The sequence below is a fragment of the Acinonyx jubatus genome, chromosome B3, assembly GCF_027475565.1.
Source record: "Acinonyx jubatus isolate Ajub_Pintada_27869175 chromosome B3, VMU_Ajub_asm_v1.0, whole genome shotgun sequence".
NCBI lineage: Eukaryota > Metazoa > Chordata > Mammalia > Carnivora > Felidae > Acinonyx > Acinonyx jubatus.
Window position 1 is genome coordinate 1592446 of NC_069386.1, and position 274690 is coordinate 1867135.

A 274690-nucleotide genomic window follows, 5' to 3' on the forward strand; every position below is an offset into this window, starting at 1 on the left:
GAAATCACAAGTTAGAGGCTTAACCGTCGGCAGCCACCCAGGTGCCCCTCTTTTTTTTTTCCTTATAAGTGTTTCCCTCTGACTTCTTGCTAAATCAGCGTCTGCATTTATCTTAGGCAATTTCTTCCCACGTCGTCGTGGAAATGTCCGCACGTCCTTTCGAGCTGCAGGGTTCCACCAGGAGGCGCTTTCTTCTTATGCGACGGGGTCCCCTCTCGCGAGAGGGCACAGTCGTGGTCACCGGCCCCCTGGACATGGTTGTTCCGGAGGCAGGCGGCCCAGCCTTCCCCCGAGATGCCTTCCATGCTTTAACGGGGGAGGTGGAGCCAGAGAGGGCGCGTTTTCACACCATGGGTTTTCACCCCTGAGAATTCACGGAGGGTACATGTCACTGTCCATGTGTCGTGGCTGTGAAGTTCTGACTTTGGACTGTCTCTTTGTCCCACGTGACAGGGTACAAATCTACTCAGCCTAGACTCCTCTAAACCGAGCAAACCCTGACCTTGAACACTGATGGTGTCTCTTTTGGCGAGGGTGGCCTCCTTCAGATGGGGGGCTGAGGGTGGGGAAGGGCCCTGGGGTTCTTGCTCCCCTCCATCCCGGGCGGCTGGGGTGGTCATCTGGCTGCTGAACCTTAAGGCATCGTTCGGAGGCCGGGTTGTGGCTGGAATCCGTGGCCCCTGGTTTGGAGCCTGTGCTCACTGAGTCCTGCTCGCTGAGGCTGGTCCTCCGCACCCAGGAACCTGGACTCTCTTGGGACCTTCTGGTCCCCTGGCCTGTGGGAATGTAAGCATCCCAGGCACCCCACACGGAGGCCCCACAGGGCCAGGAGCTCCACATGGGGCCTGGCTCACTGGCTGCCTCGTCCCTCAGTCCCCGCAGAAACGTCCTTCGTGGTTTCCCTCCCTGGGCCTCCGGATGGGGGAAAGCCCTCTGCTTTTGGCTTTTCCGTCAGCGTGTTTGAGGTGCGTTCCCGGGACGTGAGCCAGAAGACAGAGGTCAGAACCCGTGGGTCCGACGGCTGTTCCCCTCCTTCTTCCCCCCCACCCCATCTCCACGAAGGCACAACGCAGCTTGCGGCCCCTTCCCGTGTCTCTCCCCCTGTCTGCCACACTTCCCTCCTCTCCGCCAAACTGTCAGAGCAGCATTCTAAAGCATCTCGACTCTACGGAGCACACACATGACCACGGTCAAGTTCATCATCACTGCGGCTCCCGCACAGAGGTTCAGGTGGGGAAAGCGAGGCTTTCCCCAGGCTCTAGGGCTGGGAGGGTGACAGAGCACACTTGGTCCCCCCTCTCTGCTTCCAAGGCCGGGTTCCTGCCCTCTTCTGTAGACCCAAGGCCCCGTCCGGCTCTCAGCTGGGTCCGTGACTCAGAGTAACCAGGAAACCTGCCGGCTGGGGGGCCGCCTGGACACAGGGCCTCTGGGCAGCTGTGCAACTGAACACGGGAGGCAGGGTGGGGGTAGCAGACCCACGAGCCTTTCCCTCCTGCCTTGAGCAAGAAGTCAGAAGGAACGGAGGACTGAGGGAGGCTAGCAGGGCCGTGCAGCATGTGACAGAGAAGAAACTCCCTTCTTGTAGACATGTCAGCCCGTTCCCCTACCTTCCACGCCCTCTTTCTCTGAGGAAGGCCCTGCTTTTCGCCGCAGTCTCTTGCTATCTTTTTTTTTTTTTTTAGTTTATTTATTTTGAGAGAAAGAGAAAGAGAGAGGGAGAGAATGAGTGGGGGAGAGGCAGAGAGAGAGAGAGAGAGAGAAAATCCCAAGCAGGCTCCAAGTTCCACGCTGAGCTCGACTTGGGGCTCCATCCCAGGACCGTGAGATCATGACCTGAGCTGAAATCCAGAGTCGGATGCTCGACCCACTGAGCCACCCAGGCGCCCCGGTCTCTTGCTATCTTAAAGGGAAGTCAAGGGAAGACAAAATCCTGGGGTCATCACACATCGTCCGATGGGAGTCCCGGGTCTCACGTCAGAACTCGCAGGGATGTGAGGCAGGGTCCAGGTGACCGACCGCTTTCCCCACATGTGTCACCCGCACCGTGGCCGCCAGCCCCGGTCACCGCTGGGAGCGGCACACTGAATCACGTGCTAGGGGCCCAGCTGGTCTGCACCCATTTACAAAAAAAGAAAGCGGGTCTCAGCTTCCAACTTCAGAGCCTCCTCTGGAATTTAAAAGAGTTCTAGGTGGTTTAAAGGTGGAGCGGACTGAGGCTGCTAACTGGTCACGGCCCGCCAGCCCCCGTAATTAGCACGAGACCACTGTATCGTGTAAATGCCGCTCAGTGTTCAGCAATGACTAACCGCTCCATTTCAGGCTGTTTACTTAAGAGCGGGGCTTTCCTCCACAATGGATGTTTCTGGGTATTTACCTACTTAGCAAGAGAGGAGAGAGGAGAGAGGAGAGAGAGAGAAAGAAAGAGAGACAAGACAGAAGGTAAGGACCCAGATCCCCGTTTCTCTGCCCTTCACAACACCCCTACACCCCTACCCCGCCTCCCGCCTCCCAACCCCAGCATTGTGGGGGACCTGCTTCCTCCCAAGTTTTGCCAGGCTACTGAGCCGCGTGACCTTGGGAGAGACACTTCTCCGTCCCGAGCCTCTGTCCCCTCATCAGCAAACTCGGCGGGCTGAATTGGGCGAGGTCAAAAATCACCCACATGGGAGGTGCAGTGAGTGGAGAAGGTGAAATGTCTCTGTTAAATTCACACACGCTTCTTACTTACTGAAAACCACAGCACGACAGGCTAGGTCTGTCTCCAAGCGGACTACGGAAGTGTCCCGGCCTCTAGCAGCTGGCCACATGCTCCCCGGACAAATGCAAAAAGAAGGATTAAAGGTATCTGCAGAGTAACCCCGGGAAAACGGGCGGCAGGCCTGAGCACACAGTTAAGCGAGTAAAAGTTGTCAACAAATACGTATGTATATGGTAAATGTGTGTGTGTATGTGATGACGGTCATGTTCACTACAATTTTCTTTTCTAGGGAGAATGTTGCAAATCTATCTGTGTGCAGACAATACCAAAGCGAGCCTCGTGTGACGGCGGGTAGGGAAACCCCAAGGAGAAAAGCTTGCTGCCTTGAGGGGCAGGGAAGGCTGGACAGCGAGGGGCTCCGTGCTGGGTGCCGTGTATGGAGACAGGCCAGCAAGACAGGCCTGCCGGTGGGGCCCGGGGCCCGAAAGGGCACTGTTCTAGACAGCGGGGGCATTTAAGATGCATTTTTTACCGTTTGAGGTGGAGTGAACGAGTGAACCGCCCCTGGCATTTACCGTAGGAAATCTTCCGTCAGGTACCTATTGTGTATTGAGTGCGTGTGGGTATTGGAGTGCTGATGCCTTGTGCAGAAAAGAGGCTGGGTTCTCGTTTGGCTTGATATCGGGAAAATCAGGAACATTCTACTTGATGCAAGGATGGCGGGGGGGTGGGGGTGGGGGGCTCAGCTGTCGTCGGAGTTGATCTCTACCTGCCTGGGCCCGGCCTATCTCGTTGCCAAAGCCAACACCCTTCGATCTTTTCACTTGACGTGTCTTTGTCCACCTCTCCACGTTCCGCTCATTTCTTCCAAGGCTAGTGTTCATCTTCCCCGATCACTCCACCCTCTCTCTGCCTGGATTCATTCCCCAGTGACCACCATGCCCCCCCCCCCAACCCCCCAGGCATCTGTGTGTTTCTTGAGCGCTCCTCGCCTCCCCACCCCCAGGTTGGAGGCCCGGGAGGACAGAGCCCCTGTGGCTTTCTTTCCCTGCTCTGCCCACTGGGCACCTAGCTGGCACAAGGCAGACTTTCAGGGTCTGCGCAATCGATAACCAAATGAATATCATTAAGCGCCTATTAGATCAATAGTGACAAATACTCCCCAATGACCATGCTTATTTGAAAATACACCCCAAGCATTGTTTCTCTACCCCGCCCCCGTCCCCCCCCCATGCTTCTCTGCAGGGATTGAAGACAGTCTGATGTTTTTGCAAACGTGTCCACGTTTAGGGGCCGTCTTGTCCTTGTTGGCTCTCCCCTGGGATGTATCCATTCTTTCCTGGAAGCTTGCACACAGGGCGCCCGCCTTGGCGGGTGCGCTTCCTAAGCGCCGTGGTCTTTCAGGGGATGCCGGGGTCTGGTAGAAAAACAGGGGTGCCTCCACGCTCTGCGCAGCCCAACCCTCTCACCAGGCTCTGCAGATAAAAACACTTAAAACCCCGGTTAAATCTCGGTTTGCTGGTGTCGCTACGGCTCCTGCAGCGGCCCCAGGTAATAGGCACCGCGGTGGGCAGGCGGGGAGGAAGGCAGAGCGCGGGTGCGCCCCTCGAGGCTAAGGCACTCCCGGCTCCCGGGCCGGCTGCCTGGGCCGCGGTGCGTACCGAGCGCGCTCCGAAGCGGTCCCCGGCCTCGGAGACTTCTGGGCGCCGGGCGCTCAGCCCTCGGCCCCGGGCCCGGGCAGCAGGCGGCGCGGCGCCGGCATGCTAAGTGGGCCGCACTGGGCGCCTTTGTTCCCCGCGCCTCCGAGGACAGCTTCCCTCTGCATCCTAATGGGCTCGTCCCCCCGCCCCCCTCCGCGTCCCGGACCCCGGGGCGCCGCCCGCCCCCGCCCCGCGGGCTGAGCACCTGCGCCGCCCCCCGCCGCGCCCCCCAGCGGGGGGTCCGGCGGCCCGCGGCGCAAGTCTCGCGGTGCTACGGCCCCGGCGGGGGAGCGGCGGCCCGCGCCCCCCGCCGCGCGACAAAGGCCGGCCGGGGAGGCGGGGGCGGGGCGGCGGCGGCGCGGGGGGGCGGGGGGAGCGGAGGCAGCGCCCGCCCGCGCCGTCCTTTGTGTGGCGGCGGCGGCGGCGCCTGGGCCCGCCCGCCCTCCGGGGCCCGGCTCCGCGCCGCCCTCCGCCCCGCCCGGCCGCCCGGCCTCCCGGCAAGATGGCAACCCCGGCGGCGGTCAACCCTCCCGGTGAGTAGCGGCCGCGCCCGCCCGCAGGCCCGGCCGGGACCCGCGCTCGGGGGTTCTGCGCTCCGGGGACCCGCGCTCGCGGGGAGTGGGGGGGGGGCGGCTGCGCTCCGGGGACCCGCGCGCCGGGGACCCGCGCGCCGCAGCCCCGGCTCCGGCCGCAGCATCAGCACCGGCACAGCCCCGGCGGCGGAGGCGGGCCTCGCGGCCCCCGCCCCCCCCCCCCCCCCCGCGTGCCGAGGACGCCCGCCGCCGGCTGCCCGGTGCCGCGCGCTGTCGCGTTCGGGGCGCGGCCCCGTGGCATCTCCGGCAGCGGCCGCGGCGGCGGGAGGGCACGGCGCGGGCGCGGGCAAAAGTTTGGAGCCGGGATTCAACAGGGTGGACCGGGGTGGAGCTCGCGGCTGGTCCCCGCGCCGCCCGCCCCCGGGCGCCCCGGTGCCCCCTCCCCGCCCCCCGGCTCCGCAGTGGGCACGGGCGCCCGGCCTGCGGCGGCGGCGGCGGCGGCGCGGAGCATCCCGGCCCCTCCCGGCTCGCGCCCTCTGCCTCCGCGGGCCGCCCTGTCCTCTGGGTGCAGCCGGTGACAACCGTACTCGCCCCGGCAGATTTCGAAAATGGAACTAGGTCCTGCTAAGCGGGACTACTGAGCGGTTTGCAGTGGGCGCAGGAAAACCCCGGCTTAGTTGGGGAGTCGGGCTCCCTAGGGGTGCCCAAGAATGGGAAGGGGACACGCAGGCTGCCGGCTGTGAAGTTTTGGTGTCGCGCTGGCAGGGCTTGGTGCTGGGTCTGGGGGGCATGCAGGCGGCCGAGTCAGAGGCCAGTCCTCAAGGAGCCCCCCCCCCTCCCCAGAGGGAGGTGGCCTGTTGGAGGTGGCGATGGGGTGGGGTGCCTAGCAGAGAAAACAAAACTGTCATCAGAGTTAGGAGTGAAGGATCCCCTGCATCCAAAGTGGTCAGGGGGCGCTTTTGGAGATCAGACATTTCCCAACTGGCCTTGGGAGGATTGGAAGGTTTGAATGTGCAGAGCAGGGCCCAGGGGGCGCGCGTGGGGAGGGGACAGCGTGAATGGCAGACACACTGAGTAGGTTTCAATGACTATTTGGGGACTCTGGGTATCCAGAGGGAGGGAGCAGTGGGGTTTCACAGACTTGTTCGGCTCTGAAGGACAGCCTAAGGAGTCGACTCTCTCCCCGCTCCCCCCCCCCCCCCCCCAGGTTAAGGAGTCCTCGGTGGTCTTGAACGCGGAAGCCATGTGATCATGGTTCTTCTGGAAGGTTGACTTGTCAGCCATGTCTAGATGTCATAGAAAGGAAGGAGCAAGGTTGGAGGCAGAGAGGCTGGTCCAAACGAGGCATATGGTGGGGAGTGGTCCCACTTAGTGGCACTGGCTTGGAACAGAGAGCAGGTGGAGGGTCCTGGAGTTGACACACTGCTCGGAGTTGGGGCATGGGTAAGGGGGGGGCCCTGGAGACACAGGTGGGGAGTCTGAGTAGCTCCTGAGAGGCAGGTTCCATAAGAGAACCTCAGAAGAACTGACGGGGAGCTCCCACTCTAGGACACGGAAGGGGGAACGTGGCACATTTGGAGACCGCCCCTCAAGTTTGCTAGTGACTCAAGTCTGCAGTTTCAGCCGGGTCCGCTGCTTACGAACCAATAGCCAGTTGATGGATTTAAATGTTGTGATGTTAAAAAAAAAAAAAAAAAAAAAGGCAAACGCAGTAACATGAAGATATTTTGGTCCCATACAGCTTATATTGGAAAGAGGAGTACGAAACTGAGGAAACTGAGGGCGTTTACCTAATACACACACACACACACACACACACACACACACACACACACCATTACATCACTGTTGGAAACGATTTTGTTCGTCATCGTGGTCCCACGAGCCGCCCGGAGCCAATAGGGCAGCTGCCTGGCGTGGCAGCGTGGTGCCCATGAGTGTCCGTGCCCCGGACGCCAGGAGACCCCACTGCTACAAGTGAGGGGTTGTTTTTATTATTTGGAAACACCGGGCCTCCTTGACAGACGGTGATGTCTGTGTGTCCTGTCCATTGGCTGAGATGCCAGGGATCGTGAGCACGGAGAGGTCTTCTCAAGGGAAGAGTCTTTCTCTGACCCGGTGCCCTGGGGTGACACTCAGCTCTGTGGGGCGTGTTGCTCCTGGCCCCCGTGAATATCTGCCTTCTCTCTAAGGAGAAGGCCGATATAGTTTGAACGGATATGTTGAAAGGCTTGAGCCCAAGAGAGAGACTTCAGATCCGACTTGCAGTTTACAGCAAAGAGAGGCAGGGCACCCAAGCTTCTTGCCAAGTCCGCTGCTCCGGGGCGGGAGTCCCTGGATGCTTCTTTGAGCATCTTGTCCACCTGCCGCACCCCTGGCCCTGGACGTTGTTGCTCTGCAGAGAGTAAGAGCTTGGTAAACACGGGCCGATGCACCGGGGGGCACCGAGATCTCTGTGTGCTGGTTCTTTGCGCCCAGGGTACAAAGGCCGCAGCCTGTCACCTCCCCGCCCACCCACACGCGTTTTCCGTTTTCCCAGCTGAGCCCTCACTGCCCACCAGCAGACCCCTCTGCAGTTCTGCGTCTCTGTGAGGCAGGGTGAGGCCACTCGGGGGCCCGGTGATGCCCGAGGAAGCTGGAGGTTTCACATCCTGTGGTGGTTCGGGCGACAGGAGCCCCATTTAAAGCTCTGATTTGGCCTTTCCAGTCTCCTGCTGGGGTTTCAGGTCTGGATTCCAGCAGCCACTCGGGGGGAGGCGGGGCTCCCAGGGATTCTCAGGAATTCTCAGGAACTGACTACTTGGCGTACTGCGTTTCCTGGAGCCACGCGCCCGTCCACGGCAGGGACACATCGCTGTTTCATCGACTCCTAAGGAAAGACTAGGGCCAATTATACGATGAGGCTCCATTTCAGGCATGTTTTAAAAATGTGCATTGAGAATCAGCCAAGAACCGTGCATCAAGGAAAAACCCATTCTGCTGCTGGCCCGTCCACGTGTAAAACATGCAGTTGTGTTTTCAACAAAAATCTGTGTAGAGCTTACGCTCTAGGCATGTGCCATGATGGCCTTTTGAGTTCTGGCAAATGAAGAGAAGGGTGTCTGAAAAAGTTTCCTTAGTTCTCAGCCAATAGTTACCCTGCAACTATTTTTTTTAAAGCTTATTTATTTATTTTGAAGGGGGTGTGCAGAGAGAGGGAGAGGGAGAATCCCGCGAGCAGGCTGTGTGCCGTCGGCCTGGGGGCTCGATCTCGCAAACCGTGAGATCCTGAGCTGAGCCAAAATCAAGAGCCAGACGCTCAGCCCACTGAGCCCGCAGGCTTCCCTTTACTGAGCAACTGTTATGTGCCAGGTACTGAGAGCTAGGTTCTGGGTGATCAGTGGTAAACCCAGGACAGCGCCTGCCATCGTCCTCTGTTTGTCGGTGGCCGGGGAATATGTAGTTGTAAAGAATCACGCGGATGTGTGAGTTATGACATCGCTAATGCTACAAATAAATGAAGGAGGTTTGGGGTTTGCCTCTTTGAGGGGGCAGCTTATTTTCTTATATTAAATATAATTTATTGTCAAATTGGTTTCCATACCACACCCAGTGCTCATCCCAGCAGGTGCCCTCCTCCATGCCCATCACCCACTCTCCCCTCTCCCCCAACCCCCATCAACCCTCAGTTTGTTCTCAGTATTGAAGAGTCTCTTATGGTTTGCCTCCCTCCCTCTCTGTAACTTTTTCCCCCCTTCCCCTCCCCCCTGGTCTTCTGCTGAGTTTCTCAAGATCCACATATGAGTGAAAACATATGGTATCTGTCTTTCTCTGCCTGACATATTTCACTCAGCAGAATACCCTCCAGTTCCTTCCACGTTGCTGCAAATGGCCAGATTTCATTCTTTCTCATTGCCAAATAGTATTCCGTTGTGCCAAATAGTAAACCACATCTTCTTTATCCATTCGTCAGTTGATGGACATTTAGGATCCTTCCGTAATTTGGCTATTGTTGAAAGTGCTGCTATAAACATTGGGTACAGGTGCCCCTATGCATCAGCACGCCTGTATCCCATGGATAAATGCCTAGCAGTGCTGTTGCTGGGTCATAGGGTAGATGTCGTTTTCATTTTTTGAGGAACGTCCACTGTTCTCCAGAGCGGCTGCACCAGTTTGCACTCCCACCAGCAGTGCAAGAGGGTTCCCGTTTCTCCACATCCTCGCCAGCAACAGATAGCTCCATATAAAGCCAACTTGGTGTATCGATCAGCAGATTTAGAATCAAAACACTCTGAGGTCACAGTTGCTACAAAAAAGTCCAGAGGACATTGTGTCAGGGGGTTCCTAGGTGGTCATCGTTTTTAAGGGTTTGTTTTCTTCTTTGAGGTTGTCCTGATACTTGCGACATTGCACGGGCGATTGCAGACGTTTGGTTAATACACAAGTCAGGACTGCTGTCTATCACGAGACATTTCATAGGTGAGAAGGTGGGCGTGGGAACTGTGGATCTCGGCGAAGGTGATAGTGAAACTGATGATCGATGTTGCAGGGGGTTCTACGAGGCAGTACTTTATGACCTACGTACCACCACTTAGCGTTTGCTGCATAGGTGGGGTGCATTCTAACATGGACGTGTATACGTTCATAAAACAGAATACGTATTAATCGAACAGAGTGAGTGTATGATGTGCAACGAAAAGCTTTGTGAGACTGTATTTCAGGTTAAGACGAACTTTGTAACATTTATGCGATTTTCCCTTTTGTTGTTGTTGAGTGTAGTTGACACACAGTGTTACATTAGTCTCACGTCTTACGTTATCCTGGGCCCCACAGGCGTGGCCACCGTCTGTCACCACGTGGCACTGTTATGGCACCATCGGCTGTATTCCACGTGCTGCGCCTTCCATCCGTGGCTTCCTCGTCCCGTGACTGGCAGCCTGGACCCCCCTCTCCCCTTCACCCATTTGCGATCCCCCCACCCACTCCCTTCTGGCAACCACGAGTTTGTCCTCCATATTTATGGGTTTTTGGGGTTTTTTTAGCTTAATACATGTAAGGGCAATTTGTCTTTCTCTGTCGGACTTATTTCACTTAGTATAATGCTCTCTGGGTCCATCCATGTTGTTACAAATGACAAGATCTCATTTTTTTTAATGGCTGAATCATATTCCATTGTGTGTATGTATGTGTGATATATGTAATACATATGTGATAGTGTATCTATATATATGTAGATGTGTGTATATATGTATCTGTATATGTATATATATGTAGATATGTGTGTATATATGTGTATATATATGTATGTATATATGTAGATACATATGTATCTATATATGTATCTATCTATATATATATACACACACCACATCTTTATCCATCTATTGATGGACACTTGGGTTTCTGCCTTATCTTGACTATTACAAATAAGGCTGCAGTAAACACAGGGTTGCATATATCTTTTTGAATTAGTGTTTGTTTTCTTTGGGTAAATACCTAGTAGTTGACTTACTGGGTGATATGGTAATTCTGGTTTTAACTTTCTGAGGAACCTCCACACTGTTCTCCACAGCGGCTGCACCAGTCTGCTTTCCCACCAACTGTGCAAGAGGGTTCCCGTTTCTCCGCATCCTCGCCAGCATCTATAGTCTCCCGATTTGTTCATTTTAGCCACTCTGATCGGCGTGAGGTGGTATCTTCTTGTGGTTTTGATTTGCATTTCCCTGATGACGAGTGATGTTGGACACCTTTTCGCGTGTCTGTTGGCCTCTGGATGTCTTCTATGGAAAGATGTCTGTTCAGGTTCTGTGGCCGTTTTCTAATCAGTTTTTGGTGTTGAGTTGTGTATGTTCTCTGTGTAGTTTCGATATTAACCCCTTATTGGATGTGTCGTTTGCAAATATCTTCTCCCATTCCGTAGGCTGCCTTTTCATTTTGCTGATGCTTTCCTTTGCTGTGCAAAAGCTCTTTATTTTAGTGGCGTCCCAATAGTTTATTTTTGCTTCTGTTTCCCTTGCCTCAGGAGACGTATCTAGAAAAATGTTGCTAAGCCTGTTGTCCAAGGCATGACTGCCTGTTTTCTTTTAGGAGTTTCACGGTTTCGGGTCTCACATTTAGGTCTTTGATCCATTTTGAGTTTATTTTTGTGCCTGGTGTAAGAAAGTGGTCCCATTTCATTCTGGATGTGGCTGTCCAGTTTTCCCAGCACCTTTTATCAAACGGACTGTCTTACATATTCTTGCCTTGAGGAGCCAACCTGTGAGTTGAGATCCGAGGAGTGAAGAGAAACACGGGCAAGCAGGTGCATTCTGGGAAGAGCCTCTGCAAAGGCCCTGGGGTCAGAAGGGCCGGTCTGCTTTGAGGAACCAGAGCGGGCCAGAGCAGCTGGAGGTGCGGTGGGCGGGTGGGGTCTCGAGCAGGGGAGGGACGTGACGTGACCCGCACTCCGCTGGGCCCTGGCTGCTGTGCAGAGAGCAGATGGGAAGGCCGGACTCTGGTTGGAGGTGGCTGCCAGGGACCCCGGCTGGCAGGGGAGACGCGGAGAAGCACACGGAGGCGAGGTACCCCTTGGGGCGGGGCCGCCACGCTGAACACGCACGTCCTCGTGCACCTAGCAGTGGGCCGGGGACCCCCCGCGTGGCCGCCTGCAGCCGCTCCTTTTGGGCAGAACCGGCAAGGCCGCGGTGGGGGGGTGGGTGCGGTGTGCGCCTGGGTGACAGGAGGTGACCGGACTAGGGAGCCCCCCGAGACGAGCCCCCGACACTGGGCGGGAGCTGTCGCGGAGACAGCAGTCAGGCTGGAGTCCCTCTGTCCCCGTCGGTCTGTGCTGATGCTGGCTGACATGCCCGGGGACGTCATCCCCCTGTGCCACGGCCCCTGGGTGCTGGGCCGTAACGCAAGGGGCAGGTACTGGCAGCCGCGTGGGGCCGGCCGGGCCTGCAGACAGGCTGGTGGGAGCCGTCACTGCTCAGGGCGGGCCCTTGCACCCCGATGCCACGCACCCGATTCTGGCCCAGACCCTCGGCTCCAGAGCTCTGGCCGACGCCGAGCTCCCCTGTCTCCACCCGCCCCTTGCCCACACCTGAGGGTTTCCCTGCCCATGCCCTCTGCTCCTCCTGGTCCCGGCTTGGATCGTCCCTTCTCCCAAAGCCTGTCTCCAGAGACGGCGTGCCCATGCTGCCGTCCGCCCGGGCCCTGTGCACTTTGCATCTGGAGCATTTCTGTGACCCGGGGTGGAGTGGTAAGGTATGGAGTTGCTGCTGGATGCCTGGGTCTCCTGCTGGCCCCGAGGCCCCACGAGGGCGGGGGGAGCCTTCCTCACTCTGCAGCCCCTCCTGTCACACCGCCTCCCGCACGGCAGCCTGCCCATAAGGTGTGCCTGTGGACAGGTGCACGGGTGCCGGGGAACCGTGTTACACGCCCGTGCGCACCTGCTTGTGAATGCCTGCCTGGGAGACAAGCTGTGCGGTGTGTTCGTGGGTCCCCGAAACAGGAGGCCAGAGCTGTCGAATTTAGGTTCTGGCCTTGGTTTGCAGGAACTGGTTTTGATCTGTAAATCCTAGCAGAGTGGTCCGAACCCAGATCAGCTCCTCCAGACTTCGTCTCATCGTAAAGGAACCCGGGAGATGCACAGATCGTATCCTCTGCCCCAGAAGGAGGGGAGGTCAGACTGGCAATAACCTGGCGACTGGCTGGGAGTCGTGGGAGGCCACCACCTTCCTTACGAAAGTCCCCGAGGGTACCCTGGAAGGGGTCTCCCCGTCCTGCCTTCCGTTCTGTGTGCGGAACCGTGGGTGTGGTGGGCGTGATTCCCGGGGGGCTCCAGACACGACACGGAGGCAGCTTCACTTCTGTTCAGGGGATGCCCGCCGCCCCCCGACGCGATGCTGCTGGGCCCGAGGCCAAGCCCTTTGCAGATAAGGAGCCCCTGTGGCCTTCCAGACTGCAACACTTTGACCGTTTTCCAGGTGAATCCACAGAAAAAGCGAAACTGCCCACGAGCAGGTACTTCCTGCTGTTGTACATTGTGCAGAAGCAGGGGGCCTCTTCCGCCGCCTTGGTTGTGCCGTGAGGGTGGCCAGGCGGAGCCCGCGGGTCCCCCAGCCCCTGCCGAGACGCCCCCTCCTTTCCTGCTCATAACCGACTCCCTTCCCCCGAGTGCAACAATAAACAGACATGACTTTTCCCCCCAAAGACCATGTGCACATACAGAAGAGAATCGTTCTGAACACACTGCTTTGTTGCCTTTATTTCCCTTCATCAATAGTACGAATGCCACAGCCTCTGTCTTATGGCCCCGTCCTCATCTATGGGCTCTGTCTCTCATGCTTACGTTCCTAGCATTTGCTACGCTTTTCCGTTCGTCACAAGTACGCACAGCGTGCTCATGGACGTCCCCGTATACAGATATGCAGTTACGCGATTTCTTTCTCCCCTTAGGTGAACTTCCTAGAGGACAACTGAACAGTCAGATAGGTTTCAATGCTTTTTAGAAATACGCTTTTTTTGCTTTAATGTTTATTTCTTTTGAGAAAGAGAGCACGAGTGGGGGAGGGACAGAAAGAGAGGGAGAGAGAATCTCAAGCAGGTTCTGCACAGAGCCTGACATGGGGCTCGATCCCACAACTGTGAGATTGTGACCTGAGCCGAGATCAGGAGTCAGACGCTTCACGACTGAGCCCTCCAGGTGCCCCATATGCTTTTATTTTGTATCGGTTTCCGCAGAGGTTAACCCAGAGGCTCAGACTGGTTCAGAGACTTGCCTGGGGTTCCCACAGTGTAAATGGGGGAGGAGGAATGGGCCCCCGCGAGTTCAGGTCTTCCACGTGGCCTTTTCCAGCTGGAGGTGCCATTAGCTGCCCTAGAAACCTTGGATCACTGCTGCCTGTCTGTGCGTGGCCTGGGCCCGTCCCCAGGGCTTTGAGAGCACGGGGCAGGGGGGGCGCTGTCCTCCCTCTGCCTGCGCTCTGTGGCTTAGACAGTTTGTGGTGGTTATTCCTGCTTTGGATGCAGATCCAGGAGGTTTTAACACCTGGGGGTAAGTGTGTATGTGTGCGTGTGTGTGTGTATTTGATTTGCGGACCCCTGCACTGGATAGATACCTCTCTCCCCGGGCCCCGGTGACAAAGGAGAGGCTACCTGTAGGACAGCTGGGGAGGACTCCCAGGCTGGCACCGAAACCAGGCTCCGTGGGTAGATCAGGGCCTCCCGAGAGCCAGATCAGCGAAGGCCTTGCTGGCAGCTGAGTGAGGAACCAGGAGAGAGGGGGGGTCATCCTCTGTTCATCAGATCCTCCTGGGGCCCTGCAGTGGTCCACTGGGGGCCATCAGAGGCTTGTAGCCTGTCGATGAGGCTTCTGCCTGCCGAGTTTTGCCTGGCCCACCGAACTGTCCTAATGGCAGTTAAGGAAAAAGCCACTGAAATTGCTCAGATAAGGGAGGCCAGGGAAGCTACACGGATACACCTTGCAACATCAGTGAATGAGCCGGGTCCCAGACGTCGAGGCACCAGGAGGCCGGATGTCCATTTATGTACGCATTTTTTTAATTTAAATTTAAATTTTATTTCATTTGAGAGAGAGAGAGGGAGAATGAGCAGGGGAGGGGCAGAGAGAGAGGGAGACACAGAATCCAAAGTAGGCTCCAGGCTCTGAGCCGTCAGCACAGAGCCTGACGCGGGGCTGGAACCCACGCGCTGTGAAATCCTGACCTGAGCAGAAGTCAGACACTCAACCGACTGAGCCACCCAGGGGCCCCTCCACATATTTTAAATTCATGGCTATCTCCAAATGGTATTCTCTTTCTTATCTCGGAGAGACATCTGACCCAGCCGTGTGGCAGAGCCTCTCAGAAACCTGGCACGGGAGCAGAGGTGTGTCTGCAGAGGTGTGTGGTCTCTAGAGGGGGTCTGGTTGTCACGACACCGAAGGGGGTGGGGAGTTGGGGGGGGGCATCTCGTGGGTGGAGGCCAGGGATGCTGTTGAACGTCCCATGGCCCCCCCCACAGCGCCGTTATCCGGCCCCAGATGGCACTCGTGCCCGGGGGGAGCAGCCCCGGTGTGTGGGGACGGGACTTTTTGTAACCTCTGGGCACTGGCAGCTGGCCAAGGAGCCCAGAAGTTCCGTGGGGCGTGTGGCCGGCAGAGAATTAGGGGCTGGCTCCCACGACCGGCACGTCGCGGTGGCCGTAAGGACGAGGTGGTACTTTTCAGATAATCATGATACCCGTGAAGGAAGTTCATTTAAATGTGAAATAACAGAACTGCCAGATTTTTTTTTTTATTATTATTTTTAGAACAGCATTGATGTTTCTGTCACATCAGCAGTTTGAAATGAGGCGTAGTCTGGAATCATCTGCCGTAATTTGATATGCTTGATGGATTCCAAGTTCCCCAAAGAATAAAATGAATGAATGTGTTCAAGGATCACAGCTGTGTTCTCTCCTTTGGAAAGCAGTTCCCACCAGAAACCTTCCCGTTGGGTTCGGGCAGCTTGTCCAGCGGTTTCGGACACGGCCTCCAGGACAGGCATGTTGGGACAGTTTCTGCCAATGACTGGCCGCCCGCTGGACGGCAGGGGGAGGGGACCCCACTGGCGCCTCCTGCGGGCACGGAGGACGCGAAAGGCCGGGCTGGGGGCATACGGCCGCTTCTGGGACGAGAGCCTGTGGCCTTCCCGACGCCCGTCTCCAGCTGCCTGCCGGGGGCGTCTGTCCGTGTGTCCCCCGGACCCTGAAGCCTGCCTCTCCTGCACTCCCTGCTCCCCCTAGGTCCCCGGTGGCGGTGAATGGCGCCTGTCTCCATTCACCGGCCAGAGCCAGACAGTAATTATTTTAATCGCTTACCCACCTAATTAAACAGATATTAATTGGATGCCAACTGCGTGCCCACAGCGGCGTGCCAGGGCCGGCGCGGTTTCCGCTTTCGTGGAGCTCGCCGTGTCTTAGATAATCACGGGCGCGAGGCGATCATTGAAATAAGTAGCGGGAGAGAGAGGGGTCTTCGTTTCCAGATGCCACGGGGAGGCCCGAAGTGGAGGGGACAGGGGCAGAGACCGAGGGACCCCCAGGTACGTCGGCGGTAAGCCCGGCCGAGCCGGGTGGCGGACTGGATATCGCCGATGCGGGGGCAGGAGCGCCACGTTCCCGATTCGGTCACGGGGCGGGTAGGGCGCCGTGTTCCAGGCCAGAGGGCCCGGCGAGTCGGGGCCCTTGGGGGTATTTTGGTGGAGGCGCCGGGGAGAGCAGGATCGGTCTCGCACATGCCGAGCTCAAGACACCTAAGTGCCTCGGGGATTTGCCGGGAGCCTCGGAGTCGCCCGTTTCCCTTCGGGTTGGGGCGTTTTGTTTTGCTTTAGCTACCGTGTCCCCAGTTCCTTGACCGAGGCGTGGCACGCGATGGGGGCCTCATGAGTGTTCGTGGAGTGGGCGCCTGACGTGAGCTCCACGTCTCCCAGACGGCGAGCCAAGGGAGAGTTGGGTCCACCACAGGGTGGTTCTGGTTTCGGTGACGTTTACGCGGGGCGGGCAGCTGGCTCGCAGAGAAGTGGCGAGAACGGAGCACAGGACCGGGCTCCCCGAGGGTCAGCCGCGGCCCGTGTGCCGGGTTCTCCGGCTGGCCTCTGTCTCGCTGGGCAACTTGAGGGTGCATGGTGCACCCTGTGCCCCGTCCCTTCTGAATACTGCCACGTGTCTCCTGGTGACGAGGGGACAGGCCCCCGGTAAGTACCCGAGACACGCGGTGTGGCCTCCCACACGGAGCTCACGGCTGTCTCCGTGTGCAACCCTATGTCGGCAAGAGCCAGACCTCCGAGGTCCCGCGGACCCTGTTGTCAGCGCCCTGAAATTCCTCAGGAGCCGCCGTCGTCGCTGTGCGCCGTGCTGTGACAAAAGCACGCTTTTGCACCGCGAGACATCTCCAGAGTTCTTTCTTGACCGTCGCGACGCCACGTCACTGGGAAGAAGGGCGTTCTCTTACGGGACAACAGTTTGTGACCCACGTCAGGGCATCAGCGTCCAGGTGACACCCAACGTCACACCCCCTGACCCTACTCTCACTCCATTAGGCGTTCTTCCAGAAACCTGCTGTTTCCTGGTCCTCGGTTTCATCCAGGATCACAAATCCCACTTACTGTACTTCTGATCTCTCCGGCTTATTTATTTCATAACTGGACGTCTGTACCTCTTCTCGCCTTTAACCAGTGCCTGTCACCCCCCACCACCAGTTCTCTGTATTTAAGAGCGTGTTTCTTTGTTTTTTATTTGTTCATTTCTTTTTGTTTTGTTTTAGATTTCACATCCGAGTCAATCATACGGTCTCTGTCTTTCTCTGTCTGACTTATTTCACACAGCATAACTCCCTCTGGGCCATGGTTGTGATGTCCCTTTACTCCCCTTTAATTCTGGAACAATCGCTCAGAGGCGTTGTTGTGTTGGTTTGTTTTGTGTTTTTGGATTTTCTTTTATGGCCTTGACACGTTTTGCCAAGTACGGGCCAGTCATTTTGTAAAATACCTCCCAATTTTGTTCGATGTTGCCTCATCGTGACATTGGGGTTGTGCTTTTTAAATTAAAAAAAATCTTAAATTTCATTTTATTTATTTATTTAAAAAATTTTTAAATGTTTATTTTTGAGAGAGACAGAGCGTGAGCAGGGGCAGGGCAGAGAGAGAGGGAGACACAGAATCCGAAGCAGGATCCAGGCTCCGAGCTGTCAGCACAGAGCCCAACGCGGGGCTCGAACCCACAGACCGCGAGATCCTGACCTGAGCCGAAGTCGGATGCTCAACCGACTGAGCCACCCAGGCTCCCCCGAAATTTTAAATTTTTATCGAATTTTTAAATTTTTATCAAAAACACCACCAGGGTGACGTTGTGTCACGAGGCTGACTCACGAGGGCGTTTGTCAGCCGTGACATCAGGGTCCCGTGTGGCCAGGGCTGAGGAAGGGGATTCGTGGTCTCAGAGCCCCCCATGCTTGGTAAGCCTCCTCTGTGGGTTTGCACACCCTTTGTGGGCAGCCGCAGATACTCCTTGGTGAGTGCAGCTCCCGGGGGAGTTTTAAAAAAAGCCCGTAAGGCTAATACTTCCCTCAACTAAATGTCAACTTCCTGACATATTATAATATGTAATAGAAATATGTAATAGAAAATAATTATAATCTAACCGTGTAAGGACGATCATATGTCTAATAAAGTCAGTAGGGATTTTGGGCGTTTAATTACCAACTCTCCCGACACACGCTGCAAGGCTCTTCAGGTGAGCTGCTCGTGTGCAATTCGTGAGACCGCAGTTCTCGGCAAGACCTTCCTTCAGACGGTGGTCGGCGTGTCGCGTGTCCCGCCCTTTGTTGCTGGTGCACGCCCGCGCTGAGATGTGCATTTTCATTTATTCCAGGAGGCTCGTTTGCTCCTTCTGTGTTCCACTGAAGAGATAAGTTTGTAATTTACTGTGACTTTGTAAAGAAAGACCTAGTAACTCAAGAGCCGGGGTTCTTTCTGGAATAATTGGCCTGCAGGCACCTGCTGCGTTTTCCTAAGCGAGAGCCCCTCCCTCATCCCTGTCCCTCTCCCCGCCCTTCTCTCTCATCAGAGACCCTGTCCTGTTGTGACTGTCCTTCCCGCCCTCCCCACCTGCTGCTTTCCAGCCCAGTCGTGCCCTGCCCCCCACTCCTCCCCCTCCCCGTCCTCGCGGGCATCACCCAGGGACCGTCCTCCCTCCCAGCACCTCCCATGCACCGGACAGGCCGGGGGGGGGGGGGGGGACGGCCGCTCAAGAGGGTCCCCGGACTCTGTGCGGGGCACTTGCCTCTGCACACGGTGGCTCGGCGCCCCCATCTGCTTCCACCTACTTAAGTGGCTCCCGCCACGTCCAGGGCAATCGAGTTTGTACACTTTGTGGACAAACCAGAGGTTCGGACACGGGCCTTTTTGCCTTCATCCGTTCAGCACGTGTGTGTCGGCTGCCTGCCGTCACCAGTCCCGGTGCTCAGGTGCTGGGATATGCTGGGGAGACCCAAGGATGCGGCTTGCTGGGAGGCGTGTGCGGTCTTCTGCGCCTGCGCCCCGAGCACGCCCACAGCGCAGGTCCGTTAGGCCTGTCGGCCACCAGGTGGCGCCGTCCTACAGGTAACGCCGTTCCTCCCCGAGACCTGCGAGCATCCCCCGGAGGCAGGCCTGTGGGGCCCAGCGCCGCCCTCCGCCCCGTCCCGGAGGCTCTGTCGGTGGATAGGCCGGGATGCAGGGGGGGCGGCGTTTGCATTTCGGACCAGTCCCCAGGTGACGCTGATGCTCCTGGTTCCTGGACCACCCCGAGGTCCACCGAGGCAGAGGCCGCGAAGCCCAGTGCTGTGCCCGCTGCTGCCCAACCCACCTGGTTCAGGATCCATGAACTCATTGGATCTTCCTGCTGCTTGGGGCTTAATGGCCCCATTTCACAGCTGGTGAGTGTGAGGCTGTTCTGATCCCAGGCGCACTCTCTTTCCACTGTCACCCTGGCTCTCCTGGGTGGCTTCGAGAGGAAGGCACTGGGTGTGTGAGTGAGCTGTCCTGGGAGAGGTGACTGACGTCGTTAGCTGGGCATCGGGCAGCATGAGAGAGGGACCAGAGCCGTGTCCCTGCCCCGGAGCTCACTCTGGGCTCTTGGGGACCCTGCTTTCCTTTCTTCTCATCTGTAAAATGAAGGTCGGTCCTTGGTGTGGGGATTTGTTTCATTTATTGTTCTGGGTGTTCAGTGGCCCTTTCAACCTACTAAATTCTTTCTCTGTATTCTGTCCTGCTGGAAATTCTGGTAGTTGGACATAGACCTCATGGAGTGGTCTTCCAGGAGGACCCAACTCCTCGATCACTTTGGGGAGATTTAAACTTCTTCAGAAAATAAATCTCTCATTTCTTTCCCCAGAGAAGACTCCAGTTTCTTGGCATCGGGGGTTCACGGAATGCCCTCACTGTTGTTGATGGGATGTCGGGACTCAGGAGAGACAGGGTATGAGTTCAGTGTGGCGTCTTTCACTGGAAAATGGTGGCTTTTCAAAGCATTTAGGTTAATTGTTTTGTTTTAAGAGAACAAGATTCTCTAATTGAGTAGAATGACTGATGCCCAAGTATACCATCATATACTAGTTACGACTTGAAGAAAGTGATTCAAGGGTTTGAAAATAAAAGGTTTGGCTGCAGTCTATCAGGCCAACGCAGAGGAAAAGAAACCATGGTCACGATTTTAAAATCAGTGAAAAGGAAATTATGTCAAAACATCTCATGGTACAAAGGAGGCCATTTTTAGCCTGTAATTTACTGGGTTTGAACCTTAATGCACCAAACAACATTCTGTAACTGACAGGAATTTCTCAGGACTCTTGAATGCAAGCCCCATGTTACTGCATTATTTTTTCTCATCAAATTAAATCTGCCTCATCCTTTCCAGCTTGGCTGTTGGGACGTCCTATCTCATTTTCCCTGGGGAAGGTGACCTTTTCCCTGGGGTCATTTAGGACGCTTTGGGCCTTACGTAGCCCAGGAGCACTGGAAGAGGGGCCTCAGATCTTCTGTCAATTGTGACTCTTTGTGAGACACTCGTTGCCCAGGTCCTTAGGGTGCACGTGAAGGCAGCCAGCTGGCCGGCTGTCCTTACATCCAAGTGGGCTGTCAGGAAATTACAGCGTTGAAAAATAAACAAGATTAGGGGATCAGTGGAAGAACTTAATAGCTACTAAACACAGTTGAATAGAGAATTAATGAATTAGAAAGTGGGATGGAAGGAATTACGGAGCATTTAGCACAGAGGCTGAGTCAGGACCCAGGAGCATGGGGCTCTGAGTCAGAGCCCCGTGCATAATCTACTTATGCACGTAGATTAGAGCCGTGGGCAGAGACGGGTGCAGGGCCGGCCGGAATCCAGGAGAAGAGGCTGGTCACCTTCCAGAACTAATGAGAGGCCCCGAGCCTCGGAGGCAGGAGTTACGGCAGACTGCAAGTGAGAAAAATGAAAAGAAACGCAAACCTAAACCAAGTGTAGTGAAAACAGAAAGGAGCAAAGACAAAGAGGGCCAAGGGACTCGAACCTGTCTCTGAACACCTCCCGGCAGGAATGCCGTCCCCGGAGCCCGAGGCGCTGTGCCACCCTTGACACGCCCACGCGTGGCACGCTGCTGTCCGTGGCCCCCTAAACGGCCGTGTTTCCGTGCAGTCCTGATGGGCGTGTTTCCCTCCCACCCTCTTTTGTGAAGGTGGGTATTCCGGTGGCATTTCCACTGGATGACATCGGGGGCCACGGTCCCTATTTCGGGTCCCCCCGTCTGCCCGTGAGTCTCCGGCGAATTAGGTACCTCTCAGGACTGGACGGTTAGGGGAGAAGAGAGCAGCATGTAGGGGGTGCACGGAAACAGGAGAAAAGGTTCCCTGTTCCTCTGTGGCCGGACTGGACGGTAGTTGAGGGCTGTCTCTCCTTTAGGTAGAGCCACAGCTGGGCGGTGCTGGTCCGCCTACTCTCTATTCGGAGCTAAGCTGTGGGAGCGGAGCCGGCTTTGGGGTGCCGTCCTCTTAGATGTGACGGCCCTCACGGCAGCCCAGCTGCCTCCCGAACTCGGTCTCTGTCGACCTCCTGCCCATCCAGCGAAGCCCCGCCTCTCCATGGCCCTTTCCCCCAGGGCTGCCGTGTGGGGGTGGACTGGGCGAAGGGAAGGGAGGGCGGGCTTGGTGCAAGGTCACGGGCCTCGGTCACGAGGCTGTTCCCTCTCCGGCTCCGTGCGGGGGGAAAAGGGCGTTTCGCTGCTCCTGACCAGGTCAGATGATCTCCTTTGGAGGAACGGGTTTCACAGGTGAGAAACAAACACCCTCTTTGACTGGGTGCCGTTGACCGACCGCCCGGGTCAGCTCGGGCCGCCGTAACGCGGGGCCGTAGACCCGGCAGCCTCGGTAACAGAAGTTCAGGTTTTCATTTTGGAGTCTGGGAAGGTCAAGAGCGAGGTGCTGGACGGTTCAGTTCCTGGCCGGAGCACCCCTGCCGGCTTGATGGCTGCCTTGTCGCCGTGTCTGCTCTGGTGCAGAGGGGGTAGCCTGCTCTCCGTCACCTCCTCCAGCAAGGACACTGATCCCAGCGCGAGGCCTCACCCTCGAGACCTCATCTGAGCCTGGTCAGCCCGCACAGGCCCCGCCTTCCCAGGCCGCCACGTTGGGAGCTGGGGCCTCAACAGGGGAGTGGGGCGCAGGGGGGCACGAGTCGGTCTGCAGCACCCACTCGACATTGTGTTGGATGTGGTCGCAGCGAGCCACGTTTGGGGCCACGCGGTTGTGGACCTGAGTGGGAAAGGGAGACGAAACAGACACAGGCAGGAGGGGCAGCAGGAGTGGCTGACCCGTGACGTCGAGGGACTCTGCCATGGCTCTGCTAAGACGTGAGCGCGGGTCTTGAGAGCCACATCGTAGAATATTATTTTTTGGTTCACAGCTCACAGTGGACCATCCACTCGATTCTGACTTGAGGACAGTGACTGGGAGGGTACCTGATGCAGGACGGGTGCCCAGAAACCCTTCATGGTGGGGGGGATAGTCCGTGGGAGGGTACCTGTTGCAGGACGGGCACCCAGAAATCCTTCGTGGGGGGGATAGTCCGTGGGAGGGTACCTGATGCAGGACGGGCACCCAGAAACCCTTCGTGGGGGGGATAGTCCGTGGGAGGGTACCTGATGCAGGACGGGCACCCAGAAACCCTTCGTGGGGGGGGTAGTCCGTGGGAGGGTACCTGATGCAGGACGGGCACCCAGAAACCCTTCGTGGGGGGGATAGTCCGTGGGAGGGTACCTGATGCAGGACGGGCACCCAGAAACCCTTCGTGGGGGGGTAGTCCGTGGGAGGGTACCTGATGCAGGACGGGCACCCAGAAACCCTTCGTGGGGGGGATAGTCCGTGGGAGGGTACCTGATGCAGGACGGGCACCCAGAAACCCTTCGTGGGGGGGGTAGTCCGTGGGAGGGTACCTGATGCAGGACGGGCACCCAGAAACCCTTCGTGGGGGGGATAGTCCGTGGGAGGGTACCTGATGCAGGACGGGCACCCAGAAACCCTTCGTGGGGGGGGTAGTCCGTGGGAGGGTACCTGATGCAGGACGGGCACCCAGAAACCCTTCGTGGGGGGGATAGTCCGTGGGAGGGTACCTGATGCAGGACGGGCACCCAGAGACCCTTCGTGGGGGGGGTAGTCCGTGGGAGGGTACCTGATGCAGGACGGGCACCCAGAAACCCTTCGTGGGGGGGATAGTCCGTGGGAGGGTACCTGATGCAGGACGGGCACCCAGAAACCCTTCGTGGGGGGGGATAGGCCGTGGGAGGGTACCTGATGCAGGACGGGCGCCCAGAAACCCTTCGTGGGGGGGGATAGGCCGTGGGAGGGTACCTGATGCAGGACGGGCGCCCAGAAACCCTTCGTGGGGGGGATAGGCCGTGGGAGGGTACCTGATGCAGGACGGGCACCCAGAAACCCTTCGTGGGGGTGGTAGTCCGTGGGAGGGTACCTGATGCAGGACGGGCGCCCAGAAACCCTTCGTGGGGGGGGATAGGCCGTGGGAGGGTACCTGATGCAGGACGGGCGCCCAGAAACCCTTCGTGGGGGGATAGGCGGGGCCCAGAAACCCTTCGTGGGGGGATAGGCCGTGGGAGGGTACCTGATGCAGGACGGGCGCCCAGAAACCCTTCGTGGGGGGGATAGGCCGTGGGAGGGTACCTGATGCAGGACGGGCGCCCAGAAACCCTTCGTGGGGGGGATAGGCCGTGGGAGGGTACCTGATGCAGGACGGGCGCCCAGAAACCCTTCGTGGGGGGGGATAGGCCGTGGGAGGGTACCTGATGCAGGACGGGCGCCCAGAAACCCTTCGTGGGGGGGGATAGGCCGTGGGAGGGTACCTGATGCAGGACGGGCGCCCAGAAACCCTTCGTGGGGGGCAGGCAGGAGTTGAGAGCCTCGGGACTTAAGTGAGGTCTGCTGGCAGGATGCATGGAAGTCAGCCTGCCACGTGGTTTGGGGAGGAGACACTGAGTTTGGTTTCGAATGTAGAGACTGAGGTCGTCTGTGAAACCTCAGCACATTATGCCCCGCGGTTGGAGGTCAGGGAGCCGCCGTCTGAGGAAGTGTAGGTCGCTGGCCTCAGCCCCGCGGTCACAGCAGGAGCCCCGCAAGGAAGCCGTGGCCTGGTGTCGCCCAGGGCTTGCCCGCTGCGCTCTCCGAGGGGGTTCTTTTCTTGTACGTTTACACAGTCTCAGCCCCGGCAGGTTCGCTGCTACCCTTCCAGACCTGCCTCCCTGACAATGCCCTTTGTTCTGACCTCTGAGGGATCACAGTCCGCATGTGGCTTCACTTCTCTGTGCCTGTTCACCCCCAGCCCTGCCTCCCGGGTGTCGGGGCCCCCCCCCCCCCACCTGCCTGTCCTGCCAGCGCTGGGGACGGCCTCTGTCGGCTGTGGGCGCCTGTGGGCTTAGTGCAGTGGCTTGGGCGGCACCGGTGTGAGGTGCGTGCGCCGTAAAAACTATACCTGCTGGTGACCAGGTGGGGCGTCCCTCGTGGGCCCGCGGCGACGTGGGTGCCCTTTTCCCCTCCTGCAGCAGGCAGTGCTGTGGAATCACACACCTGAGCGCGTCTGTGCGTAGACCCGGAGTGTTGGAGGGAAGATGCTGGTGGGGTAACAGACGGTGCTCGCGTCGCGCGTTGCCACTTTGACCTGCTCGCGGCGGCTCGGACGTTATCTCACGAGGCGCGAGTAGGGGAGGATGCGTACTTTGCAGACGGGTGGAATGCGGCGGTGACTCAGCCAGTCTCACGGGTGGGCGAGGCGGGAGCCGGGTGCCTTTCTGTGTCCCAGCCGCGGTCCCCGTGCTCAACCTTACGCCAGAGCGGTGCGGCGGTGATCTCACCGGCCGGAAGCCGCTGTCTGCGGAAGTGTCCTCGACCGGTCAGTGCAGAAACGGGGGCTGAAGGAGGGCCGAGGTCCCACGGAGGAGGGGCCGGAAGAAACGAGGTCAGGGCTGTGTGTCCCCCTCCCGGACTCGTGCACCTACACAGCAGGTGTCAGCAGGTGCAGTTTTCGGACCAGAGGCACGCAGTGGCCTGACAACAGTGCAGTGACAGAGCCTTCGTCCAGCCAGGGGATGCCAGACCCTTCCGCCTCACCTGCGGGGTCACGGGTAGCTTTCTGGTGTAGGATGCGCCCCCGACAGCATGTCCTTAGTCTTCCTGTCCTCCCCCCACCCTCCATTGTGGTCACACCCACGGGACATTGTTGTCATGCTGAGAAAATACAGACCGGGCAGCCTTGGTGGCACATGCCTGTTTTTCCTGCCCCCCACAACCCCCCACCAACCCTCCGGCCATCATCCGGGTCTTTCCTTCTCCGGGCACCTTGGGCCCCCCCCCCACACGAAGGCCGCTGTTCCGGGGACGGCCAGGGCCTCCTGGGCCTTCTGCCCCGATAGCACCGCCGAAAACAGGGCTTTCCCGGGCACCCTGTGACAGGTGCGCCGGCCCCGTGGCTGCATGTGCGTGGTCCAGGCTCAGAGATCTGCGTGGTTTCCCCGCTCCCCAGGCCCAACCCGCCCCTCCGGGAGCCCGGCCCCTGGCCAGGCCGGCCACTTCCTTCAGGACCCCAAGTCTCAGGTTGGAAACCTGCCCTGTTTCTTAGCCTCTCTTCCTTGTGCCTCTCGGGAGAGGCTTGGGATCCGCCTGCTCCTTCCAGGGTCGTGGCCGTGGGGTTCCTCTTTGGCTTTGTGACACAGAGAAACCATCAGAATCGCGAATGGGGGGTTGAAGTGCTGGCATCCTCCGTACCTGCCCCCAGAACCAAGAAAGCCATGGGGCGGCCTGCCCGGGCTCGCGTGGCCACCGTGAGCCAGGGGACGACCCCTCCTCTCTCCTTGCTCAGCTCGCCCAGGATGGGCGCACACCTGCCCCGCTACCCTTGTTCTGGGCGCTGCATGAGCAGTGATGAGTCACACGTCCCCCTCCCCGGACAGGGTCCCGGGGGGCTTGCCGGCCATCTTCATACCCTTTACCAGAGTCCACAATCATCGTCCCTCCCACGGGACACTGGGCATCGTCCAGGGAACCAACACATCGTCCAGAAAAGCCAACCAGTCACCTGCCACCAATACCCCTCCCCCCAGTAAAGGCAGCAATAGAACTGAAACCCGCACCCCAGATCGTGGCCGGGAGGTCAGCAGGACCAGAACCCCATGCCCCAGACTGTCCCCAGGAGGTCAGCATAGAACTGGAACCCTGTGCCTCAGACTGTCCCCGGGAGGTCAGCAGCCTTGGGCATCGTGACCAGCGGGCCCTGGGCCTCCTCTGCATGGTCTTCTGGGGGCCCCGCTCTCCTCCATGCAGGTGGGTGCTTGGGATCGCTGGGGCCCTGGCTGGTTGGAGGTGGCCCTTGTGGCCTTGCTCTTGCCCGGGGTCCGGTCACGGCAGGGCCAGCCCCTCCAGCCCCACGCCGGGGCAGGCTCTCCCCTTCCCGCCGGAACCACCACGCCAGCTCCCCAGCGCCAGCTTCCTCTTGGGGCCCTGCCCCGGAGCTGCGCTGGTGTCCGAGGCCAGCTGACCCTAGAGCCCGTCCCGGGGCCGGCGCGTCGTGGGGCTGTGGTGGGGACACGCTGGGCGGATGGCGCCTTCCCGGCCAGCCCACCTCCCTCTCGGGTTCCTTCCTCCCGTGTCCTCCCTCCGTGCTCTCTCTTCCCCCGGTGCTCCAGCCCGTCCAGCTCCTGTGGCAAGACGCTGTCGTCTTGCGTTTGCCTCTGTTCCTTCAGCTCGGCTGTCGGTGGCTCCTGCCGGTGCCCGGGTTGGGCCCTGCATCCCCGGGCTTCCTCAGAGATCCCTGGCAGGGGGCCCGTCTCTCACCCCGAGCCGGGCGAGCCTGCGTGGCCCTGGGGAGAGCAGCGCCCGCTGGGCAGGTAGCCCAGCAGTGAAGACACTTCTCTGAAGGGACCCGGCTGCTTCTGCATCTGCGCCCGGGGACCTCTGCCTCCCGGACAGGCTCTGACGTGCCACCCCCGGGGGCCTGCCGCTCCCCTGCGGCTCGGGCACAGTGGGAGGGCCGTGCCTTGCCCACGGGTCGGCTGAGCTGAGCTAAAGGTAGGGGGCTCCCCAGCCCCCCCGGGTTCTTGGCCCAGATCGCTGGGCTTATTTGCTTAGGCCAGAGGTTGGCCAGTTACGGCTGATGGGCCTCGTCTGTCCGGCCTCCTATTTTTCTGTGTCCCACAAGTTAGAATTATTTTTACATTTTTTTAAAAATTTTTTTAACGTTTATTTATTGTTGAGAGACAGAGAGACACAGAGCATGAGCAGGGGAGGGGCAGAGAGAGAGGGAGACACAGGATCGGAAGCAGGCTCCAGGCTCTGAGCCGTCAGCCCAGAGCCCGACGCGGGGCTCAAACTCACGGACCGTGAGATCATGACCTGAGCCAAAGTCGGCCGCTTAACCGACTGAGCCACCCAGGTGCCCCTATTTTTACATTTTTAAATGATTGGGGGGGCTTAAAGGAACGCTATTTCGTGATGTGAACATGTATGAGATTCTAATTTCATTGTTCATGAGCTGCTGCACAGCCAAGCCCACTCATTTTGTGGCATCTGGGGCTGCTTTTGTGTAATGCCTGTGTGGATGAGTAGGTGCCACGGAGACCCCGTGGCCTCTGAAGCTAAGATACCTGCTCCCTGACCCCCACACAGGAAAGTGTGCTGGCCTCTGGCATAGCTGGTCCACACAGACGGGACCTTCTGCTGGGCCAGAGCCTCTGGGACAGGAATGGTGTTCCCATGAGCTCCGGGAGCCCAGGTCTGCTAAGCCAGAGGTGTGTCCCATGATCCCCGAGGGCCTCGGCCGCCCGGGCTTTTCAGGGGGCCGGGAGCCCCAGCATTCTGTCCTCCAGGGGCCCACCCGCTGCTCCCTGCGACGTTAGGTCCCAGGCAGAGATCCGGCCACTGAGGACAGATCCCATTGGTCCATGGCACCAGAGAGCACAAGAATGAAAAAACACATTACAACGCCTTGCGTGCAAACACTTTTAGTATTTTGAATATTTTATAGATAGAGAGTAATTCACTGTTTAAAATTGAACACAAGACCTATTTGTCAAATGATGGATGAATACGTTCATCAAGGAATATATTCAACGAGGAAACTACTTTGTTTCGAGAAAAGTACTTTGTTTCGTAAAACGTTTGGAAGGGGATTCCGTGTCTACGGAAGGATATGTGATTTCCTTAATCAGTTTGTTGTGTAAACAAGGGGGCATCCTCACATTTATTTTTTTCCTTTTCCAGAAAGGCATGTTTTTAAAAATTTTTTTTTTCAACGTTTATTTATTTTTGGGACAGAGAGAGACAGAGCATGAACGGGGGAGGGGCAGAGAGAGAGGGAGACACAGAATTGGAAACAGGCTCCAGGCTCCGAGCCATCAGCCCAGAGCCTGACGCGGGGCTCGAACTCACGGACAGTGATCGTGACCTGGCTGAAGTCGGACGCTTAACCGACTGCGCCACCCAGGCGCCCCTCCAGAAAGGCATTTTTATAGAAGGAGTTGTATGTAAAGAATGGGAAGGGTTCGTACCTTTTTGTTAGGATTTTACGGATTTCTTTTTTTTTTTTTAATTTTTTAATGTTTATTTTTGAGAGAGAGAGAGAGACAGAGAGGGAGAGAGCATGAGCGGGGGAGGCGCAGAGAGAGAGGGAGACACAGGATCGGAAGCAGGCGCCAGGAACGAGCCATCAGCCCAGAGCCTGACGCGGGGCTTGAACTCACGGACCATGAACTCACGGACCATGAGATGAGCTGAAGTCGGCCGCCCCACCGACAGCCACCCAGGCTCAGGCGCCCCGGGTTTTACAGATTTCTTGACCGAGAAGTGTCCCTCCTGACCTGGGCATCTGTGGGCTCGAGAATAAGAAAGTTGCCTTCTCCAGCATCCTGTGCAAACCCTACCACGTTGGCATTGGTCTTTAGGTAGAGTCAGATGGCAGTGTGTGACTGGGCCTGAAAAGTTGAGGCCGGAAGCTGGGTCTAGAGAGACAAAACCAGGACGGAGGGGCCTCAGAGGGAGAGCGGGGGTGTGGGCATATGTCGAGTTTACGTGTACTTCTGTTGGGAGGGGGGGCGTTGGCAGGAATCGGGAGTCACAGCTCAGTACGAGCAGGAGGTGAGGGCTGGAGTGAGGGGTCTGGGGACCACCGGCAGGCGGTGGAGAAGGGGGCACAGGGGTGGGGGTGGTGAGGGGACAGGGGACAGAGGAGTGTAGGGAGTGTGCCTTCTCAGGGCACAGTAACCCCCCCTGAGAAGAGCTGCCGTCTAGTTCTGCTTCTGCGTCAGCAAAGCCCGGTGCTGCCGAGCTGAGGCCGGTCGGTCCTGCGAACTGGCCACCTGTCACCGGGGGCCCCCCGTGCTCACCTTCCCAGCCCTTCTCATTGTCACGCTTCCCTCCCAGCCACCCAGCAGCCATCCCTGTGCATATCGCTGGCCGTGTCACCCCTCGTCCCACAGCCCCCCGTCTCGGGGCCGGGGCCTCCCCTCACTCCCTCCATATGGAGAGTACCCCCCCGCCAAGGCCGTTACCGGGGCAGACGTGGGTGGCTCGTGGGCTCCCGAGGAGGTTTCGACACTGCGGTTGATGGCTTGGCACTGATTTTGTGTGTGAATAATTGTGAACCTGGATGTGCCTCGTCAGGTAGCACCCACACTTGGAGTCCATTCGTTCACTCACGCATTCATTCACTCATTCACTCACCCATTCATTCACTCACCCATTCATTCACTCACTCACGCATTCATTCATTCATTCACTCACCCATTCACTCACCCATTCATTCATTCACTCATTCACTCATTCATTCACTCACCCACTCGTTCATTCACTCACCCATTCATTCATTCACTCATTCACCCATCCATTCATTCATTCACTCATTCACTCATCCATCCATCCATCCATCCATGCATTCACTCATTCATTCGTTTACTCATTCATTCATTCACACATTCACTCATTCACTCACCCATTCACTCATTCATTCACACATTCACTCATTCACTCACCCATTCACTCATTCACTCACCCATTCACTCATTCATTCACCCATTCACTCACCCATTCATTCACTCACCCATTCATTCATCCATTCACTTCTTCATTCATTCACTTATAGCACCTGTGTCAGAGGGCCAGCACCTCCCAGTTCCCACACTTGGCACATGGACACCAGGGAATGAATGATCTCCATCCGCCTGCACCCGGTCTGGTCCTTTCCTCTACACTCCCCCCCCCCCCCCCCGTGCCTGCCCAGCCCCCTCCGGTTAGAGCCCACCCCCCACCCCGCGTGGGCTCCCGGTCCCGGGTCGACGCCTCATGTAGCCTGGCTGAGCCTGCCGCAGTGGGGGCCCCCTGTCTTACCGCAGGCGCTGTGTCCTGGGGACTCGGTCTCAGTCTGCTCGAGCGACTGTAGTGACGAGGGTGCCACACACTGGGCGGCTCAACCCGCAGACACTTACTTCTGCCAGTCCTGGAGGCGGGAAGTCCAAGGTCAAGGTGCCGGTCGCGTGTCTGGTGAGGGCTCGCCCATGGACGCCTTCTCGCTGTATCTTCACGTGGCCGGGGGCAGAGAGAGGGAAGCGAGGTCTCCTGCCTCTGCTTAAAAGGGCACTCATCCCAGTGAAGGCTCCACCCTCGTGCCCAAATCCCCCCCTGGTCCCGTCCCACAGGGGATTAGAGGGGACCCAGGAGTCTTGGGGGCCGCGAACGTGCGGACCACAGCCGGTGGGAGAAGCATGCTGGAGCAGGGGTGTGGCGATCAGAGCTCCGTTCTGGGGCCCAGTTTTCCCAGATGCGGCCACAAGGGAAACACGGCCACCACCGAAGGACGTTGTGACGCCGCGAGATACGGGAATAAACACTGCGCCCTCCGGGACCTCACCTTTCCTCGGGGCTCGGTGACCCGGCGAGTGGCATGTCGTGGCCACATAATGGGCTTTCACCTCGTCCGGCCACGTGTCCGCATCCCGGTGCCACCTCCGTAGGGTTGAGCGGGCGGTCTCGGCCGCTGGGTGGCTTGGGGAGCCTACACGTGGCGGCGGTTTACTCGTGGTTTAGAGGGGTCCTGGCTCCGGGGACACGGCCTCTTGTTGGAGACCGACCACCATCCTGCGTGCGGGCTGCTGTCCGCTTGAGCGTCTGTCCCACTGTCCCCCAGAGGCGTCCCTGTTTGGATGACAGTGGGTGAGGCCACAGGATCTAGGAGACCCCGTCTGACGCTGTTGGTTCCTGGGTAAACGGCTCACACGACCCGCCAGCTCCCCGCCTCCAGCGCCCGCGGCCCCTCCACGCGTGCTGCGGCTCGGGCTGCGGTCGGCCGGGGCCCGGCGGCTGCACCTGCCGCTCTCGTCCTGGGCCGCTTGCTGCTCCTTCTTCCCCGACCTCGGTGGCTCCGTCCTTCCTGTCTGTGCGTCCGGGGCCTCGTGCTGCACCCGGATCCTGCAGGCACTGGGTTCCCGCTGAGGCGCAATGACGAGTTCACGGCCAGGAGGAGCAGCCGGCCCCTCTCCGTGGAGGCCTTCGGTCCCGTCCCCCGCCGGCGCTGAGAAGCCGGGATGGCCAGGCCAGGTGTGGGGTTGCTACCGGGAGGGACCGCGTGTCGTGGCCGCTGTGACCCCTTGTCCCTGCCTGTGGGCCGGTGGCCTGGCCTCCCGCCTCCAGTAACCGACTCCCCGCGTGTCTTTGCTGGAGCCTCACCTTGCTGTCTCACGTCCTGTCTTGTCTTCTTTGTTCTCGTGCAGCCTTGTCTCCCGTCACGTGCACTTTCCTGAGTGTCTCAGGTTGTTCACTGGGCGCCAGGCCGATGCGCTAACTGCGTGCGATAACCGTTATCCCACCGGGGAGGCCAGGATAACGACGCTGCCTCACTGCCCTGCGGGAGGGCCAAGGAGCCTGCGGTGCCTGGCAGCCTCGTGGGGCTCCGAAGACACCTCCTCTCGGGGTGGGCCCCACCCTGCCCTCTCCCACCCCTTCCCTGCCGACATCTCCTCTCCCTACCCCTTCCCTGGCATCTCCTCCCCTGCCTTCCCTCACCCCTTCCCCTGGTCAACCCTCCCCACCCCTCCCTTCCCCAGCCCTCCCTCGTCCCTTCCCTTTGTCTCCCCTCCCCTCTCCCACCCCTTCTTTGCCCTGCCCTCCTCACCCCTTCCCCCTCCTCCCTACACCTCCCCTCTCTCCTCCTCCCACCCGTTCCTTGTCCCTCCATCCCCTCCCCAGCCCTCCCTCACCCCTTCCCTTTGTCCCCCCTCCCTTTCCTACCCCTCCCTTCCCCTCCTCCTCCCACCCCTCCCTGCCCTCCCATCCCCTCCTCAGCCCTCCCTCACACCTTCCCCTTGTCTCTCCTCCTCTCCCCTCCCTCCGGGCTAGGCTGCACAACGCCCAGATTTCAGAATTTCACAGAGAGCTTCTGTCCACTCCCCAAGCTCTGTCCGAGCTCCCAGCGGCTGCCGTGGAGTCCGGCGTCCTGGGTCTGCTCGCTCACTTTCCGTGGAATCCCATGCACTGTATGCTGATCATGAGAGCTCTGTATTCTGAGGGTTCACACCCGAGATACCCTAGGAAGTGGTAGGTGGGGGATGAGAGTCCCATGTGGGTGTTGGCTGTGCCCCCCCAACCAGGAGGCTTGCCTTAAGACCCACGGACACACACGGTCTCTGCTCACACACCCACCGGAGGTGCGCGGAGGGAATCGGCGCACGTCACGCAGGGTGGCTGTTTGGTTGTGATTCCGGCTGAAGCCGAAGCTGAACCTTCCTGAATGGAGACCTGACATCTTAACAAAAACGGGTCATTACTGTGCTGTCATTTCGGACCCGTGTGACAGCGGCCCCCAGCGGTCTGTCTAGGCTCCATCCGTGGCCAGGCTGCCCGGCCGCCTGGCGTTGCAGCTCATGGGACTAAACACGTCCATTTGCAGCGGGGGCTGGCGGAGAGGTGCTGTGCTGGGGGCTCGATGTTCCCGAACGTCTGCTGCTTTTCCTCGGACCCTTTGTTTTCTTAGCTGTGTCTGGACGGACGACAAGCTGTTTAGATTGTTTTGGCGTGTCTGATTTTTTAAAAGAATTTTTAGTGTTGGGCTAAATGGGGAAGGGGCATTAAGGAATCTACTACTGAAATCATTGTTGCACTATATGCTAACTAATTTGGATGTAAATTAAAAAAAATTAAATTAAAAAAAATTTAGTGTTTATATTTGAGAGAGAGAGAGAGACAGAACGCGAGTGGGGGTGGGACAGAGAGAGGGGAAGACACAGATTCTAAAGCAGGCTCCAGGCTCCGAGCTGTCAGCACAGAGCCCGACACGGGGCTCGAACTCACGGACCGCAAGGTCATGACCAGAGCTGAAGTCGGATGCTTAACCTCCTGAGCCCCCCCAGGTGTCCCTGGTATGTCTGATTTTGAAGCTCCCCGCCTTGTGCATTTTTGAGGTGGCAAAGGTGACCCGGTTGGGTATCACTTCATCCTTACAAAGATAGGAAAGCGTCCAAATACGACTTTTTCTTGAAAGATACGTGGCCTAAACAGAAATAAACGTTTTGATAAATGCTCATAGTCGTTTGTTATCACCAAGGCCCGAATACCGGACAGACCCACAAAGGTGCTGGTCACAATGCACTGTGGTAATGGCCTTTCGCCTGCTTTGGATTTTCACTTATGGATCTGTTCCCGCCCCTTTTCAAAGAGGACAGAGAGGCCTTGCTTCAGGTGTTAGCGAACACGCTCCCTCAGTGTTGCTGTTAACGCCCACATTTCCTTTTACGTGTAAGTATTTGGAAGTTCTCAGTCGTTGGTGCCGCGTGTAAAATGAATGGCCTTCACCATATGGCCGTGGATGATCACATGTTTCCTCCTGCAACAACGCACTATATTTGTGAACCGTCTGATTGAGAGGACGAATCCCGCACACGAGATCTTCAGCTTAGTTCGTCTAGAACGCACTTTACATATGAAAGCTCGGGTGACAGGCTCACGCAGCACGCCCTGTTTGTAGCACCGATGGCCGTCCCTCAGCCATTGGGTTTGCCCCGAGCGTGACACAGAGGCCGGGTGGAGGTCCCCTTGTGGCTAGCCCCGAGGGGGGGCCCAGGCTGAGCGTGGAGCTTGCCCTCAACGTCCTGCTCCGGAGTCATCATCTCGATGGAAGTTTCCCCACCTTTCTTCCAGGCCACCTTGCACCAACTCTGGTTCTCCAAAGCCAAAACCTGCCTGCCGGCGGTGGGGGCAGGGAGGGGGAGCTCAGGCACACGGCGATGCCCCAAGGCCCGTGCCCAGGCTGGAGGCACCGGCTGGTGGAGGCAGGGCCTGGCCTCGCCCGTGTCCACCACCTCCGTCCTGCTGCGGGGACCCAGCCTGCCTGTGGGATGAGCCTGCCTTACAGAGGACACGGGGCTGCTTAAAACGTAGCCAGGACCTGGGGCCCGAGGCCCCGGGCTCTCGGTCTGATGACTTTTCTGTACGTTGAGCTATAAAAATCCCACCCCACGGAGGGCCTTTGGGAATCGAGCATCCTGCCTTCCTTCCAGAAGTGGAAGGGACACTCCCTTGCTCTCAGGTCTGGAGGAATCTTTCTGATCTCCCCCCCCCCCCCCCCAGGACGCGTTAATAATAATCTAGACGTTTTCAATGCATATTGTGGCTGCGTGAGAAACCCAAGTCGCCGAATTTTCAGAACCTAAGCAGTTAATGTTAGAAATTTTGCTGCAAATAAATTGATCAGTATGCAAGACAGTTTTCACGGCTGAATCATGGTCCACAGTTTAGGTAAACAGATCTGTGATGACATTTTCTGAGTGGAATACAAATTCCGTTCGTTTCCTCCCAGCGGCTCCTGGCACTTCTACACGGATAACAGATTCTCCCAAGAAGGTGTTGGACACCAGGAAGAGAGATCTTTGTTTAATCCCTCGGAAAAGGTAGGGCTGTGATATCGGGTGTGATTTCCGTGGAAGGAATTGCTCTGAGAGACATGGCTGTTGGGGAGGACATTTTTCTTTGCCTGTTAGCTGCCTCTGTGCACCCCCGACCCCCGGAGAGACCCCTTCTGGTCTTCCGATTCTTGGAATTGTCGTGAAAACATCATGTTGTTGTCTTGTGAAAGTTTGCACGTAATTAATTTTTCTCCCCGTGTTGTGAATGAAGATCAAGGGATATTTTTCTTATTGCGATTTCCATGAAATAGCGGGGTGGGGGGGGGCCCGGGGTGTTTTCTCACTTCCTCGTGCCGCTGGCATCCGTGATGCTCCCGGGCTCCCTTCTCCCCGTGTCCTCGCTGCCTGTGCCGGCACAATATGTCTGCGTCTGAAATGGGAGCCGGTCTTGAGCTAGATGCTACATCACGAGCCAGCTCTGTTCTCTGGGTGGTGGCGAGGCTCTCAGAGCCCTTAGCTCATACTGATGTTAAAACGAGCCGAGAAGCTCATTGCAACTTTGGGCGAGGCAGGCAGTCATTTTGCCCGTGTGTGTGTGTGTGTGTGTGTGTGTGTGTGTGTGTGTGACGGGAGTTGGTGCTTCCCAGGGTGGGGGGTGGGGGGCGTCTGCATTTGGAGTCAGACTGCTGTGGACAGAGATCATTCTGCCTGTTTGTGCATTTGCCGTCGGTTATGACCCCGGACCCCGCGCCCAGGTCCGTGCACCAGGGCCGCCTTTGAGGTGGGGGAGGAGTGTTGATGTCGCAGGAGGTGGGGACCGCCAGGGCACGGGAGCCAGGGGGCACGCCCCCCAAGGGCCGGGCCGGGCGGATCCGGTCAACAGCTCTGCAGCAGTCAGAGGAATACATTTCGGAAGAGGGCACTCCGTGCATCCTGCTTCATTTCTCCCAGAGCGTTTCCACGGCCAGGATGGCATAGGTGTGGCCTCCTCCAGGAAGCCTTCCTGGGCTCTCGTGGGCATTCCCACAACGTGCTGCCAGGCCACCTGCGCAGCCCGCGGCCCTCGCGAGGGCTCTGCCCAGCCCCGTCTCCACCAGAGGCAGGAGGGGTCCTCTCGTCCCTGACCACCCAGCCTCTGCCAAGCTCCCGGCGCAAAAGCAGAGCTTCGCGAATGCCGTTTGTGATCGCGACGGGGCCCCATTTTCTTACAGCAGCCTCTGCAAAAGGAAGCAGGGTCTGGATTAATCCCATTTCCCGGTTGGAGCACAGGTAGAGAAACCGAGTCGCGCGATGGGGAATCCAGGCCTGCGCCCAGGACCCCGAGCTGGCACACGGCCCTCGGGGTAAGAGGCCGGAGGGAGGTCTGAGCTCACGCCCCGCCCGGCCGCGGAGGCCCCGTGTGTCAGGTGTGTGGCGTGCACAGATGCAAATGCGCATCCGGCCCAACCGTACTTTCCTTCCTCCTCCGGAAATTTTTTGCCCCATAGTCTCCGTGTGGGAGGATCAGGTGATCGAGGCTTTTTAGAATCTTCCCTTTCTGGGTGCTGACGGTGACACATGGAGTATTTTGGGGCGTTGACATCATCTCTTCCCTCCTGAACGCCCTCTTCGCAGCTGCATCACTCAGGCCCTGCCATCGTCCACCTGGACGGCTGTGACCTTCCTTGCTTCGCAGCAGGAGCAGCACAGGTGTGGTAAGAATGAACCACAGGGGACCGGGCCCAGGCCGGGGAAGGGACCGGCCAGGGACAAGCTTCCTGCAGAAGTAATGTTTGAGCTGAGCTGAATGACTGTTAGGAGTTAGCTTGGTGAAGAGGGAGGAGAGCGTTCTTGCCACAGAACATAGCGTGTGCAAAGGCCCTGAGGTGGGAGGGAGCACGCCGTGTTCAACAAACAGAGAGCAAGCAGTGTGACCAGAGCTCAAGACGGGTGGGTGGCAGCCTGACCACACGGGGACTGGCTGGATGTGGCAGGGAGCTCCACATTTGTGCTGGGAGCGGACAGAAGCCGCCGGAGGATATGAGCGAGGCTGGTCTTGGCAGATCTGGCCCCCGTGACGATGCGTGGGGGGGAGAGTAGGTGCAGGAGGCCAGCGGAGGGGGGCCTGAGGCAGGCCTGCAGCGGAACCCAGAGGTTGGAGAGACCTTTAGGGGTAACAGCAGGCCCCGATGGTGCATTTGGGATCATGGCCAAGCGCCTGGACGAGATGCCCTGGGGAGAGGAGAGGTGGAGGGGAGCAGGGAGACCCAGGAGGCGGGGCCTGTGAGTGGGAGGGGCGTCTGGCACCTCGAAGCCCCGGGGGAGAGAGCTCCAGGTGGGGGAGGCGGGGGCAGCTCTCTGGTGGGGGCACGGGGACAAAGGCCTGGGTGCCAAGGGCTGCACGGGAGGTCCCGAGGCCTCAGGGTGACCCACAAGGGACAGGAGACTATTTTACCATGTGACAGAGTGTCCCTTGTACAGTTGAAAGTCCCTCATTTGTTTGTACCGTGGGTTTGAATTTTGCTACGTGATCTGTCAGTAAAACCGTTCATGTTTCTGTGCCTCACTAGATGCTTCTCCTTTCTTGTGTGGTCAGCCCCAACTACGTGGGAAAGTCCGGGTGAGGACCGTGACCTTGCCTCCCCTTCCAGCGTCTGCTGGGGCCGCCAAGGGCCTGGGGTCCAGGACTCCCCGGCCCCGCTGGCCTGCCTCCGCCCTCGCGCAGGGGTGTGGGGCCATGTCTGTGCACCTGCTCAGGGACGCTGCCGGAGGGCCGTGTCCACGTTGGGGTCAGGGCGGTGTTCCCGCGTGTGCCCGTGTGTGAAGCCCCGTGGGGGCACGGGCAGGGCGGAGGTCGGGGAGGTCAGGGACGGCACAGGGGTGGAGGCACACTCGGGGCCTGTCTGCTGACCCCACCTGCAGTGGTGATGCTGTGCAGGGAGGCATGAAGTCGGCCCTGGAGAAGAGCTCCCCCCTCACAGCCCTTTGCTCCCGCATCACTCGGTGAACTGTCGTGAGCGGGGGCCGCCGAGCGATCGGGAGGGCCCTCTGTATGGCCGTACCCCCCTTTGTGGCCCAGCACCTGAAATCCTAGAAGTAACTTCATTCCTTACAGTAAGAAAATGACTCCCGGTTTTGTTAGCGTCTGTGTGTTTCATTTGGCCACGTTTATGTCTTCTTTTTAAGTGTATTTATTTATTTTTTTTTTTTAAGGTTTATTCATTTTTCAGAGGCAGAGAGAGACAGAGTATGGGGGGTGGGAGGGGCAGAGAGAGAGGGAGACACAGAATCCGAAGCAGATTCCAGGCTCCCTGCTGTCAGCACAGGGCCCGACGCAGGGCTCGAACTCACAGAACGAGAGATCATGACCTGAGCCGAAGTCGGTTGCTTAACCGACTGAGCCACCCGGGTGCCCCAAAGCTCTAACATCTTCGTCCCCCTGTCGGCTTGCGCCCGGTGTCCTGCACAGGCTCAGAGGGCTCGGGGGTGTGCTCAGTGGGGTCCAATGGAGGCAGAGGAGGTCCACCCGTGCATAGCGTCCAGTGGGGCAGACAGGGTGTTGACGTGCCACGAAGACGGGGCCTGCCCTGCCCTGCCCTGGCCAAGCCTGGGCACTCGTGCAAAGCAGCCAGTCTCTCTCCTTGCTCCCCTCATTCATCTGAGGAAAGGAGTGGACAGCGGGTGCCCCTTAGTCAGGTTTTGGGGACTTTTGCTTTCTGTAACTTGTATTACAAAAACAACCAATATTTTTGTCTTCCCATAAAAAATAGGAGGAGTATCATTTTGTCCTAACTACACATTGCCTTCTGTTTACCCCCTTTTCATGACATACTGCTCTAATCAAAGTCAGACTTCCTGATACAGGACTGCCCAGTATGTTTTCAGAGGACACTCAGGGGTGCCTGGGTGGCTCAGTCGATTAAGCATCCGACTTTGGCTCAGGTCATGATCTCGTGGTTCGTGACTTCGAGCCCCACGTTGGGCTCCGTGCTGACGGTTCAGAGCCCGGAGCTGCTTCGGATTCTGTGTCTCCCTCTCTCTCTGCCCCTCCCCCGCGCATGTGCGCGCGCGCGCGCGCTCGCTCTCTCTCTCTCAAAAATAAATAAATGTTACAGAATCTAAAAAAAACAATAAAATAAAGGACGCTCCAAGGAGGGCGAATGGTGTGTGGCTTTTCCTAGCTTGCTTAACCGTGGAAGACGTTTTCTCGGAGAATCTGAGGGGACTGACTCTGTGCGGTTTGTTTTGGGAAGTGGCGACTTTCGTTTTCACCCGTATTTGCGCTGGCAGAGGGATTTCGCCTTCCGTTTTGGGGCCTTCACGGACTTCATCTGTTTCAGTCCCCCTTTCAGAAAGAGGACGGCTTTCTTATCAGAAGCAGCTGCGGTGACAAGGTCATCCCTGTTCACGCTGTCCAGCTGTCACCAATCCAGTACAGTAATTGTTGACAGGGGAGAGCATTACCTTAAGAAAGGGGTTTTCCCCCCCAGAGTACTTCCCCCGCAGTGTGTACCTTCGTTTAAAAAAACCCGGCAACTGTGACAGCTCTCGGATATCTGTGACCAGAGCCCAGCAGCTAAATAAGGTTTTGTTTGTTAGTATTCTAAAATTCTCCTTCAGAAGTTTGGAGCACAGTCGTTTGAGTTGACCTTAGAATGTGTTTATGAAACTCGATGTCTTTGGAAGTAATGTGGGGCAGCTGTCGGACGCCTGCCTGGTTTCTGGAAGGAGGCGGGGCGCGGGAACCCGCCCCATCTGAGCACCTCCGGACCCCGGGTGCCCGTGCTCCGCTGACAAGGGCCCCAATTCCCGTATTTATCCCGACCTGTCTTCTCGAAGCACATCTGGGAAGCCTACAGCTTCCCTCCTGACCAGGGTAGGAGCCGGGCCGGGCAAGTGTGGGGCCCAATCTCCGGAACAGTAAGCAGAGTCAGAGAGGACCCTCGAGTATTTACTTTGGCGTTTAGCACTCTGCCTGAGTTCAGGAACCCTCTACAGAGTAGGAAGGAGAAGCCGTTCAGCCGTGTGGTTTCCCTGAAATTGAGAATGTCTGAGATGGCCTCAACCCGCTTGCGGAAGTGTCCAGCTCATTAGGAGTGAGGTGTTCGGAGAGTGACATACAGGAAAGGTCATGCCAGACCTTCTCCTCGTTTTGAAAAATGTCCTTACTTAAACTCAGGTCGGTTGACATGTTGTGTAATAATGGCTTCAGGGGCAGACCCCAGGGATTCGTCGCCTCCATACAGCACCCAGGGCTCATCCCAGCAAGCGCCCTCCCCAGTGCCCATCCCCCATGCCCATCCCCCCACCCACTCCTCCATCAACCCCCACTTTGTTCTCTGCATTTGAGTCTCTTATGGTTTGTCTCCCTCTCTGTTGTTTTTTTTTTTTTGAACTTTTTTAAACATTTATTCATTTTTGAAAGGCAGAGAGAGACAGAGCGCAAATGGGGGAGGGTCAGAGAGAGAGGGAGACACAGAATCCGAAGCAGGCTCCAGGCTCCGAGCTGTCAGCACAGAGCCCGACGCGGGGCTCGAACTCACGGACCGTGAGATCGTGACCTGAGCCGAAGTCAGACGCTTAACTGACGGAGCCCCCCAAGCCCCTCAAGAAACTTCCATTTTATTTTATTTCTTTTTATTTATTTTTTTAAAACGTTTATTTTTTTGATAGAGACAGAGCATGAACGGGGGAGGGTCAGAGAGAGAGGGAGACACAGAATCCAAAGCAGGCTCCAGGCTCCAAGCTGTCAGCACAGAGCCCGACGCGGGGCTCGAACTCACGGACCGCGAGATCGTGACCTGAGCCGAAGTCAGACGCTCAACCGACTGAGCCACCCAGGCGCCCCTCCCTCTGTTTTCATCTTATTTTTCCTTCCCTTCCCCTATGTTCATCTGTTGTGTGTCTCAGATTCCACAAAGGAGTGAAGTCCTGTGATACTGGTCTTTCTCTGACTAATTTCGCTTGGCATAGTTCCCTCTAGTTCCAGCCACGTTGTTGCGACTGGCAAAACCTCATTCTTTTTGATCGCCGAGGAATACTCCACCGTAGATTCCACATCTTCCTTGTTCATTCACCAGCTGGTGGATCTTTCAGACCTTCTCGTTCGTTACGTTAATGCTCATCCTGGGGAACGTGATCCCGTGAGAGCTGGGGCATCGGACGGGCCCTGTCCCTGGCTCATCCTGTGGCCTGTGGTGATGCTTTGAGGCTCCCTGGGCCTCAGTGTCCTCGTGGTGAGTGGCGGGGCTATGCAGGGCTCTATATCCAGGGTTCTGAGTCCAGATTCAGGATGGGGAACAGTCTTTGCCCCTGAGGACGCACGCCCAGGTGGCAGGGGCCGCGGGGGGCTGACTCCTGCTTCTCGGTGGGTTTGCTGCATCCGAGCGGTTTTGCTTTCTGTGGTGCTCGTTCCCCTCAGGTTTTGGCCACGCTGCTGCGTCCGTGGAAGTCTTACCTGCCTCCAGGTGTCCCTCCAGGTGTCCCTATGAAGGCTGCAGATCTGTGCCCTCTTTCACCTCCTGGCTCTGCGTAAGGGCACCCCCTAGAGGCTGCTTCCGCTACTGCTGGGTGACTTTCTTGCTCGTTCCTTTCACGGCATTGACAGACCCTCTCTTGTCTGCATTCCAGAAATGGCTTCAGACATCCCTGGATCGGTGACATTGCCTGTTGCCCCCATGGCGGCCACGGGACAGGTGAGGATGGCGGGAGCCATGCCCTCCCGTGGAGGAAAGCGGCGTTCCGGGTAAGCACCCTCAGCGTTTCCAGGAATCCGGCTTAATACGTGTTGGGCAACGCTCTCGACCCGTTAGGGCAATAGTGTCTCTCCCCCTCCGGAGAATCAAAGCTCAGCGGTTTGCATGCTGTTTAGATTTTGCAAGATCCCCAACTCTGCGCGTGATTTGCACCCAGCTGGGACCTTCTGTTTGCTTGTCCTTGTGATGGGAGGTGGGTCGCGGCCCCCTGGGCCCTGGTCAGGCCATCTCTGGGAGGGGGCGCCCCTCCGTCCCCCTGCCTCTGCACGCCAGCTGGGGTGGGGCAGGCTGCATGCCTGAGCTCCGGGCGGGTGGCGAGGACCCCCCTGGTGCTCTGCCTCTGCTCCGTCCCGTGCAGGAATTTGTAGGAATTCCTTTCGAAACCTTGGCTACAGCCCGGCAGCTGAAGGCCAGGCGTTTGCATTGTCTGTGCTGCTAATGACGCTGCTGAAGGGGTGCGGGCCAGGGCTGGGGGCGGGGGGTGCCGGGCGGACATGGCCCTTGAACTGGGGGGACGGAAAACCACGTCTCGTCATGAGCGTAGCACCTGTGGTCCCAGACGCAGTCTAAAGAACGAGCCAGCTGACAGCAATCCCTGCAGGGAACACGGGACGGACGTTTTCACACCCGTCTGCCCTTTGCCCATCAAGTCAGTGTTGTCCCCAGCGAAATGGCTGATGACTTCCTCCTGACGGACATCAGTCTGTCACGGTGCGCCGCGTGGCCCTTACGCGAGGGGCCGAGATTTCCAAGTGTGTCGGGGGGGTTGCAGAGGCCGAGAGGCGGAGTGCAGGGCCTGCCCCAGCTGTCCCGCGATGCCCAGCCGCTCGCAGCGTGCAGGTGCAGTGACCCCACAGCCACGGGGCCGGTCCTCATGGCAGGACCGTGGTGAGCAGAGTGGGTGCTGGAGCAGAACCCCCACACCGGCCGTGGGGTGAGGCTGAGGCCCCGCCGGGCCACTGCAGGGGTGCAGGTCCGTCCACCCCTCAACCGACTTGTTTTTTAACAGATTCCAGGTGTTTTGAACTTACTTTATTATTTTTTTTATGTTTATTTATTTTGAGAGAGAGAGCTCACCAGGAGGGGAGGGGCAGAGAGACGGAGAGAGAGCATCCCAAGCAGGCTCCGCCCCATCAGTGCAGAGCCTGACACGGGGCTCAGACCCACGAATCGTTGAGATCAGGACTGAGCTGAAACCAAGAGGCGGATGCTCAACCCACTGAGCCACCCAGGCACCCCTGAAATTATTAAAAAAATGTTTTTAATGTTGGTTTATTTTTGAGAGAGAGAGAGAGAGAGAGAGACAGAGCATGAGCAGGGGAGGGGCGGACAGAGAGGGAGACGCAGAATCCAAAGCAGGCTCCAGGCTCCGAGCCGTTGGCACAGAGCCCGACGCGGGGCTTTGAACTCCGGAATGGCGAGATCATGACCTGTGCCTGTCGGACACTTAACCCAATGAGTCACCCAGACGTCCCTGAAATTATTTCAAACGTGTGGCTCCCTCACTTCCGTCCCTTGGAGACGGAGCCCCATGGCTGGCCTCGTCCTTTCTAACAAGAGGCCAGATGGTCAAGCCCAGCCCGTGGTTTGCAGGGTGATCAGCCCCTCGGTACCCGGGGCTGGTGCTGAACCTCCAGGAGTCCTGCCCGCCTTCCCGTCCCGCTCGGGGCTGGGCCACATGGGCCCGCAGCCCACATCTGGACCTTGACTTGTGCTTCCGGCCCTGGCTGGCAGTTGAGTTGTGGTCAGTGTCTTCTCTGCAGAAGTTGCCCCAGCTTCCCTTCCCGAGCAGACCATACACAGCACATCCTGGAGGTCGGCACCACCCCTGCCCAGCACGTCCAATGTCAGGAAAAGAAAGGAGGGGTGCCTGGGGGCCTCGGTCGGTTGAGTGTCCGACTTCAGCTCAGGTCATGATCTTGCGGTTTGTGAGTTTGAGCCCCGTGTCGGGCTCTGTGCTGACAGCTTGGAACCTGGAGCCTGCTTCGGATTCTGGGTCTCCCTCTCTTTCTCTGCCCCTCTCCTGCTCAAGCTCTGTCTGTCTCTCTCACAAAAAAAAAAAAAAAAAAAGTTAAAAAAATTAAAAAAAAAAAGAAAGGAGAGGTTCAGGAGGGGCTATGGTACTGACCACTGGCTGCCTGTGGACAAGGCATGAGCCCTTTGCCACAGATCAGGAGGCCTGTCCTCCGCGGTCCTCCCTCGTGAGGAAGGTGCCGGCTTCCTTCTCCCCGTCATGGGGGGGGGAGCGAGCACACCGCGGCTCCTTCTGCTAAAACTCCAGTGACTTGGGGACTCGGCCCCTGTGTCCAAGCAAGGAAGTGACCATTCCCACAGGGCTCCGTCCAGAGAGCTTCTCACACCTGGCGTTGTCACCGGTGCTGAAGCTGTGTGATCGAGGCCCCTGCTCTACTCTTGCGAACACTCTGGCCGCAGCCTCAACACTGAGACAAACTCAAAGGAGAGCGTGATGGAGGTCACGCTCATCAGCACGCAGGTGACCCCACGGCAGGGCCCTGCTTCTGTCCCAGGACAGACGCCTTTATCCACGGAATGTGGGGGTGTGCTGGGAGCCACAGGCGGGGGGGAGGGAGAAGAGAGAAGGGGCCCGGGTGACAGGGAAAGGAAGCGGCAACGGGCGGGGGCCCTCTGCCCGCCCTCTGCCCCTGTCCGGGGCTTTCTGGTGGAGGAAGCGTCCAGAATCCCGGGACGGCCACCCGGCCGTCCCCGCAGAGCCGGCCCCTCGCAGGCCTTGGACCCGCCTGGCCGCCTGCCTGGCCCGTCCCCGAGGACCCTCGGGGCTTGGATGTCCTCGCCCTGCCCCGGCAGCCTTCCCCGGGAGCTGCGGGCAAGCTGAGCGCCCCGCTGGCCGCCGGAACACAAGGTGAAGGTTCAGGAGTTTCAGATTCTTTGCAAAGTGATTCCACATGTGGGGGGGGGGGGCGCGCTGAAGTGAGTCACTTTGTTCATCTTTGCCGAGATCCCCCCACCCCGATCTCAGGGCCATGGTGGGGGGGGGGCGCACTTCTGGTCGTGGCCGGGGGCCTCGGGCTGGCCCAGCGGCCTCCCCTGCTGCCCCCTCTCCTGCAGAGCACGGGCGAGCTCCGTCCGCCGGCTCAGCTTTGCGGACGCGTCGTGGTCATGACTCGGTCTGTCCCGGGGCCGCACACGGCCGGCTCTTTACTCGCGCGCCCAGAGCAGCCTTTCCTGGCCTCGCACTGCGAATTCTTGCTCGTTGGCAGGAAAGTGAGGCAGTGCGTTTTCAGCCCAACGTTTTGTACCGAATTCTTGAAAGTGAACACGGTAGGACTCAGAAGTCCCGTTTTGGTTCTCTCCGTTGTTATCCAGAGGCTTCGTGACAGAGGCACTTGGAAGACACAAAGCCAAGCGTGATTGACTTAGAGCTTTTACAGCAGAGGAAATAAGCCTCGTGATTGTCGTGTTTGAAGTCGGGGTGTGAAGGGGTGACAGAGACCCAAAGGCAGCGTCCTGGTTGTGGCCGTGTCCCCAGGAGCTAGGTTTCCTGTGCTGCTGAGCAGGGAGGCCCGTGAGGTCAGGTGACTTGTCCTGAGGGTTTGGCCCGTTGTCTGTGCACTGATTTATCTGCTGGGCTCAGCCCCGCATCGTGCTTTTCCGAGTTACCGAATCTCATCGCTGCACACGTGTGGTCATGTGTGCACAAGAGGGGAGGCACGGTTTCGTGGTCTCTAATCGTCTGCGGACAAACCCTGGTTCCCGAGCTCCCGCTGACCCCAGGGAACTCTGGCTCCAGAACAGGGCCGTCCCTTCCCCGTCCCCTGGCTCTCTCGCCGGAGCCACAGCTGACCTGGCCCCAGCGGAGACCGCGTACCCCGCCTGGATGGCTCACATCCCCATCTGTCTGCTCCAGCAAGGTCCCCATAGAGATCAGAGCTGTCTTCATGAAAACCAGGGTGACCAAGCGTCCTGGCTGGCCCGGGACGTCCCCAGTGTTAGCACTGGTGCCCAGCGTCCTGGGAGTCCTCTCAGCCCGGGAAGGTCAGGATGTCTTGTCACCCCAAACATGAGGACAGGGGGCTAACGTATGACGTCTTGCGGGAGCCCGATTCTCACACTCCTGTCGGCGTGCCCTGACCGGCATCGTGCAGATAACAGAGCATCTCACACTCGCTGCAGGTTTTGGCCAAGTGCTTACCTAAATCCTCAGGAATTCTGAAAATTTTGAAAATGCAGCGTCTCTTCCTTGACACAGAGTCTCTTGCAGTCGGGGGCTTAGGTCATCTTTGTGCGGACCGCTCAGTTGCGCTGTCCCGCGGGGAGCGCTAGGGGGCAGCGTCGCTCTGTGGCTCCGCAGAGGACGGTGGGGGGGATTTGGTGGCGGCAGTTTTGGTGGCTCTCCGGATGTAATTCCTGGTGAGGGTGGGGAGCCGGCTTCGTGACGGTGCGGCGTAACGATGGCTTTGCGCCATTTGGAGAGCCACGCGTTCGGCCCCCATTTGCCCACCACGCAGGCGAGCCTGTGGCTGGCGCCTGGCACCCTGTCACCCAGGCGTCACAGGGGGCTGCAGGTCTGTCTCTGCAGTGGTGCGTACGTGGCCCTTCAACTCTCCTTTCTCAGTACTTTTCCTCCCCGCCGCGCCTGCCCTTCGCGCCTGGGGGTGCTTGTCGTCACTGCCGTGTCCCTGCTCTTGCCTCGCGCCTTCTGTTCTGTCCCCGGCAGCTAGTGTGGCCCGGGCGTCTGGACATAAGGGATTCCAAACCGGCATTGGATCCCATCATCAGGGCAGCAGATTAGGACTCTGGCCACACTGCACGAAAAGCAAAACGAAAACAACCAAATGATCCCATTTTAAGAAGAAAATAGTCCTTTGCCCTAAGTCCAGTCCCAGAGTCCCCCAAGTTACCCTGAAGCCAGAGAATACGATTCGTCTCATGAGGGGCCTCTCTCGTGCGTGTGTGTGCATGTGTGTGTGCGCGTGCCTGGGGATGGCCCTGCCTGTGCACCTGGCCTTTCCTGGTGGCCGGGGCGTCCTGTACCTTCCCTGAGTCACCGCTGCCCACCTGGGGCTGGAGGTGGGGATCGTGTTCCCCACGAGGCCGGCCCACCTTCCACCCCTGGGCCCAGCGGCTCCAGCGGGGGCTTCTCGGCACCGGTGGCCGGGCGGCTGGCCGTCCTCTGCGTGGAGCCCACGGGACCGCACCTCACTGGCCCCTCAGTCCCACTGGGAACAGGGTGGGCAGTGCAGTGGCTCAGGCTTTCCCCAAGGAGCCCCCCTCGGCCCGAATGGCCAGGACATCCATACGATTTCTCATTTTGCTCCCGGGAGATTCTGGGCACAGTTTATCCGAATTAACTGCCCCGGCATCTTGAGGAGCCGCGTTAATTGCTGTTGGAGGGGATTGGTGTTCTCAGGGGAGTTTGGGATAGCAGTTAAACGAATGCCTATCAGGACTGTTTTATGTGTGTATGGAGAGGCCCAGGGAGGTGGGGTCCTGAGGATTCGGTGAGTTTCAACAGGCAGACAAGTTCTTTGAGCAGCTCAGTCCCCAGGTTTCTCCTCTGCATGCGTTTGTTTGGGTTTGGACCGTAGGGGATAGCGGCCTTCAACGCCCCTTTCACTCGGACTCCTCCAGAGCGGCCACGTTCTCAGGCAGCACGGCCTGTGCGGGTCCCTTTATCGTCCTTAAAGCTTCCTGTCTTAGGGCCCCTGGGGCGTTTGTGTCCTGCCGATGATATGCCAGGGAACAGCGCAGGATGCAGTTGTCGTGGAACAAACCACGTGGCGGGGAGCAGGTGCCCCAGAGCTGGGGGGGGTGGGGGTGACATCAGGCACCGTGGACCTTTGCAGGGCAGCGTTTGCAAGCCGCCGGCGGCCCGTGGGGGCCCCTTTGCACAAGTCCCCGACCACGTAACGAATGGCGCATATACGCACGCCCTTCCTTTTGCCCTTTCCTGTACCGAACCCGTTGGCTGACCGCATCCAAGTGTTTACCAAACAGCTGGGGCTTGGGAGGGTGGGGCATTTGTCCCCCTGCACGGAGCCCCCTCGGTGCCAGCAGCTCGGGTCGCCAGTGATGTGTCCTGCCTGTAATGAGTCTCCTCGTGCTCTTGACTTTTCAGGCTGGACTTTGACGACGAAGACGGAGAAGGACCCAGCAAATTTTCCAGGTGAGTTTGCTTTATGCCCCTCGGATTCCAAGAAGCCACAGCCGGCCGTCACTGTACCGGGACACCCAGGGAGGGAGTGGCTGTTGTCGCTGGACAAGCCGTTGCCTGTAGTCGGGCCCCTTGCTTGTCCCTCATCCCGGGCCCGTGTGTGACCCAGTGACAGGGAGCTGGAGGTAGCCCTGCCCGCACGCCGGCCAGATCGCGGAGTCCGGTCACCGGGGCAGGATTGTTGGTCTCAAAAGTGCAGTTAGCTCTTTAAACAACGATTGCCGAGCGTTACGGGCTCCTTTTTAAATCTCTTCTTAAAAATATTTTTAAAGTCTGTTTTTGAGAACGAGAAAGCACACACGTGTGGGGGAGGGGCAGAGAGAGAGGATCCCAAGCAGGGTCCACGCTGTCAGCACTGAGCCCGATGTGGGTCTTGATCTTACAACCCTGAGATGATGACCTGGGCCGAAACCCAGAGTCAGACACTTAACGGACTGAACCCAGCCACACAGGCCCCTGGACTCCTTTTTAAAAGACCTAGAGCTCAGGTTTAGAGATAAGATTCGGCCTCTCCTAGCACGGACAAGAAGGGGAAAGGAAGGCAGCGGGTGGCCGGGACGCGGCACTGTGAGGTCCTGGGGGCTGTGTTCCTCACCGGGCACGTTGACAGCGTGGTTAACGGGGCTCAGGGGCCGTCCTGAGTGCAGACCACCTCCCGGAAGGGCGGGGCCGCGGATGCAGGTGGTCAACTATCGCGTACAGGCAGGGTAAGGCAGGCGCAGCCCCTCGGCCCGTCCCTCTTTGTCTTTTCTTGTTCCTCTCTTTTTTTGCGTTGTTTTGTGTGCATTACACTAGGCGGTTTGGCTGTGTGGAGAGAGAGGCACGGATCGCTCGATCCTCTTGGTGAAAGTGCCTGCCCCATCCCTGATTCTCGCTTGTGGAGGGACTTGAAACCCGGCCCCGGGTGATGGGTGCCTTCCTCTGGCGTCTGCACTCCACAGTTTACGTTGATGGCCTTGGTGATTTTTTTCTAGGTTTTTAGAAGGATGATGTCCGTGGGGAGCCCCAGGCCCACTGACCTCCCCCGTTTGCTGGCCCCCACAGCAGTTATTTTCGGTCACGGTTCTTTTCGCCCACATCGTGGCTGTGAATTGAGCACATGTTACCCCGAATGGAGAGGAACACACGTCCTGTTACTATTCGGGGCCTCCTGGCGTCTGCATATAGTAAACATACCTCCTGGAGGCACTGTCCTCCCCAACCTGGTCCTCCCCAACCCAGCCTCAATGTGGCTCCGGGGGAGACCACAGAGAGGAGATGGAGAATACTGTGCTCTCTAATGACCCCGGAGTTTTCTAATTGAAACAAGACGTGAGTTTGAGTCACAGAAGCATGTAGTGTTTTCCCTCGGTGTGGACAGAGCTCCAGCTTGGACGCCCACTTGTTTCTTGGGCAAAGCTTTACATTTAGAAAAAAAATTTTTTAACGTTTATTTATTTTTGAGAGACAGAGAGAGACAGAGCACAACTGGGCAAGGGGCAGAGAGCGAGGGAGACGCAGAATCGGAAGCAGGCTCCAGGCTCCAAGCTGTCAGCACAGAGCCCGACGCAGGGCTCGAACCCACGCACTGGGAGATCATGACCTGAGCTGAAGTCAGACGCTTAACCGACTGAGCCCCCCAGGTGCCCCTAGGGAACAGCTTTAATTGCAGGGAATGCTTTGTTCCCGAAATGGGAGTAGCCCTTGGACGTAAGGGCACATGGCTCCCTGTCCTGGTCCACGGGCGCCTTACCCAGCCTCCCTTCGTAAGGAGACAGCGACCCCCTCCCCCGCCCCCTGGGTTTCTCCGGTCAGAATCCCCCTTGAGATGACATTGCACACCGTGTCGAGCTCAGGAGACTGTGATCCCTGGGGCCTCAGGACAGGGAGGAGGAGAGGTACCGAGTGACATTTGCCTGACATTGAGGATCTGAGTCAGGGATGAAACCACAGGGCAGGCTACAAAGAGCTCATTGTACGAAGGCCCATCTTTAAGAACAAACCTTAGATTCTGGGCAGCTATCTCATCAGCCCGCCCGTCCGCAAGTCAGTTTTTCCACGGCCAGAGTTCACAGCGAGGCCTCTGCGGGCCACGTCCTTCCTTCCACACTTGAGAAACGAGGGGGAAAGACGGGACGTGTTTCAGCAGGAGTCGGGGCCGCACCACTGTGTCACGGGGTGGGGGGTGGTCCACGGACCGGGCAGCCGGCGGGTGCATCCCGGCCGCTCGGAGCTGGGCCAGCCAGCAGAGACCATCCCCAGCCCTCACGCGGCCAGCGGCCAGGGTGCCGTGCGGAGCGGGCTGGAGAGGCCGCTTCGGGTGGCCCCAGGTGGCCGTGTGTGCGGCACGCCTGGGGTCTCTCGGCGTCCCGCCCCTCTGCTCACGGTCAGCCGGGAGAAGCCCCCCAGGGAGGCCCTGGAAGAGAGGGTGGCCAGGTGCCACCCCGCACCCAGTGCAGATTTGTGACTCAGAATCCAGCCGGGGTGCTGAGCCGCGGCTTCCTGCCCCTGATGTTTGCTCAGCCAGCTTTCCCAGGCTTTCTCCAGGGTGGTCCGAAAGTCAAACCCATCATCAGACCTCATGTCTCAGTTTCTTATTTGGGAAGTATGGTCACTGTCACATAGGAGGTAAGTCATGGCCGTTTTCTTAGAGGGACAGCCAGCTGGTTGGGTAGGAGGATGCGTATTTGCCACGGATGCAGGGTCAGGGGTGAGGCAGGTGCACGAAGCGGGGGCAGGGGCCCGGCTCGGAGGGGGTGGGGTGAGGCCAGGGCCGGGACAGATGAGGACCAAGTCTCCATTCTCAGGACGGAGCCTCCTCGGTCTGCGGTCTGCGGTGTGGAGTGGGCGCTAAGGTTTTCCACCCCCTTCTCTGTTGGCATCCGTGGGATCCAGCCCGGGTCACCCCAGACTTGTCTCGGGCACGCCGTGTTGCCTCTGCCGGCCCCTGGACAATGAGGGGGCCAGAGGCAGGGCAGGGTGGGCGTGCATTGGAAGAACAGTGCAGGTTCCACGGGCACCTGAGAGCTGATGCGGGCGGTGGGGGGGCTGTGTTCCAACGGTGGGGGTGCAGCCATGGGAGGGGCTGGCTGCGGCCTGCGGGAGGGGGAGGGGACAGGAGGTGGGCTACGTGCCATTGGGCCCCACACCATGCCGTGTCTGCATGTGCAGCCGATGGGTGACCGTGACTAGGGCCTCGAGGACGATAGAGACGGGCGGCCTGAGCATCACAGGAGGCGCGATTTTTGCCAAAAAGGCAAGAGAAGCAGGGGTACAGAGTGACCTTGCTTCCGGGGCCGGGTCTGGGGAGGACAGCCTCCGTCGAGAGCACGGAGCCTGACCGCACAGCCGCCCCGCGAGTTCCCGTGTCAGTCAGGAACCCGGGGGAACCGATCACGCTCCAGAAAGCGTTTCTGTAAACATGAGTCTCCCTGGCAGCCGGGAGTGGGCAGGCCCTCTTTCCGGGAGGCCACCGCGAGCCCCGTCCCCACCGCCGCCTGTGTGGGTGGTCCTGGCCCACCTGGGAGGTGAGCACCTGTCCTGCCCCCGCCCCCAGCAGGGCCTGCAACCCCAAGCCTCCTCCCCACGCCTCTTCCTCCCCCACCCCCGCCGCTGCCCCGTGGTGCATTTTCTGGTGGGTCCGGGGTTCCTTTCCGCGTGCGCCTGTGGCCGGGCTCGGCCACCAGCAGTGGGTGCTGGCTCGAATGTCGCTGCAGGGACACCTGACGCCCCGGAGCCGCCATCAACCGTCAGACCTAGACGTGGTGCTCTTCGCGTGATTTGCACGTGTGTGTGTGTGCACACACGTGTGCCCACGCATACTGGTTCACGAAAAGAAAGGGAGGGAAACGTGGCCAAGTCAAACAAACAAACCCTTTTGACGTTCGATTTACAACTTCCCTCCCAACCTTTCATTCCTGCCCCTGCATGTTATCAACCTGGTTTTCTGCCGTATTGGGACTCACTCTGGACCCCGGCTCTAAACACCCCAGAGATCTTGCCAGCCTTCTCACACCTGTTCTGTGAACCCGGCCACAGTGCGTGGGGCGTCCTGTAAGCCTGGAATCAACCCCCCCTGGAGGCTTTACGAGGCTCTCTCCCCCTTCAACGAATGGGTCTAAGTGACCTTCCTGAGGCCCCACCCCGTCTCTGACGTGTCTTTTTCCTGGGACGCGTAGGGCACCCAGCTGCCCTGGTCCCCAGCCACTGCTTGTAGCTGTAGGAGCCTCGCCGAGGAACCTCTAGCATTATCTAAAAGGAAAGCTATTCGTGAGAGGAAAGTTTCCACTGAGTCCGCCTTTTATCCTTCATCGCACCTGTTCTGATACTTTCCTCGTGATTTCTGTGCGGTATTTACGCTCAAGAGCACGTTTTTGGTTTGATAGGTGGTGATGATGCTTTAGTTCTCGTCTTTCCCTGTGAATTTGCCACCTGTCTCGTTTATACGTATGACGACTAAAACCCCGTTGGTCCGGGGAAAAATCCGTGTGGCAGATGTGTCCTGCAGAGACCTTCCCCGGCGGAGAAAGCAGAGGGCGGTTGGTTCCCAGAACCCTTTGCCTGCGCATCCTTGAGAAGCCGGGCAGTGTGTTCCCAGGTGGGAAGACACTCCTCGCCCTCCTGACGCAGAGAGGGTGGCCAGGAAGGAGGAGGGGTTCCCCGCCGACCTGCCGCCCGGTGTGGGACACGTGCATTGGCCCCGGGAGCTCTCTTTACGGCAGGGAGAAGTCCAGCTGAGCCTCCCTGGCTCCAGAGCAAAGACCCAAGGTGGACGTTTCCAGACTTTCCCGACGCTCTACGCCTCGGTGTCCTTGGAGTTCACGACCCAGATAAGCGGGGCGGACCTCGGCAGGGCCACACGGTGACTGGGGCGTTGAGTTGGGGGTTCTTGCAGACTCAGCGGTTTGGGGTTAGGATCTGGGTTAAAACGCTTCGGAATGAGATACGTCTTCTGGGGGGGCAGGGTCTCTAACATCAGGCCCACGTGGGCCGGTCTTCCCTTCGTATGAGATGTTTGGTGCCCACGTGATTGACGTGGTTTTGGTGTCCTTCTTACCTTGTTCGGCTGCCCCCCTCCTCTGTTTCCATCCTGCAGAGATGAATTAACCGTGACTTGTGGTGACAGTGCCCGGAGAACAGCGGGACTTTGTGGGGAGAGGGGAGGAAATCATTTCTGGGGTCACATGTAGTCCCGAGCTGTGTCCCTTGGAAGCCGCCAGGCATTTCCTCCCCCATGACGCCTGTCAAGGCAGGGGCGTTCCGGCTCTGGATCCTGGACCGTTGAGCGCACTGGGGAGGCCTGGCTCAGTTCCTGCTAAGTCAGTACCTCTGAGCTGTGGGCCCCTCTGCCACAGAGGGTGTGGGGAGGGTCCGATGTGGCTGTCGAGGCCTTGGCGAGCCGGAAGGTGCTATGTACACGGGGAGGCTGTGTGTCCTGCCAGGGACAGGGATGACCAGAGGCTGGGCCTGGCCGCTTCTTGGGAGGGTCGGCCTTCTCAGTCCCCACCTCTCTGTGCTTCATGGGGACCTTATCTTCAGCCTGGACGTGTGGCTGCCTTTTGCCTGGCAGAATCTGCCTTGTATGGCTCCGGGGGGCAGGACACCTGCCCGCTTCCCAGGGAAGGAGCATCCCTTCCCCCTTCTGGAGAAGCCTCAGACGCCAGGGAGGGTTCCCGGCTGGATGTGCCTCTGCGGATCCCCCAGAGGGCCTGGCCAGCCCCAGCCTCATTATGGGGCTGCACAGAGTGGCTTTTCTTAGGCTTCCTCGGCTCTCCAGACGTTCTGCCCTGCTGCCCAGGAAGGGTTGGCCGGGGCAGGAAGGGTGTTCCCTGAACGCCCAGCAAGATACAGCCTCCCTTCCTGCTGTCAGGAGGAGGGTGCGCGTCTGCCGTTAGGAGTGCCTTTGGGCAGGAGACGGGAGGGAAGCTCATCCAGGGTTCCCATCAGGAGTGTAGGCGTGGGTGGGGACAGGCTGCATCCTGCATCACAGCTGCTGTCCCTGAGCGGCCAGAGTTCCTGCCCGATGTCGTACCCCCTTTGGCAGCCCCAGACAGCATTCTCCGCACACCATCTCCCCACCTGTCTGCTTTGACAAGGTGCAGGCTGGCCTGGGGGGGTAGGGGGTGGGGCGAGGACACCACCCTGAGCAAGCTCACCCAGCCTTTCCCAGAGTCCCGGGGCCAGCACCCCCCCCATCCTACCTCCTGTGACAGGTGCACAGTGCTGGGCACAGGTTGGGGGGGGGGGTCCTGGGGCCAGGTGTGTCCCATCCCGCCTCCCGTGACAGGTGCATGGTGCCAGCACAGGTGGGGAGGGTCCTGGGGCCAGCGCCCCCCATCCTGCCTCCCGTGACAGGTGCACGGTGCCGGGCCCAGGTGGGGGGGGGGGGGCCTGGGGCCAGGTGCGTCCCATCCCGCCTCCCGTGACAGGTGCACGGTGCTGGGCCCAGGTGGGGGGGGTACCAGGCCCAGGTGGGGGGTCCCGGGCCCAGGTGGGGGGTCCCGGGCCTAGGTGGCGCTGGGCTGTTACTCTACTTCACCCTAAAGGTAATAATCCCGAGGTGGGAGCGCCCAACCATCCCTTCTGCTGGGTTTTCTCTTCACGCATCATGGAGACCGATTCCAGCAACCCCTCACAGTTCTTTTTAACCAATGGGCCATTCGGTGTTTAATAAGCCTGGAGCGCACCTGTCCTATCCTGGGCCGTAGAAACCCTGCCGGGCCTACAGGAGAGGTTTGTCCACGGTCTCGTCCGTCTGTGGCCCTGGGGATGGCGAGGCCACACGGTGCTTCTCACTGTAGGGCCGCAGGAGACACACATCCACGTGGAGCACAACTCCGAGTGGCGGGCGTGCACCCACGTGCAGATTCAGGCATGCGCACACGTTGGCTTTGCTTCCCGCGGCTGAGGGATCAGGTCTCCATTCTCTGTGCTTAGTGGAAACTAGTCGGGTGCGTGGGAACAATGACAAGGGCTCAGGACGCCCTTGGAGGTGAGACGGGGCCCTGCGGAAGCCTGTGCCCCACCCCCGGAAGGCCGCAAGGGGTCTGTGTTTGAAGCGGCAGCCGTTCCGGGTCGGTGTTAGCGGACGCGCCGCTCGGTCCTGTTAGACGGCGACCGCTGGTCTGACGCTTGTCTTTCCCCCGCCCTGTTGTCGCGCTCTCGGGAAGAGAGAACCACAGCGAGATCGAGCGGCGGCGGAGGAACAAGATGACCCAGTACATCACGGAGCTGTCGGACATGGTGCCCACGTGCAGCGCGCTGGCCCGGAAGCCGGACAAGCTGACCATCCTCCGCATGGCCGTGTCGCACATGAAGTCCATGAGGGGCACAGGGAACAAGTCCACAGACGGCGCCTACAAGCCGTCATTCCTGACGGAGCAGGTACCGTCCGTGGCCCGTCCGTGGGCCCGCGCGTCCTCACAGAGTCACTGTGGGGAGGGGATGAAGTCACCGTCACCGGGGTGACACCAGCTGCGCGGGGAAAGGGGTTAAAGGTTGAGGAGTGGGTGGAACCAGGAAGTTGTACCCCTTTCTTCGCGGCGGTGTTTGTCCATCTCTGTCTCCTTTGCTTTTGCGTTTCCCGTAAACCTCAGTGAGGCATCTCTCCGAGAACACCCCGGGCTTAGTGTGCGGACGTGGGACCGTGTCCGTGTAAGCCACGTGCCGCCGTGCCAGCGAGTGGTGGCACTCACGGTGGCAGCCCGGGAGCGGTCGTGGTGGTATTCGTGGCGTCATCACCGCCGGCTGCCAGCTCTCTGCCCGTTTTCGCGCTTCCTCCTCATTCTAGCCGGGGGAGAGGCCGCTAGTGTTGGTCCCTGCTGTGTAGACGAGGGCGTCGTGGCTCACAAAGGGTCCGGCCACCGCTCAGAGGCAGAGCCGGGTCCTGGCACAGGTTGGCCGGGCCCCAAAGCCGTGCTTTCCATCCGTGACGAAGAGCTCGCACGCGGAGTGGTTGGCGGGATAGTGTTTTACCAAGTTTACAAACCCCTGCGTCAACGGGAAGGCCCGTGTCCCACTCTCAGCCCTGGCCTGTGCGCCCGTTGGAGGCAGGTCCTCAAACGCTGCAAGCTTCAGTTTGCTCGACTCTGGAATGAACGGAGGCTTTTTGCATCCCTGACCCCGAACGCTTTTGCAGGACACATGGGCCGGTGGGTCTGGAAGGACTTGGTCCAGGGTGGGGGGCGTGGGACAGGCAAGGTGAGGTGGCCGTGGGAGAATGTGGGCGGGACTGAAGCAAGGGAGACTCTGAGGAGCCCGCAGAGCGTGGCCTGAATCCCCAGCAGTGCGGGGCCACGGGGGGGGGGGGGCCCAGAGCGCGCCCGGAGAGCCGGGGACGGGGCGCTTGACAGGAAGAGGTCGTGGGCGTGGGGCCGCAGGGGCGGGAGCGAAAGGCGTGACTAGAGACAGACCGTCTGCTCTGGTGGGGCCCGGCTGTGTCAGGTCAGGGGAGCGAGGTTCCAAAAAGGACGAGGAAAAGGGGCAGACGCGGGTGACTTCCGCTCTGTGGCCACAGGATCTCACCTGCCCTTTCCTGTCGTCCTGGTGCCTGACCTCGCATGTGTGAGGAGGCTGTGGCCTTGCCGTGACAGTGACCCAGAGGACCCAGAGCTTGGCAGTAGGGGCCTGGCCGCCAGCCCCGTCTCCCCTCCGTAGGGTAGCCCCACCCGCCAAGGCTCTGCTTCCCATGGGGCCTGGCCGGTAACGGGAGGCGGGAACCCCTGGCAGGTGACGGGGCAGAAACGTGTTACGTGCCCATGAGCCACCAGGGTAAGAACAATGCTTTCTCTACGGGTCCCTTTAACTCACGACAGTCTTGCCGGGTCCGCCTTTGAAGTTAATCCTCATCCTTAAGTGACTGAGGATGGGGAAGGTGAGGAGGGAGGCGGGTACTCTGCTTCCGTGAGTCCGGCCCATTCCGCGGTCGATGGTGACAATAGCTGCATCTGTGGGGCGCCGACTGTATGCCAAGCCCTTCCTGAGTGTCCACACGCAAGAGCTCATTCAGCGTCACAAAATCCCACCGGAAAAACCCGTGTGGAGAGACGGAGGCTGAGGACAGTACCGTGCCCGGAGGCACACAGCTGCGTGGGTTGAGAGGCACGTCTTTCCCTCCAGAACCCGTGCTCGCCGGCCTTCCTGTTGGTTTAACTGGAGCTCGGAAGCCCGTGACCTTGATTAGGAATCACGTGCTCCCGGAAGACAAAACCGCGGAGGGGTAGATAGAGGGGCCGTGACCAGGGTGAGGCTCCGACCCCTAGACCTTCCCGCAGCCTTCAGCCTCCTCCCCGTCCGCCGGCGCACGGGATCCGCTGTTTCGCAGACATCCTGCTCCCCTCTTATGGTCCTACCGGTTGTGAGCTCTTGTGGTCCTGAACGTGAAGGTGTCGACCCATTCTCTGAGCTAAGGAAGTGGCGGGGAGGCACAGATCAGCTGAAGGACGAAGCAAGGGAAGTGGACAAAACAAACTTTTTCTTAGAAAATCCCGTATAGTTTGCTTCTGCCCTAGGGTCCCAGGCCGAGGATGTTCAAGTTCTGACCCAGCCAAGAGCTCAGAGCTCCCCAGATTCTGCTCACCAGCAGACCCGCGTTTTCTTTGGGTCCTCGGAGCGCCCTGGGGCTGGGCCCCATGTATCAGATTCCCGCGTGTGCCGTGGGCGCTCAATCAGTGTTACAGTGGGGCAACATCCGAACCGAGGATTCCCAGCAGAAAGTGGCCCTTTGTGGCGGGAGCCTGCTGAGCGCATGGGGTGTTTGGAGGCGCACGTGTGGGCGCGGGGCATGTGGGAGAGTTAGCTCCTCAACCCCCAGAGGGGCAGAGCACATTGCATCGGACTTGATGCGAAAATGACACGGGTAGGTAGGCTACACTTGGGCCGCCTTCAGGCAAAGAAGAGACATCTCAACAGAGTTGACTCTGCTCCATTCACGCCCCTCTTGGGATGATGGCGGGGCTGCCCGCTGCCCGTTCACGGATTCCACGCAGCTTCCTTCCTGCCTGCGCTGACTGTCACGAGCCCTGTGAGTCAGCGCGACCCCAGGGCTGGCGCAGCTAACCTTTCTTCTCGCCATAAAGCGATATGGGCAATGCTGTGTGCCCTGCTGCCTCCCGACGCTGCCCGGAGAGTCTGTCGAGGAGTTCTGGAAGTTCGACGGGTGCCCGAATATGAGGAGATACTCCCGTATCCACTGCCGGCATTGCGCTCAGGGCGCAGGAAGGGGAGGAAGTGCACGCCAGCCGTGCGGGAGCTGGCTGGGACACTGCCCTCCTCACTGTCCCCTTTCTCTTGCCCTCCCCTCCCTTCCAGCAGCAGCACCTTTTGTACTGAGCCCTGTGCCCCAGGCCCTTCTTGTGCCCCAGCAACAGGACTGCAGCTTGAATATGTAGGCGAGGCTATTCACACCTATGGCAGCCCAGCACATTCTGGTGATCACTCCTTGCTTTCCAGCCCCTGCCCTGGGCAAGAATTTCCTTCTCTCCCTAAGAGAGGGCTGGTTTAGGCAGGGCCAGAAGTCTTTGGAGTAGCTGTATCTCAGAGCTAGGACAAGCTCTGTGCATTTTTTAGCTTATTTTTCAATAAGAAAAAAGCAATCAAAGTTTCTAAAGCTGTGTATCCCAGTGAGGGAACAAAAGTCAAAGGTTGCTGATAGGACAACTTAATGAGGCTGCGTTTGTCAGTGTTCTGTCCTAACCTCGATCTTCTCTTCCCAGGAGCTGAAGCACCTCATCCTGGAAGCAGCCGATGGCTTTCTGTTTGTAGTGGCGGCAGAGACGGGACGAGTCATTTACGTGTCTGACTCTGTCACCCCCGTGCTGAACCAGCCCCAGTCAGAATGGTTTGGGAGCACCCTGTATGAGCAGGTGCACCCCGACGATGTGGAGAAGCTGAGAGAGCAGCTGTGCACCTCCGAAAACTCCATGACAGGTTAGTGCTGCCCCCTCCCAGAGGCTGTTTGAGCCTGGAGAGGGATGTCTTTCAGTAAACAGATCAGGAAGCTGGAGGTCAGAAAAACTGCCTAAAGGTGAAGCTGGAGGTCAGAAAAAGCTGCCTAAAGGTGAGGGGATCTATTTGACTTGGCTTGTGCAATGACTTCATTTACCTTGTAACATTTAAACAATTCGATTTTAATACATAAGGGTTTTTTTTTTCCCTGTCTCTATATTTTACCTGCAATTAAGGGATGTTGTCACTAGGAGGCGATGTTGCTACATTAGCCAGAACCACATGTTCTGTGATGAGGTTTATGCCTCTCAGAGCTTAATTATGGTGATCCTGATCATAGGCATTTATTACCTAGGCCTTACTTAGTTCCCTGCAACGAAGTTCCTTATTGTAACATCTAAATAAAGTCAGTTCTGCCATAACACAACATACGCATTCCTGGAAGTCACTGCGGTATGCAGACTCTGGAGATAAAAGCTGCAGCGGGAAGAGACGGGTTAGGAGCACAACACTCAAGAACGAATCACTGACAGATAAAAACAGGAATAGGAACCTGGTAAAAATGGGAGCATAATTTTGCACATTAAACGGTTAAGAAATTCATAAACGTGAACGTGGCACCAGGCCTTGAGACTGACGTGAAATTTACTCGTACAGGTGGGTCCTGGAAGGGTTGCCACTTGCGTGCTTTTGTGCGAGGACAGTCACGTGATGTTAGAAGTCGAAAGGTGGTTGTGACGGCGGATACAGGTGGCTTGTGACGCGTGACAGCCTGGGGGACCCGGCAGGTGTCTGAAGCGCGTGCGTGTGTCAGCCGTGTGCTTCCGTTCAGCTGGGTGTGCTTCTCTGTGTTCACGCAGCGTTCCTTGTGGACAGAAGCACGCATAAGCGCACACAGAGCTCACATCGTACTCGGATTGTTCCCCAGCAGCTCAGTCGCGTTGGAACAAATTTGCATTTTCAGAACAAGCCACTGGGCTGTTGTGTTTGTGTTGCGCTGGGTGGTAGACACGTCTGTGCCCTCAGTTCCCTGCTGCACCAAGAGCCGCGGGGTCTCCGTCTACGTGTGTGTCCTCAGCAGGAGGCTGGTGAATGTGGGGGGGGGGCGGTGAACGCTTTGCCCGTTGTGTCCGTTTGCTAGGGCCGCCGTAAAAAATACCAGAGACTGGTGGCTGGCACAGCAGAAATTTATTTTCTCATGCTCTTGCACTCCGGAACACTCCGGAAGTCCAAGACCCAGGCCTTGGTAGACTGTGCTTCCCCTGAAGCCTCTCTCACCGGCTTGTCCCTGGCACCTGCCCGCCGTGTCCTCACGTGGTCTGCTCTGTGCCCAGGCGCCCCCGATGTCTCTCTTCCTGTGAGGACATTGGTCAGATTAGGGCCCCACTCTCATGACTCTATTTAACATTATCTCCTTAAAGGCCCTGCCTCCACATATAGTCACATTCTGAGGTTCTGGGGGTTAGGGCTCCACCATACTCATTTCGGGGGGACACAGGCCGGCCCCTAACACTTACGGTAAGACTGAGGCAGATGTGGTCAGAAGTAATAGAAGTACAGCTGTTTCTGGACGATACTGGTAATGGTCTCAGTGTTGGTGTCAGTGACATGTAAGGGGGGGCGGTGGGGAGTTATGGGGACGGGGCCTGTGCTGTGCTCGCCTCCGCGTGGCCTGTAATGGTGACGCCTGGCCGGTCAGGGAGCTCCACGCACAGGCTGAGAAATGATGCTAAAACAGACTCTGCAGTCGCAGCCTCGAGCCAGATCAGAGAGCCCCACGTAGCAATTCCAAGGGAGACGCTTTATAAAGTTCGGCATTCCAGAGGGACTCGAGAAGGACAGTAAATCAACCAGGAAGTGTTGACAGCTGGAGTCACCTTTTCCGGAAAGAGCCGTCTGTCTTTCCCTACTTTCCCTAGGCTTCTGGGTCTGACCACAGGATGTGGCTTTTGGAAACCCAGTCAGGAGCCCCGCCTGGGGCAGATGGCAGAGGGGGTGATGGTCAGGGGGAGGTCAGGCTCTGGCCATGGGTCTAGCTGACTCACCAGACCTGGGTGGACACGTAATCAACCTCGGGGGTTATTTGGGGCCTTTGGCCACTGGGCTGGGGTCTCAAGCCCTCCCGTCCCTTCATTTCCGGCGTGGCGAGCCAGGTCGCGGCCCCCCTGGTGGGGGTCAGCTTGGGAAGGTGAGGGGCAGGGGGCCGGGCAGGTCGCTGGGAGTGGCGAGGGGGGGTGGCGCTCAGCCTGGCCTCTGGGCCTCTCCGTTGCACAGTCCATGCCTCAGCTGTGGGACCCACAGGGTGGGCTTGTGCCACGTGGGGGGCGCTTGGGGGGGGCATTGAACGTGCACCGTAGGGGGGGCATGTCATCACGGGACAATGGGCCCGCAGTCCCCCTCACTGGACGGTGGGCCCGCCTTCCTCCCAGAGACCTCTGCGCTTACAGAAAAGTGGCTGTGCAGCCAGCCCGGGTTCAAGTGACAGATAACCAGCCCCGACTGGCTTGAGTGACACAGGGACTATTGCTGCCGGACGGCAAGGGCCTGCCAGCTTCAGGCGCAGACAGTGATCAGACGCTGGAAACGGAACCACGCTCCTCCCTTGTCACTCGGGAGTCTGCACTTGCAAATCTGCCTCTTGGCAGAACTCAGTTGTAACCCCAAAATGCATTTGCAGGCAGACACGGACGTGCACAGAGGGGAGAAAATCTGAGTCGCTGGGGCCCGCGTTTCTGGCTAAGGTCACACGGGATGGTCGCTGCCCTTGCCTCCAGCCCTTTGTGCTGCCCTGGGTGGTTTTGCTCTGTTTGGTTTTGCATGTTCGTGCTTTTGTCGGAGATCTTGCTGTCGAAGATGACCCCGGAGCGAAGGCTGATGTGCCGGCCGGGGTCCGCGAGGGCGGGCCGCCGTGTGCCTCACGGGAGAGACCCTCGTGTGTGGGTCAGCTTCTCGCGGGCGCGAGTCACGGGGCTGGTGGCCGGCAGTGCAGGGTTACCGAGTCGGCGATACCGAATGAGGGGTCTCGGAGCAGAAACGCACCTGAGACACGGTTCCGAATCCCGGATGACGACGGTGCTGTGTGCGGAGGCTTTCCGGGAGCTGTTGTCTCGGAGCAGCGGTCCAGTACCCGCTAGTTGGTGTTTGCAGTGACTTCGTAAAATGTAACTACGCTGGCTGGGCATGGTTTTCTCCATCTCCTGGCTTCGCTTCTGTAGGTACGCCCATACGCCAGCCGCCGAGCGTGTTTAATGCGTATGTTTTCGTGAGTCTGGTCGTCCGCACACACCCGGGGATACCATTGCCACCGTCGGGGTACTAAGCACATCCGTCACCTCCAGAAATTTCCTGTGTTCCTTGTGGCTTTTTCCTTTTCCTTCTCTCTCTCTTCCTTTCTCTCCTTTTTGTGCTAAGAACACTGGATATGAGCTCTCCCCTCTTAACGTGTTTCAAAGCGCCCACCCCTGGGGGCAACGGGGCGGCTCAGTCTTGAGCATCTGCCTCTTGATTTCAGCTCAGGTCATGATCTCACGGTTGTGGGATCAAGCCCCGCATGGGGCTCTGCGTTGACAACGCGGAACCTGCTTGGGATTCCGTCTCTCCCCCTCTCGCTCTGGTCCTCCCCCCCCCCCCCCCCATAAAATGAACGAATAAAATAGGTGTTTTTAAAGCACGCTCTCTGTATTAGCTGCAGACACAGTGTTAGCCGGCTGACTCCAGAACTCATTCACCCCACGCGATTGAAACGTTGCACCCGTTACGCCCCAGCTCCCCGTTTCAAGCCACCCTCGTGTTCTCTGCTTCTGAGTTGACTCCTGTAGATTTCTCACGGAAGGGGAGCCATGCAGCGGTTGTCCTGTGAGGGGCTCACGTCACTTAGCATGCTGGCCTCTCAATTCATCCATCGTGCTGCAGATGATAAGCTCCCCCCTCCCCCACCGCCTTTTTCAGGCCGAGTGATACTTCAGGGTGTGTGTACCACCTTTCCTGTGTCTGTCTCTCTGTCGCTGGGCTTTGGGCTTCCTTCCGTATCTTGGCTGCTGTGAATAACGCGGCAGTGAACGTGGTGTGCAGATGCCTCTCTGAGGTCCTGTTTTCAGTTCTTTGGGGTCTGTGCGGGACCCGGGAGGGGGGTTGCTCCTGCGCAGGGCGCATTCTCAGGTGGGCTCTCCTCACGTAACGGAGGTGTGTGTTAGCAGCTGCGGGTCCCGTGGACCGCTCGGCAGAACCAGCAGAATCCGCCTTCTGCGGGCGTCCCCGCAGAGAGCTCAGGACCTGCCCTGCCCACTTTGGGGGGGCCAAGGAGTCTGGGCCTGGGGGGTGAAGCCGGAAGGTCAGGGAGGGGTGATTCCCCGTGGAAATGGGGCGCAGTCGCCACAGGGAGGGAGGTTTGCACCGGCCGGCTGGGAGAGCTGGCCTCCGTGGTGTTAGCGGTGGTCCTTTCGGGGAAGGGCGGGGGCACATCTTGATTGCTGGGGGAACGCTGGCATATTTGCGTTCCGGGCTTGAGACGGAGGGGAAGCTTCTGGCAGAGGCGAGGACGGTGGTAGGGGTCAGATAAAAGTCGGCGGGCGTGGGGGGCGTGCTCCAGAGACACGTACCGAGGTCGAGGTCGTCTGAGTGACCTCAGCCGCAGCCCGCTGGGGGGAGGGAGGGAGCTGAGGAGAGGCCCGGGGCTTCCCAGGTGATCCCAGAGCCTCTGAGGGTGACTGAGTCTGCCCCACGGGCCGGGGTTCGGAGGGCAGGCAGCACAGCGAGGGAGCACAGAGGGAGCGCGTCCTTCTCTGCGTCCGTGGCCTTTCCCAACTTCCCCTCCACCCCTGTCCGTGGCCGCTAAGCTCTGGCCGGCCTCGATCCCGGGAGCAGAAGCTGGAGGCGTCTCATCGGTGACCTCAGGCGCCGTGCCGCGTAGGAAGTGCCCAGCTGCCCCGCCTGGGACGCGGGTGTGGAAACGGGTAACCCGTGGCCCCGACAGAGCGAGGTTGGCGTGGCCCATCCCCTCCGTCTGACTCCTTCTTCCTTTGTCCGGAGAATCGGGCCAGCATTTTGGCTCAATACAGGGAAAAGTTGGCAGCGGTTGGGGCAGTGCGGTGGTGGAGACGGATGTGAGCCAAAGCAGAATTAATTATCCCTCCCTGCCTCCACCCCTGCCCTCCCCACCCTCTCGCCCCCTCCCTCCCCTCCCTCCCCCCACTTTCTTTGTCCGTAAGCTCATGCATTCAGCAGGTACCTGTGTGCATGGGGTTCCCAGCTGCTGGCGAATGAATGGACCCCGTTTCCTAGCTGTTGTGATAATCTGGGGAGAGCGCGGGCCGGGTCGGTCCCTGAGGGCTGTGGCCAGAAAGCCCCTTGTGCACGAGCGCCACGAGTCACAATCAGCTGCGATTAAGCCCCCACCCCCACCCCACGTCTCCCGGGAGCCCCGCTGCAGTCCAGAGATGCTTTCGGCCTTGGCTCACAGGATTTGGCCGGTGCTGGTCTGGGCCCAGATAGCAGCTCGGGAGAGTGGGCCTCTGGGGACCCCTGTTGGGTCATCGACCTCTCCTCGGGTCTGTGTGACATTCAAGACGGTGTGGGCCTGTCAGGGAGAGGAGACATCTGCAGTACGCTGGGCGCGTTGTACTTTCACGGCGAAATAGTAACGTTGCGGTGAGCTCTCTTACATTTTTATAGCACCTTTTCTTTTCTTTTTTTTTTAACCCACTTAGTGGTTCTCAACCCGGGTCGAGAACTCATCACCTGGGGACATGTGACAGGCATGCCTGCCCGGGATTTGGGGGTGATGGGGGGTTTGGTATGGACCCCAGATCACAGGTGAGGAGAGAGACGCTTGGAGTCACGGAGAGGTTCTGGGGGCCACACGGCCAGGGCCGAACAGGTGCTGCAAAGTGGAGCTCGTCTGTGAGGGCGGAGCCTTTGTGCCTTTGGGGACATCTGGGTACAAAGAAGCCTCAGAAGGCTGGCCTCGTGTGGCCAGTCCAGACAAAGTGCTCAACACAGGGCTTTGGGGCCCCTGCCCCAGGGGCAGGCGGGCAGCGGTCAGTGGGGCCCCAGACACAGGGGCCTCCGGGGTCCTGCGTGATCTCGTGTAGGCTCTCACGGTGTGGCCTCTGGTCCCGCTGCTTGAGCATCACTTGTGAACTTGTCGGGGAGGCAACTCCGCCGGAACCCAGACCTCCTGAGGCAGGAGTGTGGAGGGTCCGGGAACGTGCATTCCCAGTGGCGCTGCTCGCAGTTTGGCAAGGCCTGGCAAGGCCCCGCATTCGGGGACGCGACACCACGTCCCCTGGGTTGGGTCCACCTCTGTTTGTCCTCGTCTGGTCGTCTCATCTCTGACTTTAACCTAAGGTGGGGACTGTCATGTTAGCTGTGACCCTCAAAGTAGACGTTGATTTGTGTTGGATGGTAAACCCCGGTGAGATCGGTACCTGTGCTCTGTGGGTTCGCACCACCTGCAGCCCCTGGGAACCTCCTAGAAATGCAGATTCACAGACCCCATCGTCCGGGGTGGGGGGGGGCAGGGGCTGACTCAGCACCTGCATTTTCATTTTTAATGTATATGCATATTCACGTCTGAGAAGCCGTGCATTAAAAAACAGCAGGGTGTGGCTGGGGGCCTCCTGCAGCTGCGGCCATGGCCAGGGGGTCTCGGGCAGGGCCGGGCCTTGGGGCAGAGCCGGGAGAAGAACAGTGTCTGGGGTTTGTGTCCCCCCCCCCCCCACCCCCCGGGGCCTGGGGATGCAGCAGCAGGGGAGGACATCACTCTGCAAGTCTGCCCTCCACACGGACAGCGGGGTCAGCAGGGGCTGCCGTATATTCAGCCGGCCGGCATCCTCCACCGCGGCTCAGGGACACAGCGAGGAACCGAGGGCGCACCCGCAGTGGCACCCCGGACGACCCGAGCCAGAGCAGAAAGCACCCCACCTCCGCGTGATACACAGACACGTGTCACGGACCGTGGCTGGGACAGTGGCCGGCGGCTGTCAGCACTGAGCCCCAGCCCCTCCAAGACAGCCGGGCCTACTCGGGGACACTTTGTGAAGAGGGCGAGGGCAAAACCGCGTGGCTGCGACTGTGCAGTCCTCCCGTGCAGGACCGTCAGGTCACGGCCCCACAGGGGCTCTGTGAGCTGTGGAGCCCTTCCCCCCGCCGCTGTATCAGTTCTGGAAAAGGAGGGCCTCTTCCCACGTGTCCTCCACGAAGGTAACTTCATTAAAACCACACTTGCAAATACGTGGCTTATTTTCTTTGCGATACCCAGGCTTCGCCCTCGGACTGGTGCCAGAACCCGAGATCCAAAACACGGCTCGGCAGCCTGTTTCTTGCCTTATGAGGGGAACAGATAAACATGAAAAAGAAAAAAAAAAACTTCCCGATTTTGTCTGAGTCAGCGATTAACAGCGTTGCTGGGTTTCTGGGTTTGAAATAGAAATAAAGTGTTTTAGTGGCGAGAGGAGCATGTTTACTTGACTTAGGCCCCAGTGATGTAGTCCACACGCCGGCCCCGGAGGAAGCATCTGCGGGCAGGTGCTCCGTGAGCCCACGAGAGAGTGCAGCTGAGAACCCCGGGCTGGTTACTTCTCGTCCTTCTCAGCGACGTTCCCACTGGAAACCGCAGCCCCCTCAGATCCGTTATCCCAGATGCACTTTGGTGCTGGCTCAGTTCTTTCCTCCCAAGGTTAAATATTGGTACGACCCGCCTCGGTCCCCTTCCCTCCGTACCTGGCGTGCTAAAGCCGCTTGTGTTTTCTGTTTTATGTTGAAAGATGTGTCATGAACCTGGACAGGTTTCCAACTCAGCCGGCTGGGTTTGTTATCGCTCTGGTGTCCCAGCAGATAAGGGAGTCAAGTGCAAGGTCTGTGTACCCATCACGGACCCCGGCTGGAGGGCCGCGTCCCCGCCCGTATGCGTGCTCTCCTGGGTGGCTACGGGTGAGGCTGGTGTGGGCTTGGGCTGTAGGGGAGGCAGCTGGGGGGCAGTGGAAGGAAGGATCCCCTGGTGCCAGTCACGGTTCACGGCCCTTTACTTTGGGTGGCGGACTTAACCGCCCCAGGTCTCCGTCTCCTCGTCCATGAACGCACCACACCCAGTGAGACGCTGTGCTGACTGTGGAGGGTGTACTGAGAAACAACACTGATGTGGTCTGGCTCTCGGGGAGTCCGTGGGCTAGGGGTGGAGAGAGACATCAGTGACATAATTACATGGAACGGCCATTGCGCATCACGATGAGTGTTGAGCAGGAAAAGTCGGTGGGGCGTTGAGAACCTGTTGATGTCACCTGTCACCAGGCCTGTCTGGTGGGTTGGGCAGGGCTCTCGGGAGCGCGTGAGGCCCGGGAAGGTCTGGGGAGGAGATGGTGGGGGGGGAGGGGGTGGGTGCCCGTCCCCAAGGCGGGAGACGCCAGACCCCTACAGGTGTTTGCCCAGAGGAGTCCCATGATCCAAGTGCAGAGCGGGGAGCGTGTCGTTGGGGGGGGGGGTGCCAGACCAGCCGGGGGACGAGCTGGCGAGGGTGCCGACGGGGCGCAGGGGAGACCGCAGGGCGGGGTTGGGTGCTGTCCGTCTCTGCCACCAGCACGCACCAGGCCGCCGAAAACCTCAGGGATCTCCTCTCTCACGGCTCTGGAGCTGGGAGGTCCGAAATCAGGATGTCAGCACAGCGGTTCCTTCCGTGGACTCTGTGGGAGAGACTGTTCCGCGCCTCCTTCCCGGCTTCTGCTGGCGGCCAGCGGTCCTGAGCCTCCCCGGCTGTAGGCGTCCCTCCCGTCTCTGCCCCGGTCATACACAGCGTTCTCCCCGTGTCTCTGTGCAGACTTTCCTCCTCCCGTCCGCTCCCATCCCTCACCCAGTTCGGCCTCATCTCACCTGTCTCCGCGCGAGGCCACGCCCACCGGTTCCAGGCAGACCCGCGTCGGTGCAGCGATGGTGGGGACGTGGGCTCTCCGGGAGCACAACCAGCAGGGCGTGTTGTCCACTCACTCTCGTTCTTTCTCCACCCAGATAACGTTAAGAGAGCTGATTATCGGGGGACCTTGGTGACCCTTTCTCGCTGCCCCGTGTTGTCACTGCCCCATCTCTTCGGCCGGAAGGGAGTTTGGCTGGGGACAGCAGGAGGCACCTCGTCGGTGGCCCCAGCTTGCCATGTTGAATCGGGCCACAAAACCCACGCCTTCCACGGACGCGTTTGTGTTAACCGCCGGGTCCCCGTGGGCCCATCGGTCCCTCTTCACCGACTGACGTGGCTCGGGTGCGGGAGGCTCTCCGCGTGCCCACGCTCGGGTTTGTTGTGTGCGCTGCGAGCCGCCAGGAGCCAGGAGTGGTCCTCCAGCCCCTCCCCGCCCTTGCACCTGCTCGTCCAGGTGTGAGCATCCTGGAGGGGAACCACGCCGTGTCACTCTCCTGCCCCCGCTTCCCCACCTCCCCCCCCTCCAGCTGCACCTGCTGGCACTGTCTTCCTCCCTGGACGGTGGGGTAGGCCCGCCCGAGGGGGGACAGAGAGCACACTCTCTCCCTGCTTCTCCGCGTCTCTCGGATCTGCCGGGGCCTGGAGCGGTCACCCGCCCGGCCCCGTGGTGCCGTGCGATCTCTCAGCAATGCCCCTCTCCTGGGATCTCCTCGCTCCAGCCCCTCGCCCGCCTTCCGACTCAACTCACTGCCTGGTGCCTGGGTCCTGCCTCGGGCCAGACCTGCCACTTGGCACTGCCTTCGTGGACAGAAGTGGGGCCAGGACCAAGGCCCTTTTCTCCGGAGACCAGTAGAAGGTCACCACGGCCGGAGGAGGGGGTCGGGGGGTGAGCCAGAGGGAGGCAGTGGTGCGGGGACGCCCGAGGCGGGGAGGTGGGGGCAAGCAGTGGACAGCTGATGGGTGAGGGGCAGTTAGGCCTCCAGCCCGGGACGGGTTCTGCTGTGACAAGGACCCAGCCCGCTCAGGCCCGGCTCTGCCAGTCGTCAGGGTACAGAGTAGTTTCCGGAAGCAGCACTTACTAGCGGATGCAGGCCGGCTGGTGCCGGGCCCTGTGCCTTGGTTTCCCGAGGCGTCCTTTGTGGCGTGGCACCCTGTCCCCATCACCGGGCCCAGACTCCTTTTTCTTCCTGTCCTTGCCTCCCACGCCCCAGGCCCTAGCCGGTTTGGTCCAGAGTAACAGCTCCAGAGTAACCGCTTGTTTGGGAAAGGGACCTGAAACCAAAGCATGCTGGGCTTTGCAAGGCTGAATACTGGTGGCCCCGAATGACGGGCTTGCAGGGAGGCAGGAAGGCAGCCAGGGACGCAAGGGAGGCAGCCATGGCTGGGAGCCCTGTGTCCCCTGCGCCCCGTACGTGGGCGAGTCAAGATAAAGCGGCGACGAGGTTAGGTTCTCTCGAGCGGGCCCATCTTCGTATCTCCCAGCCCCTTACAAATGCGTGTGCGTGGCGCTTGGGAACCCTCGATCTTGCTCTAAATCCACGGGGAGACGTCACCACCTCAGCAGAGCGTCGCTGCGTTCCTTTGTGATGCTACAAACCTCGAGGTCTATTCTCTGCGTTTCCATTTCTGTAGCCTGGCTTTTCCTGAAACGGAACATCCAAGTAATGCTTGCAGAACAGCAGCTTTGTCAGTAACTTTTTAAAATCCCCAGCCCCTAAAACAGTGGTCCTCAATGTCCGTGCACATCTGAATTTTACTGGCTCTTTTCAGGCTTCTGAGGCTGGCATTGCAACCCATTTCTCTGCCTTTGACCCTGTCGTGGTAAAGGCCAGGCGTCCGGACTCGCCCAGTGTGTCCCTCACCAAAAACAAACAAACAAACAAAAAAAACACCCATAAAAATGAAAGAATACAGCCCGGATCTGTTTTTTAGCAGGACAAACATGTCAGCAGGATCAAAATAAAGAAGAAACAAAATGTTAACAATGTCATCTGTCAGCAACATAATTGACAGTAAGCAGCAGGAGCCCTGAAATCCTCTTTGTAAGCCTGGAATTCTTAACCAAGTATCTCTGGTCCTAGCTCTGAGGCTCAACCAGTAAATAGACAAAGACTTGATTTCTCCATCTATAATGGGAAATCGGAACAAAAATAACCTATGAGTCGTATTGTTTTTAGGCAGATAGAATTCTTTCGAGTTACTTTAGGACAACTGAAGAGACCAAAGGAATCATTGCTTGCTCCTGTAGGATGCAGGTTTTAGTAAGAGCCTCACGTGGCGGCCGTATTTTGTAATGCTTTGGTTAAAAATAACTCGATTGCAAACACTCCAGCAGGATCAAGAAAATTAAAATAGTTTCCTTTAGCTTCACTAAAAAAAGAGACACGTTTCCTTCTGAGATGTCATGACTCACACCAAACGGTTAAATAAAAATGCACGCACAGCAGTGATCTTTTCTGTGTATTGCTCTCCCAGTAGAAGCTAATTGAGACGAACATCTGCGTTCACTTTTCCTTTTATTTTTGTAGATTCTTTTCTTACGCACCAACGCAGAGCCTCGCCTGCCAGCCGTTTACTCAGGCAGTGATCCGACGACGGATGGGTTTCAGTTTGCCCCTTTCCGGTGATGACACAAATTAGTCTCAGATGAGCTATTTACAATGTCATTCTTTAACCTTGAATCAAGTGCACGTATTCTGAGGGCCCAGAATCAGAAGAGCTCCGTGCCGTGGGGACCTCAGCGCTCATACAGGACAGCTCTTGTCTGGGCCGCCTGGCTCCTTCTGGAATGCACCCTGCCCGGGAGCCCCTGGCCGTGTCAGGAGACAGCCCGGCCGTGGTGGAATGTACGTGCTTATGCTCAGTTCGAAGCCCCCTTGGTCGCCCTGCCTCTGTCCTCAGCAGCCCGGCTGACACTATGGGACGGGGCCGGGAAAGTGCACGTGCCTCACAGTTTGTCCCCATGCACACTCACCTGTGCCCGGGGTGGGGGAGCTAAGAGCGTGGGTCTGGGAGCCATAGTCCGCCATGGGTTTGGGTCCCGGGTTTACCCCAGACCATTTAGGCAGTCGTGAACAAGGTACGGGTTCTCCCTGGGTGCCGGGTCCCCACCGGCACGAGGACGGTGTGAGTGGCACCCAAGACAGTGCCCTGTGAGCTCGGTTGGTGCTTTCCTCATGCGGGCCGTCTCTGTCTCAGGCCGAGTGCCTGGACAGCAAGCCTGGATGGGGATCTGCACACACGCTCGGAGAGAGACACCCCTGGGGGGGCCCCAAAGGGGGAGTAGTGCAGGTGACAGGAGGGGCCAGGCCAAGACGTAGCTCAGGAAGGTCTCGCCTCAGCCCGATGGCCCAGGGGACTCGGGAGGAAAGGACGCGCTGGAGGCAAGAGGGCGGGCTGTCGCCTGGAGGGGAGGGTGAGACTCCCAGGCATCCTCAAGCCGTGTGGCTTTATGAGAAGGTGCCCGAGTGAGCCGTCAGCTCAGGCGCTGTCAGCAGCTGGGGCGAGGCCGTGCCCGTCGGGTGGGTCCGAGCACCGGGGGATGCGACTGGGGGTCAGCAGTGGCCCTGGTGGCCCTGGAAGGACGGAAGGCAGCCCGTGGTGACCCCCAGGCTGGCCCCTGGGAGCAGCCGAGGCTCTGGAGCTGAGACAGGACCCCCCACGGGCCCTCCTCTCCAGGACTGCCGGCTCCCAGGGCTTGGCCAGCGGGTCTTTGCGGACGAGGGGAAGCACTTGACGGAGTCGGGTGGCGCGTCGTGAGGCCATCCCCTCGTTGCTCGTGCAGCACGCGTAACTGCGCCCGACACGGGAAGCACGTGGGTGGGCAAAGCGGACGCGGTGTCCGTCCGTGGTGGAGCTGGGGGAGGGGTGTGGCTGGGGGAGATGGCCTCTACCGTGATGACAGTGTGGCATTTCCTTTCTAGTTCTTGCAGTGAATTACATTGTTGAGTTTTTCAAAGCGAAGCAGGTCTTTGGTTCCTGAGATGAACCGCACTTGGGGCAGGACGTGGTCGGATTTGACTTGCTAATGTTCTGTGTCAGGGTTCTTCTGCGGTGCTGGTGACGGGTGTGGGCCTGTGGTTTCCTTTGCTGTTGTGAATCCAGCGTCTTCTCGTTGGCGTTGACTCCCGCGAGAAACTCCGTGCCGTTCTCAACTCTGCCCTAGGTACAAAATACCTCTTTTTATCCGGCTGGCTTTAAGGTTTTTCTCTTTGTAACTGGTGTTGAACGTGGGATTATGGCTCGCCTTAGGATGGCTTCCTCGTGTTTATTGTACTTGGTGTTCATTTAGTGACTTTCATCTTTGGGCTTCCGGTTTTCATCATATTTATAAGAAGTACCAGCTTTTCATTCCGCACATGTTTTTCCCTGTTCCCGTCTTTCCCTCCTGTTTCTGGGACACCAATTACACGTCCATTAGACGCAAGAGTTGTCCCACGGTTCACGGATGCTCTTTTCATTTCCTTAAATCCTTTTGATCTCTGTGTATTTCATTTTGAATACTTTTTTCTGTGTGTTCAAGTTCACTAATCTCTTTTTCTGAAACATCTCGTCTGCCTTGAATCCCATCTTGTGTGTTTTCCGTTGGAGACAGCGGTTGTCATGTCCAGAATTTCAGTTCTCAGCTCTTCCTTCTTTCTAACCTTCCCGTGGGCACTTTCTTTGGCCTCAGGTGGTTTCCTCACACACACCAGCCGATCGGTAGCCTGGTACTGGCTCCGGGGGACCCCTGCAGAACTCTGGGATCCCCTGTGTGCACCTCCCGCCCTGGTTCTCCGTCCTAGTCTCCCAGGTGCACATCCTCCACCGGCTGGCTCAGTCTGGGCCCTGTCCCCTGAGCTGCGGCCTGGGGGTGCTCTCTAGGCGGTCCCTGGGGGACCCGTGGCCTCGCCTCACCTGTTTACTGTTGTTCTATGTATTTTGTCGGTTGTTTGATGGGTTCAGAGGGAAGGTGAACCTGGGCCCCATTGCTCTGTCTAGACTGGAAGCAGAAGTCCCTGTAGTGTGTCCCCTGTCCCCTGTGTCCCCTGCTGTGGGCTCTGTTCTGTGGCTCCAGGACTATTTCTTGGAGGTTCTAGTTTCCTGGTTGAGCTGCTCTCATTTGGGCTTTGATCCTGAAATCACGTTTTTCACCCAAAAGCAATCTTTCCCGGACTCAGGTCATTGCCTTTCTGTTTATGAAGGATCTTGTGCGTACCACTGAGATCGGGTATTTCAGTGTGGCCCGCGTCCCTGGAATGCGTTTCGTGGGGTGGGGGTGGGGGGGTACTTGGTGTGACTTTGCAGTCACATCCTTCTTGCCGTGTTGAATCTTCCCATGCATTACGCTCGCCTCCTTCACCTTTTCATTCATCCTTGGATCCTAACGTGTACAAAGAGCTGAAATGGTTTGGGTCTGTGTGTATTTCTTTGAAAGTTAATTTTTCTAGACTGGGGCTGGGTTGTGGGGGGCGGGGCTGGGAGGCTGCCGCCAGCCGGGGTTGGCGGGGGGTGGCGTGTGTGCTGGAAGGGTCCCCCCCATCCCCCACCCCGTTCCCCAGCCCCCTCCCCCGGAGGCCTACCTCCTTCCTCCCCTTCACGGGGCGGGCTGGCTGCCAGAGCCCAGGTGACACGAGAGCTCTGGCCGGGGCCCTCCGTCCAGGCCCTGGGACCCCTCGTCTGCTTCCCGACTCCCTGGTCTTTCTGCTGCTTGTGCATTTGGAGGCGCCCCTTAGGGGAACCTGTTATTTGCTTCCCAGACAGTCCCTTCCTCTGTCTTTGTTGAACCACAGGCCGCATGTGCCCCGTTCCTGCAGAAATCCCTCCGTGTTTCGGATCTGTTCGAGGCCCTTCTTGCCGCGTTTCCGCATGGATACGGATTTCTGTGGCTATTTTTGTGTTTTCTTGATAGTCTTGTTAGCAGTGTGCAGGGGAGGCAAGGCATGACCTGAAACTGCCTTCTGGAACACAGTGTGTCAGCCCGGGCTCCTTCTACGCGCCGGGCGGCCTTTCCGCAGCCAAGGATGGAGAGGACGCTTCATCGTTTACCGTTACAATGAAAGCCTCAGGCCTGCATTTCTGGCATTTTTGTAGCATGATACCCTGAGAGGAATGTGTTTCTTTAAAGCACAGCCCAGCATGTTCTAAACAGGACGAAGCACTTGTACTGTTTCTGCAGATTAAATAGCAGAAGAGGTGCGGGGGGGCCAGGGGGGGCCAGGGGTGGCCACAGCGGGGGAGGGACAGGGCGGGGGGTGGGGTGCGGGTTTGGAATGAACACTGGAGCCGCGGGTGGCGCTCGGGTGGTTGGCGTCAGGCCTGGAATGTGTCCGCCGGAGAAAGTTCCAAGCCGGGGGCTGTTGGGAGGCCGCGGGAGCCCGGTTGTCCACGGCAGAGGCAGTGTGGCCGTCCCCCACCGAGGGTCTCTGCCTACCCCCGTGTCCATCCTGCCCTTGTCAGCGTGCAGGACATCACCTCCGTGATGCTCTGCGCACGATGGCCCGGCCGCCGGCCCCTTGCCCAGCCAGAGGCTCCCCACCACCTTCCCCGGGGGGCAGGGCGGGCTCGCGCACAAGCCAGACCGCTGGGCAGAAGGGCTCCTCGTGAGCGTCTGTGGGGCCTCGGCCCCTGTCACCAGCTCTAGTTGTGGGTCCCTTTGTGTTTCTTTTGCTATTCGAGGGCCATGGGCTAAGTCCTAACCCAGAGGAGGGATGGTTCCCTGTGAGCCTGTCCTGCTCCCTGGAAACGGTTCCCTCTCTGGGCTGTTATGCTCGGTGACATGATCACCCCTGCCAGTGGTCACTTCCCCCGGCTTCCTTCCCTGCAGACTGACTAAGACACTCAGTCCCCCAGGCCGGGCGTCTCTCTCTCGCTCTCTCAGAGATGGGCGGCATTAAGTATTAATGCTAGTCTTATAAGCGTTTGCTTCTAAAACCTAAATTATTGATAGTCTTACATTTGAAATACAAATCATCCGAATTTCCCCAGACAGTTCTGCCTTTACAGGGTGGGGCGGCCCTCGCGAAGCACACTCAGAGTATTGCCACGCGACGGCGGGGGACCGCTGGGCCTCAGAAGCGTCAGGAGTCCCTGGTCGGCCTGCCTCTGGGGGAGTGACCGCTCTCCTAGTAACTGCTGGGACAGCGGGCAAAGCCAGGACCGCCCCCGGCCAGCCCCGCCAGCCTGGTCACTGACTGTGCCTGCCCCGGGGGTGCTGAGGCCCTGTCACTGCACCCACAGTGGGTGCAGACCCCTCAGGAGTGTCCCGGGGATGGCGTGACCTAAAGGCTCCTACCAAAATGCAGGCAAAACTGGAAAAGCAATAAACACACGAATTACAAAAGAGGGGAAAACCACCACCCTGGGATCCACCCCTGCAGCGGCTGTCCCCTGTCCCCCGCCCACCCTGCTCTCCGCTGGTTGGTGGGGGGGGGGGGGGGGTGGGCTGCAAGTCCCCGAGCAGCTGCTGCCCCGGGAGCAAGGACCCTTCCTCAGATCCCCACGAGGAGGCCAGTCTTGGCTGAGTTTTCTGGTGTCTCTGGGCTTCAGTTTGCCTTGGGGACCACACGGCCGGGTCTCGCGAGCCGGGGGATCGTGGGGTGTCTGTGCCCGGGGCGCCACAGTGAGGGGCTGCACTGCGCGTGGAGAATTTACGAACAACAGCGGAGCCTCCCCTAAGTCGGTCTGCGTCTTATTATCTCCATGTGTCCGTAGTTCCCGGACGTCTGGGCGGCACAGACAGGGTTTCTCCCTGGGAGGCCGGCCCCTCAGTCAGTGCCCTTCTCCTCTTGCCTGTTGGCATCACCATGACCCCACTTCTGGGGTCGTGATGGGGTCTCACGGGGTCACGCGCACAAACTGTTGCGTCATGCCCCGCCCTTAGGAGAAGCCTCAGTAGCCCTCTGTCCCTTGTCCTTCCTTTGTCAAAGGCCGAAGAGGGTTGCATTCATCTGGGCTGTTTGCTTGCAAGTGACAGAAGCGGGTGTTCGGGGGGGGGGGGGGTGGGGGGGGCTGTGGATTGGTGGCACCAAGGATCTGAACACCGTGATGGCACTCTCACCAGGCAGCACCTTCACGGCTTTCTTAGAGTCCCTCTCGTTGCCGTCGGTCCGGTCCTCCGTGAGGCTGAGCTCAGGTTCCTAAAGAAAAGGGTAGAGAGAGGACAGGTGGGAATGCTCACATTTGGCCCGTGGGGGACCCTGACTGGCCTGGCTGGATCCTTTCCGAGTTTGGGGACCGGTCACTATGGACAGAGGAGGAACGAGGTGCTGTGATCGGTCCAGCGTGTGCCAGGGGCCCAGCCCTCAACCAATCATCAACAATAAAGAAATAGCAGGAGAGCACTGTGCTGGGGGAGGCCCGGGTGCTTGGGGCGACGGGTGTCCTGCCCACCCAGAGCCCCTTCATCTGGTGCGAGAAGAAAACCGTTCTGGCCACCACTTGAGCATTGGTGTAGCTGTGCCCTCGGTCATGCCCAGACACCTGCCAGCCAGGACGAAATACGAGGGAAACGCACCCGAGCTCCCTCGCAGGAGGCTCCGTCGATGGGGCTCGCGCTCTGGAGCAGATCCCACGTGCCGGGGGGTGTTTGTTCCTGTGTGCACAGCTGCTAACGTGGCCGGGGTCAGCCTCTGAGAACAAGAACACGCTGTCACTGGAACAGCAACCAAAGTCCCGTCCAGCCTCTGGTCCCCATCCCGGGGGCCACACGTCTTTGGAACGGCATCAAATAGTGTCCATCACGGGGCCACCGCTTTGCCTTTGTTCCTAATAATTTTCCCATGTTTTCCTCCTTTGCTATCTTGGGGTTTCTTCTTTCTAAACCAAGATAAGATGTTTCCAGTTTTCTTAAGGATTCTTTTGATGAAATAATTCTCATTTATATTTGTATTTCTGCTGTAGCCTGGGGAGCTGTTTTATGAGCACAGAGCTTTCTTTTGTGATCTTATCCAACACAAACTTTTGATTCTTCTTCTTTTTTTTTTTTTTTTTTTACAAAGTTACCGCTGATCTAAATAATACTTAAAAATCAGCTTAGTGAAAACAGTTACAGGAGGACCCTTTGCCCATAGAGGACAGTGCTCTGTGTTGGCATCTGTGATCATTCTTCTAAAAGTAGGAGCTGGCAAATGGTTTTTTGTTGAGGGCCAGGTAGTCGGTAGGTTTGGCTTTGTGAGTCTTACAGTGTCTTTCACACGCACTCAGCTCTGCCATTGTAGCACGAGAGGAGCCGTGACGGCTGTGGCCGTGATCCAATAAATATTTAAATAACAGTGAGCCCCTTTGGGGTCAGATGTCACAGATGTCAACACATAGATTGCTGAGTCCTGTTCTAAACCCTAGATGCTTTAGACTTAGAAAAATTATCATCGAAAAGCCTGAGATGTGCCATAATTCTGTCCGTTTCATAGAGTGGAAACACTCTCCGTGCAGGACCGTCCGTGGTTCACTCGGAGCCTGGAGTAGACTGGGTGTTGGTACGGACAGCCAGTTGTCACTGGAGGCGGGATTTCCATTCTTGGGAACCTACCCTGACATGGTGTGGATGTATTTTTCTTCCCAGTTGCTCGCCACGGCATTATTTGCCGTGTGGAAGCCCTGGGAATGGCTTCATATCCGAAAGTAAATTGTCTACTCAAAGCGATGCTATAGAGCCTTTCAAATAATGTTTATGATTACATTTTATGAGTTTCTGTTGTGACACAAGGTGGAAAAATAAAGACCATGAAGCCTCAATTAATTAAAAGAAAGAGCAGACATGCACACGAAAAGTTTGACGGGAAATAGGCCCAGATGTCGATAGTGTCTTTCTCTGGACAGGAAGATTGGGGTTTTTACTGTGTGTGTGTATATGTATGTGTGTATTTGATTTTTCCAAGAGATCGCTTTAGATTTACAATAAAAGCATTTTAAGAGGAAAACAAGTAGTTCTTCAACCCTTTAGCCTGAGATGGTGTTCTGGGCTGTATTCTAGAACCTTCCAGAATGCCCTCTTCCCTCAGAGAAAGCCAAGAGGCAGGGGCCGGGCCGACCAGGGGAGGCTCCCCGACCGTGGGGCTCCAGGCCAGGATGCTGCCATCTTGGGACTCACGCAAGTGCCTCCTGGACCCGCCAGGCTCTTACGCTCTGGTTCCTGAAGGGGGTTGACTGACCTTGCACGTGTACGTCTTAGGTTGTTCACGTGACCTTCAGAGTAGGCATGTCTGGTCTCGTGTTCCCATGGAGAGGACGCCAAGCAGGCTGCTCGTCCCCCACAACCCCCACGGGCGGGGGCCGAGCCTCCGGGCCCTGCTGCCCCTTCCTTCCAGAATGGGCCATGCCATTGGGTCCCAGATGGTTCCCCTCTGTGCGCCAAATCCAGAGAAGTATATGCTTCCGCAGCTGCTGGTTGTGTGGAGGTGGCCGGGGCCTCTTTGGCACATGGGCCCTGCCTGCTCTGAGAATGGACCCACGCCCCAGGGGGAGTCATCGCTTCCGTACGGTGCTGAGGATGTAGGGGTGCGCGTTCCAGAGGGCACCGTGGAGGACAGAGGGCGGGAGGGGAGCAGGGGCACGGGGCGTGGGCGAGGGGTGCGGGGACGAGAGGTGGCCTCGTGTCTCTAGTTCAGCAGCGGCCACGGCGGGGCGGGCCGGGGTTCGTGGTGGACCCGCCCCACAGTGGCTTTGCAGAGTGGGCCCTCCGACCCCCGGGGAGCAGGTTGAACCCTGGAAGGCGCCGGCCTCGGCCTGGATTCTGCTCCGAGGGGCCGCTTGCCTCCATACGTCCCCGCTGCTTTCAAATTTGTCAAAACTCTGGTTTTCCGGGCAGCTTTTCAGGAACACCCACTGTACGAAGTTGAGCACGTTTTCCTCCTGAGGGGCCCGGGAAGGGGGCTCATCGTGCCCACGGAAACCGGAGAAGCACACGGAGAAATAAACGTGGGAGTGGTTGCCTCTCGGGGTCACGACAGCAGATCATGGAAATGTGTTTTTTCATTTCCTCGTATTCCGCGGCTCGTGTGTTGCGCAGCTGTGATTTATTTTCAGAGCCCACTTTGGAATTTGACAGACTCTCACGCTGGCCCGCTTCACAGCTGAAACCGTGTGCCATTTGGTCGATGATAAAGCAAGTGACAATTTACAACGAAAACAGCCGCAAAAAAGAAGCCGTCTGTGAGTGAGACAGACAGGTGTCAAACCGGGGCAGGGGCTCCCGGCAGCCTGGGGGGCAGGCCTCTCGCTGGGGCCGAATCCTGGTGGACACGTCCTGCCCGCAGGTGCAGGGCCGGCAGTGCCCGGAGTGCTGGTGTCCACAGGGGGCCATTCACCCTGCAGAGCTGGTCCCCTGGGAAGCAGAGGCTGAGCGTCCCTGCCGCTGAGGGTGCTGGGAGGGCCGGCCGGCAAGGCACCTGCTCCAGTCCTGAGTGCCAGCTGGCTCTGGTCCAGGGAGACGGGGCCCCCAGGTGCTGGGGGAGGGGGGGACGGGAGGTGACCACCCCGTGTTGTACACGCTCTCTACTCCCTCCTCGCTGTTGGGAGCGGTGAGCCCAGCCCTTTGGGTTTCAAGTGATAGAAATCCATTCAACTGTTTATCGCAAAGGGGCGGGTCTCTGGTCACGCGTTTACCTTTTCTCTGCTTTCTTTTTGTTTGTAGCATTTATCGCCACCTGACAGCGGTCTCTTCCCTCCCTTGTTTTCTGTTCTTCGGGTTTTGCTGTCTGTTCACCCTCGAGATTATGTAATGGCTTCTGCCTGTGTAACTCTTTGTGCTTTTATCGGTACCTAGCATACTGGAGGCATTTAGTAAATATTTATTAAATGATGGCAAGGTGACGCCTGGGTAAGTTGTGACAAGAAATGGGAGATCATCAGGCAAAGGGAAGGAGGAGCTGCTGGGGAGGTCAGGGCCTCAGGACCCGGAGTGGCGCATGGGGACGGACGGGGACAGAGAGTTGCTCTGAGCCGGGCGGGGTGGGGGGGGGAGGGGCACGCAGGGGTGCAGCAGGTGCAGCCAGAGAGGCAAGCAGAGGCCAGATCTGGGGGCGCCTTCACAGAGGGCTGCAGGTCTTGGAGTTTTTTGGGGATCCGTAGCGGGAAGCATGAAAGGAGCGGGACGCGATCATTTGTTTTGAGTTTGCTGGGAACCTCGTGCTTCGTGTGTTCCTTGTGTGTGTCCTGAGTGCGGGTCTTAAGCCTCCGTTGGTGGAAAAGGAAAAGCAAACCAAACAAGCGTAGAGCAGCAAAGCTGAGCGCCAGGGTCACCCTAGTGATCGGGCCCGGCTGTTTCGCGTTGGAAGTGGAGACTTCTAAGGGATGCAGACGACAGGTGGAAGGGGGTGAGGCCGGGCGGGTCAGCTGCCCACGCAGGTGAGCAGGGAGCTGAGGGCGTCGGGACGCAGACGCGGGAAGGTGTGGGGGGGGGGGCAGGAGGGACAGAGTGTTGGCGGCTCCTCAGATGCGCCGTGAGCGCTCCGTGTTCTGTATTCAGTAAGTGTTTCTAGAGCACTTTCTGAGCCACACACGGTGTTGGTCCCTCTGTAGCGTCCGCGGGTTTACTCGTCACGACAGCGTCAGAGGGCGACAGTCCTGCGACCCTCATTTTACAGGTGAAGACGCTGGAGCGCAGACCCATCAGGTCACGCGCCCAGGGTCGCGCGGGAAGAGAAGGAGGCGGGATCGAAGCAGGTCTGTGCACCTGGCACTGGATGTCTGGCTTGAGCGGCTGGGTAGGGGTGGACTGGTGACCGCGACGGGGCCTGCGGGAGGCAGGGAAGGTCTGGGCGCCCTGCACAGGAACGCGGGTTTGGTTTTGGACCTGCGGAGCACGAAGTGTCTGAGAGGCCCCAACGGCAGGTGGACGCGTACGAGCCTCCCAGAGAGGTCCTGCTGGGGAGGCCGCCTTGGTGTCATAGGCACGCAAGGTGTGGTGCAGCCGAAAGAGCCCCTGAAGGTCCTGTGGAGAGCGAGGGAGAAGGGTCCCGGCTCAAAGGGGGAGGACTGGGGGGGAGGAGCCCGCCAGGGCCGAGAACCAGCAAAGGAGAGGCAGGAGACAGAGGCTCCCTGGGGGAGAAACGTCCAAGAGGGACATGCTGGTTGAGGACAGGGACCATTTCTGTTTGCCCCCTCCCCCGCCACCATGACGGAGATGTGAGGGTGTCTGAGTGCCGGACGGAGGAAGAGGAGGAAGAGGAGGAGGAGCGGCCGGGAGGCAGGGGCCTGGTCGCGAAACAGGGCCCGCTGAGGGTGGGGACGCGGCGTTTCTTCCGCGGAGGGAGCAAGGCGGGTGATGGATGCGTGTCTCTTCGTGAGTGCTCTGCTGTGGGATCAGGGAAACGGGTAGGAAGCCGTTCGTACTAGCTGGTTCCTTCGTGCCCACTTTGGGCAAAAGCCCTTTCCGGACGCATACAAACGGTTTCAGTTCAACCGGCAAGTATGGTGATCCAGGCACTGTCAGCCGCGTTGGGACGTTTCGCACTTGGCCCCGGCCCACGAGGCACAGAGCTCAAGCGCAGGGCGGGTAAGTCCTCGCCGTCCAACGTGACGGGTGTCACAGACGGGTTTCCTCCACGGGACGTGAAGGTAGGGTGACCGTGCTCGCAGCCACGTAGGTCCCAGAGCCTCACAAGGTGCCGGGCGTGGCAAAGCCATCGGATACACACCGAGCGGGCGAGCGGGCGAATGAAGACGTGGACGGGGGGCCTTGCCCGGGGGCCGGGGACAGACTCCCCGGGGTCGTGACACCCGAGCTGGCCCTGGACAACGAGCAGCCATTCACCAGGATGACAGTTCACGTGGAACGGGGCGTGAGCTGGCAGAAAGGGCTGCGCGTGCACACGTGTGAGGCGTGAGGCCCCGGGAGATGCGGGGGCACCATGTCTGGAGCCGCTCTCACACCCTGTCCAGGGGCCACCGACCACGTGTGCTCGCCACACACCCGGAACAGGCTCGTTGGAGCGGAGATGTGCCCCGTGGGTGAAAGACACATCCCTTGCAAAGACCCAGAGAGAAAGAATGAGGGGCACCCGGGGGGCTCAGTCGGTTAAGCGTCTGACTCGATCTGGGCTCCGGTCACGATCCGAGCGTCGTGGGATTGAGCCCTGTGTCGGGATTCTCTCTCTTCCTCTCTCTGCCCCTCCCTCAGTCACGCACGTGCACATGTGCACTCTCTCTCTCTGAAAAAAAAAAAGAAAAAAATGAGACATTGCCCATTAGTGTTCTACATGGTGAAATGGTAATACTCCAGATCTATTACTGAACTCGACTTTGCCTATTTGTTAACTTTTCAAGAAATGTGCCTTCTAGAACGCGTCAAACTAGACAGGTGGTTCCCACAACATCTCTCTCGGGCAGGGTGGCGGGCAGGGCCGCGTGCCGAGACGCTCTGTCGGCGGCTCCCGTGAGCGATGCGCTTTGGAGCCCAGGCGGGCAGTCAGATGTGTGCTGTCTACACAGCTGGCGGCCGTGGGACAGGGGCACTGACAGAAAGGATGCTGGAGGTTGGGAGCCAGCGAGTGTCAGTTGAGGGAAGGCAGGCAGGGGGAGGAGGTGGAGAGACCGATGGGGGTGCAGGAGGGGAGGGCGGGAAGGACTCCCACATAGCGTCTGGAATTCTGACCTGGATTTCCGCACTGACGGTGGTGCATTGGCTGACGTCGGGGAGGAGTGGGTGGTGCTGGGTGGTCTCGGGCTGGGGCGGAGGGGCTGCAGGGGCTGGTGCTGGAGGCGTGGGGTGCAGAGGCGGTGTCCCGGCCGTGGATGAAGCCGGTAGGGGTGCGCGGCGGGAAGAGAGAGGATGGCCCAGCTGGGGTCTCCTCGGAGAGGAGAGGAGACCACGGGCAGCGGCTGCTGGGGTTGGCAGCTGGGGACTGTGGCGAACGTGTCTCCATGAAATGATGGGGGAGAAACCGAGTCGGAATGACTCCAGGTGGTGCCATAGGACAGAGCAGGGACAGCAGGGGCAGACTGTCCTCGGAAGAAGACGAGGCACTTAGAATCGTACGGGTTTTGTGACCCCCGTGTTCCCAGCCAGAGAATGTTGGGGATCCAAGAAACGATCCGTGCAGCCCCGTTTGCCCTCATTTGCAGAGCGTTTGGAGAAAGCTCTCCCCGCCCTACGCCCTCGTCCGAGGCAGAGGCTCACACGTGTCCCTCTCTCGCTTAGGCCGGATCCTGGACCTGAAGACGGGGACGGTGAAGAAAGAGGGACAGCAGTCCTCCATGAGGATGTGCATGGGCTCGCGGAGGTCCTTCATTTGCAGGATGAGGTGTGTGCGGGGCGGAGGGCGGTGGGTGGCGGGCAGATGAGGTCTGTGCGGGGCGGCGGGTGGCGGGCGGTGGGCGGCCGCTCCTTCTGCCCCACCGGTAGGAGCCTTGACGGGCTCTGCTGAGGTGAAACCCCGTGGTCCCGGCTGCAGCACGTGAGCCTGCAGACCCCGTGGTCCGCCTCGGACGCCGCGTCCCCCTTCCTCCCACCCACCTTGTCGGACTTCCTGCCCGTCCCTGCCCACTCCTGGGCTGGCTTCCCCTGTCGGCTGGGTCCCAACTTTCTCCCGGTCCTTCAGGACCCTTCTGAACTCCAACCCTTCCAGGCACCATATTGGTCAACACGTTTTATGCAAGATGGGTCGATTTTGTACTCGCTTTTGTGTTTCCTGTGCCAAAGCACACGTTTTCATTAGCGTTTGATTATTAGATTGTCGCATGATGCTTCAGGCGGAAATGTCTGGGCTCCGTGAGTCGGCAACGGGTGCCCTGAGGACAGGGGCTTGGCGTTACTTCTCTGAGCCGCCCGCGATCTATACCGAGCGTGTACGTGGTTAACGCGTGGTGTGGAGGAAATGCAGGAGTGACTGAACTGGGGGGTAATTAGAGAATTTTCTGTCCCCGAGGAAGAAAGAACAAGGCTTCAGAGTCCCTGTACCCTCAGCCCCGAGGCCCTGTAGGGGTGGGGCGGGGGTGCCTGGTGAGTCGAATCTGCCGGGACGTGAAATTGCAGAGGCTGTAAGACGAGGCAGTGCCCCTCATTCATTCATTCATTCATTCATTCATTCATTCATTCAGACATCTATCGAGGGCCTGCCTGCGCCAGGCCGGGGTTCAGCCCTGAATAAAGCAAACAAAATCCCTGAGCCTGTAGAATGTCACTTTAGTAAGGGAGATCTAGGATGAGCAAAAGTACCAAGTAGACACAGGGAATGTCAGATAGTGGTAAGTGCTCTTGAGGAAAATAAAACAAATTTAAGAAGGAGGAGGAGTGGTTAGTTCACGTGTTACATAGGTTGGGTGGGGGTGGGGGGTCTCAATGATAAGGTGGCATTTTGGAGATGTCCCAGGAGACCTGGGACTATCTGGGGAAAGAAAATACCAAGTGGAGGGAACCACAAGTGTAAAGGCCCTGGGGCAGGGATGTTCTTGGGTTTAAGTAACAATAAGGTTACTATCCAAGGAACAGGGTGAGTGGCCGTGGCGGGCAGAATGGTCATCAGTAAGGTTGGGCTGGGGGCGCCTGGGTGGCTCAGTCGGTTAAGCGTCCGACTTTGACTCAGGTCATGATCTCATGGTTCGTGGGCTCGAGCCCCGTGTCGGGCTCTGTGCTGACAGCTCGGAGCCTGGAGCCTGCTTTGGATTCTGTGTTTCCCTCTCTCTCTGCCCCTCCCCAGCTTGCATTCTGTCTGTCTGTCTGTCTGTCTCTCTCTCTCAGAAATAAACATTAAAAAAAATTAAAGTAAAGTAAGGTGGGGATGTTGGGTAACTTACAGCTTTTACTCTGAATGAGGAGGGAGACCGCTGGAGTTTTCTCGTAAGAATGACACATTCTGAATCACGTTAAATAATTCACTCTGCCTGTGTGTGGGGGACAAACCCGCAGGGGGGACGAACAAGGGTGCAAGTGAGGAGGCGGCTGGACACAGGATTCGGGAATGCAAGGGACAGGTTGGGCCGAAGGTACGGACTTGGGGACCGCCGTCACCGAGATGCTCCCTGAAGCCTGGAGACTGAATGAGGTCACCGGGAGGTGGGCAAGGCTGGAGGAGAGGTCAGGCCTCAGCCCCCGGGCCACTCCTGTGGCAGGGAGGCGAGGAGGGGCCAACAAGCCCGAGACGGCAATGCAGGCCGGTTGGCAGGGAAGGGGGGTGAAGGACGTTCCTGCAAGGAAGGCGTGCTCCCCGCAGAGGCTCCTGAGGGTCCTGAGCACGAGGGCCGGGGCATCCCCGCCGCAGAAGGAGAAACCTCGGGAGCGCCAGCTGCAAGCAGGTGGCAGGGCGGCCTCCGCCCTCTCTTCCCTGGCACGGGAGCCTGTCCCTGCTGCCCGGCTCGGGGTCTCCCAGGCTGTCCTCGAGTCCCTGGGACCCCACACCGACCTTGATTGAGCCCGGCCGTCTCCTGCCTTCTCTGAGCTTCTGCCGAGCTGTGCGACAGCCCCGGGCTGGCTCAGGGGAGCTCAGCACAGATGTCGCTCTCCTCCCACTTGCTGCCGGACCTGTGACTCGTCAGGGCCGTCCGTGCGGAGAGGAGACCCGTCCTCCGAGGCAGCGCCTCTGCATTCTTGCGGAAGACGGGACGGAACTCCCTTCGACACCTGCCTCAGGTCACACGACGGCATTCGGGCGACGGAAAACACGATCGCTGCATCTGAGTTCATATTAGCCTGTGTGGATGAGTGCTCTCAGTCCGCTGACAGGCACGGGGACGGCAGGGTGTCCGTGTGCTGGAGGCCACTGGGGACAGAACGCCGTCCCGAGGACAGAACCACGGACAGCGCCCCGTCAGCAGAGCACGCCCACCCCGGCGCGGGGGCAGCACCTGCAGGATTCTGGGTCCAGCACCACACGGCCCCCTGCGGAACGCCTTCCCGGGGACGTCACCACACCCGGTCCTGCGTCTCCATGCCATCGTCACTCTGCCTGCAGGCCACGTCAGGCAGCCCGCCCTGCCCCGGTGCCCTCTGGGGGACGTGACTGCCCCATGAGGCGAGCAGTTCTGCCGTCTGCCGAGCGCCTGACCTCGTCCTCCCAATAAAGCGGGTTCGTTCTGGGAGGGTGCCAGCCGGCCAGGCGGCGCGGTCCCGGGTCGTCCCTGCTGGGGGACACACACCTGCGGGTGGCCGTCCCCGGTCTCAGAGCACAGCTGGCCTCTCCTCTGTGCCCTCCGGAGCGTGAAGATGTCCAGAGCGTTACCTGCCCTGGAGTCGGGACGCGGAAGCACACAGAAGGATGGGTACACACAGCACCGGCCGGACCCTGGTGGCAGGGCGACCCTCGATGTTCAGAGCCTGGGGGGGATTGAAAGGAGCGGCGGAAAAGGTCGCCTCCCGGCCCCCGCCTCCCGGAGAAGGGCCTCCGTCGCCCCCGCTCTGCCCTTTGCCGTCAGCGGGCTGAGGTGGTTACGTCGCTCCCAGTGACGGGACACTGCAGGGGCAGGGAGGGTCCCCACGGCCGCAGCCGCAGCTGCAGCCTGGGAACATGCGTCCTTCCGTCAGCGGGCAACGCGCGTCTTGCGTTGATGGCTCTGCTGAGGCCTGAAGAGACCCCACCACCCTGCTTGCGTGACCCCGAACGTGACCAGGAGCCCCTGGAGTCTTTCTTAGGGGTCCGGCCTGAGGGGGGTGGGGAGTGGGGGGCTCTGCATCGCCAGGTGGGTCACGCTCCCCCGGCCGCGGTGACAGCCGGGGACCGGAGGTGTGCGAGCCCGCGTCAAAGCGCCAGCATCGATCAGAGCAGCTCTCTGACCGCAGGGCCATCCCATACAACTGCTTCGGGCTTTACTCATCCTCAGCATTTACCGAATCCTAGGTGTGGGAACGCTCCTTTGGACCACCTGCCGCTGAACAGAATAACCACCATGAGGAAAAGGTTCAGGTCAGTGAGCCTTGGCGACGCGTGACAGGGGCCGCGCGGGGGGGAGGGCGTGATGAGTGCCCTGAGCGGGGGAGCAGTGAGGCCGGGCGGGGGTGCCGGGGGTGGGGGGGGCGTGGGACGCGTGCGGTGCTGAGGGGAGGGAGGGGGCTGGATGCACCTGCCGGGGGAGGAGGGACATCAGGGTGCCGGGAGGGCGAAATTCAAGCCCCCGAGGCACGCGTGACCCCGGCGTCCCTGCCTCCCGCCTCGTGCGGAAAGCCGTCTCACGGATGCTCTTTCTTCAGGAATGGCCTTGGCCCCGTGAAAGACGGGGAGGCCCAGTACGCCGTGGTGCACTGCACGGGTTACATCAAGGCGTGGCCCCCCGCAGGTAAGCCGTGCGTTCTTCCGGGGGGCTGGGTGCCCTCACCCGACTGTGCCTTCCCGTCGGGAGCGTGTGCCGCAAAGAGGCAGAGAGATGCGCTCGTTGTTCTTTGTGCTTAGAACGTGATGATCTCTGTCACTGGGGCAAGTCCCGCTTCTGGGAGCAAAGGTTTCTGGAAAGAGCGATCCTGCGCGGGTGCTTAGAGCCTCCGCCGCTTCCTGCAGTCTGTCACCCGGAGCCCTGTGTGAGGTCACGGTGGCCTCTGAAATGACAGCTGTCACTCTCACCAGGACGGTGCCACGGACAGCGGCAGGCATCAGCGAGGAGCTGGAGCCCTGGCAGCCCTCAGGTCGCAGGGGTGGCACGGTAAACCAGTGCGGCTGCTTCTGGAAACCGGAGGGCCGGTCCTGGCTGCCGTGTGCCCGGGCCGCCCCACTCCCAGGGGCACGCGGGAGAACCCAAAGCGTTTGTCCGCCAAGAAACTTCCAACAGGGGAAGCGGGCAAGTGACTCGTGCTACAATATCCGTGTACCTTGAAAGCGTCCCGCTAAGCGGAAGAAGCCAGACACCCAAGGTGACCCATGATAGGATTTCATTTATGTGCAATATCCAGAGAAGGTAGACCCCTCCAGGAAGAAAATAGATGTGTGGTTTCCAGGTGCTGGGCGGCGGGACGAAGGGGGGCGTGGCTGTCCCGGGTACAGCGTTTCTTTTCTAGGTGACACAAATCCTGAAATCAGATGGGGTGACGGTTGCACAAGTCTACAGATCTGAAAACCACTGCCTTGTGCCCTTGAAGATGGCGGGTTTTATGGCGTGTGAGTTATTAATCAACCTGTTATTAAGCAAAGGAATATACGTGGTGTTGACCATCCGCGTCCCCTTGATGGCTCCGGACGTGGTCTGGCTCTGGGAACGTTCCCGGTCTGCTGGAGAACGTTGCGACTCTGCTAGTATCGGATGGAGTATTTAAGTGTCCGCGAGGTCAGGTTGATCGATAATGCTGTGAAGGACGACTGTGTCCTTATTGATTATTCACCTGCTCGATAGATTGATCGCTGAGGGAGGCACGTTGAAGTCTCCAACTGTAACAGAGAGAGGGCTTGCCTGTTCCTTCCACAGTTTTGCCCACGTCTGCCTCTCATGTCTTGACGCTCTGTTGTATGGTCCATACACGCTACGGGTTTTTATGTCTTCTTGGAGAAGTGACCCCTTTGTCATTGTGTGATGCCCTTCCTTATTCCTGATAAGTTTCCCTGCTCCGAATTTTGCTTTGTCTGAAAATAATACAGCGACTCCAGCTTTCTTTGGATTGGCGTAAGCATGGTGTGTTTTTCTCCATTTTTTACTTTTAACCTGTGTCATAATTAAAAAAATTTTTTTTTAACATTTATTCAGTTTTGAGAGACAGAAAGAGAGCGCAAGCAGGGAAGGGGCAGAGAGAGACGGAGACACAGAATCCGAAGCAGGCTCCAGGCTCTGAGCTGTCAGCACAGAGCCCAGCACGGGGCTCAAACCCACAGACCGCGAGATCGTGACCTGAGCCAAAGTCGGAGGCTATTCTCTCTCTCTCCCTCTCTGTCTGCCCCTCACCCCATTCTCTCTGAAAAAGAAATAAGTAAACTTAAAAATCAGGTTGAAACAAAAATAACAAAAATAAAAAAGTGTATTTCCCCTTACTTTATTCCTTTATGTGTATCCGAGTTTCTAACCCATATTGTCTCCTCCTTCCTGAAGAACCTCTTTTAACATTTACCGCAGGACGGCTCTGCCGGGGGGGTGAAGTCTCTATTTTTGTTTTTCCCAGGGTCATTATTTCTCCCTCACTCTCAAAGGATAATTCTGCTGGGTTTAAGGTTTTAGGTTGGCCTGATTTTCCCCGAGCACTTCAGATCTCCACGCCTTCCTTGTTCCTGTGGTTTCTGACGAGAAGTTCACGGAACTGGTACCTTTGTTTTCCTGTAGCCCGTGTGGGACTTTTTTTTTTTTTCCTGGCTTCTTTCAAGGTTTTTCTCTTTGTCTTTGCATTTCTGCAGTTCTAATATTACATGCCTCAGAAGCTCGTTTTATTTTGGTTTTTGGTTATTTATACCGCTTGGTAATTTCCGAGCTTCCTGTGTCTGTGGTTTGGTGTCCTTACTTTTGAAAAATTCGTGGGGGCGTCTGGGTGGCGCAGCTGGCTAAACACCTGACTCTCAACTTCCGCTCAGATCGTGATCCACAGTTCATGAGTTCAAGCCCCATGACAGCATGGAGCCCACTTGGGATTCTCTCTCTCTCTCTCTCTCTCTCTCTCTCTCTCTCTCTCTCTCTTCCTCTCTTTCTCTCCCTCTCTGCCCCTCCCCCGCTCATGCTGTCTCTCAGAATGAATAAACTTTTTTAAAAAAAGGAGAAATTTTTGAACACTGTGTCTTCACATATTTCTTTTGTTCCGTCTCCTTTCTCTTCCTCCTGGGATTGTGACTGCCTGCGTATTATGTCGCGTTCGAAATTGTGTTGCGACTCGGGCGTCTTCTGTTCTGGATCTTTTCACTCTTTTCTCCTCTTTGCATTCTAGTTTTGGGAGTGTCAGTCGACAGATCTTCATGCTCACTGATTCTTCCCTTGTCGACGTCCAGTCTGCTGATGAGTCTGTCGAAGGCACTGCTCGTTTCTCCAACAGTGTTTTTTGTTTGAATTTTTTAAAAAGTTTATTTATTTATTTTGTGAGAGAGCCGGGGAGGGACAGAGAGGGAGACAGAGACAATCCCAGGCAGGTTCCACGCTGTCAGCGCAGAGCCCGATGTGGGGCTCGAACTCACGAACGGTGAGACCATGACCTGAGCCGAAACCAAGAGTCTCCGACGGTGTTTTTTATTTCTAGCATCTCCTTTCGGTTTCCTCCTGGAGTTTCTACCCCTCCACTCGTGTTACCTGTCCGGTTTTGCTATTGTCTGCTTCTTCCATTAGAGCTCTTAGCATGTTAATTATAGTTATTTTAAATTCCCTGTCCAGCAATTTCAGTCTGTGTTGTAGTGGAGTCTGGTTAAGATGCTGACTTTGTCTCCTCAGGCTGTGCTTTTTCTTGCCATTTAGCACGCCTTGTAAATCTTTGTTGGAATCCAGATGTGACGTGTCAGGTGATACCAACGGAGGTAAACAGGTCATAGAAGTTTAATTGAATTATTCCCGGAGTCGGATGTGTTTAATGTTTGTCATATATATACGTATATATCAGTTCGACATACAGACGTGCATGTGTTATATGCTTTTACATTGTGTATTTTTTATTTATAGATTTTTCTTTCCTGTATAAATCATAATGCACATAATTGTCAGGGTGCTGCTTGCCTGAAGGGCCCCAGTTAGATTCAGACTTTGAGCGAGCTGCCTTCACAGGTGTCCCGAGCTCAGACCTCAGCTCTGTAGATCTAGAAACAGTCCTGATGGGGCCCGAGAACGGGCCAGCCCCGGCGAAGGTGGGAGTCCTTGCAGGCTGATGTCTTAACCAGGTGTGACCCATAATGCCACGGGGCTTCCCCGTCTCTGATGGGGATGCTCACGCCCGTCGTCCGGGGGTCCCGTGAGGTTCTGAGGCTGCTGTGAGGCCAGATTTGCATCGGAAGGTTGTTTGACGAGAGGCAAACCAGAGGAGAGGCGTGGACAGCCTGGAGAGAGACTTTGCGCAGCAGCGTGGCTCAGGGAGCACACGCAACGGCCTGACCTGTGCCCGCTGCTGAGCACCAGACACGGGCCCGTCCCTCGGGGAGCACGGAGCCGTGTGGCTGGGGGGCCAGCACGCACAGATGATGCAGGAGGGTGTGGGGAGACGGCCAGCCCCGGGGATGGTGGGGGGGCCTGATGCCCCCCGGGGACAGGAGAGCTTCCCGGAGGAGGCTCCTCACAGTGTGGGTCGGTACCACCAAGTCCGGCCCTTGGGACCCCTGTTCCAGGAGACCATCTCGTTCCTGAGTTCCTCTCCTGAACTCGTCACTCTTACGATACCGGGCAAATTCCCCGTCCTGTTTCTGGCCTCAGAGTGCCCTCCTTCTGACCACCGTATTTGGGCTCCACGCCTACAACATCACGAGAACTGCCATGGTCATGGTGAGTCTAACGCAGAGTCCTTGTGGGTGAGCAGGAGAGAGGAGTCTGAGGCCCGGGGTGCAGGCAGGTGACTGTACCCAGAGCCCACAGAGGTGACTCAGGGCAGGCCCTTCTGGAGCCGCGTGTGGGTCCGTGCCTGCGAGTGTTTGTGTGCCCGGGGTCACGGGGCCAGTAGGACTTGGCATGAAGCCTTCAGTGACCGCCCTTGGAACCGCACCATGTGCGAAGGGGTTGAAGGAGCCGGGGGTGTTTATCTTGGAGAAAGCGAGACATGATTTCTGTCTCTAAGTATTTGAGGGGGTGTCATATGAAGGAGGAATTAATCTTACTAAGGATAATTCCAGAAGGCACAATTTGGACCAAAAGAGGAAAATTACCAAAAGGCAGATTTTTAACTCAATAGGGAGAAATGAGCAAAGGACCGAGCAGGACAATAAAAATAGCTCTAAATACGAATACGTTCCACGCTCAACAAATGGGGAAAATTTAGTTTCTGGTCAGAGCTGCAAATTAAAATAATTTCATACTGTCTCCTGTTACCTATTGAGTAGCAAAAAAGTCAAAAAGACAAAAAAAATGTCGGGCTGTGCCGACAGCTCGGAGCCCGGAGCCTGCTTCCGATTCCGTGTCTCCCTCTCTCTCTGCCCCTGCCCCGCTCACTCTCTCTCTCTCTCTCTCTCTTTCTCCCAAAGATAAAAACATTAAAAAAAAAAAAAAAAGAATACACCGCATTGGTAAGGTTCAGGGAAATGGACACTTGGATGTACCACTGATGGGAATATTATAAATCAGCGCCAACCTTCTGAGGAGGAAGTTGGCCGTATCACCAAATGCTTTAGAAAGCGCATTCCTCAACGTACAGGGCTCGTGACTCCCTGGAGTCAATCAGAGAGACGTGTGTGGCATGTTTAAGCATCGTCTGTAACCGTGGAAGCTTCGAATTGGCCCACATCTCAGTGGTAGAGAAGGGCTTAAAAAACAGCACGGAACATCCATCTGGTGGAGTACCGGACGGCCGCAGAGCAGGCCTGCTTTCGAAGGACGCTGAAGGACGCAGCGGCGAGCTGCGAAGTGTCAGGCCAGCAGCTTCTACAGAATAAACGTCGTGACCCACGTGTACCTTTCAGGTGTGAATGAGTCGTGTCATCTGTGCGTTGACGAGGTGTGCATGCGGCGTGAGCCATTGTTACTCCCGGGGAGCGGAGCGCTGGTTACTTTCTTCTTTCCTCTTGGCTCCTACGTTTGCCCAGTTACCACATGACTTTCGTAATCAGAGACAATGACGTTTTAAAGAAGTCTCTGTGACTTTTCTAACGCACGCTGCGGACAGTCGGAGCGAATGGTTCGTACTGAGTTCAGAAATGGTGCCTTTCTGTTTGCCTTTTGGTTTGGTCTCACGGTGTATCGTTCGACTGCTGGCCCCTAGGAACGTAGAGCTTCTGGGAAACAAGCCTGCGTCAAACCAGCCTGAGGCTGTGCTGCCCATTCCTTGGTGGATAACTACATTCTTAGCACCTGTGACACTTCGTGCCTCCCCCTGAGACTCGAGACCGAGCTCAGGCTGCACCCTTCTCCTGCCCCAGGACTTAGCCCAGACCGGGCCCGGAGGGTACATTTCAAGAAGACTGGACGGACGGATGGATGAAAAGAAAGAAGGAGTGAAAAGGATGAACGAGACGAGAGTAGTTGACCTAGGGAGTGGACGTGGGAAAGAATTTCTTGCCAGAATTTCCAAAGGCGTTTCTAGGACCTGCTTTTCCAGAAATCTTTTCGGATGGAAGAAGGAGTCATCTGCCCTGGATGAGGTGGCTGGAGTGAGGTCATTGGCACACTCACCCTAGAATCAGGTCACGGGGCCGGAGGCCGGGAGGAGGAGCTCCCTCTCCGCTTGCGTGGAGCCTGGTGAACGTGCTCCAGGAGTCGTGTCCCCGCGGCCCCCAGCTCCTTAGTCGCAAACAGCGACGTGCTTAGGATGAAGATTTCCCGAGCACCAAAGTTGCCGACCTTGGCAGTCTCTCAAGGTGCGAAGATGCGGACCTCACGGAGCAGACGGGGGGCTCGGGAAGGACCCTGGGGAAGCCGCGTGCAGCACATGCGCGTCCCTGCGAGCCTGCTGGGTGTGCGCTCAGAGCCCTGCCTGGGGCCGCCGACCCCACACTACACAGGGACAGCACAACGCACTCCGGCGTGTCCAGAGGCCTTCGTGATTCGCCTCGCTGCGTTGTGTACCGCGTGGGTTTCACCTGAAGTGTTTGGGGTGCGACAGGGAGGAAAGGCGGGGTTCCAAAGACAGTCCCCTTGCCGAATCCCGCAGCTGCTTAGTCTGAAGACGTGGGCTGTGCTCGACAGAATGAGCAGGGGAAGAAGCGCCCAGAATGCGTTGCGTTTTGTATCTCGTGAGGTGTGTTCAGAGCCCGAAGGAGACTTTGACCTTGGGAAGATGTTATTTGTGGCCCCCACCGGGCCGTCATCGCCCTGTGGCCTTGCCTTTCAGATGGACGTCCAGAGTTGAGCCTCTGTTCCGGTGACCGTCCTCTGACCTGCCTGGGTCGTCACCTGGCAACCCGTGGGAGACCTCTGGTGAAGGGGCACTGTGTCCACACAGGGCAGCAGCGGTCGGGCCCGGGGGAGGGGGAGCCCGAGCAGGGTCCAGCTGCTCCCGCCTGGACCGCGAGGTCAGGACGGGGGTCGCTGTCAGTGCCCGCATGCCTTCTCAGCGGTGAGGCTGGTTCCTGCCTTCACTTTGCTGCCGGCCGGTCGGGGAGCCTCAGCCACGGCGTGCCAGAGGCCGAGGTGTTAGGGGGTCTCGGCTAGAGTCCGTGGTGGCCAGGCTGGTGCTGTCCCTTTGCCAGACGGCTCCGCCCCTGCGCCCGCTCACCTGTAGCAGCCCCACGCTTTTGCACTTTGCTCGTTGAACACGATGTGCCTCCGGTTGAAAATCTCCAAAAGCTGCTTTGTCTGAATCGAGGCCACCGGCCCACGGGGCGGCAGCCGGCTCCCTGCTGTCTCTTACCCGCGGCCACCCAGTCCTGCGTCTGCACATCAAGCCTCGGTCTCCTGCTCAGCCCCTCGGTCTGAAGCCCCGGTCAGACAGCAGAGCCGTGACCTTTGCTTTGAGACCCAGAGCTCTGGTCCGCGAGGCCTTTCGGGGCAAAGCTGCCCTTCTGTTCCCACCATGGGCCGGGCACTTGGCTGGGCCCTGGGGACCCTCAGGCTGGTCGGGCCCAGTTCCTGCCCCTGTAGGTCCCGGTCCAGTGGAGGGGGCAGGTAGGCGTGCGGGTCACAGCAGAGCCCGGGGTCAAGGGTGGCAACGGAGGCACAGAGGGGAGAGCCCGTCCGCTGGGAGTGCCCTCCTGCTCTCTCTGGCGACCCTCCCCGAAAGCCTCGCCGGCAGGCAGAAAGTCACAGTCGAGCAGGAATGCCGACAGGAGGGAGACAGAGGGATTTCCTCATTGAGAAAAAGCCTGGCAGGTGCAGGGAGAGCATGGATGGGGGCTGGAGGTTGAACAGCGACCGCAGCTCCCTTGGTGAGTGCTCGCCATGAGCGAGGCTCTAGGAAAGGCCCCCTGTGTGCTTTAGGCTGCTTAGCTTTCACGACGCCCTCCGGAGGTGCTGGCCCCGTCGTCATCCCCGCGGCACAGACGGGACACCGGAGGACACGCGCGGTGCCCTTGCCGCGGCGCCCTGCTTTCTGCCGGTGGGAGGGGTGCTGTGCCGGCAGCCACGTGTGGTTCTCTGCGACCGGTGGGGGAGACGCTGCGTGGGCAGGAGGGGTCCCGTCCGGGGACCAGGCCGGGGTTTGGAGCCTGCTCTACACTGAGCGTCACTGAGGCCGCTGCCGGTTTTTAAAGATCGTTGTGCGTGTTGAAGCCAAGTGGAGGGGGAGCGGGGATGGGCCCGGAGGCCTGGGGACCGGAGCAGACTCACCCAGGGAGCCACAGGGATGCCTGAGTCGGAGCCAGGCCGTGCTGATGGCAAGGGGTCGGGGGTGCCGGGAAGGCAGGTGCGGGCTGGCCGCACGGCTGGTGGGGCTCGGGCTCCGGCCCAGGACCGACTCCAGAGTCCGCGGGTTCAAGGGTCACGCGGGATTGGCTCCCCTTACGTGGGCGCAGATCCATAGCACACAGTTCAGGTACTCGGTCGTTGTCTTCCGTCATCGTCTCTCAGGACGGTCGCCCACCCTTGCTCGGCCCCCCGTGACTGCTTTGCTCACCCTCGTCCCCCCCCAGACCGGGTTCCCTCCGTTATTGTATGTCCTGCCTCGGTGCCACGGTGACCCTTAACAGGCCTCTTCGAGAAGGGGGAGTGGGGGCACCATTCACAAGCCCTCGACGTGGCTGCTCCTGGGAACTCGCGGGTCGCGGGGCTCCCTGCCTGAAGGGGCCCGAGACGGGCTTCTGTTCTGGGCGGCCTGCTTCCCTTTTCTCCCGCTGTGACATTTGTAGTTATCCCTGGAATTCAAGACTTTCACTCAGTCTGTTTTCATTAATTGTAACTGGTGCTGCATGGGCCCTCCTGGCTGACAACCCCCCCCCCCCCCCCACGACTCTGTCTTCACCGTGGGGGGCTCGTCTAGATTTTCCAGGTCGCTGCTGCTTCCCGGCCTGCCCCGCTCACACCTGCGGCCACGTCGATTTCCCGCGTCTGCCCCCTCCCGCTTCCACTGGTTTCTTTATCCCCTTCTTCCACATTCTGGTGGAGTTTCTCAGTCCTAATCCCCTCTCTGTGATTCCCATTTAATTTTGCAAAAACTCTGTTGTGGTACATTTCACGTGAGCTCAATGCTTGTTGAATTAAAGCTGTGTCTTTTTTGTAAATACGGTAAATTTAGGGGATCCCCCCCTTTTATTTAAACTAACTTTTTTCTTTAAGTGGGAACATGAGCTGTGATTCCTTCACTCAGTCTCCTCTTTGTCACATGCTTGTGATTTTCCCACGGGGCTCGCCTTCCAGAGGCCGCTAGGCGGGCGTCCACTGTTGGGGCTGGAGGCTGGTTCCATCACTGACCGTGTGGGTTCCGGGATGGCCTGTCAGGCCCGACCAGGGCAGACGAGCAGTGCTTCCCTTTGCCAATACCTGACCGGGGGTCCGTTTGTCTGTGCCCGATGACAGGGTGGGGACAGAAGGAGACTGAAGTCACAAACAGCCCAGAGGGGGCACCCTGATGCCTTCTGGGAGGTGTGGGTTCAAGGCTGGCGGTCCCTCATGACTTCCCCCATTCCACACTTGTCTCCGGCCGCCATAGCTCAAAGCTTGTAGGTTGGCCGTATAGGGCACCCCGGGTGACCTTAACCTTCCTGTACAGGGACTTGTGTCTTGCTCAGCTCTCCCCTTGGTGGTCTTGCCCAAACCACCCACACACAGGTCTGCTCACGCTTGCCCGTCTGCTCATGGGAACCCTGCTGCTTTCTGATGCTGACGCACGCTTCTCCCGGCTCAGGTTCTGGTCCTTTCCATGGTGATTTGGGAGGCCGGGGTGGTTAGTCGGGTGGTCTCAGTTTCCTCTTTTGAGCTTCAGAGCTCCGCTTTGCGAAGCGGAGGGCCCATTTCTTCAGAGTCACCAGCAGGAACGCTGACATTCAGCATTTTCCCAAGTATCTTCCGAGATCATGTGTCCCCAGAGAGGCTCCGTGAAGAAAACGCTCTGTGGTCAGTGACTTGGGAAATTTCACGTCCTGTTTTTCCCTCGTAGGGAAGCATATCCCAGAGGTGCAAACCGAAGTCTCTGAGAAGCCCTGATGAAACGCCTTTATCTCTGTTTAAACTATGCTTCCCAAATGTGTTTGGCCAGGGAAACTTTTTTTTTTTTTTTTTTTTTGCCTAAAACTTATTAGTATTCCTCGGGGAGTATTTGGGAAGTGTGCTGCGAACAAGTGGCCTGAATTGCTTGCAGCAGAAGGTGGTTGTTTTCTCCCCCTGCGTTTGGCAGGGTGCAAAACTATGTCTTAATTCACATGTGAGGATGTGGGTCCCAGGACAGACTCCACCCAGCGTTACCGAAAAACAGGCCAACTTTCCATGAGCATCTGCGCGGGGTCAGTGCAACCCCGGGTAAGAAATGAAGACACATTTCTGGCCGCTGCTGAGTTTTACCCCAAGCAGAAGTTTCCAGTTACATGTCATTCATGCTGTTATTTGTATTAGTCGGGATTTATTTAGACCTGGCATTAGCGAAGCGGGTTTCCGAAAGAGAGGTGATCGAACGTAAGGCAAGCTGAGTTTGTGAAACCGAGTAGGGAACTACTGAAATCTGTTAAAATGGTTGGAGTTATCCTGTTCCTGTTAAAACCCACTTTGCTCAGCACTGCGGGTCCTGCCAGGAGGCGTCCCTTCCCGACACCCTTCCTCCAGGCCTGGCCTCTGGCCTCCTCGCAGCCCTGTGCCCCTTTCTGTGCGGTGCTCTGGCTCTCTTTGCCCCCCACCAGCCAGGCGGCTCCTTGAGGGCGGGAGCCGGGCCTCACGTGCCGCTAAACCCCCAGGGGAGTCCGGGCGCTGAGGACCAGCTCAGACAGTGCGTTGAACCTGGCTGACTGCGTAGCTGAACTGCGACCTGGCGTTTGGACCCCTGGAATGTCAGAGCCAAGGAGAACCTTGAGCTCACCTCCGGCCAGCCCTCTCTGCAGAGGAAGCCCCGCAAGGCCGTGTCTCCGCTGACCCCGGTGTCTCTCCCCTGCCCTTAACCGCAGCCCAGGCCCTCCAGAGGACGCCTGCAGCCAGGCAGAGCCCAGCCACCGCATGAGGCCGCCTCTGTGACCAGTCTAGGGATGGCACTTTCCGTGTCACAGTGAGGGTGAGAGCCGGTTGTGTCCAGTTGCCCATGCTGGGCACTGTGCCAGATGCTTAATACATACTGCGTTGCCCCATGCCCCCTTCACGCTTCGTCGCCCTGTGCCCCTGCACTTCCCATTGTACAGATCACAACTGTCATGGTCCCGTCTTCTGAGGCTCTGAGAGGCTGGGCGCTTTGCAGTCAGTACGGGGTGGACCTCAGATTCCCAGGTCAGGACTCCTGTCACCGCCACTGGGGGGCCTTTGTCCCCAGCGAGACCACTCTGTTTCCAAAGACTTGTCTCCTGTCGAAGCTGGTGTCAGCCATGGTGACCACGCTCCCTTGAAGGCCTTCTTTCCCGGGGCCAGGTTTGCCGCTCGGTGCCCTTGCTGGGAGGCTGACATCCTTGTCACCAGCATTCTGGGTACAAAGACAGCGCGTGCCTCCCCGTGTCCAGGGGTGACCCCAGTGCTCAGCCGCCGCCCCCTGAAATATGCCCCCAGAAGGACACACGTGCCTTCTGCGCCACGGGCAGGCCACGGGCCGCCCTCCGAAGGGTGAGGAGAGACAGTGGAGCTCAGCCAGCCTGGGGCGGAAAGTTCTTCGTTCTTCTGTCTCGAGTATCTGCCCTTCTCATCGTCCCCCCCTTCCCACGGGCCAGGTTTTCCGGGTGCGAGCTGCCGGAACCAGTTTGGAGATGCGCTCCCACAGATGGAGCGAACGGCCCCCAAGATGGGGGGCCTTGTAGGTTTTTTGAAGGGCTTGACATCGGTGGGGGCCGCACTTTCAGGGGGTGCAGGGCAGAGCACGGCCAGGATGGGTGGCAGGGGAGGGGCGGGCGTGGATGTGGGCAGAGGGCTGCAGAGCTGTGGCGGGAGGACGGTTGTGGGGGGGCAGCTGGGTGGGGGGGCGTCCACAGTCAGGGGCCATTGGAGAAGGAGCAGCCCCTGCTGGGGCGGTGGTCACGGGGCGGAGGGTCCTGGAGGCGGCCGGGTCACAGAGCCTGCAAGAGGCGGGTGGCCACGGGCTTGGGTGGCAAAGAATCATGTCTAAGGACTGCGTGGAAGGAGCTCAGTTCAAGAAGGTGAGCGGAGGCAACGGGGCCTGACGTTCGTGGGGGAAGAATACGGAGCAGGAAGTGGTCGGTGGAGGGTGACAGCCGACCGGGGGGCAGGTCACGGCCGTGGCAGGGGGGGCCCTCGGGTGCCCAAGGCAGCAGTGCTCTGGGGAGGCAGTGAGAGCACAGCCCTAGGCAGGCACGGGGACAGACAGACTGCCGGCCATAGCCCCCTTTTGAGCCACTGGGGGTTTCGATTCTAGAAGCCAGCTAGTGGGACGTGTGCCTGTATCTGCGAACTTGTCACAACCAAGAGCTGAAAATTGCAGTGAAGTCCCCCCTGCGCGGGCGTGCGGAGGACCGGGGGTTCAGTGTTCCTGTTCTTCCCTTGGAAAACAGCCCACTGCTGTCCATGGAAACCCCTCCCTGTCAGGGAAAGTGACAGGGACTCGGCCTCACGTGGCCGGGGGCCCGGGAGGCCTGTGGTGAGGTGGAGGCCTGGAGAGGGGTGGCCGATGTGCCCCCGACTCCTTCCTCCCGATGTCCCCGCTGCACCTCCGTGGGGCGTTAGTGTCACAGCCCCTTACCGGGCAGTGCTTTGTTTACAGGTTATGATTTATTGGAAAGAAAGCTCTCGGTCCAAGTTTATACAGAAAATACTCGTTTACAACTTGGCTTTTAGGCAAAAGAAGATGCATGTTAATTTTCATGATTTAGGGGCGGTTAATTTGGAAAAGGGGTGTTCCATCTCTGCCAGATGTTTTCGAACTAAACTCCTACCATCTCGGGTGCATTTTCCCTCAATTTGGGGATCAAAGGGTAGAGTCCTTATTTTATTTTAGTTTTTAGTGTTTTTTTTTTATTTTTGAGAGACAGAGCATGAGCAGGGGAGGGTTAGAGAGAGAGGGAGACACAGAATTCGAAGCAGGCTCCGCTCTGAGTTATCAGCATAGCGCCCAACGCGGGGCTCGAACCCACGAAGTACGAGATCACGACCTGAGCCGAAGTCGGATGTTTAACCGACTGAGCCCCCAGGCGCCCCGCGGGGTAGAGTTCTGATGTCTGGATTTAAGCACACGGCACCCATGGTCCTGGCTCTTAGGTACCACCTAAGAAAACTTCCCAAGTGGGTGAAACCCACCATCTTAAGTATCGGACACCACGTGCTTGCCTTTTTTTTATCCTGTTGTCCTTAGTTTTTAAACACCTATTGCAAAAACAGCCCATCTTCATTAAAGAAATTTAAAAAGTCTATAAAATCTTGAAAAATATAGTCAAACTCACCCACAAATCCATTTTTTTTTATTTTTAAAAGGTTTTAAAAGCCTACAAATAAGTCTCCCTTCGTACCCTGGTCCTATGCCTGAGAACCAACTGGGAACACCCCCGTGCTTCATCTTCTAGGTCTTTTTCTTTCTTTCTTTCTTATTTATTTATTTATTTATTTATTTATTTTATTTTATTTTATTTTTTCAACGTTTATTTATTTTTGGGACAGAGAGAGACAGAGCATGAACGGGGGAGGGGCAGAGAGAGAGGGAGACACAGAATCGGAAACAGGCTCCAGGTTCTGAGCCATCAGCCCAGAGCCTGACGCGGGGCTCGAACTCCCGGACCGCGAGATCGTGACCTGGCTGAAGTCGGACGCTTAACCGACTGCACCACCCAGGCGCCCCCTAGGTCTTTTTCTATGTAAGAAAACGGTCGGAGGTCATGTTATATATTTTACGACACAGCTCGTGTTTTAACGGGTCACGGATTTCATGAATACGTTACCAAGCTGGTACATACACCACTAGTCCATTCTTTTCATTCTTTTAAGTGGCTGCATCAGATTTCATCGGCCATTCCTCAAACGAGAGCACTGAGATCGTTTCTAGGTTAGGGCTCTGGCCGAGGGATGACCTTGTATGCGATTCTTTACCCTTGAGTGTGGGTTTCTGCAGGGAAGTCTCCGCGTTGGTAGAGTGATGACCCAAGCCCCTCTTCGTAGATACTACCAAGTTCACCTTATGAAGCTGGAGGCCAGTGTGTCCGTTTTTCCACACTCTTACCAAGAATGTTTCCATGCTCTGGTAAGTTTTGCCAGTCTGATAGGTTTGGGGGGAAAGGACATATTTTAAATTGAGTTTTCTTCATTAGCAAAGTTGAGCACCTTTCCTTGGTGCATTGACTATCTATCTGCATTTCCCTGTGAGTTGCTTGTTCATGATGTACGCCCAGTTTCCTGTCGGGGGATGTGTTTTCCTCGTTCACTTAGAGAGGGTCTTTATAACATTATAAATATTAATCCTCTGTTTATTGTATGTTGTAGATATTTTCTTCTAGCCTGATGTTTAGCTTCCGATTTATTGTTTTTCACGCACAGAATGGATGAGGCACACAGAACGTACTCTCATCTCTCTCTGCTGATTCGGAGCTCTTATGACAGAGTTCTAGTGCTGGACAGGAATTCACGTGACAATTCAAAGATGTCCTCAGGGCTTTTCAGCCCACTGCTGCCTCCCCTGTGGCTGTTGTTTTATTGGCGGTTTGTTTCGGTGGTTGTTTCCTTTTACGCTCCATAGGATCCACTGTCCTCAAATCCACCTGCTGGTGGCTGATGCTTGTTCCCTTGCATGTGCCTGTTTTCATCCTGTCCCCATCTGGGGACACAAATTGCTGTTTGTCATCCTTCATGGTCAAGACAATCAAACAGCCCAACTTGCTGGTATCCCGGGTGAGAGGAAATAAAATAGGCTGTGAGTTGGGGACTGGCAGCCTTTCCTGAGAGCAGAGCGCATAGACTATACCGAATGGTCTTTGGAACATCCGTGAGGGGAGCGGGGAAACGTCGTTCTGGTTGCCGAGATGATAACGGGTACTTCCCAGATGGATGAGGTGCTTTTGCAGGCTTCCGCCTTGCATGAGGGACCCCCCGTCGCCTGGGGGCACAGGGCCTGGACGTGTGTGTAACTGTGCCAGACTTCCGTGGCACCACGCCGCACCCTCCCCCCAGCGCCATTCCAGACCCTTCCGTCCGCGGTGCCCACCAGTCCTGCCACTGACCCACCCAATTCTCACAGACCCTTGTCCCTAAAGCCTCCCCCAGCGTTCCGCCAACAACCTCCAAGCCACTTTATTTGTGTCGTGTTGTCCTTGTTATGACAGCTTGTTCGCATCTGCTTTCCCCGCGTACGTGCTGCTCCTGGAGGGCAGGGGCCACATCACGCGCATTTCTGTGTTATTTAAGCTGCAGAGCACGGGGCTTCGGACACGGCGGGAAGTCTGGTGAATGTTTGGTGCCTGAATCTCTCTCTGCATCTCCCAGTTACACACCCCGCAGTTTCTATCCAGGAGGTACCCAGATTTACCGCTGTCACTATTTAAAATCTTTAATCAGTGCTACTGAAAGAATTTATGCAACTTTACAATAAAACACTAAGTACGAAAACAGCAACGGCAGATAGGTTTTATTTGAAAGCCCACTTTTTAAAAAAAAATTTTTTTTAATGTTTATTATTTTTGAGACAGAGACAGAGCATGAGCAGGAGAGAGAGAGAGAGAGAGAGAGGGAGACACAGAATCTGAAGCAGCTCCAGGCTCCGAGCTGTCAGCACAGAGCCCGACGCGGGGCTCAAACTCACGACCCGTGAGATCATGACCTGAGCCGAAGTCAGACGCCCAACCGACTGAGCCACCCAGGCGCCCCATTAGCGCATGTGACTCTTGATCTCAGGGTTGTGGGTTCGAGCCCCACGCTGGGTGTAGAGATTACTTAAAAATAAAATCTTAGAAAAACAAAGCTGTGACTCGAAATGCTTTTATTATTAAATGTGGGAAAACTAGGAATTTAACTTATGAAAATAGAACTTATTTAACCTGTGAACAAGGAAAAGAATAACAAGTTACCATGAGCTAAGTAAGAAGATGGAGGTAATGAAATAAAAATGAAAAAAATTAAATCTGAAAACAAAACTATCATCCTATTGATAAACAGGTCTTTGTGAAGATGTGTAGAAGAGAAAAACTCTGAAAGCCTAATTCTAGTTTATAAAAAGAATGAAAATAAATTGATGTTAAGAATGAAGAAACTTATCAGAAAAAGTTTAAAACTTATAAACATATAGCATGTGTGATTTAGATTGATGCATGTTAGGAAGAAAGCTAATTTCTGGGAAAATATATAACTAAATTTGAATTAAGAAGGGAGAAAAGATCAAAGCCAGGCAAGACATTGAAAAAACTGACAAAGAATTGCTCCCTAAATGGTACCAGGCCTGGAGGTTTTATGGGCAAATTATTAAACACTTCCGGAGTATAGGAAGAGATAGAAAGTGCACTGCTTTGTTTTTTAAAGTTAGCACGACTTTGATACAAAACTGGTAAGGGCATATTAAAAAAAAAAAGTATGAATGCAATTTCATTTGTAAATATAAGACACTAAATACAAGGGTCAGCAAATCAAATGCATGATTGCAAGGTTGCTTGAGTGGTTTAACATTAGAAAATCTGTTTATGTCATTAATTATCCAGAAGACAAAAGCTATATGACAGAAATTCATTTCAGTTAGCAAATATTAAAAATAGATATCTTTAGAAACTAATGAAAGAACCGTATTTCCTTAACATGGACGAAACGGTCGTCAACACCTTACGGGACGCGGAAGCATTGGAAGGGTCCGGGGCCTTCACTGCAGGGACCAGTGCTCCCCGGACCCCTCACCCAGCATTGCTGTGAGACCCCCACCCCCAGCAATCACGTGAGAAGAGGGAAGAAGGCACAATTACTGCTTGAAAGGAAGGAAAGAAAAGTAAGATGAAATTAACATCACTTGCAGAGGATGTGATGATCTCCCAGAAAAACCAAATCTAACCTACGGAAAATGTTTTAGGAGATTGAGTACAGAGCCATTTAGGAAATTCTAGAAAAAAAAAATCAGTACCAGTTAGAAAAATACAATATGAAAAATACCCATTTATGAAGATAGCAACATTACAGCGTACATGTTAAAAATATTAACATGACATGTGTAAGAGTACTGAGACACCTGGGGAGCTCAGTCAGTTAAGTGTCTGACTTCAGCTGAGATCATGACCTCGCAGTTTGTGGGTTCAAGCCCCGCATTGGGCTCTGCACTGACAGAACAGGCCTTCTTGGGATTCTCTCTCTCCTTCTCTGTCCCTCCCCTGCTTTCTCTCTCAAAATAAATAAAAACAAACATTAAAAAAAGAAATGCGTAGGATTAAACTACCAAATAATACTGAGGGACACAAATGACCTAGCTAACTAGCATCCTGCATAGTCTTTGAGACAAAGGTTTAGCATTATAAAGATTTCAGTTAGTTCCAAACCAGTGTAGAGATTTGATACAGTTCCAATAGTTGCCCCATTGAGATTTTTTTTAATGAAAATTAATTCTCAAATTCATACAGGCCAATAAATATTAAAATAGCTAATAAAATCTCAATACACTGCTGGGGGGTAATTTCTGTACCAAATATGAAAATATGTGTGTTAAAACCTGAATAGTTAAAATGTGCCACGAAAGTACAAATCAAGTTATTGAAGAAAAAGACCCAAAAGAGACCCAAGTATTTTTAGAAATGGGCTGTGCGATGAGGGGAAGCATTTCGGCTAGTGGAAAAAGGAAAAAATTGGTCAGTACATAGTTTGAGGACAACTGACTAATCATTTGGAAAAACATGATGTCAAGCATATCAAAAATAAGTTTCAGATTTATTAAAGACAAAATACGAAATTTGAAAGTACTCTATGAAAATATAGGTGAATATTTTCCATAACCTTAGGGTAGAGGTCATTTCAAAAATTTTGTTTTAATGTTTATTTATTTTTGGGAGACAGAGAGCACGAGCAGGGGAGGAGCAGAAAGAGAGGGAGACACAGAATCCAAAGCAGGCTCCAGGCTCCCAGCTGTCAGCACAGAGCCCAACGAGGGGCTTGAACCCACGGACCGTGAGATCATGACCTGAGCCAAAGTCTGATGGCTCAACCGACTGAGCCACCCAGGCGCCCCGGGTCGGGGTCATTTCAGAGAATGAACCCCAAAGGCCAAAATTACAGGGTAAAGACTAACCGTTCTGATCATCTATTCTTTAATAATATTCTGTTCAAACAGTAAGAAAATACTTTTGGGGTGCCTGGGTGGCTCAGTCGGTTAAGCATCTTGACTTCATTTCAGGTCCTGATCTCACGGTTCGTGGGTTTGAGCCCCGCGTCAGGCTCTGTGCTAACAGCTCGGAGCCTGGAGCCTGCTTCAGATTCTGCGTCTCCCTCTCTCTCTGCCCCTCCCCTGCTCATGCTCTGTCTCTCTCTCTCTCTCAAAAGTAAGTAAACATTAACATTTAAAAGAAAAAGAAAAAATATACTCTTTAGAAAACAAACTTAAAAAGTAACTTGTGTGAGCCCCGTGTATTCTTAGCATGTAATGAGAGTTTGGAAATCCGTGAAAAAAAAGAGATCCCCAAGAGCTCTTTGGTATCAAAGAGTCTGCATAGGCTGTCCCCTAAAGAACAAATGGAAAATAAATATATATTCAAATGAAATAAAAGAACAGCAAATATAACCAATAGCGAAGTACCGTTTATGTTCTCTGGGCCAGCAGTTTCGCTTCTAGGAACTTTTATAGGAAAGAAGTCCTCAATCTGCTGGAAGCCTTTGTCCGAAAGGATGCGGGGGGCGGGGGGCATCACTCAGGTGAGCGAAAAGCTGGACCACCAAATGGCTAAGGACCGAAGGGTTCGGGTCCGACGAATCACTGTCCATCCATACAAAGGGAAGACGACAAACAGATGTTTCAGCACATCGAGAGGTTTTCCCGGTGAGTTCTAAAGTTTCCAAAGCAGGTTACAAAACAGTTGGAGGGAAAAAGAAAAAAAAAAAAAAAAGACCTTTTATTATATACACACTAAAGGGCATAAAGACTATTCCCGTAATTATGGGTAATTTTAACGTTTATCTTATATTTTTCTATCGTTTCTAAATATGCTCCATGAAGACAAAAGTATACCAAATTGTCACCTTTGATATTTTTTGGCTTTGGTGGGACTGTTTTTTTTATTTATTTTTGAGAGAGAAAGAGAAACAGAGCACGAGCGGGGAAGGGGCAGAGAGAGAGGGAGACACAGAATCCAAAGCAAGCTCCAGGCTCCGAGCTGTCAGCACAGAGCCCGACGCGGGGCTCGAACCCACGAACCACGAGATCATGACCTGAGCCCAAGTCGGACGCTTAACCGACTGAGCCACCAGGTGCCCCTGTTTTGGTGGGACTTTTGAGTGGCTTTTTATTCCCTTCAGCTCCACCTCTTTGTGTTTCAAAATCTTTTTTTTTTTATGCACCAGCTTGATTGAGATATCATGCAGATATCATAAAATTCACCCATTTAAAGCGTACAGTCTCTTGGATTTTGGTGCATTCACGTAGTTTTGCAACTGTCCCCACCGTGAATTTGAGGATATTTTTGCCACCGCAACAAGACATTCCATACGCGATGACAGCTAGCCCCCCTGTCCCCCCAGTTCTAGGCACCCGCTTTCTAGATCCACGGACTTCCCTATTCTGGACGCTTCCCACAGACCCGTGCCATTCGTGATGCCCGAGTCTGGCTTCTTTCCCTCAGCCCGACAGTTGTCGAGGTTCACGCTACAGCACGAGTCACGGCTTCCTCTTTGTTGTAAGATTGCATTGTCTGGATTCGCCCCCTTCCGTGTGTCCCCTCAGCAGGTGCTAGGTGTTAGGGCTGTTAACACTCGTGGGGGCCCCGTGAGGAGCGCTGTTCTGACCGTGCACAAGTGCTTGTGTCATGGCTCTTGGACGTGTCCCTAGACGTGGAGCGCTGGTCACATGGTAGCTCGGTGCTGAGCCTCGTGAGGAAGCTGCCAGACTGTTTTCCGAGGCACTGGCACCGATTCACGTTACGGCCGGCGGCGTGGGAGGCTCCCATCTCCCCGCAGCTTCACCAGCACTTGTCATTGCATTTTTCGAAGCTGTAGTCATCGTGCTAGGTGCGAGGTGGTTTTGACTTGCATTTCCCGAATGGCTCACGATGGGCAGCGTCGTTCCTTGTGCTCGTTACTCACTCGGGCGTCTTCTTGTTTGGAGTAACGTTCAGACCCCTTGCTCATTTTCAGTGGGGAATACGTGTCTCTCTATTGCTGGGAACTGAGTGAAAGCCGTGCTTCGAGATCCCATGGGACCTGAGGACGGTGCAGAAGCAACACTGGGGAAACAGAGACCATCCAGATACGCGGAGGGTAACCCGAGGATGGCCCAGGACTGCCGTGTCCGAGGTGCGTCCGAACAGAGGGCCACCCTGAAGCCACCCTGCCTCCCGCGGGCACCTGCAGCCGCTGGGCCCCAGTCACCGGAGGGGTGGCTGCAGGTGCACCAGCGGGCAGACCGGGGCTCGTGGGGGCTGTGGCACGGCCGCCCGGACAAGCGTTTGGCCCGCCGGCCCCGCTGCCGCCCCTTTCCTGGGGGAGCCGAGCCCAGGGTCCTGAGAGATCCTTCAGACTTAGGCCCCTACAGAACCTGGTCCCTTCAGGAAGGTTGGCGTTACTGAAGACTTTCCAGAAATCTCACAGACGCACCGTTGGATCCCGTTCCCTCCGCGACTTGCCCGCATTGAGACCCAAACCGTTCATGTAGCAGGTTGCACTGCACTTGTGCAAAGCCAAGGAATTATTTCAGCGTGACTACCTGGTTGGCCAAAAGACATTCTCCCAGGCGCGCCTGTCCGCGTGCGTCCCGGACCGGTGTCTCGGGCCCCGTCCCACGTCCTCCTCTGCCCGTCTAGGCTGACGCCCCTTCTGACCAGGACTCGTTTCCTTTCCTTGGTTGGCATAAAACCACCAGCATGTTCTCGTGCTCGTGGAGCGTGTGGGGGAGGACCTTAGACGCGGTGCGGTAAGGACAGCTTTCCTCCGCCCCACCGAGCGTGGGGCCGCCGTCTGGCATCACTTCCACTGTGTTTTATTGGTCAGAGTCATCACAAGGGAAGCCAACTTCAGCCCTCGGCGGAAGGGACATGGAAGAGAATTTGTGGCTATTTTTTTTCTCTGCGAAAGTTCTCCGTCAGGGCCTGTTAGATGAAGAAGGGACTCTCGAACGAATTGTAGCACGTCTCGTAGATGGTGTCGGGTATCGGCCAGGGAGAGCCTGACCCTGCGGGGTCCCCCCAGAGGCTGGAACTGAAGCCACTTCCCTTCATGCCGGCCACACCACAGCGCCCTTCGCACAGGCCCCTCTGCTCCCCCCCGGCCTGTGGCGCAGTGTCCTGATCCCCACATATGGCGGACACGCACCTGTGCCCACTGCCTTCCTTGCCCACAAGCCCACCGATTCCCAGCAGCTGGAGAGCGAGGGCAGAGAAGAGAGAAGGCGGCCGATACCCAGGCCCCGGACTGGAAGCTTCACGCACATGGTCTCCTTCGGCCCTGACAACTTCCCCGCAAGGGGGGCTTGTTCGCCCCTTTCGCATGTTGGGAACCGAGGGTCATGTTGGGTCGCTCCCGCGGACACCTCGGGCGCCCAGCCCTGGTCTCAGCCCCAGCTGCGGCAGATGGGTCCTGGGGAGCGGAGACCCACCCCGGGCTGCCAGCGCCCCGCTTCGAGGTGTGGCATCTTAGCAGTTTCCGCACCAGCGGCTTCCCTGAAGGGATGGCGCCTCGCACAGTCGCGAGCAGAGCCCGGAGCCTGGAGGCGCTAACCCTCGGCTGGGCTCCCCCTCTGCCACACCCCTCCCTTCCTCGCACCCTCCTCCTTGGCTTGCCTCCCACAGGAACCGTGCGCACCGAGGTCCTGGCCTCAGGCGCTGATTTGGGACAAACCTCACCAAGATGCTCACTTGGCCAGTTGCGGGAAAAACTAGGGTTGGGACCGCGTTGAGTCCGGGACACCTGAAGAACGGCGTGCGTCACACAGTCCCGGAGCCTTCGCCACTGACGGCCGAAACCGATGGAAGACGATGGGGGTGCAGGAGAGCGGGGGCTAAAGGGTGCACGGGACAACCCCCACGGCCCCTGCACCTCTTTCTGCGCACGCTCAAGTGAGGCTGTGGGTCAAGGCGTGCCTGAGCAAACGGCGAGTGAGGACGTGAATCCTTGCAAGTTTTGGAACTCGTCCTCGACAGTAGGCGCCGTGCCCCTCATGAGCACCACGGCGTGCGGCGGCCTCTCCCCGGCCGCGTGTCACGGCCTCACACATATTGGATGTAACTCGGGCTAAGATGAAGGTCCCGCGTGGCTCCGTGGCCTTCACTTCTGTGACAGGTTCTGTCAGTGGCACATACTTCCTAGAAGACAGTCCGTGAAGTGAAACCCAAGAATATAGATCTTGCTACCAAGAGTATTTAACCCATCATGAGACTCAAACAAGCCTGAACTTGGGTCCCAAGAGGGTTTAACCATCATGAGACTCAAACAAGCCTGAACTTGGGTCCCAAGAGGGTTTAACCATCATGAGACTCAAACAAGCCTGAACTTAGGTCTTTATACTTAACATATATTTCTTCTAAGCAGCATATAGTTCGAGCCTGAAAGACCTTTTCTTTTTTCTTTCTTTTTTTATTTTTTAATGTTTATTTTTTGAGAGAGAGAGAGATAGCATGAGCAGGGGAGGGGCAGAGAGGGCAGACACAGAATCCAAAGCAGGCTCCGAGCCGTCAACACAGAGCCGACACGGGGGCTCGAACCCACGAACCACGAGATCATGACCTGAGCCAAAGTCCGACGCTTAACCGACTGAGCCACCCAGGCGCCCTGAAAGACCTTCCCACTTGGTAAAGATTTCTAGGTAGACAGGTTTTTTTCCCCGCTCTCTCGATACTTTAAAATACACACACTTGCATTGTTTCTGTCAAGAAATCGACTCTTCTAAAACGCATCTTCGTTGTCTGTAGGTCAACGTGTCCCTTTCCCCTGGATGCTTGGAAGATTTTGTCACTGGTTTTCGACGAGTGATGCTGTGTGCTGTGAAATTGTCATAGTTCCTGTGCTTGGGGTTCGCCAGGCTTCTAGCATCTGTAGATTCATACTTTGTAGTAAATTTGAAAAGTGTTTAGCCATTAGTTGTTCAAATATCCTTCCTGTCTCCCTTCTCTCTCTTTGGAGACCCCAGGTGCACATATCAGGGCACTTGAGGTTTCCACGGCTCACGCACTGGTGTGCATTTCTCTAAAAGATCATTTTGTTTATAATGTGGGATCGTTTCCAGTGCTGTGCCTTTGAAGCACATCCCTCCTTTGCCATTAATACATCCAGGACACGTTTCATCTCACACATTATAGTTTCCATCTCCAGGAATTTGATTTTGGTCTTTTTAAAATATCTCCCTTGGCTCGACTTAACTATTTGAACATATGGAATGCAGTTATAAAAACAGTTTCAGTGTGTTTGCTAATTCTAAGATCGGTGTCACTTCTGGGTCTGTTCTGCCTGGTTGATCTTTTCCCTTATTTATAGGTTATATTTTCCTGGTTCGTTCCAGGCCTGGTAATTTTTTATCTGATGGTAGACATTGTGAAATTTAAGCTGCCGGCTTGGAGACTCTTAAGGCGAGAAGTTGGGGCGATCGTTGGGCACATTTGTTTTCCATACCTCACAGATGATTCTTGTTTATTGTCTCATATACAGTGTCTTGAACACCATTGTTTCTTTTTTTTTTTTTTAATACTTATTTTTGAGAGAGAGTGAACAGGGGAGGGGCAGAGAGGGAGAGAGGGAGAGAGAGAGAGAGAGAGGGAGAGAGAGAGAGAGAGAGAGAATGAATCCCAAGCAGGCTCCATGCTGTCAGTGCAAAGCCCAACACGGGCCCCAAACCCACAAACTGCGAGATCATGACCTGAGCCGAAATCAAGAGGCAGACGTTTAACCGACCAAGCCACCCACGTGCCCCCAAAACCGTTGTTTCTTAGATCTGTTTGTTTTCGGCTGTTTCGGGCAGGAAGGTAAATTGGCTGGAAGTGTAAGTCGTGGGCATGTGTATTGTGGACGGCTGTCAGCGTGACTCACACCTTGCGTGCCCCGCCTTCCGTGCCAGGGACCCACGTTCCGTAGTGTCCAGAATAAACGAAGCGAGGTCGTGGCAATGGTCATACCTAGAGCATCCTGGGAAACCGTTTCCAGGGGAATGCCCCGGCCAGAAGCATATTCAGAGGAGTGACAAGGGGAAAGGGACACTTGAGCCATTTTTGAAGGAAGAACGGTTAAATTGAAGCAAAAGGATGTTTGGCCGACTTGGGAGACCGCGTACCCTTTATCTGTCGGAAGGGCGAGTGCAGACAGGTCGAGGGCCTGCAGGTGAAAAGTCAAGAGAGTCATTAGGTACGCGGTGACCATCCCATCTCTGGAGGCCTTGTCACGTGACCATGGCTTCCTGCATTCAGGATGGCTGCGAGGACTCCACCATCACGCTTGGGCTCCCCAAAAGGAGGCTCTTTCCTGAGAGCCTCACGCAGGGACTTCTGCTCACGCCTCACAGGCCAGAGCTGCGTCCCTGACCACTGCCACCCCAACGGGGTGGACACAGCCCCCTCTGAACAAACCTGCGTTCTGCCGGCACGGAAGAGGGAGCGGATATACGCGTATGCGGGACGAAGGGGGCGGGAACGTACGCGGGAGGGGGAGGGGACTATGCGTAAGCAGGAGGAAGGGGGAGGGGACGTACACGTACGCGGGAGGGGGAGGGGACGTACGCCTGCGTGGAAGGGGGAGGGGACTATGCGTAAGCAGGAGGAAGGGGGAGGGGACGTACGCCTGCGCAGAAGGAGGAGGGGACAGACGCGGAAGGGGGAGAGGTCACCAGCCATCCTCTGCAGGAGAGCAGACCAGGGGAACGGGCGTTGGCAGGAGGATTTGGGCAGGGTTGAGTCTCACGGCGGCCTGAGACAGGGGTGAATCTTCCCAGGAGGCAGGTGGAGTCAGGGCCTGGAGCTCCAGAGGCAAAGCGAGTCGGGGACGGTCTCGGGTCCGGTTACTGTGTGGCTAGAAGTGGAGGCAGGGGGAGAGGATCAGCGGAGACGAGGCCGGGAGGCCCAGGCTGGGGGGGGGGGGGGGGGGCCGGGGGGGCGGTGACAGCACGTGCGGTGGCGGCTGTCAGGGCTGCTCCGTGGACCCCGGGCGTCCGGAGACCGTCTCAGAGGCGCGCAGAGTTGAGACGCTTTCCCCGGGGCACCGAGACGTGGTTGGACCTTTAAACTGCGTCCGCTTTGCGCGGGTGGTGCGTAGGCAGTGGCGGGTAGACACTTGTGGAGCCTCAGCGTGCCTCAAGGCAGTGCCACCAACCCGCCGTCGTGGTCACCACACGCTTGCAGTGAAAGTGTAACATTTTTTTAATGCTGGTTTCGCCTAAGCATGTCCTTGATGAGGCTGTAAAAAGCACTGACCGGATGGGACCCTGAAATGGGAAGGACGCACGCACACAGCCACTTGTGCTGCATATCCAAGCATAGTGGTTGTGTCCGGGAGAAGCACATGTGCAGTTGTTTGAGTTGTGAGCCCAACAAGTTGCTTTTTTTATGAAACGCCATTTTTTACTTGAAAGAATGACTGACAAACTGTGGTTCATTTAAACTTGCATATTTGGGGGGCGCCTGGGGGGCTCAGTCAGTGAGGTGTCTGACTTCGGCTCGGGTCATGATCTCATGATTCATGAGTTCAAGCCCCACATCAGGCTGCTTGGGATCCTGTCTCCCTCTTTCTGTCCACCCCCCTGCTTTCATGCATGCGCACGCACACACTCTCTCTCTCTCTCTCAAAAACAAACGTTAAAAAAAGGTAAATAAATTTGTGTATTTGGCAGATATTTATGTAAAAAATTAAAATGAACCTGTCACCTCAATGAAAATGATAGTATTTGCTGTCAGTGATACAATTAAAGCTTTCTAGTAAGAATGTGAATTTTGGGAAACTTGTGTCCACCACCATGGTCTTGACCAATACCTAGAAATGTTTCTGATGAAATACGCCATGGTATTTTTTTTAATATACCAGATTTTTAAAATATCATGTATTCTAATGTGGCAACATTTAGATCTGTGTGATTTGATGGACCAGTATTTCCCTAGTGATGAATACATTGTGTTCCAGTCATATATCAGTAAAAGGCCCATTCAAAGTGTAAGACCAATCTGTTATAATGTAACAGAATGCTGAAATACTCATTGATACAGTTTTTATTTTTACATTACAGTTGACCTTCAAGAAACAACCACTTGTCAGGGCGCCTGGGTGGCTCAGTTGGTTAAGTGTCCGACTTCGGCTCAGGTCATGATCTCGTGGTTCGTGGGTTCGAGCCCCGTGTTGGGCTCTGTGCTGATGGCTCAGAGCCTGGAGCCTGCTTCCGATTCTGTCTCCCTCTCTCTCTCTCTGCTCCCCCCTCCCTGCTCACACTCTATGTCTCAAAAATAAATAAACATTAAAAAAAAAAAAAAAGGAGAAACAGCCACTTGTCAAGATTTAGGAAAGCATCAAAGATTAACATCCACAATGATCTGAGAAAAACTTCTCCCTCCTCCAGCTACCTGTCTGTGTGAGGGCACGTTTTCTTCACATACCTCAAGTAAAACAATATATTGTAATCGACTGTGTGCGTAACAGATGTTAGAATCCAGATGTCTCCTATGAAGGCATTCGATAGATTTTCAAGAATACCAAAGTGATTCGGGGATAACTTCTCTTCTAAGAAGGTATCTTATGTGATCGAGAAATTTCCGGCATTTCCAGTAAGATCAGAAACAAGGTAGGACTTCCCAATCTCTCTACCACTCTTCAGCGTCGTTAAGAGATACTAGCCCGTTCCCTTAGATGAATCAGAGGCAACTAAATGTGTGAAGAAGGAAGAATGACGTCTTTTCAATTCTGGGATAGTTCACCTGCAAAAGCCCAGTGGGCCAGTCACAAAGCTAACTGAAACAGCACAATTCAGTGAAATGGCACACCGCGGTGCTAACATACAAAATCAATCGTCCCCGTATACATAAATAATAAACGGAAGTCGTAACGGTAGAGCGAACCCCCTTTAAATAGCAACAGAAGACGATTAAAGACTTAGGAATAACTTTAGTAAGTGTACAGAGTACAGGTACATGTGAGGAAAATTTTAAACACCCCCCAACACAAAAGCAGGCTCAAACAAATCGGAAAATGCCCCCGTTCTTGGGGCAGATGACTCCGCATTACAAAGATGTCCGTTCTCGTGAAGTTAATTGATACATTTAATGCAGGCCAGATAAGAAAACCAGCAAGCTGTTTTGTGGAGTGAAGTAAGTTGGTACTAAGCTTCATGTAAATCCCTGAGAATAGCCTAGAAAACACTGAAAAAGTGTAAGAGAGGAACAGCCTTACCAGATACTAAACCCTGCAATAACGCCTCTATAATTAAAATCGCACAAGACTGATGCTTAATAGACCGCTGGCCAGTAGAATAGAAGAGAAAGCCCAGAATTAGAGCCAAAGGTGTATGGGAATTTATCGTAGGATAAAGGCAACATCTTAGATCACTGCGCCGTTAATAAATGTGGATGGACAAACAGACAGCCATTCGGACAGAGATAAGATCAGATCCCGTGGCTCACGCCCCACACGAGAATAGTTTCCAATAGGTTAGGGATCTAAATGTAGGAAGTGAAAGCATGAAAACATCAGGGGAAAACACGGGTGAGTTTTGGTGTAGGAAATGGCTTTCCGGAACTCCATAAAAGAGCTTGCTGGTATCTTAAGAACGATGGTGGTAAAAGAAAAGATTGATGAATCTGACTCCATAAAAACTAAAGTTGTTCAGTCGCCAGACGCAAAGCCAGAAGACGGCACCAACCAGGAGGCCATATTCACAACAAGGACTTAATCCCTTAATATGTGACGAACTCTTGAGTATTGAGAGGCAGAAGGGCGCCTGGGAAGCTCAGTAGGTCAAGCGACCGACTTCGGCTCAGGTCATGATCTCGCCGTCCGTGAGTTCGAGCCCCGCGTCGGGCTCTGTGCTGACAGCTCGGAGCCTGGATCCCGCTTCGGATTCTGTGTCTCCCTCCCTCTCTGCCCCTCCCCTGCTTGGACTCTCTCTCTCTCTCTCTCTCCAAAATAAATAAGCATTCAAGAGAAAATTGAGAGTCAAAGGACCAAAATCCCAGGAGGAAAATGGGGAAGAGACGGAACAGATAATTCACGGAAGGGCAGGATCCAAAACTGGTCCTCACACGTACGTGACGGCACGCTCCGCTGGCCAAGACTGGGGGGACGCGGGCCTCTCGGACACATTGTGGGAACGCTCGTCGGCACGCCCCTCCTGGGGGAAATTTGGCAACACCCAAACCTACGACCGCACCTGGCCTGCACCCGGCAGTCCCTGGGACGGGTGTCCTCTGGGTGAATCCACAGGCGCACTTCCTTCCAGTTGCTGGAGGACGCAGGAGCACAAGGTGGTTCTTTGAGGCGTTGACATTGCCCAGCGTCAGAAACACCTGCACGTTCGCACGCGGGCAAGTGGCCGATGAGCCCCGGTACCTGCGATCTGGGAATAACGAGGGCGTGCGTTCCGGGACCTGCTGTCCGGTGAGGTGAGCGAAAGCCCGGGAGTGTCTAAGGGGCACTCCTCTTCCCGGTCCAAAGGAGAGAAGGTAAGAAAATGACGCGTGTACCTGCTCCTTTGGGTAGGAGAGAAATACAGCAGGGGTGAAGCAGAAACGTCAGAGAGCGGCCACCTGCGGGAGCGGACGGGACGGTGTGCTGGGAACAGAGCAACGCTTCTCTGGCTCTCAGAGCCGCGGTCGGCGGTGAGGGGCTGTCCCCGTACTTGTGGGGTTGCGTCCCCGGAAGCTTTGGGGTGACCAGTGTGGCGGTCTTTATGATAAGCTGCGTGGCGTAAGAGACGCTTGCTTGCTTCGCTAAGGTGGGAACCTTGCACCACGAGTGACGCGCATTGCCAGACCCCCGCCGGACGGGGCAGAAGACTCTTTTCCGACCAGAGAACAACGAGGGTTGTTTTCACCAGGTCCTGCCTCTCCAGAGCACCGGGGTTTTGTTTGTTGTTTAAGGATTTTATTTTTAGGCGATCCCCGCGCCCAACGTGGGGCTCGAACTCGCAGCCCTGAGATCCGGAGTCTAATGATGCCCTGGTGACGGAGCCGGCCGGGCGCCCCAGAGAGCTCTGGTTCTCAGCGCTCGGTAACCACCCCCTTTTCTCCTTTCGAGTCCGTGCAAATGAAACGTTTACGGCACCAGAAATGCCCACTTGTGCTTCTTCCCGAGGTTTCTTTTATAGCTGGACGTCCTGGCCAAGTTTGCAAATGTCCAAATGGGTACTTTGCGCTTCATCTTCCTCACGATCTCGCGTGTCATCCACAGACGCAGGGGTGAGGCCCCCGGAGGCCACCGGAGACGCCGGCCGGGCGGGTCCCTTCACCGCCGCCTCCCCAGACCCTGGGTGGTCCACGTGCACCTGTGGTTTTGGTTGCACTCATACGTGCCTGGGCGCTTCTGCCCTTTCCCATCCGCCTTGGGCAGGCGTGGACGAGCCCGGCTTGTCTCGTTTCAGGCATGACTATACCCGAGGAGGACGCGGACGTGGGGCAGGGCAGCAAGTACTGCCTCGTGGCCATCGGAAGACTCCAGGTGAGGGAGGACAGCAGGAGCGGGTGGGTGACTGTCCCCAGCCCTGCGAGCCCAGCGTCCTCAGGGCTCCGGGCCCCTCGCCGGGCAGGGCGGAGGATGGATGTGGGAGAGAGCAGGGACAGCAGGACGCCAGCCCCTGCCAGCGACCGCGGGCCACAGTAGACGTGGCTTGGGGGACGCTAGCCTGTCGCGCTCCTGGCTCCCAGGTCTCACCGCCTTCAGACACGTGGTTGAGAGGCATCATTCACGTATCCACGTGTGATAAGCATTGCTTATTCCTCACAGTGGTGGGGGGGGAGGGGTGGCGAGTGAAGCCTTGCAAACACTCGCTCCACAAGCATCTACCCTCCAAACATCTGACCCGTCCCGTACAGCCATTTGCCATCCTGAGTCAGGGGAAGGTGGGGAAGGGAAGAGTAGGAACACCTCTGAGCACCAGCTGCATACCCTGTGAGATCGCAGGGGGTTCGTTGTTCCCACTGGCCGGTGGGGAAACTGAGGCTCAGAACGTAAGGTGGCCCAAGCGTACAGTTAGTCGAAGGCGAGGCCAGGACGCTTTGAATGTTAAATTTTTTTTTAATGTTTATTTATTTTTGAGAGAGAGACAGACAGACAGAGCATGTGTGGGGGAGGGGCAGAGAGAGAGGGAGACCCAGAATCCGAAGCAGGCTCCAGGCTCTGAGCTGTCAGCACAGAGCCCGACGCGGGGCTCGAACTCACGAACTTCGAGATCATAACCTTAGCTGAAGCCAGACGCTCAACCGACTGAGCCACCCAGGAGCCCCTAGAATTTTCCTCTTTAGAGGAAGAGGCAAAGACATGAGATATAAAAAAAAATTTTTTTTAACATTTATTTATTTTTGAGAGAGAAAGAGAGACAGAGTGTGAGTGGGGGAGGGGCAGAGAGAGAGAGAGAGGGAGACCCAGAATCCGAAGCAGGCTCCAGGCTCTGAGCTGTCAGCACAGAGCCCGACGTGGGGCTCGAACTCACAGACCATGAGATCGTGACCTGAGCCAAAGTCGGACGTTCAGCCGACTGAGCCGCCCAGGCACCCCTTTGAACGTTTCAGACCCGCCGTACCGATGACACAGAAGCATCTGTGACATTAAGTCCCCGTGGGTTGTTCCCAGTCTCTGCCTCTCCTGCCCCTGTCCCTGTCTCTGTCAAGACCACCTCAGTGCGGGTCCCTCCTCGCAGGTGACCAGCTCTCCCGTGTGCATGGACATGAGCGGGGTGTCGGTGCCCACGGAGTTCTTATCCCGACACAGCTCTGATGGGGTCATCACGTTCGTGGACCCCCGGTGCATCAGCGTGGTTGGCTACCAACCCCAGGTACGTAGCTCGGGGCCCGTGGCGGGTGGCTAGACATTTACCTTTACTTGAAAAGCCCTTCTGTCCTTTGTTCGAGATTCAGCAGGATGACGGTGTAGGGAACACGGTGTAGGGCATAGAAATCCATATTCCTGCTGGGAGAGAGGGATGTCCTTCCAAAGCAAGGAAGGCGTTGCACACGGCTGGCTGCACGGCTTAAAATTAACCCTCTGCTTCTGGCCCTCTCCATCCCGTCCATCTGGCTGAGTTTTCACAAACCAGAGTCAAGATGCTCTAGGGAAAAGGGGCTCTCGGATTCGTTAACTTGGATGATCACGAAACAGGACATCTCCTTGGGAACTTAAAAAAAACATGTTCTCAGTGACAAGACTGAGAAAGATGTTCACCTAATTTTGCCTAATCCCTTGCTACTGAAACGTATTCGGGACCTTTTGTTACAGGAGCATATTGTCCGGTCTTTCTCCCAGACCTTTTTAAAGAAATATCAGCGTCATGAGAGACACAGAAAGGCAGGAGGAGTTATTCTAGATTAAGAGAAACCAAATACAAAACGGCACAGTCTGCAGCGGGAAGGCCTTCCGTGGGGCCCCAGGCTGGAGACACGTAGCCAGAAAGACGTCTGGGAGATAATTGAAGAAATATTAATATGTGTGGAGTATCCGTGGGGTTTTTAGGTGTCATACGGAATATTCATTTTTTTGTCAGATGTCATTTTCTGAGATACATACTTTAGGACAGGTGTCATTCTGTCTCCTGCTTCCAGATGATTTAATAAGAACTTTTTCAGGGTGTGTGTGTAGGTATGAAGGATGTTTCGTTACACATATTTTCATATTTCTCATTCGTGCATTTACGTTTCCATATGTGCAAAAGAGAGTGAAAACCGCAGACATGACAATCTAGGTAAAGGACTTTTCTATAGATTTTAGTGCCTTCCGAAATAAAAAGCACTTAAAAAAAGAACGAAGAAGACCTCTGTTCTAGGAGCGAAATTTGGGATACACTGGTGTGGGTCTTTTGCTTACCTGTGATTTTAGAGCCACAAACCAAATTGAAATACTGGAACCATTCGGACAAACCTCCATCTCTAGATTCTTGCAGACTTGAGGTTCTTGGGTGGAATCAAGGGAGGAAATTAACTGGTCCCCAAATTCACCGTGACCTCGGACGGTGGCATGTGCCTAGCCAGACCCGTGCACCCGCCGGCACCTTCCAGGAGCATCTAGATGCTTCTTGGCACGCAGAGCGGACTTCCTCCCCCCTGCCAGCTCCCGCTGAGGCCACTTGCTGGTTCGGGTTCCAATCAGTGGATTAGCCTCCATCCTTTGCCGCCCACGACACGTCCCACATCCAGCTGGACCACTTTCCCACAACACACAGGAGCTGCCCTGTGACGGCTCGTCTTCCACTGGCTGGTTTTGCGGCAAAACACGCTTTGGTCTCGGGTTAGTGCTGGGTCCTTTGGATACAAGGCAGACGGTGAAGGTAGACGGTAAACAGCCTTCACAAGTGCAGTTATCTTACACTCCAGCGTGCGTGCGGCCACAAGAGAGTGCCGCTGTCCACACCAAAACAGTTCTGGTTTCCATAGGCAGCGCATCCGTCTTTGCCCTGCCATTTGCTTTCTTTTCATGCTTTTTTTAAACATTTATTTTTGAGGGAGAGAGAGAGAGAGAGCACGAGCAGGGGAGGGGCAGAGAGAGAGGGAGACACAGAATCTGAAACAGGCTCCAGGATCTGAGCCGTCAGCCCAGAGCCCGACGCGGGGCTCGAACTCACGGACCGTGAGATCATGACCTGGCTGAAGTCGGACGCTTTGCCGACTGAGCCACGCAGACGTCCCTCAAGTTTTTAAAACATTTTTAAATGTTCTAAAGTGTGTTTATTACAATTTGCCTCTCCAAGGCGAACCAGTAAAATTGCACTGGGGCTGCTGACGGGGGGCCTGAGCCAGATGCGGAAGGGGTGCCGAGCGTGCAGAGGGACAGAGGTGGGCACGGGGGGGAACCCCCCCGCGTCCACTGTCCCCCTTACGACGCGGTGAGCGGAGGGACAGGGCGGAAGGGGATGCAGACGGATGCTTCTGCAGTCGTGCGTCAGTCGTGGGGGGCGGGGGTTCTTCAAGCTTGTCTTTTTATTCAGGATCTCCTCGGAAAGGACATTTTGGAATTCTGCCACTCGGAGGATCAGAGCCACCTGCGCGAGAGCTTCCAGCAGGTACCGCCGGAGCCGGCTGCTGACGTGGGGCCCGGGTACCCGTTCGCTCCCGCACCTGCCGGGCAGGTCCAGTGGGGAGGGCGGACCCATCCGGGAGCCGTGACTGGCAGAAGGGCAGGGGACAGAGAGGCTAACAATGTGCAGGGAGGCGGGGGGTCGGGGTGAAGGCTGCCGAGGCCACGTGAGGCGTTCAGGCCCCCACCCCCGCCCGAGTCCCCGACGAGAGTGCACGCGGGGCAGCATATTCGAGACGGTTTTGGCGGCCGGGGTGCAAGGAAGGCAAATGTGGGGGCATCTGCCTGGAGGGGGTGCCCTGGGAGCTGGACGTCCAGGTGAGGGGTGCCGGGTAGGGAGGGGCCTCAGGACACCCCTGTCGGCCTGCTGACGCCCCGGGAGGGGTACGGCGGGGGAGACAGACTCAGGACGCTCTGGGGAGCCTGGGAGGAAGGCGCCCCCTCGCGGCCCCGCCGTCCGCTGCCTGGGGCTGAGCACCTGCTCCGGTGGGGCCCGGGCTCCGCGGGAGACCTGGGTCCTCAACTTGCTGGCTGCTTCTGCACAGTCGCGGGCGCATCACGTGGCCACATCTCAGGACAGGAGAGGGCCACTCAGGAGCAGGGGCTCCTAAGACCACAGGGTGGATGCGTGGGAGCCACGTGTCCCAGCGCTCAGCCGTGGCGGCCGGGAAGAGGTTCCTGCTCCCAGGCCGTGGGCGTCCCAGCCCAGGAAGGGAAACCGCGGGTTTTCCAGGATGAGGGCCTTTGAGTTCCTTCTTTAGGGGGATGGCCGCTCGCCGCGTCCACCGCCGAAACTCCGCTCCCTTCCGCCCCCACTCCTCGCGAACACCACCGGATCCTGCTTCTCCAAGAGCTGGGCCCTTGCCTCCCTTCCCTCTCGCTGTCCCCGTAGCGTCTCCCCGGCGACTTTGTCCAGGCGACAGCACCGGCTGTGGGCGCCCAGGCACCTCGCACGCCCCTGCACCGCGCCCACAGCCCTCGGGCTCTCCGAGCCCGCCCCCCTGCACCGCCGTGGCCCCGCCTGCACAGGCCAGGAGCCCAGACAGCGTCCTCCCTGCTCTGGCTTTGCTGCCACACCCAGCACTCACGTCCTGTTCCCCCCGGGACCTGTGCACAGCCGTCCCCTCTCCCTCTGCTCCTTCCCGCCCGCCTCGGCCAGCACCCCCCTCCCCACCCGCTCTCACTCTCTCCACTGCGGCCGCAGCCTTGCCGGTCTCCCCGCTCTACTCCCGCCTGCTCCACACCGCTGAAGACGCAAATCGTTCTTTGCCGTGGCCTTATTTACCCGTGCCGGTGGCTTTCCAGCACACCCAGAACCAGATCCGAGCTCCGCGCCACAGCCGCAGGCTCAGTGTGACCCTCGCCCCACGTGTCTTATCCTCACGGGCTCACGCCACGCGGTCACACGGGTCTTCGGGTGCTATTCCCCACCTCAGGGCCTTTGCACATGCTCCCTCCGACTAGAATGCTGTTCCCGCACTCTTCCCAGGACCGAGGTCTTCTTACTGATTAGGCTTTAACTCCTGTCCTCTCAGAGGTGTGGTCAACGGCCACCATGCCGGCCCAGAAAGCCCCCACCCTCCTCTGCCCTCGTTTTTCCTCCACAACAGCTGATCCAGTTGGTAATTGTTTTATCTATTTGTCCCCTGATTGCCTTCCCCCCATTCCCTCTCTGAAACATAAGCTTCCTGTGGTCGGGCTCCACGTCTGTGCGTGTCACCATCACGTCCACCACGGAGCTGGAGCTTCCTCCTGGGTGGGTGGCTCTTGATAAAGTCTGAATGGACCGCGACCCGTGGCAAGTGACTTTCGTTCCGGGAACACGTGAGAGGAGAGGCTGACGCGTGTTGCCCGAGTCGTCCTCATGAGGCGTGTTCGCCGAATCCGTGGAGATCGTTCTACACCTCGCGCTGGGTCTGCTTCCCTTTTCCGGGTCTGTGGCCACAGAGCCTCCCTGCCGGGTTAGTGACAGAGCCCTTGTCGCACACGATCTAAGGTAATCGTCAGCCCACGGGGTCTGTAGGCAGCCCCACTTTTCAGGGCGGACGCCAGGACTCAGAGAGCTTCGGCCGCCGGCCCCAAGTCACACAGCACAGCGCTAACCGGGGGGTGAGGCCGCCGTTGCCAGCCCGTCCTGCCTGTCGCCACACCACACCCAGGCCTCTCCGTCCGACAGCAGGCTGACATGACCCCGCGGATGCTGCCGGAAGCCAGTGGTTTGGGGGCGGAAACAGGAGGAACGTAACACCCGACCCCGCGCGGCACCTGCTTACGGACCCCTCGCCCCGGGAACGACCAGCTCACCCTGCGGGCAGGAGGCGAAGCCCGAACCACGCCTGAGGGCCGACGGCCCTGCGGTCACCGCTCGGCAGGCCACAGCCGGGCGGCCACGGGGACGTCCTGGAGCGCTGGCCTCGGCCCCTCGAATGTGTTCTTTGGGCTCCGGCCACCGGCGGCCGGGCTGGGGGACAGATGTTGATCAAAGGAAGCGGCTGGTTTTTCCAGAAGCGCAGAGGGGGCTGTGTCGGCCCACGGTCCGCCCTGGAACTCTGGATTTAAACCGAAGTGTGTGAGCGGCCCGGACGTGAGACCTCAGGGGGCCGCCAGGTTCCTGAGCGGTTTGGGTTTGGGAAGGCGCCCGACGCAGGGGCCCCCAACTGCATCTGCCCTTGGCTCTGCTCTCGGACCCCCGCCGGGTTACAGGTCCCCCAGAGGTCAGGCGGAAGTGTGGGACCCCGAGAGACCCGGGGCCGGGACCCCGGCCCCCTCTGCTGTCTGCTTGCCCGCCGTGCACGGTGGAGCACCGAGTGCGGGGTGGCGGGGCTGTGGCCGGCCTGCGTGGTCCGTGCGAGCCTGGCAGCCGGACTCAGCGTGCACGTCGATGCTGTACATCTGGGAGCCCAGCCCTGTCTCCGTCCAGGAACCCTCCGTGGACCCCACGGCATCCTGGCGACCCTGTGCCTCCTGAGCCTACGGTTCTGAGACGGGACTCGGCCTGCTGGGCCTGGTTACCGCCGCTGACGTACCTGTCCTGGGACAGGGGCTCTGCCTCGGCCCCGGAGGTTCGTGAAGACACAGCGGGCGGTGGGGGCCGGGGGATCCGGGACCCCCTCCTGCCTCCGTGCTTCTCTGTCAGGCCGTGGCGGGATGTTTAACTCCTCTGGGGCTCACTTTCCAGATCCACGCGGTGCTGTCGTGAGGGCCACGCGAGGTGGCTGGTGTCACAGGCCGAGCCAGGAACTTGGCCCCGGGGAGGGCGGGGGCTGCGGGCGCCCTCCCTCCGCTGCTTCTCCGGCTTTGCACCCGGGCGGTGCCTTGGCCGGTGTTTGTTCCGTGGAGCTAAAACCTCTCCCCCCATCTCGGGCATTCGGTTAGGAGACGCACAGCAGCTGCTTCAGGGAGCCACGACTTGGGGCTCAACACGTGGGAGGTGGCTGTCCTCTTCCCTGTGTTTTGTGCAGATTCAGAGAGTCTCCCACGGGACCCCCTCAGCGTGCCGGCCCCCGGGGCACGTGGCCTTGACCTGTGGTCCTGTGGGGAAAGAGCCAGCTTCCTGCTGGGACCTGCTGACGGGCAGTGACCCCTGAGGGTCGGGGTCTTGCCTGACCCTGCGTCTGCCTCCTCGAGCTTGGTGCCAGGAAGGGTCACCGCCCCCCTGGACATTGGTCTGGTTTCTGGATCACTCAGGGTTTCCCACCAGGGTGTCCAGCCCTCTCAGGTTTCATTCGTCTGGGTTCCCCAGGGGTGGTCACTCAGGCGCATCAGCCCAGGGCGTGGGGCCAACAGACCCATCAAGGAAGTTCAGGTGATGTGCCTGTTCTGTGCGAGGGCGGGGCCGGGGGGGCGGGACTCAGGTCACCAAGAGGTCCCTGTCCCCAGGCTGTGCACAGACATCCAACCAGGAACAAAGTACAAGTGGGGGCAGGTAAGGAAGAGGGGCCGGGCCCTCCGCGACCCTGGGACCAGGTCCCCGTTCTCATCTCTGATCACACTCTGGTCTCGTGGTCAAGCCAGCCCGTCTTCCCCGGGTCCAGAGCCTTCTCTGTCCCGACCAGCCCCAGGATCTGGGGACACAGGCCTGCGGAGAGGCATGCCGTCCGCCTGGCTTTGTTCCTGGGCTTTCTCCTGTTTATGCCGTAGCCGCGGGATCTGGTCACGAGGGCTGTGTGAGCACACTCACAGCCCTGTGTCTCTGCTTGTGCACACACTGTGCGTGTACACGGAGCACAGGAGCGGGCACTCGTGGTTTGGCAGTAAGACCTTGCTTCCCGGCCGAGCTTTTCCCCCAGAGTCGTCTGATCTCCGGCAGCTTACTTAACCTGTCCGAGACTCGGTATTAAAGCCCTACCCAGAGTGAGACCCACCTTACCAGCCTCCTGTGAGGACGTGCGTTTGGAGGTAGTTTGGAAGCCGTACCGCAGCGTAAAAGCAGTAACAGATCCGCACGCACACAGATAGCACACATGAATTTATCATTTCGTTCCCCTTCCTCCCGGAGAGTATACGTGACCCGATTAGCAGCGTTAAACGGAGCTTAAGGATTTTTGTAATGCGAGGTGGGAAGCAATAAATCCACTGCTATGATGTAACTCTACACCTGAGTGAGATCATTTCTTGGGGCGGGGGGGGCGGGGACGGGGTACTAGTTGCAAACCCAGAGTACCCTAGCAGCCCCGGCGAAAAGGGAAACACTTGGCTTATAGAGTTTTGTGGCCCGATTTGGAAGAGCTGAAAAGTCCTGGTAGAAAACAGGTGTTTCAGAGAACGTGACAGAGGACAGTGCCTGCTTCAGGGGGACAGGCCCCCTCGGCCCAGCCTTGCTCTCTGGCCGTCCCCTCGGGCTGTCTTTGCCGCGGCGCCCCGTTCTGAGCCCTGCCTCCCCCTGACTTCCTTCCTCCTCCGAATGTTTCCTCAGGTGGTCAAACTGAAGGGCCAGGTGCTGTCGGTCATGTACCGGCTCCGCACCAAGAACCGGGAGTGGCTGTTGATCCGCACCAGCAGCTTCACGTTCCAGAACCCCTACTCCGACGAGATAGAGTACGTCATCTGCACCAACACCAACGTCAAGTACGTGCTCGCCACGCCCCAGCCCTGCTGGGTCCGGGTGCCCTCCCCGAGTCGAGGGCTGGTGACCTTGCCCCGGGCCCTTTCCCCCCATAGGCTCCCCGCCCCTGCAGCTGGCGGTCGGTCCCTGTGGGCCCCTCACTGCGTCCTCTGCCACCGCCACGCTTCCGTCCCCCTTCTCTCCCCAGGCCTCCCTGGTTCCCTGCCTGGTGCGCCGGCCGCCTGTGCCCGGTTTCCGGGCCCTTCTGAAGCTGGGCAGGGGAGCGAGGCTAAGGCCCTGGCAGCTCCAGGGCCCCGGGGCAGGGGGCTGGGGGTGGCGCTGCAGGGACACACAGTTTCCCTGGACATGTCCCTCCTGCTCAAGGCTCCGCAGTCCCCGGACCACCCCCGGCTTCACCCTGTACCCCACGTGCCTTGGCATGCACACCTGGGCCCCGGTCTGGACACCCGGCTTCTTGTACCTCGAGTTGGGTGTCACGTTACTTCACAGCCCTCGCTTTCCCGTCTGTGCAATGGGGCGATAAGGCCTCTCCTCTGGGTTGCTGCGGGGAGTGAGTGGGGCCGGGCTCCCCGCCAGGACCAGGTCATGCCTCCTCCCTGTTATTCTCGAGGAAACGCAAGGTCAAAGAAGCAGTGTGAACAAAGGCCAGGGCGGTCCCAGCGTCTGCGGGCACTACGGCAGGGGCGCGGGGTGAGCTGGCAGGGGGGGAGCAGTCCCTGAGTGCCCGCGCTGGCCAGTGGCACCCCTGTCCCGTTTTCCCTGGCTCCACACTGAGCTGGTGGGGTCTGCTCCCCCCTCCAGCTCCCGGCGGCCGTCCCGGTGATGCCGCCCCCAGGCAGTGGCCGTGGCCTCCTGGCTGGCTCGCTTGGTGCTCTGGCCCCATTGTGTCCTCTGCCCACTACCTGGATTGGGGCGTTCCCCTTGGAGCCCCCCTTGGGGCATCCTTCTGGGGAAGCCCCACCCTGTGCCTGTGCCTCAGCTTCAGCCCTGCTCCTCACCCACAAGGCACGGAGCCGGCCGGGCCGGGCCACCCGCTCGAGGTCCCTCCCGGCGGCTGACCTGGGTTTCCGCGTGGCCCCCACCCGGCACGTCTGTCAGGTGGCCTCGGGTCCCGCGTGCAGCCGGCGTGTGTGAAGCAGGCGGGCGGGACAGCGAGCCGGAACGGGCCCGGTCGGTGGGGTGGGGTCCGCCTCAGTTGCCGCAGACGGTGTTGGGCCATGGGATCCCCTCTGCCACCCGCCGGCTGTCCGCTCTGGGGCCCTGGCGTGAGCCGTCCTGCTGGCTCCTCCCGGCTGCTTCCTGCCTGGCGGTGAACCGAGAAGCAGGGAGGAGGAGGGACCGAGGGGCTCAGTGTCCCCTCCTCTCCTCCCACTCCTTCCCCCTCCGGGGCCCTCCCAGCGCATCCTCTGTCTCCCGTGGGCCACACTCCTTGTCCACCCCTGCCACGGGCTCTTCCTGAGACTCTCGGACGGGCACCCGCTTCCTGAACATCGAAGACCCCAGGCTTTCTGGTCTTCCAAAACTTTCTCTGCCCAGCTCTCTGTCAGGAGCCCCCCTTGGCCTTCCATCCCGTCGTAACCCCTCACAGCCTGGCATTTGCTCCCACTTCTGTCTGGCTTTCTCTGCAGCCACGGGGGGGGGGGCACTGGTGTCAGCAACTGGCTCTCAATGCTTTCTGTCCCCAGGCCGAGTGACCTCCTGCTCTCTGTCCCCGGGCCGTGTGACCTCCTGGTCTCTGTCCCCGGGCCGTGTGACCTCCTGCTCTCTGTCCCTGGGCCGTGTGGACTCCTGCCCTCTGTCCCCGGGCCGAGTGACCTCCTGCCCTCTGTCCCCGGGCCGTGTGGCCTCCTGCCATCTGTCCCCGGGCCGTGTGACCTCCTGCTCTCTGTCCCCGGGCCGTGTGACCTCCTGTTCTCTGTCCCCGGGCCATGTGACCTCCTGCTCTCTGTCCCCAGGCCGTGTGACTTCCTGCTCTCTGTCCCCGGGCCGTGTGACCTCCTGCTCTCTGTCCCCAGGCCGTGTAACCTCCTGCTCTCTGACCCCGGGCTGTGTGGCCTCCTATCTTCTGTCCCCGGGCCATGTGACCTCCTGTTCTCTGTCCCCAGGCCGTGTGACCTCCTGCTCTCTGACCCCAGGCCGTGTGACCTCCTGCTCTCTGACCCCGGGCTGTGTGGCCTCCTGTCTTCTGTCCCTGGGCCATGTGACCTACTGTTCTCTGTCCCCAGGCCATGTGACCTCCTGCCCTCTATCCCCGGGCCGTGTGGCCTCCTGCCCTCTGTCCCCAGGCCGTGTGACCTCCTGCCCTCTGTCCCCGGGTCGTGTGGCCTCCTGCCCTCTGTCCTGGGGCTGTGTGGCTTCCTGCTCTCTGACCCCGGGCTGTGTGGCCTCCTATCTTCTGTCCCTGGGCCGTGTGGCCTCCTGCCCTCTGTCCCCAGGCCGAGTGACCTCCTGCCGTCTGTCCCCAGGCCATGTGGCCTCCTGCCCTCTGTCCCCGGGCCGTGTGACCTCCTGCCCTCTGACCCCAGGCCGTGTGACCTCCTGATTGCAAACGGGAGTCGATCTGTGCTGCAGAAACAGTACGCTCCCTTATTCTCTCCCGTATCTGAGATGGTCTAGTTGCAATAGGGTAAACTTGGTCACCTTGAGGGCTTTTGACTCCCTCCCTCCCCCGCAGAGGTGTGATCTCTGGGTCTGAGTCCGGCTGCCCCGACACAACAGGACGCATGTTCCCTGTGGGGTGTGGCCCCACGTGTTGCTCTTGAAAGCCCTTTGGGGGCAGCGGGGAGGAGACCGCCGGCCGGAGTTGCTGACAGCCAAGGGGACAGAGCGGCCCTCCCTGGGCGGGGACGGCGGGAGCTGTTGGCCGTGGGCAGCAGAGGGCAGTGACGACCGCCAGCCCTCCGGCCCTCCCCGCGTTCCTGCCTCTGGCTGGACTCGCAGCAGACTCCGCGGAAAGATCCTTAACCGCCCTGTGCCCCGGGGGCAGGAGTGGGGGCGGGAGTGGGGAGAGAGAGCAAGGGGCTGACCTCGCCTCTGCAGAGCTTAGGGCCCGGGAGGGGTGAGGCTCGGTCAGCAGGCCCCGGCCTGGGGCTCGTCCTGCGTCCCGCCCTCCCGTGCACCTGCTGCAGACAGCCTGGTGGAGAAGAGGGCCCCACAGCGTCTCTCCTGGGCCTCATGTCCTCCCTCCCTGCCTCTACCCCTGTGCCCTGATGAGGCCGCCGCCCTGTCTCAGGGGACGTCCCTCCTCTTTGCCGAGCAGCTCCCCCTGCCTTCCGTCCCGCCCCGAGGAGCCCTCTCCGTAGAACACGCCCCTGCTTCTGGACGGAGGCAGCCGCGGACCCCGTGAGGGGCATTCGGAGTCCTTCCCCATGGGCATGCAGACGGCACTCCGCCCGGGGGGGGCACTGGTAGCCCCACCCGGGTCGGCCGAGCCCGTGGAGCCCCCGTGCCTCCTCACCAGATCCCGGTTGTCCCAGAGGTCCGGCGGCCCCCCTCGTGGCTGCTTGCTTGCTCTGTCCGGGTAGTGTCCCACGCGATCGACGGCATCCTGACATCCCTGGCGCAGGGAGGCCACGCAGACCTTGAGGCTCTGTGTGCGTCTGTGAAATGGGGAGACTGCAGGGGCCCGCAGGGTGCACGTGAATTGGCAGAACCGTAAGAGACGAGTAGGGCGATACGGTGTTAGGGTGTTTCTGCGGATCGTTACACTGATTCTTTTTCCATGTTTTGAAATAGCAATTGTTTAAAAACCTGATTTTAGTGCTGCTGTTGCCTGGTGTTGTGGGTGCAGGTACAGACTCCTGCGGGGAAATCCCACATTTTATGGCTCACCTTTCCCCTGGGCTCTCGCACCCAGGTCTGGAGACCAGCCGCGTGTTCTTTCTTCCCGCATCCTGTCTCTGACGTCAGCACCCTGGGCTTGCGGACTCCTCTGTCCTCCCGTGGAGAATGTCCACACCGTGACCACCCAGACCCCGTGGGGCTGGCCCCGTCATTCCCCGGATCTAGCACGGAGCCTGGTGTAGACGGTCCAGGATGCTTCCTGGAACGGGGCCGGTCTGGGCTAGCTTCTCAATAAGCTGGTCGCTGGTCCCTTCTACGTGGTCTTCCCTTGGTGGTTGGGGGGTGGGGACACACGCCCAGGCCCACGTGATGGGCACGGCTGCAGGCGAGTGGGGTTCAGACGTGCATCTCTCTGGCTGCTGAGAAGAATTCAGTTTGTCCCGTTTCTTGGGCCGCAGGATGGGAACTCAAAATGGGACTTGGAAGGAAGTAGGTCTGGGCTCTTTCGGGGACAGACTTGCTGTGATAGTTTCCCTCCGGGATGGAGCAGGCTGCCTGGAGAAGCAGCGGGTCCCCAGCAGAGAGGGCGCCTGGCGGCTCAGTCGGCTGAGCGTCGACGCTTGATTTCGGCTCGGGTCATGATCCCAGAGTCACGGGATTGAGCCCCGCATCAGGCTCTGCGCCGAGCCCAGAGCCCGCGTGGGATTCTCTCCCCTCCTCCCTCTGCCCCTCCCTTGCTCTCTCTCTCTCTCTCTCTCTCTCTAAAAAAGAGAAAAGGGGGAAACAGACCGGCAGCGACCTGTGCCGTCCCTGTCTCGGTGGGGGGCTGTGGACCACACCACCTCTGCTGACTCTGCCCCCAGGAGCGGAAGTGGTCAGTAAGCGGGGGGAGGGGGGGCTCTTGGTCAGTGTGACCCAAACAGCCTGCACGTGGACCGAGGCAACCTAGTCGCACTCCGTCTACACCGCCCGCCAGTCTGGTGGCCCAGCCTGTTTGCCGGGGACGGGCCGATGTTCGCCTCCGTGGACAGGACAGCATGAGCTCCTTGCTCTCAAGCTTCCAGCTGGGGGGCCAGTAGAGGGACTGGTGGGGGGCCGCGGGGCAAGACTTAGGTGACACCCCCCTGCTCTGGGGTGGCAACTGGGCTCTGAGGCCGGGCTCCTGGCAGGCCTCGCCCACCGGGTCCGGTCACCGGCGCCCACAGTGGCTGGCCCAGGCCTTCCTGGACCTCCCAGGTGGGTGTCCCTTACGCTGTGAAATAGCCCCTGCCCCGGGGGCACCTGGGTGGCTCAGTCGGTTGAGCGTCTGACTTCACCTCAGGTCACGATCTCACGGTTTGTGAGTTTGAGCCCCACATCAGGCTCTGGGCTGATGGCTCAGAGCCTGGAGCCTGCTTCCAATTCTGTGTCTCCCTCTCTCTCTGCCCCTCCCCCATTCATGGTCTGTCTCTTTCTGTCTCAAAAATAAATAAACGTTAAAAAAAAATTTTTTTTTTTAATTTAAAAAAAAAGAAATAGCCCCTGCCCCAAACCCTCTTTCGTCACCCGCTCCCCAGGGCATGGTCTCTCTTCTGCAGACGCCTGGCGTCTCGGGGCCTCGGCACGCTCCGCCGTGAAGGGAGTTCAGAAACCACCCACTTGGAGAGGTAGCGGCTCCCTTTGTGAGCCCAGCGTAGGTCGCGGTGAGCGCAGGGCCCCGGGGTGCGCGGATGGCACCGGCGTCCTCCGTGTGGAACTCTGCCGTGGGCATCTCCCCTGCGCCGGAACTTTCTGCGCAAGCCACCGTGCTAACTGTGTTGTTACCCGCTGCGTAGTCGAAGAATTGATCGCCCTCCATGTTCGTCCTAATTTGCACTCACTCTGTTTATTTAAGGCTGAAAGTGTTTCCCTGCTTACTGTGAACGTGCACGTGCTGTGCGTGTCACACGTACGTTTGTGCCTGAATTGTCCGTGTCCCTTAGGCTGACTCCTGGGCGTGTGGTTCGGGTCAGCAGTCTAACCACGTTCGCCTGGCGTTCTTGCCTGTGTGTGGACTGGAAAAAGACGCTCTCATCCTGCCCCATCGTTAGGCTCTGAGCTGTGGGGCTCACTGTCCCGGGAACGTAACCCGGTTTCCACCTTCTGAAACTTTGTAAAGCAGCCATTTCCTGTAAGGAGTCGTTTTCTGTCCCGAACGGGGCAGTGGGGGGGCCTGCAGAGCACAGAGTGGGGACCAGGGGCATCAGGTCAGGTCCTGGCTGCGAGGCCACCACCCGGGAAGCCTCTTTGTACTGGGCGTGACGTCAGGTAACTCTGTGAGAGTCCAGCGTGAGGGCTGGAGGTGGGGGACATGAGGTCACACTCCCCCCCACCCCATCCAGCTTACAGGTTGTCAGGCCAAGGGTTTCTTCTTTCCGTGTTGATCGGAACTTTGCCGTAACTGTTTGTTTTCACGTGGTGTCTTCTTACCCTGCGTGACATGAAATCGTTAACCAGAACGCATTTCCTAAATGTTGGCAACCTAAACTTAAAATACAGGGCTTGGAGTCTTGATTTGGGGCATTAAAAAATAATCACAAGGGGCGCCTGGGAGGGTCAGTTGGTCAAGCGTCCGACTCTTGTTGTCGGCTCAGGTCACGATCTCACAGTTTTTGGGTTCCAGCCCCGCGTCAGCCTCTGTGCTGACCCCATGGAGCCTGCGTGGGACTCTCTCCTTCTCTCCCTCTCTCTCTCTCTCTCTCTCTGCCCCTCCCCTGCTCGCGTTCTCAAAATAAACTTTAAAAAGTCGTAAACTAAAACAAGTAAAAATTGAAAACCACTTAGGGGCCCGTTGGGTGTCACCCGCCGTCCCTCTGGGTTGGGGGAAGGTTCTAGTCCGGCCCCGCGGCCACCACGTCGTGACCTCGTCATGACTCTGTTGACCTCTCGTTCCGCAGGCAGCTCCAGCAGCAGCAGGCAGAGTTGGAGGTGCACCAGAGAGATGGGCTGTCGTCATACGACCTGTCGCAGGTGAACTTCTGGAAGGTTCTTTCCCAGTTGGAGCTGTCTCGGGCCAAGGGTCGGGGGGGCTAAGTTCAACCCTTAGCTTGACGCCCTCAATCCAGCAGGTGCTGGTGCTCTGTCCTCCCACCGAGTGCAGAGATGCAGGTCCCACCCTGGGGGTGTCCTGGGACCCTCCTGCAGGGTGGGGCCATGGAGGGTAGAGGACACGTGAGGACCGGGCGGCCGAGTAGGGCCCGAGCTGCCCGTATGGGGAGTGTCTGGGGGCGATCGGGAGCTGCGGGGGCTCTACGTGAGCCCAAGGACCGGACCAGCAGACCGCGGAAGCCGACAGAGGCAGTTCTGAGCCGTGTCACCCGTCCCCTTCCCGGCCGTCTGTCCTGCCCTGCACCGGGTCCCCACTCTGTCCACGCAGCCTCCCTCCCTCCTCCCTTCCCCTCTGTCCCTCCTCTTCCTTCTGCCTTTGCTCCTGCTGCTTCCGACGGCCGTGTAGAGAAATCACAAGGTGCCTCGGGGCCGGGCCTGTCACCCACGTTAGACTTCAAGTCCATGCTTCTGGTGTTTAGGGTGGTTGATTATTGGTTATCTCTCTGTAAGGGATCCGTGCCACTCTGCGGTCCCCGGCTCACACCGCACCTCCCGGTCTCCAGACGAGCCCCCCACCTCAGTAAAACCACACAGCCTGAAGTGCCAGCGAGTTGGGGGGAGGGGACCCGACGGGGCTGCAGACACGTGCTCCGTGTCTCACACTCTGGATGTGGTTGTGTTTTCACATGCCAACAGGTTCCTGTCCCCAACCTCCCGGCCAGCGTTCACGAGGCGGGGAAGTCCGTGGAGAAGGCCGATGCCATCTTCTCCCAGGAGAGAGACCCCCGGTTTGCTGAGATGTTTGCGGGAATCAGTGCGTGTAAGTTCCCGAACAGCGCTTACGTGCCGGGGGTGTGGGGCGTGTGGCTGCCGTCGGGCCGTCAAGGGGCGGCCATCCCGAGGGAGCGGGTGTGGATGAGCGCCGAGTACAGGAGTCCAAATGGAACCCCTCGACTTCTGGCCTTGCCTCTCGTTCACCTGCCGCCTGGGGCCCTAGACCCCTCATCTGCTGAATTCGAGGGTTTGGAATAGACGTGCACACGGATGTCCACGGTTCACCCGGTGGCGGCCAGCGGGGGCCCGCCTGTGTCTGCCTCGCTCCCGGATGGAAGGGTGCCATTCTCAGCTTCCCACCCCCGCCCCCCAGGCAGATTTCCACTAAGATGAGCAGCCTGGAAACATCTCTGTCATTCCAAACTTCAGAAAAAGGATCCCATTTTCTTGTGGTCAAGGACTTCCTGAAAGATTCAGTACAGTTGGGGTCCATCGAGGGGAGAAACCAGCTGGCCCACCCAAAGGAAGCATGGGAACGCTCATCGGAAGGGACCCCACAGCGTCCTACAGGACTGAGGAGCCGGGCCCATTCGCGTAAATCCCAGTCCTCCTGACGTCGACACCTGTGGAGACCCCGCCGTCCTCCCGTTGGGCCGTGGACCAAACGTGAAGGAGCAGGGAGGTTCCCGAGCCGCCTCCCTGGAGCACCACCGATGGGTGGGGCGTGGCCTCCGGTCTCCAGCACAGAGCACGCCCGTTGGCACCACCAGGAGGCTCTCCGCTGGTGGCTCCCGCGGGCCATCCAGACACGCCGGCCGCGTCTACCCCTGTCTCTCCACGTCCGCGGACGAGAGCAGAGACGGCACGTCTTAAAGGGCCTCTCTTCCTCTCCGAGGAGCCGGAATGTTTGACCGGATCCCCACGATATCCCTAGGGAATCCGTGTGAGGTTGTGATGTTACCCAAACACGGACACCTTTCCACAAGGATGACAGCACAGGGGACGCGAACCCCCAGGAAAAAGGAAAGGGAAGGAAGGAAAGCAGGAAATGCAGTGCTTCCCCCACCAGGCTGCGCTCACAGCCGGAAGCCGCAGGACTCCTCGGACACGGGCCGTCTGCCTAGGCTTCCGAGAAGACGGCTTCCAACACCGCGCTTGTTCGCGACATGAATCGAAATGCAGAAGACCGGAACGGAAGTGACAGGTTGAAAAAGCAGGAGTGTGAAGGACGAGGCACGCCGAGAGTTGGCGCAAAGATTGTCGGAAGGTGCAAAAGACACAAAGGATAAATAAAAAGCCGAATCGAACCCGTTCAGCAAAGATGTAGGTGCATCCTGGGTTGGGGGCCCTACACAGACGTTTCGCATCGGCACGTGCTGGTTTTTTTTCTCTGACGTTTATGGAGAAACCCAGCTTCCCGTGGGTCTAAAGATAGCCACTCTTGAAAGGAGAAAAGGAGAAGCAGGAAGGAAGTCTCACAAGAAAAGACGAGGACATTTTTAGCAAATTGCAAGATACTCAGAAAAAAAGCGAACTGGTAAGGAAGCGTGAATATCACGAGCGATAAACTAAGCTGGTGTTCAGGGGCCCCTGACCAGCAACTCCTGATTGACGTGCTGCCGAAATACGCCGTAGCCCAAACGACATGACGTGAAACCCTTTAACCCGGAGGACTGGGGGTGGGGTGCCCTCGGAGGCAGCTAAGAGCCGTGGGCCAAGATGGTTATCTTCTTTTTTTTAAGTTTATTTATTTTAAGAGAGAGAGAGAGAGAGAATGGGGGCGCGGGGGCAGAGAGAGGGAGACAGAGAATCCCAAGCAGGCTCCACGCTGTCCCCGCAGAGCCCCGCGCGGGGCTCGATCTCACGAGCCGTGAGGTCATGACCTGAGCTGACACCAAGTCGGATGCCTAACCGACGGGGCCACCCAGGCGCCCCGCTGAGATGGTTAACTTCTACAGATACGATGCAGATACGAGCGGGACCCGAAGGCGAAGGTACATGTGTCATGAGCCTCGGAACACGGGAAAACCAAAATAGGTAGGAACACGAGAAAATCCTGATAGAGCCAGATTTTGCAGCGGTCAAGCAGGTCAAAGCCGTAGAGCGAAAAAGGACGCAGAAGACTGAATGATAAAACCGAACATCTTTACATACCTGTGTCCACGTATAATCTCGTACCTCACAAATGTCTTAGAGCGCTTAGGAAAAAATGCGTTTCTCATTTACCCAAACCACCCAAACCCCTAAGTGCGTAAGAAGATAACAGCTTACGTTGAGTGGATGGTCACAAGTCCCTGGGGCACCTGTCTCCTGAAACCTTTAGCCCCTCTCCGCCTGCGGACCGGTCAGAAGCACACACGTAGGAGTCCAAGCCCCTCCGTGCTGTGGGGTTTTCGCTGCAGCCAAGGAAACGGACCCAGAGGCAGTGCCTCGGTTTATCGGCCTGTCACAGAGGTAGTCGGTTTGTGGTCAAGGAAGCCCGCCCTCTCCGCCCCAAGTCCATGAGCCCGCGTGTCCATCCCTGCTCATGACCGCCCAGTGGGGGACCCCCCCCCAACTCTGTGTGTCCCCCCCCACCTCCCAGGCCACAGATGGGTACAGGCGAGGGGTCTGTCGAGGCACGAAATAATTGCCCTGTAACTAACTTTAACCTCCCTTATTCCGGTGTCTCGTGGGTGGGCCGTCAGGTGTGTGGAAATAACACGTGTGGGAGTTTCGAGACTGCAGGGAAAGGAGCCCCTCAGTCACAGGTGCAAGGCCACGCCCGTGACAAGCAGGGCAGCGCTGGGGTCCACGCTCAGGGGGTTGGGGCCACTGCCCCGCGCTTCCTCCGTGGGCTTGGGAGGAAACAGCATCCGAGGAGGAGCTTCCTTCTGTTGGTTCTTTCCATCGTCCCGACCCTCGGGAAGGGCCTGCCCTCTGGCAGCGTGTGGCCCAGCCCGGGTGTTGGGGGACGGCCCGTGCCCTCGTGTGCAGAGAAGGCGCGTGCGGCTGGACGGCCGGGATGCGTCCTGCTCGAGGACACCCGTCCTTCGCCTGCTCCCCGGCTGCCCCCCGCCTCCCATAGTCTGCAGGGCAGGGAGCCCTTGACCGTGACCTTGCCCTGCCTTTCCTAGCGGAGAAGAAGATGATGACCTCAGCCTCTGCAGCGGGAACCCAGCAGATCTACTCCCAGGGAAGCCCGTTCCCCCCCGGACACTCGGGGAAGGCCTTCAGGTACGTGCTGGGAGGGGGCCGGGGGCGGGGGATGCCCCTCACCAGGGAAGCCCTGGGTCTCAGAGCTCGGCCCCGTGCGCGGCAAATGCGGCAAACACCAGTTAGCGGCTGCTGCCCTGCGGGCCCTGGGCCGGGCCGGGGTTCTGGTGGCTCTGGTCCTGCCCCGGGAGCGCCCAACGTGTTACTATTAGATGCATTGCTATCGCCGGCTGAGGAAGGAGGGTCGGGGCCTGGGAAGAACGGCCAGAGGAGAGACGGGCTGCCCGCAGGAGGGGTGTGGGTCCTACGTGCACCCACCAAACATCCAGCTCTCGAGGAGAACGGTCCCAGGCCCAAGCCCAGTCGGGCAGAGGTCCCCATACAGCCCGGCCACCGGGTGACTTGGCCAGAGCCTAAGGGAGCGTCAGGTGCAGGCAGGGACCAGGACCGGGCAGGTGGGACTGACCACCCCGGGGGAGGGGGCCCTGCCAGGAACCTGCCCTCACGAAGGAGGCGCAGGCTCATGCTTCCCCACTGGGCCGCGGACAGACCTGGAGAAGCAGCTCAGAGCCGAGCCCAGGGTAGCAGGCTGAGATCCCGCGGTGGCCACGGCCCGCCCTTCAGCGGGGTGTTCTGGATGCAGTCTGCTCCGGGGCTCTGGGGAGCAGCTCCCCGGTCCGGACAAGAAGGTGGCCGAGCCAGCTGCTCCTGAGCCTTCGTCAGCGCCGGCCGCCCCTCCCCGTGGCACAGTGCAGGAGGCTCCAGACTCCTCTCCTGCCGCGGGGTTACGTGCCCTCCCTGCTCTCGGCACACAGGGACGGCCACAGTTCCGTGCCAGGCTCTGCACCACTCCCAGCCCGGGCAGGCAGTCAACTGAGTCCTGGCGACACTTGCCTGTCCCTCTGTACAAGGGGCGTCTGGGAGGGAGCAGAGGCCAGAGGTGAGGAGCGGCCAGGCCTAGGTAGCACATCCGGGGAAGGCCTGGCCGGCTCCTGAGCTGAGCCTGGAAGCCAAGGTCAGCTTGTCACTCGATGGGACGATGGGGCACGCAGGCCTCGGGAATGTGCCGAGCAAAGCCTGGGTGGCGGGAGAGGCTTCGAGTCTGGGGGAAACAGGAGGGGACCGCGGAGGCCTTGAATACCATGCTAGGGAGCTGGAGGGGAGAGACTTGGGGAAATGGGTCTGGGAGAAAGTCGGGGGCGTTGTGTCAGGGGAGATGGAAAGTGAGGCTGGAGATGGTTCTTAGGACAGATGGTCCAGCTTGAGATGCTGAGCTGGGCTGAGGCTGTTGTCATAGAAGCAGAAGTTGGAGGGCAGTTACAGAGGAGAGGCAGGCTGGCAGTGTGGGGAAGGAGTCAGGGGAAGGCGCCAGCCCCTGTGCAGAGCCTGGCATCGGGAGGCATTTACTCACTGCTCATCTATGGAGTGGATGGATGGGTGGATGAAGAAGGGATAGAGGGAGGGAGGGAAGGAGGGATGGAGGGATGATGGGACGATGGATGGAGGGAGGGAGAGAGGAAGGGAAAGAAGGAGGGAGGGAGGGAGGGAGGGAAAGAAGGAGGGAGGGAGGGAGGAAGGGAAAGAAGGAGGGAGAGAGGGATGATGGATGGAGGGAGGGAGAGGAAGGGAAGGAGGGAGGGAGGGAGAGATGGAGGGATGATGGATGGAGGGGGGGAGGGAAAGAGGGAGGGGTGGAGGGATGATGGATGGAGGGAGAGAGGGAGGAAGGGAAGGAGGGAGGGAGGGAAGGAGGGGTGGAGGGATGATGGATGGAGGGAGGGAGGGAGGAAGGGAGGGAAAGGGAGGGAGGGGGGAAGGAGGGATGATGGATGGAGGAAGGGAGGGAGGGAAGGAGGGAGGGAGGGAGGGTTGGATGGATGCTCATGAGGCCTTAACCCTGTGGAATGGGCTGAATTTCCTGTAAATCTAAGGGGCCCATGCTCGTTTGAGGGGGAAGAGTGTGGGACGAATGGCAGTCAGAGGTGGCCCTGAGCCCTAGCACAGTGGCCTTGCTGCACATGCCCAAGCGTGTCCTCACCCTGAGTCCTGCCGTGGTGCTCCTGGCCTTGGCCCCGGCCCGTGTGTTCCGAGACAGGGGCCCCTGGGGAGGGCCGGGCACGGGGCCGGCCCTCCTCTGCCAGCGCCCTCCCGGGGGTGGCGGGGTGGGGGAGAGGCCCCTGTAAAGAACCGTGATCAGAAAAGGCCTTCTGAGGCCGACTGGGAAAGGCGCCTTGTGTGTGAAGTGCCGAAGTGTTTTATGGGGGACGGGAACGATGTCCCCTCGTCACGGCCAGGACCGGAGGGCTCTGATGTTCTCCGGGCCTCCCTGGCTGGAGGGGAACCGGATGGCATAGGAGAAAGACTGTAACTCATGAGTGACATTGTCCCCTCGCTTCTCTACTGGTCTATAAACTGCCTTTCTTCAAAACCCACCAGATCCTTCCGTGGTTAGCCCCGTCCCCCTCCCCTGACTCCCCCCTGGGCCCCCAGCGCTCTGGCCCCAGCGGAGCCAGGAGGAAGGGCCTGAAGGGAGACAGCAGTCTCTGGCCACCCTCCGGTCTTTAATGAGCTTATTGTATAATCAGCGTGGCTGGAAAAAGCTCTGGGCAGCAGCGTCTGCCTGCAGGGGCCCTGGGGCCGTGGGGATGCGCCCCCTGTGACACACACACAGCAGGCGTGGGGGGTCGTGAGGAGTGAGGGGGGCGGCGGGGAAGTGTGCTCTGGGGGCTGGGCGAGGCCCCCCGCCCCCCCGCAAGCTTTCACTCACAGGCTCTCTCGTCTGTTCCACGGGAACCAGCCGACAGCCTGTGGCCTGTTTGCTGAATCCTCGGCCCCGTGGGCGTCCCCTAAGGGACACATTAACCAGGGCACAGAGCAGCCATCCATGCGGCCGGGCTAATTTCCGTTCTAAGGAGCTGCCCCCTCAGAATCTTCTGCGGGGAGCAAGAGACACATGGGTGGGGTCTGGGCCGTGGGGAAGAGAGAGCGGGCCCTGCTGGGGCCAGAGAGGCAGAGTGCAGCAGTGGCGGGCTGGGGGCCTTTTTGTCCCGTGACGTGCTGCCCTGGAGAGACGGACAGACGGATAGAGGCCGCACGTGGGATTGAACAGGAGGGCCCAGGGACCCGCGTCGCGGGCGAGGGGTCTCCCGGGGACAAAAGCGACTTCGTCTCTCGTAGCTCTTCCGTGGTCCACGTGCCTGGTGTGAATGACATCCAGTCCTCCTCGTCAACGGGCCAGAACATGTCCCAAATCTCCCGACAGCTGAACCAGAGTCAGGTGGCGTGGACAGGGAGCCGGCCGCCCTTTCCCGGACAGGTACGGGCCTCAGTGAGGGCGTTGCCCCGGGTGCCAGGCTGCTGGGAGCCCCCGGCCCTGGGACACGCCCAGCCCCCCAGTAGTCGCCATGAGGCAGGTGTCCACTGTGGAGTCTGCCGAGCCCAGCGCCCCGAGAGCCCCTCTCACTGCGGGACTGGGGGCAGGTTCAAGCAGACCCGCCCCAGAGACGCGGGGCCCAAGTCCTGCAGTTCCTGGGCCCACACACGCTGGCCCGCTCCCAGGCTCGTGCCCAGTTGGCCAGGAGGGCCACGGGGAGTCACCGTCGGCCACTGGGGTGGCAGCGACCCACCTGGGGCCTGCTGGTGACACCGCCCTCCTCTCTGCTTTGTCCTGATTGTAGCAAATCCCCTCCCAGTCCGGCAAGACTCAGTCGTCCCCCTTTGGGATTGGAACGAGCCACACGTACCCAGCAGACCCCTCTTCCTACAGCCCTCTCTCCAGCCCAGCTACATCCTCGCCCAGCGGGAACGCCTACTCCAGTCTCGCCAGCAGGACTCCGGGGTTCGGTAGGTGGGGCGTGAGGGCGGGAATTCCCGGGGGAGCTGGCAGAGTGGTTTCTGCACATCCCGAGTTCGGGGGACCGAGCCCCCAGCTCCCAGAACCCTGGGACCAGGTCTGGAGGTTTCCAAGCACCTGCTGTCCAGCTCTGGGGGTCCGCTGGTATTCCTAAGACACTGGCTGCTTGGGTCTTGGCTTTGTGGGGTGACTGGCATTTCCAAGGCCCTGGGACTATATTCCTGTGTGCCGCTGCGTTCTGAGCGCTGTTTCAGCCCTTTTCGGTCCTTGGCAAGGACGTTCAGGTGCCCCACGTCAAAAACACCATAACCTTGGTTTCAAACAGCCAGGGAACAGTCGTGAGGATGGCCAATTGTATACAGACGTCGTGTGTGAATAAGAGGCACTGTGATGTTCTCTCTCTTGTTAATATGCAAAGAGGGGCCCCTTCCACGTGAGAACACCTGTCCCAGCTCCTCAGGCCATAGAGGGTTAAGTGGCCGCTCCTTCTGGTGCGAGTCCTGGGGGCCTTTGCTCCTGCTGTGTGGCTTGTGTGGCTGGCGTGGGCCGGGGCTCTGCTTCACATCGGGAGGGGCTGGGGAGGGGCCCGGGGCCCGGCCCAGCATCCTGAGCTGACGCCCGCCCGCCTTCTCACAGCACGGTCGCGGTGACAGCCAATGACATGGCCCTCGGGGCGCCTCGCTGCTGATCGGGATTTCCATTTCAGGCCGGAAGCTCCCCTTTGCGCGTCTGTCGGCCTTAGGGACGAGGCCGTGTCCCTCGCCCGCACGCGGGGTCATCCGCCGCGCCCCACATCTTCTCCCGCCCCCGCCACACACGGTCCCGCAGCCCCTGCGGCATGAGGTCGTGGGCGCGGCGTTTCGCAACCTCTTGCGGTCACTGCCACGTGGCTGCAGCTCAGCTCTGCGGCCTCTGTTCACTTGGAGCAGGTGCTCGTGTGGGGCCTCAAGCTCCCCCTGCCGGCTGGTTCTGCACCGTTTCAGGAAGGACAGGCCCCGAGCCGCTGCCTTCCAGGCCCCCGGGCACCCAGCTCGGAAGCCACCCTGGTCCCCTCACCCTCACCTCCCGGCAGTCTCTGCCTCCAGGTCCGGCCCCTGGGGAGCGGTCCACCCGCCTCACCCTGAAGGGTCCAGGGCAGACCAGGCGTGCAGGCACCCGGTGCTTCCTGGGAGACGGGAGGCCTGGCCCTCAGCGCGGCATCGAGGCCGGGAGACGCATGGGCACCGGGAGACGGGCAGGGCAGCTCTCTGGGGACAGCAGCCTCGGTGTGACACAGGCCCGGGGGGCCGCCGGGTCTGGAGGGTCAGGGGAGAGTGGGTGCTCGTCCTGGCAAGGCCACAGCAAAAACAGCGGGGGCCCCTGCGCTGCCCTGGCGATCTGGGCTCTGATCTCCACCTGGCAAATGCGGGCTCTGAGCTGTAGACGTAGATGAGACACGAGAGGGACACAGGCCCCGGGCTGAGGCCCCTGCACGACTCGGCGGCCAAGAGCAGCCCCACACAGACGGGGCTCCGGGCTCAGCAGGCGCCTCTGCATTGCGCTCACGCCCTCCTGCCCTCGGCGATCCCAGTGGGAGTCACGGCCGCGGCTGACTCTAGACGTTCTGTCTGCCCGGCACGCACGCGAGAATCCTTCAATGCTGCCAGAAGCCCTAAGGGGGAGATGCCTGATCGCTCCCACTTCACAGAGAAGTACACTGAGGCACGGTGAGGTCCCCTCGGGCTCTGCTCGCCAGCGTCTTCCGATCCGCTGTTCAGGGAGCCTTAGAATCGGGCGGGGATAGGTGTCCCTGCAGAGGTCTCTTGGTCTGTGTGAACGAGAGGGCCGGGACCCCTTAGCAGGGTGCGTGGAGAGTGGTTTCCCGTGGCTTTCCCTCTGTCCCTCCTTTGCTGACGGTGACCCAGCGAGGGGGCCGTGGCGGGCTTGGAAGCCAGGCCCTGGGGAGGGGGACAGAAAGCTGAGGGGGAGCTTGGGACGGGGGTTGGTCTTGATGGGGGGGTGCCAGCACCATCCGGACGAGGCGCTCGTGGGGGCCGGCCAGCGGCTGGTGTGGGCAGGAGGCCCCAGCACAGGTGTGGGGGGCTGGGGGCAGGCGGGGCGGGGCGGGGATGGGGGATGTGCAACGTGTCGGAGACCCATAGCTCTGCTCCAGGGGCTTCAGGGACACGGGGTCCGTGGGGACGGGCTTCGGGCAGGGTCAGAGAGAAGAGGGTGTTCAAGGGGCTGGTGAACAAGGATGGGTGGTCCCGAGCACGGTGGGAGGGGTGCAGGGAAGAGAGCGGGAGAAGGGACAGAGCAGCCCCCACTAAGGTCAGACTCAGCAGTCATCGAATGAACCCAGGACTACGAACCAGCCGCGTCTAGCCGTGCAGTGGACACTCCCCCGGGCCCCGTGTGTGACCTGAGTGGCTTCCGGGCCCCCTCTGAGGGCGCAGGCCGGACGGCCGTGCGTGGGGCCTGCTGGTTGGGCCTGGAGGGTTTGCAGGCCCGCAGCCCCCCTGCCCACAGTACCCGGCTCAGCTGGTTGCCCGGGGCCGGATACCGGGGTCCCGACTGCCCTGTGTCCCCGGCCGGAGCAGGCGAGCTGAAGGCCGGCGCCCCTGGCGGCCGGCGTGACCAAGGTCTGGCACAAACAGGCCGGCGCTCCGGCGGGCTCCTCAGGATGGCCTGTGGACCGAGCTCCGACCTTGAACAGGAAAGCAGCCCTTCTGGGTTCTGGCACCTTCTAGGAACCACACGCTCATTTGCTCCCCGGGTTTCCCGGCGTCTGCCCAAGGCGCTCCCGCCCTCGCAGGCCTGGTGACGCGCCCTGAGCTGCGCTGCTGATGCGTTTGCATTTCCAGAACTGGTTTCAGCTTCTGCTCAGCCAGGGTCTCACCTCGCCCGGCGAGGAGGTCCAGACGTGGAAGCCACTTCCTGGGGGCTGACAGGTGCGAGCGTCGCCTCCCTGTGGAGCTAAGCGGGAGGGGCGCGGTCCGGGTCCAGGCAGGACGCAGAAACCACACCAGCCACGGGAACCGGGACGCTCGGTATAAAGATCCTTAACTAAGAGGAGGCGTTGAAAGACGCGGCCTGAGGAAGACAGGTGCGGCGAACGTGGGCGCCAGCTTCCCGCTCAGAGAAGCCGGTTGCTCCTACGACCCAGGAATCCACGCGCTTCTCAAGGTTGTGAAGTTTGGTCTGGAAGCCCACCCGTTTGCCCGGATGGCAGCAGCCCGTAGCACGCTCTCCTTGGACCGAGGGGCTGGCGGGCTGGGAGCGGCCAGCGCCGCGTCACCCGGGAGGGGCCACCTTGTAGTCACGGCACATCGTGGAGTCTGCCGGTCACCCGCGCGGCTCGGGAAACGGTGTCTCAGTGGCAGAGGCTGGAAGAAGGTCCTCCCCCCGGGCCTCCTGGCGGACGGCAGTGAGTCCCTCCTGCAGGTCACTGCCTGGGAGGGACCTCCCCCGGGAAGACCCTGCAACGGGAGGTCCAGCTTCCGCGTCCCCCGATGCCGCCTGGCTCTCCTTGCAGATGTCGGCGGTCCTGGCGGCCTGGTCGCTCATCTGTCCCCCCCAGGGCACTGGCCAGTCTTGGTCACCACCGTGGCCCCAGCACTCTGCTCAGCGGCAGGTGCACGGTGGGCGTTGGATACAAACGCTCAGTTTACCAAGCGAATGCACGGGGCGTCCGCGTCAGAACGGGGCTCTGGCATTCACAAGCCGGACGAGTCGGGCCAGTTCGTTCCCTGGCGCCTTAGAGCCTCGGTTTCCTTGTGTGGCAAAGGCGGGTAACGGGCCCGTGTCTTAGGGTCAGAGGGAAGAGTAAGTGACACCAAGTGACTTTTCCTGTGGCGAACGTTTAAGAAGGAGCATTTCCCTTCCCGGCAGTTTAAGGATGTTTATTCTGAAATCCCGCGTCTGTCATCAGCAGAACTATGCCGACCGTCCTGCAGCCTTCAGCCCCTGCCGCCTGGCCCGCCGCGGGGCGTCACGGGGCTGACGCAGGAACGTGCATGGGTTTCATCACAAGCTGACGGTGGCCAGGAAGCTTCAAATGGGAGGAGGAGGAGAGGGTGACGGGAGGTTCGGCCCTCTTTCCACTCCTTTCCGTTTTTCTTTCCCTCCGCAAATACGTCCGGAAGTCTCCAGTATCGAGAACTGGGGGGACCCTCGGTGACGCGTGACCTGGGGCTGGGTCAGCGTAGTGGTGGCCCCGCCAGGAGGTGACATGAGGCCACAGGCAGGCTGGCATCCGACGGGGTGCTGCGTTCAGGGAGACGGTGCAGGGGAGTGGACGTGAGCCGGAGGAGAGAGCCCACAGCCGTGCCTTCCCCGCCTGGAGGCTCTGAGGGGGAGAGAAGCTGGATTCTCGCACAGGGAGCCCGAGGCACCCCTCGGAGACTTAGACGTGGCCCCCAGGCCGGGCAGGTGATCCCGCAGCCAAGAGAAGCTGGGCTGTGCACGTCCACCCACCGGACGCAGAGGTGGCATCCTGACCGCCCGCGGCCTCCACCTGCGCCCCCTCCGCCCCGCGTCCGCTTCCAGGCGCCCTCACGTCGTGCACCCGTTGCCACGGCGGCCGCCTCGTATCTGGGCTCCTCTGCTCTCTGTGCGCTCGCCCTGGGCGGTGGGGCTCCCGGATGCACAGGGCTGTGCGGCCGCTCCCTGCCTGCGAACCCCCGCGGGTCCCTGCCACCTGCACAGCGGGGGACCCGAGTCTGGGCCTGCCCTCCGGCTGGTGACACTCAGGCCCTTATCCCCAGAGCCGCCACTGGGTCACCGGGCAGAACACGCCCTCCTCACACCCACGTCTTTGCACAGACGGATCCCTGCATCGGGGACGCTCTTCAGCCCTGCCTCCGAGCTCTGTGCCGTCAGCTCCTGCCCCTGGGAGCTTTTCCTGCATGCGGGGACGGGTCAGGTGCCCTCCGAGAGCTGGCTTTGTCACTGTCGCACCCTGTCACGGCAGCCCCCGACTGCGTGGCCCTGCCTTTCTGTCCCCTCCCTGCCCTGCTGTGAGCTCCTCCAGGAGGGGCGGGCTTCCTGGCCTGGGTGCCTACCTGCAGGGAGCCGGGGTCAGGGCAGGAGCTCAGGACCAGCATATGGGGGGTGGGGGGGGCAAGGTTAAGGCCGTAGCCGGAAGGAAAGATGGAAGGAATTGATTCACGGCGGGCAGAACCCCAGCAAGGACTCACTGTGGTGGCCAAGTCCTGGGGCCTCCCGAACCGCGGTCCCTCCCCCTGAACACTTTGTGGGGTCGCCTGTCGTCAGTGTGGCCGCTGGAAAGGGCAGGATGGGGCCTGTCCTGCTACCCAGAGCCTGACAGAGAGCTCATTGCCTGCAACATGGCACCGAATGGTTTACAAGAGAGAACGTTGAAGGTGTTTCTTTTTTTTTTTTTTTTTTCCTGTGCTCCCGGATAAACTGATCCTCTTAGGTTGAATCTTCAAAATATTTTAGACCGACTTCTTGTTTTTCCTGCTTGGTTTTTCCATTGGGTGTTTGTTGTAAAGTGTAGACGGAGACAAGCTGCTCTCCGCACAAATTAACGTGCCGATTCCTGCAAAGAGGCCCATCTCTGGGTCTGAGCCGCGCCCCAGTGCCTTTGCTCACATGCCACCTGGAAACACTCAGGGACGAGCCAGCAGGGCCATGGCTCGGGGCGCCCGTGGAAGGCCCTCGCGGCTTCAGCGCGGTGACGTTGGCGGAAGGCAGGGCACGCTGAGCCGAAACTCTCCCTCGGGCAGAACCAGACTTTTCAGAGAACAGCCCGGGGGCTGCAGCGGCAGAGATGGCTTCTCTCTTCTCGGGGCTGCAGGGGGGCGGCCCGGGGTGGGGGGGGGGCCCGGACCCCGCAGACAAGCCCCCCACCAAAGCTCCAGAGGGCATGGAGGGCTCCAGGACCGAGACCCCGGTGCCCCTGCCAGTGCGCTCCGAGGGGACCCGCCCCCTGCACCGAGTGCTGGCGGTTGGCATTGACTTGCTACCCGTGGGTCGGTGCGAGCCGGAAGGGGACGGCGGCCGGCTCTGGACGGAGCGTGCCTTCCAGACGCGGGGGCCTCTGGGCCGTGGCAGGTCCGGCGGAGCCACGGCTCGGCCCTGAAGGCGGTGTCCTGTGCGTGGGCTCTTTCAGCTGAGAGCGGACAGAGCGGCGGGCAGTTCCAAGGGCGGCCCTCGGAGGTCTGGTCCCAGTGGCAGAGCCAGCACCACGGGCAGCAGAGCGGTGAGCAGCACCCCCACCAGCAGCCCGGTCAGACTGAAGTGTTCCAGGTAAATCGAGCGAGCACCGCCTTGTCGTAGGTACCGGCACCTTCTCTCTGCTTCCTTTCCCCTGCCCCCTGCCACAGCCCCGCCTGCTCCATAGAGACCTGAGTTCTGGCCCAGCCCCGGGGATGGGGGCCAGGAGCCCGGGCCTCCGCTGCCCTCTCTGGTCGGGGACACCCGGGCATCACGTAGCCGTCCGTTGTTGGAGACGCTCCCGGCCACGCCTCGTCCCCTAGCCCCGCGCGCCAGTGCTCTGCCCCCTTGGGGTTTTTCTGGGTCCATCTTCAGCCACAAGTTTCCCCGGGAGGAAGGTTCCAGATGGAGGCGTGAGCTGATTGACTCCCCCTGAACCCAGTGCTCGGCCCATCCCACGGGGCCCGCACGAGGAAGAAGCACCGAGGCGCCTTCCGTTGTGCCCGGAGCTCCAGGTCTGCCCTGCAGAGCACGGATGCGCAGGAAGCACGTGGGGGGGAGGGACTTGAGACCCCCCCGGCTCGTAACCCCCCTCCCAAGAGGGCTCTCTCCTCGTCCCCAGCGCCTCTCCCACCTAGCCGAGCGACACCTTCCCAGACAGGGGTCTAGAACCCAGATGTCCCTCTAGGTCTCCAGAGGGGCAGCGTTCTGACCTCCTTCCTCCGTCCTTACGCCGCACAGCAGCCGCGTGGCACAGAACTCCCCCACCCGGCTCTTCATGGTCACGAGGCTAAAAAGGATTCTTGGTCAAATAAGCGCGTGAAACGCTGGTTAAGCAAAGTTGTGCGGTTTCTTGACCGCAGGACTTCTCAGAGGCTTTTATTATATTAATGAAGACCGAGGCTATTTTAGGCGGTAGGCAGAGTGCGTATGCCTTGTTCCCCACAACCACTCGTCCACACAGTCCTTTTCTCCCAGAGTGTCTCACGGGCCGAGAATTTGAGAGAACACGCCTTGGGAAGTTTTCCACAGGGGATTGAAATACTGGCTATGCCCATTGTCTGGATGGGCACTCTGAGGCCGGCCGCACTTGAAGGGCCTGTTACAAGTGAAGCTTCAGGACTCAGGCATTTGGCCCCGCCCCCGGAACACACACAGCCTTGCTCCGGGCCCTGATAGGTTCACCCCACCGATGGGCTCCTGGGCGCCCTCCGTCCTGGCTTTACATAAACGCGGGTTATGTCCTGAGGCTCGGTTTACCTGCTGGGATGACCCCGCCCCCCCAGGGGGGAGCGGCTTCCGGGTGTGGACATCTGAGGCCCCCCTGAGACCCCTGGGCTGCCCCAAGGAAGGTGAGCGTGAGGGGGAGCGGCAGGCTGGGCTCCTGGGACACACAGGTGCCCAGGAGGGTGAGCTGACCGCCCTCGGCCTTCTCTTCTCCCCTCCCGCAGGACATGCTGCCCATGCCCGGAGACCCGACCCAGGGGACCGGCAACTATAACATCGAGGACTTCGCGGACCTGGGCATGTTCCCGCCCTTCTCCGAGTAGCGGCGGGCAGAGTGCGGCTGGCGCTGGGCGGCGTGGCTCCTGTCGTGACCACGCCACCCACGCGGGCGGGGCCCCCCCGCACCCTGCTTGCCCTGCCCGCCCCGCCACGGTCCCCCCCAGCAGAAAGCGTCTCACCCCCGTGCTCCTCCCCTGCACAGCACCTCTCCGCTCTGGCCCCCAGCCCGGGGCCACCGACCAGGAGCCCCGGTAGCCGTCGGGGGGCCCGTTGTATTTATTGTACTTTATCTGTGTGTGCTTGGGAGGCGAGCCGACTGGGCGTCGGGAGTCTGGTTGTGAATAATCTCCTAGTAGACGGTTTTCGCCTATAAAACGTTCACCTGTAGCCCAGAGTGAGTGTCCGGGGCCTGCCCAGGCCTCAGGAATTGGGTTTCTTCCCGCCTTTAACCTCCGTGGGTGGGCGGACTCGGGGGCGGGGAGGGGAGGCCAGGAGGACGCCTGGCCTGTGTTCTCCGTGCTGGGGCCGAGCAGGCGGGGACCCAGGGCCGGACGCCAGCTCCCCTGCCCCCAGCTCGGCGGCGCCCCGACTGGAGCGAGCTTGGCCCGGGGTCCCGGTGCCCGGCTGCGGCTCCACAGCCTCGCCAGGAGTCCTGGCCGGGAGCCCACTGGCTTTAATGAGCCGGGCTTCTGAGAGGAAGCGGCCCCCTCCTCTTCCAGGAGGCCCGAGGACCTGGCTGCCTGGTGAGCGCACGCCCTCGTCCCCCCCTCCAGGCCAGCGCCTCCGGGGCTGCAGAGCCCTGGGCCTTACGTGGAGGAGCGAGCGGGGAGGCGGGACGTCCAGGCCCCCTCGTCCGGTGTCCTGCCGTGCAGGCCTGCTCCCCCAGGACCGGCCCTGGCGGCCACGTTGCATCAGTGACCTGGAGGGGGCTCAGGTGCGGACCCGCACGGGGGCAGGAACGCGTCCCACCAGGCCCCTGAGCCTTCTCTCCTCGGCCGGCTGGGGGGCCGTGGTGTCTGGGGAGGGACGGGGTGCAGGTCTGTGAGGCAGGAGGCTGGGGCTCCCGCTCCGATTCTGCCACACTCGCCCCGGGGCCCCGAATTCCTCAGGTGGTCTCAGGACGCGAAGAAGAGCCCACTTCTGGAAACTTCTGCTGGCTGACTGAGCCGTGGTCCCTGGCTGGCTGCGTTTCCCCGTCTTCGCTGACCTCGCCCCCTCCCACGCCCTGTGCGCACAGAGGCAGGCTCTCTGAGCCTCTCCTGTCCTCTTCGTGACAGCCACGCCCGGCCCCGCCGTCCCATGGGCCCCCTGACTCCCACCCCCGAGAAAGCCCTGCGTCCCTCCCAGGGTCCCTCAGGCAGCCCTGCTCAGGCACCTGCCTCGGACACAACCCACGTGTCCCTCCCCTGGGATTCCGGAAGGCCAGGCCGAGTGGAGCAGGGTCTCAGCTGCCTGAGAGCAGAGTGGGCCCAGCGTGCAGGACGGGGCCGGGAGCAGCGTCTGTGCTGACCTCTGCGAGCTGGGCATTAAACGCCAGCCCCACCCGGTGTCCGTCAGGGATCCACGTGGCCTGTCTTGCTTGGAGAGCTCCACCTGTAGCAGTCCAATGTGGGTAGAATACCTTTGGCGAGCAGCCAGCTCTGGGTGATCCTGGTTCCTGGACTCTGGGTTCACACTCACTCAGCAGTTTCTAGAGCAGCTTTAACCCCTTTGTGTATGGCGGTGATTGATGATTGAGTGCCGGGTTTAGGCACACCAGGGTCATTTTACCCTCCACACACCCTCACCGTGCCAGACCCAGAGATGGGGACGGGTGCCAGACCAGGGGGTGGTGAGGGGAAGGTGCCAGACCTGGGTGGGGACAGGTGCCAGACCCAGAGATGGGGACAGGTGCCAGACCTGGGGGTGGTGAGGGGCAGGTGCCAGACCTGGGGGGGCGGGGGGCAGGTGCCAGACTGGAGTGGGGGGCTTCCCAGGGCTCACCCTGCCCGGGGCCACCTCTGCCTCCAAGCCTGAGCCGACCCCGAGCCGTGTGTGTGTAATGTTTTCTGAGAAAGACACAAAAAGGGCTTTTGGATCCAAGAGCGGTTGCTCTGTGAAACGAAAACAGACTTTTTTGTGGCCTTTAGCCTGTGAGTTTGGCAGAATCGGGAATTTCGTATTTGTTCCTTCTGTTTTCTGGAGGGAACTAGGGGATTCTCTGGGCTGCGCACGTCAGGGGGGCACGCCAGCTGTGACCTGGGGCCACGCTGGACGCGGAGGGGACGCGGGAGAGGCAGAGCAGCCTTGCCCCGGCGGCCTTCCGTCCTCTTCTGTCCCCACACCAGGGCCTGGGTTGCAGACTGCTGTGGTCCGGGTCCCGGCAGGCAAGGCCAGAGGGGCCTGAAAGCCAGTGTCATGCAAAATGTCATGACTCAGGAGGCATGGCCTCCCCCCCCCCCCGGCCCCCCATCCCGCATCGTCCCAGGGGCGCCCACAGGGAGCCTGACTGCGGTCCGATGGGCCGGCCTGAGCTCTGCGTCCTCTCTCCTCCACCTCCCGCTTTCTGGTTGTGATTCTTGGAAGCCATCATGTGGCCAGTGGGAAAACAGGACTGGAAGGATCTCGTGCCCCAGAGACTCTTCCCCCAAGGAATCTTGAGGCCGGCCAGGGTAAGAGTTGAAGCCCTACAGGGCCTCACTGTCCCGCTTGGGAACAGGCCCGCCCAGCCAGCAGGGGACCCTGCGAGGCCCCGGCCCAGACGCCTCTCCCGCGGCAAACGCGGCCCAGCCTGGGCTGGGGCTTCGGCCGTGACTCGCTCTGCCGCTCGCACCTCCTCTCCCCTGTGAGACCTTCCCGGGCTCCCCCACGGAGCGGGCCGGGCCGTGGCTGCCTGCGTCTTGCGGGAGGACACGAAGCAGACACGGCAAGGCTCAACCGGGACTTGGCTGGTGACTGTGGCCGTGGCTAGGGAGGTTCTAGAACACTACGGATGTGTCACTAGGGAGCTGGTTTTGTTTCTAGCTATGGCGTCAGGGAGTGACAGAGCCGTCACAAACACCACGTTCCTCCTCTGCTTCCCGATGTATTCAATCCAGCCCCTTTGCTGTTTCGTGAATACCGTGCAGAGAGTTGGCGCAGGCGGGGCGGGAGGTGGTTCTCTTAGTCGGAACTTACATCAGGGAGCGTGGACTCCAGTAAAGAGACAGTATGTCCCCCATTTAGCCACACGTGACACAAGGGATGGGGCAGGTCCCAGGAAAGTGAGTGCCGGTCCCCGAGCGCATCAGCACCTGGGGGCAGGGACCGCGACAACCACTCCCCTGGCCCACCTGCTCCCTGATGGTTGTGACCCGTCTCCGAGCAAGACCGAGCCTGCTGCCTCGCGGACGCTCTAGCGAGTCACGAGTCAGGACAGAAGTGCCAGAAACTACGAGTTTGGTCAGTACTTGCCAAGGGGGCCCATTGTCTCCTCCCTCTGCCACATCCCCGCCCCACCTCGTGTACTAGGGGGCCACGAGCCACCTGGCTGTCCACCTGTTATTGACAGCCGGGGGTCTGGGACAAAGTGGAGAGGCAGCGCACCGCGGGGCAGGCACCTGTCCACTTCTAGAGTGTCTGGGTCTGGTGGCCAAAGCTGCTTCGGCGGTCCGGCCACCGGCCAGAGCCCGCGTGGGCGGCACCGACCGTGAAGACCAGGGCTCACTGGGCCAGGCCTCTTCCTTCATAGACGAGGGCTTCTCAGATGGGCGTCCGTGGACAAGTTGAGCACTTAATCGTTTCTCTTGTAGCCTTTCTTCTTATGGATGTGAGCCGTGCTGTGGATAAATCATCGTTTGTATTTCTTGAATGTTCTCTATGACTAACGGTTATTGAGTTGGTTGTGTATATGTATAACTAATGTAACTGCCTTTTAAAATTTCATCACAATAAAAATGACTTTGAACCGTGAACAGCGCAGGCCAACTTTGTGATTGCGCAGTTCGCGGAACCTTCCCGTGGACGTTGGGACGTGCCTGGGGTCACGCCTCTTCCTTAGGGGTGTGTTTGTGTCACAGCCAGCACAGGGCCGGAGAGCTTTGTGCTACGGAGGGACCCTTCCTGGGGCCTTAGCTACCTAGGAGAGGAGGGGAAAAGAACCACTCTCCTTGCCTGTTAGACGAGGCTTTTTAGAAGACTGTCTGCAAATGGTGTATTTGCTCCTCGTTACAAACCTGTGCTGTGTGATTATTACTCCCAGTTTGTGGATTGCAGAACTGGGCTGACAGCAGTCACGTGACGTACCTGAGAACCCGAGGGAAGAAATGACAAACCCAGGATTTCACAGGCCCCACTCCGAGCCCTGGACACGTTGTCCTCTCCAGACACTCACTATTGCTTTTTAAAATTCTCCCAAACTTGGGGCGCCTGGGTGGCTCAGTCGGTTAAGCGTCCAACTTCAGCTCGGGTCACGATCTCGCGGTTCGTGGGTTCGAGCCCCACGTCGGGCTCTGTGCTGACTGCTCAGAGCCTGAAGCCTGTTTCGGATTCTGTGTCTCCCTCTCTCTCTGACCCTCCCCTGTTCATGCTCTGTCTCTCTCTGTCTCAAAAATAAATAAGTGTTAAAAAAAAAATTAAAAAAAAACAAAATAAAATTCTCCCAAACTTTAGTATTTTAATATACCCAAGCCTCTAGTAAATACTTACACATTCTAACCTTTCTCTGCTGAGAGACGACTGTGTGGGATCTAGCAAAATGGCGGCCTGAAATCACTTAAAACTTTTCCATCAGACATCCAGCGTTCCCATTTTTTTTACAACTTTATTGAACGATTATTGATAACACAATAAACTGCATGTGTTTACGGCCTAAATGGGAGAAGATTTGGTGATCTTGAGTTAGGCATGGATTTCTTAGATACTGCACCTAAAAAGCATGATCTATAAAAGAATAAAATTATAAAGTGGACTTCATAAAAAATTCAAAACCTTTGCTTTTCAAGGACACTGTTGGCAGCGTGAAAAGATCCTCCATTGACGGGGAGGAAACATGTGCAAGCCCTGTATCTGACAAAGGATTTGTATCCCAACTATGTAAAGAACCCTTACGACTAATTAAACAAGTCAGTGCAAAACAGGCAATAAATTTGAACAGACACGTCACCAAAGGAGATACATGGGGGGAAATAAAAACCTAAATAATGGCGAGGGTCATTAGTCATCCGGGAAATGCCATCCCAATCCCCCGGGCCGTTAGAATGGTTAAAATTTAAACAGACTGATGACAGCAAGCGTTGTCCAGTGCGTGGAGCCCCGAGACACCCCCACATGCGTGCCGAGCGCCACGGCCCCTTTGCACAATAGTTTGGCAGTCTTGTATAAAGCTAACGCACACGCGCACCACATGACCTGGTCTTGCCACATTTAGGTCCTTACTTGCCCGGGGGACGTGAAAACACGTTTCCGCACAGAGACGTCAGTAGGAATTTTCACCGCAGCTGTATGTGTACTAAGAACCAAAAACAACCCCGCTTGATGTCCAGTGGGGGTGAGTATGTCCACACGGCAGCACGCTACCCAGCGACGAAACAGAGCGAAGTGTTGGTACGAGCAACCACAGAGACCCGCGTAAACAGCACGCAGAGTGAAAGAAGCCAGGTACAAATGTACCGCGTGATTCCATGTATATGAAATTCTGGGAGAGACTCCTCCACGGGACAGGAAGCAGGCCGGTGGTTCTGGGGCTGGGAGAGGGGCTGGGGAAGAAGAGAGGAGGTGACCGGGAGGCTCTGGATTGGACTGGTGGCCACAAAGGTCTTTGCAGCTCACGAAACCTTCACTCTTCACTGAAGGTGGGTGCTTTCATTACGTTGTGTATAGTTATGTCTAAGTTAGTATAAAAATAATCGCGGGAGAGGTTTTTTGTGTAATCTGACAAGGTGGTCCCAGATTTCCTACGGAAGAAAAAAAGAAATAATAGCCAATAAATGTCATTGACATTTATTTTTTTTGATGTTTTATTTGTTCTTTAGAGAGACAGAGACAGAGCATGAGCGGGGGATGGGCAGAGAGAGAGGGAGGCACAGAATCTGAAGCAGACTCCAGGCTCCGAGCCATCAGCACAGAGCCCGATGCAGGGCTCGAACTCACGGACCGTGAGATCATGACCTGAGCCGAAGTCGGATGCTTAACCGACTGAGCCACCCAGGCGCCCCCTTTTTTTTTTCCATTTTTTAAAATATTTTATTTGTTTTTGAGAGAGGAATGAGACATTTGAAGAAGGGCAGGAGAGGAGGAGGAGGAGGAAAACAGAGCATTCTGCCTTCCAGCCACCTGGAGGCTTCATAATGAAAAGTGTGGCTTTGGCACGGATACAGAAGGCTAGATCAGGAAGAACGTTCAGAAGGGGGTTGTGGTTTGGGAGAGTCACGGGGGCCGGGCAGACTCCCAGGGAACACTGGCAGGAAACCCGCAGGAAGCAGACATTTTATCCTTGGGTTTCACTACGTACAAAATACTGTTCGCAGAGAACAAATCCCACGGGGATGACAATACCTGAATGGTGGAAGGTGATGTATGCAGGGGTGCTGGGGGGCTCAGTCAGTTGGGCGTCCGACTTCTACTCAGGTCAGAATCTCAACGTTCGCGGGTTCGAGCCCCACGTCAGGCTCTCTGCTGATGGCTTGGAGTCTGGAGCCTGCTTCCGATTCTGTGTCTCCCTCTGTCTCTGCCCCTCCCCTACTCATGCTCTGTCTCTCAAAAAATAAAAATAAATAAATAAGTAAATAAGCATTTAAAGAAATGTAAAAGACAGCCAATAAACTTAGAGAAAATGCGTGCCATTTATATTTTATATGCCCAACAGAGTGGTAATTGGGCAGAGTATTCAGAATATATGAAGGATTTATTAAAATCGATAAGAAAAACACAACGGGCACATGAGCAAAAGGTTTGAACTGTCCGTTCATAAAACTCAAATGGCATTAAATACATCAGAAGAAGTTGAGCCTCCCTAGTAACTGAGGGAAACACGAGATTAACGCAAGATCGTTACGTCCTCAGATTTACGAAGTCTGATCAACACAGTCGTCATTGAGGACGTGGGGGGAGAGGGGGGCCTTCCCTTAGTTGGTGGGAGACGGGGCGGCTGCCCAGGAGACTGTTAGGCATTGTCTCTGCAGGTCAAAGATGCAGGAGACCTCCGAGTCGGCAACCCCAACTCCAAGCCTTCGGCACCAGCGCGAGAGGACAAGGAAAAGGAGACCATGGGGCTGTGTGTGACGGTGAAAAGTGAGGCAGTCTAACCGTATCTCGGAGGAGCAGGGGGGACACTCGGTCACACAAAGGAATACGCTTCGGCCCATTACGTGGTCTCCTTGCAAACAGGGCACTGAATTCACATTTTTATAACTCAGGGCCATCGTGTGTTTTATGCATAAATAGAGAAGTAGTTAAAGAGTTTAAAAAAAAAAAGTCTCATGGACCGACCGATGGGGGCAACTCTGGATGGAGACTGCGAGGAGCTGGTGGGACTGTGGAGTTTGCACGGTTGAGTTCGTCTTCACACAGATTAAGAAAAGAGAGGGTGGCGTGGATCAGAAATAAAGGGAAGAAGGATCTGAAGGATTATGGCCAACTGTTCAACAGCTGGTGTCGTCTTGGCACTGAGCGTGGGGGACAATGTTACCCTTTTCTCAGAGTTGCTGTGTTATGGAAATATTTAATAATTGCAAATAAATCAGGAAGCGTGAAAACAGCTACTTCATCTCAGGAAAATGCAAATTAAAGTAACAACGTGACGGCATTTCTCAGCCCCAACTGCATCCACCAAAGCACAAAAGAACACTTAACACCCGTCCTTGTGGCAGGCACAGAGGCACGGAAAGAATTTTCTGACATATTTTTGGTAGAAATGTACGTGTTTTTACAACTTACTGTGACAGTGTCTTTTATATTTTTTAATGTTTGTTTACTTTTGAGGGAGAGAGAGAGGCGGAGACAGAGTGGGAGCAAGGAAGGGGCAGGGGGAGAGGGAGACACAGAATCCGAAGCAGGCTCCAGGCTCTGAGGCGTCAGCACAGAGCCCGACATGGGGCTCGAACCCATGAACCATGGGAGATCATGACCTGAGCGGAAGTCGGATGCTTAACCGACGGAGCCACCCAGGCACCCCGAGTGCCTTTTACTTGAACATAAACCCATCTTTGACCCAGCTGTCTCCATTCTCGACATCCTTCCTGGTGAAATAAAAGCCTTGAAACACTCAAGTGTGTGTGTGAGAACGCTTATGGCACAGTATTTCGAAGTGGGAGAAAAGTGGTAGATGGAGGCAGGGCCCCCGACAGACGAATGGATGGCCCAGCTGGGGAACACGTTCCCATGACATACAAATGGCGTCACCTCCGTATGCAAACAGATATAGAACAACACCACTTTTGGCCCAACAGTTGTGACCCCGTTTTCCCGCAAACTCTCTCCAGCGTGTTCTCGGTAAACGCCTTTGTGACAACGGCCACCTGCGAGACACGGGGCTGGGGCTGCCCGGGGAAGACGCGCCCCGTCCGTAGAAAGCCCAGTCCTAGGGGAGAGAGACGCGCAAACAGATAGGACATTCCAGAACGTGCTAAGGGTTCAGGCAGAGGCCCCCATCCCACACCAACGCCCGACCAGGAGACGGAGCCGGCACGAAGGGCTGAACAGCATGGAAGGGTGTGCCTCGCTTGACCTTGACCTTGACCGAACCAACAGGGCCCAGACGGGGGACCCATCAGCCGGGGAGCCTCCCCGCTGGGATCGCAGCTTGTGGGCTCGGCCTTTTCAGGAAACAATGCATTCTCATCTCCAAGCCCAAGACCCTTAAAAGTCCTGAGCTGGTCTGCCGCCCCCAGAGGACACAGGCCGGGCTGGCGAGCAGAGACACGGCACTGCCCCGCGGCAGCGTGGAAGCGTGAGAGCTCCCGACAGCACAAGCCACGTCCACTCACTTGTCTCGGGGCCCTCCACACGCCATGCGGCTGCCACGTCATCGCTGTGGCCTTGGCTGAGCAGAAGCTGGGCCTCGGAGCCACAAGTATGGGCCACAGCAGGCCAGGCAGCCCCGGAAACTGTCCCTGTCCCCATGAGTTCACAGTAGCCGGTGGGGGCTCAGAAGAGGTTTCCGGGAGGGGTCAGCCCCGACGCCGCGGGCCGTGGTTCTGGGACACGGGGAGGGGGGTAAGGCGGCAGGAGTTGGGGTGCACACACGTGCCTGTGGCCGTGGAGGCCGGGGAGGCCGGGGAGAGGCCGGGCTCTGGAGGTCGTGGGCACAAGCGCCCCCTCTCTGGGACCTCCGAGCTTTGCCCCCGTGTATCTGTTTTCCCTTGTCGTGTATGTGGGGAGGAGAAGGCATCTACCGGAGCCAGATCCACAGTCTGTCCCAGGGAGGGACCTGCAGGGATGCCCAAGCGTGTAGGCCATTCTTGTCACCGGACAAGACAGCTCCTTGGTGCCTGGGCCAGTGGCCAAGCGGTGGAGCACCTGGGACAGAAAATCTGAAGTTGCAAGAGAAAGACAGGCGAGGAGGCTGTGCGGCTGGGGCCCCGATGGGAATGCTGGTCCCCGAGGACCCTGGGCCGGCCCGGCTCCCAGAGAACCGGGCCTCAGGATGACAGGAGAAGGTGACAAGGAGGTCACAGGACACAGGCTGGGTTGGGAGGGCACCGCCCCTCTGAGGAGACCACGGACGCCCCTGACCTCCATCCCGCTGGTGGACAAGCTACCAGGCGGCCCCCCTGCCCGCTCTCTCTCTCCGGCTCTCTCTGACTCCGTCTCTGTTAGGACTGTCCTCGGCCACCGGGCTCCGCCCTGCCAGCACTCGAGTCACTGTCACAGGAACGTTTTTCTTAGGTTCTGCTTCCAAAAAAGCCAACCTCAGACAGCACCTCACACCCTGAATGGAGCAAAACAAAGAATTAAGAACGTGTGAACGCCTCATCGTTCTAGCAGAAACGACATACAAAGAAGGTGCCTTTTAAAGAGCTATGCGTACCGGGGGCCTGGGGGGCTCAGGTCAGGATCTCGTGGTTCGTGGGTTCGAGCCCCGCGTCGGGCTCTGTGCTGACAGCTCGGAGCCTGGAGCCTGCTTCGGATTCTGTGTCTCCCTCTCTCTGCCCCTCCCCTGCTCACGCTCTGTCTCTCTGTCTCTTAAAAATAAATTAAACATTAGGAAAAAAAGAGCTATACATACCAAAAAAATGAGCCTTTACCTGTCAATGAAAACAAGTGGATATTGTTAGTGATCTTTGGTGCCGGAGATGGGACAGCATGATGCCCTCAAAGATCCCAAATTTTCCCCCAGGAAAGTAGCTCATCCCAGTTTACCCGGGACTTTCCCCGTGGTAGCCGTGAAAGTCCCACATCCCGAAAGCAAACAAAACGAGGCCACATGCTCACCCACCCGGGACCCCAACATTTGCTGGCCGTGAAGGCAGAGCCCGTTGGCAGGAAGGAAGACATCGGCGGGATTTCGTAAGGCCGCGGATGGCTGAAGTCGGACGGGATTTCCGTGATAACCCGAAGCCCAGAGCTGCATTCTTAGGTAACAGACAGGGAAAGGGGGTTCAGAAGTTCACGTGGATCTTGCTTTGTTTCCCAGAAGCTTTAGCAACAGAAGAATGCTCTTCTGGGCCATGGCTGTGGGGATGACCGAGGTCAATCACCGGACCCACACAGATCCCGCGAGGAGTTGGCGGGAGGGGTTCTCTACGCCCCCAGCAACTCAGCAGCAATCATTCCTTGAATGTCCAGACACACCTTGTTTTGGTTTTTTAAGATTTTAGTTTTTTAGATCATGTCTACACCCAACGTGGGGCTTCAACCCACAACCCTGAGATCAAGAGTCACATCCTGCCCCCACCGAGCCGGCCAGGTGCCCCCACATTGCATGTTGGTTGGTTTTTGGTTTTGGGGGGTTTTTTTGAGATAAATTCACATACCATACAATGTCCCATGTTGAATTGTACAACTCACTTAAAAGGCTAAAAATAATACATCGTACAAGTCAGTGGTTTTAGTCCACAAACAAGCTTGTGCGACCATTGGCACCATCAACTCCAGACCTCATCGCCCCACAAGGAAACCCATCCCCCCTCTAGTCCCCCCTCCCCTCAACTCCTACGACCGCTCGCCTCCTTCATGAGTCTGGGGTTTGCCTCTTCCGGGCAGCGCACACAGACGGCGTCATGTGGCGTGAGGCCATCTCTCTGAGCCTCTCTCTGGCTTCGCCCACGCCACGGCGTGTCCCTGCTTTAGCCCTCGTATTGCCACATAATATCCCTTGTGTGAACACAGCGCTGTGTATTTATCCGTTCATCAGTTGGTGGCCGTTTGGGGTTGTTTCCACTTTTCGAATATTACGGATAATACGGTGACGAGCACGTGTTCATTTGCACGAACACAAGGAGCGGAGCTGCGGGCTCACCTGGAAAGTCCACGGTCAACCTTCTGAGGAACTGCCAGACCCGTTTCCAAACGGCTGCCCCACTTTACGGCCATGTCCCCGTGTCTCCCTCATGCACACCTGTTATCATCTGTCTTTGTATTTATAACCACCCTAGCGGGCGTCAGGAGCTATCTCGCTGTGGGTTTTGTTTGCATTCCCTTGATGGCCCAGGATGTTAAATGTCTTCACCTGTATTTAATGTCCATTTGTCCGTCTACTTTGGAGACATGTCTATTCGGATCCTTTGCCCATTTTTAAATTGGATTACAGGAAAACCTTGGATCGCGAGGAACTTGTTCTACGAGGGTTCCGCAAGAGGATCAAACGTTTCTAATAAATTTAACCCTGATAAACAGGCCATGTCTTGTGATACGAGGCGTATGCGATGTCACATGATCACAACGGAGCCAATGGTTCTTCTCTCTCTCTCTCTGTCTCTCACTGTGGGATTGTGGGTGATTGTCTCCCATGCTCGGATGCTTGGTCTCAGGCCGTGGCGTTTGGCAGAAATCCGTGATTTTTCAGCATGTTGGAAGGTGCCTGCAACTGGCACTCGTGTATTTTTTGTCACTTCCAAGCACCTGTGGACAGTCCTTTGCTTTTGCATCCAAGAGTGACCTTAGGAATGCTTTGCTCATTGCAGGTCAGGCTGCCTGCTGACACAGACCCTTTCCTCTGCTGCCTTATTGCCAGTTATATTCGATATGGTCTATGACAAGAGTTTAGTAATACTGTACTGTAGTCAACAGCCATTAGTGACGGTGAAAGTCATCCTCCACAGTGACCCTCCTCTCTCTCTCGTCTCCCTCACACCAGCCACGAAGGTTTTCGAAGGTAAGTGCTGGTTAATTTGTTTATTTTTCTTTATATTTTGTATTTTCTTTATTATTTTGTATTAGATGACAGTATTGTAATCGTTTTTAGATGGTTATTTTTGGCTTGTGCAACGAATCATCCGAGTTTCCATTATTTCTTATGGGGAACTCCGCTTTGGTATATGAGTGCTTTGGATTACAAGCGTGTTTCCGGAACGAATTGTGCTTGCAAACCGAGGTTTTACTGTAATTGTTTTTTTGCAATTGAGTTGTAAGACTTAGTGATGCTTTCTTAGCCATGAGTCACTTATTAGATATATGCCTTGCAACCACCTTCTTCCATTCTGTGGGTTGACTTCTTACTTTCCTTATGGTGTATCCTTTGAGACACAAAAGTTTTTAATTTTGATGACATCCAATTTACTTTTTGTGGCTGTTATTTGTGCTTGTGGGGTTATAGCTAAGAAACTGGCATCTATTCCAAGGTCACAGCGATTGACATCTGTTTCCTTCTAAGCGTAGTACTTGGGTCTTTGGTCCATTTTGAGTTAACTTTTGCATGTGAGGTAGGAGTCCAAATTTGTCCTTTTGCCTGTAGAAATCCAGACATCCCAGCGCTATTTGCTAAAGAGGCCACTGTCCTCCCGGACAATGGACCCCTGGCCAGTGGACCCTGCAGGAAAGACATGGACCAGCGATGTGAGGACTCCTTTCTGGCCTCTCCATTTCATCCCGTCGGTCTCCGTGTGTGTACTTAGCCCAGTACCACAGTCTTGATTGCTATAGTTCTGAGTAGCTTTTGAAATCGGGAAGTGTGGGTCCTCCAGGTCTGTTTCTCCTAAGGACGGCCTGGCTACTCGGGTCCCGTGCATTTCTAGACGAATGAATGAATTTATGAATAGGAATGTGAATGTCTAGGCACACAAATAGGGGTGAATGTTGGAAGCGGCTTGTCCCACTGCAAAAAGGGCAGCTGGACAGACACTCATCTGTTGATCCACTTGGGGATTTATCCTTAACAGTAGTAGGTCTTACAATCCATGAACACGAGACTCTATTCATCCATGTCGGGTTTTAATTCTTTCAACAAGGTTTTATAGTTTTCAAGTATACAAGTCATATACTTCTCTCGTTACATGTATTCCGGGGCTTTGATCGTAGAAATGGAATTAACTTCATTTGCCAAATGCCCGTTGCCGGTGTGTGTGACACAGCTGATGTGCGTATGATCTTGAACCAGGCAGGCTCGGTGAACTCACTGATAGGCTCTAGTGTTTCTTGGTTTTGGGGGGTTGTTTTGTTTTGTTTGCCTTTTGCAGACGCTTTAGGATTTTCTCTACATGGGCTCATGTCACCTGCGAATAGAGATACAGCTTCACTTCACCTTTCCAATCTGGTGCCTCTTGCTTCCTTCTCTACTTATCCAGGCAAAACCTACGGTTCAGGGTCACACGGCTTCAGTGAGAGCAACCGACCTTGTCTTATCCGTGACCTTCAGGGAAAAGCTTTCAGTCTTTCACCAGTAAGTGACCCTTATCTGATGGAGGCATTTCCCTTCCAGTCCTGCTGTGGTAGGTGTTTTTGTGATAAAAGGGTGTTGGATTTTATTCAGTGTTCTTTTCTGCATCGATTACATCTGTTAAGATGCTCGTGTGGCTTTTGTCCTGTATTCTATTAATACGGTGTCTCCGTGGCAGATGACCTTTTCTTCTGCCGTGTCCAGTAGTCAGTTAATCCCCTCCCCCATTATTTTTCATCGCAGACACTGTATTTTTCACCCAGAAGTTCAAGTGGGGTCTCTTTATATTTTTTGTTTCTACTTACCATCATATTTAGTCTACCTCATTGTCGTACAAACTACATTCTCAAAACAGGTCTCACGTTCTTCTCTGTCCCTTTTATCATCTGTATCATTGCCGGATCTGTTTCTATGGGCTGAATTTTTTCCTCAACATGGATCATACTTCCCCGCGTTTTCAAATGCCTGGTAAGTTTTGCTCGGATGACAGACATCAAGTTTACCCTCACGGATGCTGGATAGGTTTCTATTCAGAGGATAATTGGTCCCTTCTCATGGAGCAGTGCCTGCCCTCCGAGCACCCTCCCTGATGCCCCCCGAATGATGGAGTTCCCGGTTCCAGCTTGGGGACACAGGAACGGGTCCCAGACCTGCGTGTGTACTGGGAACTTTTCTCCGCTCCTTCGGGCTGCACTTTCTCTGACCTTAAACGGTTCCTGATCCCGCTCAGCTGAAGACTCAGAAAAGCTTCTTTCAAGAGCTCCGTACCTACATCCAGGCCTGCACGTGTAGGTGCACAGCCGTGCCCCCGCCACTAGGCGCCTTGGCCTTCCCTGGACCCCAAGCTCTTTTGCTTCAATCCGGAGGCTCTAGATGCTGCCTAGATCCCGTTTCTCTGCACTGCGTTCTGGAAACTCAGGCACTAACCCGGGGAGGTAACCGTAGCGCCCTCCTCACCGATCCCCGCTTCTCTTCTTACCGGATGAGCAGGGTCAGAAAACCACTATGTTATCTATTTTAACCGTGTTGCCTGACTCAGGTAGGAGCGTAAATCTGCCTGATGTGTTTGAGTCAGGCTGATACCTACTCCGAAGTCTGAACTTGGCCTTGGTCTCCGATTACAGGTCCCCCTCCTCCTGCTCCTGTCTGAGCCCCAGACTCCGCCAATCTGTCTCCTTGCACCTGCAGATCCCCCTGTTTGGGACACACGGGATTTCGGTCTCCTGCGTGCTGCCCTGGGGAGCACCGAACGCCTGTCCAGACCACCTCCACCCTGCGTCCTTCCCCCATCACCCCGTGGCTCCGTGGTGCTGGGCCCGGCCCGCGTGGCCTGCAGCAGAAAGAGAGTGGCACGGACCCTCAGGTGCCTCCTGCACACAGAGCTGCTGCAGGCGGTGTGTTTCATTTCCGTGTTTGTGTCACTCGTCCTACATTTGGCTGAGGGCAGCGTTCTAAGCTCCGAAGGTCAGGGATCTTTGTGTTGTTGTCTGATGACTCCCAGCGGCCGAGGTTATTAGCGGGCAGACGGTGACACACAGTATCCGCTGAGTATTTTCCGAATTTCCCTCTCTCAGAAACACTTCCTGTTTGGTAAGAACTTCCTGACATCATCATTGACTTCTTCTTCTTATGTAAGGGACTAGATTGTTCTGGGTGGTAGCGCCCTCCTCCTTTTCCCAGGGGCTCTGGTTCCCAGGCTTTCTGCGAGCTGGCAGAAAGGCCCACAGAGGAAGGAAAATATCCAGATTGCTAAGACAGAAAAGACGTGGGCAGGTAAATCAAAGATATTTTCTTTAAAAATTTTTTTAAATTCTGATTTATTTTAGAGAGGTGGGGGGAGTGGGGGGGGGGAACAGAGTGAGAGGAAGACAGAATCCGAAGCAGGCTCCAGGCTCCGAGCCGTCAACGCAGAGCCCGACGCGGGGCCCGAACCCACGAACCGCGAGATCATGACCTGGGCCGAAGTCGGACGCTCATCCGACTGAGCCCCCCCCGGGGCGCCCCTAATCAAAGATATTTTCCAGGCTACTTGAGGCACTGTGTCTGTTGCAAAGGACAGACTTCTTTGCTGTAGGTTATTTCCAGGTTAAAAGCTAAGCCTTTCCTATTAATGATATGGGGCCTTCAGCCACGATGGAAATAGATAAATTACAAGTGTAACGAGACATCACAACGGCTACAGTGAACAGCAGTGACAGCACCACAGGCTGGCGGGAACGCGAAGATGTTGCCTGTGGGAATAGAAAATGGGACTTGGAGAGGTCGCTGGCCTTGTGAAACTAAAAAAAAAAAAAAAAATGTGGATTGATCCTGACCCAGCATCTGCAGTGTGGACATGTCTCCCAGGAAAACGAAGGCTTATTTTTCACCCAAGGATTTGTAAATAAATGCTCGGAACAGCTTTCTTCATAAATAATCAAAAAGTGGTCTTCAGTGGATAAAAAAACCCAAAAATTACTGTGCTACATCCTTACCGGGGAACACCCCTCAGCGACAGACTGGTGATTCGTGTGACAACCGGGAGGGTCCTCAGGGAAATCAGGCCCATGTCAGGAGGATACGTGCCGCTTGATTCTAGCGATGTGACATTCGGAGGATAACAGTCACCGAGATGGAGAAGGACAGGTGTTCCCGGTGCTCTGGGTGGGATGGGTGCAGTGGAGACGTGAACACGAGCCAGTCCTGGGAGGGTGGAGCTGGGTATCCTCTTTGTGGTAGCGGGTAGGCAGGCCACACACGGGCGAAACCGCGCAAGGCTGCGCGTGCACACACACACACACTCATTCACACATGCACACTCACACTCATATTCACACAACACTCTCACACTCCCTTGCGCACACACACACAGTCATTCACACATGCACACTCATACTCATTCACACAACACTCGCACACTCGCACATACACACACACTCACACACTCAGGCCACACACGGGCGAAACCGCGCAGGGCTGCGCGTGCGCACACACACACTCATTCACACATGCACACTCACACTCATTCACACAACACTCTCACACTCCCTCGCGCACACACACACAGTCATTCACACATGCACACTCATACTCATTCACACAACACTCGCACACTCGCACATACACACACACTCACACACTCAGGCCACACACGGGCGAAACCGCGCAGGGCTGCACACACACACACACACTCATTCACTCACACATGCACACTCACACCCATATTCACACAACACCCTCACACTCCCTCGCACACACACACGCTTACACACTCAGGCCACACACTGGCAAAACTGCAGGGCTACACACACACACACTCTCACACCTGCACACTCATTCACACAACACCACACACTCCCTTGCACACACACACACGCTCACACACTCAGGCCACACACAGGCAAAACTGTGCAGGGCTGCACACACACACACATTCACTCACATGCACACTCACACTCATATTCACAAAACACACACACTCACTTGCTCACACACTCAGGCCACACACGGGAAAAACTGCGCAGGGCCACACACACACTCACACTCTTACACACATGCATGCACACTCGCACACACACACACTCATGCAGTCACAGTCTCACACCCACCCACACACTCACACTCATATTCACACCATACTCGCACACTCACACTCTTTCACACGCTCACACTCACTCTTACACCCACACATTCACACAATGCACACACGCTCACACACTCAGGCCACACACGGGCAAAACCACGCAGAGCTACTCACACACTCAGACTCTTACACACACTCAGACTCTTACACTCACACATGCACACTCACGCACACTCACACACGCACACTCATGCTCACATACTCATGCAGTCACACTCTCACACCCACCCACATGCTCACACATATTCACACCATACTCGCACACTCACTCACACTCTTTCACACTCACGCTCACACACACGAGTGCATACAGAACAGCTGAACTCAGCAAGCTCTGGATTGCACAGGTTCAATCTCGCGGCTATGACGTCAGATGGCTGTGAAAACGTAAAATGTAACAAGGGTGCAGAGGAGAGAGAAGGGTGCACGGGACCTCCCTGCGCATTATTTTGCAACTCCTGCGAATGTAGAATCACTTCCAGGTAAAAAGTTTGTTTTTCAATGAGGCTTCAGTACGGCACGAACGCCGTGTATTTATCCGTTACGAAATGCTTTTCCAGATCTCTTTCTGCCCTTTGTATCTTCCTGTCACTAACGCACACTTGCTCCCAACACTCAGGAAAGCCAAAAGGGAACCATCATTTTTTTTTTAACAGACACGTATTAAGGAAGTAGCACAGCTGTCTAATGATATTTGGCCCGGAAAGTGTCCGTTGGCTCTGAGTTTAGGAGTCACCGGGGACCCAGCGAATGAAAGTCCAGTGGCGAAGCAGAGACAGAAGTCAGGTGCCCTGTCCGTGAGGACTGGCCCCTGGAGGTTATTCGGAGGAAGACAGGGACGGCGGGGCAAAGCCTGGGTGCCAGGCTGTGATTCCGGAAGCGCGGCTCAGCGAGCGGACCCACGGCTCCAGAGGCCGGGCAGAGCCCGCAGGGGGAGGGCACGGCAGTGGGGGAGAGCCGCGACGATGCTTCCGGACGCACAAGCACGTGCTCAGGGATGCACAAGGCTCGCCACACAAACGCGCAAGGACCCCGAGTCACGTATCACTCCGTGCTGAACTTGGCCTCGGCACGGCCATCCACAGCTGTCTTAAGAATAAAAAATGGGATCTCCGTGCGCTCTCCTTCCTGCACTAAGTGGTCATTATTGATCTCGGGGATACGGCGCTGGTCCCACGGGGCCCAGAACAGACCACTGCACGTATCTGATGACCATTTAGTGAGAGGTCATACACCAGGCAGACCTATGAGCAAAGCCCCATCCATTCATCCAGAACCTGGGAATCTATTATTCAACAGAAGGAAGCGCTAAATCTGCAAAATGCTTCATTTCAGTTACATTTATGCCGTCGGGTAACGACTTAATCCCACATCAGGAATATGCCACCGCCTTCGCCCTCTCCTTCCCTTCCTACTCTCCGCGCGGGGAGCCCGAACAGCCTCTGTGCATCCTGCCACCAGTGACAAACAGAAAGGGCCTTAGCAAAGGGACGGAGGGATTCCATAAAGACACAGAGCAGCCACAGTCAAGGCACTTCGTGAGATCCAGCCTTTCTTGAAAGTTTAAGAGGATTTTCCAGGTATTCTAGGGTCTGGGATTCAAACGCAAGAAGCCAAGGTCGGAGAGCCGAGTGGAGTTCTAACCTCCCATAGAGTAAGGACGACTCAGGGTGACCTGACAGTCACCCTTTGCCAACAGTGACTGACCTGAACCCGTGGGGGCTCGGGATACATCACCTGAGATATGCCACTTCGGTGCCTCGATTATTTTGAAGTATGAGTACTTGAGAAACAGCAGGTGGAGGAGGGACCCTCTGCCCCTCCTCTGCCCTGTGAAAGCAGGAGATAAATCTCCTGTGGGAAAGGGGGCCTCCCGGACCCGGCATCTCTATCACCAGAGACGGGATTGAGGACCGGGATGCCCGGAGGACAAGCCTTGTGACTTCTTCACCATTTGCCACCCACAGCCCAGACCCCTTGTCTCGTCCAGATCTTCACAAACATGTTTCTTTGTCTGAAAGGTATAAAAGCTGCGTGCTCTGGCCCCGTCTCTGAGTCTCCTGTCTTCGTGGGGCTTGTACGGACGTAATTAATTTGTTTTTCTCCTGTTAATCTGGCTTCTTATTAAGGGGGGAGGGGTCCCTCAGTCAAGGATCTAGAAAAGTAGAGGGAAAGCGATTTTTCCTCCCATGCACACCCAAAGGGCCGACCAGAGAGGACGGTCAGAGCAGACAAGCTGTGGTGTGGACGCTCTCGATCTCGCAGAACAGTGGCCCCGGTGTGGTGACGGTCCCGGGGGTTTGTGGGTGTCCCAGACCAGAAAGGCTGGTGCCTCCTTTGTAGCACAGCAGCCCAGCGCCTCGGCGGGAGGCCGGCAACGGTGAGGCCGGTGCTGAGGAAGTGTGAGAGCCCCTCGGTCCCAAGGGGGCTGCAGAAATGCTGAGGACGCTGGTGGCTGTAAGAGGTGGGGGGTCAGAGCAAGGGTGACACAGGGAGCATACGGCCCTTGTGACCAAAGCAGGGGACCGTGAACATCAGCCCCCGATGGTCCCGGGACCCAATGCCAGGTGCGCGAGCCTCAACACAGCGGAGAACAGCACAAATACGTCGCCCCTCGGACCCTGGAAATCAGACCACCTCGGCAGAGCTGAAACGGGGAGGGAAAACGCAGACAGTCCCGCACCGGACCCGAAAGGTGCTTGGAAAGCAAAACTGAGAGAAGGATGTTTCCTCCCATCTGTGAACTCGGCCGAGTCCAGGAAGGAGGCCCGAGTCCCGACAGCACAGCACTCCAGGCCCGGGGCCGACGGCGAAGGACATCCTCCTCAAGGTGTGTGTGGGGGTGTGAGTGTGCACGTGTGTGTACGTGAGTGTGTATGTGTATCTGTGTGTGCACGGGTGTGTGCACATGTGTGTGCACACACGTGCATGTCTGTATGTGCACAGGTGTGTGCATGCACGTGTTGTCGGTGTGTGCACGTCTGTGGGTGCATGTGTGTGCACATGTGAATGTGTGTGCACGTGTGTGTACGTGAGTGTGTACGTGTATCTGTGTGTGCACGGGTGTGTGCACATGTGTGTGCACGCACATGCGTGTCTGTATGTGCACAGGGGTGTGCGTGCATGTGTTGTCGGTGTGTGCACATGTCTGTGGACATGAGTGTACGTGCATGTGTGTGTACATGTGTGTGCATGCACGTGCGTGTGCTCATGCGTGCACATGTGTGCACGTGTGTGTGTACATGTGTGTGCATGCGCATGTACACAGGGGTGTGTGCACAGGTGTGTGCACGAGTGTGTGCACAGGTGTGTCTGTGTGAGTGTGCGTACAGGTGTGTGCGCACAGGTGTGTCTGTGCACGAGTGTGTGCACAGGTGTGTCTGTGTGTGCGCACAGGTGTGTGTGCACAGGTGTGTCTGTGCATGAGTGTGTGCGCAGGTGTGTCTGTGTGTGAGTGTGTGCATAGGTGTGTCTGTGTGTGAGTGCGCACAGGTGTGTCTGTGTGTGCACGCACGCATGTGTGTGCATGGTTGTGCACAGGTGTCTGTGTGCGTGTGTGAGTGCGGGGGGGTACAGGGGTCTGGAGGCGGGGAAGCACAGGACCCCCTCCCCGCTCTCCACACTGCCCCCGCCCAGGACGTCTCCCCAGCCCCCCTCCAGAAGGAACAGCACCTTGCTTACCCGCTGCTCTTTTGCTGAAAGAAAAGAACCCTTCTGTTGTGTTCCAGAGACCTCAGACGGCGGCTCAGCCCGTTTTCCTCGACCCACCTTCGGAACAGGAGCACCCTAGCATTGACCCCAACTGCTCCCACCCAGGCCTCACGCGTGTCCTCCACGAGGTTGACCTCCAAGGACTCGGGATTCTCTCCAAAGTTCCGGTCACAGGCCCCGAGCCTCTGCGGCGCGCCCCCAAGCCCACCTGCCCAACCCATCGCTCCTCCACGTGTCAGCCCGTTTGCCACCCACGTTCTCCGTACCCTCGGCTCTGGCTGCCGCAGGGGGACGCCACAGCCGGGCGGCCTCGACGGCAGAGATGGATTTTCTCCCAGTCTGGGGGCTGGACGTCCACGGTCAATGTGCCGGCAGACCTCTGACCTCTGCCGGGCTTGCAGATGCCTTCTCATCGTGTCCCAGCGACGTCCTTGAGCCTCTCTCTGGGTTGTGCAGGGGAGGGAGCTCCCTGGCATCTCTTCCTTCTTTGCATGGACACCAGTCCCATCGGGTCAGGGCCCCACTCTTACGACCTCATTCAACCTTACTTACTTCCCCAGGGCTCTCTCTCCAAGTACAGTCACCCCGGCGGTTAGGGCTTTGGCACAGGAATGGGTTGGGGGGGGGGGGGACAGAATTCAGTCCGTGGCACTAAATGCTCCTCCCAGGCACTCATCTGTTGGCGCCCTCGGCCCTATGCCCAACCCTCCTGACCCAGGACACGTCTCGCATTTTATACCCTTCGCTGCACGGGGAGCCTCTACGAAAGTGCAATTTCTGGGGGATTCCGGGGATCCGTGGACTTACATTTGTCCCCTTCCTGGGCCGGGAGCTTCCTGAGGGGAAGTACACATCCCACTACACTTTCACCCCTCCCGGCGCCTGGCATCGGTTGCTGAGCTCAGTGACACACACGTGGAGTCACGCTGTCACCGGGGATATTTGTCCAGAAGAAGGAAAGAAGGAAAACCAGTTCCGTCGGCTCTTCCTGAGTAGGTTTTCCCAAGATGCTTTGGGTCAGCAGAGCCGGGCTGGAAAAATGTCCCCAAGTGGGTGAGGTCCCAATGGCTCCTGTCACAAATCACCACAAATGCGGTGGCTTAAAACAACACCCATTTGTCTCTCATCTTTCCGGAGGTCGGAAGTCCACAACCAGTGTCCCTGAGCTGAAATCGGGGTGCGACAAGCTGGTTCCTTGGGGAGGGTGCGGGGAGAATCTGTTCCTGGGCTTTTCAGCTTCTGCCGGCCGCCTGCCTTCCTCTGCTCCTGACCCCTTCCTCAGACAAGGCCAGTCTCCACCTGGTCCCCCTGACCCCCTTCTATGGACTTTGTGACTTCCGTGGACCCACCCGATGGCCAGGACCCTCTTCTGTCTCAGGATCTCTAACCGTGTCACGTCTGCAAAGTGTCTTTCGCCCGGGAAGGTAACATATTCACGGGCTCCGGGGATTAGGACACGGGCATCTCCGGGGACCGTTGTCAGCTTACCACGCCTCTCAAGAGGACGGCCACCTTATCCCTCATCGTTGGAATTGCTGTAGTTATCAAACGACCGACCGGTTCTGCTACAGAAGGATCCGCTCCCTGAGTTTCCTCCTGTGGGCGGAGCGGGACGGGCTGGAACCCAGATGTGCCCGGAGCGCTGTCCTCGGGCCTCCGGTGTGTCCCCTACTCCACGATCTGGAACCCTGGTGCCTTCAGGGGCAGACGAGAAGCCACACGCTGCTACGGGGACACACGGAGCCGGTGCCCATGGGAAATGCTGCACGCACCCGGGAACCCGCTTCCTGCCATCCGCTGTCCCTGTCTTCTGTCAACCCTGGTGATGAAGGCATCTCTCGAGTTTGACCATGACTGAGCGTGTGGTGATGGAGGCGATGTCCCCTCCCCTGCAGACTTGAACGAGGGCCTCTTGAGCTCACGTGGGACTTCGTGGTGCAGCACCATTCGGGCAGGTCCCGTCTCCCTGCCATTGTCGAGGTCAGGGGCGCCCCGGTACACACGTGCACGCCCAGCCTGTCTGCCGGCACTGCTCCAGGACGCGCTCTTCGATGACCAACTAAGTCGGCAAGAACAAGGGCATGACACCCGGGGTTCAGTGAGGCTGGGAGGGGGGGGGGGAGCCCCCTTGGCCAACTCAGAGCCCGCACCCCATCCCTCCTTGCCCCTTCTCCACGCTGTGGCTCCCAGAGGGTCTGTTTGCACGTGCAAATCTGATCGACCCACATTTCTTCTCAGAGACTTTCCTGGCTCCCCTCGCCTCCCCCCACCCCGACCCGGGAGCCCCTGCTCCTCCGCGGACTCTGAAGCCTGCCCTTAAGGACCCAGCGCATCCCGGCAGCTCCTCCCCACCACCCCCTCCCTCAGCCACTGCACACCCACTGAGCTGCTTCTGCAGGTTCCCGCTGCCTCTGCTGTCACGCCTTTGACCGTGACCATGCAGCAGCCCTGCTCCTGATGCCCACCCCATAATTAATGGCTTGGGAGTGACCCCTCTGGGAAGGCTCCTCTGCCCTGCACCCCCCACCCCCCGGCCGGCTCAGGGGACTCCATCCAGCTATACCCTCATCCGTGGCACAGTTGCTAACGTGAGTGGACGTAGCTGTGGGTGTTTCCCACCGGATGGTCCCCTTCGGGGCAATGACCATGCGCCGCTCACCTCTGTGTCTCCCATGTGTCATTCTGTGCTTGGAACCCGGTAAAGGAAGTGAATTACAATGAGCTCAAGCAATCTGCGTCCCAGCAGAAGACGCCGATGCTGACCCGTCCGATGGGCTCATAAAGGCGGGCTCAGCTCATTTACCGGATGTCTGGAAAGCAGCCTAGAGATCCTGTGGTTCAAAAACAATCTCCCTAGGTGGTAGTTCAACTGTAAGTCCAGAACTTCAGAAACTACCAGAAAAGGGCAAATGTGACGGAAGCCGGTGCTCGTTACTCACCACTGACATTTGTTTCTCAGCCAAATGGGTTTCTTGATTAATGGTTTTGTAAAACATTTGGGAAAAATAGAAAAACAAATTAACGTGATGTTCTCTGATTCCCAGATCCCTGCCAACCATCATCTGTAACATATTGCCAATCTGGCAACTGATGAGCATCGTTCCTCCTCGCCCAAGCCCTTTGAGTCCTGGGGAGAAATTCAGCAGCCCAGTCTGAAGCAAAGGTCCTGATGAAGTGTGCATTGATGTCACTGGCCCCAGGAAGACACACACACACACACACACACACACACACACGGGACAGTCACCTCCCCTGCCTGAAGGCTGATATGGAATCCCAGAGAATTCTTTCGTGGATTTCTTCATTTGCTCTGTTTCCTGCCCTCACATGGCTTCGAAACTGAGGAAGTTAAAAAAAAAAAAAAAAAGAGAGAGAGAGAGCATTCTTCCTACCAAGTTTGGGACTCGCTTGGTACAAAGGCAATGAGGTTTCTCGCGGTGTTCGACAGCTAACTGTTGACGCCGTGCTGTAATGCATCCGTCCGTCGCCATGTCCCAGTGAGGTCATGGTCGGAATCCACATTTTACGGATGTAGAAGCTGAACCCCATCCCAGCTCTACCAAATAACCACCGAGTGACGGAGCGGAGATTGGAACTTAGTTCAGCTTGGACTTCAAAGCCCACGCTCTTGGCTACCGCGTGTGGTATCTGATCCCCTGACCCCGCTACCACTTGACCCACGAGTTCTCTGAGTCACAGAATTCTAGCATCCAGAGGTCTAGCATCACAGGCGCCTTCCTCACTACCAGCAGCATTCCTGCTCAAGCAGAAACCCCCCTTGCCTCCAAGGAAGCGTGTTTCAGCTCGGCTCAGGAAAAGCCGTGGGCAACGTCTTCCCCGTGTCGAGTCCAAAGTTACCATTGCTCTACCTAACAGTGCCATTTTTGAGCCCTGGGGCCCCACAGAACCGTCTTCTACAAGACGGCCTTCGAAGTGTCTGAAGACAATCCCCCCACCCTGGGCTGCACCGGGACATGGGACGGAGCCCTGGGAAGAGACAGCAGGCCGGCCCGGGAGCTGAATGTAGACAGAGGACTGACCGTGAGCACGTACGTGGCACCCATCACCGCTGCTTCTCCACGGAAGGTCCTCCTTGAACCAACATCCAAACTCTCCATCTGCTAAGCTTTTCTCAAATGGAGCTGAATCGAGATGGTTCTCTCCCCTCGAGACTAAGGAATAACTACAGAGACACAAAGTGAGGAAGAAGGGCCCACACGGGGCGAGAAGTTACAGTGCAGGTCCGGTGGGGACGGTCACTGGGTCGGCCCCGTCCTGTCACTGCATCCAGAGCGTCCCTCGTGGAAACACAGTGGCCCGACCTAACCAGTGATTTCCAATCCCCACTCCTATCCGGCAAGGCTAGGCTCCCCATCTTGGAGGTGTGGTCATGGCTTGTTTCTTCCTTCACCTGCTACTTCCTCTTCTGCTGCTGCTGGGCTTTGTGAAAAAGAACTCAAAACAGAGCTGACAAAGGCCAGAGAGTAAATATTTCAGGCTTTGGGACCCGTACAGTTTCTGACACAACCCTACTCTTCCTCTGAGGCAAGAAAGCAGCCACAGACCCTTTGGGCCGTCCAGAATGTAAATCCTTGATGACTCAATCCTGTCTCTGCATGGTTTCTTCCTCAGAAGCCCCACTCCTCTGCCCATGGCCACACCAAGCCCGACATTAATTGCTCGTCACGTCCGTGTACGTCTCAATTCTGTGCTGTCACTCCTTGGAAGGCTTGGCTTGCACGAGAGGAATATTTGACAGTTGTCTTGAGCTTTGACTCATGACTGCAAAAGGGAAAATGCCTGAAAATTAATTCCCTAGTGGAGGACACATGATTAAGGAAAGACGCGAAGGTTTAGGGACAATAGCAGTTTCATGGGAAGCTGGGCACTTGGGGAAGCTGGTATGAACCAGGAGGTGGAACAGGCCCTTAAGCTGGATCGCCTGAGGACACAGTAGCTCATCTTTGAGCTAAAAACAGGTATTTTCCAATCTTACAAGCATTTCTCAGACTCAGTCTAAGTAACTTTTGGTGTTATGATAGAGTTGTTGTAAAAACCAGAGCTACTTTTAAATATTATTTTAAGTTGTTTGCAGCAAGTTGTTTTCCTTGATCTGGAAGTGGGAGTTTTGAGTTCTGCTAAATATTGTTATTTCTTTCAAATCCTTTGTTTGTCTTAGGAAAGTCCCAGGGCTCTCGTTCCAGTTTGTGTGTTGGTCTGTTTGTCAAAGTGGCTCGGTTGAACTCATTTTTTCCCCACTTTTTGTGATGCTTGGGAAAAGGAAGACCACACAGTTGGGGTCACTAGCCAGCAGGTCAACAAACTCTCCTTCCCCGTTCCAGACCCAGGAATGGGTATAAATCTCCCGAGCGCTGCGGCACAAAGGTGGGTGAGGGGTGTAGAGTACGTGCGAGGCAAGTCTGACTGCTCAGACGAAAATCCCAGAGTACTTGTGTCAACCACGTCCTGACCCACAAGTCTGAGGAAGGAATGAGACGAGCTTCCAAGGTGTCGGCGAAGTGACTGCATGAACCATACATTGGTTCCACTGTAAATACGCATCAGTTCACAGATTATGGGAAACGTTGAAGGGCTTCCAGACAGATGTCCGTTTACAACACATAATTGGCGCTTAAAAATGTTTTATTGATTATATGATAAATATCAAAAAGCATGAAAGCAAATAGGCAATAACAAGTTAAAACAATCCATTCCTCAAGCAATTACACACAGAACTACCATATGATCCAGAAATTCTGCTTCTAGGTATATATCCAGAAGAATCGAAACCGGGGACACAAACAGGTATTCGCACACCCATGCTCATAGCAGCATTATTCACAATAGTCCAAAAGTTAAAACAGGGGCGCCTGGGTGGCTGAGTTGGTTGAGCGTCTCTTGATTTCAGCTCAGGTCATGACGAGGGTTGTGGGATCGAACCCCGTGTCAGGCTCTGCACTGAGCACGGAGCCTGCTTGGGACTCTCTCTCTCTTTCTCTCTCTGACCTTCCCCTGCTCATGCTCTCTCATGGTCTCTCTCTCGCTCAAGATAAATAAATAAACATCTTTTTTTTAAGTGAGAACAACCCAAGTGTCCACACACAGACGAATGGATACACATGCCGTATGCACGCAATGGGATATTATTCAACCTTAAAAAGGAATGAATTCTGACACCTGCTACAACATGGATGAACTCTGAGGGCGTTATGCTAATGAAATGAGCTAACCGTAAGAAGAAAAATACTGTGCGATTTCACTTCTATGAGGTAACAAGCCTACTGGAATGAATAGAGACAGAAAGCGGGATGGTTGTTATTGTTTAATGGGCACAGAGTTTCACTTTGGGAAAGTGAAGTTCTGGAGATGAATGAACAGCCCGGGGAATGCATTTAATGCCCCTGAGCTGAGCACTTAAAAATGGATAAGGTGGTAAGTTTTATGTGTATTTTATCACAAGAAAAATTATCCATTAACAAAAGAAGTACAAACTGGTACCCCAAAAACCATAAAAAATTGTGGGAAGAAAGTATAGAAGACCTAAAGAAAGTACAGAAGATCTAAATAAAGAAAGCACAGAAGACCTAAAGAAAGTACAGAAGACCTAAATAAATCAAAGGCATTTCATGTTCACGAGCCAGAAGACTTACTAAGTGTTAGAATGGCAGTACAGATTGATCTCAAATTGATCTACAGATTTGATGCAATGCTTTTCAAAATCTCGGTCAAATTCTTTGCAGAAATCGACAAGCCAAATTATAAAATTTTTTATGGAAATGTAATGACTCAGCATAGCCAAACATTTTTAAGTATTTGTTTATGTATTTATTTAAATGTTTATTTATTTTGGAGAGAGAGAGACAGAGCATGAGCAGGGGAGGGGCAGAGAGAGAGGGAGACACAGAATCGGAAGCAGGTTCCAGGCTCCGAGCTGTCAGCACAGGGCCCGACTCGGGGCTCAAACTCACCAGCTGTGAGATCGTGACCTGAACGGAAATCAAAAGTTGGATGCTTCACTGATTGAGCCACCCAGGCACCCCAAACATTTTTAAGAAGAATAGAATTGGAAAGCTCAGACTTTCCAGTTTTAAGCTTACTGTGAAACTGTATTAATGAAGAAACCAGTGTGGTACCGGTCTATGGATAGACACGTAGATCAACAGGATAGAACTGAGAGTCTGGAAATAAGCCGTTGCACTTACAGCCAACTGGTTTCCCACAAGAGCTCCAAGAGCCAAGACCACCCAATGGGGAATGAATCATCTTGTGACAAATGGTGCCGGGCATCCGGATAGCCACATGCAAAAGGAAAAACTGGACCCCTACCTCACACCAGATCCAAAAGTTAGCGCGGATCAAAGACCACATGTAACAGCTAAAACCAAACCCCCATGCACTGCTGGTTGGTGTAGACACTGAGGAAAACAGTCTGGCAGTTTCTGAAAGACACCAAGTTACCGCACGACCCAGCCTGGAATCCACCCAAGAGGGATGCATCATACATCCATACAAAGACTTGTACATGACTGTTCATAGCCGTATTATTCACACCAGCCGAAAGTGGAAGTAACCCAAATTTTCACCAACAGATGAATGAATAAATACAATTATGTGGTATGTCTATACAATGTAAAATTATTCAGTCATGAGAGGAATACAGAAGTCCTGACTCAAGCTACAACATCTCTGAACCTGGAGAGCATTACTCTAAGTGAAAGAAACCAGACAGAAAAGACCACATATTGTTTGATTCCGTGTTATGACGTGTCCAGCATAGACAGATCTGGAGAGACAAAGCTGACCTGGTTGCCTAGGGCAGGGGGCGGAAAATGAGCAGGTGGAAAATGAAGACTGATTGCAAATTGGTACAGGGGTTCTTTTGGGGGTGATGAAAATATTCTAAAATTGATTGTACTACTCTCTGCCCCTTCCCTGCTCATGCTCTGTCTCTCTCTGTCTCAAAAATAAATAAACGTTAGAAAAAAATTAAGAAGAAATTGAGGTACAAATGGTTTCACAGCTGCAAATATACTAACATCATTGAATTGCATATTTTAAATAGATGCATTTTGTAGTATATGATTTGTATCTCAAAAAAGCTGTTAACAACAGCAAAAAATTATCCATTTAGCCTTCTGGTATGCAACTTTATGGACTTTTTGCTGTGTATATATACATTTAAAAATTTTTTTTTAACGTTTATTCATTTTTTGAGACAGAGAGAGACAGAGCATGAACAGGGGAGGGGCAGAAAGAGAGGGAGACACAGAATCTGAAACAGGCTCCAGGCTCTGAGCTGTCAGCACAGAGCCCGACGCGGGGCTCGAACTCACGGGCCGTGAGATCATGACCTGAGCCGAAGTCGGATGCTTAACCGACCGAGCCACCCAGGCGCCCCATATACATTTTTAAATAAAATTAGGAATGTGATGTTGCATAGCCTATATATTTTTTCCAACTATATATTTTCATATCATTAGTCTTCCCCAGAATAATTTTTTTTAAAATAAGCTCCACACCCAGTGTGGGGCTTGAACTCATGACCCTGAGCTTAAGAGTCAGTCACATGCTTTCCCAACTGAGCCAGCCAGGCGCCCCTTAAATGATTTTATCGTATCCATTTTATGGATGGATTGCTAGTGAGTTAATCAATACACTGCCATTGGAATTTGGATGGCTATGATCAAGAAGACAGATAGTAATAAGTGTTGGTAAACATGTGGAAAAATTGGAACTGTTATATGCTGCTGTGGGGGTATAAACTGGTACAGCCTGGGGCACCTGGGTGGCTCGGTCGGTTAAACATTTGACTTCGGTTCAGGTCATGATCTCACAGCTCGTGAGTTCAAGCCCCGCGTCGGGCTCTGTGCTGACAGCTCGGAGCCTGGAGCCTGCTTCGGAGTCCGTGTCTCCCTCTCTCCCTGCCCCTTCTCCCACTCACGTTCTGTCTCTCTCTCTCTCTCTCTCTCCTTCAAAAATAAATCAACATTTAAAAAAATAATAAAATGGTGCAGCCACTTTAGAAAACAGGTGGACAGTTCCTCAAAGGGTGAAACACAGAGGTATCACACGACTCAGTAATATCACATGACTGCGTATATACCCAAGAGAATGGAAAACATGTACTCACACAAAACCTTGTTTTTAACACAAAAACTTGCACGTGAACGTTCATAGCGGCATTATTCATAATAGCCAATTAGTAGACACAACCCAGATGCCCATCAACTAATAAATGAATAGACAAAAAGTGTTATATCCTTACAATGGAATACGGTTTGGCCCATGCACAGAAGGCTGCATGTTATTGGTTCCAAATATGCGGCGTCCAGGACATGCAAAGGCACAGGGACAGGAGGTAGATTTGTGGTTGTGCAGGTTGTGGGGGGGGGGAGTGCCATGGAGGGGGACCGATACTGGGCATTGGCAGTGTTTCTGGAAGCACGCAGATGTTCTGGAATCTGGAATCGGATGGTAGTGATGGGCCGTGACTTTGTGAATATACTAAAACCCGCTGTACGGTATACTTTAAGGGGGTGAGTGTGGGGCTCTGTGAATTATATCTTAATTAAGGGGGAAAAAAGCCTGTACCTCTTTTTACTCCCGGTAGAATGAAGGGTCTATTTCCTGGGACCCTTTATGTCTCCCTGGCATACTTTTTTAAATGTTTATTCATTTTTGAGAGATAGTGAGAGGGAGACAGAGAGACAGAGAGACAGGCAGAGTGCGAGAAGGGGAGGAACAGAGAGAGAGAGAGGGAGACACAGAATCGGAAGCAGGCTCTGAGCCGTCAGCACAGAGCCCGATGCGGGGCTCGAACACATGAACAGTGAGATGATGACCTGAGCCGAAGTCGGACGCTCAACCGACCGAGCCCCCCAGGCGCCCCTCAAGTCCACCGATACTTTTTAAAAAAAGGAACAAAACATCGATATTGCAATACTGGTTTTCGTTCGTGCGGCAAAGTTATCAGACGATAACCATGGATTCTCGGGAAATAATACTGGTAGGCACACAACAGATTACGTAACGAGTTGTGTATGAGAGTGTCGTTTACGGTAGCGAAGAGAGCAAAGTAACCCATCTATCTAACAGGAGAATGACGTTGAGGAAATTATTGTACATCCACACCACGAAGTACTTTTTAGACGCGTAGATGTCTAAATCGTACATTTAAAATGTCTAAGTACTACATTAAAGTAATCCTGTCAATGAGTACCTACCGACATAAAAATGTCTGTGGAATAATGTTACTGGATAAGGAAAAAAAAATACAGACTTAGAAATAAATAGCATAGACCCGTGGTATAAATGCATGTGTATTAAGTATGTGTAGGCGTATATGTGTCTGCACTCTGGGCAGAAATCAAGAATCAGAACCTTAACCGACTAAGCCACCCAGGGGCCCCAAAAAGATGTTTCTAAAGGGAAGCTTAAAGTCCTGATGCCCAGGTTACAACCAATTAAATCATCGTGCTAATTTCTCGGGTGGGGACCAGGTCTCGGTAGAACCTCATGTGCCTCCGAGGTGCAGTCCTGCCCTGGTCTATCCACTCTCCGTCTCACCTCCAAAGTTAAAGGGCCGTGTTCGTAAGTGGCTCCAATCTCTCTTCGGGCGTTTGGTCCTCAGGAAGTGAGGCCCCGTGTTGGGCTTATGGCAAAGGAGCCGGGGCAGTTTCTGGGGTCAGGACGTCCACACTGTCTCTGCGGCCAGCAGGACTGCACCCGCCTGAGCCTCCCCCAGGTTCTCAGAAGAGCGAAGGTTCTCTCTCTGTGGGTTCCATCTTGCTTCGTGATAAGGTGGGTCACAGCCAGAGAGGGAGACGGCGCCACTATTGGACTCTATGTGCAGGACAAGCGGGTCCAGAAGTTTTCAGAGACCCTAATGGCACCGAGTACCTCGATGAGCCCAACGTGTAGGGAGACAGTGGGGTGGACAGCTGCCTGCCCCACCTCTGCAGCCCCCCCTCCCCCAGCTTGGCCCACCTGTCAGGTCCCAGGGGGAGGCGTGGGGCTGTGTCCTTCTAGGGCGGGAGGAGGAATCCCCCCTCTACCCTTTACGTTCTGTGGCTGAGATCCATGTTATAGAAGACAGAGGAACCAGAGAAAAATCACAGAAATGTAATCGCATGTCTGCCTCATGTGCACGTGGGAGAAACCGGGAAACGGAGGGACACTCCCCGGGTGGCCCGAGCCACCGCTACAAATGCCATCGTCAGCTGAAGGTGGGAGGGGGAGGGGCCCCGAGTTTGTCATGCAGATGGCGTCGGGCCTCCTCCCGGTAAAGAGTTACTGGAGATTCTGGGGCCCCTTCCTCTCCAGGTACCGACCGACCGGAAGCCCTGACAAATGTTAATTTCTTCTCCTTTGTTTCCAGAGATTCTCAGGTGTCTCCTGGTTTCTTAAAAAAAATCAGCTCACAGTAATCCTTTTGCCACAAGAGCACACCACAGGCTGGCTTACTCACCTACCCTTCACCGGCTCTCTTGCCACAGCCCCCACCGGTCACCACAGTCGCCTCCAGGTCTCAGGGCCACCCCTCCCCCACCCCGAGTTGGCGGCCGTGAGGCTTGGGCTGTGTGCGGTGTGGAAGGAAAGACGTAGGACAAGCGGAAATCTGGATGCCAGCCTCAAGCCCCCCACGTCTGAGCCGCCGGACCCGAGCCTCTCTGACCCGCACCTGCCGCAGCTATGACGCAGGAATGAGACTTCCCGCCTGCTCGCGTGCGCGCGCGTGTGTTCACAGCAGCGGATCTCAACCCGGCTGCCCTGGAATTCTAGCTGTCCCACCTGCAGAGATGACCGGCTCAGGGGCCTCGGGGCTGCTCCAGAGTGACTCCGGTGCACGGCCAGCCCTGTGTCACAGCGTGCCTCTCCACGCGAGGTCCTGGGACTAGCCTTGGGAACTCTCTAGAATGTAAATTCTTTTTTTTTTTTTTTAAACAAACGGGTAGGGGCTACCTTCAACCTAAAATTTTCTGCCAAGGAAGCAACCCACAAAATAAAAAATGTCTTTTGGAACAGGAGATCATTTCTGTGAACCATAGTTCTACGACAAAGGGTGAGTATAAATATGGCAAGAAACTCACACTGCTCAAAGCAAAGAATAATAGTAACAACAAGCTAAATAAAAATGGATACAGCAACTAAATAGACATTTTTCTTATACACACACACACACACACACACACATATACAATGGCCAGATATTTGAAAAGATCGTCAACACCACTGGTCGTGAGGGAAATGCACATCAAAACCGCTTTGGGGTATCACCTCGCCCCTGTAGATATGCCTATTATCAATAATTGGGACACAAAGTGTGTTGGAGAAAATGAGGGTAAAAAGGAAAACTTTCGCTGTGACTGAGGTACAAACAGCTACAGCCACTATGAAGAAAGTACAGAGTTTCCCCCAAAAAACTTGGAAAAGAATTGTGTAATCCAGCCCGCACTTTTGGGTAGCCGTCCAAAGGTCTTGAAATCGGTATCTCAAAGCGACAGGTGGGTGTCCCCACTCTGCCCTGAAACGCCGTTCCCATCAGCCTCAGCAAAGAAACAAGCCAAGCGTTGTGTGTCGTTCGTTCTACGCGTGCTTAACGTAGTAACGGGATACGTGCATTTCAATCGCCACAATCAGAGCTAATATTAGCTGGCTTCTAACATCGTGTGGCACCCAGAAGAAACAGGAAAATGTCCACTTGTGGGCATCATGGCCTTCACTTGAGCTTTTTGTTTCTTTCGTGTGTGTGCGTGTGTGCATTTGTAGATAGAAGTATAGTCAACATACAGTGTTGTGTTCGTTCCTGCTGTGCAGCGTACCGATTCAAAAATTCGACACATTCTACACATGACCCCACAGTGAGTGGAGTCACCACCTGTCGCCAAACGTTATTACACTCTGACTATGTTCCTCGTGTTGCCCTTTTCATCTCCCTGACTTACTTTGTAACTGGAAGCTTGTACCTCTTTTTTTAAAAATATTTTTTCAAGCTTATCTATTTATTTTGAGAGAGAACGTGAGCAGGGGGGAGGGGCAGAGAGAGAGAGAGAGAGAGGGAGAGAGAGAATCCCAAGCAGGCTCCACGCTGTCAGCACAGAGCCCCACGTGGGGCTTGAACCCACAAACCGTGAGATCACGACCTGAGCCGAAATCAAGAGCCAGACAACTTGACCGACTGAGCCCCCCAGGCGCCCCTGTAACCTCTTAATCTTTTCTTTTTTTTATCCATTTTACCACCCCTCTCACCTCTCCTCTGTCAACTACCAGTATGTTCTCTGTGTTTAAGAGTTTGGCGTTGGTCCTTTTTTCCCTATGTTCATTTGTTTTGTTTCTTAAAACACCTACACGTGAAATCATATCGTGTTTGTGTTTCTCCGACCTTTTTCACGTAGCATTATACAGTCTGGCTCCATGCACATTGGTGCCAATGGCCAGATGCCATTTTTTTTGGCTAAATAATATTTTCTGTATGTATATACACACCACGTCTTCTTTATCCATTCATCAGCTGACGGGCACTTGGGCTGTCTCCACATCCCAGCCGTCGTAAACTGTGCTGCCCAAACATCGGGTGCATGTGTCTTCTTGAATTAATGTCTCTCTTTGCTTTGGGCTAAATACCCAGTAATGGAATTGTAAGATCCTATGATAATTCTTGTTTTAATTTTTTTGAAAACTCCACACCAACTCTTGCTCCCACCCACCGTGCGTGAGGGTTTCCTTCTCTCTACACACTACACCCCCCCCCCCCAGTATTCATTATTTCTTGTCTTTGGATTCTAGTTATGGTCCCCACTCCTTAACGATAACATTCCAGGATTAGCAAAACAATATTTGGGCAGTAAGCACTGATTGTATGCCTATATATAAATCATTTTGTAACTATATCTCTGAATTATTTTATCAATACATGTGTTGTTCTAAGTCGTGTAATACAAAGATGATACAATAATCACACGACCGGTGTGCAGGTAAGGATTTAGCTGCGTTTAGAAGTGGAAACTCTTGGGCTCTACCCTGGACCCGCAGAATTAGAGCCTAGCGTGCAATCTGTCTCCGCCACGCTCTCCCGATGACGCTGAGTGCTGACATGTGGGGGCACTGTTTCGGGACAATGGCCCTCCACTCATTCGAGCATCGAGGGAAGCTTGTTTGAAAACGGTGCTAACGTCTGGACCTCAGAGCGTGAGCCCCATCCAATTGCTGGGAGCGAGGTCGAATCGTTGGGGGTTTTTAAAGTTCTCCAGGGTGTGAGGTGCCTGGGTGGCTCAGGGGGTTACGCATCCAACTCTTGGTTTTGGCTCAGGTCGTGATCTCACGTTCGTGAGTTCAAGCCCCATGTCGGGCTCCGCGCTGACACCCAGGAGCCTGGTTGGGATTCTCTCTCTCTGCCTCTCCCCTCCTCTCCTTCTCTCTCAGAGTGAATAAATAAACTCAAAGCCCTCCAGGGTATTCTAATGCATTCAGGTTTGAAAACCATAGTTTTAAAAAGAAAGATAGCTTCAGGCAGAAACCTGACGAAGAAAACACAACGCACGCACAGGCAGATGCACACACACGTGCACACACACGCACGCGAACACACATGTGTGCACACACACCTCCTGCACACTTACACGTGCACACAGCAGAAGCCCAGGCTGCCCCTCCAGCCTGCGGGGACGAGTTGCAGAATCTGTGATGTTTACGACACGATTGAGCTCCTCTCTTTCAATAGTGACCTTTGCTTAGGTTGAATCATTTCCTTTGGAAATAAAAGAAAATGCCTCCATTGTTTTGGACGAGTTTTCTTCATCGTTGAAAAAATCTTGCAAAACAACTTTTCTCCCACTGGGAAGCCTGAAGCTTCCTCTCGATTCGGTCTCCGCGGACCGGAGCAGACAACCGCATCATGCTGTGGGAGAACTCTTGATTTACTGGGGACGTTTTCACGGAGGAGCTGAGGGCACCCTTGGACCTCCCCCCACCCACCCCCCACCCCCCCCATTTCGCAGCTGGGAGCTGAGATCCGGACGGCCTCCAAGTGCAGTGCTCGGGGCTGGGCGGAAGGTTAGTCGCCAAGCTGGGAAGGGGACCGGCCTCCCGCCACCTCCTCTAGTCCGACTTTGCCAGATGACGTGGCGTGGACAGTGAGCACCTCACCGGAACCGTCTCCGGTGCGGCCGGGGGGGCCAGCTGGTGCGCCCACGAAACGCCGGGCACCTTGGCATCAGCAGGTCCGGGGTCGGATCCTGCCTCGGCCGGTGTCAGCTGTGAGGATTCTGACACGTCCCTGAACCTCTCTGTGCCTCAGTTTCCTCCTCTGTAAAATGGGGGGCTCACAGTGAGGACTGAGCGGGTTAATTCACATAAGGCGCGCCAAGCAGCGGCTGAACGTGAGAGTGAGCGTCGTTCTTCTGGTCCCCGAGGGTTTTTGCACTGACCGCTCTGGGAGGCTGTGTGCTGTGCCCGAGGGACCGGACCCTCTCGCCCGGGCGACGGTGCTGCTGTCCCGTCAACAAATGTGAGGACCGATGTTTGGGACCTGGGGGCAGAGGGAGGGCTCTCTAGATGGGCCATTTCTGAGCATTTTTGCTCAAAGGGCAGCCATTCATTTGGCCCCTCACCAAACCATGGTGACAGCTGCCAGGGGGTTTCTTTGAGGCAGTGAGGGGCCAGCTGGGGACCCTGGTAGCCACCAGCAGACTCTGGGACTGGGGATAGGGTTGTAGCCCCAGCTCTGGCCCCGCCCAGCGTGCCCTGGGACATGGGGGCTGGCACCTCTGTCTTCCGGCCCCTCGCGGTGCTACGACCTGGCCTCATTTGACCCTCTCTGTTCCCGGCAGTGAGGGCTGGGGGCTGGGGACGCTGACTCTCCAAGGGCCCCGCCCAAGACCGTGGTGCGAGACACCTGGGGGGGGTGCCCCCCATGGCACCCCGCTCCCTGCACCTGGCTCTCCCTGCCCTCCTCCCTCCCTCCATCAGCCAGCCGCTCTGGTTTCTCCTTTCTAGCAGAAACCCATCCCCGGCTCCCACCTCCGCCTGGACGCGGCTGAAGCCTAGGTCTTTGGACACAGTGACCCTTCCCGGACAGCGGTGGCCCACAGTGGCTCGTGAGCGACCACTCTCAGGAAACTGAACTGATACTCCGCACGACTTCTTGGGTGAAAATGCCCTGCCCGGGGGGAATGACCGGCTCAAATGACGGAAATTTCCGGCGCGCTGGCGGGCCGGCCCTCGGGGAAGTGGAGGCAGAGCCTGAGCGAGGGCCGGCTGGGCAGCCGGGCCCGACTCCGTCCCTCCACCGACGACGCGGGGCGGCAGGTTGGATTGAGTGCACTTGAGGCGCCCCAATCCGGGTGTTTCCTTCTCTCGGGTGGGGCCCGGGGATCTCCCCGGAGACTCAGCTCTTGCCCTGCACTCTTCCTACCTGCCTGAGGGATCCCAAGGTACCTAGAAAGTTCCCTGCCGCCCCGGCTCCCTTCCAACAGCTTTGAGACCCTGCAGGCCTCCTACCCTCACCTGGGCCTCCACCTTCCTGTTCAGGGAGCCGAGGCCACAGGTGCAGCACATGCCGCCGAGCCGCAGGGTCTCCGCTCCCTCCCTGCAGGCCCCGGGCTGCAAGCCTGCAAGGCAGCCGGAAGAGGCCGAGGAGGAAGGGGACCCCGGAGGCCAGAGGACATCCTGGGCGCAGAGGTAGGGGACCCCAGCTGGGTTAGGAGGAGGCCGTGGGCACGGGGGATGGGGGACCCCGGCTGGGTTAGGAGGAGGCCGCAGGTGCTGGGGACGGGGACCCCGGCTGCATCAGGAGGAGGCCACGGGCACAGGGCTGGGGGACCCCGGCTGGTTTAGGAGGAGGCTGCAGACGTGGGGGACGGGGACCCCGGCTGGGTTAGGAGGAGGCCACGGGCATGGGGGGTGGGGGACCCCAGCTGGGTTAGGAGGAGGCCGCAGGTGCTGGGGACGGGGACCCCGGCTGCATCAGTAGGAGGCCACGGGCACAGGGCTGGGGACCCCGGCTGGTTTAGGAGGAGGCTGCAGACGTGGGGGACGGGGACCCCGGCTGGGTTAGGAGGAGGCCACGGGCATGGGGGGTGGGGGACCCCGGGTGGGTTAGGAGGTGGCCGCGGGCACGGGGGACGGGGACCCTGGCTGCGTTAGGAGGAGGCCTTGGGCATGGGGGGTGGGGGACCCCGGGTGGGTTAGCAGGAGGCCGCAGACGTGGGGGATGGGGACCCCAGCTGCATTAGGAGGAGGCCGCGGGCATGGGGAACGGGGACCCCAGCTGGGTTAGGAGGAGGCCTTGGGCACAGGGGATGGGGGACCCCGGGTGGGTTAGCAGGAGGCCGCGGGGGACGGGGACCCCGGCTGGGTTAGGAGGAGGCTGTGGCTGCTGGGGACGGGGACCCCGGCTGGGTTAGGAGGAGGCCGTGGGCGCTGGGGACGGGGACCCTGGCTGGGTTAGGAGGAGGCCGTGGGCACGGGGGATGGGGGACCCCGGCTGGGTTAGGAGGAGGCCGTGGGTGCGGGGGACCAGGCTCCCGGCCTGGTTAGGAGTTGGCCATGGGTGCAGGGGACGGGGACCCCGGCCTGGTTAGGAGGAGGCTCCCGGGACGCGGGCGTTGGGTGCCGATGCCAGACCCAGCGCAGCCCGCCCTCCACGTGTCCCTCCAGCTCTCCCCAGGGACTTGCTTCCTTTCTGGTCCCTGAAAGTTGCACGAGGGTCATCGTAAGAACTAAGTGACTCACCACAGTCGCGGTACTCGGGACAAGGCCTGGGACACGGTGGTTCGTACTTTTGAGGGATGAGGGCATAGCCATAGCACACTGAGGGAGACCGTACGGCCTGGAAGGAGATTGCGGGTTCCCGGTTCAAATCCCGGCTACTCTGTGTCCCCCTCGACTGGGCCAACGCACACACAATATGCGGGGTGGGACCTACCGGCAGTCGCCCGCGGAGCCAGCTCGTGTAGTGTGGACCACGACTGCCATTACGCTCGTCTGCTGAACGACAGCCAGGTCGGGCTGACTGGCCGTCCCCGTTTCCCCGGATCTGTCGTGGCTGTAGGACCTTATGTGCCGGGACTCCCTCGGACGGGGCAGACTGGTGGCCGGTCACCCAGGTACCGTGAGAACGTAAAATCGCCTCGTTTCCACCATCTCGACACCCCCTGCCTTACACAGACAGAAACGGGGATTCCGGGATGGCACGAAATTCGCCCCGATGACACGGTGGCCCCAGGACCTGAAGCCACCCCGCTTCCTGTCCGGCGTCTTTGCTGGGAAGCGGCTGGTTCCTGCCGGAAGGCTGACTCGTGGTCGCCTGAGCTCATCCCCTCCCCGTTTCCCAGTTGTGTTCTGTGCTCACCGTGTGCACTTACACTAGCCTCACAACTAGCCCGTGGTGTCCGGATGGGGGAGGAGGTGGGGATTGCCTCCCGGGAAGGCCCGTGAGCCACCGTCACCCTGGGGACACCGGGGCCAGTCGTGTCGAGTGAGTGGCCGTGGCCACAGCGACGCCACCTACCCTCTTTCGCCTTCCTCTTCCGAGCGTGTGGACGGAGAGACGCAAAGCCTCCCGTCCCTCCACCCACGTGCCCTCGGGCCGGTGCTGGGCACCCGGCCCCGTGACCCTGTGACTGGAGCCAAGCTGGGAGCATCGGGGCAGCTGGGTCCAGGCAGAGGCTCCCGGGAGCACAGCCCCCCAGGCCCACACGGCGGGCCGTCCCGGGGCCCGCGGCACCGCCGCGGGGGGGGCCGCCAGGAGAGACCGCTGCCCTCTCACCGGGTCCCTACCCCCTGCTTCCCCGGAACCATCTTCAGACCCTCATCCTCTTCCCGTGGCAGGTGGGGGTGGCTGGAGGCTGGAGACGCCAGGCCGCCGGTGCCGACTGCTATCTGGGTGATGCGCAAAGCAACGGCTCGGGTCTCTGGTCCGGTGCATGTGTGGCCGAGGCCCCCCGAGGCCCCTCCAAGGACTCAATAAAAATAATACTAATAATAGCAATACGATGACGGCGGTGGCGATGATGAATTGCATATTACACAGTGCTTCATACTGTGCATTATGCTACGTACACGTGTGTCTAACCTTCAGCACGACCCTACCGCGAGGCCGCCGTGGGGGGACCCACCCGGGCTGTCGTCTCCTGTTGCGTTCCGTATTTCTGCTCACGTGGAAACTACTGCAAAGTAAAATCACGTGGCTTTTTTTTTTTTTTTTTTTTAGCCATGAAAAAGCTGGAGTGAGCAGGGAAGAGTGATAAAGAAGAGAGTTCTGGAAGAAGCCAGAGGAAGGCTGCCTTGCTGAGCTGACCAGGTGAGAGGGACGGGAGCGGCCCCCAAGGTGAGGGCTGTGCAGTCAGGGCAGGACTCAAGGCACTTGAACTGGATTAAGAACACAGGCTGGCAGGGGCGCCTGGGGGGCCTCAGTCGGTCGAGCGACCGACTTCGGCTCAGGTCACGATCTCGCGGTTTGTGGTTTGAGCCCCGCGTCCGGCTCCGCGCTGGAGGTGTAGAGCCTGCTTGGGATTCTCACACGCTCTCTCTGTGTCCCTCTCTCTCTCTCTCTCTCCCTCAAAATAAATAAATAAATAAATAAATAAACTTAAAAACAAACCCCACAGGCTGGCGTGGGGGTCTGCACTCTGGGTAGAGCACAGGGTGGCTGAGCCAGAGCCCCCGAGACGCTGTTCCACGCTGTGATTCTGGACGTGGATGAGGGCACAGTCCAAGGACGCCGTAACCCGGAGGGGTCTCAAGGGCCAGCAAAGAAAGAGCAACTTCCAGAACATTCCCTCTGTTCCCTCGCTGGAGCACAGGCAGAAGGTGCCTGGAATAATTTGTAATCTACAGTTTTCTTACCCGTCCCCGGGTTTTCCCCTTTTTCGTTAATAACAGAACAGGGATGAGTAATTTTATCTGACTTCATAATGACATCAACTGGCCCTCCTCCTAAGAACCCTTGTCTGCCGACCGCCCTTCAGGGAAGTCTGTTTGTATTTATGTCTCATTTATTCTCCCCCCTGTGGCTTGTGGCTTTCCGGGAGAGAAGTAAATTCTGCTTTAGGGGAAGATGGAAAATTCGGTTGTTCAATTGGCGATAAATCCCGTTTCCTCTCCTTTTTTCCAAGACGAGTTTTTCAATCACACGTTAGGGACGGTCGTCACGGGAGAAACACGAGGCCTGCGGTCTTCGTGCCTCGCCACTTTCTGTGGGTAACTTTTTGAGCCGTTCTTACCTGGGTTTTATTTTAACACCATCGACCTCCTCTGCCGTTAGGTTCACCTCGCCAGAGCGTCCGCGTTCGTGGGTCCCTCAGCTCTTCACAAACAGATCCCCACTGCTCCCTTTGTCACTTTGCATCACGCGTGGCTGCTTTGGGGATATTGACTGATTATCCTCGGCTGGGGTCGTGGGGCTCCCTCCCACCACCGGGCCTTTGCACGTGCCTCTGGCTTTGCCAAGAGTGCCTTTCCTTTCACTCTGGGCCTCGGTGGATTAAGCACAAGACCGGCCCTGCCCCTTTCTCCCAGAAACCTTCACAAGCCCCTCCTTGAGGTGGTGACGCGTCCCTCCTCTGGCTGTGGCAGTCTCTGTTCACCTCTGTCACACACTGTGGCGACCCGTGCTTGTGGGAACTGTATAGACGGGGACTCTGGCTTTGTCTTATTCATCCTTGTAGCCCGCGGCCTTTATGTTGTGCAGGGCAAGGAACCCAACAACCATGACTCAATAAATACCTGTTAATGAAATACAAATATCCAAGGAATCAATTTGCTACGTCACCTTCTCCGGGAAGACTTCTGTGATCCTTCCAACCTGGGAGGCTTTTCCCCACACGGGCTTCCTTCCCATTCTGTCTGTGCCTCCTTCTTCCCCCGACCCCTTTCTCCTTTTCTGTTCCACGGCGGGTAGCCGGGCACTTAGGAAGTGCTCGGTAAGCGGTCACTGAGTGACAGTTAGTGGAAAACTGCACTGATTTTGTTTACAGCAGCGTGGAAAGAATCTTTCTGGGATATTCCGGGTACTGGCATCTTTTCTTTTTTTTTTTTTTTTTTTGTCCTTACGTTGTCAAAACCGATATTCCAAATGTCCCTAATATTCCACGGAAGAGCATTAATTCTGAGACCCGATCGCCTGTCTGGGTAATGTATTTACCTTTCACTGGTTGTACAGGCTCACGGCATTTGCTAGTTATTGTCGTCTGTCGTTGTTGTCTTGAGGCCCGTAGAATTTTCGGAGCCTAGAATGTGAGGGTCGGTGGAGCCCTGAAAGGTCGCCTGGTGTTTTTCGGGCCACCTCATGTTATAGACCAGGAAACCAAGGACTAGAAAACCAGAATATTTCATGAGGACAAGTCAGAGGCCAATGAAGTGGGTCTCATCTGTCCTCACCTTCTACGCACAGACATGCGCTCTGCTCAAGCCTTAATCGAGGCCACCGCGTCTCATATGAAGGGACCCGGTGGCTTGGGAAGCCTTCACGAGTGGGTCCAGGAGGGAGACCTGGCTTCCTGTGGGGCCGCAAAGCCCACCCTCTCAGGGCTCTCAGCCAGCCCGGGATACTGGTCTGTGCTCCACGCGGGGCACCCAGGAGCCTTGGGAAACACTCGGCCCCGCTACACCCTTGATCTGATCCTAATACCCAACCCCCCCGCCCCACTGTCGTGCCTGACTCGGTAGAAGAATCTTCCAGAGATGTGGGAACGTTGCGTGTTAGGAAGGACCGTTCAGAAAACACGTATAGAATTCAGGAAGCTTCACTGCTACTGTTTTCGCCGGGTTGGAAGGTCCATGAGGATGACGGCCTGACCCCATCGCGTCCCAGCACCAGTGATGGCACCTAGTAAAATACCACCCAGCGCATATTTGTTGCGTTGGAATTAAGTTAAGAATGTGCACTTCACCAACTTGTTGCTCAAAACTGGAATGACGCAGGGGCGCCCGGGGAGGCTCAGTCAGTTAAGGGCTGGCTCTTGATTTCGGCTCAGGTCATGATCTCATGGTTTGCGAGTTCGAGCCCCGCATCGGGCTCTCCACGGACAGCACAGAGCCTGCTTGGGATTCTCTCTCTCTCTTTCTCTGTCTGGCCCTCCCCGGCTCACGATCTCCCCCTGCCCCACCCCCCCAAATAAATAAACATTAAAAAAATGATGATACAAAGACCCCCATGCTAGGGTGCTACATAACTCAGTAAAGGAAGATAAACATACGGGAGAAAAAATATAAAAACCTGAGAAGGAAGAATATAAAGCAGCCTGAGAGTAGGAACCAGCAGGGATGGGGGTACCGGGGAAACTGGCTCGTATCTATTAGGTTTCTTTCTTTCTTTTTAAAAAAAAATTTTTTTGAGGTTTGTTTATTTTTGAGAGAGAGACAGAGACAGAGCACGAGCCGGGGAGGGGCAGAGAGGGAGGTGGGGAGACACAGAATCTGAACCAGGCTCCAGGCTCCGAGCTGTGAGCACAGAGCCCGATGCGGGGCTCAAACCCATGAACTGTGAGATCGTGACCTGAGCGGAAGTCGGACACTCAACCGACTGAACCACCCAGGGGTCCCTATTAGACTTTACTCCTAATAAGAAAGAAAGAAAGAAAGAAAGAAAGAAAGAAAGAAAGAAGAAAGGAAAAGGAAAGAAAAGAAAAGAAAAGAAAAGAAAAGAAAAGAAAGGAAAATTAGAGAAGTAAAGCAAATACGACAAAATGTATTTATTCTGTGCGGTGGGCACAGGGGTGCTATATTCACCTCTGTGGTTTTCTGGGGGGTTAAGACATGTTATAATACTGCAACTGTGTGATGAAAGCATGTTAGTTTTACTCTTAGCCCCGGGGTCGGGGTTTCCAAGACCGTTCTCAGGTTCAATGATTCAGAGGGACGCACGGAATGCAGAAAAGCAGCTTTCCCTATGGCGTGGGGAGGCAAAAGGACGGGGGAGGGGGGATCAACAAAAGACAGGAGTACGTGGGACAGCGTCCGGGAGACGAGGCATCAGTGTCCGGTTGTCCTCTCCGGGGGGTCGTACAGGAGGCCCTTAACGCTCTCAGAGATGAGGCGTGACAGGTGACATCAGGCACCCCGGCCAGGGAAGTCCACCTGAGTCCTGCCGTCCGGGGTTTAGCAGGGGTCAGTGACGGGGCCATGGAGCCCCTCCACGGCTGACCTAGGCTATAGTCCCTGGGCCTCCAGGGCTCCAAGAGATACGGTGTGGCCAGAGGCCCTCCTCATAAATCACGTTGTCAACATTAAGCTATCTGGTGTGGTCCAAGGTCCCAGGTATGCAAAGATACTGTTATCAGGCAGAACATTCCAGGGACTCCTACATCAGGTCATGCCACACTGAGAAGGGCCGGGCCCTTCTCTGGAATGTGCAAGATTGCACCTCGTAAGCCTGCAGAGTTAACCCTTTGTTGCACAGCCAAAGAGAGACGTGAGGCCTCCACCTGGACCTGGAAAGGATCCTGTGACCCTCAGGCAACCATCTGTCTCCAGGCTACAGAAAGTCTGGAGACACTGGGGTGTCTGGTGAACCTCCCCTCACTCCAAACCCAGGAAAATGGTCTCCGGAGGGACCGGTGGAGAGCTAGGCTTGTGTCTCCTCAAGTGCCAGAAACCAAGGGACTCATGTTAGATTCGCACCTGGGAGATCTAACGTGGGAACCTCTGGCGTGGCTGCTCTGGCCCCAGAGCTTTGGGACCTCAGCACGTGCCCGGGTTGTCCTGGGACCAAAACACAGGGGCGTGTTTCTGGTGGCCGGAGGGAGGGAGCCCACTGAGGACTTTCTTAGGTCCTGGCCAAGGTGAGTCCAACAGGGAGCTGGACCACAGGGTTCTCAGAGGCTCGGGAAGGAGCTGTAAGCAACAAGTCAGAAGAAAACACATCAACCCAGAAATGGGAAGTGGAAGGTTTGGGAAGGACCCTTTTATTTTGTTTAATTTATTTATTTTGAGAGACAGGGAGAGAGAGAGAGAGAGCAAGCGAGAGAGGGGCAGAGAGAGAGGGAGCGAGAGAATCCCAAGCAGGCTCCGTGCTGACGTGGGGCTCGAACTCACGGACCGTGAGATCGGGACCAGAGCTGAAACCAAGAGTTGGACGCACAACCGACTGAGCCCCCCGGGCGCCCCCGAGGAACCCTTTGAAATGCCACGGAAGGGGCAAGAGTAAACATCCCACCCTGCTACGCCCAGGGAAAGAGGAGGCCAACCCACGAGTCATCCGTGGGGAGATTTCCCGTCTGTTTTCTGCCCTCTGGAGAGCCAGAGACCCGTGCACAAGACCTGTGGGGAAAAACAAGAGAACAGGGTCGGGGGAAACACCCCGTCTGGTTCAAAGCTGGGGAAGGAGGGACACCCTCAACCGCGAAAGCAGAAGTTCTAATTGTTAAGGACACCGCGGATCGTAATTACGGCGTGGGGACTGTCCTGGAGGACAGAGTGACAAGAGCAACTTTTGGGCTCCTTTTCCCCACTCTGTGCTTCGGTTCTAGTATTTTCTATTGATCTGTCTTCACCTGCACTTAATTCTGTTCCCTGCTGTGCCCTTCTCCTGTAAGGCATTCTATTAAGTACCTAACTTCAGATGTTAGGTTTCATATTTCTAGAATGTTCTTTTTTTTAAGTTGTTTAATATGTATTTTATTTTTGAAAGAGAGAGAGACAGAGCATGAGCGGGGGAGGGGCAGAGAGAGAGGGAGACACAGAATCTGAAGCAGGTTCCAGGCCCCGAGCTGTCAGCACAGAGCCCAACGTGGGGCTCGAACCCACAACTGTGAGCTCATGACTTGAGCCGAGGTTGAACTTAACTGACTGAGCCACCCAGGCCCCCCAAGAATGTTCTTTAAAAATATATTTTAGGGGTGCCTGGGTGGCTCAGTTGGTTGAGCGTCTGACTCTTGATTTGGGCACAGGTCATGATCTCACAGTTCGTGGGAGTGAGCCTGGCATCGGGCTCTGTGCTGACATGTGGATGCTGCTTGGGATTCTCTCTCTCTCTCTCCCTCTCTCTCTCAAAATAAATAAATAAACATGAAACAAATTTAAATATGCATTTGAGTTTCCTATCGAAATGTCCATTCTTTTCACCCATTTTCCCTCTATTTTCCCAAAAACACGAATCAAAAGAAGTCCCTGTCTCCTACCACGTCCCACATCGGGGTCGTCTCAGACTCCGCAGCTACTGACCGTTTCATTTCTTAAGCACTGGCTTCCTTTGCGTGTCTGATATTGTATCATGTGCAAATATTGGACAGGGCAGATTACAGGGGCTCCGGATCTTCAGATTCCTTTAGAGAGTGTCTGGATTTGGTCTTGCACACAGCGTGGTGGCAGAGGGATTGCCTTGGTCGTGCTGAGACATGAGCATTGGTTTTGGCTGTGTGAGGACGGGTCTTTGCAGTTGTACCCAGCTGCTGGGGCGCAGCCCTTCCTGCTACTGTGCGGTCCTTGCTTCCAGGGCGTGGGCTTTCTGAAGTCTCGGTCAGGGGCTCAGGGGCTACCCAAGCGTGTCTGCTCTGGCTGCTTCCGACCTCTTCAGGTCTGCACGGTCTCTGAGGTCTTTCTCAGCTCTGCAGCCCCCTGCCGACCCGGGGTTTCACCCTACCCCTGCACAGGGCAGGGTTCGGCCCAAGATGTGACGGGAACATGTTGGGGTTTTTTTGCAGATTTTTTTTACTCCTTATCTGAGGCTCTGTTCTCACAGGTGCACTGACCCACAGCCCAGCAGCCCGGGCAGCCCCAGGCCCCGGTCTGCGAGGCAAGACTGCTCTCCGCGTGCACCATGGTCTGGAGATAATTTATGAGCCCCAGCTCAACCCTCCGATGTTCCCTGCTGCCCACCTCCGTGCGGAGCCCACAGAAGGCAGAGAGAGACTGGAGGGTGAATCACATCCCAGGATGCTCGGTTATTCCAGAGCGACAGCAAGCCAGGCTCAGGGAGGAAGTACGTGTGACGAGAGTGGTTTTCATGTTGCGGGCTATCAGGATACTGGACTCTGGCATCGGGAATGTAGGAAGATCTGAAAAGACAAAACAAAGCTGGAGAAATGTTCCCGTTGAATGCTTACTGGACTTCACAAATTAAGGTAGAAACTGTGCACTTAGATGTTACTTCCAGATTTAAATTTGCAGAGGGTAAGTTTCCAGCATTCAATTAACACACAGAGGGTGTAAGGATTGAACTTCTTCTCTATCCTCTGAAACAGAAGAGAGCAAAGGGTCTGAAAGGCAAATTTGACAACCAACTCAAGAGCACAAGGACAAAAAAAGGAAGGAAGGAAGGAAGGAAGGAAGGAAGGAACAAAGAAAGGAAGGAAGGAAGAAATAAAGAAAAGAAAAAGAAAAGAAGAAAGAAAAAAGGAAGAAATAAAGGAAGAAAGGAAGAAGAAAGAAAAAGAAAGGAAGGAAGAAAAAAGGAAAGAAAGGAAGAAAGGAAGAAAAAAGAAAGGAAGGAAGGAAGAAAGGAAGGAAGGAAGAAAGAAAGGAAAGAAGGAAGGAAGAAAGAAAGAAAGGAAGGAAGGAGTAAAGGAAGGAAGAAAAAAGAAAGGAAGAAAGGAAGAAAGAAAGAAAAAGAAAGAAAGAAAGAAAGGAAGAAAAAAGGAAAGAAAGGAAGAAAGGAAGGAAGGAAGGAAGAAAGGAAAGAAGGAAGGAAGAAAGAAAGGAAGGAAGAAAGGAAGAAAGAAAGGAAAGAAGGAAGAAAGAAAGGAAGGAAGGAAGGAAGGAAGGAAGGAAGGAAGAAAGGAAAGAAGGAAGAAAGAAAGAAAGGAAGGAAGAAAGGAAGGAAGGAAGGAAGGAATAAAGGAAGGAAGAAAAAAGAAAGAAAAGAAGAAAGGAAGAAAAAAGAAAAAGGAAGAGAGAAAGGAAAGAAGGAAGGAAGAAAGAAAGGAAAGAAAGAAGGAAGGAAGAAAGGAAGGAAGGAATAAAGGAAGGAAGAAAAAAGAAAGGAAGAAAGAAAGGAAGAAAGGAAGGAAGAAAGGAAGAAAAAAGAAAGGAAGAAAGAAAAAGAAAGAAAGGAAGAAAAAAGGAAAGAAAGGAAGAAAAAAGAAAGGAAGGAAGGAAGAAAGGAAGGAAGGAAGAAAGGAAGGAGAAAAAGAAAGGAAGAAGAAGGAAGGAAGAAAGAAAGAAAGGAAAGGAAGGAAGAAAGGAAGGAAGGAAGGAAGAAAAGAAGGGAGAAAGAAGGGAAGAAAGGAAGGAAGAAAGAAAGAAAGGAAGGAAGGGGAGAAAGGAAGGAAGAAAATCGTAGGCAACAGTTCAAAAAGGACACTGCTTGTTCACCACGAGCGTTGTAGTAATCTCTGACTTGTAGGAGTATATAGATGAATTTTGATCATTCCTAACAGAAATATGAGCAGAAGGAATGAACAGGATGCTTAAGTTTAAAAGAAATGCAAATGGCCAAAATCATAAGACAAACCGTTCAAAGAAAGGCGGAATAAAACAATCGTTTCAGTCGGAAAGTGTAGCATGGAAACGAAGCGTGGAACGCTTTCAATTAGCTGTCAACTCAATGTGCGTGTCTCCAAACGGGGGGATTGCTTAAATAAATGACGGTGGCTCACAGAATGGTGTGAACAGGATCCTCTCCTGACAGAAATGTCACCATTTGTGTGGGTAGATGCGGGTGTGCATGTGCGCGGGCTGAACGGCACGTGTCGCTGAATCAGCGACCGTTGACCCCATAGTGCCCTTCTGCTGCCCGTATTTACCTATGATAACAAATATGTATCGAGAAATCAAGAGTCAGACGCTTGGGGCGCCTGGGTGGCTCAGCCAGTTGAGTTTCTGACTCAGTTGGGGCTCAGGTCACGATCTCACGGTTCACAGGATGGAACCCCGCGTCGGGTTCCACGCCGTAGGGAGAGCACGACCAGAGCCGAAGTCGGACGCTCAAGCCACTGAGCCGCCCAGGCGCCCGCCCCACCCCACCCCCCCTTACATGTCCAATATCCCCTATTTATTTATTCACCTGCCGCCATTCCCATCAGCTCTTCAACTACCTTCACTCGCCTTGGCCCTTGCTCCCACCGTCTTGCTTGGCCGGCCAGGCGCCCATCCCGGCCTGCCCACTCCTGGCGTCTAGCTCCCCACGACCTGGGTGTTTCTGCACGGGAGCACACAGACTCCGGGCGACACGTTCAGAGGAGCTCGGCCCTTCCAGAGGCTCTGTCGGCTCCTTTGCCGCTGTTCTCGGGACCGCTGCTGAGCGGCGCTGTCCTGGCAGCAGCTGGTTTGGGGCCGAGAGGATACACGGAGCTGGCTGATTGCATCCGGGCAGTCCTCCTTCCTCCCCAGGAGGCCACGGCCGGGAGTTGCCGCACAGGTGGGGGGACTTCGTACATGTCCCCTTGTGGAACTTACTTGTGCCTCCAGACCGTCCAGGCCCAGCAAAGGCACTGTTTCGGTCGCGGGCCACTGTCGTGCCCACACCACCTCACGTCTGGGGGCATCGCCAGCACCCAGATCCTAATGGCAGTTTTGATCCTTCCGTGACTCACGTGTGACACACACTCTCACCCGGGAGCCCGCGGCACGCCAGGACCTGCCCTTCCAGAGGGAGCTGGGCCCGCTTCCGGAACGCGGGGGGCGGTGCCAGACTTGACCTCACACGAACTCCCTACTTACATGAAGTCCACGGGCACTGTGCCAGGAAGTCCCCGGGCACCGTGGAATTTGCCGGATCACGTGGCCCTAGTGGCAGGGCTGTTTGTATCACAGTCCGGAACCCAGGGCACAATCCTCTGTGCTCCAGGCTCTGGCCAGGAAGCCTGTTCCGTTCTGGCAGCTGAACTCAGGCTCTCTCATACGACCATGGAAAGACCCAGAAGGCACGTGGACAAGGAAGGGGGGAGCAGAGACGCCAGATCGTGTCCGCCATGTTCCCCTCGCAATTACTACGCTTTTGTGACCATGTCTGTGTTAGCGCCAGCCCGTCTCTTTCCCCCTTTGAGGATACAATTTGCCTTTTGAGCTCTGTCCCCGGGAATCTGATTTCATGTAGGCACCACCTTGAAACTAAATATGCTTCTGTTTACTGATTGCCAGGACACAGACGTGCTCATTCCTTCCAAGATATCTTTTAAATATTTACTTGCTTGCACGGAGGACTTTAGAGGTCCTCAGGAATGTCAGGTTAACGTTTTTCCCACCATTGCTTTTTTTTTTTTTTTTAACGTTTATTTACTTTTGAGACAGAGAGAGAGAGAGAGAGAGAGAGAGAGAGAGAGAGAGAGAGGGCATGAACAGGGAAGGGTCAGAGAAAGAGGGAGACACAGAATCTGAAACAGGCTCCAGGCTCTGAGCTGTCAGCACAGAGCCCGATGCGGGGCTCGAACCCACGGACCGCGAGATCATGACCTGAGCCGAAGTCGGACGCCCAACCGACTGAGCCACCCAGGCACCCCCTACCCACCATTGCTTTTAAGCGTCCAGGCCAGTATTCTCCAATAGAAATACAATATGTTAGTGTAAACTTTCTAGCAGCCACCTTACAAAAGGACAGCAGGAACAGGTGAAATGGATCTTTAAAAAAAATTGTTTTTAATGTTTATTTACTTTTGAGAGACAGAGAGAGACAGAGCGTGAGCAGGGAAGGGCAGAGAGAGAGAGAGAGAGAGAGGGAGACACAGAATCCGAAGCAGGTTCCAGGCTCCGAGCTGTCCGCACGGAGCCCGACGCGTGGCCTACAGACCAGCAGCACGGGCATCGGGAAGTTGGGAGTGCATCGTCTCAGACGTTAGCCGGACCTGCTGAGGTTTGACAACTGTTTCCGGGGGCTCGCAGTTTGGGGCAGGGAGCTAACACACACATCGGAACGGCCACAGAAGGACAGGTGACGAGTCAGGACGAGAAGGTGCTTGAGTACAGGGCCTCGCAGGTGGGGGAGGTCACCTCCTGCTCGGGGTTACGGAAGCTTCTCAGGAAGGAGGCACAGGAGGATCTGGACGTTCACGGGCGGAGGGAAGCTGCTTTCACAGGAAATACTTGCTGGGGTGTCTTTGTCAGGACGCTTGTTGGCAGGGACTGAGATCCCACCTGTCCTGGTTGAGGCAGTAGGAGAGGTGTTCGGCTCGCGGATCCAGAGAAGCCTCTGGAACATCAGGAACCACGGACGCCCCAACGGCCGGCTGTCTTTCTCTCTGATTTTCCCTACGTCACTTCCATCCTCTTTTATGCTCAACTGGCTTCCTCGACACGACGGAAACAGGACCGCAAAAGTGCCTGTCCTGTACGTGCATCCCGCACCATCCAGCACCAGCGAGTGACACCCCAGATAGCTGGTCCTCAAGCCACAACAATATGCGAGAAGGAGAAGCAGGTGCCCTTGGAAATGAAATGAAAAAAATCCCCAAGAAGAAGTCACGTTCATTTGTCCTGATCCAACTCCGGGTCAAGCAACAGCGACCAGGGCGTGTATGGGCGTGAGGCTCCAGAGAGACCCTTGTGCCCGGGACCGCGGGGCCGGAAGGCAGAGCTGCTCCCCAGACAACAGGGGGTTGTGTCTCCAGGGAAGAGGGAGGGAGGGATCCTGGGCAGAGGCGCCCCACTCCATGCTGACCTCTGACCTTGCATCACCCGCGTCTCTCTCCTGGGCTCAGTGCCGCCCGTCTGAGGGTCACCGCTGCCCCGGCGGGATGTCCCCCGTGCACCTGTGCCTCGGGTGCTCAAAATCAACTCGACCACCTCCTCCGGTCTATCCAGTCTACTCCCCCCCGCCCCTGCCGCTGGGTGCCCGGCCAGCATTTCTGAGTCGTGTTCAACTGACCCTGCTCCCCCCCACACCCATCTCTCAGCGTTATCGATTCTACCTCTGGAACATTATCTACTTGGTCTTGTCCTCCTTCTTCCCTGCTCCACGGCCCCGATTCAGAATTCTCCCAGCGTCCCTTGCTCCAGAGCCCACACTGGCTCACACAACACCCCACAGCCGTCTACAGCACCAATCTAATGACTTCGTTCTGTGCTTTGTGATCCCGTGACAACCATGAGGCATTAAGGCCATTTATTTATCTTTTTGATGTTTATTTTTGAGAGAGAGAGAGAGAGTGAGCTAGTGGGGGAGGGGAAGGGAGAGAGGGAAACACGGAATCCGAAGCAGGCTCCAGGCTCTGAGCTGTCAGCACAGAGCCCCATGTGGGGCTCGAACTCACAAACTGTGAGATCATGACCTAAAACATCACACATTCCTTCAAGAATCCCTCGGAAGGCAGGGCGTGAGTCACTAAGCCTCTGCACACGGGTCAGCCTGTCTCTGTCTCTCTGGACCTGTGGCTCTGGAGTTCACGCCATACCCAGGTGTGGCTGGACTGGGAACCTCAGGAGGTCAACAAGGAGCAAGTACGAGGACTCGTGAGTGGCATTGAGGGAGCACTTGATGTTGCTAACGCGGCACAGGTTTTCATGCTGATGCTTGGCGGCCCGCGATGAAAAGCTGAGGAGACAGGTGTTTGCGTTCCTCTGAGGCTGGGGACTGGCTGGTAAGGGGAAGGATGGCCAAAAAGAGACACTTCCTTGAAACCCACCCAATCGTAATGTCTTCTTCCCTCCCTCTTAGCCCCCTTGTTCCTCGTGGACCGTGCGTCTGGTGCAAATTTGTTCACACTTTCCACTCTACGTTCTCAGAATTTATTGATCTATTTTTTTAAAAATCTATCCTCTTTCCTCGTTTGACAGAGCAAAGGGAAAGGCATTTTTCACAGTTTTCCAAATGCTCTGTGCCTCAAAATCTGATGGATGAGTGATTCCTTTAATAAAGAATACATAAAAGGGGCACCTGGGTGGCTCAGTCAGTTAAGCGTCTGACTCTGGATTTCGGCTCAGGTCATGATGTCACGGTTCACGAGTTCGAGCCCCGGGTCGGGCTCTGCACTGACAACGTGGAACCTGCTTGGGATTCTCTCTTCCTCGCTCTCTCTCTCTCTGACCCGGTCCATCTCTCTCTGAAAATAAATAAATCAACATGAAAAAAAAATAGAGATGATGTAAGAGAACAAAATAAACCTTATCTCGTTAGACTTTCAAAAATAAAGCGGGGTTTCTTAGTCACCTGTGATTGTGATCCTTCTGCAAACATCAAGGTGCTGTGAGGGAAGGGACTGGGCTTCCTGGGTCTCTACTCTCAGCTTGGGGGTGAAGGTGGGGGTGGGTGGGTGAAACTCTCCCTTCCTCCACGGACCGTCTCGAAGGGGAGGAATGGCTGGAAATTGAGCCGGAGTGATTCGGTAGCAGATAAAGAAGAAAGTCTGACCATCAGAGTCTCTAAATAACCCTGCAACCAAGCCCAACAGCTGGCTGAAACAGCTGAAACAGCATGCTGACACCTGGCTGGGGAAGGAATGCCCTGGAGAGGGTCGGGGTGGATGTTTAGGTCACGGCGGCAACGTGACCTGATCAGAATGGCTTTAGCTTGAATTTAGAAGAAGAGCAAGACAGACGCCCAGATAAGCCTGTGGAGCCAGTTGCTGTGGAGGGAAGGTTTGACTCACACAGGAGGCGCCTCGTGATTCACAGAGAAAATTATTTGGAAGGGGCTGGAAACGGCGCATGCAGCCTGGGCTGCCGACATCGTAACGCACAGTTCTCTGGTGATAACATGCATTTGAGGTCGAGATAGAGGGTAGTAAATGCAGGCTTCCAGGATCGGGTGACTTGGTGTGATAAGAACTCAAGATAGGACTACAGGGAGTAAAAGGGGCAAACTTTTTTAAAGTTATTTTTTATTACTTTTTAGGGGTGCCTGGGTGGCTCAGTCAATTAAGCGTCCAACTTCAACTCAGGTCACGATCTCGTGGTGCGTGGGTTCGAGCCCCGCGTCAGGCTTTGGGGCTGACAGCTCGGAGCCTGGAGCCTGCTTCAGATTCTGTGTCTCCCTCTCTCTCTGCCCCTCCCCCTTTCATGCTCATGCTCTCTCTCTCTCTCTCTCTCTCTCTCTCTCGACAAATGGGGGGGGGGCAGAGACAGGAGAACTGACTGGTGCCCCATCCAACTATTTTTAAATGACCAGTTGGAAGGGAAACTGGAACAGGCCTCCAGGTGCACAGAGCACAGCCACGGATTGAGGGCCATGGCACTGGGCCCCGGGGGATGTGATGACAACGGAGGCAAATATGCTTTCTGCCCTCACGGAGCCTACAGACTAGTGGGGAGGGCGTAGAAAGTAGGGCGCGTTTAAGGAATTGAGGTGCCCGGGATTCAACACCGATCCCGTCCAGACTCCCGCCTCAACGTCTCTCCAATAAACAGATCGACAAGAGTTTGGCGCCCTGGTGGTTTTCGTCGTCAAATTAAGAGCACAACTGCCTTATTGGGGGACATAGCAACCATCGAAATCTGGCCGGGGAATTGGGGATACGTACCAACACTTCAACAAAAGGTAATGTTACTGTGAACACTAAAGTCCTAGTCCTTGATTTAGGGATTGTTGACCTTGAAAGCGTATATCCCTCACCCCTGATTTTTTTTTTTTTCCTTTCTCATCTATTCAGGCCGAGGAAAACCTTGTCCTCGCATTTCACACTCGGATGGATTTCTAAAAGACCCAGTCTCTCTTAAAATTTTTAAAAAGTGTTTACTTATTTTTGAGAGAGAGAGAGAGCATGAGCGGGGAAGGGGCAGAGAGAGGGGGAGACACAGAATGAGAAGCAGGCTCCAGGCTCCGAGCTGTCGGCACAGAGTCCGACATGGGGCTCGAACCCATGAACCATGAGATCGTGACCTGAGCTGAAGTCAGACACTTAACCCACCCAACCACCCAGGCATCCCCACCCCACCCCCCCACCCAGCCCCCAGGTCTCTCTTAGAACTGCCAGTCGGTGGCGGAGGTCACGCACCATAAAGCCAGGCAGACAAACAGTGCTGAGGTCAAGAAATTCTCTTGACTTACCAAAACTCTTAAGAATGCCTCTTGCGGTCGCCTGGGTATCTCAGAAATTAGTGAGATGCAAATTATGTGACCTGCCTGTTTGCGTCAGGGGTCCTTGCCATGCTTCAGGGCTTATCTGACACAAGCATACCATAATTACAGGATAGCTCTGGGGACTGGCTTCAATTAGCCAACCGCTTCTCAGTTATCATTATATTATCCGTATTTATAGCATTTGACATTCTCACAGTGCTCTTTAATCATATTGCATGTGGGGTGCCTTCATCTAAATCTTTCCACATACTTGGGGTACCAGATGTTCCTGTCCTCTGCATCTTCCAGGTGGTAAAACAGAGCACACGGCCGTGTCCGAGGACAGCCGCCAACAGTTACAGTCTCGGGGCACTTGGGCAGGTGGGTGGCGGTTATTTTTTTTAATGTTTGTTTATTTTTGAGAGAGAGGGCAGGGGAGGGGCAGAGAGGGGGGAGACCCAGAATCCGAAGCGGGCTCCAGGCTCCGAGCCATCAGCGCAGAGCCCCTGACGCGGGTCTCGAACTCACGAACCGTGAGATCATGACCTGAGCCAAAGTCGCACGCTCAACCGACCGAGCCCCCCAGGCGCCCCTGGTTAGTGGCAGTTAAACATTCAAACCAAGGGCGCCTGGGTGGCGCAGTCGGTTAAGCGTCCGACTTCAGCCAGGTCACGATCTCGCGGTCCGTGAGTTCGAGCCCCGCGTCAGGCTCTGGGCTGATGGCTCAGAGCCTGGAGCCTGTTTCCGATTCTGTGTCTCCCTCTCTCTCTGCCCCTCCCCCGTTCATGCTCTGTCTCTCTCTGTCCCAAAAACAAATAAACGTTGAAAAAAAAAATTAAAAAAAAAAAATTCATTCAAACCAAGGCAAAGGCCCGTGGGGTAAGGTTGTGCAAGTCGATGACACACCAAGGCACTAAAGGCAAAAACGTCGGTCTTTAGTTCAAAGACCTGAGGACCGGACTTGCTTAAGCAGACCAACGGAACGTCTGGAGCCCAGGGTCTTGACAACCGCCAGGGCACAGAGCCAAGAGCCGTCACGGGGCCTCGCTGTCGTTTACGCTGGGCTAGCTCTGGAATCCTTGCTCCCCCCCACCCCCACCCCCAACCCCTTCCTCTCCGGGTCTGCGAGCTCTCTAGTCTGTTCTGGCCTTTGCCCATCTCCGCGTTGGACGGCGAAGCTTGGGGCAGGGAAGGGAGGGTTGTCTGAATCTGAAATACGAACGTAGGATCCCCCCCCGCCCCCGTCTGCTCCCTGCTGATTCTCCCTCCCACGCAGGTGAACCCCACGGCAGAGATTCTGACAGAATCCGTTTATGGATGGACACTATGACTGGTCTGATTTGCAGCGGCCCCGGGCTCTCCCGGGCACATCCAGTTCCGGGGGCGCAGCCACCTGCTGAGATGACTTTCTTTGCCCAGCCATCGGAAAGGATACCTCTCTGTCATTCCACATCGGGTTGGAGAACACAGCCACCCCCACTCCGGCCTCCAAGGTCTCTTGGTTTCACTGTAACTCGTAAAGCTCACCCTCAAGTCTGCAGATCTGGAAATGATTTGAATGCGGGGCTGAATTTGTTAGAAATGGGTTTTTGGCCCTAAATATAAAACCAACCAAATGTTAGATTGCGTGCTGTTTTCTCCTCCTGATTTAATGGTGAATGTGGTGCTTAGGTGTTGTTTTCTTTAATGAGACGAGCAGTTTCAAAGATGAATGACCTGTCCTGAGATTTCCTCGTCCAGTTCAGCGTTTGACCAAGCGGGGCAGGCTGGTTTTGTCAATGTCCTCACTCAGCAAAGTTCTTTTCAAGGAATGGCCTTCCAGAGCCTCAGCCAGACCCTCGCTGCTGCTCAGCATGGGGTCACACATTGTCCCTTACTCCCAGGCGGTGTTTCAAGCCTCAGCTTTACTTGTTAACCCGTCCAGCCCAAGGGTATCCCCACATGATGTCTCAGCAGACAGCTCACCGACCTGCTGAAGGATCCTCCAACCTGCCTTCTTACCCTCGTCGTGTCTTCCTTCACCTTTCTGCTCCCGTTTGCAGCTGACCCTGCCAGTGGAATGTCGTCTTTGGTCAAGCCCGGTCCTCTCCTTGTGCTTTTGATCCTTACCGTCCTCTTTCTCTGCTCCCTCCGTCAGGCACCCCTCCTGCCTGCAAAAACACGTCTCTGTCTTATCAAAGAAACGCCCTTCCCTAAAAACAAAACGTAGCCCTATGGCTTGTCTACGACTCACCATCAAGTTCTCTACGCCACGCTCTACGCCCAGGTGGGAGTTGAACAGCGTCCGCCAGAGTTCACGTCCACTCGGATGCTCGGAATGTGACCTGATCTGGAAATAGAGCCTTTGAAGAATTAATTAGTTGAGAATCTCTAGGGGCTCCTGGGTGGCTCAGTCGGTTGAGCATCTGGTTTTGGCTCAGGTCATGATCTCACGGTTCGTGGGTTCGAGCCCCGCGTCGGGCTCTGTGCTGACAGCTCGGAGCCCGGAGCCTGCTTCGGATTCTGTGTCTCTTTCTCTCTCCGCCCCTCCCCCGCTCACACTCCATCTCTCTCTCTCTCTCTCTCTCTCTCAAAAATAAATAAGCATTAAAAAAATTAAAAAAAAAGAATCTCTGGGTGACATCATCACGGATTTGACGTTGGGTCAGCGGCTGGGTCTCTCTTCACCTCCTATTTGGTTTATGGCTCCGCCTCCCTTGTCCCGTCGTCTCCCACCAACCCTCACTCTGCCGCTCCTGGTACTTTGCTAAAGCATATGCTACTCTTCTGATGGAAAATGCCAGATGGTTCCCCACCGTCTGGAGAAGTTCAAGGTGCCGGCCCTGACATTTTGTAATTCCTCCGTAATTTAGTCCCAGTGCGTATAACCTGATTTTATGCTGTGCCTCTTAACCCCACTAAGTCTGTCCTGAACAGTGTGTTCCAACCTTGGGGTCACTGCTGTCCCCTCCCCAAGCCTTTTTAGGCAGTGCTTCCTAATTACCCTCCACCCCCGCTGGAAATCTTAGTAGCACAAATAATAGTATATACTTGTCACGTTCCGTGCCCCTTTGGGGCGCCACAAATCATTGGGCCATCTAAGGGTGCTTTCATCGAAAGCCAATTTTGACGTCCTTGGAGGTGATATCACTCCACGTCCAGATCGGAGAACGCACAAGCAGGGGTGAACGTGGACTTTGGAACCTGAATCAGATTCGGATTTCTTCTCCCAGATGTACGGGCCGTGTGACCATGAAGAAGCCGTTCACACTCCCTGGTCCCCAGAGACGTGCGTGCAGGCGGTGAGGCCTCCCTCAAGCCCACCCCACGGTCCACCTCCTTCCGTCCATTCCTACTTCCCTTTAACGGGAGCGGGGCCGAGAGCCTCCCGCACCCTTACGCTCTCCGAGTCAGCTTCACCGGGGGCCACAACCTGACAGTTTCCGACCCACCGCCGGCACGCAGGGGGGCTCCGTGTACCTGCCTTCCCCCCACCCCGATTCTGCCCAGCGACCTGGGCCGCCGCTTACGCTGCCCGTCTGTATGCGTTCTGGATACTTCCTCTTGTTCGGAAGCCACCTTCTCCGTGAAGCCTTTCCCGACCGCCTGCCTTCCCCTGGGGTGGAGGGTGAGTGGGCCGTGGGCGCCCACAGCATCCTCCGGTGCTTCCCCACGATGCTGGCACAGAACAGGAGCGGGCAGGATGCTCGGCCGACAGGCACGACAGGCACAGGAGACCGGGGGGTCTCCCAGGAGGCTTTCCTGCTGTCCAGAGCTGGGTCCACCCTTCCCACATTAGAGAACGGGCCTCGCTTCTGGGGTCCGCGTCCTGCCCCCGCGCGGTCTCCCAAGTCCCACTGAACCCATTCATGGACACGGCACCAGGCTCCGACTCTGTTAGAGGTCACGCCGTGGAAGGGCCTCGAATGCTCGGCCCGTGTGCTTAGCTGGTGGACACCTACTCCAAACGCTTGGGGGAAGAAAGCAGGATAAAGAATACGAAGGTAGCGTTCGATTTAGCTATTAGAGAGTAATTTCATCGGTGGCCCTCGAGGAAGCAGCCTGCAAAACGTGACGGCAGGGACTCCCGCTGAAACCAGAATTTCCTGGGGAGTTTCCAACACCAATTCTTGGGTCCTGCCACTGGACATTGTGACTTATTGATCTGGGGTGCGACCTGGGCTTGGGAAGTTTAAAAAAAATACTCAGATAATCTTAATGGGTAGACAAGTCTGGGAGCCACCGGGTTACGGGGTGATTGAACATCGACAAAGTGTAGATGGGGACTATAGACCAGTCTTTCCAAAAGCTTGGCAGTGAAGGGAGAAATGAGCACGGAAGCTTGAGACAGTGGGAGGCAGCCAGCAAGGGGGGTGGGGGGTTGTTTGTACTTTGTGACCCCTTTGTAAGTCCCGTGCAGTCCTCGGAAAACACTGTATTCACTTAGGTGAACTGCACCCTACCTTTTTACAAAAGTGATTTAAGAAAGCTTGGGAGGATATGAAAGTTTGAAGTGAGCATAAAAGTGGGGGGTTAAAAATAAAGGGGAAAAACAGAGGCGACAAAATAGATTAAAAGCCAACCATCATTACAAAAGATCTCCTACGTGCTTTCTTCCAAAAGGGCAGCATTTGGGGCGCCCGGTGGGGCTCAGTCGGTGGAGCATCCGACTTCGGCTCAGGTCACGATCTCACATTTCATGAGGTCAAGCCCCGCGTCGGGTTCTGTGCCGACGGCTCGGAGCCTGGAGCCTGCTTGGGGCTGTGTCTCCCTCTCTGTCTGCCCCTCCCCTGTTCATGCTGTCTCTCTCTCTCTCTCTCAAAAATCAATAAGTAAACATTAAAAAAAAAAAAAAGGCACCGTTTGGCTCTGAGCTTCCTGGCAACCCATGCAAAAGGACTGAATCTGGACCGTAAAATTCAGTATTCACTGCAAGTGAGTGGATGACAGAGGGACAATTTGCTACTCATGAGTTCTCAGTATCAAGCTTGAATTGCAAACTTCTTCCAGTGGGTCCTAACAAAGAGGATTTTACACGGCGCGACAATAAAGCATTGCGTTCCAGTTATCTGCGCTACGTGGCAAATGGCTCCACGGCTTGGTGGCCAAGGCCAGTTACTGTCTCCCATTGTTCTCGTGGGCTGAGGGGCCCAGCTGGTGGCTCTCGCCTTCATAAGGCTGTAAGCAGCTGGTGGCCGAGGCCGGGACCTCCCAAGGCTCTCTCCCTCAGGCATCATGTCTGGTACCTGGCCTGGGACGGTAGGCGGGGCCGGGGTTGGCCAGACATCTGTCTGTCGCCTGTCGGTCTGTCTGCAGGCTGTCCGTTTGGGTGGCGGGAGCCTCCCCACAGCCTGGCCGCTGGCCTTCCCCATGGGAAACAGATCAAGAGAGTCTGACGGAAGCTGGGAGGCTCCTTAGAATCTGCAGCAGGGGATCTCTCCCACGGGGAGTCATGACACTGAGGCTTTTCTTTCCAGGAAGCAACTTTATACGTGCCGACACCGCCCAGCTGGGTTCGTCCCCGAAGAACTGAGCCCGGAACGTCCCGTGGTGTAGATTTTTCTGTAGGCTCTGTTTTGTTGTCTCCCATAGATGGTAACACGCAAACGTGCAGGCTGATTAAGCGGTCTCATGTTACAAGGTCGCGAGGGATGTTGTCGGGCACACATACGCCTTGAGGTTTTTTTGGTTTTTTGGTGCTTTCTTTGCTCAGGGAGGGGCCCTACCACAAATCTAGCCTTGGAAGCCTCACGGAATCCCGCTTCCCAAGCTCTGCTACTCAGAGCAATCGCAGGCAAACCCAAATTCAAGAGGGCAGAGGGGCAGAACGCATCTCTGTGCCGGCCCGCAGGAGCTGGCAGCTGGTGTAGTAAATGAAGCAGGGGCAGATCGTGACGTGTGGAAGGAGGCACAGGTCACCCGCACGGGGTCGGCGAGTGGCTCCCTCCGCATCTGGGCTCCCCACTTTGGCGACGTGGAAACCAGGGTCGTTTTGACCGACACCCACACGAAGGACGTCGAGCCACGAGACTTTTCACTCACAAAGCCCGGGAGTGGGGGAGGCTGCCGTGAGTGGTTTCCAGGGGCTGGAATTCAGGCATGTGCTGTTCCGGCATCTGCATTCGTAACCTTTGAGCTCTCATCCGGGTCTATCCCCCTCTAAATCCTGGGCAACGCCACTGACTCAAGCTGCCTCCCATCTCATCACGTGTAAGAATAGAAAAGCAGTTATTAAAAACGACGAGGTCTGGACACCCCAGCTCTGTACTGATTTGAATGAGTGCTCAGTCACAGTTGGTTAAATACTTGACCTAACCAGGGAAGGGACACAGCAAAGTGGGCACAGCACAGGGACAGCAAGTAAGGTGGGGGGTGCATACGAAGGTGACGGGATTTGCCGTCCGTTGGGCCAAGGTCAGGACGGGCATTCTGGGCTGTCTGATCAAGGCAAGAGTGCAACACAAGAGAGTGTGGAAGGGGTTCAGAGGGAGGGAAGGCAAGGGCGGGGAGGAAGAGGAACTTGCATGTTGGGAAGGGGGCCGCACCCTCCAGGAGTGACGGAGTGCCACGGGATGACAGGGTCCAGGGGATGACAGCGTTTACGAGCAGTTCAGCAGAGAAGCAGGAGGACAGGAGGCAAAGGAGAGCTGTGCACAGGCTCACAGTCCCGAGTGCTGTCCCCCCCCCCCCCCCCCGCATCCCGGAGCACCACCCCCATCGCCAGGACAGGGAGTCAGAGAACGGGGCAGAGGCAGAGAGGGAGCCACTGCAAGAAACAGCACAGACGAGAAAGCACATTCCTGGGCTGGGCAGGAACCAGCCTGAGAACGTTCCTACAATCAGATAATAGAGACTCTGAAGGAGAGAGAGGAAAAACAGGTCCTCCGGGATCCGGCCGGTCTTCTGTTTCCTGCAGGAACACCACATTCCTGGCACATAGTAGGTCTCAGCAGAGCCTTGCTGGTCTCAGCTGCCGTAACATTATTTTCTTCCCACGTGAGTGGAGCCTGACTTCATCTTTGGGACGTTCGGTTCTGAAACATCTTCATTACTCTGAGGTACTTGCTTTCCCCTCCTTCCCCCCCCCCCCCTCCGTTTGGCTTAAAATGACCGTTACGAGTCCCTCTTGATTATAAAAATAGTACATGTCCAGAACCTATAATGAGTATACCCAGACTCCAGAAACGAAGGACCAACCAAATCAAAGTCTCCAGAATCTCGCTGGCCCGGGACTGTTTTTTCGTGTTGCAGCACCTACTTCGTACTGGTTTCATTCAACCACTATAGATATTTTCCCACTACGTGAAATGTGCTTCGATTCCGGTCTTACGTGTCTCAGCACACTATCCCTGACTTCAGGCTTTGATGTTATCAATTTTTTCCCTTTGCTATAATAAACTATGCATCATAAACATCCTAGTATTTAAAATCCACGTGCAAAACAAGTTATTTCCTTAGGCTACGATCCAACCGGGATTACTTGGCTACAGAGGGGGCGTGCTTTTAAGTCTTCTGATACACATTGTCGAGTTTCCTTCTAGAAAGTGATACCCACGAGCAGTCCCACCAGGAAGCTGTGGACCAGGTCTTACTTTTCCACCTTATGTCCAACAGAGTACTAGGGCTCTTTAATCCTTTAAAAAAACTTTTGGATCAATTAAAGAACGTTAAAAATAGTTGGTTAAGCGTCTGACTTCGGCTCAGATCATGATCTCGCGGTCCGTGAGTTCGAGCCCCGCGTCGGGTTCGGTGCTGACAGCTCGGAGCCTGGAGCCTGCATCAGATTCTGTGTCTCCCTCACTCTCTGCCCCTCCCCCACTCATGCTCGCTCTCTCTCTCTCTCTCTCTCTCAAAAATAAATAATAAAAATAAATAAAAATTTAAAAATAATTCCAATACAGTTAACATACAGTATTCTATTACTTTCAGGTGTACAAGATAGTGATTTAAGAATTCTATACATCGGGGCTCCATCGGACAAGCATCTGACTCTTGATTTTGGCTCAGGTCATGATCTCACGGGTTCATGAGATCGAGCCCCGCATAGGACTCTGTGCTGACAGTGTGGAGCCTGCTTGGGATTCTGTCTCCCTCTCTCTCTGCCCCTCCCCCACTCTCTCTCTCTCTCTCTCTCTCTCTCTCTGAATAAATAAATAAATAAATAAACTTAAAAAAAATCCTTGATTTCTTTTTTACCCATCAGAATTGAACTTTATCTCTTTGCAAACATTTAACCAACTATTGAGTGAATTAATATACCCTCACTCATCTGAAACATCAACTTTATCAGACGTGAGATATGTATAAACAATTAGGCCACGCTAGTTTTTTCTGTCTGGTCTTTTGCTGCAACCTACCATTTTTTGAAGTATGTGTTTAGCATTTGTTATTATAAATTCCCTGGAATAATGCTACAGATTAATCATTCATGTGCACCGTTTTAAGGTGCAACTATACACAATTCTGGAAAAAAAAACCCTTAAAATTAATACCAAGATATTATTCACTATCACCTCAAAATTAGATTTTCAAGGTCGGCATATAAAAGGCCGTTCCCACTTTCCACTTTAAAACATTACTCATGGGGGCACCTGGGTGGCTCAGTCGGTTGGGTGGCCGACTTTGGCTCAGGTCATGATCTCGCGGTTCGTGGGTTCGAGCCCCACGTCAGGCTCTGTGCTGACAGTTCGGAGCTTGAAGCCTGCTTCGGATTCTGTGTCTCCCTCTCTTTCTCTGCCCCTCCGCTGCTCATACTCTCTCTCTCTCTCTCTCTCTCAAAAATAAACATTAAAACAAATTTTTTTTGAAACACTATTTATTTCACATAGTCCTTTGCATCTCTGCACATTTGAAAAAAGTGGTTAGAAATTCCCAGCAACTGAATTCCAATCAAGTGACAAATGTGCTCTGAGCTGGTGCTGATCACACAGGGCGAAACCAGGGGGACAGGTCCCTACCAGGCTGTGATCAATTTCAGGGATGGTGGGCCTCCCGTCAACAATCCACACGGAGGCTAAGGGGGGACTCATGCAAAAGGCAGGTCTGAAGACACAGTCACCCTTGCAGCGGATGGGACTGTGAAAACACGCATCTGTGGGCGGTTGGTGTTTTCTTTCTTTCAATCTTCATCTCTTGCGACGCTTTCTCAGCATTTCGTGGGTCTCTGAGATCTCCCCAGCTGGATTCCAGCTCATTTAGAAGATTTGTGAGAAGCACCCTCAGGCTGAAAAAGGTTCTGGGAAAAGACAGTTTGCCTCCAAGAGCTCTTAGCTGAGTGGAAGGCCCCTTCCCCTAATGAACACTGGTGCGGGGTCCCCGGAACGGCCTCCATCAGCTATGCTGTTTTTTCCAAAATTGTAAGCTTTCATTCTTTTTTTTCCCACATTTCAGATGCGTTAGTTTAACGGATCTCTCTTCAAAAAAAAAAAAAAATCTATCCCACCTTTAGCCACACTTTAAAATTTTTCTCTGGTGAATAAGCAGGATCCAGACGTAACTGTGCCACGGTCAATCAACAAAATACTCTTTGTCCTTGCTGAGAAAGCAGGTAAGAACGACGTAACATCTTTTGCCTTTAATTTCTGAAGCGGATTCCTCATCACTGCATTAGGCTCTAGGGAACACGGTATCCAACGGCAGCGATAAAGTGGTTTCTTTTTCTCACCCAACAAGAAGCCCAGACAAAGGCAGGCCGGGCAGCTGCTCACCACCGCCAGGAAGCATCTGGATCCTTGCCTCTTGTGTCCACCATCTGCTACATGACATTCACTCTTCACGGCTGCAAAGTGGCTGCTGTGGCTCCAGTAACATAGCAGAAGAGAAAGGGAGAAAGGGACAGGGTCTGGCTCTGCTCAGTCTCGCCCCACCTGAGTTCCCCTCTTACAGACCATTGGCCAGAACCCAGTCACATGGCCATGGTCGCAGCAGGGGAGGCCCACTGTCACCGGAACAAAACCCAAGCTCTGTGCGTAAGCAAGATGGGGGGATGTCACCGGTCCCCGGCCAGAGGACAGGCGTAGGCTACCCCGGGACACTCGTGTTGGCTACAGGTTTCTCTGTATCTTCCTCAAAGCCTGTACTCGTCTCATAGTACTGCCTGAACCAGAGAAACGGGCTTGTCTCTTGGTGCCTTCATCAAATCACTCATTCAGTCTTTAATTTACCAATTTAATGTTTCCTGAGCATTTTCTCTCAGCCAGGCATAGGGTGGTGGGGGGGGGGAAACAGTGGTGTCCACAATAAACCCCATCCTTGCCTTCACAGGACATCCACTCCCAAATTAAGAGAAATGCAATGGGGCGCCTGGGCGGCTCAGGCGGTTACACATCCCACTTTGGCTCAGGTCATGATCTCACAGTTTGTGAGTTCGAGCCCCGCGTCAGGCTCCGTGCTGACAGCTCGGAGCCTGGAGCCTGCTTCGGATTCTGTGTCTCCCTCTCTCTCTGCCCCTCCCCTGCTCACGCTCTGTCCCTCAAAAATAAATAAACATTTAAAAACAAATTTATAAAGAAAAAAAAGAAAGAAACACAAAGCAGGGCAACGTACTTTAGATATCTCTTTTACCGCCCATCTAAACAACCAGATTCCTGTTTAAAGCACAAATATCCTTCCCTTATGGTCAATTAAAGATGGTCATTCTGCTCTATACTGCTGATAATTTTGCTTTTATAAACCGAGTTAGATCTCGAGAAACTCGACATCAGGCAGAGTAATATGGAAGGAGAGTTTGGCGTGTAATAGGCCGATTAAATAATAGAGGCCGGTGCATTGAGCTACTTGGGATATTGTTTGGGGGACTGGCTGGCTCAGCAGAATATGTAGGCAGGTCCACCTGCAGCCCATACTTGGAGCTTCTTTTTTGAATGTTTTATTTTATTTTTTATTATTTTTTAATGTTTATTTTTTTTATTTTTTATTTAAAAAAAATTTTTTTTCAACGTTTATTCATTTTTGGGACAGAGAGAGACAGAGCATGAACGGGGGAGGGGCAGAGAGAGAGGAAAACACAGAATCCAAAGCAGGCTCCGGGCTCCGAGCCGTCAGCACAGAGCCCGACGCGGGGCTCGAACCCACAAACCACGAGATCGTGACCTGAGCCGAAGTCGGACGCTTCACCGACCGAGCCCCCCCAGGTGCCCTTCGCTTGGAGCTTCTGGAGGGCAGGAGGGGCTGTGTCTCAGCCGCCTTCGCGTTCCCCAGATCAACCCTGTGACTGGCTCATGGTGAGTACCTCGTAAATAGGTTTGCTGACCCAAGTTCAAAGTTAGACCTTCCTCTGCTAGATGGTGAGGAGCCACAGAGAAATTCTTCAAGCTCAAAGTGAACAGCTGGTCATCTCTGCCCTTTGCATTTATGGGGAAGATTTATTCTTTCTGGGTTGCCTGTTAAAGTCCCCCAGTCAACGTGCCTTTAATACACACTGACGGTCGTGGACGCCCCGAGGTGCTGAACAAACCTTCCCACGATCATTCGTCGCACGGGGTGACAAAGCTTTGGTCGCTCTGCTCTATGGCATCCAACTTTCGGGTCTCAAGCCAACGTTCACACAAACCTGAGACAGCTCAGCTCCCGGGGGGAATGTATGTACTTGTTCGTGCACAGGTATTACACCGCGGGGCCCTCCACACGCCCTTTGTGGAGTGACATGACGTATGCAGACGTATCTGCCTTTTTTAATTTTCCTGACGACGTGAGCACGGCTACGGGCCACGGAGGACAGAGACCCCGTCTGCTCCACCAGCCTCCCAGAGGACCCTCCTCGAGACTCGCATCGCGGCGCCCTTCTGTGGCCTGCCCGCTGCTCGACTCCTGCCCAAATGAGCGGTAACGGTGGAATCTGAGAAAGACCGAGGGGCAAGCTAGACATCTTCACCCCAGTCCTCAAAGTTCTCTTCCTATTCTGAGTTAGACGCGGCGATCACCTGAGCTCCCCACAGAAACCCCACTGCGGAGCCAGGATTCAAGATGCTCTCCTTAGCCTGCGTGGGGAGTTGCTCTCTCTCTCTTTTTTTTCTCCAAAGGCTCGTGAAAAACCGCTGTGAATTTCCTCCTGAGGCTGTAATTAGATTATAAGGCACTCCAGAGAAGGAACTGTCTTGCCCATCTTTGTAGAACTGCTGTACAAAAAACACCTTGGGTGCCGTGAGCATGAAAACATTACGAAAATATACACAAGCGCTGAATACAGGAAACCGAGTACGTATCCAAGCAAAGCACCCAGAAGCGTACCAAGTCGTAAACGTTTTTAAAGAAGGGAAGCCAATCCGGTGAAGCGAAGAACCTGGTTGGAGGTAAAACTCCACCAAGTGTGAATAATTTAAAAACAGGCCAGGAAATGTTTTGACCACAGGCTGTGCCAACCAGGTTTTCTCTCGGGTTTTGGATGGTTCCAAAACGTCTAAAATTATTTTACTGAAGAAATAGTCTTTGGGGTGCCGGTACACAAACAAATACTACGAACCCCCGGAAGCTGAGCTGTCTCGGGTTTGTGTGAACGTTGGCTTGAGACCCCAAGGAGCAGTCTTTGGCTCAATCGGTTAAGCGACTGACTCCTGATTTCGGCTTAGGTTATGATCTCACGGTTGGTGAGTTCGAGCCCCAGATGGGGATCTGCGCTGACGGCTCGGAGCCTGCTTGAGATTCTCTCTCCCTCTCTCTCCCTGCCTCTCCTTCACTTACTCTCTTGCTCTCTCTCTGAAAACAAATAAACATTAAAACAACATATACATATTTAAATAAAGAAACAAAAAGACGTAGCCTTTTAAAAGCAGGTCCTGAAGGGTATCGCCATTTGAACTGGCTAATCCGTGCAGAAGAAGGTGCTCAAAATACTCCTTTAAAAGCCACAGCTAAACTTAAAATCCGCAGGGCATCTGTTAGTTAAAACAACAGGTCCAGGCCGGCCCGTGCTAGCTGCCATGCTGGCAGTCCAGGAGGGGGATCTCCTGTTCACTCCTGAAGGAGAGCTCAGCCGCCAAATCGGGAGGGAGAAGGGAGAGTGGAAGGTTCTGGGAAATTGGCACGAGGGCCCGCCGGGTTTCAGGCACCGAGAGTTACAATTCAAAAACATCACTTAAAGGTGAACTCCAAGATGACAGTGGACCTAAGTCATTACGAGCAATCCTTCATGATTCAGACCACTTAGCCACCTGGGACCCTTGGACTTCTCACTAGCCCTGTGGAGGACACCTGGAAATCCGCCGCACGTGGGACCAGAAGTGACCACCTGGGGAAGGTGCCCTGCTCAGTGCAGAGCGGCCGGGATACTCTGACCCATACAGGAACAGCCTGCAGGCCCAGTCATGCCCCTACGAAGGCCACATCGTTGCTACTTATGCGGAAACAGTCCTGTAACGGGGACACGCGGCGCCGACCGCCGTGTCCCTCAACAGCAGCACCCCTTAAGGTGCCGAGACCTGAGGGCGAGGCAGTTGAGCACAGACACCAAGGGCCGAATATCTCAGGGACATGCCCATTCTCGTCCACCCATTAAGGTTCTTTCCAGTAGATTCCCAAGAACCTCCATCCACGCCCGAACTTGGATTTGGAGCAGGGAGAGAGGAGTGAGGGGAACAGTCCGATGCGGGAGGGTGCCCGCGCCACCTGCACGATCCCTTCTGGGGATCCGCCCAGCTGCCCGGGTGCAGACACGGGAACAGGGGCGTCCCGGGGAAGGGCGCGCGCTCCCCGGGCCGGGCAGGTGCCCGCGCCCCCTCCGGGCTCCCCGTGTGGGATCGGCCCAGCCGCCCTCGTGCAGACCACCGAGCCGGGCGCGCGCTCCCGGGGCCAGGCAGGTGCCCGCCGCCCCCTCAGGGCTCCCCGAGTGGGATCGGCCGGAGCAGGGGAGTCCCGGAGACGCGCGCGCGCTCCCCGGGCCGGGCAGGTGCCCGCCGCCCCTTCCGGGCTCCACACGTGGCATCGGCCCAGCCGCCCGCGAGCAGAGAGCCGGGGCCCGGGCATCCCGGAGACGCGCGCGCGCGCTCCCCGGGCCCGGCAGGTGCCCGCGCCCGCGCCCGCGTAGGGAGGGGTCGCGGGGAGCCCCGCCCAGGTGCCGAGCCCCGAGGTGGGGGCTGGGGGGTGGGGCGGCGCGCGGTAACCCGGAAGTGGCGGCGGCGGCGGGCGCGCGGGGGCGGGGGCGGCGCGCTGGAGCCATGGCCGCCGCCGCCGCCGCCGCCGCCGCCGGCTTTGTGTGCCGCGCGCGGGCCCCGGCCGCCCGCCCCTCGCCCCGGCCGCGGGGCCGCCGCTGACCCGCCCCGGCTCCGAGCGCCGCGCCCCGCCCCCTCCCGCCCCCTCCCGCCCCCGCCTCCTGCCGCCGGGCGGGCGGGCCGCAGCAGCCCTCCGCGCTCGCTCGCCCGCGCCCTCGCCCGCGCCCGCGCCCGCCCGCCCGCCTGCCCGGCCGCCGCCGCCGCCGCCGCCGCCGCCGCCGCCGCCGGCGGGCTCCCGGCCGCCCCGATGCCCGAGCCCGGCCCCAGGATGAACGGCTTCTCGCTGGGCGAGCTGTGCTGGCTCTTCTGCTGCCCGCCCTGCCCGAGCCGCATCGCCGCCAAGCTGGCGTTCCTGCCGCCCGAGCCCACCTACACGGTGCTGGCGCCCGAGCAGCGCGGCCCCGGCGCCCCGGCCCCGGCCTCCTCCTCCTCCGCCGCCGCCGCCGCCGCCGGGGCCCAGCCCGCGCCGCCGCCGCCCGAGGACGGCGCGGGCCCCGGCGCCTGCAGCCTGCACCTGAGCGAGCGCGCCGACTGGCAGTACTCGCAGCGCGAGCTGGACGCCGTCGAGGTCTTCTTCTCGCGCACCGCCCGGGACAACCGGCTGGGCTGCATGTTCGTGCGCTGCGCGCCCTCCAGCCGCTACACGCTGCTGTTCTCGCACGGCAACGCGGTGGACCTGGGCCAGATGTGCAGCTTCTACATCGGCCTGGGCTCGCGCATCAACTGCAACATCTTCTCCTACGACTACTCGGGCTACGGCGTCAGCTCGGGCAAGCCCTCCGAGAAGAACCTGTACGCCGACATCGACGCCGCCTGGCAGGCGCTGCGCACCCGGTGAGCCCGCGGGGGGGCGGGGGAGGAGGCGGGCGGGAGGGGTCCCCCGGCCCCCCACCCCCCGCACCTCTCCGGGGTCCCCACCCTCGCCGGCCGCGCGGGGGGGGGGGTGGGGGTGGGGCCGGGTGGGTTCGCCTGCCCCCTCCGCCCCTGGCCTTCCCGCTCCCCAAACGCCGCCGGGAGCGCGGATCCCGGGGCTTTGCCCGCTCAGGCACGCCTGGGTGCCGCCGGCCCGGGGCCCTCGTGGCTCCGGTCACCGCCCGCGGCGGCCTGGGGGCGCCGCGGGGCCCGGGCAGGAACAACTTGGTTCGTTCGCGCCGAGTTTGTGCGAGCTGGCGGCGGGGACCGAAGGTCGTCACACTGCAGTGACCTTGGGCCAGGCGCGGGGGCCACCAGACCCCCGTCTCAGGCCGAGAACCATCCGGGGGCGACACGGGATGGCTTCCAAAGACTTTCCCGTCGTCAGGTGCTCCGAGGGGCCACGTGTGGGCAGCCCTGGAGGTGGCCAGCCCTGGAGGTGGCCGGAGGGGCGGAGTGGGAAGTTAGCCTCCCGGCCAGGAGCTTAGCTAGCGGCCTGTGGGCCTCGCACCTCACAGAGCCTCAGGAACAGGCCCAAGATGAGTTTGAATCTTCTGGGATGGGGTTTGGGAATCACTTGACCTTGAGTTAGCATTCACAGAAGGACTGGGAAGTAGGTATGGAGGCGGGGCCTTTGGTGGACCAGGCCCAAACCCGGGTCGTGGTGCTCTGGTGAGACAGCACTCAGAAAACTTGAGGTCTGTTCTCCGTGTGGGCACGTGTCTGGCAGGCGGGCCAGTCACGTCACCCGCTGTGCTCTAGCTGTGGTGTGTGTGACTTTTCCCCCACCCACCCCGGAGCCATGATGGTGACAATACTTGGGATCACGTCTATCATGTCACCTGGTTTCCTCCCCCGGAAAGAGTCCCCAGGGTACATGAAGTTGGCCCTGTTATGGCGATGGGCACTTGATCTAAAATGTCTTTGCTTGGCTTATGCAGGTGGCCGGCAGGAATGAGTTCTGTCTCCTTTCCTGTTCCTGCCATGCTCATAAATTACCCTCTGCCTTTCTGGGAAAACAGCTTGTCCGACAGAAGAACATTTCAGATGCTAATTTGTGTTCCCCTGGAGTCTTGAAGGACTTCTCTTGGCTGATAGTTTTTCGAAAATGACTTGGGCGGAGGAGAATGTATCCTACGTAGATACACTGAGTTGGGATCCGCCGGTGGTTGAGAGCCACCTGTTCCTGGAAGGGGTTGCAAAACAGCGTGTCCTACACAGGCAATACATTGCTACAGTGTGCTGTTGGTAAAGGTAGTAAGCATGAGGGTTGGCCTGAAGTCCGTAACAAACGAACCATTAAAGTCCTCCCTTGAGTATCAAGATGTTAGGAGCCCCTGTCCCTGCTTGTGCCAAACTGCATTAGAGCTAAAGCCCGTCAGATTCAAGGCTAGCCCTTTGCCCTGAGTATACAGGTGTGGCCGTGTTACCACATAGGCGACGTGTAGTTATTTCCTGGAGACTTTTGCCACATTTAGTTTAATTAAAGGCACGGTTTCTGGATAAACAGTCCGATGCGGTTTTGGATTATCTGACGGTGGATCTACGTTTTCCCCATGATTTATGTAATTTCATGCCACAATTCACGTCTGGATGGATTCACACTCCTGTAAAACGGGTTAGAATTTATTTTATTTTTTTAATGTTTATTTGTTTATAGAGAAAGAGAGGGAGCAAGGGAGGGACAGAGAGAGAGGAGAGAGAGGATCCCAAGCAGGCTCCGCACTGTCAGCACAGAGCCTGATGTGGGGCTTGATCTCACAACCCTGTGATCATGACCAAGAGTCGGAGGCTTAACCAACCGAGCCCCCCGAGGCGTCCCCAAAGTGGGTTAGAATTTAAAGGCTACGATGAGCATCTTAGAGGTTGAAGAAACTTACAAATGATCTTGCCCTGGGCTTTTGAAGCCTTTTCGACAGTGGCCCCCCAGTAACAAATACTACACGTCAGGTCTCTATCGAGCGCACACAGGTAACGTCGGTACCTGTCTGTATCCGTTTACACCCGAAGCGTTTCACAAACCCCTGTTTTTTTCTGTGGGCGACGTACTTGGTATAATGTCTTCCATTTGATTTCATAGTAAAACAATAGCAACAAACAAACAAGAAAAGAGTGCAGGTTGCTGGCCCCTGAATTTGTTTCCTACCTTCTGGCCATTGGTCTTGTGCCCACCTCGTCTGACGGAGGCCAGGGAAGGCCGTCGGACGGGGGACCAGTCTCTTGGCTGCTGGTTTAGTGCTCTTCCCACGATGCCATGCGGGCCTATTTATCAGGTTTCTCAAGAGGGGCGTGTATGTGTCTCACTTACTCTGACAACTTAGGAGTCGCCCGATGCGGAAGCTGTTCGGTCCCTTAACGGCCTCCTGTCAGCGGCTCTCTCGTCCTCTGTGCTTCTTCGGCCCCAGGTGGGTTCCCGCAGGAGGACTGTAAGCCTGTAAGTCAGGTGTGCGCGTCCTGCTTGCTTCCCCTCAGTACCCGGCCCGGTGCTGGCCTCCCTTCTCCCTCCTAATGCTCGCCTCCGGCCTCTCGAGTGTGCCCTCCTCCTGTGCCGGGAACACCCCATCCTGACCGGGTCCTGATTGGATCCGGAGACCCTTTGTGTCCCTGGGCACCTGGTACCCAGCCCTGCCCTTCCCGTACTTTCTTACCACGTCCTGTTACTTAACTGTATTCCCACCAAATTGGAAGTCTCTTGAGGGCAGGAGCTCTGTGTCCTCCTTATGCCCCACAATGCCTTAAAATAATGGCATACATTAAATATTTGTTTAACGACGGGGCGCCTGGGTGGCTCAGTCGGTTGAGCGACTTCAGCTCAGGTTATGATCTCATGGTTTATGAGTTCACGCCCTGCGTCGGGCTCTGTGCTGATGGCTCAGAGCCTGGAGCTTGCTTCAGCTTCTGTCTGTCTGTCTGTCTCTCTCTCTCTGCCCCTCCCCAACTCACACTGTCTCTCCCCGTCTCTCAAAAAGATGAATAAATGTTAAAAAAAATTTTTTAAAAAATATTTGGTTAGTGAATGGCACATATGGGTGCCCCATAAATAGATAAATGGGATGAATTCAGTTTTTCCTAGGTTGGCCTCTTAGGAAAAGGAGTTGGGTTTAATTTTCCCTCCAAAGTTTTCACATCCAAGGGTACCACCGTAGGGGGTTGTACGACGTACACGCACTGTGTCCATGACGTGGATGTCCTCGGGATGGCGAAGCGTTTTCTTCACCTGTATCCGCCCCCCGCATGCCTTGTCCCGGGCTGCCCAGTGCTGGGCTGGGGACTTCCTGCGTGGACACTGCCTGGGGCGCACGTGCCTGGCGTAGGTTAGCGGGGCCTCTAAGTGAGGAGCCGTGCGGCAGGCGGGCGAGTCTTCCAGAATAAAGGCTTCCGGAGGAAGGAAACTTGAAGCAAGCAGGGTGTTCGTTGCTGTTGGGCCAGCAGACGATTATTTTAGGCATTTGAACCTCGCTAGCCAAGGTGTGGAAGAGAAGCAGGTTCGTAGGACCCAGGAAGGGTGTGGACACAGCGTGGAGGAAGTCACGTGGCGTCCCGGTCCGTGGGCTGCTCTGAGGAGATGCCACAGCCTGGGTGGTCCTCGGGACCTCACAGTTTGTTCCTCATGCTTCTAGGGGCCACGGGTCTGTGATCAGGGTGCCAGCGTGGTCGGGGTCCAGTGAGGATGCTCTTCCTGGTTGCAGGCTGCTGGCTTATGTATTTTCACTCGGCTCAAGGGACAAGGGACCGTTCGCGGCACAACCTCGCCAGAGGGCTCCACGCTCATGACCCGACCGCCTTCCGGAGGCCCCACCTCCTGACAGTATCACTTTGGGGGTGTGGTTTCAACTTAGGAGTTTTGGGGAGGGCACTCATGACTGTCTAGCCCCCCCGGGCAGCCGGTGTGGGAACAGGGAGGCAAGGTGAGAACCTTCTATGAGTGAGGACTGAGCGTGATCGACGGCTTGACGGTTAGGACGCACTTGACGTTTGTGTTTTGAGGACGCGCGGTTGGGGGAACGCGTCGGGACCCCCTGGGGATACTCGCAGACGGGACACTGGAAGCCGGGTGGCCTCCTTGGAAGGCGGTGTGTAACGAGCTGGGGGGTGGCTCCTCCGTTGGCTCAGGTGGGCGGAGACGGAGGAGCCCCCTCAACACACATTCCCGGGGGGGGGGGTCCTCGCGGATGTCGGCGTCGTAGGCTGTGCAGAAGTGGGACCCAGGGCTCAGGAAGGTGAGTCAAGCAGATAAGCCAGAGGATGGGGTGTGAGGCAGCCGGGAGCGTCTTCATCCGGAAGAACAGGAGGGTCACCCGTGTTCACCGTCGTCATTCACAGAAGTTATGGGAACATCCGTCCGATGCGGAGCCTGTGGCGGAGCGAGGCATTTGGTGACAGAAACACTGACCCAATCAGAGAAAGCCAGTGCAGACAGAGAGAGGTGACGTCCGGTGACTGCATGCAAATGGCTAATTAGGAAAGATAACGTTGCAGCCACACTCACTTCCTCTGCCGACACACCATTAGCCGTTAAACACACGTGTCGATACGGGGCTCTGTAGGGTTCGCTCCCCTTGAGCATCCCTAACCGCAGACGCGTTCTTGCTTGCTTTTTTCTCCTTCTTTTTTTGGTGAAAGGTGGGATAGAGTTTAGAGGCATTTCTAAAAAGTTTTGTGAATGTTTTATTTTTGAGACAGAGAGAGACAGAGTGTGAGCAGGGGAGGGGGAGAGAGAGAGAGAGGGAGACACAGAATCGGAAGCAGGCTCCAGGCTCCGAGCCGTCAGCACAGAGCCCGACGCGGGGCTTGAACCCACGAACCGTGAGGTTGTGACCTCAGCGGAAGTCGGACTCAACCCACTGAGCCACCGAGGCGCCCCTAGAGGCGTTTTGAATATGTAACCAAGTGTTGCTTTTTGTAACTTCTGTGTCTCTGATTCATAGGATCCGTAATTAGGAAATTGGTAGGTCCCGGGAAGGCTGTAGTGAGTGCCCTCGGGTCGTGGGACCCTTCTAGAGCCCTGTCTGCTGGTTGTGAATGCTGCGTATCGTTTGGCCTCTCCAGATGGGTCTCCCCTGGGAGCAGCAAAGCAGGCCCTTCCCCGGGCTGGGGAAATTGCGGACCTGACTTCTTTGTTCTTAAGCTTTGTCAGAGGGGATACTACGGTGCTGTTCGGGAAGCATGCTTCGGGTTTCTAGCTGGGCTTGACCGGGGACGAGGAGAACAGAATGTGTTACGGACGGTGTGTGACGTAAGGGGAAAGTGCAGTGGTATTTCTAGAAAGGGAGCAGCGTATGGGCTTGCCGTTGAAGGCAGCCAGTGTGGGAATATCCCTCTCGGAAGACCGTGACTCTTCAGAATAGATGCGTTGAAAAGTGCGTTTTGGGGTTTGCACAGCGCCTCTCACCTTGCTGTCTCGTCCCCTCTCCCTCCAAGTGCACCTGTTCCACGCCCGGCCGTCCACACTGCCTTCCCCACGCATCTGGCAGGGACGGTTTCTCTCCAGCCCAACGGGATTCGGAGCTTTGGGTCCGTGATTCACGATTCTTCTCCACGGTTCTGCTTCACGGGCCTCACTTCCCTCTGGTGATCCCCTTGCAGAAGTCGTGAACAGCGACCGAATGGGCAGTCAGTCCTGGGCGTGTTCTCTCGGCCAAACGTGTTGGTTTGTACGTAGGGTGCCCTTGGAGGCTCGGGCTGGAAACCGTGATTTGTGTCTTTCCGTAAGGGCGGAAAAGGCCTTTCTGGAGAAGTCACTTGCAAGATACCACCCCGAGGTCACTTACGGTGCAGCCTTGGGGCGCCTGGGGGGCTCAGTTGGTTGAACATCTGACTCTTGATTTCAGCTCAGGTCATGACCTCACGGTTCGTGGGATCGAGTCCCGCGTCGGGCTCTGCGTCGGGTGTGGAGCCTGCTTGGGGTTCTCTCCCTCTCTGTCCCGTCACTGCCTCCTCTCTGTCTCTCTCAAAATAAGTAAACATAAACTTAGAAGAAGCCTTCCCCTCCCGCTGCTCTCCTCCTCTCCAGATGCACGACTTCTCCACCCTGTTCCGTGTCGGTAATCCCGCGTAAGACTTGGAGTCTGGCGTTCGGAACGGCGGCGAGAATGCTTGCACCGGCGGCGAGAATTCTGGCCGCGTTCTGCTTGCACCGCGCGGAAGCTGTAACTCTCCAGGTGAAGAGGAAGCCTGGTGTGCAGGATCCAGAGTCTCAGCACAGATCCACTTAGGGCGTCACTAATCGGCTGTTCGGAAGACTGCGTTCTTTTTCCGCATCGTTCTAAATAGCAGGCTTCCCGGTTTGTCTGAGAGATTTAATTGACAAAAGTTAGATAAGCGCAGAACCTTTTGAGCCGGCGAGATTCGTCCTGATCCCAGCTGTCCTTCTGGCCCATCATATCACCTTGAACAAGGCGCCACACGCTTGGGTTTCCTGTTCCGAGAGAGAGAGAGAGAGAGAGAGAGAGAGAGAGAGAGAGAGCGAGCGAGTGGCCCTGGGACTCTGCCAGCCAAGCTCCCGCCTCCTCTGGTTGTGGGGCTGGTGAGGCCCGGTCTCCACGGAGCCCCGGCCTCCACAGGGCTCACTCTCACAAAAGAGCACAGGCCTTGAAAAATAGCCCACAATTCACTTCTTAAAGCGGGTCCGTAGATCAGCGATGTCTTTCCCTTTCTGTGACCACGCGTGTGGGCTCCCACGGCAGGTGACGGGCGGTAGGAAGAGGGCCTCCCCTCCCTCCTGCCCTGCAGCTGATGGCCCCCCCTGGGCTGCTGGGGACAAGTGGCCGGTGGCGTGGACTAGGTTCTGAGCAGCCCCCGGGGCAGAGGAGAGTGGGCGGGCGTGGGTAGAGGAGGCAGGAGACACGGGCAAGCCTGTGTCGGCGTGGCTTGTGTGCGGCTCCTGTCAGAGGCCCCCGGCTTGAGGTGACTTCGTGATTTGTGTCTTCATTTAGGCGATTTACAGCCGCACCGATCCCTGGCTCTTACGTCAGAGTAACGCAGCAAGGTTGTCTCAAGGGTGACCTGGAAAGGAATGTTCTCGCGAGTCTGAGCTCTCTCTGGGGCTTTTATGGTTAAGGGCAGAGGCTTTGGAGTCCAGCAGACCTGAGTCTGGCTCCCGCTGGTGCCACCCTTAGCTGCGTGGCCTCGGGCAGGTTTCCCAAGCAGCGGGAGCCTCCGTGACAGGTGCGGTGGTAACAGTAACAGTCATAGCAAAGTAACAGCATGAACAGCACGTGTTCTAGCACGGCGCCTTCCACGAGGGGAGGGCACCACAAGTGGGCCGTTTTTATCGTTTACACTCATTAATACGGTTATTAGAGCTGTAACGACCGAGCGTTCAGATCTTGCTGAAGGCCAGGCACTCAGATCAGAAAGACCATTAAAGAAATTGCTTCCTTCCCTGCTCTCCGTAGATGTAAGGCCAACCCTGGCCGGGCCGGTGCGGACGCAGAGAAGGGCAGAGATGTTTCAGTTTGACGCTTTTCCGCCCTTGTCCGTGGGAGACGGCGGGCACGTTGCAAACCCCCAGAGCACCAGACGCCCTCCCCCCGCCATCCCCTGTGCGCGGTGCTCTTTCGTCTGCACGCATACTCGCAATCAAGGTCACATATGCACTCGGCACACGAAGACGTGAGCAACACGAGAGCAGCGCGGTCCGATCCTGTCACGAAAGTTACGTGCACGTGGCTTGTCGGCATCTGTCATTGTGCTGCACCCCCCTTTCTCGCGCCGACGGGAGACGACGCGCGCCCACGCGAGGAGACCCGGTGAGGCGGGTGACGTGGCGTCAGGCCGCTGGTGACCTCCTGGCGATGCATCGTGGGAGGGGGGGGTCGTCTGCCTCCGGATCGCGGTTGCCTGCCGGGATCCGGGGTCATTACTGGGCTCGGTGCCCAGGAGGAGGGCTCTTCGAACGCGCTCGTCTGGGCTCCGGGTGTCCTGTCGTAGCTCTGGGGGGGTGGGGGGGGTGTGCGTTGGGGTTCCGAATCCGACAGCGCCCCCCACCCCCCTCCCCGGGCGTCTGGGTGCCCGCAGGAGGACCGAACAGGAGAGGAAACTTTGCCTGTAACCCGGCCCCCTGCGGTCCCTTGGCAAACCCTTCCTCTTCTCCCTCCCCCAGGCCGCTGGCAGGCCGCACTCGCGGGGTGTATGTTCCGGCTGGAACCGGAGACTTCTTGGGGCTTAGAGTCAGGGGTGGGGAGGAGGAGAAGGTGAAAGCCAGCCCCCCGCCACCACCCAGGACGGTCCGGTGGCTCTACACGAACAGGACGACCTCAGCAGGCAGTTGGCCTTCCCTTTCCCTCGAGCTTCCGCGGGACCCGAATTGCACACTTCCTTCGAAAATCCGAGCGCTCCCATGGTGCCTCGTAGGTCTGATTCCTGTTGAGTCTTCGAGGCTCTGTCTTGGAGCTCACACCATTGGCTTGCTTGAGAGCGCTCAAGGACCCTGGCACCGTGGTGAACCTGTTTCCAGAAAGTCCAGGTCGTGGCGCTTCGGCCCCCAGCCTGCTAGTTGACTGTCGCGTATCAGTGATTTGCTGAGTCACCGGGAAGAGCGTGGCCGCAAGATTACTTTTTAACGCAGTGCTGCTTCAGTTGTCCTGGGGGGAAAAAAGGAGCACAGAGAATCCTGTGGTGATTGTTAGTTTGTTTCTTTCGGCTCCATTTCTCAGTGGTTAAAAATGAAGTCGGGGCGCCTGGGTGGCTCGGTCAGTTGAGCTGAGCTGAGCTGAGCATCTGACTTCGGCTCAGGTCATGATCTCGCGGTTCGTGAGTTCGAGCCCCACGTTGGGCTCTGTGCTGACAGCTCGGAGCCTGGAGCCTGCTTCCGATTCTGTACCTCCCTCTCTCTCTGCCCCTCCCCTGCTCACATTTTGGTCTCTCTCTCTCTCTCTCTCTCAAAAATAAATAAAGATTAAAAAAAAAAAAGAAATCTGGGCAGTTCGGTTGGGGGAGGAGTGCGAAGGGAGCCTGTATTCAGTGGGTTTCCAGACGTTAATTATAACTGCGAGCTAAGCCCTCTGCTAGTATGGTTAGTAATCAAGTGAGAGTTCCAACTTACCCAACACTATTTCTGGCGATTGTCGCGGACAGAACCAGACCGTGTGTCGTGAGGATTATAGTGCTGCAAAGGTCTGTGTACAGGAGTTGTATATGCCGGTTTAACTTCAGTATTTTGATTTGTCCCTCTTGTCATAAATAACCCAGAGATATTTCAAATTCCCTGTTTTTGGTTGCTGGGTTTTTTTTGAGTTTTTGAGTTTTATTTATTTTGGGGGGAGGGTGCAGAGAGAGAGAGAGGGAGAGGGAGAGAGAGAACCCCAAGCAGGCTCCACGCTGTCGGCACTGAGCCTGACTTGGGGCTTGATCTCATGAACCTCAAGCTCATGACCTGAGCCAAAATCCAGAGTCAGATGCTTAACCGACTGAGCCACCCGGGCGCCCCTGAAATAGTTTTTTGAGTGAACATGCTGTTATGTATTTAATTGGATGAAATTAGTTTTTCTCACTCAAACTTCGAGAAAACCCCAGAAAGGACGTCATGATGAGAGGGCCGAAGATGGCAGGAATGTCACCATGAAGGCTTTCCCCGTGTCTGCCTCTGTCCCTGACGCCCAGCGGGAGCTGGCTGGCCTGGGGTCCCACCGCCCCTGGGCTGCATCCACGGGGGGCCCCGCCACCCCTCAAAGTCAGCGTACTGTAAACACAGCTCCTCACCACTCCGACCTTGTGTCGCCCTGTGTTTTCCGGGTCCCCTTGGGTGCCTCGCTGTCCGTCGCACGTCTGGCCAGCCACACCTTGCTGCTGAGTCATCAGAGCTCGCTCACCTGATCACAGTTGTCTGGGTCCCACCCACGGGGACGTCCCTGGAGCCTGCTGTCAGCACCCCCGCTTCCTCGTCGCTGGGCCCGTCCCTTGCCCTCCCTGCCCTTCGCCACCGGCTGGGCTCCACAGCCCCCGCCGCGGCCGCACCTTGTACGTATCGTATCGCCTCCCGCGGCGCTCTGCCATCGGGATCTGGAATCAGGAAACATCCCTTTCTGACTCAGTCTTGTATTCTCTTGCATATGCTTATTCAGCGAATGTACTAATGTACTAAGGGCCTGTCGTGGAGCAGACATTCTCCCAGAGCAAAACAAGCACAAAACCCCTGGTGCTTGAAGCTTTTCCTTGCAAGGGGCAGAAACCAAGGAAAAGCGGCCATGATTCTGTAAACAGTATTTGATGAGAACACGGTACGTGTTTGGGAAAAGGGCGGAGAATGTAGAACGGAGTAGGGTGATGGGCGTCCCAGAGAGTAGGCGCCCACAGTGCGGTTTTCAAAGGTGAGAATGTGCTTCATCCGGAGAGCGACGTCTGGCCCCAAGCGCCAAGGGGCAGCCCCATGGCTCGGTGCAGGTGCAGGAAAGTCCAGGGGACGGAGGCCCTAAGGTTCATGGAACATCAGGGAAGCCGGTGTGGCCAGAGCAGGGCCACGAGGCGTGCACAGTGGGGGCCGTGAGAACGGGGACACAGTGAAGGGGGCGGTGGGGGTCCTACGGCGTGTAACAGGGGCCTCGGGGACAGAAGGGACCGGATTTGACGGGTGTCAGTGGTTCTGGGTGATTGTGTTGGTGATGAACAGAGGGCCCGGGTACCGGGGAGGGAGGAAGATGGGTTGGGACTCCCCTGGGGGATCGTGGGTTAGAGGCGATGGTGGCAGCAGACGTGGTGAGAAGGGCTTGGATCCGGGGTGCTCTTGTGCAGACAGACCACCGGCACTGGCTGAGCCCAGTGGGGACGGGAGGGGCCTGGACGAGTCCGAGGGTCTTGGCTGAGCAGCGGGAGGCCAGAGTCGCTCCTCACTGAGGTGGCTGGGGGCTGGCGTGGCGCCCAAGTGCCAAGGCTGGGCTGGGACTCTGGCTGGGGCATTGTCACCTTTGAGATGCCCATCAGACATCCAGGGGGTCAAGTGGAGGGACGACAGGGTGCGAGCCTGGACTTTGGGATGAATTTGGGAATTGTCCCTTCAAAGGAGGAGAAGCCACGAAACCAAAAGCAAATCGGAGAGAATGGGCGTTTGTCTGGAAGAACCTGCCTGTGTCCCTTGGCCCTCGAGGGACCCCCACGTGGCAGGGTCAGGGGCTCCCCCGAGTGACGGGTGTCTCCTTGGGGGACAGCACCATGCCGTCTGGTGATGTGTGCTCTGCTTGGTGGCTGGTGACTCCCAGGTCACGCTCTGTGCCTGGAGGGCTGGACCCCCTTGGTCTCTTCCCAGCGCCTGTGTGGTTCCCCGCGGAAGGCGCTGCCCACTCCTGGGTCCGGCCATCACCCCAGGGTCCCTTGGGTGCTGCGAGCCTCCTGGCTTCCCCAGCTAGCTTCTGGAAAGCCTGACACTGCTCCCCGGGGACCAGCGTTTCACGGCGTGTAGGGTGTGAGAGCATCTCTGCTACCTTTGCACGATCAGGTGTGCCAAAGACTGTGGTTTTAATTGCCATGATCCTTGCTGCCCGCCTGTTGTCCCCACATGTCCCCTCTGAGCTGAACGGGGGACGAGAGCTCCTTGGGGGCCTCCGTAGCACCCGCTCGCTCTGTGGCCCCTGCTTCCGTTGCCTGCGTTTTCCTCTTGTGTCCACGTTTACCAGGAGCTGCAAAGGTGATTCCTTAACACCCGGGACGGTTGGAACCTGAGGGTGTCGGGAGTGGCCTCTTCCACCCACAGTGTTTTCTGGCCAGGCTTGTTGAAAGGGCCGCCGCCTGTGTGCCTGTGGAGATTGGACAGCTGGGCTCCCCGAGCTCTCTGCCCGGACCGCCCTTCTCCAGCCCGCGCACCCCGCTGACCATCCCCCCTGCGCCTGCGGACCAGACCCGTGGTCCCCACAAAGCCCGGGTCCCTTTCTCTGCTCCCACAGCTCTGACCATAGCTCGCTGGCTCTCGTCACTGCCAGTGAGTGCTCCTGGCTGGTTCTGACCACAGCTGACTCGTCTGCAGGAGCACAGTGTCCCTGGGGTGTCCGGGTGGCTCGGTCAGTTAAGCATCCGACTTCGGCTCGGGTGATGATCTCGTGGTTTGTGGGTTCGAACCCCGCATCGAGCTCTGTGCTGACAGCTCGGAGCCCGGGACCTGCTTCGGATTCTGTGTCTCCCTCTCCCTCTGCCCCTCCCCCACTCAGGCTCTGTCTCTCTCTCTCTCTCTTTCAAACATAAAGCAACATTAAAAAAAAAAAAACCCACGTCCTTATCCCCCACCTTCAATGGTTATCAATATTCTGCCGTACCTGTGACACGCTTCTGCCCACACCCCTCCCCCACGCGATTATTACCTTCCTGTAGGTCGTCTTTATTGCGAGGAAAAATCCACACCATCGACATGCACAAATCCTATCCTAGCTGTCTGATTTCCCGGCAACCTCTTGCTGTCTGTATCAGCACTCAGACGTGGTGATGAGCCAGCTGCAGAACCAGGCTTACCTTGGTGCGTTGTGGGAGGTGTCCTGGCATTATTGGAGTATGGGTTGCAATACGAGAGTGGATCTCAGGGGGATATTAAATAGATTTAATACCAAATACGTATCAAAGGAAAGGTGCCAGAGTCTCGGCTACTGATTTTCAACATCAGCGTCGTAAAGATTGGATAGACAGACAGACAGGCAGGCAGGCAGGCAGGCAGGAGGTATGGCCCATCTATTTGTAACAAGTGGGGTGCAGTGAAAAGATCACTGGTGGTCCGGAGCAAGGAGACATAGTCCTGCTTAGGCACTGAGATGCGCAGGAACGCGGTGCCTGGTCCTGTCCTGTCTTCGGGCCCCATTTTCTCTCTTCATAAACCAGAGGTTTGCTTGGATGTCAGTTTGGGTTTCGCCATGACTCCCGGAACCTCTTCTTTGTGTGGAGCAAATGTCATACGTTACGTAGTTCTAATCATCGCATCTGTAGGGCAGGGACTGTTGTTGTCTCCAGTTTAGAGATTGGAAAACCGAGGACCAGGAAAAGAGGGACGACTTGACCAGGGTCCCACGGAGTCGAGAGGTGAGCCGGGATTTGGACCCAGGCAGCCTGCCCCTGGAGCTCACGTTCTAAAATCAGATAGTGTTCTCTCCATCAGTGGGCTCCCAGGGTGATGGGCACTGAGCGTCTTGGAAGGTACTCAAGGCTGCACACTGCACATGTGGAAACAGCAGAACTTCTATTTCTGTTCATTATTATTTGTTCATTATTATTTTTCAGTGTCTGCTTTTTTGCTTTAAATGTTCATAAGGTTCCATACAAAGTTTTAAAAAATTTTTAATGTTTATTTATTTTTGACAGAGAGAGAGAGAGAGAGAATGAGTGGGGGAGGGGCAGAGAGAGAGGGAGACACAGAATCGGAAGCAGCCTCCAGGCTCCGAGTTGCCAGCCCAGAGCCCGGCGCGGGGCTCGAACTCGTGGACCGTGAGATCATGACCCAAGCTGAAGTCGGATGCCCAACCGACCGAGCCACCCAGGCACCCCAGGTTTCATACAGTGCTTTAAAACACTCATATGTATATATCTATATTTGTACATGCATCGGATATGTGTGCTCATTTTTATTAAAAGACATTTTTTTATTTTTGAGAGAGAGACAGAGAGCGAGGGAGAGAGAGAATCCCCAGCAGGCTCCACGCTCTCAGCACGGAGCCTGATGTGGGGCTCAAACCCACAAACTGAGATCACGACCTGAGCTGAAACCAAGAGTCGGACGCATAACCGACTGAGCCATCCAGGCGCCCCCTATATGTGCTCATTTTTAGGAAGGAGGAAGCGTGGTGAAAAGTTTGGACACCGGTGCTCTAGACGCATACTGTTACTTAGTGTTTCTTGGACTTCTTCTCTTAGAATCACAGGATCTGAGCAGGCTGAGAAATTTAAATTTTTAGAATTTTCAACCTTACAATTTGCCTGACATGTGTCAGGTGCTGGGCCAGATGCTTGGTACAATCTTTCATTGTTATTAGGCCTTTTATAGTACAGGAAAAAAAAAAAAACCCTTCCATTTGCATTTAAAAGATGACTTTGAATACCCTTGGAGAGACTTCCTCCCGTGGAATTCTGTACTTTTGTCTAGCAGTATTCTGAAGACACAAAATGTCTCCTGAACCTTTGGAAATCAGCTGAAAGGAAGAAAAGAAAAAAGGATTTGAAAAAGAGGGGCGCCTGGGGGGCTCAGTCAGTCAAGCGTTCAACTTCGGCTCAGGTCATGATCTCGCGGTTGGTGAGTTCGAGCCCCGGGTCGGGCTCTGTGCCGACAGCTCGAAGCCTGGAGCCTGCTTCGGATCCTGTGTCTCCCCCTCTCTCTGCCCCTCCCCGGCTCCTGCTCCGTCTCTCCCCTTCTCTCAAAAATAAACAAACGTGAGAAAATTTTATTAGGAAAAGATTTTCAGAATAGCACCCTGCCTTTCTGAAGGGTGTTGTACCCTCCTGGGTGCTGTCCTGTATGCCCTCTCTGGTCCCGAGAAGCATTTGGGGAGAAAGGGACTGTCATTTGCACCTGGGGCGCTAGTACAAGGAGGTTTAGGGAGAGTGAGTGGTCGGCAGTAGCCCGGGGGCTGCGAAGCGGCTGAGGGCCAGGGGTCAGTGTCTTTGTCTGGATGATCAGATTCCTTCCAGCGCAGCCTCTCTGAATGTGCTGAGACCTGGGCACTCTTACAGCTTGCTCTCCGGCGATGTTGTCCGTCGTCCTGTACGGATGGTCCAGCAACGCGGGCTTTCCACATTTTACCTTTTTTTTTTTTTTTTTTTTTTTTTTTTAGCATATTGGTTTCTATCTCTCATTCCTGTGTTTATTGTCCTTCCTGAGACTGGCTCTAAAGAGCCATCATGACGTATTTTAATAACATGGAACAGCGTTTTATTCCTGAGCCTTTCAAGTCGGACCCGTTTCCCCTACTGAGCTGCAGGGTTTGTGTTTGCGGACGGGGAGTGAAAAGTCCTTGCGAATCCACCTTGCAAAGCACCTTGGCGTGCTTTAGGCTCGACAGAGAACCTCAGAAAGGCGTCCGGATGGAGCCCACCCCGAGGATACAGGGTGGTCCTCGTCCCCGGCTGCCCGAAACCTAGTACTTGGCAGGTCTCAGCAAGGGCTCTTCCGCCTAATCCCAGACGAGCCTCTTGACGTGTTCCTGTCTCAACGGGCAGGGGACAGCAAGTGACGTTAAGTCCTTGGAAACCTCTCCACTTTGCGGGTTCTTACCAAGGCGCGAAAACGACAGGGTCTTTGCAAGCCGACAGCGAGAGGGGTGCAGGCAGCAGAAGGCTGAAGTTTGGAACGTCTGCAGGTGTCTTGCCAGAGTGGACCCCGATGTCAGGTGCCATTCATAAGGGAAATCATCTTTCCCCCCCTCCCCCAGCCCCCCACCCCACAGGAGTTTAGTTTTCCAGAATTATAGCCGGAGACGTTAAGGGGCAAGATTGTTCATCTAGTTAACTGTGCTGTGCCCAATAAAGCCCGTGATGTCTATCAGTGGATTTGAAGGCTTCAGCCCTTCCCTTGCCAGGGAAGCCATTCGAGTGTGTGGTCGCACGATCCTTGGGAGGGACGTGAGGATTGGGGGACTCCAGCGGGTCCCCGTACCAGTCCACGGTGCCGGGAGACACATTTATTCATCCACAGCAAGAGAAGAACAATAAGGACAGCAGTGGTGTCTCAGAGCCAGGCGTTTTTAATGGGTCCAATATTGCTGAGATTTGTGCCGCTCCTGCGTTTTGTTGTCAAAATCACCTTTCACGCCATTTTGTTTGGCAGACTAAATCGTCTCCCTGTCTTGTTGGAGGAGGGAAGGAAGGGGCAGCCTGGCCGGTGTGTGAAAGCTGGAAAAGTCCAGATCTACTCAGTTAGTCTTGGTCATGCTTGATTCAAGAATTTCTTTATTCTTGAAAAAAAAAACTTTGCTACTATCAAGTGCAAAATTTGATCACCGTCGTAGGTTCTCGGTATATTTTCGCAACTCGCTACTAATTATTTAGCTTTTGTGTTTGCTTTAGTAATATAAAGTAAACATCCCAAAGCTTTCCCTCAGAAAAGAGCTGGGGAGGTGATAGGACTTCCTATCATAGGACTGGGGAAACCTCGGACTGTGTGGTCCTGTCTGTCTCCCCCTTAACTCCCGCCAACCCCCTCCAATCCCCAGGTGGCCGACCACCTGAATCCTGGATTTATCTTTGCCGGTGGTTCCTTGACTACTGGTAGCCATTCAGGCTCAAATGTCGTCTGGATGAATAACTGAATTCACACCTGGAAATCACCAGTTGAATCCTTCTAAGAAGGACAACTTTTTTCTGTGGTTAAGGTCAACTCTTACTTTTTCTCTTCCCTGTCCTAATTCTTGGTTCGCTGTTGCGTTGAACCACCGTGCACTTGGAAACCACTATCCTCAGGTACGCTCCCTCAGGGCAAAGCTCGTCTCGGACTTCCCTACAGAATGGAACGCCAGGGAGAGCCTCAGCGAGTGCTGGTACCTAATCATCTCTTTTCGCAGGCTCAGTACCCCCGGTTCTTTCGACCCCTCACGGTTGTGGTGGTCCTCCCTGAATGCGTTCTGGTTTAGCGACATCTCTGAGACTTGACCACGGGGCAGGGTGATGGCCCTGTCGCTCCCGTGGCCTGGACTCCCCAGTTAATGCGGCTCGCTGCTGCGTATGCACGCATTTCTGAAAGTAGGAGATCAAGCGGAATGGTAGACCTTTGTGTTATAGGGAAGCTTTTATTCACTGAGAGTTCATTAAAAAAATAATGTCTTAGTTGCATCTCAGTTTTCAAGGAGTCTTTTTTTTCGTCCATTGAGGCATTTTATTTGTATGTACGTGTTACCTCCCTAGAGGAGGAATCCCAGGATTTTCCCTCCTGCGTGTTTCCGTCCGGCTTCTTCATGGTCCGTGATGCCAGCTGAGGCTGTCAGTTCAACGAAACCAGACTGGTGGAACGGGACCAGACGATTACGCGGTTTTTCTAGGTCCTGGAGTTGTACGGCAGACCGGGGGCGGCTCACCCCATACATGTTTCACCTGCTGCCTGTGGGGTTCCCAGTGGTTTTCCCAACTCAGTGAGCATCAGTGACCCCAAGCTCCCCAGTGTAACTGTGCTCCATCACCAGGGCCGGAAACCGGATGCTGACTTCGGAGCACGACCTGGTAAGAACCTGGCGTCTGCCTCTCTTTTCGGCGTTGGTGATGCTCCTGAGAGCGTCTGCCGGGACCGTCATGTGCACCCTCACGGGGGCCCCGAAGGATGGCGGGAAGAGCAAACGGTCTTTAAAACACATTTATTTGTAGCTTTTCATACACGTTCTTGCAATGCTCTCTTTTTTCCTTCGCGATTGAACATAGCCTCTGTCGGCCGGAGGCCGGTGAGCACTTGATGGTGGGAAACACCAAAAACAAAACCAAGAGCCCTCCCAAAGCCCTGGTACATCTGACACTTTTCATCTTTGCCTTGACCATGAGGCTTAGTTTTAGTACTTCTGTTTTTTCCGTCGTCCGTTCGCTTGGTAAACTAAGAGCGAGACGCATGTAAACAGTGATTTTAAAATCTTTATCCCGAAGAACTTAGGATGCCCTCGAGCCGAGTTCCCACACGGTTGCAGTAACACAGTCGGGGGGTTTCACGAGTCTGCTGAGCTGCTGGCCCGATTGGGCACTCCGGTGGCACATCACCGTCGTGTGGTGCGTGCACTGTGACGCCGGCTCGTCCGGAAGGTGGGCTGGGCTGGGAGAGCAGGGGTTTCTGGAGTCGGCTGATGCTACCGTCCCGACAACCCCCTCAGAATTGCGCCTCGCTCGAAGCTTTGGACCGCTTCCAACACCCTCCCCTCAAGTCAGCTGGTTTGCTGTGCACGCGGACTCTTTCCACGTGAGGCCTCAGGCCTGCGCTGCGGCTGTCTTTGAGACCAGCTTTGGAGATTCTAAACGTTGTCTTGTAATTTCAGGCCCCGTGCTTGGCCCGCCAGTATCTCCTTGCCGCTGACCTTATTAATATTCAGTCTTGGTTTTGAGATCAGGTTCTTAAATGTAATTACCGTAGATTAGCAGCTGGTGACTTGGAGGACGGTGGCTTCGTTCCAGGGCGATGGTGTCACCCTGCATCCGCCGGAGGCGCGGCCGGTTTGTGAAGGGCACGGTGAGGGCAGAGAAACTTCGCAGGTCAGTCCCGGGCGTGCCTGCGTTTCGTCCCGCCGATGGCTGTGACCAGCCCCCCTCCTCGTCTTTGTGAAGGAAGGGTGTGTTTGGGGAAGTCCCGGAGAATGTGTCCCGGTAACAAATACGGCGAGGGTCACTGCCGGCACCGGGTCCTGCCGATGCGCCAGTGAGAAACGTAGACAGGAAGACGTGAGACGTGAGTGACATCCTAGCGATGGAACTTAACGTTTTGACTCAAGCGATACGTGTGTGTAGAGTGATAATAAACAGGGGAGATTATGACAAAAGCCATGGACTCCCCAGCACCCAGGAACGACCTTGGACAGCACTTTGTGATTTTCTGCTGTGAAACACAAGGATTCTTCTCCATCATCCACTCCTGCTGACTTCCTTTTGCCGTTTCCAGCATTTGCTGGTTCTTTGGCCTCCGTTGGCCATGTTTGTGATCGCGGGTAAGAAGCTTCTGCTCCAGCCCAGCCCCGTCCGCTCAGTGAGCCTGTGAGCCGGCCCGTCTCCACATGCCCCCTGCAAGCCAGGCTCTCACTGAGGGCCGGGGTCCGCTTGCGTAGTGTCCTCCTGGCATGGCCTCTGGTACCTCGGCCTGTAGGCCCCCCTCTGCTTCTCAAGGTCCCCGTCTCTTTGTCTAGTTCGTTTGACATCCCGGGACATCTCTTTGGCTTGGTGCTGTAGCCTTTGAGTTAGATTTTCTGTGTTAGCATTATGTGTCTTTTGTCTCTCAGTTCATGGTTAACCTTTGACTTTCCTTTTTCAGAGCACCCTGTTCTTGTTTTATGGATGTTTGTTCTCAGATCCATCAGTATCCCTGCTCTTTTGGTATCCTTTTTTTTTTTTCTTTTAAGTCCTAAAAGCTGGCCCCTCACTTGTCTGTTCCTGTGAGGCTCGCACTTGGGGCTCCAGTGCCCCCCCCGTTTTCCTGGTGTGTTGGGTAGTGTCTCTCAGTGATTAGGAGCTTGGTCTCTGCCTCAGACTCAGGTTGAATCCTCGCCGTACCTTTTCCTGCATGGAAAGCACTTTCCTCATGACAATGGCAGCTGCCAGCCAGACGTGTTGAGGTTAGATGAGTCTGTAGCCGCCAAGGTGTTAGAATTGTGCCGGATCAGCAGCAAATGCTCAGCACGTGTCTGCTGCCCTGACGGCTGTGTCTGGTGCTCTGTGAGAACTGGGTTGTCGGGTTGGGTGTCCTCATGTGGCATGAGCAGATCTGTCCCTCCCTCCCGTGGCCTCTCCCCGAGAGGGAAGGCAGCCTGGATGTGTTTCCTGAGATGCACATTCTGTTCGCGGGTGGAAGGAGGCCCCGGGGTCAGGATGGGGATGAGTTCACTCAAGGGCAGGAACCAGAAGTCCTCGCTCACCCCAGGGGGCCTTAGGGTCTGGGGGGGGAGGGGCGGATCTGTGCGATTCCCTATTTTTAGCTCTGTGCCAGTTTTGAGCCTGAAGCCGTCCGGTGATCCCCACGGTTCCCAGTTTCCCCGCAGTGTCCTGTCTCCCGGACAACTTTATCCACTCGCTTTCATCCTTCAACGATCGCCACTCCCCTTCTGTGCCCTGGAAAGGCGCCGAAATCTCTTGTGCTCTGATTCTGCCCCATCCTCCCGTCTTCTCTGCCCTGGTGGGCTTGGTCCTTTCTGGACTCACGTGTTTCTTCTTCAGTGGGGTTTGAGGGCAGGCGGCTGGGAAGCAAGTATCAGATGGACTGGGCCCTCGTTTTGACCTAGTGGTCAGACGGATCTTAAATTACTGCTTCATAAACCAGTATTTCTTCTTCTTTTTTTAAAATTTATTTTCTAATGTTTATTTTTTATTTTTGAGAGAGAGACAGAGCATAAGCAGGGGAGGTCAGAGAGAGAGAGGGAGGCACAGAATCCGAAGCAGGCCCCAGGCTCTGAGCTGTCAGCACAGAGCCCGACGTGGGGGCTTGAACTCACGAACCATAAAATCATGACCTGAGCCAAAGTCGGATGCTCAACCGACTGAGCCTCCCCGGTTGCCCCGCGAACCAGTATTTCGCTGTGAACTGTCGAGGTCATCATGTGTGCTGGTGAGAAGGGCCGCCCTGGGCACGGCCTGCACTCCGTACGGGGAGACCTTCCTGGGTTTCGTAGGGCGGAATCCCTTGCAGTCTGACTTGCTGTCCAATGATGCAGGGACGGGCAGGATCCTGCCGTTAGGGCCTCTGCTCCTCGTGTCTTTAGGAATGCTGCAATCCAGCGAGAATTCACCACGGGTCACCTTGGGGACCCCACATCCCCCTCTTGATGGGGGTCCAGAGTGGAGCACACGGAGCCAGACGCACCAAATGACTGTCAAGAGACACTTCGTTAACGTTCAGTGAGAAATCTTAGGGGAGGCGGGTATTTGCACGGTCTCTGTAGGCAAAACCCCAGAGAAGCCGGGTCACCGAAGGTTCCTCAGGGCGTCGGGAGCCCCCACAGAGGAGATGCTTTTACTTCGAGTGGTGGATAACACCAGTTCCTTCTGATCCCAAAAGCGGGCCAGCTGGAGAGTCACCGGTCGGGGAGGCCCGTCCCCTCGGCGCTGCTCGGGCCTTCGAGCAAAGTTCGTTTTACGTGATTTTTAAAATAAGGCGTTGGAAAGTATTCTGTGTGTTGTGCTCTAAGGGAGTCTAAACTATAACAAAAGTCAAGGGCTTAAAATAGGGTAACGCTGGGGGCTTTTGGGAAACCGAGGGGCCCAGGGAGGTGGGCATCTGGCATTTGTGGGGCGCTCACGGTGCAGTGCGGGGAACCTAGTCTCCTGTCCCTCAGCCTCCCTGAGCTCAGGTGGGCCAAGGGGCCGGGGGGCCAGACCGTCCACAGGCAATGAGCCCAGCCGCCGAGTGTGGGCCCCGCGTTGGGCTCCCGGGCTGGCCCTCCCGGCCACAGCTGTGGATGCTGGTTCTGGAGGACATCGCTCGTGGGGACCGTCAGCTGGCAGGGCCCCTCCTCCAGCCCAGACTGCAGGGGCAGGTCCTGAGCCGAGGAAGAGAAGCCAGCAGCCCACGGGACAGACGGCGGGCCGCTTGACCCACGTCGGGGTTCAAGGCAGGAGGTCGGTGGACGTTCACCTGCGGCGGGTGGTTCTGAGAAGCAGTTCTTGCTCCGTTATTGGGAGTTTTCCCAGCCAGATGGACATTTGGGGTAAGTTTGACTTGTCCCAGAGTCAAGCGATAGCCCTGAAGTGAGGTCAGGTTCCGATTATCTGGGACTCGGGGGCTCCGTTCACTCAGAAGGCCTTTGATTGGCGCGTAAGGCACTGTTCAGACAGGGGCCCGGCAGGAAGCCACAGCCCGGGGCCAGCGCGGCCTGGCGTGTGTTACCCCAAGTACCAAAGCCGATAACCATTTGCGATGAAGTCTTTCTCAACGTTTTATGTAATCCTTTTCTGTCCTAGGCAGAAAATACATTGAGGAGCCGGGGTCATCACTATCGAAGTTGGGTTTCGGACCACGTGGTGATTTTTGACCGACCGATTTGTGTCTCGCCGTGAATCATCTGTGAAACATAAAGGGAGATACGTTACAGTGAGGGAAAAATAAAAACATGGCCGGAAACATAAAACGGAGCCAGAAGCGGGGTTTAGAAGTGCCTTCCACAGGGACGGCGTGGCCCCCGCTCTGTGGGTCTGTGGGGGTCATGGACACCCTGCCCTAGGCTCGCTGGAGTGCTTGCTTTATTTTCGTCATCTCATTATTCCTTCACATCATTTTCTTCTTGTTTTGAGTAGAATTTGAGGGGGAGAATAGAGACACGGGCCTTTCCTTTCCCCATTTGGGTTATGAGTGCCGTTACGGTCTTTTAAATCCCGTGCCGAGCAGTCTTCCCTTGTTAGCTGAGTTATGCAACCCCCCACGACGATGTTTTTGTCCTCTGGTTTCTTGGAGGATGACCAGAGTCAGCCACGGCACCGGCAGGAGGAGGCGCCCAGCTACAAAGGGCACGTGTCTCGGCCGCGCCTGGGACGCGTGGGGGTTTCGCTCAGAGGTGTGGGTGCCCTCCGGGTACCAGGCTCTGTCCGGCGGGGGACTCAAGAAGGAACAGAGCGTAGCTGACCGAAACCTGCCCCCGGTACTCCCCGTGTCTACTCCAGGAAGTCTTCTCTGCAGTTTCCGAGAATTAACAGACCCTCGGAAGAGAGGGGGTCCGCGGGCTTTTCTCCCTTGGACGCCGAGAGCGTGGGGCTCTGGCCGACGTGGCAGGTGGAGAATTTTGCTGCCCGCTATTAGCAGGCGGGGGCGTCTGCCTGTGCGTTAGGCTCTGGCGCCTTGTATTCTAGGTTAACGTCAGTGTCGACTTGGATATTTTGACGGCCATGATGATGCTGATGGTGATGGTGATGATTTTATTATCGTTTTGCCTTTCAACACCCACGCACTTGTCATTTTTACCTGGCCTGTCGTTGGGGTTTTGACTTCTCCTTGATTTAGGAGATGTATGGAAAGTTTTCTGTTTTTTGTTTTTTTTTTTTAATTTTAAGATTGTCCCTCCTCTCTTGGTTAATTGCTGCCTTTTCAGAATTTGTAGGATCTTTCCATATGTCTTGTGATTTTTCTCTGATCACCTGTTCTGGGGCTTTGCTGTTTATAGATGTGAGTGTGGAGTGAGGGGTGGGGTCGGCAGGCCTCCCGTGCTCCGGACTCACCCTGGCCGCCAAGGGACAGAGGGGCTGTTGGGGGAGACGTGGAGACGGGGGGCTCAGGGCCGAGGGGCTCAGTTTTGGAGGCAGGCATCTGATGTGGCTTCAGAGCCGGGCTGTGGCCCCTGCCAGATCGGCGGCCTCGTGTAATTCACCTAGCTGCCGGGAACTTTAAAGAAATGGCTAGTAGCTCCTGGCAGGTTGTTAGGATCAGAGACAAGGTAGGTGGAGTGGAAGTGTGTCCTCCTCTTCGGGAGCTGCCCCCCGCCCCCCCAGGGGTTCCTTGCTGTTGTGCATAAGCGGGGGAGACCCAGCCTTCCCCAGAGGGAACACCTCTGGTCTGGCCTGATGGCTGTGACTTCTGACCTGGGAGGGTTGAGCCTGTGGGAGCAAGTGCCTGGGACGAGGGGGGGGCCAGCAGAGGGAGGTGTGGGCCTCATCCCCTTGGAAAGTGAGTCCACGGGCCCTGAGCCCACGAATCACAAATCCTGGCTCCGATGCCCCATGAACGTGGCTGGAGGCATTGAACACGACGGGACGTCGGCACTGGGGTGATTTACTGGTCTCCAGATTTCCGGTCCGTTGAGTGAGGGGAGTGCGTTAGGCCCGGGTCTGCCTCTGCCAGACCTCACAGTCAGGCATTCCTATTTTAGCATAAAACCAGCCTATATAACCAGACCACGAGCGTGTAACCCCACGAGGACAAAACCCAACCCCTCCTTGTTCATTCTTGCACGCTGAGAAATATGTGATTCCTGTCTCTCTCTCTCTGATGCCTGGGAAGCCCCCAGAGAGAAAGCGGTCAGCATGTGTGTGCAACCAGCAGGGCAAAAAAAGGGAAAAAAAAGAGAAAAAAAAGCTTAGCTGAGATACTTCCTCTGTAATACTTGGTTCCGATACTCAGAGTTATGGAAACGTGTAACCTTGCTCATCAATCTTGCTTTATGCCAAAGAAGCGAGGTTTCGATTATAATGAGTATTCATGTTTTCATAAAATTTTGGCTATATTGTTTCACTTTTTTTTAATTTGAAGAATTCTAATACGTTGTAGAGGAAGGTGACAATAGGCTTTTTTTTCAAGGTAGAAATACAAATAGATCTTTGGTATTGAAGACATTTAACGTTTAGTACTTTATAGAAGATTTTGTATCGTTTTCATTTCTTTCAAGTTTTGATGAAAAACACAATTCTTTTTTTTTTTTAATTTTTTTTTTGACAGAGAGAGAGAGAGAGACAAAGCATGAGCGGGGGGGGGGGGGGGCAGAGAGAGAGGGGGACACAGAATCTGAAGCAGGCTCCAGGCCCCAAGCCATCAGCACAGAGCCCGAAGTGGGGCTTGAAACCACAAACCGCGAGATCATGACCTGAGCCGAAGTCAGATGCTCAACCGACTGAGCCACCCAGGCGCCCCTTTTTTAAATTTTTTTTTTTTTGAAAAACACCATTCTTGACTAACTTTGAAAATCTGCAGTGAAAATCCCCCTTTTCTGAATTGACTTGCTTTGAGGGAAATTCACAAACCGTGGGTCAGTTGTGAGCAGGCAGTCGGATGAATTAGGAATATTCAGGCAGGAACGTCCTAGGGCATAAGAAAGGGATTAGGAAGTTCAGCAGGTTCTGGTGCCGGTTGGCGTCCTGGAGCGAATCTGCGAGACGGGGACTGAGGTCCCAGGGGCTCCGGAGGAAGGGCGAGCCAGCAGGCCAGCCGGCCGCAGCACTGGTAACAGCTGGGGTGGGGGAGAGCCAGGTGAGCGCCCTGCAGCCGACACGGGAGGTTCTAGATCAGCCTCGGGTCGACGCGGCAGGTTCTAGATCAGCCTCGGGCCGACGCGGCAGGTTCTAGGTCAGCCTCGCCCAGCAGAGCGGAATCCACTTGGCGCTCAGAACAAAGAAGAGAGCTCAGTCCAGCAGCGGAGTCCCGGGAGCGTGGCCCGAGTTAGCGGGACCCCCAGTGCGTCTGACCCACTACTGTGCTTGGCAAAAGCCTTCCTGTCTCTCAGCATCTCGACCCCGGCCTCCGCAGTGGCCCTGAAGTCCCCCGTGCCACAGAACGTGTGGGTTCCCCCGCCGCGGCCTGGCCTGCCCCCCAAGTGCCCGCTGGGCAGATGGAGAGGGAGGTGTCCACCACAGGCCCCAGGGTGCGTGTGATACACGTGCCTGGGAGTGTCGCCGTCTGACGTGTCGACAGCGGCACGGCAGTTTCATTCCAGAGCGAGCACCTGCTCCCTGTCCGTCCCCGTTGGGAGCGTCACTGGCGTCGCACCTTGCACGAGACCCCTCATTGTCCGAAAGGACCAGCGTGGCGCGTCCTGCCGGAGAAGAGCCACGGCCACGGCAGGGAACACGTGAGGCGCCCACGGGCCGAGAGCAGGGACGCGAACCCGGGCCTGAGGGCTCGCGGGCTCCTTCTCTCAGCTCAGGGCACACGTCTCCGGCTGGTGTTGTCTGCGGGAGGAGCCGGGTCCCCTGCGTCTCCGATCACGTCTCTGGTGCCTGTGGGACACGTCAGGGACGGGGCCGTGGCGATACGGAGACACGGCCCGCAAAGCGTGTGGGTGGGACGCGGCGAGCTGGGCGCTTCTGAATTACTCGTGTCCTGGCACACAGTGTTCTTAGCGGCCAAAGAAAGGCTTCCGGCTTACGATAAACAGGACGTAGCTTTTGCTTCCTTGTGTTTGTGTGCTGCATAGTATTTTAATTAAAATATCCCGTGGAAGTTACCTCGAGGCCTTATTTTAGCCTGACTTGGGTAGGAAGTGAGGGCCCCACGTGGGCAACGCCTTGGAGTCACGCAGCTGGGGGTGCTGCCGGCAGTCCGGGTGGCTGGGCCCGGCCCCAGGGTCCCCAGGCCCCCAGGCCCCCGTCCTCGACGGGCCGAGGTGTGTTTCAGAGTGCGGCCGACCTCTTTCACAACTGCCCTTGAGTGGCCAAATATAGAAATTGGAATTCCGTCACGGTTTTAGTCGCATGATGGGTGCTGCAGAAGAAAGCTGTCTCTGCCTTTCCACGCTCTGCTCTGCCTTCTGTGATGATCCTGGGGGACTCCTTTTATCTCCAGAAGAACAAGAGGACAGTGGAGTCCTTGGACTGTACTAGGGAGTGGTTTTCCTTTGTTTTTGCTTGGGAAAAAAAAAAAAATCCAGGCAGAGTGGAGAGCTGGTGGGAAGGAGAACACGGTCTTGGTGGGGGGGCCAATGAGGTCAAAATTATGTTTAAATAAAATAGAGTTGTCACATAGATCACCCCTGGACTTCCCTGAAGTCTGTACCTCCCCTCTGAGAAAGATCGCGGGTAGAAGACGTTGCTAGATATGTAGAACACCGCCTTGGTGACGTGCCTGTCTTCACGGTCCTCCTTCTTCACATCGCTGGCACATTTTAATGCCTTTGGGTTTTAGACACTTTGCAGGTAAAAAAAACAAGTTTTAGGGGCGCCTGGGTGGCTCGGTCAGTTGGGCATCTGACTTTGGCTCAGCTCATGATCTCACGGGTTGTGAGTTCAAGCCCCGCGTCAGGCTCTGTGCTGACAGCTCAGAGCCTGGAGCCTGCTTCGGATTCTGTGTCTCCCTCTCTCTCTCTCGGCCCCTCTTCTACTCGTGCTCTGTCTCCCTCTCTCTCAAAAATAAATAAACACTGAAAATTTGTTTTAATTTTAAGGGGCTCCTGGGTGGCTCAGTTGATTAAGCGTCTGACATTGGCTCAGGTCATGATCTATGGTTCGTGAGTTTGAGCCCCACGTCGGGCTCTGTGCTGATGGCTCGGAGCCTGGAGCTGCTTCGGATTCTGTGCCTCCCTCTCTCTCTCCCTCTCTCTCTCTCTGCCCCTCCCCCACTTACGCTCTGTCTCTCTCCATCAAAAAAAGAATAAACGTTAAAAAAAATTAAAAAAAAAACAAGTTTTACCCTTGATTACTCTGTTATTTACTATTTATTGTTTCTACTCTCACAGTAAAAAGTCACTTGGAATCCCAGGAGGGCCGGAGTATTCCTTTGTACTCTTTCAAAAGGGAATAATTGGTCAGATTTAAGAAGAATGTTCCTCCCTTTTTTCTTCCTTTTGTTATGATAAAACATACCTGAATTAAATTTACCATTTCAGCCACTTCCAAGTGTACGTTTTTGTGGCTTTGAGAACATTCACACGGTTGTACAGTTGTCCCCGCCATCCGTCTCCAGAACTGTTCGTGACCCCCGACGGACACTGTTCCCATTAAACAGAATGTTCACTCTGTTTTAAGTTTATTTATTTTGAGAGTGAGAGAAAACGCATGTGGGGGGGGGGGCAGAGAGAAAGAGGGTGAATTCTAAGCAGGCTCCTCACTGTCTGCATAGAGCCCGACGCGGTGCTCGAACCCACGAAGTGATCGTGGCCTGAGCCAAGTCGAGTCGGACACTTAACCAACTGAGCCACCCAGGTGCCCCTGAATGTTCACTTCTAAAGTACCATTTGCTGGGCCGTCTGGGTGGCCCCGTCGATTAGGCACTCGACCCTTGGTTTCAGCTCAGGTCATGATCTCACTGTGAGTTCAAGCCCCACGTGTGGCTCTGTGCTGACAGCACGGAGTCTGCTTGGGATTCTCTCTCTCTCTTCCTCTCCTTGCCTCTGCCTCACTCGTGCTCTCTCTCTCTCTCTCAAAATAAATAAACTTAAAATACCATAAGACAAAACGCCATTCGCTGCAACTGAAACTCCCAGGTCAGTGCTGTGGACGTCCTGATTCCAGCCCGCATTACCTCTGCGCTGAAGGGGGTGGTAACTAACACCACGGGGCGGCCGTGTCCCAGCCCCGTCGGGCAGGCGCCCCGTCACACATGGGGGCGGGGGGGGGAAGGCGATCCCTGAACAGGTTGGCAGACACGGAGCAGACTGACCCGTCACACAGGCCTGCCCCCTCCGAACCCATGCCACACCCACGACGGGATGATTCTGCCAGCCTGGGCGCAGTTCCCGGGCATCCTTCTCCTTCCTTCACCTGCGCCCATGTTCCGGAGCCGTAAAGTGGCCGCTGCCTTGGTAATTACAACTGGGAGTTAAGTCGGTAACCACTCAAAGCTTTAGTTCCATGCTCTGTAAAATAAAGCGATCTGTCTGTACCATCTCCGGGGGCCTTTCCATCCCTGTCCTGTGGCTTGCGATATTTCCATAATTGACGCTATGAGCTTTCTGTGTTCTTAAGAGGGATGAAGGGGCAGGTGGAAGGTTCTGGAAGAAGAGTAGGGACACAAAGAGGAAGGACACAAGACGGGGTTAGACCCGAGAGAGAGGAAGCAGAGATGCCATCGAGGAGGGACAGGGGGTTTCCTCACTGGGTCTGCCCCAGCAGTGTTGACTTAACAGACCCGCGTTTTTTGTTGTTTTTTTTTTTAATTTTTTTTTAATGTTTATTTACTTTTGGGAGAGAGGCAGAGCGTGAGCAGGGGAGGGGCAGAGAGAGAGGGAGACACAGAATCCGAAGCAGGCTCCAGGCTCCGAGCTGTCAGCACAGAGCCGGATGTGGGGCTTGAACTCACAAACCACGAGATCGTGACCTGAGCCGAAGTTGGACGCTCAACCGACTGAGCCACCCAGGCGCCCCTACAGACCCACGTTTTGAGTGGACACAAAGTGCCCTGAAGGGCATCCCCAGTGTGAGTCGGGGGTACCTAGGTGGAGGCGGCCGAGCGATCACAGCAGGTGCAGGGGCCACGTTAGATCCCCGCTCCAGCCATGTCTGGCCGAGGAAACTGGAGAGCCACCTGGAGAGGGCAGGGAGGAACCTCCGTGGGGTTTCTCTCATCACCTCGTTTAATTCCCGCCTCAGACCTGGGAGGGGGACTCAGGAAGGGGGGCGCAGAGAGGTCGGGCAGTCGGTGCAGGGCAGGGCCAGGATTTCAAGTCCGTTCTTCCCCCTAGCCTGCTGTGCACGTGCTCACCCCCACACCTTCACGTGGCCCTGACCTTGTACTGAGCTGCTCACGAAAGTCTGGTTTGAGCCCAGCGTCCAGAGACAGGAACGAACCCCAGGCCTACCCGGGTCAGACCTCCGGGACACCCAGGACTGGGCGCCGGCTTGAACCGCTCGCCGGCCCCTCCCTCAGCTTTGCTTTCGTCCCTGTGATTAAGGAGGGCCTTTCTGTGTGGTGACGCAGGTGACCCAGGAGAGGGCACGGATGTCCAGGAGGACGCTGATTGACCATCCGGTTCGAGCTCTGCCCGTCCCTGCGGGAGTGACCCTGGGCGTGGGTTCACACCGCCAGCCGCAGGGCGGGGAGGTGGGGGGGGGGGCGCCCTGAAAAGACACAGCGGGTCGGGAACGCCCCGGCCCCGGGATGTGACCGTCCGGCTATACCTGGTGGACAGCAGCCTGTGGGGTGCAGCACCCCAGATCCGGCGCTCACAGCCCGTGTCGGGCAGGGTACACTCACCGACTGGATCCAGTGTGTGGACCGCAGCCAGTGTGAGCGCTCGCCTTACACCTCCCCCTGCAGTGACGTTGAATAATCGGGACTTGGATTCTGGAGTGTCTCGTTTTAAGAAACCACATTCAGCCTTGGCGACCGGTAGATAACGGAATGAGAGGTTTTAGGTTTCTCTCCCCCCGCGGGGATTTCACGAGACGCGCACGTCCCCCTTGGCTGTGCTCCTTGGGCAGGGAACGCGGAACCTGTCAGGCTGTACGTGGCCGAGTGTCCGTCTCTGTATTTGGTGGGACGGGAGTGCTGTTTATTAAATGGCTTTTTTGGTCAGATGCCTGTGCAAGATGTTTTAAATAAGCCCGCTCTGTAATCCTCTCGGAAAAGTAGGGTAGGTGGGAGTCCAACCGTTTCACGGGTACTTGCGCAGCGGTGGAGGGGCGGGGGGTGGCGGGGGCAGCCTCTCCTGGCCTTTCCAGCGCATCAGGTGGTCAGAGAGCACCAGAAGAGTCTGTTACTATGAGAGCAGTTTCATGCACAATTATAGTCAAACACGTCCAAGCAAATTATTCCATTTTCATTGTAGCTCATCTAAAAGAGTTCATTTTATATTCTTAGGACTCTACCTTTTCCTCTGAAAAATGATTTTTTTTTAATTTAAAATGAAATCATGCTAGGTCTTATTATTTACTTATTTATTTAAGTGTAGTTTTATTTATTTTGAGAGAGAGAGAGCGCGTGCACACAGAGGAGGGGCAGAGGGCGAGAATCCACATTGTCAGTGCAGAGCTCTGTCTGGGGCTCGATCTCACGAACCGATCGTGACCTGAGCCAAAACTAAGCATCGGACCCTCAAGCAACTGAGCCGCCCTGGTGCTCCGGGTCTTAACTTATTTTTGCTTAGACCCGGAGTCAAGAACAAAGTTGTTCCGAACGTGGGCTTAGGCCTGACGCCCTTTCCTGCACCACCCTCTGGAAGGAAATGTCGTACCCCCATGTGGGTGCACCTTACAGAACTCGGATAACATGTGTCCCGATGTGTTTCGAGATCCGCTGGGAGGTTTTGGAAAGGCTGCGCTGACGGGGCACGCACGTCACCGTGCAAGCCTGCCTGTGACGCCCTCGTGGTCCGTCCCATCTTACCGTCATGCTGTCTGTTCAAGAAAAGGACACCTTGTCCTTGAGTTTACAGATTTCAGGTTGGGTCTGTCTGTCTCCACGGGGCCTGGGCCGTGTGCTCCCTCCTGGGGCCTCTGCCGACCACTGTGCTCCCGTGGCTCCGGCTGGACCGCGGTCCCGGCCTCTTCTGTGTCCCCGGCAGGAGGGAGAGTGAGGCGCGTCCAGGGCCTGGTCCGTCTAGCACAGACATCCAAACAGTTTCAGGAAGATGTTTCTGTGTCTTTTTCTAAAGATTTTATTCTTAAGTGATCTCTCCAGCCAAGGTGGGGCTCGAACTCACAACCCCACGATCAAGAATCACCTGCTGTACCAACTGAACTGGCCAGGCCCCCCGGGAGATTTTTCCCATAATGACCTTGAGAGTCTGACTTTTACCCTCCTTCGGCTGCTCCACAGTGACTTGAGACTCCGCATCTTCCCACTTGAGACTCCGTATCTTCCCAAACTTCTTTTTTTTTCTTTTTCCTTTTAATTTATTTATTTTTTTGTAGGGGGAGAGGGGTGGACGCAGAGGGAGAAAGGGAGGGAGAGAGAATCCCAATCAAGTTCCATGCTCAGTGCTGAGCCAGATATGGCGCTCGGTCCCACGTCCCTGGGATCATGACCTGAGCCGAAATCAAGAGCCGGTGTTCAACCAACTGAGCCCCCATAAGTGCCTTTTCCCAAACTTTTTTTTTTTTTTTTAACATGTATTTATTTTTGAGAGAGAGCACAAGCGGGGGAGGGGCACACAGAATCCGAAGCAGGCTCCAGTCTCTGAGCTGTCAGCACACAGCCTGATGTGGGGCTCGAACCCATGAGCCGTGAGGTCATGACCTGAGCCGAAGTCGGACACTCAACCGACTGAGCCCCCCAGCTGCCCTGTGTGTTGTTCTTTATTTCCCCAAAGACTCATAACCGGGGAGCAGTGGTTCACCCCCAGATCACCGTGCCGTCCAGTGAATGAGGCTGCTTCTAATGTTGCGTTTGGCACATTTTATTTTGCAGCCAGTGTTGGGAGAATACCCTGAGTGAGCATGCCCCAATTATCAACACTTCCAGAGGCTGTAATTATCTCGTGTATCAATGTCCCTTTTCCCCAAATTCCCTTGATCGGATGAAAAGAAACAGATACACAGCCGACCTCACTGGCCTCTAAACTTACTAATTTTTTCAAGCAGCGTTAACGCAGCAGCCACTTTGAAACGCGTTTCCTTGCTTTTCACCGTTGGAGTGAACGTACGAATGGGTTCGCGAAACATCGTGTGAACGTTAAAGAAAAAGTCTAAACCGACACTGTACTTTTAAAGAAGAAAAGAAACGTGTTTCAGGTGATCGTGCTTTTTTCATCTTTATGACAATTAAACGATGAGGCCTGTGGTTCAGCTTTGGCCACAGAGCGTGAGAGACGGGCATACCGTTCCCGTGCCCGTGGACGGAGGGTGCCATGCGCGGCGCTGGTTTTCGGCGGGTCCTGGTGATGCACTCGCTTTCCCCGGACACTCCTTTTACTCCGAGGCTTTGCCCTGAAGTTTGTTAGGGTTTCTCAGCATCCCCGACCTCGCCTTCCGTTCACATTCATGTTACCTTGTGTATTTAGCTTTGTCCTATGTCCGAAGGTATTTCCACCAGGAATCCTGGCTCTGAAATATTTAAAATACTGACTTCAAAGTCAGTGGCACCGTGCCAAGCATGCTTCTTGAGGAGATAAGTGGACACACTCTTGACCCAGGGCGAAGTCAAGGTCCCTTAACTTAAACAGGACGCAGGTGTCGTGGGGAGGCTCGGCTTGTCCGTGTTTGTAGACGGATGAGAGAGCCCCACGTTAGAATGAAAACAAGCGGCCTTTACGTTCTCGGCGGAGTGATGGTTCCCACAGGACAACCTGCCCGGCTGACCCTGGGTGCGGGGGCTCCTGGGGGCCGACGGGAGCAGAGAAGTGGGCACCCCAAACCCGGCGTCGCTCGTGATGCAGGGAAGGTGGTAGACATTTGGGGAGGTCGGAGGGGGGAGCCTTGTAGGTTCCCGGGGGGCTACTGTGCACATGGCGTTGCCTGCTTCAGGGTGCCGCCATTTGGGGCCGAGGCTCGCCCCTGGCAAAACGCGGGGGACTTGAGTTCCCTGGGTCGTGTCCGAAGTAACTCTTACCTGACGCCTAGGAAACGATGCTTGCTCTCAGCCTTGACGGATGGACTCCTTCCTCTTTGCTAGTTTGCAGACAGGACATTCCAGAAGCTCGTACCCAGATCCCCAAGAAGATGCCGAACTTTGAGGGCGTGATCTATCCATTGGCATGATAACCACGTATGGAATTGACTTGTGATTTGTCTGAAAACGGTCTTTGGCTAGAACCACGTTCCCTTCCCGGGAAGAAACGCCTCCGGGGTATGATCTCCCCCCTCCCCCCCCCCCCGCCCTGAGTGTGGGTATCGTTTCCCTTCCCTTGTGGGACTTCAAGTCTCATTGCCGGTGTGGGACCTGCCACAGAGCGGTCGATCACACACGCCATCGTGCTGGTGCGCGCTCGGTGAGTGGCTCAGGAAGGAAAAGACCCCACGCAGACCTGTGTTCGGGAGACGTGTGTGAAGGAGGTGGGGCCGGAGTGGACCTGAGGGACCCCGAGTTTTCTCGCCGGAGGGAAGGCATGAGCACGTTCCAGGCAGAAGGTGTTTATGAGACAGGGAGGAGTCTGACTGCCGGAGAAGGTTCGTCCGGAGAGAAAATAAAAGGTTGGTGTGGTAAGGTGGGGCCAGATTATAGAGGTTAATCTGGAGACGTGGGTTTTACCCGAAGGCTAGTGATTTGCTGAAGGGGTGTGATTAGCAAAGGAACATAATACAGGTTTCTTCTTGTCTCTCTGTCTCTCTTTCATTATTGTTGGGTGTTTAAGATTTTATTTTTAAGTCCTCTCTGCACCCAACGTAGGGCTTGAGCTCACAACCCTGAGATCGAGAGTCGCACGCCCCACCGACTGAGCCGGCCAGGTGCCCTGCTCTGTGTCTCTTTTATTTAGTTAGTTAATTAATCTATTTATTTATTTTAAAGTTTATTTATTATTGAGAGACAGAGAGAGACAGAGCATGAGCAGGGGAGGGGCAGAGAGAGGAGGAGACACAGAATCAGAAGCAGGCTCCAGGCTCCGAGCCGTCAGCACAGAGCCTGACGCGGGGCTCGAACTCACGAACCGCGAGATCATGACCTGAGCCGAAGTGGGACGCTCAACCGACTGAGCCACCCAGGCCCCCCTCTCTGTCTCTCTTTTAAAGGAGGGGGTCTGTGTAGTGGGATGGATGGGGGAGGGGTGGAGTGGAAGTCGTGGTGTGGTGGCTCATGTGCTGCATCGGGGCGAGGGCGGATCTGAGAGGGGAGAGGCGAGATCAGAAATGGAGGGGGGGCCCGGCCTGGGGATTCCCAGGCTCCGTGATGTGCAAGTGTGTGCAGTTAGCACGAGTCCGAGTAAGGCCGTGGATGGAAACCGGGTCAGCAGTCAGGAACTAGGACACCTGCCCCTTCACCGGCCCTAGAAGGAGACGCGCAAACCAGAAAGATGGGGCAGACCGGGTGGGTGGTTTGAGTGGTCAGGGGCCCTCTGGACAGCGTGAGTCTCGGGGGGGGGGGGGGCAGGTAGAGGCGATGATGGCGAGCCTTCCAGAAAGACCTCTGAGTAGCAGACCCGCGGCAGGGTGCCTGTGCTGATGTCCCTGTTTGCTTACGCGCTGAACGGACAGGCAGGTCCTGTTAGATCGACCGCAGGATGCAACCACAGAGCAGAAGTGGGGTCAGGAAAGCAGCCGTCGGGCAAGCGTCTCCGCGCAGACACGGCGGGACTCAGCGGCTGACGGTGTGTGAGAAGCAGAGGGGAGACCAGAGAGAGACATGCATCGTCCTTCCCCAGCGCGTGTGGTCAAGGCTCTGGTGATGACGAGGGAAAGACTGGGGGAGGGGCTACACGGAGTCCATCTGGGAGTGTGAAGTTCAGGGGGAAGTGCCACGGAAGGGGGAGGGGCGGGGATGAGCCGCGATGTCAGGAGTGCATCAACGCGTCAGGAACCCTGGCCGCGCGTCTCTCCGGTAACGGATGCTCGTGTGCGGTGACCGCGTGTCGGGTGCCGTGCAAGGCTGTGGCGTTGCACGGGGTCCACGGGGACAGACGCGAAGAGAAGAGGCTCCAGGAGAGGGAGCTCTGAGGGAGGCCCCGCTCAAGGGTGGGACGCGAGGAGGAGCAGAAGGAAGGAGGCGACAGCAGACGTGGCTCCGGGGAGGCCAGGGAGGCTCATGCCCCAGCAAACGGACGCTCAGCCAGCACCTGTCGCTCACGCCCACGTCCTGCCCTCCTCGTACCTCTGGAGGTGGGGAAGCTCGGGAAGCTGTCTCTCGTCCTGACCCCAGGGTCCCCGCGTGACAGCGTGGTGTCTGATCTCAGCGAGCGCACGCGGTGGACTTTCCTGGGTGTCAGAGCGGGACACCTCCGCCCCGCCCTCCGCTCCGCCCCATCCGCGTTCCGGGGCTCGGCCGATGAGCAGATGCCCACTTCTCCCCACGTCACGTCTTCTCCTCCGTGGGCGTTTTCTTCTCCCCCTCCTGGTCGTTGCCCTTTACCTGTCTGTGCCGAAGCCGGGGCTGGGGCTTGATGACAGTAGAATGGTGAAGAAGTCCGAGGATTCTGGGGTTTGTAACCCTGGGGATCGAAGAAGGTGGGCTGCGGTTGATAGGGGACCCAGGGGATCAGAATTCCAGCCTCAGGAGAATGATGGGGTCAAAGAGGGATTAGTGGGACCGTGGGAGAATCAGGAGGGGGCGCTCAGAGATGGAAAGCTTAGTTGGGTGTGGTGCTCATACTTAAGATGGGTGACACTAATCCCTCCTTGACGGTCCTGGGGTTCATCACGAATATCAGGGCCTCCTGGCCGCCTTCCAGTCTTTGTACAAACGTAACCCTGAGCTGTTCGGTATATCCGCCGGCCGGGCTCAGATTTCAGTGACCTGCTGGGGGTCGTGGGACCCCCGGGTCGGTCCCAGACTCTCCCATCAAGGAATGAATGGTGGTGCTCCAGCGTGAGGCTGTCCTGTCACGAGTGCATTTCCTCTCGCCTCTCCCTGGAGATCAGTGTGCAGGAAATACCAGCTTCTGTCTTTGACTCAGGGCCACAGATTTTATGAGGACGCCCGGGGGGGGAGTCTAGAAAAATGTGTCTCAGTTTGACACGCAGAGGGGCACGTGGTTGACCAAGAGCTCAAGAGGCCCTTGGCCCTCCCAGCGGTCACCTGGGCTGATGTTGAATTTCTTGCCTCATCGACTACGATGTCCCGAGTCCTAACTACTCGTCTTATGTTTACACCTCATCCGCTTGGCCCCCCCATACTTCTGTGTGCATCTGTGACTCACCAGCAGGCTGCACACTCCTCGAGACCACTTATATCCATTTTTCTATCCCCAGACCAAAGGAGGTGCTCAGAAACTATTTTTTGAACCCGTTAAAAAAAAAAAAATAGGCAGTATTTTCCAGGCATAGCAGCAAATCCGCGGATTAATCGCCGTGTAACCAGGTCAGTGTCAGAACCGGGTTCAGGCCTTTAGCTGAGTGAGTGACTTCACGACCCACTACTCTTCATAACGTACTCGCCTCTGGCTTCATCCTGACTTGGGATCCTGGACTGGCAACAAAGGGGAAGATGACCTGATGACCGAGCCACTGACAAGGTTTCAAGGACAGAAAGTGATGAGTGTGGTTACGGACACGTTGAGTTTGAAATTACGCGTAACCGACAACTCATGCGTTCAGAGCCCCGCCGGTCACTGGCTGTAGGGCCTCGGACAAGTCACTGCGCTGTCGAGTTCCTCCTGGATCCAAGGAGGACGAGGAGGACCCCTTGCAAGTCATGTGACAATTCCGCTCCCTAGGGCCGGGGACCTCCTGCTCCGGGGGACTCAGGAGAAAGACCGGGGCTGCAAGTGAGAACTGGTTGTCAAAGTCACGGGGGTCAGTGAAGTCATCCCGAGAGAAGATGTAGGAGTGTAGGCAGACCACAGCAGGGGACACGAGGGAAGGGGACCGGGCTGGTTTGTGGTGGGGCTGGGGGAGGAACCTCCATGTCCCCGAGGCCCAGGAGTGGATTCCAAGAAGGACGTCCTTGGTAGTGCAGACCGCCAAGGAGACATGGAACGGATAGCGTCCTCGGATAGCGGCCTGCGGGGCGTTGTGGGAGCAGAGGTTCCGCTCAGGGGCCCCCGGGTCAGGACGGGCTGGGGGAGTGGCCGTGGGCATCGGGACTGCGGCCTGGAGAGGGAGGCACCGGGGAGGCTGGCCCGGTCTTAGATTCAGAGACCAGTTCTGTGTGGGTAGGGGCGAGGCTCCTGAGTCCCGAGAGGCTGGGGATCCCCACGCCCCCCCCTCCCCGCCCCCGCCCGGGGTGGCAGGTGGGCCTGGTGTGCAGACAGGCACCTTCCAAAACGCTCGGGAGCACGGCCCAGCAGGCGGGGGAGGACCGTGTCAGGTGTAGACGCCTGGCTTCCCCGGCCTCCCGACTTGGAGTCCCCCACCCAGCGCCTGTGTCTGTGTCTGTGCCCGGGCAGCAGGGGGTGGGAGGTCTCCTTGTGAAAGACCTCCCGGCGTGGGGGGGCCCGGAGATCGCGCTCCTGTCCCCACACCTGCCTGCGGAGGAGGGGCGCTCGCTGGAAGACAGCACGTCTCATGTTTTGCAAATGAAGCCAGTGGACGTTCCTTCTGTTTTGCATGTGCTGTTTCCGCCTGCCGCCTGGTCCCCGGCTGGCAGGGCGTGACTTCTGGTTTATTTTGCGGTGAAGGTTTAGGACTTGGTGATTATTGATGTTTTTGAATGCTTTTCACTCGATCCTGCCGTGTTTTCTTTTTCAAGTTATGAACTTAAAATGTCCCGTATCTCACACAGGCTTTGTAAGCAGATTGCATTTACTGGCTCTGTTTTCCCTCTGTCTTTTTATTTAATTCGAGAGCTGAAAGGGATTTAGGATCTGGGCTGACCCTTGGTACTTAGTATCAGTGAGCATTTAGTCTGAGGAATCCACAAGCCCGTTGGAATTTCTGAGGATGGAAAATTTCTAAGGAAGGGAATTTACATTTTTTTTTGTTAAATTCTCAAGAAAATCAGGGGCGCCTGGGTGGCTCAGTCAGTTAAGTGGCCGACTTCAGCTCAGGTCATGATCTCACGGTTTGTGAATTTGCGTCCCATGTTGGGCTCTGTGCTGACAGCTCAGAGCCTGGAACCTGCTTCAGATTCTGTGTCTCCTTCTCTCTCTCTGCCCCCACCCCTGCTCACTCTGTCTCTCTCTCTCTCTCTCAAAAATAAATACACATAAAAAAAATTCGCAAAAAATTCAGATGCGTCTCAGTTTGGAACCAGTGGTAGTATAGAGGTTATCCATCTCCACCTTTTTTCCCACCGAAAACAAAACCCTGGTGGTACGGTGAAAAAGACACACTTCAGTGGCCTCATCTGCACAGGGGAGCGTGGGCGCTGAGGCCCCTTACGAGTCCCGCCGAGTATCTTTGATCCCTTCAAAGAATTACTTGCCCCCCTGCCCCACCCGTTCTCCAGCTCATCCTTTGTCGTCAGGCAGTATAGTAAAGACCCGACAAAGCGGTGGGAAAGTCCTGAACGTGACACAAATCAGAGCGTTGGCCCAGCGCTTCATGGTTGGCAAAGCCCTCCCCGCGCAGGAGCATCGGCATTGGACACAGTGCTCCCCGAGTCCTTGCAGAAAGACCTCACAGTATTGCTTCCGTTATTTATTTTCTTAAACAAGTCAGTACCTGATAACGAAAGGAAACGAGAAGAGAGGGGCGCCCAGCGGGCTCAGTCGGTAGAGCACGCGACTCCCGATCTCGGGGTTGTGAGTTCACGCCCTCAAGCCCCACACTGGGCATAGAGATCACTTTAAAAAAAAGAAAGAAAGAAATGAAAGTTCTGACTACCTGAAGATTAGCATCATGCCTTCTTTAATATGTTGATTTCAAGTCCCTTTTCCATTTATTGTTTTTGTTCTACGGAACATAACTGTGACCTTGTGTCTGTAGGGTAAGTCTTTACGAGACGTAATTTTTAATGGTCTCGCGTTTCCTCATGGGCTTTATTTTTAGCGCAAAGTCTACCGTGAGTCGTAACGGTTTTTCGGGGGGGCTGTCTCCATATCAGAACTATCTGGTGAACTTTTAAATCATAGTTTTGGTTGTAAAATGTAGCAGCCAGATAGAAATGTCCCTAACACGTAAGCGTCCAGCCTCGTGGACGGTAGAAGGTGCACAGTGACCAGACGTATCCTGTAAGCCGCATCCCACGAGGGTCACGGGCAACTTCGGGCACGCCTCTTCCCAGTCTGAGCGCCTCCCTTCCCCATCCACAGCCACTGCCCTCACTCGTAAGGCTTCTGGTCCCTGCTTTGCCTTATGAGCTTTCTGCCCTGTTACGTATCCCCAACCAGTGAAGCTGAATCTGGGCGGGAGGGCGTCTCTGTAAATGGCGCCACGTAGCGCGTCCTCTGCGTCTGCCCCTTTTCCTTACCGGTGTGTCCTTGGGTGCACAGGCGTGATGTGCACTCTGGCGTGGCCGCACCCCGGTTTCTGCACCGACCCAGCTGCTGACGCTCAGGGTTGTCTCCAGCCGTGCAGACACATGCCCGCACACCGTCTCGTGTGTGTTTCTTGGCGCACTTGCGCACGTCTGGCCGTGGCCCGTGTGCCTGGGAGTAGTTACCAGGTCGCAGGTGCGTGTCAGTACATCTCTTAGCGAGTATCGCCAGTGTCTCCAAAGTGGTTCTGTGCACCTGTACGTTTGGTCAGTATCACATGCTGGTTTTGAATTTTTTTCACGTTTATTCATTTATCTTGAGAGGGAGAGACAGAGCACGAGCAGGGGAGAGGCAGAGAGAGGGAGAGAGAGGGGATCGCAAACAGGCCCCATGCTGTCAGCACAGAGCCGGACGCAGGGCTCGAACCCACGAGACTTGGGATCGTAACCAGAGGCGAAGTCAAGAGTCTGTCCCTCCCTGCCGTTTAGATTTCTTCTTTTATTGTAGAAAATGGTGTATTTTTTTTGTTGGGTTGTCTTTTTCTCGCCGCCCTGTAGTAATTCTCTATACATCCCAGGTACGAGCCCTCTGGTGGTCACGTGCTGACACAAGGGGTTTTCCCCTTTGGTGGCTTTGCCTTTTCGCTTGCTCACCGGTGAGTTCTGATGACCGGATGTTCTTGACTTTGATTCAATATAATAGTCAGTGTTTCCCCGTTACGGCGAGTGCTTTGTGTTTTACCTGGTGACGTTTCCGAGTGGAAGCTCTGGGTCCGAAGTGTCGGTGGTCAGCGGGGATGTGAGTCCGGATGTGGCAGGTGAAGCTTGCAGGGACCATCCTGGGCGTCGGATGCTGGCCGAAGGGAAGCCAGGAGCTAATGGGTCTCGCGGGGAAGTGGCTCCAGCCTCTGTGCAGCGCTTGGGGGAGGTCACCGTGGAGGTCACGTTCCCTGATGTTGGACGGGTTCTGTCCCCCACCCCCCAGCAGCGGGCCGTGCCCCTTGAGGCTCGGCCCATTTCTGCCGTGTTTGTTCAGGGTGGCCCCGAGGTCCAGGGGGCACCGTGTGCGGGACAAGACCCCGAAAACACAGGTGGGGCCATGACGATAGAAAGCGGCGTTGGCACGCACTCATTGCGGCAGAAGGCTGCCCTGCGTCACCCCCGCCTTTCTGCGCACCTGCCGGGGCCGGCGCCCCGCTGTGGTGCCCCGCCGACCTGCGGGCTCTCGCTTTGGGTTTCCAGCCCTGCTGGTCTGAGTCCTCAGCCCTGCGTTCGCTGCGTTTGCATTTTCCTCCTCCTCTTCTCTTTTTCTGTGATTTAGGGCTCGTTGGTTTGTAATCCACGGCAGAGGGAGGGGCCCACGCTCTAAATGTGGGACTTCTCTCTCCGGGCGTCTGCGGACCCCCCACCTCCCCATCCCGTGAAGGGGCCGCTATGCTTGGGGGAGGGGTCACAGACAGTTCTGGAATCTGATGCACATCGTGCAGGGCGGAGGGGGCCCCAGCCTTATGTCTGCTCCCCTCACGGGTCCCTGAGCCCTCGGTGAAACACTCCTGCTGCGGTGGAAGGACCCTGCGGTGGCTTCCCTCAGTAGAGCATTTCCCCGCGAGGTGGTCTGCTGGAACACTACGACGGGTTTCTCTCTAGCACCCCCGTCCTTTGGGCCTCATCGAGGGGCTCCGTGTTCTAGAATCCTTGGTCTCTGCCTTAGATTCGGGACAGGATGCCACGGCCATCAGTTCCTTCCTGAAACCTCTCCATAAAACTCCTCCTGCTGACCGTTTTCTACTAACCTGTCCGTCCGACTGACGTGAAGCCCCAGGCACGACCCCCAAGACCTTTATCCCGGGACCCTCTTCTGCAGGCACAGGTGCCCTGGGTGGTGTTAGGTGCCAGGGGCTGGGGCCGCACAGGCTCTTCACTTTAGTGAGAGAGGGCGGATCGGGTTCGGGCACGTGTTTTTCTGCGGGAGGACAGAGCAGCTCCTATGTTGTGGTTTCTTAATTTGTCGTACTCTTCTCCGCACCCCCCCCCCACCGTGTGATTCTGAATAGCCCCATAACTATCTCCCTGTCTCCTTGCACACATCTGTCACCGTCTTGCACACCCCCCGAAGGGTGAGTCTTCCAGAGCATTCACTCTGTCCCCATCACCTTGCCTTTGGACAGCTCCCGCTCCCCTCATCATCTGCAGGATAAGTGCTAACCCTTTAGCCGGCCCGCCCGCCTCTGGCTCTGCCCTCAGCCACCCTGAGCCGTGCGCCTGCCCCGTGCCTGCCCCGCGCTTTCCCACGAGGCACTGTGTTTCCCGGTGCTGCTCACGGAGAAAGTCCTTTTTATCCCCGCGTGTGCAAGTCCTGTCTGTCCCCGTGGCGCAGCTCAGGTGCCGGCTGTTCACAGACCACGTCCCTGCGCACACCCATGAAAATGCAGCCATTCCCTCCCCGAAGACCTTCTCGAGATCCCCCGTTTTCCCATGGAGTTCGGGGGAGCTTGAGGGGGAGCAGGCCGGCCTGAAGTCCCGACCGTCCGTGTCACCTAAGGCCGTTATCAGAAGGCGTCGCGCTCTGCGTGAGCTGCAGGAGGAGGGAGACTGTTGGGTCGTGGGCTTCAGCTCCACCGGCCGATGCCAGAGTATCTCCCAGGTGCCTGTGCCGATCAGGACTTGCACAGCGGTGTGTCAGAGCCCCGTCCTCGTCCTTGCTCGTTGGACGTTGTCTCCCATCCCAGCCTTCGCGGCGTGCTCCCGCCAGGCCGGGTCCTCGCCAGGACGTCCGCCTGCTTCCCACCGGGACGGGCACGGCGCACCCTTCTCTCTAGAGCCGCGACCCACAGGCTGCACTTGGGATTCTTCTCGGTTCCGCCGGCCGGAGCCGAGTCCTCTGGGGGACTGGGGAGTGTGGCCGCGTGCCCCGTGTCCCTTCTCCCAACGAAACGCCGGGAAGGAGTGGCTCGGGAGACCATTGGCGGGTGGAGAAGCTGAGATTAGCCTGCAGGAGACACTGAAGAAAATATAGGCGTCTTCAAATTAATCATCTCTCTGTACCTTCCTCTGATAGACATTAATTCCTTTCATGTTTTATTAAAACCTCACTTGAAGGGCTCTTAATAACAACAGTATAATTTGCCAAACGTGCATTCGCTTCTATTTCAGAAATACGTTTGTGATTATCGGAGAAACCGTAAAGAGGGAGGAATAAGAAACGAGACGCCCGTGAATACCAAAATGGAATTTATAACGCGTTCATTTTGTTCGTCCCTCCCGCTCCCAAAAATGTCACGTCCGTTATTTTTGCGAAACGTTATAGAAGGGGGAATCCCAGTCCCTTAGGACAGAGATAGCCCCTAACATCTGTCTCTGTGACGTTCACGTTCGTTTGAGGCTAAAGTGTGTAAGTCAGATGATGTCATCTTAAACCGGTAGCCGTGGGGGTTTCGCGAGTTTAAGCGAGCAGGGCTTTGCGTCTCTGTCCTCCCCCATACGTGAGCTAACGGCGTGCGCCCTCTGGTCTCTGCAGGTACGGTGTGAGTCCTGAGAACATCATCCTGTACGGCCAGAGCATCGGGACCGTCCCCACGGTGGACCTGGCCTCGCGTTACGAGTGTGCCGCAGTCATCCTCCACTCGCCTCTGATGTCAGGCTTGCGCGTGGCTTTTCCGGACACCAGGAAAACGTACTGCTTCGATGCGTTCCCCAGGTAAGCTCGCACCTGTGCCAGTGCTGGGGCGTCCGACGACCCGAGTTCAGCCGCCACCGTTAGCTGTGGGCACCGATAAATACTTCCTGAATGTGCCCAGGACTCAGACCCTGCGCCGGGCACGTTGGGGGTGTGGCGGCCACGGGGACGCATCCATCCGCCACAGACTTCGTCCTCTGGGCCTCGCTCATCTGGAGAACTCTCCCAGACGATGTGCAAGGACCTTGCTGGGACTGACATCCAGGATTAGCTGGCTCGGCTGTGAATGCAAGATAAAAAGAGCCGTGCCCACGTATCCTAAAAACACCTCCCGTTCAGTATTGGCTCGTTCACGGAGACGGGCTCGTATGGTTGGACTGCAAAGAGCTCGATGCAAAATGTACGATGAGGCCATTAGTGGTCTCCACGCTGACATGCAAACCGCGAGCACCGTCAGGTTTGAAATCTCTTCCTCTTTCAGTCAGACGGGACGGGCGAGGGAACAGGTGAGGTGAGCCGCTGGCGGGCCAGTGACTTACGTGCTGGGCTGACAGGCCGCTGTCCTGACATAAGTGAGCAAACCCAGCCCGGCCCCAGACCCCTGCGAGCTGTCCATGTTGTCCTGCTGTTCCGCCCCCACCCCCTTGCCCGAGCACATGGACGAGAGCCCTGGGCCGGGTCGTCCCCGGCCGGCTTCCGGGAGGCAGCACATTTGCCGCCTGCCCGTCCTTGCTGTTTCCTCGTCCCGCTAATGGAAGGAGCAGGAATGGCCGAATCCACCCCGCTCCAAATGCAGAAACCGCGAGCCGGTGGCTTCTTGAATACCTCTGTTGGAAAATTTCACTTGTTTTTTCTTTTTTTTACAATCCGAGTTGAGAAGGAGCGCCTGGCCGGCTCGGTCGCTGGAGCATGTGACTCATGGTCTTGGGGTTGTGAGTTTGAGCCCCACGTTGGGCAGAGATTACTTAAAAAAAAAAAAAATCTTTAAAAAAAAGAAAAAGAAAAAGAAAAATCTGGGCTTGAGGAAAGTACTTTTCCTAAAAACGATTTGCCCGCTCAGCTTGTCCCGTCGCACGTTGCCGAAGCGGTCTGGGATTGTCACGGCGGGACTGGCCGGCAGGAGAAGCCTCGGCAGAAATAAAGCCCGGTTTTAGGGTTTTGATCGACCCACTCGGGGCTGTCATTCTGCTCTTGCCGGAGGGGAAAGAACACCATTTGGTTACATAAACGTCCGCCCAGACTGTCTCCTCTTACAGAACGAGGCCTTCTGATAGCACCTTGGGTGAACTTGAGTTCTGTGCGGTTTGTACCAGGGTTTAATGAGATGCAGCTTCATGGGAAGCCTGACCCAGCTGCAGATTCCTAGCGGCGTGGCTGGGAATGCTAAGTGGGGCGAGTGCCCCTCAGACGTGGCCTTATTTGTGCCGAATTGGTAATGAGAGGCCAGTTTGTTGAAAGGGAGATGTTTGGCGTGTTTTGTGGGAAGCGATGTTAGGAGTTACCGGGGCAACAAAATGAATAGGTTGCTTCCTGACTCAAATTAGCATATACCTTAAAATATAGCCATGGCAACCAATTGCAGCTTATTAATTAACAGTGAACCCAGCAACGAATCCTTGCTGGCTGTGTCTGGTCCGTCAGGCACCGGGCTGAACATTCCGCCGTGAGCCTTCCTCACTTAACTCTTCGCCATGGCCTTAAGTTGGTCAAGTTACAAAGGACTCATTTTACAGATTAGGAAACTGAGGCTGAGCCAGGTGAGCTGTTTGCTGAATTAAAGTAGGGGCGTGGGGACTGCCAGAAAGTGCCCTGGACGATTAATATGATGGATTCCAAACCACGGGCAGGCATGCAGATGTTCTCTTAGAGCTCTGTTGGTGCTTCTGTCTTTAAAAAAAGGTATTTCCTGTTTCCTTTTTCTATTACAAAAAAAGAAAGAAGGGAGAGAGAGAGAGAGAGAAAGAAAAAGAAGGAAGGAAGAAAGAAAAGAAAAAGAAAGAAAGAAAGAAAGAAAGAAAGAAAGAAAGAAAGGAGGGAGGGAGAGAGAGAGAGAAAGAAGGAAGGAAGAAAGAAAAAGAAAGAAAGAAGGAAGGGAGGGAGAGAGAGAAAGAAAGAAGGAAGGAAGAAAGAAAGAAAAGAAAGAAAGAAAGAAAGAAAGAAAGAAAGAAAGAAAGAAAAGGATGAAAGAAAGAAAGAAAGAAAGGAGAGAGAGAGAGAGAAAGAAAAAGAAGGAAGGAAGAAAAAAGAAAGAAAATAAAAAGAAAGAAAGAAAGAAAAGGATGAAAGAAAGAAAGAAAGAAAGAAAGAAAGAAAGAAAGAAAAGAAAGGAGGGAGGGAGAGAGAGAGAAAGAAAGAAGAAAGGAAGAAAGAAAGAAAGGAAGAAAGAAAAGAAAGAAAACAAAGAAAGAGGAAGGAAGGAAGGAAGGAAAGAAAGAAGGAAGGAAGGAAGGGAGGGAAAGGAAGGAAGGAAGAAAGGAAGAAACAGGGCGCCGGGGTGGCTCAGTCGGTTGAGGGTCCAACTCTTGATTTTGACTCAGGTCGTGATCTCACGGTTCGTGGGCTGGAGCCCCGTGTTGGGCTATGCACTGACAGTGTGGATGGAACCTGCTTGGGATTCTCGCTCTCTCTCCCTCCTGCTTGCACTGTCTCTTTCTCAAAATAAATAAGAAAACTTACAAAAGAAAAGAAAAGAAAAAGCTTCAAGTTAAAAAAAAAAGGAGTTGTGATCATTATTTGGTTTGTAGCTTATTTTCCTTTACATTTAGACTCAGACATCTAACTGGAGACACTGTCCAGGCTGTAGAGATTCTCCTGAATTGTGCAGAACAGCCCCAAGTCTGTTCCGTCAGTAAATGTCTTTCTAAGTGAAGATAACTGGACTCCCAGATTCTCAGAAGAAGGAGTCTCGTTAAAATTAAACAGGAAGGGGCGCCTGGGTGGCTCAGTCGGTTAAGCGTCCGACTTCAGCCAGGTCACGATCTCGCGGTCCGGGAGTTCGAGCCCCGCGTCAGGCTCTGGGCTGATGGCTCGGAGCCTGGAGCCTGCTTCCGATTCTGTGTCTCCCTCTCTCTCTGCCCCTCCCCCGTTCATGCTCTCTCTCTCTGTCCCAAAAATAAATAAAAAAACGTTGAAAAAAAAATTAAAAAAAAAATTAAACAGGAGAAATGGGGCACCTGGGGGTCTCAGTCGGTGAAGCGTCCGACTTCGGCTCAGGTCATGATCCCGCGGTCCGTGAGTTCGAGCCCCGCGTCGGCCTCTGTGCCGACCGCTGGGAGCCTGGAGCCTGCTTCGGATTCTATGTCTCCCTCGCTCTCTCTGCCCTTCCCCTGCTCGCGCTCTGTTTTCTCTCAAAAATAAATAAACATTAAAAAAAAAATTAAACAGGAGAAAAGCGGGTTGGGGATCTGCGAGACTGCATGCTGGCACCCCTGGCCCTGGTCTTGGCAAATCCCTGGCACGTCCTGAAACCATCGGAGGCGTCACGAGTCACTCGTAAAGGTTGTGTGCGGTTGTCTCGAGAGCTCTGTTACCTGCACAGGCTCAGGCCTGCGGTAGTGATGCCTCCCTGGGGTTAGCGCCCTCCGTGGTTACCGGGAGGTGGGCTTTCCTGTCTCCTCCTTTCTCGTTGGAGAGTGAGGCAGGTGTTGTATGGAAAGGGCAAAGAGCCTGGCTGTGGAAGACGTTTACTCTTTCAGCAGCGGGGTCCCCGAAGACGGTAACACTTTGTCTCCTCGGTAGCTGTGGCTGGGACCAAACACAGAAAGAAGTCACGGGGGGGGCGGGGGGGGGGCCTCTGGGGAGGACACCCGGCCAGATCCGCCTCTCTTGCCGCGTCCACAGGTTAAGTGGGGGTCCGTCCGTGGGCGAAGTCGCCTGCTCAGCCGGCCAACGAGGCTTAAGATCTTGAGCTTCTCTTTGGGAAATGTCTTCGGACCCTGCAGCACATTCCTTTGGAGATCCTCAAATATCCATCCTTTGAGGGTAGATTTGATTCTTGTCAACCGTCCGAAATCATTCGGACTCAAAGCTAGGCGCTGCATTGTGTTTACAGTGCTAAGTAGCACAGTGTTTATGGAAAGCGAGGCATCAGCACTTAGGAAGTGAGGTTTGTGGGGATCTTGTCCATCGATTCTGAAGCTGTCTCGCCAAGAAGACGGAGACCCTGGGCCGTGTGGATTAGGTGTTCGGCTTTCCGAAGAGACGCTCTGGCGGACATGCTAAGTTCTGGCCTATTTATTTTTTTAAAGAAATCCTCTCTCCAAAACATGAATATGTCCGAAATATTAGTTACTGGATGGTTAGTCCGGAGGCTTTTAGCCGTTCTGTTTTTAATGAAATACTTTAACGAAAACACAGTGACCAAGTGCGGCATGGTGTTCTTGACCGGATCCTGGAACCGAAAAAGGGCATCAGTGGAAAAACTAACAAAAACCCAAGCAAGGTCTGGAGTTTAGGTTACGGTGACATGCTGACATTGGTTTCTTGGTTCCGACAATCGTGCCGTGGCAATGTATGGTGTGAGCCTTACGGGAGACGGGCTGGGGCGCACAGGAACTCTGTTATCTTTGCACCTTTTCTGGAAATCCAAGATTATCGCAAAATGAGAAGTTTTTTTTTTTTTTCAGCTTATTTATTTATTTTGAGAGAGAGCAGGGGAGGGGCAGAGAGGGAGAGGAGAGAGAGGATCCCAAGCAGGCTCCATGCTGTCAGCACAGAGCCCAGCGCGGGGCCCAGACTCACCTACCGCGAGATCGTGACCTGAGCTGAAACCCAGAATCGGACGCCCACCCAACCGAGCCACCCGGGCACCCCCGAAAAGTTTACTTAAAAAAAAAAAATGAGTTACTAGGAAGGTATTACCCTTCCTCACCTGTGATTGCTGATCCGGTTACATTAGGTGCAACGTGTCTTCCCCGGGGCGTCACTAACGGAGCCCTTTTTCTCCCCGCCCCGTTCTCTTTTGCAGCATTGACAAGATCTCTAAAGTCACCTCTCCTGTGTTGGTCATCCACGGTACAGAGGACGAGGTCATCGACTTCTCCCACGGCCTGGCCATGTACGAGCGCTGTCCCCGAGCCGTGGAGCCCCTCTGGGTGGAAGGGGCCGGACACAATGACATAGAACTTTACGCACAATACCTGGACAGACTAAAACAGTTCATATCTCACGAACTGCCTAATTCCTGAAGAAGGCGCCTTGACCGTACCTCATTTACTGTGAACACACGAGTCCTCTGTTTCGCACGTGCTTGAACTGGGCAGCGGTGACGGTGTGACCGCCACGGGGGAAGCACCCGCCTTTCGGTGTTCCGATCAAATTGCTGAGGAGGTCCCAGCCTTCTGTATCTGGAGGCGGCTCTCCTCGTTCACACAGCACGCTAAACCGCACATCTGTGGCAGCCAGCGTCCCCCGCCTGGTGGGAAGGGGGGAATGGGAGCTGGGTGCCCGACGGTCGGTTTTCCCGTGCTGTGTGGGGAATGCTCACGTCTGTCGCCCCGCTGTCCCCACCGGTCACGGTTCCCTTAACGCGGGACTCAGCCCTCTCCCCACCAGTGTTCTCAGTATTTGACACGCAGCTCTTTTTCCGGCCACTGGATTCACGGGTTCGATCCATTTGTGAAGCTGTGATTAGAATACAACCGGAAAACTCGGGTGATGAGAATTCATTCCTTTGCTAAGTTTCGTTCACAGGCTGATCTCTTACCCCAAACAAACCAGCCCAAGGGTGATTTACTGGAACGATCATGAACAGGTTCATCCACTGGAACCATGTGAACATAACTGGAATATTCTTAATCAAAAGGAAACTGGGGTTTTTTTAAGCATAAATTTATTACTAGTCCACAGAGTTTTAATATTTTGATGGTCCGGTTGGTCTAACACAGAGCCTAGCCGACTTTCCTTCTGCGAAGCCCTCCTGGTAGGACTTTTTTAAAGTACTGTACATATTTGCAATTGCATTGTGCATATAGATTCTTAATGGGTAATTTCCTTTTGTCGGGCTACAAGGCAAACTGCAGATCCCTCGTTTGTAATGTAAATGATTGAATACATTTTGTTAATATGTTTTTATTCCTATGTTTTGCTATTAAAAAAATTTTATAACATTTCCAAGACAAAAAAAAAATTACAAGTTGATGCTTTGAACAACTTACGTAATGGAAATTTCACTAAACTAATCCTTTTAGTTTAGGAGTTACTTGGGTTTTGACACTGGAGCTGTGCCGAGTAAGCATCAGAAATGGAGGATGCTTAAAAATTGCTACATTGCTCATCTTGGTTGGGGGTTTGGGTTGGGGGGGGTTCCTCGGTTTTGATTTCATTTTTCTTTTCAAATTTAAAAGCCTTAAATGTACTGTAAGCCTCAGATTGTCGTACAGCTGGATCGCGAACGATTGCCAGTCTGTGTACTGTGGTGTGGAGAGAGCACGGCGGTTGGCCACGGAATAAAGAATGCATGGATCAGAGCGTGACTCCCGCCGTCCTTTCCTTCCTCCCCGCGTCAGAGACAGTCACGAGTGAGAAAACGCTATGTTGTTCAAGAAGAAACCCTCGGGGCTTTCCGATTTCACTGCCTCCCGCAGGGCGTGTGCCTCTGTCCTGCCAGAGACCCGAGCGGACTCTGGAAGAAGCCAGGGCGTCGGCGAGTGGCAGTAAAGTGCAGCCGGGACCCCGGCAGAGTCTGCGTTGGGTCCTGGGCACGAAACAGGTGATGAAGGCACCACGGCCGGGGGGAGCGGGGGGGTGGGGGGAATGGTGCCTGCTTTTTGGGGAACCCAAATCAACTGTGGTCCGTAGTCGTTTCAGCCCTTTGACCACTGACCAGAAAAAGAGCAAGTGACAGAGGCTCGTCTTCAGCTCTGGGGACAGACCGCCTGAGCGTGCGGAAAGAGGGAGCGTTGGCAAAATGGAGGTGGAAGGGGACAGGGCGAGCTCACGTGAATGTGTGTTCCAGCACAGGGCAGGCTACTTCCTGGTCTTAGGTGGGTACCTATAAGGGGGAGCCTTGAGACTTCTAGTATTAGGTGGTGCCTGTAAGGGGGAGCCTTGATGTGACTTGTTTGTATCCACTCAAAGTAGCTTATGTTTTCTGACTCCTGACTCCTTTCCCAAAACCAAGGGGACGGTTTTGCCCGAGTTCCACATGGGGACAGCCTTCCCCTGAGGATGGTGTGCGCGGTTACCGTGGGGACCCCGAGAGAGACCCCATTCACGAGAGTAACACGTGCAAGTAATGAACCTGGGAGGCGTGGTCCCTTGTGTTTTCTGCTGTAAGATGGACTTGGGATGCGGACCAAGCCTCCCAGTAGAAAAAAGCGAACATTACTGAATAACATGGAAGAAATCTCCGCAAGCAGATGCGTGAACTGGTGAGATAAAGACCATGCGGGTGATTTGCCAGGTGCAAAGGAGAACAGACAGGGAAGACGGCATCGACCCCAGTGTTGTCTTGGGTGGAATTTGCTGGACTGGGTTCGCCTGAGCCTTGCCTGCCCAGTCAGGTAGAGCTCGAGGGACAGGAAGCAGAACTCTTACCAACCCAAGAATAGGAGGGAACATACACAGAGGTTCTCTCAAAACAAAACAGCAGGTGTTTTACTGAGCAGGTAAACAACAGAAGCATTCTTTTGCTTTAGATTGGGAATTAGCCATAGTAGGCATTACCCTCACTGCTGAAAATTACACAAAAGACTGTAGCGAAAGGCGGGAGGGAGAGACAGAGAAAGAAAAGGGAACAAAAGAGAAGGAAGGAAGGAAGGAATAAAGAAAAAAGGACAGGAGAAAGAAAAAGAGAAAGAAAGCAAAAGGAAGGAAGGAGAAAGAAAAGGAAGAAAAAGGAAAAGAAAAAAAAACAGATAAAAAGAAAGAATGAAAAAGGTAGAAAACATGGCAAAAACAGCTGAATATGTTCTAAAGCCAGACTATTGTGGGGTGTGCATGCATGTGTGCGTGTGTGTGTGTTTGCTGGCTTTATTAGTACTTTAGTCAGTAGACTCAAAATACATCAAAACATTGTTTCTCTAAAGCACAAGATGAAATCGATAAATACGTTAATTCGGATAGCAGCAAATATCCAGGCGGTCTCTATATATCATGCTCTTTGCACAGAAATCACTCTGCCTGCACCCCTCACCCGGGAAAGCTTTCAGTCCGGCGGTGGCGGGACAGCGGTATCATGCGCCCATAAATGTATAACACGCCAAGTAGTAGCAGGTGCCGCGAAGCAAAATCCAGCAGGACAAGGGTCATCAGTCTGCCGTCCGGCCAGAAGCCAAGTCCCCCACCTCCAACTAGTGCACGCCCCATCAGATATGCGAGCAGACGTTGCGTTCCTGGAAAGGATAGGGAAGGGTGGTTTTGCTTTGGAGTCGGAGTTGCTTTATGGTTCCTGCCTATGCTCAGAACAGAGCCTGGAAGCTGCTGGACCCGCTAACAAGACAGAAGGTGGGTGCCTCCCTCGTGGGCGCAAAGAGCCTGGTTCTGTGAACTGCTTCGCTGCGCCTCGTTTCTGTCGGGGGACACCTGTAAGAAATGTATACTAAATGGCTTTATTTTTTTTCATGTTTATTTATTTCTGAGAGAGAGACAGAGATGGAGAGAGCCTGAGGCAGGGCGGGGGGCTGCAGACAGAGAGAGAGGGAGACACAGAACCCAAAGCAGGCTCCAGGCTCTGAGCTGTCGGCACAGAGCCCGATGCGGGGCTGGAACCCCCAACATTAGCCTCTCAGGTAATTCCAACTGTGAGATCATGACCTGAGCCGAAGGCGGATGCTTAACCGACTGGGCCACCCGGGCGCCCCTATGCTAAATGACTTTAGATCAGAGGTCAGACAATGTTTCCCTTCTAGCGTCACATAGCGCATGTTTTCGGCTTCCGGGGCCACATGGTCCCCACACTCAGCCTCCCAATGTGTCACGGCTGCACCGTAGATGTTGAAATGAGGGCACGTGCCGTGCTCCAATGACCTGACTGATAAAACCAGGCGGTGGGCCAGATTCGGCTCGCGGGCTCTCATTCGCCAGTCCCTGTCTTACAGATTCTCCTTTTAATGCTGCTTGTCGGCTGTGTTTTACTCCAAAAATAACGCATGCTCACGGGGGAGAGTACAGCTCTATGGGACACGAAGTGAAAAGCCGGGGGTCTCTCTCGCCTCGTCGCTCCCCCATCACTACCCCACTCCTCAGAGGGGACCCCGCGACGTACCGGCCTCCATCGGGGAAGGAACCTCGGGCCTCCCACCTACGTCCGTGCCCGTGCCATCAAGTTCTCGGAGTCATTTAAGGAAAGGCAAACAAACAAAAGGGCAGACTGACCGGGCTGGGGAATGCTTCTCCTTCTGCACAGCCCGCTGACTGGCTCCTTAATGACGGACCCTCGTCCCTCCCAGGGCAAGACGCAGGGGGGCTTCTCCTTAAAAACAAGACCACTCGGTGCATAATTAGTGGCCACTAGAAAAAACAAAATGTTCTTTCAATCGGAGCTCGTCTATCAAGCCGAACGACGCGTGGAATTCATTCGTTCATTCATTCATTCATTCATCCAACCATATTTATGACCCCAAACTCTACTTTGCTCGGTTCTGGGGATGAGGCAGTCATGAAGTCAAAGCCCCCGTCCTCTGGGAGCTTATATTCTGGGAGGGGAAACAGACAAGACACAGGGAAACAAATAAAATAAGCCAATCATGGTGTGTGTCATAAAGGAAACGATAAACACGGGGAGGAGGTGAGAAAGCATTTAGCCTTCTGAGAGGGTAAGTGGTTCAGCGTTCCACCTGTGGAATCCACCTGTCGACCTGAGCTTGAACTTGAGTGCCACCGGCTATTAGCTGCCTGTCTCAGGGACACCGCTGCACCTCTCCGTGCCTCGGTTTCCTCACCCGTAAAATAAGGACGGTTGAGTACTTCTCTCATAACGTTAGCGTGAGGATCGCATGAGCCTAGGATGCACTGGGCTCCCCGAGACCACTAGCGATCAGCGTCTGGAGAAACAGAACATTAGCGAGGGGCCTCTTGGGAGCGTGTGGGTAGAGGACACCCTTTCCTGCCCCGCGTCCTCGAACTCACGCTTTCTCACTGTTATCTGTAGAAGGAGTAACTGCTATGTTTCTCTTCTCTACTCACCGTGCGTTTCGCACGTGGCTGTGGCGGACGGCCATTGTACAAATCCACGCACGTCGTTCTCAGACTTCCTGGTATTTTATTGCGAAGCATTTTTTTAACCGGCCAATAATTTACGCTCAAGTCCTGTCACGGTAGGCCGGTGGTTCTCAAAGTGGGGGTCCCTGGACCAGCAGCCTCAGCATCGCCTGAGAGCTCACTCCCAGGGCAGATTCTCGGGGCCACACAAGCCGCGCTCGATCAGAACCCCTGGTGGGGACGGCGGGGCTGGTGGGGGGCTCCGGGGTCCGTTTGAACAAGCCCCGTGGGCGATCGGATTTGGTTCGTGTTAAAGTTTGAAAACCTCTGAGCCAGGTTATTTGACGTTGAAATGAAAAAGGGGTCCTACCGAGAACAGCTCCTGTACTGCCCTGCTCAAGGCAACACTACGGTGTGTGGCCATAGTAACAGGTGACCAAGAGAACAGGATTTAAAGCTGTCCATCAGTGACGCCTTCCTTCAGTGGGTTCCCAGCTCCTGAAGGCCGGCCAGTCGGCCACAGCCTGGCTCCAGGGACCAAGCCTCCTTGGCAAAGGGTCACTCGGTCCCTAAAATCTCCCGCTGGTGAGAGTCCACGAGTCCCTGAGCCCCGCCCTGCCCGCTCGGTAGGAGACCATCATTGTGCTGGGCTCACTGCTTGGCCAGGGACGGATCCAGATGCACTGTGCTCCAGATGCACTGTGGTGATGTCTTCCTTCGACACCTCAGGCAAGCCGGTGGCTTTAGCCCACGGGCGCCCACGCCCCTTGACAGGTACGGGGTAGACAGCATCGTGAGTGCATGGGGTGGAGCACCGTGAGGAGCCAGGAAGTGGCGTCCTGGAGAGACACTCACATTGTTTTTTAATGCTTATTCATTTCACACACACACACACACACACACCTGTGGGCAGGTGGGGCTCGCCTGGGGTCTTCGGGCTTTCCGTCTGCACGTCAAGGTTAGTCCCGCCCCTTCGCTGTTGTACAAGAGGTGACACAAGGGGGAAGAGCTGCCTCAGAGGAGAGATTGATTTGGCGACAGTTTAAGCACAGTCCGTGCCTACGGGGTGCACTTGTACACTTCTGGAAAGAAGGCGGAAGGTTTCGGGGCATCACAGGAAAAGATCAATGCCTGTGTCATGTTGCCGCTGAAGCCACGGAGGACACTTGGAGCTGAGAGCATCCGCTAATGTGCTCCTTGGTTGTCTGGGCATTACTTAGAGTATTTAACCAGCGTGGTTCGTATTTATTGTTCGTGCTGGGAAATTTCTCTTCGGGCGTAGCGTGTAAATCTCAGTGGAGAGGTGGTTATTTGTTGGCTTCCGCGTCTGCTGAGCATTCATTCGCTCAGTCTGTGGTCGTGCCAGCCCGGGGACAGAGAGACGGGGGAGACGCGTCTCTGCCACGGAGCTCGCGGCTGGAGGTGGGGGGCGGGACGGGGGTGCACGCGCTGCTGGGGTTCCAACACAGAATCCCCTGCGAGCTTGCATGAGAGCTCAGGGTGGGGAGAGGCCAGAAAAGATACCCTCCCCCCCCCACCCGGGCAGCAACGTCTGGTGTCCTGAAGGGTGGCCTGGGGCTTTCCGTTAGGAAATCGGTGCGGAGGCCTCTTTGGAGCAGGGCCCCCGAGTTTCCTCAAATACGGTCACGGGGGCTTCCAACGAAACACACTGTCTCCCAACGACGTTATGGAGTTGAAAGTGAGTTAGTTGATCTTTGGAGAAAGATCAAAGACAAATTGTGTTTACTGGATCCGCCTTCTGCCGTGGGCGCTTGTACGACTGATGCTGTAATTCAGTAATCCAAATGTATTCAGTCAGTGCACACATACGCACACAGTGTCTGCTCTCCTGTGGAGACACTGTTCCAGGCGCGGGGGCGGAGGGGGCACGGCGGTTAATAAAACGACTCTATCCCTGATCCTTTGGCATTCACACTGCCCCAGTGGTAGTGGCACAATTAAGAAAGGACAAAGAGGGGCGCCTGGGGGGCGGGGCTCAGTCGGTTAAACGTCCGACTTGGGCTCAGGTCGTGATCTCGCGGTCAGTGAGTTCGAGCCCCGCGTCGGGCTCTGTGCTGATGGCTCAGAGCCTGGAGCCTGCTTCGGATTCTGTGTCTCCTTCTCTCTCTCTCTGCCCCTCCCCTGCTTGCATTTTCTCTCTCTCTCTCTCTCTCTTTCTCTCAAAAGTAGACATAAAAAATTTTTAAAAAAGAGGAAAAAGAAAAGGAAAATAAATCGGGGTAAGGGGATGGGCTGGGAGTGATGGGAAAAGAACTATCTTACATGTGATTTTGGAGTAGACGCCTGAATGAAGCCGGGGAAGCGGTCGCGCAGAATTCCAGAGAGGCGCAGCGTGTGGGAAGGGCGTTTCCGGCAGAAGGAACAGCCAGGACAAAGGGCCTCAGGCTGGAGCGTGTCTGGTGTGCTGAAGAAACAGGGAGGGGCAGGAGAGCCCGGGAGCGGGGTGGTGACGGAGGCCGCTCGCAGTAGACTTTGTTCCCAGCGAGAAGTAAACTGGAGGGTTTTGGAGAAGCATCGTCCATTCTGGAAGGAAACCTCCAGCCATAATTTCTTTGTAATTCCTTTCTTTTTCCTTTTGAAATTGTGGTAAAATCCAGATAGCACAACATTTTTCAACTTAACCGTTTTAAAGGGTACAGTTGACAGTGTTGCGTATATTCTGGGCAAACCGTCTCCAGAAGTTTTTAATCTTGCAGAACGGGAACTCTCTATTAAACACCAGCTCCCACTGCCGTCCCCCGGCCCCTGGCCGCCGCATTCCGCCTCCCACCCTTGAACTCGGGCACTCTGGGAGCCTCGTAAAAGAGGAGACGTAAAGGTTTTGTCTTTCTGTGACTGGCTCATGTCACTGAGAATAATGTCCTCAGGGTTCATCTACACGGTGGCCTGAGTCAGGATTTCCTTCCTTTTAAGGCTGAATAACATTCCATCGTAGGTATAGACCGCATCTCGTTTATCCGTTCTTCTGTCGACGGGCCCTTGTTATTTCCGGCTTTGGGCTACCGTGGATAATGCGACGACAAAGACCAGAGTACAGATGTCTCCTCAATACCCTGCTTTCAGTTCATTTGGATATGTCCCCACTTGCGGGATTGCTGGATGGCGTGGTAGTTTTGGTTTTCATTTTCTTAAGGGTGCCGTATTATTTTCCATGGTACCTGAATCGTTTTCTTTTCTCACCGGTAGTGCCCGGTCCCCCCACATCCCCGTCAACACTTGCTATTTTCTGTGTTTGTTAAAATGGCAGCATCCTGGCGGGTATGATGTGGCCTATTTATATTTATATTTATAAATATATATATTTATTGCCATATTGGCAATGAGTCAAAGAACAGCAGTTCTGGGCCTCGGGACTCAGGGAAACAGGCCCTCTCCTGTGTGGATCGGGGGAGTGGAGGTTGGTCTGACTTTCCTAGTGGGTAACTTGGCTGCGAGCTGCTGCAAATGTAAATTTCTCCCAAGGAAATAACGAAAGAGAAGTGTGAATATATTCAAAATCCCAGCCTTATTTCGAATGCTGGAGTCAGGGGTATCTGGCTGGCTCAGGCAGTAGGCCACATGACTCTCAATCTTGGGGTCATGAGTTGGAGCCCCAAATTGGGTGTAGAGACTACTTAAAAGTAAAATTAAAAAAAAAGAAATGAAACAAAAAATACAATACTGGAATCAGGAACAGGGGCTTGATTATATAAATTATGTCCATATTAGGAAATGGTATATACCACCTAAAATTAATGTTGAAAGAGACTTAGGACTTAGGGAAGTGGGGGCACCTGGATGGCTCCGTCCGTAGAGCATGTGAGTCTTGATCTTAGAGTCATGAGTTCGAGCCCCATGTCAGGGATAGAGATTACTTTAAAAAAAAAAAAAGACTTGGGGAAGTGTTTATGGTATATTATTACGTGAAAAGAGGCTTAGGACTATATATGACATGATTGTTTTTCCCATTTCAAAGATTATTTGCTTTTTTTCCCCTCTGGGGCGCCTGGGGGTGCTCAGTCGGGTAAGCGTCCGACTTCGGCTCAGGTCATGATCTCACGGCTTGTGAGTTCGAGCCCCGCATCGGGCTCTGTGCTGACGGCTCAGAGCCTGGAGCCTGCTTCGGATTCTGTGTCCCTCTCTCGCTCTGACCCTCCTCTGCTCATGCTCTAAGAATAAATGAAACATTAAAAAAAAAATAAACAAATTTTAAGGTTATCTGTTTATTTCAGTGATCTCTACACCCAACGTGCGGCTTGAACTCATGACCCCGAGATCAAGAGTCACATGCCCTTCTGATTGAGCCAACCAGGCACCCCTAATTTTTTATTTTAGTACATAAAATTTATCCTTACTCTTTATTTTTTTTTTAAGGTATTCTAATTTTTTTTTTTTTAAAGCAGTGAACTTGAGGGGCTCGGGCCCCTCTTCCGCAGGACGTGCAGGCTGGTGAAGAAAGGCTTTGAGCTACACAGTGAACTACGCACGGAATATTTACGTGTGTGTTCGCATACGTGTCTGTGTATGTAACTTGCGCGCGAAAGAAGGCTGTCTACTCCAAGTTCACAGTGATGATCTCTGAGCCGCAGTGATATTTTCCCTTCGTGCTGTTGTACATTCTGCAAAGTTCTGGTAATATACGCCCCTTAGGTTTGCAATTAGGTGGTCTCTCCTTGGTCCATTTTCTGAACTTCCCAAGTTTTT

The 274690-nt window shown here is 56.2% G+C and overlaps 2 protein-coding genes and 1 long non-coding RNA gene across 15 annotated transcripts; all 3 read left to right on the top strand.

Moving 5' to 3' along the window:
• Positions 1-2282: 2282 nt before the first annotated feature.
• ARNT2 (aryl hydrocarbon receptor nuclear translocator 2) lies at positions 2283-151197 on the top strand. Of its 10 annotated transcripts, XM_053223451.1 has the most exons (21): positions 2283-2439; positions 41440-41554; positions 47662-47709; positions 54906-55119; positions 58449-58662; positions 82701-82803; positions 86332-86397; positions 86682-86767; positions 116202-116278; positions 117477-117611; positions 119754-119828; positions 124758-124909; positions 131606-131678; positions 132453-132576; positions 135647-135746; positions 138903-139041; positions 139403-139568; positions 145694-145830; positions 146426-147089; positions 147189-149031; positions 149191-151197. In XM_053223451.1, the coding sequence occupies exons 1-19, from the start codon at positions 2298-2300 to the stop codon at positions 146447-146449; spliced, it is 2190 nt and encodes a 729-aa protein (XP_053079426.1). In that variant the 5' UTR covers positions 2283-2297; the 3' UTR covers positions 146450-147089; positions 147189-149031; positions 149191-151197. The 10 variants fall into 10 exon arrangements, with proteins under 10 accessions (XP_053079426.1, XP_053079425.1, XP_053079424.1 ...); XM_053223450.1 differs by lacking the exon at positions 146426-147089 and having other exon boundaries at positions 145694-145860; positions 149191-151195; XM_053223449.1 differs by lacking the exon at positions 146426-147089 and having other exon boundaries at positions 2417-2439; positions 149191-151194.
• Positions 151198-183194: 31997 nt separating this feature from the next.
• LOC113601987 (uncharacterized) lies at positions 183195-201912 on the top strand. 4 transcript variants are annotated; one of them, XR_008298911.1, is made up of 6 exons: positions 183195-183852; positions 184341-184777; positions 184939-185024; positions 187558-187647; positions 201561-201690; positions 201803-201912. It is a non-coding gene; the product is annotated as an uncharacterized LOC113601987 (long non-coding RNA). The 4 variants fall into 4 exon arrangements; XR_008298910.1 differs by having other exon boundaries at positions 183195-184777; XR_008298912.1 differs by having other exon boundaries at positions 183195-184441.
• Positions 201913-216589: 14677 nt separating this feature from the next.
• On the top strand, positions 216590-266313 carry ABHD17C (abhydrolase domain containing 17C, depalmitoylase). The gene is made up of 3 exons (XM_053223457.1): positions 216590-217229; positions 259688-259867; positions 264813-266313. The coding sequence occupies exons 1-3, from the start codon at positions 216643-216645 to the stop codon at positions 265030-265032; spliced, it is 987 nt and encodes a 328-aa protein (XP_053079432.1). The 5' UTR covers positions 216590-216642; the 3' UTR covers positions 265033-266313.
• The last annotated feature ends 8377 nt before the right edge of the window (positions 266314-274690 follow it).

Bases quoted from the DNA above. Each gene is read 5' to 3' on its own strand.
- ARNT2 (XM_053223450.1), top strand. From the start codon at position 2,298: ATGACTAACCGCTCCATTTCAGGCTGTTTACTTAAGAGCGGGGCTTTC. The intron at 58,663-82,700 runs GTTAGTGCTGCC...TCTCTCGCTTAG, and splicing joins CTCCGAAAACTCCATGACAG to GCCGGATCCTGGACCTGAAG. The intron at 117,612-119,753 runs GTACGTAGCTCG...CTTTTTATTCAG, and splicing joins TGGTTGGCTACCAACCCCAG to GATCTCCTCGGAAAGGACAT.
- ABHD17C (XM_053223457.1), top strand. From the start codon at position 216,643: ATGCCCGAGCCCGGCCCCAGGATGAACGGCTTCTCGCTGGGCGAGCTG. The intron at 217,230-259,687 runs GTGAGCCCGCGG...TGGTCTCTGCAG, and splicing joins TGGCAGGCGCTGCGCACCCG to GTACGGTGTGAGTCCTGAGA. The intron at 259,868-264,812 runs GTAAGCTCGCAC...TCTCTTTTGCAG, and splicing joins TGCTTCGATGCGTTCCCCAG to CATTGACAAGATCTCTAAAG.